Source organism: Pleurodeles waltl, chromosome 1_2 (genome assembly GCF_031143425.1).
Source record: "Pleurodeles waltl isolate 20211129_DDA chromosome 1_2, aPleWal1.hap1.20221129, whole genome shotgun sequence".
Lineage (NCBI taxonomy): Eukaryota > Metazoa > Chordata > Amphibia > Caudata > Salamandridae > Pleurodeles > Pleurodeles waltl.
This window is the reverse complement of record NC_090437.1, coordinates 972,226,711-972,515,068: the sequence shown is the minus strand read 5'-3', so window position 1 is coordinate 972,515,068 and position 288,358 is coordinate 972,226,711. Positions and strand designations below refer to the sequence as shown.

Below are 288,358 nucleotides of genomic sequence, written 5' to 3'. Positions count from 1 at the left end.
AAAAAAACACATGTTCCTCACATTTCTGTGGCAGAAAGTTCTGGAATCTAAGAGGAGTCACAAATTTCCTTCCACCCAGCGTTCCCCCAAGTCTCCCGATAAAAATGATACCTCACTTGTGTGGATAGGCCTAGCGCCCGCGACAGGAAACGCCCCAAAGCGCAACGTGGACACATCCAAATTTTTGAAAGAAAACAGAGGTGTTTTTTGCGAAGTGCCTACCTGTAGAGTTTGGCCTCTAGCTCAGCCGGCACCTAGGGAAACCTACCAAACCTGTGCATTTCTGAAAACTAGAGACCTAGGGGAATCCAAGGAGGGGTGACTTGCGGGGCTCGGACTATGTTCTGTTACCCAGAATCCTTTGCGAACCTCAACATTTGGCTAAAACAACACATGTTCCTCACATTTCTGTGGCAGAAAGTTCTGGAATCTGAGAGGAGCCACAAATGTCCTTCCACCCAGCGTTCCCCCAAGTCTCCCGATAAAAATGATACCTCACTTGTGTGGGTAGGCCTGGCGCCCGCGACAGGAAACGCCCCAAAGCGCAACGTGGACACATCCAAATTGCGAAGTGCCTACCTGTAGATTTTGGCCTCTGGCTCAGCCGGCACCTAGGGAAACCTACCAAACCTGTGCATTTCTGAAAACTAGAGACCTAGGGGAATCCAAGGAGGGGTGACTTGCGGGGCTCGGACCAGGTTCTGTTACCCAGAATCCTTTGCAAATCTCAAAATTTGGCTAAAAAAAACACATGTTCCTCACATTTCTGTGGCAGAAAGTTCTGGAATCTGAGAGGAGCCACAAATTTCCTTCCACCCAGCGTTCCCCCAAGTCTCCCGATAAAAATGATACCTCACTTGTGTGAGTAGGCCTAGCGCCCGCGACAGGAAACGCCCCAAAGCGCAACGTGGACACATCCAAATGTTTGAATGAAAACAGAGGTGTTTTTTGCGAAGTGCCTACCTGTAGATTTTGGCCTCTAGCTCAGCCGGCACCTAGGGAAACCTACCAAACCTGTGCATTTCTGAAAACTAGAGACCTAGGGGAATCCAAGGAGGGGTGACTTGTGGGGCTCGAACCAGGTTCTGTTACCCAGAATCCTTTGCAAACCTCAAAATTTGGCTAAAAAAACACATGTTCCTCACATTTCTGTGGCAGAAAGTTCTGGAATCTAAGAGGAGTCACAAATTTCCTTCCACCCAGCGTTCCCCCAAGTCTCCCGATAAAAATGATACCTCACTTGTGTGGGTAGGCCTAGCGCCCGCGACAGGAAACGCCCCAAAGCGCAACGTGGACACATCCAAATTTTTGAAAGAAAACAGAGGTGTTTTTTGCGAAGTGCCTACCTGTAGAGTTTGGCCTCTAGCTCAGCCGGCACCTAGGGAAACCTACCAAACCTGTGCATTTCTGAAAACTAGAGACCTAGGGGAATCCAAGGAGGGGTGACTTGCGGGGCTCGGACTATGTTCTGTTACCCAGAATCCTTTGCGAACCTCAACATTTGGCTAAAACAACACATGTTCCTCACATTTCTGTGGCAGAAAGTTCTGGAATCTGAGAGGAGCCACAAATGTCCTTCCACCCAGCGTTCCCCCAAGTCTCCCGATAAAAATGATACCTCACTTGTGTGGGTAGGCCTGGCGCCCGCGACAGGAAACGCCCCAAAGCGCAACGTGGACACATCCAAATTGCGAAGTGCCTACCTGTAGATTTTGGCCTCTGGCTCAGCCGGCACCTAGGGAAACCTACCAAACCTGTGCATTTCTGAAAACTAGAGACCTAGGGGAATCCAAGGAGGGGTGACTTGCGGGGCTCGGACCAGGTTCTGTTACCCAGAATCCTTTGCAAATCTCAAAATTTGGCTAAAAAAAACACATGTTCCTCACATTTCTGTGGCAGAAAGTTCTGGAATCTGAGAGGAGCCACAAATTTCCTTCCACCCAGCGTTCCCCCAAGTCTCCCGATAAAAATGATACCTCACTTGTGTGGGTAGGCCTAGCGCCCGCGACAGGAAACGCCCCAAAGCGCAACGTGGACACATCCAAATGTTTGAATGAAAACAGAGGTGTTTTTTGCGAAGTGCCCACCTGTAGATTTTGGCCTCTAGCTCAGCCGGCACCTAGGGAAACCTACCAAACCTGTGCATTTCTGAAAACTAGAGACCTAGGGGAATCCAAGGAGGGGTGACTTGTGGGGCTCGGACCAGGTTCTGTTACCCAGAATCCTTTGCAAACCTCAAAATTTGGCTAAAAAAACACATGTTCCTCACATTTCTGTGGCAGAAAGTTCTGGAATCTAAGAGGAGTCACAAATTTCCTTCCACCCAGCGTTCCCCCAAGTCTCCCGATAAAAATGATACCTCACTTGTGTGGGTAGGCCTAGCGCCCGCGACAGGAAACGCCCCAAAGCGCAACGTGGACACATCCAAATTTTTGAAAGAAAACAGAGGTGTTTTTTGCGAAGTGCCTACCTGTAGAGTTTGGCCTCTAGCTCAGCCGGCACCTAGGGAAACCTACCAAACCTGTGCATTTCTGAAAACTAGAGACCTAGGGGAATCCAAGGAGGGGTGACTTGCGGGGCTCGGACTATGTTCTGTTACCCAGAATCCTTTGCGAACCTCAACATTTGGCTAAAACAACACATGTTCCTCACATTTCTGTGGCAGACAGTTCTGGAATCTGAGAGGAGCCACAAATGTCCTTCCACCCAGCGTTCCCCCAAGTCTCCCGATAAAAATGATACCTCACTTGTGTGGGTAGGCCTGGCGCCCGCGACAGGAAACGCCCCAAAGCGCAACGTGGACACATCCAAATTGCGAAGTGCCTACCTGTAGATTTTGGCCTCTGGCTCAGCCGGCACCTAGGGAAACCTACCAAACCTGTGCATTTCTGAAAACTAGAGACCTAGGGGAATCCAAGGAGGGGTGACTTGCGGGGCTCGGACCAGGTTCTGTTACCCAGAATCCTTTGCAAATCTCAAAATTTGGCTAAAAAAAACACATGTTCCTCACATTTCTGTGGCAGAAAGTTCTGGAATCTGAGAGGAGCCACAAATTTCCTTCCACCCAGCGTTCCCCCAAGTCTCCCGATAAAAATGATACCTCACTTGTGTGGGTAGGCCTAGCGCCCGCGACAGGAAACGCCCCAAAGCGCAACGTGGACACATCCAAATGTTTGAATGAAAACAGAGGTGTTTTTTGCGAAGTGCCCACCTGTAGATTTTGGCCTCTAGCTCAGCCGGCACCTAGGGAAACCTACCAAACCTGTGCATTTCTGAAAACTAGAGACCTAGGGGAATCCAAGGAGGGGTGACTTGTGGGGCTCGGACCAGGTTCTGTTACCCAGAATCCTTTGCAAACCTCAAAATTTGGCTAAAAAAACACATGTTCCTCACATTTCTGTGGCAGAAAGTTCTGGAATCTAAGAGGAGTCACAAATTTCCTTCCACCCAGCGTTCCCCCAAGTCTCCCGATAAAAATGATACCTCACTTGTGTGGGTAGGCCTGGCGCCCGCGACAGGAAACGCCCCAAAGCGCAACGTGGACACATCCAAATTGCGAAGTGCCTACCTGTAGATTTTGGCCTCTGGCTCAGCCGGCACCTAGGGAAACCTACCAAACCTGTGCATTTCTGAAAGCTAGAGACCAAGGGGAATCCAAGGAGGGGTGACTTGCGGGGCTCGGACCAGGTTCTGTTACCCAGAAACCTTTGCAAACCTCAAAATTTGGCTAAAAAAAACACATGTTCCTCACATTTCTGTGGCAGAAAGTTCTGGAATCTGAGAGGAGCCACAAATTTCCTTCCTCCGAGCGTTCCCCCAAGTCTCCCGATAAAAATGATACCTCACTTGTGTGGGTAGGCCTAGCGCCCGAGACAGGAAACGCCCCAAAGCGCAACGTGGACACATCCAAATGTTTGGAAGAAAACAGAGGTGTTTTTTGCGAAGTGCCTACCTGTAGATTTTGGCCTCTAGCTCAGCCGGCACCTAGGGAAACCTACCAAACCTGTGCATTTCTGAAAACTAGAGACCTAGGGGAATCCAAGGAGGGGTGACTTGCGGGGCTCGGACTATGTTCTGTTACCCAGAATCCTTTGCAAACCTCAAAATTTGGCTAAAAAAAACACATGTTCCTCACATTTCTGTGGCAGAAAGTTCTGGAATCTAAGAGGAGTCACAAATTTCCTTCCACCCAGCGTTCCCCCAAGTCTCCCGATAAAAATGATACCTCACTTGTGTGGGTAGGCCTAGCGCCCGCGACAGGAAACGCCCCAAAGCGCAACGTGGACACATCCAAATTTTTGAAAGAAAACAGAGGTGTTTTTTGCGAAGTGCCTACCTGTAGAGTTTGGCCTCTAGCTCAGCCGGCACCTAGGGAAACCTACCAAACCTGTGCATTTCTGAAAACTAGAGACCTAGGGGAATCCAAGGAGGGGTGACTTGTGGGGCTCGGACCAGGTTCTGTTACCCAGAATCCTTTGCAAACCTCAAAATTTGGCTAAAAAAACACATGTTCCTCACATTTCTGTGGCAGAAAGTTCTGGAATCTAAGAGGAGTCACAAATGTCCTTCCACCCAGCGTTCCCCCAAGTCTCCCGATAAAAATGATACCTCACTTGTGTGGGTAGGCCTGGCGCCCGCGACAGGAAACGCCCCAAAGTGCAACGTGGACACATCCAAATTGCGAAGTGCCTACCTGTAGATTTTGGCCTCTGGCTCAGCCGGCACCTAGGGAAACCTACCAAACCTGTGCATTTCTGAAAACTAGAGACCTAGGGGAATCCAAGGAGGGGTGACTTGTGGGGCTCGGACCAGGTTCTGTTACCCAGAATCCTTTGCAAACCTCAAAATTTGGCTAAAAAAACACATGTTCCTCACATTTCTGTGGCAGAAAGTTCTGGAATCTAAGAGGAGTCACAAATTTCCTTCCACCCAGCGTTCCCCCAAGTCTCCCGATAAAAATGATACCTCACTTGTGTGGGTAGGCCTAGCGCCCGCGACAGGAAACGCCCCAAAGCGCAACGTGGACACATCCAAATTTTTGAAAGAAAACAGAGGTGTTTTTTGCGAAGTGCCTACCTGTAGAGTTTGGCCTCTAGCTCAGCCGGCACCTAGGGAAACCTACCAAACCTGTGCATTTCTGAAAACTAGAGACCTAGGGGAATCCAAGGAGGGGTGACTTGCGGGGCTCGGACTATGTTCTGTTACCCAGAATCCTTTGCGAACCTCAACATTTGGCTAAAACAACACATGTTCCTCACATTTCTGTGGCAGAAAGTTCTGGAATCTGAAAGGAGCCACAAATGTCCTTCCACCCAGCGTTCCCCCAAGTCTCCCGATAAAAATGATACCTCACTTGTGTGGGTAGGCCTGGCGCCCGCGACAGGAAACGCCCCAAAGCGCAACGTGGACACATCCAAATTGCGAAGTGCCTACCTGTAGATTTTGGCCTCTGGCTCAGCCGGCACCTAGGGAAACCTACCAAACCTGTGCATTTCTGAAAACTAGAGACCTAGGGGAATCCAAGGAGGGGTGACTTGCGGGGCTCGGACCAGGTTCTGTTACCCAGAATCCTTTGCAAATCTCAAAATTTGGCTAAAAAAAACACATGTTCCTCACATTTCTGTGGCAGAAAGTTCTGGAATCTGAGAGGAGCCACAAATTTCCTTCCACCCAGCGTTCCCCCAAGTCTCCCGATAAAAATTATACCTCACTTGTGTGGGTAGGCCTAGCGCCCGGAACAGGAAACGCCCCAAAGCGCAACGTGGACACATCCAACTTTTTGAAAGAAAACAGAGGTGTTTTTTGCGAAGTGCCTACCTGTAGATTTTGGCCTCTAGCTCAGCCGGCACCTAGGGAAACCTACCAAACCTGTGCATTTCTGAAAACTAGAGACCTAGGGGAATCCAAGGAGGGGTGACTTGCGGGGCTCGGACCAGGTTCTGTTACCCAGAATCCTTTACAAACCTCAAAATTTGGCTGAAAAAACACATGTTCCTCACATTTCTGTGGCAGAAAGTTCTGGAATCTGAGAGGAGCCACAAATTTCCTTCCACCCAGCGTTCCCCCAAGTCTCCCGCTAAAAATGATACCTCACTTGTGTGGGTAGGCCTAGCGCCCGCGACAGGAAATGCCCCAAAGCGCAAGGTGGACACATCCCATTTTTTGAAAGAAAACAGTGCCTACCTGTGGATTTTGGCCTGTGGCTCAGCCGGCACCTAGGGAAACCTACCAAACCTGTGCATTTTTTAAAACTAAAGACCTTGGGGAATCCAAGATGGGGTGAGTTGTGGGGCTCGGACCAGGTTCTGTTACCCAGAATCCTTTGCAAACCTCAAAATTTGGCTAAAAAAAACACCCTTTCCTCTCATTTTGGTGACAGAAAGTTCTGGAATCTGAGAGGAGCCACAATTTTCCTTCCACCCAGCATTCCCCCAAGTCTCCCGATAAAAATGATACCTCACTTGTGTGGGTGGGCCAGGTGCCTGCAACAGAATAAGGCCCAAAACTTGAAGAGATAGAAGGGATAGAACAGCGAGTTTATAAGGGCATATTCTTTTATACATCTTTAGACGGACTCTGCTTTGGGGACCCACATAAGTGAGGTGTCATTTTACTTGGGAGACTGAGGGGAAAACTGGGGAGTAGGAATTTTGTGCTGGAGTGGTGATCCTACTAAGAAAAGTCAGGAAAATATGCTTTTTTATGCAAATTTTGAGGTTTACAGAGGAGTCTGGGTAAGAAAATGTTGGGGGAGCCACGCAAGCCACATCTCCCTGGACTCCTTGGGGTGTCTAGTTTAAAAATAAATCTGGGTTTTGTAGGTTTCCCTAGATGAAGGCCGCACCCAGGACCAAAAATATAGGTGGGCCCTCCCCCCCAAACACAGGTATTTTTGTAATATATCATTTTGATGTGTGCACATACGTCCGTGATGTGCCAAACCCTAAAATTGTGAAAAGAAACACACTTAGGTTATGTGAAGAAGACCCCTCACCCACCAACCAAGTTGGTGGCATGCTTCATCATCGGGGTCCCACCCGAGGCACCTAGCGTGTCACAGGTGTGCTGCGACGCCTGATTACAGCGGAGCAGGTTTTGTCATTTTTTAGCACACATACTGGTTGGATTTGGCACGAGGGTGAGTGATGGTTCAGTGGATCAAATTTTATTAACAAGAGATTTCAGAAAAATGAAATGCACTGCTAATAACTGAAAGGCAAAAAAGTGAACCAATGACTCACAGCTTGTAAGCTGTAAAGCCGCGACAAGGCACCAACCGCTTTACAGTCCATTCACAAACCTTTCATACATGACACACACAAGACCATTCACACCGCCAGCCACGGGCCCAGCACATTACAATACTCACATCGACAAACCGCGCCACTCAAGGGCCCATCACTTACATACGCCCACATGCCTGATACAAGAATCACACCAGCTGATGGGAGTGTGGACTGCCGTTTGGCTGGCACCGCCAGCCAAGCGCCACCCCAAGCACACCGCCAGCCAAGCGCCACCCCACGCACACCGCCAGCCAAGCGCCACCCCACGCACACCGCCAGCCAAGCGCCACCCCAAGCACACCGCCAGCCAAGCGCCACCCCAAGCACACCGCCAGCCAAGCGCCACCTCAAGCACACCGCCAGCCAAGCGCCACCCCACGCACACCGCCAGCCAAGCGCCACCCCACGCACACCGCTAGCCAAGCGCCACCCCAAACACACCGTCAGCCAAGCACCACCCCACGCACACCGCCAGCCAAGCGCCACCCCACGCACACCGCCAGCCAAGCGCCACCCCACGCACATCGCCATCACTTTTTTTGTTTATAAACAACAAAGAGACCACTAATTATAAAATAAGCACAAAACTACAAACACAAAAGCTCTAACTAAATACACGACAGAGATGCCAACCGTGAAACATATGAAAATATAAAACAGACAGCTTACACTCACGGTATTTCCCAAAAGTTTTTCCTTGTGTGGTAACTTCTAAAACAGCTGGGCACACACAGCCCAGGCTTTGAAGGGCATTCGGGGCAGTACATCCGGCTCTCCGTCCGGATTGATCTCCGGGCACATACTCTACATTTCTTTGTGGGCATGTCTTTTTTGGGAGTGGGAGGAATGTGATCTGGAAAGTGCTCAACCAAGCCACATCCTCCACCACTTCTACTCTAGGAACTCTTGCCGGTTCCACCACAATAAGGCTTTCTATCACCGACTCCTGAAATTTAACAAATGTCATCCTTGACTCAGGTGAACAATCCTTGTATACAATAAAGGCATTAAAAGTTGCCAAATGAAATAAATGTAGGGCCAACTTTTTATACCACACATAAGACTTACGAAGAGCAGTGTAAGGTTCCAACCTCTGATCTACTCTATCAACACCACCCATGTGCCTATTGTAGTCCAAAATGCACGCAGGTTTGCGCACTTCTGCAACCTGACCCCAAACAGCCACAGGGGAAGTACTCTCATCATGGATGGTCGATAGCATGTACACATCCCTCCTGTCTGAAAATTTCAGAGCTAGCAGCTCATTATTCCGCAAGGCACTGCACTGTCCCCTCTCAAGTTTTTTACAGACAAGCTCCCTTGGATAGCCTTTCCGGTTAGAACGGATTGTGCCACAAGCAACAGTGTCCACCCTAAACAACTCCTTGAACAACTGCACTCCAGTGTAGAAATTATCTACGTACAAATGGTGACCTTTGTTAAACAGCCGTCTAGCAAGTTCCCACACAATTTTTTCGCTAACTCCAAAAGTGGCCAGGAGGGTCAATACTGGAATCCCTACCGAAAAATCGGCGGATCTGCCCCCAGGGGGGGGCGAAATACTGAAAAAATTGCCCCCCAGGGGGGCGACCCTTGCCCAAGGGGTCGCCCCCAAAAGAAACCTATTTGAAAAAATCCCTGGGGTCTAGTGGAGATTCCTGCTCCACGATCGCGGACCCTGCCCGCGATCGTGGAGCAGGAATCTTGTGAAAACAGGCACAGGGGGAAAGGAAAAACCCTTTCCTTTCCCCCCGTGTCTGTTTTCACCCCCCCCTCCCCACCCCCAAAAACGGAAAGGACTAACCTTTTCGTCCTTTCCTCTTTGCGCGCTGGAAGCAAATGGCTGGCAGGGGGGTGCACGGGGGGCGCGCTAGCGCTTCCCCAAGTTCCCCTGTGCCTTGGACGAGGTGATCTCGTCCAAGGCACAGGGGAACTGTAGCCTTGGACGAGATCATCTCGTCCAAGGCACAGAACAGGTTAAAGGCAGGGATACTGCCTACTGTTGAATTAAGAGACATCGTGAAGGAGGATGGAAGTGGACGAACAATCAAGGCTGGCGACCTGAGCAGACCCTACACAAACTTAAAAAGTCTCATATTGCACCTACTCCTACTTGTGCTGGCAGATGTAGCAAATAACCAGTGGTGGCTGGCTTGTATTTACAATATGGGGGATTGCGAAGCTGGGGGAGGGTGGGTCAGAGGGATGACTAATATAATAATCATTTAAAAAACAGCACTTACTTTATGGTGTCCTCCTCTCCTAGTGTCGTCTCTCCTTTCCTGGAAGCTTCAACACGGGACCCAGGAAACTGCACTAACCAATCCTGGTGCTGCTTTCATGCTGGTAACCAGCATGAAACAAGCATCAGGATAGGAGGGAGCGGGCTCTCTCAGCACTCACAAGAGCACTGGAGGCCTGTGCTTTTCCTAACCCAGGTGTCTTAAGGCTGGAAATAGGATAGCTGCAAATTTGCATTTGGCATACACTACTTTTTTCACCCACCCCAACAGTGTGACCAGTGATACTTGAACAGGAGTCTCGATAATTTCCTGAGTCACATTTATCACTTCACTCCAAAATTCTTGAATCCTATTACATCCCCAAGCCAAGGGGAGAAACTCTCTCCTCTATTTTACATCATTTACAGTGTGAGGTATCTCTTAGGCCCCATTATTGTAGTGTCAGAGGGGAGTAATACACCCTATGATTATACCTGAATTATTGTAAGTGCATACATCTATTTAGTAGGTGTTCACATGTTTGGGAGCAGCAGTATTCCCACATATGGCCAGTGAGAGGTGTGCCCAAATCAGAGTCTCAACCTGGTCTGGCCGGGCACATACGCGGGTGAATCCTGGTCTGCATTTCTATATATAGTGTTATGATCATGTTTTTTTGTGTTTTAGCGGCAATCAGCATCTTGAGTGGTTGAAGACTTTCAGGATCCTGGGGGAAGGTTGGTGTATTTTGTTTTCAGATTAATTTTAGCCTTTGATGCAAATTTTGTTGTTGGGACAGAAAAGTCATCTGCAAGGTAAAGACATATACCGCTGTCCTGAGTGCCTAACTCCACTGTTGTCTGGATCCCTACTGCATATTTTTGTTGTCAAAGGCAAACACGGATCACATAAATGCCCCATGTCATACGCCTGTCTCACGAATTGTGGGAGGAAGCCCAAAGCGCTAACCTCATAATGGTAGAAGGCTACCACCTTCTCCAGGAGTTAAGCAGCACGGGCACGGTCGTGGAAGCATACCGTGTTGTGATCAGTAGGAGTGAACAGGTCTTTTTACCCTGTGTCACTAGAGTGAGGCTTACAGACTCACTCACCTTCTTAAAGTTCTGCTGCTGTATGATGACTGATACTTGGCCTACATCAGGCAGGTGCAGTGTACTGCGCAGCACAGGAGTAATGAATGTACTGGATGTATGTATGCCTGGGAAGGGTACAATACAGGTGTAGAGCAGTGCTGTACAGTACATGTATGGTTAGCTCATGTACTGAGTATATGTATGCCTGCAAAGGAGTACATTACATCTGATGTAGTGCTGTGCATTGCATGTGCAATGAAAAGCATGTGGTGGATGTATGTGTACTTGTTAGAAGTACAATACATGAAGGGTGAAGTGTTGTGCAGTGAGCACATGATGAGTGTGTGTATGCTGGTAGTGTGTGTGTTTCCAAATAGCACACCCTGGTACAATACAGCAAGGCTACAGTACTGAACAGTGCAAGCAGATTGAATGTGTGTGCTGAATTTGGTGCCTGTGGTGGCACAATAAATGGAGCTGGACAGTATGTGTGCTGTGTATGTACAATGAGTACATGTGTTCCTGCAATAGAGGACCCTGGGTTCTATCATAGGAAGCCCAGGCGTGCCTGGTGAAGACATGAGGAGTAGACAAATTTGTGCTTTACTGCATTCCTGTGCGCTGGGTGGGGCACACTGGAAGCAGGCAGAATGAGACGTCCATGTACACTTCAAAAGGGAGCTCTAGTCTTTGATTCAATGAGAGATCACAAGGAAGGGGCCTGGACACATCTTAGGAAGGAGTTGGTGCTGATATGGGAATTATAAAGAGTAGGGCTCGAAGTCTGGGATTAAACTTTTGATGCACATATAAATATGGCTGACATCCATCAACTCTAGTCACTTCCATGGCCTGTGTTGTGGAACTATCAGCTTCAGAGTCTCTCCTGCTCTGACAGACAACCTTTCAAGAGGAAGAAGATAGAGACAAGTGTACACTTCAAAAGAAGCAGAACTCCAACATAAGGCTCAGAACCTAAATCACATTTGTTGTCTGGAAATGGACTATAAGAAGGGGAGGTTGAGACCCCAAAATGTGTCATCTGCTCAGCAGCCAAACAGGCTGTGTGAAAAGGGGAAGCTCTGCAAGACTACTGCCTGGGACCAGCACTGGGGCCAAGGCATGCTAGTCTCCCTGCTGGGTGAAGGGACACAGCCCAGAGAAACCAAGAGTACTTGCACTGGAGCCTTAAGCACCAGCGCCTGCCTGTTTGCCAAGCCCAGTGTGCCCTGTAGAGAAGAGGAGAGGCTTGGAGGGACCGAGTTCCAGTGGGGAGCCCTACCAAGAGGACTCCCTGTGAGAGGTGTGAGAAAATGGCTGTCAATTGATCGGGTCATTGCCCGTGCCCAGGATTGTTTTGGCGACCCCTCTATGGCAGGAGAGAGCTGCCCTGGACTGAGCCAAACATCGAGTACATTGTGGGAAGCACCAAGCCCATACCTCCTTCTTGCGTTGACACTGTATGCCAACAGGGTCCAAAGCTGAAGTGCTTTGGCAATAAGTGCACCAAAGACTAGTGTCCGCTTTAACAGGGACCCCTTATGCCAGGAGGGGCCGCCGTGGTGTGGGCAATTGCACTAGAGGAGTCTGCCCTTTGACCTTAAGTGTTGCGTCAAACCTGTAAGCCAGCCAAGAGAGGCTACCGGTACTATCTTTGCCAAGCGTTTGGGTCATTGTTCGGAAAAAGATAGAGGTCGCAACCAGTGGAGTCAGCCCGTGCATCAATATCTGCCCCTGACAAACCCCCAACGACTGTAGAGGATGCTGAGGAAGATGTTGCACCATCAATGGGCTCTGCACTGGAGCTGGAAGTTCGAATTCCCCCATCCCGCTACGTGCAGAAGACTGACTTACTGCGGGTTCACAGGCTGGAAGTGTCTCCGATCATGAGGAAAGCTGGCAGTGCTAGTCGGGAGACAGTCTGCACCAGCTGAGAGTTGCCGTGAGCACTGCAAGCAGCCTGAATTCTCCAAACATAACCAGAGTTTTTGAGGACCTGCAGTCAGGGGACCCTGTGAAATTATAAATGCTTCCATGCTGTGGGAGCAGGTAAGACTTGAATCGGGCCTGTTAGGCCCTGTGGCACTCGCTGCTGACGGCGCTACAGCACCCTAGACAGTTTTGAGTAATTCCTAAAGAGTCAAAGGGGAACTCTTGGGTTTGGCCTACTATTGAGCATTCCCTGGATGTGGCCACCAGTGAATGGGGAATAACCCTGACCACACTGCATGGAAGAGGATGGGACAGAGAATCACCATATAAACACTAGAGCCCCAACCTAAAGGGGATTGTGTTGTTGCTTACAAATGAAGTTATTTCTTTGAATGCACAGAGTTAGAAATAAAATGCTTCTTTTACAAAAACAGGTAATTGATTGGACACTGATTCAATGACATTTCTGATTGCACTTTGAGTTATGAGCCGTGTTCACTAACCTGTGTCCACCAAGGGAGCCTTTGACTTCTCGTCCACAGCTACCACTGAGAGTCAAGTGCAGAGGAAGTACTTGGCCCAGTTGCTCAGGATCCATAGCAGGTCAGGCTCAGGGACATCAGTAGTACAAGGCCTCAACCACCAAGGCTTGGCTCAGTAGCCGCTGTGTGCCCCGTGGTCCTCCGTAAGGGGTTCTGACATATGTCTAGGGGGGTTGCCTTTCGATCACAAACCAAGGGTATCAGTAGTGACAAATGTACAACTTTCGCATAGTTCCCCTCCCATCTTGTGATGTTGAACTTTTGTAATTGAGTTGCGTTTTATGCTCTGCAGCTATTAGAAAATCCGGGTGTGACATCAGGATAGTAGCTTTAGCGGTGCTTTCTGTCTAAGCTTATCCCAAGCTGTGGATGTGCTCTTGACCAGACTAAATTCAGAGTAGTTAAAGGGGTCTTTGAACCACATAGCCACATCAAGTGGGACAGGGCCTGCAACTTCCCTCCTCATCGCCAGATGGGTCAAGTAACTTTGTGGATGAAACTAGTAATACGTAAAGCGTGCATGAACACAGACATAATATATCAACATATTTGGTGACCGCAAATCCTTCTTAATAGCACAGTAGGGTCATAATTTCCTATGCTATCCTGGGCTTTTTTCCAGCCCAGGTGAGTCTTTTACAAAGTGATGTGATTGAAAAAAATCTTTTGTTTAGTGGGATAGCACTGTTGACAAAACAGTAGAGAAATTTAGGGAGTATCGCCATTTTTATTAAGTTGATACGCCCTGCCATCATGAGTAGTAGTTTGGGCCATCTGGATATCTGGTCCTAAAGATAATAGATTGCAGTGGCATAGCGGAGTCTAATTATGTCATCTGTGTTAAAAATGCTCCAAAATGCCATATATTCAATCAAGGCCTCAAACTCCTCCAACGAGTAATCAAGGTCGAACCTCTGGGGGACATCAGTAAGTGGAAAAGCTGCAGACTTCCTCCAATTTATCATTAAGTCAGAGAGTCTCCCAAATCTCGTGCACTTCCCTAATATTGGGGTAAGGCTTTTTCTTGAACTATTGATATATAGTGTTATGCCATCAGCATACAACAAGAGTATAAATATGAAGGCATAACACATGTGTTGCTGTTGCAGCTTAACCGCCAGGGGTTCTGTTGTAGGCACAAAATATCAGGGATAGAGTTCATCCCTCCCTAGTACACCGGGGCTATTGGTATGGGGACCAAAACTATGCCATGCAGTTACAACTTAGCCACCGGATTTGGGTACAGTAGTTTGATCAGGGTTAGGAATGGTCTGGGTATTCCCATACGGCTCAGCATCGGCATCAAGTAATTCCACTCCACAGAATCAAATGCCCTATGTGGTATCCAGAAACATTACCACTGCGCTGACATTGGGAGTTAACTGGAGTAACAATGAAAATAAAGTGTGTAAGTTGTGTGCAGTTAATCTTCCAGGTATAAAGCCTGATTGGTATTGAAGCTCCATGTTTGACAGCAGCAGGAGAATTCTAATTGCTTTGAGTTTTGCGAGAATCTTTGTATTACAGTTAATTAAGGACTCACAGCTATCCCCAGTTTTGGAAGGCTTAGTATAGTTATTAGAGTATCTTCGTGCATGGAAGTTACCAAATGACCCGATGTTGTGGCTTCCACAAAGTATTCCAGCAGCTGTGGTGCCAGCAGTTTTAAATAGGTCTTATATAATTCACTGGGGAGTCTCTCTGACTTAGGGGCTTTTCCATCAGGTAGCCCACATATCACCTATTTAACCTCCTCTAACATGATCGCCGATCCCAAGAATTCCCTATGAGCTTTGCTAAGCCAAGCTATGGCAGTATCTTCCAGATAGCTGTGTGTGTGGACAGGATCATTAGTGTATTGTTTTAGACTGGAAGCAGAGAAAAGTGATCTATTTACATTCAAATGGATTGCAACTTAAAATACTGTTTATTGGTAAGGTTGGATTTTAAGTTATAATTCTGAAAATGCCACTTTTAGAGAGTTTGGCGTTTTCTTGTACAAACCATTGGTGTCTTTTGCCAGTGCCCTGGGTCACATGACTGAGAATGGCCATACTATTGGGATTTGTGTACTCTTTCCAGACAGTGACAGAAAGGGGGCATAGGTGTGGAAAGGATGGGCCGCCCTGGAAGGATGACTGGGGAGGAGCTGTACCCAGCCCCACTTACACTTCAAAGGGTGCACACACAAAGGAATCTGACACCAGACCTCCCTTGTCTTTGACACCTCATGACAGTTTGGATCCTTCACAGGTAAAGGGAAAGAACTTTACAGAACCAGTTGTTGGGGTAGGATAGAGAGTCCTTGACACAAAGGTTGGCACCATGTATAAATATTGGACTTCCAGAGCCACTCATCAGAACACTCCTGGACCTGAAAGTTACAGAAGAAGGACTACTCTGCTGCTTGAGGGTCTGCTTTGCTGTCTGAGAATTAAGATTGGACCTGTTTGCCTTCACCCCAGGCTAACCATAGTGACCCCAGGGGACAGCTGGCTATAGGGTCACAATAAGCTTCAAGGGTCTCCCTGCAACTGACCAGCTGACTAACAGCAACTGGACCGATCTGGACCCGCATCTGGACCTGCTTGAGCACTGCTGGCTTCTACTGGAGTAAGCCCCTGATCCCCAAGATGTGCCTCCCCTGGTCCTGAACCCTAGGCTGGCATCTGAATCAGTAGCGGCTGGTGATAACAAGAAGGAAAGGGGCAGCACGCGCGCGGGGAGGGTGGGGTGTAAATGAAAATTAAATAAAAAAAATAAAGCTAAAAACACTTACCTCCTCCGCCACACACCGCTCCTCTGTCCCTCGTCCCTGCTGCAGGCAGAGGCGCCCAGCCTGCCATGTGGCCAATCCTGACGCTGCTCAAAGCAGCGTCAGGATTGGTTCGGAGCATCCAGCCTGGCAGCTGTGTTGTGGCCTTGAGAGAGCCCGAGATGGCCGGCCAAACATACATGCGCAGAGAGGGGGAGTGCTAGGCACTCCCCCTCGCTGCTCTTCACCCCCGTGGCCACGCCCCTTTAAAAGAACAGGATAATAAATAAAGTTTATTATCCTTTTCTTTTAAAGGTTTTGCAGCTGCCGCTGCTAGCGGGGCGGGGGCGACGCTCCTCCACCCTAATGGAGGAGCCGCCCTGATCTAAATGTAATCACTACTACTAAAGAAAAGTTGAAAATGTGGAAGTATGTGTTCCTCGTGATCGTGAACATGCCTGTTCATGCCAAGACTGCCATCCGCAAAGATCAGCAGCACGAAACTCAGGTGATACCTGCTCTTCAAGTCAACAGTAACCACCAGTGACGAATGGCAATGAGAGCCCTGCACTTTGCTCTAATGCAACAACAGCCCGCGACGACCACCAATGCCCAGCTAGAGGAATGACCACCCGTGATGAATGACCAGCTCTTTGTGCTACAACGACTGTCTATAACGCATGACCTGCTCTTCACGCTACGAATACCACCATCCACGACATTCAGCCTGCTCCACGCGGCCTGCTCCACGCGGCCCCCTCCACCATGAATGAAACTCTTTGCCCTGGACTTTGATGGTAAATTGCCAGCGGGAATACTGTTTGTGTGTCCGACTCGCATTCCACTGCAGTCAGCCTAAACACATGACTTTCCCCCAGTCTAGTGTGACCAGATGATCATAAATGGCACTTTGTGCTTTTAGGCTTTATTTCTCTAAAAACTTTAGAATTTAATATTTCCACTTATACTGATTGGATTTTTGTCATTCTGGGATTTTTCTTCTGTTGTGTTTTTTACCTTATTAAGGTGCGTGTGCTGCATAAATACTTTACACATTGCGTCTAAGTTAAGCCTGACTGCTTTCTGCTAAGCTATCAGAGGGTTACGCACAGGTTAATTTATTGACTTTTGTAGTTAACTCTGCCAAGGATTGTCATTGTTGCTTGAGTTGTGCTTCCACCCCCCAACCAAAAAACCAATTTCTTACAATTGCGAGCATAGAGCTCTTTATAATAATTTAGAAAGACTCTCTCAGTTGCATGAGCCTCATATCGATTGTCCCCGCCATCATCTTTGGTGGTCTGTGTGATTCTAATGGCAGCCCAGGGTATTTGTTTATGATATTTGCTAGGGTTTTACCAGGGCATTCATCCTCACCGAAGGCAGGCGTGGTAGCATACTTGCCCAAGTACTTCGCTTCCCATTCCCCAACCTCATTGCATTCCATTATTTTGGTTCTTAGTTTCTCTCCAACTTTAACAGTGTCCTGCTGGCCAAGATGTGCTACAAGGTACTTCATCTCATATTCTAGCATTAGTATGGGGTGTTTCAGTGCTTTCAATATCCACTGTTTTTTTCTCAACACACTGGCCTCTAAGCACTACCTTGAAAGCTTTCAACAGGGTATAAACTTTGCTCACAGGATTCTGATTCTACTCAAAGTAATTGAATAAGTCTGTTCATACGTCCTCTTGGAATACTTCATCTAACAGTACCCCTGGGGACAGCAGCCATAGTCTTTTTTTCTTGAGACACCCCAGGCGGCTCTATGCTCATCAGTACAAGTGTGTAATCCGATAGTGTTTGGGCAAGATGTTCTGTGCTCCTAACCCATGTGCACACATCTCTCATAATTAGCGAGTAGTCTAACCTATACATATATTGTGTGTAGCAGAGTAGTGTAAGCATACATTTTGTGGCGAGACGCCTATGATGCCAAACCTGATCATCATCTTTAATGATGTCTTTGAGAGCACTACTCACATGCATGTTCCTTTTAGATGGTGTGTGTGATCTCACCATAAGTCACTCGAGCGTGACATTAAAATCACTACCCCTGATTATAATACTGGTAGAAAATTCTTGAATTTCACCTCAGATCGTATTAAAGAATTCAGGGTCATCAATGTTAGGGCATACATGTTTACCAGTGAGACATGCTTGCTACCTAGAATACTCTATGCTATATTTTCAGTCTCTGATTGTAGCAAGTGAGATAGGGTGTCCTGCTTAACAACAATGGCTTCTCCCCAGCATGTATTGAGTAAAAGGAGGTTACGCTGAGTATGAGTATGTGTATATCGTTAATTGTTGTGAGATGCATTTCCTAGAGGAAAACAATATCTGCCCTGCAGTGCTGCAGGTAGTCTTGAACTTGTCTCATTTTTCTTGTTTTATTTAAGCCCGCACATTTCAGGTGAGCGTGGTCGATCACAGACTATTTGTGGGCCTGGGGTCGTCTTCCTATTTTAAGTATTTCTTGCTGATGACAGTGATTGAGTGCACAGTGTATTATATCCCATTTGTCAGTGTTAAGTGCCTGTGTTATTATTAGCATTTTGGTGCCAACATTCACCACAAAGTCTGTTTAACTTTCACACATTCCCACATGCAGGGCACAGACGCTGAATTTGTATATGCTAGGTATCATCTGAATGCATTCCTAGCTTTGTATTGACATCTATGGTTGGCAGTGAAGCGGGTAGAATCACATGTTGAGGAGATAGATACTTGTGTACAACTAATTGCTTGGTACATAGGCTCAAATGTAAAGAATTCCCTATCCACCCTCCTCCCACAACAGCATCCTCAACTGGCTGGAAAATCTCTGCTGCCAACCCTGCAGCCCTCCGAGCATCCTGGGCCCAAACCACAACCAAGACAGAAATATAATTATAATCATACAACAAAGACAGACCTTGGAATTTACCACTGGAGAGGGAGACAATTATTTCAGCGTCTATATCATCCATATTTATTGGTGATGTGGTAGACGAAAGAACAATATAGGGCTTTTCTATTTTCTGAAGTTTGTCCTCTGCCGTATCTAGATCAGTGGTTGAAGTGGGTGGGATCGGAAGGGCATGACGTGCTCATGCTTTTTTAATTTATGAAAATGAGTTCCCCAACTTCTTGTGAAAAGACAACCGTCCCGGGACAATTAATTTCGATAGTTTGAATGCTTCAGCAGAAGTATCATTCAGGGGGCCTCGTGTGCTGTGAAACCAAAGGCAGGCAGACAGCTAGACAATAAATAATGTCTTCTTGCCTTAGTGCCTGCTTGCCTGAAAGAAATACAGATGTCTACAACTGGTTAATCTGCAAAGGTAAAGGGTGCTTTAGAGTTGGTACTGGCTTTAACTGATGGAATCACTTGAAGATTTCTGAAGGCAAAGATTTACACTGAGTGGTAGTGCAAGGGAGTTACCAGCTGAGCTGTGAAAAGCTTTCTTTAAAGGGACAGCTGTATAAACAGAAATTTCGTACACTGTGGGTGTCACTAAAATCTATATTTGGAACTACCATTTTATCGTTAAACAAAATTCTAATTTTCCAGCAGTCTATCTTACATTGTGTATAATGCAAGTTTAAAATAATGCCTTACATACTCACATTGCTTTCTGTCACAGGCTGGGACCTTGCAGCACTAAAAATACACAAGTCACTTATCTGGCTCTCTGGTTACACCAAGACATCTGCACCTCTGCAGTTCATTAACTAATAGAGGTTTCAGAATGTACGTTAGTGCATTTGCCCCTGATTAACTTAACTTTTTTATTTATTTCTCATTTAAACTGTGTGCTATTTTATATCTAGCCACTGGAGGGTGAAGGATTTTTTAACCACACCTTTGACCCTGAGCCTACACTCACTGATCTCGCCCCTATTGCGTGCAGCATCACATTTCCCATCATTTTGTAATGCACTTCGACCGCTGATCTAGTTGTTAGCTCTGTCAATATGTTGTTTTCTTTTCTTACCATTTTCTGAAAGTACATTTCAGTTCATATTAGTTTATCATCCGATGCTGGTTTTGAGGTTTTCTCTTTTGACTTGTGATATATAAGTGCTCTTGTTCGGAAGATTCTTTTAAAATGGGGTGGTTAGTTGAGGATCCAGTAATGCATTTAGTGTGCCTCAATATGCGTTTTTCAATTTCACCGGATACAGCATGGCATAAGGATTTTGAGTTGTACCAACCGTCAGCTCCAGAGTTAATCCGCGTTCACGTATGGGAAAGGGTTGGTCCTTTCTACGATTCTGTAGGGGCGATCGAACTAACTAGATCAGGTGGGTGAGTCCCGTATAGGACATTTTTATCATGCTATTACCTCTATTGTAGCGATTGGCTAGCAACCCGCCTCACACCAGGAATGCAGGGAGCATGAGCAGTCACCCTCTCTTTCTGTTAGGCTGTGCCACTTTTTAAAGTGGTCGGGGTCTGGTAGTTTATTAGTTCCAGGCCCTTAAATGCACCTGACTTATTGTTTCGCTTTTCATTCACTCCAGCCAGCTCCTGGGCCCAGTGTGAGGATTTACTAGCCGTCGATCTATGACCCCACTACCCCCCCGTATGTTTTCTCCAGATATGGGATTTTTTTACCTTTATGGTGGTGCTTTATAATGGATAGTACCTCTCTTTGGGTGGCACGTACCACCTGTATGTTATGCCAGAATTATCGGGTGTGCAACACAGCATTATGTGCTGATCTGGTCCTGCGTCTGTCTCCTGTGCCAGGGTTGGGCCATCCACGTGCCCCTCTGCCCTTTCGTGGCGACTCCTTGCCACCAGCCTCAGCACTGACCCTGCTGCCCATACAGTGCTATATGTAGTTGTGCGTCCCTTGGTGTGCCTCAAGCACTACGTATGGTGTTCCCAGTGTGCTGTCCTAGTATGTTGAACCCGCATGGTTTTCACACAATGGAGTGGGTCCGGGCCACCAGGGACATCTTAAGGATTTCGAGGGCCCCGGGCCAAAAGTATTTTGGGAGGTCCTGTTCGTAACAGCTTTGGATTTATGATCTAATTATAGCTGTTTCCATTCCCTGTTTGATCAGGTTCCTGATACACTAACAAGCACACTGGTCTAAATTCTTAATGTATGGGTGCGATTTCAATATTGTAATTACAGCAGCAGCTCACTAATATTATCTCAAATGATCTCTGCGACCCTCTCCCATTTGAATATGTGAGGTCCTGTTTCGATCTAAAAGAAACTTTTTTATGGATGTTGCATGGTGTTCAAAAACACAACCTTTCTCTGCAAAATGCCAGACTCCCACACATTACTGACTGAACCTTGTGATACAGAAATACTGGGACATTTCATTTAATTAACGTTTGAGTTTTAGAGATGATGCAGTTGCCAACATTACCATAATCACCAGTTACTTCAGTGCTTACCGCTTGCTGACCTGTGCTTAGGTCTGTTTGCTTTTCAGTTTAGTGAGAGGTATTCGACTCGGGTTGTCACCTGGACGCTTTTTTTGACCGGTATGATCCCACCCAGCACAAAAATCAATAAAATTACCAGAAGCCCGTATTTTTTCCCCTTATCGGGACATAGGTTTAAACAGTAAATGTAAGAAAAAAACACTTTAAAAAGTGTTCTAGATCTGCTTTAATTATTCCGGGCTGATAATTAAAGTAAACAAAGACAGAAAAAAACATGTTAAAAATGAATAAAGGCAATTTTATAAAGTTGTATTTAAGTAACATACCTGGGCCTATGTAGAATCTAAAACGCGAATATATGATCGTTATTTTTCTCCGGTAGAGGTGGCCATCCCACTAGGACACATTGTGTGACAGGGTTGTCAGTTGCACAGTCAGCGGCGAGTCAGAAGTTGCAATGGTCTGATATATAATATGGACTACATGGCATAGCTTTTCTGTGTCCACAGACACTAATTGTAGTCTTTCTACTGGGTAACATTGGTAGTATTATCATTATTGTTCCTTTCATCCCCAGTACCAGATCTGGATACCCTGGTCTGAACTTTTCCTACAATCAAAATCTCCATGAGCTCACCAATCAGCAAGTCAACAGATATGGCTCAACTTGTAGTCCAACGGATTAATTATGCAGATCTCTCCATTTTTGAAGGTCCACTGCATACTTTTAACACTGAACAGCATCTCGTTAGGAGTGGAGTTTGACAGTACACTTCTTTTCATATTATTTAAAGCTCTCTTTTATGATCCATCTAGAACCCATATGTCAAGGATTGTTTTAACATAGGGTAGCTCTCTAGACAAGTTTCTTTGAACTTGGCCTAAAGGGGTGCGAGAACTGGAGGCTTGCTCCTACCTTAGCAACTGTCTCTGATGATGCTTTACAGCGGTGTTTCCCAAACTGTGGTGGCCAAGTTCAAAGCAATAAATAAAGATGCCTTCATTTGTCTTCTTCCTTTGCTGGCTTCAAAGACAGAGACCAAATGTCAGGCTATGTTTTCTGAGAAATCTCTGCTGATTTTTAACATGATAATTGATATTTACATTCTCCTCTCACTCTGCAGTCAGACACAAAAAGTAATATTGTTGAGTAGAGGGGTGGTGAAAGGGAAGGCAGCAGGATGTTTTTTGCATCACACAACAAAATATAAACACCTGTAAATAAACGGTATGCATTCAGCAGTTAGGAAAATGAAGCACATTTTTTTGCAGTTCTGAAGTGTTTTGGAAACAGATTATAATGGAATCAAAACACATCAATAGACTTTAGTTGGTGATGCACCAACGATAACCTCCACGCACTATCATTTGAGTGCTATGTAGTTTTATCAGTAAAAAGGTATGTTTGTGCAAATTGAATGGCCATTTCAATTGAAAATGTGCTGTCTGTAAATGACAGCGCATTACACATGGTGCATTAGTTACATTTAAAAAACTGCCTGCCTTATTTCCATTAAAGGAAGGTAAGTCGCAAAAGTTTATTGTTCTAAAAATTTAGTTGTTGTTCTATAACATTTGGAAAGAACGTCCTTAGAGGTAAAAGTTAGGCCTTGATTACATCTATGAACTCAAGGCACCTTTAATAATACTAACAAGCTGTTTGAGATTCTGCAAGCCGTGATCTGCACTTGGGCCACACACATATGAATCGTGTACCAATCAACAGCTGTCAGTATATATTTGTATTTATCTACTGGCTGAAGCGGGCAGGCACGGCTGAGGCACTTGATTTGGAAAGGTTGTGCTGCTTTCTCCAGTAGAGCTCGTGAGAGTCTCACAATAGCTGAGTATTTGTTCAATCATATTTCACATTGCAGAAAATACTGTTTTGGTTGACTTAGCGTAAACAGCCACCAGTATCATTCATGTACGACACGTAACATTAAAGACACCCCAGCATATGCTTTCCTAAGTGGCTTTTATTAGGGTCCATCAGCTAGATGGATTTGATATTTAGCATTCACCTACTTTAGCAATACTGACATCAAGGAGCCCATCTTATCTCAAGAAGCAGTTATAGTTCTGTGGAAAGCAGGAGAAGGGGCCTTTTTACTGTTAGCCCCAGCCCCTTGATACACCTCCCTAAAAAGTTGTTATCCAGAGATTTTCATTTTTAATTTGAATTTTTGGATCATTAGAGAAGTATTTTAGCTTGGGAAGACATTGCTAATCAGGGCCAATGTTATCTGAACAACATTTGTAATGATGTCAGATGTGTTGCAGTGATGATGTACTATTTCAGGAACCATGAGATCTACATACTTCATTTTGGTGTAAAAACATAGGTTTTGGGGGTCAAGTAGTCTTATAGAGACAGCAAATAACACCTCAGAGCAACCCTTCTGCCATTTTTAAAAATGGCAGCTCTATATTGATGTGTTTTAGCCATCATATTGGTAATTTATTTTAGTATAGTTTTTTTGTTTCAGGTTTTCCATTGATTCAAGTTCGTAAACATGAGTGAAGCAGGTGGTAGCAGAGGATATTTACCCCCTGACAGAGTGTTGCTAATTACAAAATCTGAGGACAACTTCAACAAAGAAACATTTGTCATATGCCAAACTAACCCGAAGGAAAAGCTAACCAACTGCAGCTGGACAGAAGAGAGTTTGAGATGCTGCACAAATACAGCAAGACAAAGTTCACATAAGATTGAAACTGATGGGTGACGAGGATCAGATATTTTATCATTTTAACCACTTCGCTGCCAGGCCTTTTCCCCCTCCTGTGCCAGGCCTTTTTTTTGCCTATTTGGGGCAGTTCGCGCTTAGGCCCGCATAACTTTTTGTCCACATAAGCTAACCAAGCCAAATTTGCGTCCTTTTTTTCCAACATCCTAGGGATTCTGGAGGTACCCAGACTTTGTGGGTTCCCCTGAAAGAGGCCAAGAAATTGGCCAAAATACAGGGAAAATTTTGTTTTTTTCAAAAAAATTGGAAAAAGTGGCTGCAGAAGAAGGCTTGTGGTTTTTCCCCTAAAAATGGCATCAACAAAGGGTTTGCGGTGCTAAACTCAGCAGCTTCCCAGCTTTCAGGAACAGGCAGACTTGAATCCGAAAACCCAATTTTTCAACACAATTTTGGCATTTTACTGGGGCATACCCCATTTGTGCAATTTTTTGTGCTTTCAGCCTCCTTCCAGTCAGTGACAGGAATGGTCATGAAACCAATGCTGGATCCCAGAAACCTAAACATTTCTGAAAAGTAGACAAAATTCTGAATTCAGCAAGGGGTCATTTGTGTAGATCCTACAAGGGTTTCCTACAGAAAATAACAGCTGAAAAAGAAAAATATTGAAATTGAGGTGAAAAAAACATCAATTTTTCTCTACTTTTTACTCTGTAACTTTTCCCTGCAATGTCAGATTATCGAAAGCAATATACCGTTACGTCTGCTGGACTCCTCTGGTTGCGGGGATATATAGGGTTTGTAGGTTCATCAAGAACCCGAGGAACCCAGAGCCAATAAATGAGCTGCACCCTGCAGTGCGTTTTCATTCTATACCGGGTATACAGTAATTCATTTGCTGAAATATAAGGAGTAAAAAATAGCTATCAAGAAAACCTTTGCATTTCCAAAAAGGGCACAAGATAAGGTGTTGAGGAGCAGTGGTTATTTGCACATCTCTGAATTCCGGGGTGACCATAGTAGCACGTGAATTACATGGAATTTCTCAAATAGATGTCTTTTTTACACACACCCCTATATTTGGAAGGAATAAATGTAGAGAAAGACAAGGGGCAATAACACTTGTTTTGCCATTCTATGTTCCCCCAAGTCTCCCGATAAAAATGATACCTCACTTGTTTGGGTAGGCCTAGCGCCCGCGACAGGATATGCCCCAAAACACAACGTGGACACATCACAGAAAACAGAGCTGTTTTTAGCAAAGTGACTGCCTGTAGATTTTGGCCTCTAGCTCAGCCGCCACCTAGGGAAACCTACCAAACCTGTGCATTTCTGAAAACTAGAGACCTAGGGGAATCCAAGGAGGGGTGACTTGTGTGGCTTGGACCAGGTTCTGTTACCCAGAATCCTTTGCAAACCTCAAAATTTGGCTAAAAAAACACATGTTCCTCAAATTTCTCTGGCAGAAAGTTCTGGAATCTGAGAGGAGCCACAAATTTCCTTCCACCCAGCGTTCCCCCACGTCTCCCGATAAAAATGATACCTCACTTGTGTGGGTAGGCCTAGCGCCCGCGACAGGATATGCCCCAAAACACAACGTGGACATATCACAGAAAACAGAGCTGTTTTTAGCAAAGTGACTACCTGTAGATTTTGGCCTCTAGCTCAGCCGCCACCTAGGGAAACCTACCAAACCTATGCATTTCTGAAAACTAGAGACCTAGGGGAATCCAAGGAGGGGTGACTTGTGTGGCTCGGACCAGGTTCTGTTACCCAGAATCCTTTGCAAACCTCAAAATTTGGCTAAAAAAACACATGTTCCTCACATTTCTGTGGCAGAAAGTTCTGGAATCTGAGAGGAGCCACAAATTTCCTTCCACCCAGCGTTCCCCCACGTCTCCCGATAAAAATGATACCTCACTTGTGTGGGTAGGCCTAGCGCCCGCGACAGGATATGCCCCAAAACACAACGTGGACATATCACAGAAAACAGAGCTGTTTTTAGCAAAGTGACTACCTGTAGATTTTGGCCTCTAGCTCAGCCACCACCTAGGGAAACCTACCAAACCTGTGCATTTCTGAAAACTAGAGACCTAGGGGAATCCAAGGAGGGGTGACTTGCGGGGCTCGGACCAGGTTCTGTTACCCAGAATCCTTTGCAAACCTCAAAATTTGGCTAAAAAAACACATGTCCCTCACATTTCTGTGGCAGAAAGTTCTGGAATCTGAGAGGAGCTACAAATTTCCTTCCACCCAGCGTTCCCCCAAGTCTCCCGATAAAAATGATACCTCACTTGCATGGGTAGGCCTAGCGCCGGCGACAGGAAACACCCCAAAGCGCAACGTGGACACATCCTAAATTTTGGAAAAAAACAGAGGTGTTTTTTGCGAAGTGCCTACCTGTAGATTTTGGCCTCTAGCTCAGCCGGCATCTAGGGAAACCTACCAAACCTGTGCATTTCTGAAAACTAGAGACCTAGGGGAATCCAAGGAGGGGTGACTTGCGGGGCTCGGACCAGGTTCTGTTACCCAGAATCCTTTGCAAACCTCAAAATGTGGCTAAAAAAACACATGTCCCTCACATTTCTGTGGCAGAAAGTTCTGGAATCTGAGAGAAGCTACAAATTTCCTTCCACCCAGCGTTCCCCCAAGTCTCCCGATAAAAATGATACCTCACTTGCGTGGGTAGGCCTAGCGCCGGCGACAGGAAACACCCCAAAGCGCAACGTGGACACATCCTAAATTTTGGAAAAAAACAGAGGTGTTTTTTGCGAAGTGCCTACCTGTAGATTTTGGCCTCTAGCTCAGCCGGCACCTAGGGAAAGCTACCAAACCTGTGCATTTCTGAAAGCTAGAGACCTAGGGGAATCCAAGGAGGGGTGACTTGCGGGGCTCGGACCAGGTTCTGTTACCCAGAATCCTTTGCAAACCTCAAAATTTGGCTAAAAATACACATGTTACTCACATTTCTGTGGCAGAAAGTTCTGGAATCTGAGAGGAGCCACAAATTTCCTTCCACCTAGCGTTCCCCCACGTCTCCCGATAAAAATGATACCTCACTTGTGTGGGTAGGCCTAGCGCCCGCGACAGGATATGCCCCAAAACACAACGTGGACATATCACAGAAAACAGAGCTGTTTTTAGCAAAGTGACTACCTGTAGATTTTGGCCTCTAGCTCAGCCGCCACCTAGGGAAACCTACCAAACCTATGCATTTCTGAAAACTAGAGACCTAGGGGGATCGAAGGAGGGGTGACTTGCGGGGCTCGGACCAGGTTCTGTTACCCAGAATCCTTTGCAAACCTCAAAATTTGGCTAAAAAAACACATGTTCCTCAAATTTCTGTGGCAGAAAGTTCTGGAATCTGAGAGGAGCCACAAATTTCCTTCCACCCAGCGTTCCCCCACGTCTCCCGATAAAAATGATACCTCACTTGTGTGGGTAGGCCTAGCGCCCGCGACAGGATATGCCCCAAAACACAACGTGGACCTATCACAGAAAACAGAGCTGTTTTTAGCAAAGTGACTACCTGTAGATTTTGGCCTCTAGCTCAGCCGCCACCTAGGGAAACCTACCAAACCTATGCATTTCTGAAAACTAGAGACCTAGGGGGATCCAAGGAGGGGTGACTTGCGGGGCTCGGACCAGGTTCTGTTACCCAGAATCCTTTGCAAACCTCAAAATTTGGCTAAAAAAACACATGTTCCTCAAATTTCTGTGGCAGAAAGTTCTGGAATCTGAGGGGAGCCACAAATTTCCTTCCACCCAGCGTTCCCCCACGTCTCCCGATAAAAATGATACCTCACTTGTGTGGGTAGGCCTAGCGCCCGCGACAGGATATGCCCCAAAACACAACGTGGACATATCACAGAAAACAGAGCTGTTTTTAGCAAAGTGACTACCTGTAGATTTTGGCCTCTAGCTCAGCCGCCACCTAGGGAAACCTACCAAACCTATGCATTTCTGAAAACTAGAGACCTAGGGGAATCCAAGGAGGGGTGACTTGTGTGGCTCGGACCAGGTTCTGTTACCCAGAATCCTTTGCAAACCTCAAAATGTGGCTAAAAATACACATGTTACTCACATTTCTGTGGCAGAAAGTTCTGGAATCTGAGAGGAGCTACAAATTTCCTTCCACCCAGCGTTCCCCCAAGTCTCCCGATAAAAATGATACCTCACTTGCGTGGGTAGGCCTAGCGCCGGCGACAGGAAACACCCCAAAGCGCAACGTGGACACATCCTAAATTTTGGAAAAAAACAGAGGTGTTTTTTGCGAAGTGCCTACCTGTAGATTTTGGCCTCTAGCTCAGCCGGCACCTAGGGAAACCTACCAAACCTGTGCATTTCTGAAAACTAGAGACCTAGGGGAATCCAAGGAGGGGTGACTTGCGGGGCTCGGACCAGGTTCTGTTACCCAGAATCCTTTGCAAACCTCAAAATTTGGCTAAAAATACACATGTTACTCACATTTCTGTGGCAGAAAGTTCTGGAATCTGAGAGGAGCCACAAATTTCCTTCTACCCAGCGTTCCCCGAAGTCTCCCGATAAAAATGATACATCACTTGTGTGGGTAGGACTAGCGCCCACGAAAGGAAAGGGCCCAAAACACAACGTGGACACATCACATTTTTTTATAAAAAGCAGTGCCTACCTGTGGATTTTGGCCTGTAGCTCAGCCGACACCTGAGGAAACCTAGCAAACCAGTGCATTTTTGAAAACTAGAAACCCAGGGGAATCCAAGATGGGGTGACTTGCGGGGCTCAGACCAGGTTATGTTACCCAGAATCCTTTCCAAACATCAAAATTTGGCCCAAAAAACACTTTTTCCTCTCATTTCGGTGACAGAAAGTTCTGGAATCTGAGAGGAGCCACAAATTTCCTTCCACCCAGCGTTCCCCTAAGTCTCTCGATAAAAATGGTACATCACTTCTGTGGGTAGGCCTAGCGCCCACAAAAGGAAATGGCCTAAAACACAACGTGGACACAACATATTTTTTCACAGAAAACAGAGGTGTTTTTTGCAAGGTGCCTACCTGTGGTGTTTGGCCTGTAGCTCAGCCGGCCCCAGGGGGGGGGCAGAAATGGCCTAAAATAAATTTGCCCCCCCAACCCCCACCCTCCCCCGCCGGGAGCGACCCTTGCCTACGGGGTCGCTCCCCCTGCGTGACATTGGCACCAAAAAACAAATCCCCGGTGCCTAGTAGTTTCTGCCCCCTTGGGGGCAGGTTGACCTAAACTCAGCCAATCTGCCCCCAAGGGGGGCAGAAATGGCCTAAATACAATTTGTCCCCCAGGGGAGCGACTTTTGCCTGATGGGTCGCTCCCCATCTCTAAAAAAAAAAAAACAAAGAAAAAAAAGAAAAATTCCCCTGGCGCCTAGAGGTTTCTGCCCCCCCCCCCCCCCCGGGGGCAGATCGGCCTAATAATAGGCCGATCTGCCCCCCGGGGGGGCAGAAATGGCCTAAAATAAATTTGCCCCCCCAACACCCACCCCCCCCCGGGAGCGACCCTTGCCTACGGGGTCGCTCCCCCTGCGTCACATTGGCGCCAAAAAACAAATCCCCGGTGCCTAGTGGTTTCTGCCCCCTTGGGGGCAGATTGACCTAAAATTGGCCAATCTGCCCCCAGGGGGGCAGAAATGGTCTAAATACAATTTGCCCCCCCAGGGGAGCGACCCTTGCCTGATGGGTCGCTCCCCATCTCTAAAAAAAGAAACAACAACAAAAAAACACACAAAAAAAAAATTGCCCTGGCGCCTAGAGTGTTCTGCCCCCCCCCCCCGGGGGCAGTTCGGCCTAATAATAGGCCGATCTGTCCCCCGGGGGGGCAGAAATGGCCTAAAATAAATTTGCCCCCCCAACCCCCACCCCCCCACCGGGAGCGACCCTTGCCTACGGGGTCGCTCCCCCTGCGTGACATTGGCGCCAAAAAACAAATCCCCGGTGCCTAGTGGTTTCTGCCCCCTTGGGGGCAGATTGACCTAAAATTGGCCAATCTGCCCCAGGGGGGCAGAAATGGTCTAAATACAATTTGCCCCCCCAGGGGAGCGACCCTTGCCTGATGGGTCACTCCCCATCTCTAAAAAAAGAAACAACAAAAAAAAAAACACACAAAAAAAAAATTGCCCTGGCGCCTAGAGTGTTCTGCCCCCCCCCCCCGGGGGCAGTTCGGCCTAATAATAGGCCGATCTGTCCCCCGGGGGGGGCAGAAATGGCCTAAAATAAATTTGCCCCCCTGGGAGCGACCCTTGCCTACGGGGTCGCTCCCCCTGCGTGACATTGGCGCCAAAAAACAAATCCCAGGTGCCTAGTGGTTTCTGCCCCCTTGGGGGCAGATTGACCTAAAATTGGCCAATCTGCCCCCAGGGGGGCAGAAATGGTCTAAATACAATTTGCCCCCCCAGGGGAGCGACCCTTGCCTGATGGGTCACTCCCCATCTCTAAAAAAAGAAACAACAAAAAAAAAACACACAAAAAAAAAATTGCCCTGGCGCCTAGAGGTTTCTTCCCCCCCTGGGGGCAGATCGGCCTAATAATAGGCCGATCTGTCCCCCGGGGGGCAGAAATGGCCTAAAATAAATTTGCCCCCCCAACCCCAACCCCCCCCCCCCCCGGGAGCGACCCTTGCCTACGGGGTCGCTCCCCCTGCGTGACATTGGTGCCAAAAAACAAATCCCCGGTGCCTAGTGGTTTCTGCCCCCTTGGGGGCAGATTGACCTAAAATTGGCCAATCTGCCCCCAGGGGGGCAGAAATAGTCTAAATACAATTTGCCCCCCCAGGGGAGCGACCCTTGCCTGATGGGTCGCTCCCCATCTCTAAAAAAAAGAAACAACAAAAAAAAACACACAAAAAAAAAATTGCCCTGGCGCCTAGAGTGTTCTGCCCCCCCCGGGGGCAGTTCGGCCTAATAATAGGCCGATCTGTCCCCCGGGGGGGCAGAAATGGCCTAAAATAAATTTGCCCCCCCAACCCCCACCCCCCGCCCCCCGGGAGCGACCCTTGCCTACGGGGTCGCTCCCCCTGCGTGACATTGGCGCCAAAAAACAAATCCCCGGTGCCTAGTGGTTTCTGCCCCCTTGGGGGCAGATTGACCTAAAATCGGCCAATCTGCCCCCAGGGGGGCAGAAATGGTCTAAATACAATTTGCCCCCCAGGGGAGCGACCCTTGCCTGATGGGTCGCTCCCCATCTCTAAAAAAAAGAAAGAACAAAAAAAAAAAACACAAAAAAAAAAATTGCCCTGGCGCCTAGAGGTTTCTTCCCCCCCTGGGGGCAGATCGGCCTAATAATAGGCCGATCTGCCCCCAGGGGGGGCAGAAATGGCCTAAAATAAATTGCCCTCCCCCCCAGGGAGCGACCCTTGCCTAAGGGGTCGCTCCCTTTGCGTGAAATTCACGCAAAGAAAAAACTCCCTGGTGTCTAGTGGTTTCTACCCCCCTTGGGGGCAGATTGGCCTCATCAAAATAGGCCAATCTGCCCCCAAGGGAGGCAGAAATGGCCAAAATATAATTTTCCCCCAAGGGGAGCGACCCTTGCCTAAGGGGTCGCTCCCCACCAAAAAAAAAAAAAATGAAAAAAAAAAAAAAAAAAAAAAAAAAATGGTCCCTGGTGCCTAGAGGTTTCTGCCCCCAAGGGGGGCAGAAAAGGCCTTTTCAAAAAAATGCCCCCCCTGGGAGCGACCCTTGCCCAAGGGGTCGCTCCCTTTGGTCAATTTCAATGAAAAAAAAAAAAATCCCTGGTGTCTAGTGGGGTTTCAAAAGCCGGATTGCAAGCAATCCGGCTTTTGAAACCCTCGGAGGGACTTCAAAGGGAAGGAAATACTTTTCCTTCCCTTTGAAGCCCCTCCGGGCCTCCCAAGTGATTGAAAAAGAAATGCTTTTGCATTTCTTTTTCAATCGCGCTGGAAGCAGAGCTTCCAGCGCGACTAGGGAGGCCCCTGTGACAAATCAGCGCGCGCTCGCGCGCTGACGTCACGGGGGGGTGGGGGGGGTCGGGGGTGGAAGGGGAAGGGATTCCCCGGTCAGCCCTGACCTGGGGGGGTGGGGGGGGCGTCCCTCGGGAGGAGCGCTAGCGCTTCTCCCGAGGGAAGCATTCAGGACGTAATGGTTACGTCCATGGCGCCACACGGGCGCTGCCATGGACGTAACCATTACGTCCGTGGCGGGGAAGGGGTTAACAATAGGTGCTACAAGTCGAATACAATGGAAAAAACCCTGGAAAGATTTGTCAAAAAATAGCAGAAACCAGTGAATCATAACAAGAATCAGAGTCTTCTGAGAAAGCTATGACAACCAAATCTAAACCCCATCCACATAGAAAATTGATGGCTATGCTTTGCCTACCTCCAGCAACTGATCAGAAAGCAGAGGATCTTCAATGTTTTATCTGTGGTTTAGCCAGAACAAGGGGCAAAGGGATTGATGAAAGAAGAAAGTACAGAGTATGTGAGTCACAAAGGACAAACATGTTTTTATCTGTAGCTAGTTTCTTCCAAGATGAAGCTTTCAACCAAACAGATGATCTAAACAGCAAGATGAATGTATTTGCAGCAGATTGGTGTGCCCACCAAACTGCATGTGTGCATACATTTGAAAATATGAATGTACAATGAGCTTCCAGCAGCAGCGTAACTGCAAGCCTTCAATTAAGTTTGCACTCTTTGAAAAAGCACATGAAGTTTTGAATTCACTCTTGAATGTTGGCTACGGGTTCACACACAGTGAGATCAGAGAAATAATGGTAAACACTGATCAGACTGCATTGATCCATAATAATGAAATTAAGATTTTTCTGATGTGAATGTACGACAGAATTCGTTCTTGTCAGTCTAAGAAAAAGAATGAGTTACTTATGGTAAAACTATTACAAACTAAAGTTCTTGAGTCGGAACAGAAGCTGACTACATTGATGATGGCTTTGAAGAGATAAGCAAAGAAGTGGAAGGAAATCCCATAAACCGACAGGCTTATACTGTGCAAGTTAACTGTCTTTTCCAAATCATGTTTTATAAATTACATCACGGCTAAATGAAACCTCCACTACACACGATGATCGCCCATGCAATCTATGACAAGCGCAAGAGTAGAGAGCTAATCACTTCAATGAATAGGATTTGTGTATCAACAAGTTATAATGACATAGTATGGAGCAAGAACTTGTTAGCAGCGCAAGCTGTAAAATCTTGTGAATCCGACAGCACATCACTTCCAAGTCACTTTACCAGGAAAGGATTTACAATTGCTGCTCTTGATAATTTTGATTTTGAAAACAGCTCTTCTTTGTTTGGAACATCTAGCACACATAATACTGCCATGGTGTTTTTTCAAGACTGTGCCAATGAAGTAGCTGCTGGAAAACAAGCTGTGTCAGCTGTAGGCATAAACAAATGAAGCTGCAAACTTATAAGCCAAGTGCCTTGCCAACATGTGCAAAATCACTACAAGCCATCAACATGATCCAGTCTACCAGAAAGTTTCAAAGTGGCTGAGGACATGGATCTTCTTCTACCCGAAGCTGCAGACCGCAAAGCTGATCTAACTGAATTTTTCATATCTCTTATTCAGTGCAGACTGAAGGATGAATAAAAGCCAGTTCCTCTGTGGGCTGGAATTCATGCTCTGATCTCCCAGAATACTGTCCCTCTGAAGAAAGTTGGGTTTTTACCTGAAATTCCATCTCCAGTTACAAACTACGCAACAGTATATACAGCTCTAAAAATTTCCAAAATGTGCATGTTGAAGACCTATTGCCAATTTTCTGCGATTAAGGTGTTTTCCGTATTTTAGCTGACATTTTTATGAGCAATCCAGTTGAATTTGATGATCTTTATCCAATGATGGGCATTTTTTACATGGCAAAAGTTGTGTCGCGGTGTGCAGGAAGTTATCTGAATGGATGTGGCATAGACGATGCACGTAATGAGGCTGAAATCCTTGGATGCAAAACTGTCCAGTCAGTGTTGGGTGGAACCCATTATGTTTGTTCATTACAAGGTATGCTCATCATATCTGAGGCTACAGAAACATTACATAGGAATGCTCTGTGGAATAAGAATGACAAATTAGGTTTTGCATATCTCAGAAGTTAACAATGCACAGGGTGCACGTCATTCAAAAGACATAGTGCAAAGTCATGCAAAGTTCAATACATTCAGTTCAAAAATCAGAAAATCAGAAAAACAAGTTTGTAGAGTTTATTAAAGAATGTGAAGAAAAATAAATCAGAACTTTGCATTTACTGGGAAATGTTTTACACATGATAGGTCTAGTGAGAAACCTGCTGATCGGGAAGGTGATTGGGAGCTACACGTGAAGACTGTGGAGTCACCGATTACTATGTTTTGTGAATTTGATTGCATAAACTACCTGAGATATTGGTCCTGGTATATGGAAAGAGTGAAGAAGCTAGAGGTGGAAAAACCATACGCCTACAGAAAATTAATCCAAAGACATTTAGTGGTGAAAGACAGAGAGGGAAGGTTCAATACTGTGGCTCCAGATATGAACAGGAAGAGACAATCCAGATATCACAGAAAAGCTCCAAAAGAATTGTTGGTCCGACATGTAAAAGTGAATATGTTGCTGAATGGCAGCTAGTTTACCATGAAGTTCTTTCTAATTTTCAATGTTTTCAGAGGGATGACAAATTCAAAATTAATGGACCACTATGAAACTGTTCCTCACCACAAACTTGTGGGAAAGAGAAGGGAATGCTTTAATAAACATGTTCACAGCTTTCTTTATTTCATGCAGCAGCAATGAAACCCCTTTGAAATGACTGAGCCTGGGTGACTACACAATTTTGTGACCAAGCTATATGTGGATAAAAATATAAAGACACGTCTACTAGATATTCAGGAAAATAGATCGAAACTATACGCAGAACTGAAGCTGGAGAGATTTGTATTTTAAGAGAAAAAGCTGTTTGACCTAATCACTAAAGCCAAACTTCCACGCTTTGATTGCCATAGTTATAGTTTCATCCAACCAGCCACTACAAAACAGGTTACAAAAAACCTACTTTCACGGACACACAGAGAGTTGGATATAAAGGGGTGAATTTATAAAGGACATTCTGTCCCATGATCATCTTCCCCAAATGCATTACTTGATGGCGATGCTGCAACACAACCAGAAAAGCACAAACTTGTACCAGAGCTAAAAAAAAACAACTTTCACCTGAAGAATTTAAATTTGAAAAGGAGTACTGAATGAAAACTGCTGATGTTGAGGACTATATGTCACAGTTGCGAATTGTCAAGATTTCATCCATGCAAAACTTCAGAGAGGTCGTTCAAACTGTTCTATATATGTATATATATATATATATCAGTGAGTGTTCACCTTGGAAGAACTGCACATTGTCTTTGAGGGATATGTTGAACTATCTGTCAAGAATTTGACAGGATCAGACAAATGTCTACAAATGAAACAATTGACCTTGCCTGCATTAAATATTCAACACCTATACCAGTGCAATTTGATCAATTCTGGTTATCAACATTGAACAAGATGAACTTGGAGATGTTAACTCACCAAAACATTGCTGATGCTTCAGTGAACACTGAATTTCCAATTACTGCAAGTGGAATGACTGCCAATGAGGAGTTGGTGCCTGCAGAGGTATAGTCAAAAGGTATGGGCCATACTGTTCAAGAACTTAACAGCAAATTGGAGGAAGCTGACCTTTGTGTTGTGCCACATGTTGAGTGGGCTCTTCGAAATGGTTCCAATCGAGTCATTGTACTGTTAAATGACACAGATGCTATTTTGTGCTACTTAAATTTGTTGCGATGTTCCTAAGTCAAGGATTGTCAGAGTTATGGATACGTTATGAACAGGCAAGAAAAGACACTTAATTCTGCTTCATATTTTGTACAAGAAACCTGACCCAGAGATTCCCAATGTCCTTATCAAGGCACATATTCTTACGGGTGATAAAACTATGAGCTGAATTGGAACAAAGCTTGGAGCTTTAACTGCTGAACCCGTGAAGTTTCTAAAATAATTTGCTGAGACAGAAGAAGAATGTGACTTTAAAGATGAAGAAAAATACTGTGTAGGTGTGTGGAAAACAACTCCTGACTATCACACATTTGACAATCTTCAGTAGGGTGAGTTCAAGAGATCTGCACCATTAAATAATCTTCCACCTAAGTCATATTCTGTGCTTGGACACATTAAAAGAATGTTCTACTTGATCAGAAGATGTGTATATGTTTTCGATCATGCATATGTTGAGAAAGATCCGTGTGAATTTGGTTGGGAAGATATTGATGGGGTGCTAAAACCTACGAAATTTCTAAAGCCTCTACCCATATAACTTACACAGACATGTACTTGCAAAACCTGTGCTACAAAAAAATTCCCTGTCAATATGCTCTTCACAAACTTACAGCATTCTGCAAGTGTACCACGAGCGATTGCCAAAACAAATAAAGTGAACGATGAAAATGTGTCTAAAACAGGAGTGATAAGCATTATTTTTTTTATATTCAGATTATAAACATTGTTTGGTGTATACATAAAGGGATTAAAAACATTATTTGTTTCATTTCTATATATGTCTCTTCTTGCTCTATTATAGCCCCATTTTGGAACATGGTGGAAGGGTTGCTCTGAGAAGTTATTTTCTGTCTCTATAAGACTGCTTGGTCCCCAAAACCTATGTTTTGACCCCAAAACAAAGTATATAGGTCTCATGGTTCCTGAAATATTACCAATCACAAATGGTTTGGCGGAGTGGAAAAATGAGAGAAACAATACATCTCCTCTGTTTGTAGGGCTTGATACCGAATTTCGGTGCAGTTAAGGAATGCTAGGTTCTCCATGGTGTTTTCCCTTAATGGAAGAGGTGGTCTCATGCTTTTTGTGTCATGCTTCATCACTGACCACCTCTCTCCACCCAGGTAGGGCATTGCCAACAGTGCGGACTCAATCTCTTGGTAAAACCTGCACCAGAGGGAGTTCTTATATAAAAGTTACTGGAAAAGGAGCGGGATCCAGATTAGATTAAAAATACCTCTAGGACTACCGCTGTAATTCAACTTTATTAGTGGTGTCTGTGGGTATGGTTAAAAACACTGGGACAGTATGAAGCGCATAATTACTCTAACAGTCTATGGAAGCCAACATATTTCTACCCTCACTGTGAGCCTAACTTCATCTGGGTAATTCCTCAGGGCTCATGATTCCTAATTAACCGGGTGCAATTAGATCCTAGCTGGGTTATTTTGCTAAAACAAAACAAAGGCACACACTCAGGTCCTACCTGAGTGAGGATCAAATCGTGGATACCTAGAAGAAGGGGGAACAAAAAACACTGAGTCCTGCTGACTCTGGAGGGTGTGATATCACCTCCATTAGGGCCTTCCAGAGTTGTCCAAGTACACACACGTGACCATGCAAGGTGGCAGTCACTGCAAACCACAGCAAACAAATGTGTAATGTGAAAACCATGCATTCTCAAGAAAAAGGTATCCACTGGATATCTCAGAAAACAACAATACACCAAATCTATCTTAGACCTCTTTTAGGGGCCTAGCGCCAAGGCAAAATCAACTTCCCTGGTTAGTTTTAAATTAGAAGACCACTTACCCTAAACTTAGGGGGTAACAAGCTTTTGGTCTGGAGCGATGATGATGTCCTTTGTAGTCACACTCTAGGGGAAACACCAGCAAAAGGATCATATAAAATCATATTATAAATATTTCTCTCAAAGAAAATTGTGGAAAGCGAATGTGAGACCTAGTAAACACACAGCTGTGGTAAAAATACAGAAGCCTCAGATGTATAGTGGTCGAGGGAAAAATCAATAAAATACTGAGCATGTTGACCAGCTTTTAAGTTTAAGAAAGAACAATCCAAACTGGCTAGGTGACTGTATTGTAGTCAAAACTCCTGTCACCAATTATTTAATGGGGGCTCTGATTAAAATATTACAGGACCAAAGTTCTAAGGGGAGTGTTCTATTATTTTTTACTAGTGGTAGCCCAAGTGCTGCAAGATAAAACCTAAGTATCTTTACTCCTAGCCGCTTGTACATGGAGCATGCGGTGGAGCAAATGTTCTAGAGGCCCCTGCAAAGTCAGAAGAGTAACATCTTTACTCCTAGCCACTTGTACATGGAGCATGCGGAGGAGCAACGTTCTAGAGGCCCCCGCAAAGTCATAAGGGTAACAAAATAGTCCCGTTATGTAAGCTAAAACCCAGGCGGGAAAAGTAAAACCATAGGCACAAGTAAAGCACCATGCATTCAAAAAGTTCACGTAAAGAGTCCAAAGGAAATCATGCTCACATCAACACAAGTACTCACGTCATCAAAACGTACATCACTTGTCTGACACCTATATGTCTCTGCTTCCAGCTGCTTGCATAAAGAACGTGCGGCGGAAATGCACTTTTTAAAGGCCCACGTGGAATCTGAGGAGTGAGGTGTAGTTTGTGTAACACCAGTCATGAGGATGCATCATAATCAGCGCGTCCTAGCCAAGAAATGTGGGAAGATGTTTGATCCCATGCTATGACACAGTAGATGGGGACTACATACAGAAGGTGGACTTGGCAGGATTTTTGTTGATGGTATTCCCTTTGTGGAGCCCCGGTCTCAAGGATACATCATAATCGGTGCATCGTGACTGGGAGTCATGGGAACATAGTTTTCTCCCTTTTAGAGGGTGTTCACATGCTCAGACCCAGTTGATGGGGACTTCAGAAAAGGGAATGAGTGGGGAAACTTTTTCCGGTTAAATATTCCCTTCAAATGTCCCTCCCTGGAGTGATGCGAGGGCTGGGGGAAAAAAATCACAAAGACACTCCTCACTATTGAAGATAAAAGAATCTTCCATCATAATAAAGGTAGATAGTGTGATGGTCCGATGCTCATCTTGTAAGAGAAGTGTCAGAACTATTATTTAATAAAAAAAAATACACCACAGTATCAGAGGGTTAAATACATGGAGGTTGTAAGCGGTACTGTGTGGTTCCTCTATGGAGTAGATTGGGTAGTCCCACAAGGTGGGCATATGGTAGCAGAGGTACCCAAGGAGACCAATCCAAAATGAGCCATATACAAGTCTCCAATGTGTTGTCTACAAATGCCTCTGTAGTGCGGGTCAAAGGACCTCATAATTGAGGTCATTTTTATTGGTTTGGAGCCTCCACACCCACCTTTGTTCAAACCACTTTAACTGTTGAGTCATGTCCTGTCATGTCTGTGTCAGTTTCTCAACTATGTGCCACTGAATATCATCAGCGCTATGATTCATACTAATAAAATGATTGGTGAGCCTTGGTGAGTCACTTTTGCAATGGATCATGCTCCTATGTGTGCAGATACATGCTCCCACCCGCCTGGTTGTCATAACTATGTATTGGAGGTAACATGGACACTTTATGACATAAATGACATTTTTACTGTTGCAGTTTGAAATGGTTCTCAGTTCCCATTGAGTCTTGAGTCCGGGATCCAAACATGTTGTCTTTTTTATGTATGGGCAAACACTGCACTTTCCACAGGGTGCATGGCATTGGCCTACAGGTGGTGGCAGGTTCCAATGCGCTTTTTGACCAGTAGTCGGTTTCTTTTCTTTTAGTCATGTATGCATCAACATGTCTTTTATGCTCCTGGCCTTCTTGTAGGCATGGATTTGTTGCTCAAAGGGAAGGCCACCTGAGATCAAAATCAACCATTTCTTCTTGATAGTCTTCTGTGGTAAATATGTTCTGCCACAATTCAGAAATCACATTAATTCTTGTAGTTCTCTAAGATATGAGAGACTCAAGCCCAGATTATTCATTTTATTCAACAGTCCAAGTGCCAGTGCTTTTCCTTCACTGGATATGTCACATCCTAAACCTATTACACTGAAAATACTTATTTGTGATTGCCTGAAATTCAGCTTGTAGTCTGCATCAACAAGCACTGTAACCATTCTGTCTACATGCTGTATATGGTCATTTAAGAAATCAAATTATGTGTATGTGATCAACATATTAAACTATACTAAACTCATAGTGCATCAGGTCGATTATTCTTGCTGAGAATACCTCATGGGTATTCTTATGCCTTTGAGGTTATTGTGTAAAATCAAAATGGATTCCGCCTAACGAGAAGGATGTTAATAGGTTTCTGGTGCTAAACGTTTTGTAAAAACACAGTTGACAATATTTAAAGTGACCTTGTATTTTTTTGTGTTAGCTGCATCATTAATCCCAAATTATGTGAATTCTCTAGTACTTGTTTTACAATGCAAGCTCAAATTGTGATAGTCCACTACAATTCTCCAAGACTTATCAGGCTTTAAGATTACCATCCCACTTTATCGAGACTAGTCACAAGGAGCTGCTCTATTTGTTCATTTGCTGTTTACTGGCAACTCTGACTCTTTCATGGGAAAAACGAAGGCTATGGTGGGGGGGGTAGGAGTGGCAAAAACAAAGAAATCTTAAAAGTCTTTAAAATCTGCTAGGGGCAATTGTGTCATTGACTGGATAGATAACTTACTGTCAGAATGTGAGCAAATCCTAGAAACTGCTCTGGCCCCTCTTAGTTCTTCTTCCTCTAGCCCCTCTGCTCAGCCCCCTGTTTTAAGTCAGAAGAGGATCCCTGAAATGTGTACCTGGTCCAGGCAGCAGAGGAGGCATGGATGACCTTACACTTCTGTAGAGGCTGGTCCATGTTCTTTGTCCACCCCAGTTTCTCACACATCTGTAGCTCAGGGCCCTGTTGATGATGGCTCTCCTTGTAGTAACTGCTTTGCCCCTCTGTCAGAGTCTCCATCTGACCAGGGTGCTGCTCTGAGTTGTGCCCCTGGGCCCATTACAGTAGGGCCTGCAACTCTATATGAGCTCTTACCTCCCTGGTCTTTGACCTTAAGGCAGTGATTGTTGCCCTAAAATCACATATCTTCCCTTACCATCACTGTGAATGATATTCTTGAACATAACAGCACTGCCCCTACTCCTTATGATTTACACCCTATAACTTCTAGGTCCCCTGTTTCTGTATCTCCCACCCCCCCTTTACAAGATGCTCCTTACAAAGAGGGACCATGCGAATCCTCGCAGATTCTATCCCCTACTGCCAGGCCTTTTATAGCTGTATCCAATAGGCTGGTCCATCTAAAACAGGCCCGCTCCATTGCTCACAGTAAGCTCTCATCCTCACATGCATAGGCTTAGGGCCCCCAGGGAAGCATTTTCAGAGTTCCCTTACATCTAGAGCCCATCAATTACGTAAATCTTATGATCTTTGTAACTGCGGCAGCTCCCACGGCCATTGGGGTACTTGCAGTAGCAACTTAAATCATTTGGAACCTATAGGTAACAGCAGGCATTCTCCATTTGGCTCTATCGCAATGGTGAACATAAAAAATTAAGTGATCCACTGGATCCAACACGTCAGGGGCTGCTGCTCTGTAATATGCAACATCATAAGTGCCAAAAGACCAGGAGGCCCTAATCCCAGATTGACCTGACTCTTACAGCTACAGATTTAGCGCACAACTTGGTAGCACTTGATGATAGGAACTTCCCTCTACATAATTCCGGCATCCAGGTCAATTACATCAGGACAAAACACTCTCCTGAAGCTCATCACCCATTAGCAGTAGACTCTGAAAATCCATTGCTTAATAAAATTGATCGACTGTCAAAATCATCTTATGCAAGTCAGCACTGGCCTAAGCATCTGCCTGCTTACCGTAGTCAGCAAAGCACACTAGCGCCCTCCTACTTTATTTACTTCTCTCCCTAAGGATGTTTCTCCATCAAGTAGTGAGTTCTATCGCACCCATTTCTAATGCTTTAGCTCTTCCAGTCCTAGCTTCCACTCTGGGTCCTCCCCAATCATCAACAATTAGGAGTGAGACCCTTTAAGTCACTAGTAAGGCACCTTCAAATACACACACTGGCAAGTTACAGCTCGTCTCATGGAACTTGGCGGCCTTAGGTCCAAATTATATCTGCCTGACTGGACCTCCTTTGTGGAAGAGCACAATATATGTCTCTTTTAGGAAACCTGGGCTCTTCATCCGATTCACCAACCTGACTACTTTTAATTGTCAAGTTACCCAGCTACCTATTGCCTCACTGGACATTCTGGCCATTGAAATTATCAGTAAATCTGGCCTAAGGGCAATCATCTAAAATGTATACTTTGGGGGACCATGGGCGGGGCGAATTCCAAGTATCCTTCAAATCTTAGATAACCATCTTGGTCAGCGTTCCACCATTCATTATCAGCTCCCATGAAGTTCTTTTCAAACGCATTGCAGGGTATTTTGTTGTCTCTGCCAAACTGATAGCATGCACTGCTCACCAAAGCAACCCCTAGTTTAAGTGTAGGAAATCGCAGGATTCCCTAGCCAGTGCAATTCGATCAAGAGACACTTAAAGTCTCACTAGCTAGGAGGTCTGATTCCAGTCCCACCTATGTTGTCCCTGTGGCTAAATGTTTGGGTGTAATATGGAGTCTTCATAGAATGATTTCCTAATGTTATGTGATGTCATGTTGATTATTTTATTCATATTGTTAAACGTAGGTCTTTTTAAGATTTGATGTATTTAAAACAACCTATTTTATGCTATTGAAGAAAGACTCAGTATAAATTATTTATTATGTTTTTATGGTGTCTATGCATGCTTTTATGGCCTTAGTGGCTGAAATAAAGCTATTTTGTTAATGATTAGGGGGGGGGTGACGATTACTTGCTACTGTATTTCGTTCACAATTTCATATCTTTTTGAGCTTCTATCTTTACTGGATGTTGTTTCTGAAGCTGTGGTTAATCCTGTGAAGGAATTGTGTGGAATTTCACCTTTATTCCATTTTAATCCATACGCGTTGATTTTTAAATAATAGGGGAGCCAGCTGTAATACCCATTTCACAGCATACCTGTCCCGGCGCGAAGATAATGCACCCCTTATAATTTCCTCCTCTTATTGAGCCTCGATTACAACTCGCAGGAGCAAATCTCCTTTCACACAAATTATGTCACTGGAATCAGTCAATTGAGTCCATACAATCATTGAGATTGTTAATTTAATATCCCTGAAATTTGAATCCGTACTGTAGAAAATAAATCCAGTTCATAAAGATTCCCATCAGCTATTCAAAATAAATAAAAATATATATAGTCATTAGACTCTTCCATGAACAGATGGGACTTATTATATATATTTTTTTTACTGGTGGGCTATAGCTAGTTCTACCACACTGTCTAGTACAGCCAGTGCCCACGATCCATTATTCAGTAGTACTCACTTCCTGTGAGGCATGCTGCTTCATTGCAAAAGATACATTTTTCTTCTGGGAAAAGTTGCTTTGGTTGCCCTGACATTGACTATCTCTCCTTCCTGAGGTAAAATATGCACTTTAGCTTGGCTCCAATTCCCTATCGCCACAGTTCTGAGAAGAACAATACTACTCATCAGAGGGCTTACCAGTTCTCTGACGCTCTTATTTCCTTTCTATCACTAAGGTTAAATCCTCCCTGCGCTTCACTTATTGAATAAAATTGTGGTATCTGTTTTAATCCACTCTGGATCTTTGTATTCTACACTCAGAATCAATGTAGTTATGGCTTCCTTCCTTTCAAAAGATCTTTGTTCTCTATCCTACTGTTAAACTGGGGTCTTTACTGTTTTGTCCATAAGGTAGAGCTCTATGTGGTGACAAACTTAAGAAATTTTGTCAGCTCCAATTCTTTCAGATCTTGTAGATTTCTTGCTTATTTGCGGTGAATGGTCAATAGTGCTGTACCAGTTTTAGTATTTTCAAGAACTATATAGGCTACTGTATCCATGTTACCTATTAACTTCATTTGCATTTGAATGTTAAACTCTGGGTTCTTACCGTATCTGTTTCAATACTTTTGGTGATACTTCAATTGATGGCATGCTGTGTGCAGTCACATACAGGTAGTGAACATACTTCTCCATGACTAACACTGGTGTACTTTTAATATCACTCCAGATACTAGACATATTCTCAAAATACAGTGTTTATCTTGCAGATCAGACTGAAGAAACATCACTTCTAACTGACATGTTTCCCAAACCTAGCCAAAACGGCATTTCTTTTTGTTTAGTTCAGAAACTGCCCATGATAGCATTTATTGCCTGTGGGTTAATACCTGTCACCTATGTTTGTGGAGGTATGTGCACAGTCTCTACTGCTTCTGTACCTCAATCCAGTAATATGTACAGTCTTAACTGTCTATATATATATATATATATATATATATATATATATATATATATATATATATATATATAACTTCAGTAACCATTTCCCTAATTTCCGATATGGGAGGGTGATCTTGCTGTAGATGTATTATGTACGTGGCTAGTATAGGCCCTGTCTTCCCTGGCATTGTGAGCAGACCTCAGTGTACCTTCTGTATTACACGTAGTAATTTCCCCTGAAACAATGTCAAGTGTTCCAGGTAAGTGAAAAGCACTTCAAGATAAGGAAAATGAGCATATGGGTTAAAGGGTCTCCTTTTACAATATTTTGTAATTAGCTCATCTGCATACCCTAATATAACCTTGGAGTAAGACTCCTCCGTAGGATAAACTGGGTCTGCTTTGACCATCAGTACTATCTTACCTCTGGGTAATGGGAATCCCAGCAGCATCAAATGGGCAGTAAAGGCTAGGCGAATATTTCCCGGCACCTCAAACTCCTCCAATAGAACCTTCTCTGCAATAGCACATAGGATTCAATAACAATATTCATGATACGGGCTCATACTTTGCATCTTTTAAGCACATCTACCCCAACATGGAGGCAGGAGGAGACACCTTTTGGGGAGGAGTCTCGGGGGGTGGGATGAATATATGTATTCACTGAAAAAAACAAAGGTTACAGGGACGGTCTAGTTAGGTTCTAATTTTACACACCATACCACAGAAATTCAGCAGTTATAGTTCTACTTATGCCAAGAAACAAAGTCGTGCTCCAAGGTAACTATAACTCACTCCCCTGCAATGCACAGTTTTCTCATCAACAATTTTATTGCAAATGTTGCAGTGATATTATCAATGATGTCACATGAATGATGTAATATGTGGGAAATTAGCAGTGCATGACAAGGGCTCGAGCTATAGTTACTTTAGAGTATAACAATAACTGCTGAATGTTTATGGTTTTGTGCATGTAACATTCAAGCCTATATATAACATTCCTTTTTTTCTAAGTTTTTTGTTAATTCTATTTCCTAACTACAACATCACTGTAACCTTTATTTTTTTCAGTGAATTTCTAGTTTTCTTTTTAACATTATTAATTTTAAATATTAAATTACCATATGTTAATGCAACCCCTACCAATCACACCTGTTGGCCGTGCACAGCTGGAGTTGGCCTGAGGCCAACCCCCCTGTAGGCACCCAACCATGCCTCACGCATGGCCAAAAGTCATTCGCAGAGTGGGTTCGCTGCAACCAGGCCCTGCAGCCAAAACTCCCCGACTCCCTCCCCCCACCAGGCCGATTTCGGCACTGGAGACCCCATCTCCTGGGGCCCAGACAGTTTGTGGAAGGGGAGGGTGCCACATGGCTGATTTTGGCCATGGGGACCCCATCCCATAGAGCCCGGCCAATTAAAAAAAAAAAAAAAAAAAGGGAGGGAGACAAGCAGACCCCTCTCCCCGGGCTGATTTTGGCACCGGAGACCCCATCTTGCAGGGACCAACAAATTAATATAAGAGGAGGGGGAGGTTGGGGGTGGCCTCCCACTCTCTATCAAAGTGCCTGGGGACTCCACCCCCTGGGGCCTGATCAATTTGTGAAAGGGAATGGGGATCATGTTGCCCCCCTCGCTGGGCCAATTTTGGACCTGGGGACCCCATCCCCTGGGGCCCAGCAAATTAATAAAAGAGGAGGGGCAAAGTGCCCTCCCTCTCTGGACCAATTTTGACCCCCAGGCATTCCACAGCCGGGGCCCAGCAAGTTTGTGAAAGGGGAGGGGGAGCTACATGGCCCTCCCACTGAGTCGCTTTTAGAACCAGGAACTCCACTCTCTGGGGCCCAGTCACTTCTTGCTGGGTGCCCAGTGTGTACTTTTGGGGACTGCAGAGAGAGCCTTAATCTCCCGTGGTCCTTGCCAGCTTCCTGCCTGCAGCGGTAGCCAGTACTCCTTTAGCATGCGGGTAGCAGCAAGAAATGATAGTGATTTAAAGTGATTTATTTCTCAAGCTGAGGAAACAACATCAACACATTTCGGCTGCTTGAGCACAACGCGGACACTATATCACTTCATTAAATATATACGCACCACTATTCCTCCACCCATTGTATCAACATAAACATAGGACTACCAAGTGCTGAAACAGACTTGCCATATTGTAGGGTAGTGTGCATCAATGCCATTTATATGCAGGATAAACAAATTAATTTTTAACTATGGCATCTCGTGTATGAACTGAAACTAAAAGAATATTTTACGGATCCAATATATAATATGTTTCGATTCATTAAACCTAGAGTTGTGCAATGTTCACTACAATTTGTTACATGTCAATGGTCTCTAGAAACAATCACAAAAAAGCCCTAAAATAAGAAATGTACACAATTACACCACAGTGGATTTCCATGATCACATATTCATTCCGATCATCCAGTAGATGAGAAAAAGGGAAGGTCCCTATATGCGTTTTCTCCACGCAACTGCAGATCTCAAGATATGTTAAAAAAAGAAAAAATACAAGTACACTATACACACTGCTCCACACACACAATCAGAACCACACACCCACACAAGCACTAAAACACATTTATACATATATTCCTTGCACACACACAAACACACTACACACAGATGCAAACACACTACACACATCCCACACGATCACTGACTGCGGATCTCAAAAAACATTTTTTTTAAAGCAGATAAATACACACCACTACTCACACACCCCACACACAATCAGATAGAACCTGACCATTTCACTAAGACACACTCACACGTACATGTGAGACACAACCTAACACACCTCCACACACAATCATCTACAAACATCCCTATACACATCTACACACACCCCTACAGACACCTTTGCAGAAATCCTGTCATGGACACACACACACAACCCAACACATTCAAACCCACACCTGCTACAAAACATTCCCCCCAGACACATCTTTAACCTCATTCCCTCACAATCACATCTGCAAACCTACACACATCCACATACATTATCGACCTCACCCACACAGAATCACACAACCCCACACGAACACAAAAAAACATACACACAGAATTCCACATTAGTTTGCACACACACACACCTCACACAGATACACATACACCCCCACACATTTATTCTCACATACCTATACATACTCTAACACCTCCACACACACAACTACACTTATATACTCTCACACTTGGGTCACACATGAAACACCAACACACACCTAGACAAAGCTTTGCACAATCTGCCCCTCACATGCACGTGTCTGACCATACTTCTTCACACACACACACACCACTACACTGACACATACTACACATACACTGCTACACAAAGGGACGTACATACATAAAAATATACAGACATGTATAGACACACAGGTAGTTGCCACATTGACAGGGAGCTTGGGATCCAAATTGTTTTTGTTTTAAAACGTTTGATTTGATATGTAGATTTAGAATGGCACCTTAAATACCTAGAAACATGGTTATTTTGTGAGTTATTGGTACTGCGGTGGATCTGCAAATCCAGTAAATACATTAAAAAACAATTTTGAAAAATTAAAACGCTGTTGTGTTGATTAGGTGGCTTTGAAAAGAGCCTATGTGTTATAAGTGTGCCGTGCACACCTAGAGGTGGATACATGTCATGATGTTAAGATCCGGTTCCCTTCTACTCTGAATGGACTCTGCCATTTCGATACACTCAAACAGAGTTGACGACAAAAGTCTGCCTTTGATATATGCTGGACTACAACAAAGGCATTGCAAGGAAAAATAGTCATCAAATTTACCAATGTCTCCTTCATTTGGATTTAGAATCAAACCCCTGATGACTGCTCAGATCGTTGCCACCCCAGTGCACAATCATGAGGTGTGAATGTTAGCAATTTCAAATGTTCTCAATCTTAGCCAATGCTTGACCCTATTTAGTACCAATAGGGCAAATCCATGAAAGCTTGGGGTAAACCAAGATCCTGGTCAATGCCACATTTTCTGCCATGCTCTCTGGCCGAAATGACAAAGCTGTGGCCCACAATCCATACTCTAACCATGATTCTGGTATGCAGGAGAAGGTCACAGGAAGAGTCAGTAGGCATTAAATGTTGCGATTTCTACCCCACAGATAGGGCAAATAATGTCGCAAATACAGAGCCGAAGGAAAATACTAGAGCAAGTGCAACTTTTGTTTCCCTTGGTGTATTGTATCTAAAGCAAGAGTAAAAAGTTTCGGTCAGACATACAGTCACTGGCAATCTCAAAAGAATACATACATTAAGATAAGTGAGGCTTTCAAACTTATCAATGACTACAAACCTGCTGTTTTCTGTACGTACAAGGCAAACATGGACATTCAATTTGTAGCTGCCATTTCATTGGCTGTTGTATGTCCATTACAAAGTCTGAAAAGAGGGAAATGAAAGAGGTGTGGGAAGAGATTTCATCAGAAACTTCTTTAACAAAGAAGCAGTATAGCTTCAGTTTGAAAATACTTTCCCACAGGGAAGCACTTTTTTTTACAAGACATGCAATCTACTGAGATTTGATAGTTCATACGGGATGTCCAAATCTATCATTTGAAGTAGTGTAGGGCTTACTTTTACTTGTAACAGAGCATTGACATTGTTTAATTAGATTGACTATCTTGCACACTCTGATATGGAAAGCAGACACATTGTCAAATTGAAAATGCTGGGGACTTACTACCCTAATCAAAGTGTTCATTTAGAAAATATAAGTCTGTATAAAGTAATTCAGTTTGATGCATACAGAAACAATGTGAAAGAAAACATTGACGGGGCAAGGTTACTGTATCTGGGTGTAATAGTTGCTTAGTGAGACATGACAAAGCATCTCATCAACCACTGTAAACCCAGTTGTCAAAGTACAGATAAGAGAGAGTTATTTTATCTGGCATTTCTGCAACTCTTCAAACCTTGGCATAATTAATACAAACTATTAGGTCTATATGACTGCTACGAGGATGCTTTCAACACAGCTGAGGACCAAATTGAATGGTCTGTGTTTCCTACTTATTTGAAAATGTTGAAAGATGAGATTCAACAAGAGTAAACAATAGCAGCTGAGGTTGCCAAGGATAGTTCACAAGAAAACCAGAGATCATGATCTCACAAAATAGATCTCCTGGCCAGCTTATAATTGAGAATGAGGCAACCATTGCTATGAATGAGGTACAAATGCTATTGATGGGGTGAAAATTCGGTCTATTGAATCAGAGAAGTTAGTAGCTCAACTAAATGAAAAGCAACTACAGATTTACCAGGGAATACCTACATCAGTGGATCACAGGGTTCTGTATGATACCACTGAATGTACATGCACCACAGTCAAGCTTATACCACTCTATGTTGGGAGATAACCAGGCACTGGTAAATGCTTTCCAATAACAACACTTACTAAATAAAAGGACAGATTATTATCTTTCTTGTATCATAATATCACACACTGGACTAGCTGCACACAGTATAAAATGTAATAATTTGCATCAGCTTCTAATGTTGCCAGTGAAGCATGACAACAAACTGGAGTACCACGGGTTATCCAGTGATGCTTGTTATTATGTATCAAGGGTTCTTTAAATTAAAAAAAAAGAAATCAATGTTCCTGATTATAGATGAGGTTAGCATGGTTTCAAACTTAATGCTAGCCTTTGTGTATCTAAGAATGCAGAAGCTCTCTGAATGAACTAGGATACTCTGCTTAGGGAAAAAAAAATTCAAGGATCTACTTCAGCTGACCCTTCAAAGGTCAGCCAGTTTTCAATAAACTGTTGCATGAACAAACTAGAAACACTTTAGGCAGCATTGGAAATGTTTAAATTTAGGTACATTTCCAATACAAAGAAATATGAGACCGGGTGCAGATGTGGAGTATGGAAATATACTGAAAGACATTAGAATAAGAATAGTCTAAAAAAAAAAAAAAGCAAAGTTGCCTCTTGCGAGTTATGATTTGAACTACTCTCTATCCACACGATAAGTCTGCTACTGATGCAATGGAGGAGTTCCTTAAATGTTACAGATTGTGTGCCTCATACCAACAATGGGTGGGTGTGCACAGTTCAATGCTGAAATGCTAATGTTAGAGAAAGAGAGCATAATTAACCTTCCATGTTAAGACAAGATGAAGAACCAAGCATTAAATTTACCACTTTGCCAATCAGTGGTAAAGAAGCATGAATGACTTGAGAAGTCAAAGCCACAAATAGCTGGTTTAGAGCAAAATTTAAGTCTGTGTAAAAAATGTAAGATAATTCTGCGACACAATGTGAATGTTGAGGATGACTTAGTGAATGGTGCGACAAGAAATTGGTAGGCTTCATCATATATCCCAATAAAAGTGAGTTTGAGTACACTGTGAAAAAGTTTGAACATACAGAGGAGGTACAACAAAAATAGGTAGGTGCAATCCTAGGTTTCTGTAAGCCAAAGACTTGTATGTGCTTAGAGAACAGTTTTCCCTGTGTTTGACCTATGCCATCACCATCCATAAATCTCAAGGTTTAAGTCCGGATGCAGCACTTACAATGTAGGCCAAACATTTTCAATTGAGAGGATGTCTTATATTGTACTGTCAGATGTTAGGTCACTTTCAGGACTGTACCTTATAGATTTTGATGACAGCAAAGTAATTGCAGACAGCTTATGTATGAGAGCAAATAACTGACTAAGAAGTCCTTATGCTCCTCAACTGGATCAATAAAACATCTATGACAAAACGTGCAAGCTGTCCCAAACGGAAGCTCAGTAAAATGTGTGAAGAATGGGAAGGCTGGAAAGAGAACATAAAATAAATGATGTTCCACAAGTTTCAAGTGGAACATGTACCCGAAATGGTTGAATGCCAGTTGTCCAATGTATCTGGAGTTAACTGGTATTACAAAGTAGTTCTCAATGTCCTCTTTGCGTTACATTCCACTGACTCAGGGATTCATGAAAATCAAGGCAAACCATTGCAGAGACCACGGTCAGCTCTCCTGAGGACTGTGTGGGGCCAGAAAAATGCTGGTCACTCTGCAACAGCTATAGGCGATTGTGTTGATCTATCTAGTGATGGCACACAATTTACTGTAAATTCTCAAAAAGATGCTCAAAATTGTATAATAGTAGTATCAGGCACTCTAGAAACTAAGCAAATACCATTAAATGATTTTTGAAATAAGCTACTCATTGTCAACATACAACTCACATTCACTCAGAGCAATTGGTGTATGTAACCACACTCGATTACATATTAATGCCACTTGACACATCAATAAAGAAAGGTGCGGAAAATAATGTGTATCCACACTGCGGAGCAGACGTTCTATCAACTTTAATTGTGGATCACAGCAATGAATCCTTCAACTTAATGCTAGAAAGACGTAGAGCAGATGCCACCAAAATCAAAACCTGCATGTCCAGTTTGAAAGCTGGACAGGTTTCACTTTCAGGGAAAACATACAGTATAGTCACATTTATTTTCCATGAGGAGGCGAGTATTATAGCAGATCACTACATGGTGTATTTAAAAAATAGATCTGAATGGATAGAGTGCAATGCCACTTGCCTTACATTCAAACAGAGATTACCTTGGAAATTACCAAACTCCTATCATTTTTCTTGAACTCAAGTTCTAAAAATGAAGTATCTGTTTTAGAGCTAGGTCTTCAAGCAAACATACTGTGTATGGTCTGTATATATGCCAGCATGAGGATTAACAAGGGTAAAAATCACTGAAGGCCTTGTCTTTCCAATTGAGTCATTCCTCCATCATGGTGTCACTTTTAGTAACTTACAGTTTTAAGGAAAAGTGTGTGGAAATGACATGTGACTGTTAGTGGTGTGCACTTTCTGCTCTTCATAATTTATAATCTGGCATGCACATTATTGTTTTTTTCAAAATCAGCATGATATTCCCCCCATAATTCAAGGATGAAAAACATTTCAATGAAATGTTGCCAGTATTGGGCACATCTAGCTTTTTATATTTGCTATGAGACTCCACTCAGGGTGAGAACATGGTCAGAGTACACAAAGGTACATCTTTTTAAATGTATTCAAAGTTTAAGTGTAATGCTTATTACTACATGTGTTATACAAAATATTTTAGAACCTGCTTCGTAGGTATGAATAATTGTATTGAACCCATTGATTTATCAAGGATCAAGCTTATACCGTCTTAGTGAGTATGCTGTTTTTCAATGCTTCAAAAGCATATGATTTCTAAAAGTCCCTACTACTCTCACTCAATCTTTGTTAAGTAGACAACTCTTTATGGGAAAAGTTTTCTCTTTTTCTATCCAAGGTATATAATGAGAACCAAATACTATCCACAGTGGTTACACTGTAGCATGCTTTTCACAGACAGGTCATAGGTTATGTCTTTTGTATAGAGAATCCCCATGACACATTTAGCCATTTTCTATAGATATACTTTACCCTAGAGTAAACTGTTTATACAGAGGCTATCTTTCACCATTGTAAAACCTCCTTATGTAAACTACTCTTCAACTGGTCATTTTCACACTGTACACTTTTCTTTATGGAGAAATTAGACTTTTAGTGAACTATAGTTGTACTACAAGGTCACTAACTATAGAGTTAGTCTGAAACATAGTAAATACAGAGGGTAGTGTCTTACCAAAATGAAGTACCATTATATGTGTAAGTATCTAGTATAAGGAACCTATAATCTGCTTGTTACCCAAGAATGATGTCAGTTACTCATGTTATAGAAGCCCAATTACCTTACCAAAGTTCTATTCTGCACAGACCTTGATCTTGTAATTAAAAAAAATGCATTATAAATGTCTGGTTCTCACATTATTTGTATGTATTTTAGAGTGCGCTAAAGATCCTTCTTTTGGACCATCAATTACAAAACAAAGGGAGCGCCTGCTAAAGTTATTACCTTATGATTTAAAAACATGAGGAAAAAATGTTCCCAATTTATTTTGATGTTTACATTTTCATAGTGTTTAACTGTTGCGAACAGCAGCAGAAGAGAATTTTAAAAGAATAATGGATTTTAAAAGTGGTTAAAGAAAAAGATATTTTTTTATAACTGTTTTATTGAGTTTAGAAAACATAATCAACAGGAAAAAAAAAATTACAGTGCAGTGCTGATAAAAGCGAGATATGGCAGTATCATTATGTCACAGTGCCGGAGGACATCATTGACATGAATCCAATCCAAGGGACGATAGCATCCCTTTGTAACACAGGAAATGCCACCCCCTACTACGTTGCCCAGCCCACACCAAGGAAATCAGCAAACTATCCAGACGGCGGAAGAGCCGAGCGGACAGCGGAAACAGCGAGTTCTGAACCCAGTAAAGGCACCGCAGCAGGAACACCATCTTTGCTACAGGTGCCCTCCATATTACAGAGAGAGTAATCTATTGCAGAACGAGACCGAACGCTCCAGGCCAGGAACCACTCGTTCTACATTATGTTTTTTGTGCGCCACAGGCTGTGTGAGTGACCCAAATGTCGAGATACCGGAAGCTCTCAATCTCTCACCTAAGTCTTACCCTCAGTAAATCATCCTGAGGCACACCGTAAAGTGACCCCAATGGAAACAGGAGGGACTTTTTCTTATTCACCTTAAAACCAGACAACTCTGAAAGCTCCCAACAGTTGCAGCAACAAAGGCACCAAGACAATGGGCTCCCAAGGATAAACAAACGCATCATCTGCATAACACGAAACAATATGAGTAGTCTGCCCCACTCGGTTACCCCACAGACCCAGCTCCTCCCGGAGCCAGATCGCGAGCGGCTCAACAGCCAGGGCGAAGAGGAGCGGCGAAAGTGGGCATACCTACCTGGTCCCCCTGCCAATCTCCCAGGAGTCCAATAGTTCTCCCCCCTGAACGCGTGCAGAGGGAGCATTATACAACAGCTTCACCAATGCGCAAAAACATGGGCCAAACCTCATGCCCTGCAGCACCTCCAAAAGATAGCCCCATTCCACCATATCAAAGGCCTTCTCCAGGTTTAAGGACACAAGCGCCAATTCATCCTCCTCACCCTCAGTTTCATGCAAGACATGAGCCAAGCGACGCAAGTTATAAGTCGTGCTGCGACTAGGGATAAAGCTGCAATGATCTTCGTGCACCAAGCTCCGAATCACCCTCACGAAGCCGAGTAGCCAGAATTTTAGAGTATCTTTACATCACTGTTCAGCATAGTAAGCGGGGTCACTAGGATCCCCTCCAGGCTTAAGCATCAAGCACACAATGCCCCAACGCATGGTTTCTGGCAATATGCCTCGCATTCAGGCCTCCTCAAACACCGCCAGGAGCTTCTCCCACAGGAGGAGGGCGATCATTTTGTACATCTCAACCGGGAAGCCATCACCACCCGGGGAACTAGACTTGGTCATAGCACCCACTGCCTCGCTTACCTCTCAGTAATCGCAGCCTCCAAAGCATCCCTACTCTCCGGTTCCAAACGCGGGAGCTGCATCCACCGCAGAAAAAACTCCCCTAGGCCATCCTCTGGGATTGGCGCACCAGCTCTTGGTACCCTCTGCAAATGTTCCACCAACACCTGAACGACTGGTAATCATCTCACCACTAGCGTTCCTGACGTGCACAATGGGAGGCGCCTCCACCTCTCGTTTTAGGATCCACGCCAATAGTTTGCCAGATTTATCCCCCTTCCAGTGCAGGCGCTGCCTGTATGCTTTAAGTGTTACCCTACTCAGGGTATCCCAACAATTGTTAACCACCTTATACAATCTGAGTTCCTCTCTGTCTGCCACTTTTGTGGTCGGTATCTGGTGCTGCAGAACTACTAACTTCTCCTTCGCGCTTGTGAGTTCCTGTTCCATCTGTCTACGTATCCCACAAGCGGTACCTATACAGACACCCGCACTACAGCTTTCGGAGCCTCCCATTCCGTGCCCCTAGACATCGTTGTGTTCCAGTTCAATTCTATGTAACCTTCAATGGCCTCCTCCACCTTGTCCCGACACCCCCCCCCATCCGTCAGAAAGTCCGCAGGCATACGCCAACTACGTACTGAGCCAGTATTATCAGCTCCCCACTACAACTGCATCAACACCAGTGCATGATCAGATAAGAACCTTCCCAGGTGCGTGACATCCAGCACCTGTGAGCTGTTCAATCCACCCAGGAGAAACCAATCTAGTCGACTATATGTGTTGTGTGTTTTTGAATGACCGGTGAACTCCCTGCCCTCCGGGTGCAGTTCCCTCCATCCATCCCATAACCCTAAATTACTCATAACTTCCGTGAGAGATTTTGCCATCAATGGTTTAGTCCCTAACTTGGGCGGGAGACAATCCTTTTTCTCCAGTCAATATACAGTTATAGTCACCGGCCCACACAATAGGCCCGTCCATGCTGTCCCCCAAGACCATAGGTATTTTGGCATAAAAGGAGTGATCATCTGTGTTGGGTGCATAAGTATTAAGGATAGTGATGGGTGACCCATCCACGGTGACGGATACAAGTACATATCTACCCTCGACATCTACTTCACGTGGGTAAATGGGACCCCTGGGGCCACCCATGTGATCACGCCCCTTGCATAAGAGGAGAAGGAGGAGGAGAACATCTGACCCAGCCATTTCTTGAACAGTTTTTATGCTTCCTCAGTCATGTGCGTTTCCTGAAGGCAGGCGATATGAACTTTGTGTCTCCTCAGAAATGAGTGTACTCTATAACGTGTGGTGTACCTCTTCAACTCCTTGACATTCCACGTCAACACATTAATTTGTCGACCCATGTCAAACTCTAGCCTCCAACCCTCCCTCTGTAACTCCACCACTCACCTCCCCTCCAACCATGAGAAGACATGGGAGTACACATTGCCCCTCTCGCATACATGCCTGCACTGCTAGAATGAACTCCAAATGTAGATAAACTTCACCAACCATACGACCCAATACCCCTACCCCCACCCCGGATAAACAGTAAAACAAGCACAACAAACCATACTGTAGATCCATGCTATAGATGCTGCCAGGACAACAGCCTAATCCCAAACTACCCAGTTATGAAGACCTACCACAACCGTGGAGTAACCACCCCCCACCCCGGCTTCAACATACTATTGCCTATGTAACAACCCAACACGACTCAATGTTATCATAGACCATCTCCGCTGCCAATACAACCCTAAGTTGAAATAGCACCCCTTCAGGGCCCTGATCACTGTACTGGAGCACCCCTTCTCGCAGACCAAGTGCTCTCACTCAGACACAGGCCTCCCGATAGAGGGCACAACAGCAAGTTCCAGGTGTCAGTAACATAGTCAGACCTGCATGCTCCCCGTTCCAGCTTCCCACTCGATCCATCCGCTGATCCAGCAGTCACCACCGCCATTGTCCCATCCTGTTGTATCTCAATTTTATGGGCAGACTTGAGCCACAGTACCATCCAGCTGGCTGCCCACACAAGTTCTCCAGTCCGGGCCGTCCGCTACACCTGTCCTCTCCGATCTGCCCGGAGTGGCCTTGTCCCACAACTCCAGCCATCTCCAAACCTCCTCCGGATGCTTGAAGAAGTGGGACCTGCCACCGGAGAGCACCTTTAGGCGTGCCCGATACAGGATATATCTGATGTTCATGGCCCGGAGCTTCGCTTTCACATCCAGGAAACCCTTTCGGGAGCTCTGAACCTTGTTCGTGTAATCAGGAAATTTTGCAGTTTTTGAATACCACCCTGTCAGACTCGCGGGCTGCCCGCAGAACACAGTCTGTCTTTATAATTCAAGAGACGGGCAATGATAGCCCTCGGAGGCGCACCAGGCCAGGGAGGCACGACGAGGGCCCTATGAGCACGCTCCACTACAAACATTCTGGACAGGTCAGCCAGCTGTAGAATGTCCTTAAGCCAATTCTCCACAAAGTTTCAGCCGTGGGCCCCTCTGCACACTCTGGGAAACGCAGCAGTCTGATATTATTCTGGCGGGACCTGCCCTCTGCATCCTCCAGTCTTGTCTCCATCCTTCCAACCGTGGAGGTGGCTTGCACCATCTGTTTACACAAGGCCCCCACCTCCGTTTGCAGCTCAAAAATTGAGTCCTCTGCTACCTTGACCTTGTCAGAAACCTTCCTTAGATCCGCCCAAAGGTTTACCTCAACTGCAACCATTTCCATCTTGCCTTCAAAGGCCACTCTCGAACCCTGTATAGCCGCAAGGATCTCTGCTTGCGATTGCTCCTCAGTGTTCGACGACAGTCAGGCCATCACCAGTCCCCCTCAATCAGGTTTGGCGCTGCGGTAGGGGCGCCAAAGTGGTATATTGCTCCATGGTGTTCCCTTGCAATATTTCCGACCGCCGATGTCGCCCCATTCCGCAGCGGACCTTCTTGATTGGCCTGGTGGAGTGGCAAAAATGCCCAAAGTTCACAGGATCAGAGGCTCAGAATCCACTGCTTCCCCAAGTCTCGGGACACCGCCATGCACCGCCTCCCAGTAGCCAGCCCCAGACTGGGGAGGTCTGAGCACCCCCGTAGGCTCCCTCTAGCAAGCCAGATGCCGTCGGTCTCAGAGGGCCCACAACCAGCTGCAGGGACACCCTTTCCTCCACATGTGGCCCTGCGTCTGTCCCTCACCAAGCTGTGTCGCGAGTCGTTCGGCCGCACTCAGCCACTCCCTCCAGCGCTCTCTCAGCCCATCTGCCGCTTGGCCCAAGGGCTACTCGATTCTTCGCGACCCCGGGCAGACCACCAGCCTGACAGCGCAGGCCCAAGTTTTTCAGTGTCTTCGCTCGGGCACCTTATGGGACATCTCAAACCCACCATAGGCTTCCGGCCGATTCGAGGCCCCATGGGGGGAGGACACAACCCCCAAAAGGGAGCACAAAGCAGGGGACAGGCAGTCGCCTGCCCTCAGTGCCTCCTGCCAATCCCATCCATCATGCGCAGCCCAGGAAGGCGCCTCGGAGGTTAGAGCCTAAAAAATGGGGCTGTGTCATGCCGACACTCTCGGAGCGCCGTCCCACGATGCTAATGGGGGCCAATCGCTACAGGCACCGCAGGATCAAGGAAGGATTTAGCTGGGATAGCGGGAGCTCACTAGGAGCGTGTCCAGCCAGCCATCTTGCTTGGCCGTGCCCCCCAAAGAAGTAGATATTTTATTGAAATATTGTTTGCTTTTCTCCACTATTTAATAAATGTGTTTTCATTATAATTCTTTATCTATACATACCGAGAAATGTATGCAGTGTTGAGGACAGACTATAAACAGTGACCAACATCTTTAAAGTATTCACAGTTAGCCAATAGACAGAAACAAACCTCAAACACACGTAAAGAAACACATACATACATAGTACACACCCACACCTATACACACTCAGTGATACTTACATGCACACACCTCTACATAATTTTCACACAGACACATACTAGGCCCCAACATCCCCAGTCACACACACATTCACACATTCCCCACATGGTCTCACACACTTCTACAACCAAACACCTCCCACACATATACCTCCACACATTCCGTAAAAAAGACAATCACATACACACCTTCCTTTTCAGATGCACACAGTATCACTGACACAAACACCCACACAGACACCCCAACACATTCTGTTACACACACAACTCCACACATTCTCATGCACATATACAAATACAAAGTAACAAATACACCTCCATACTTTCAGTGACATACATACACCCATGCATACTATACCCACAGTCATGTGCTCAGTCATATGCCCCACACTTGCACACACACAACTAAAGACACACACATACATCTTCGCACACATACAAGTTTCTCACATTCAACTCAATGATCAATCTGCCCCACACATACACATCCTCAATACAAAGCACTAATAGTCAGTCACATATTGACAAACATGTATATTTTTTATATTGGACCAAAAATGTGGTTCTGAAAGAACAATCTGTGTATTTCTTATTTTAAATAATTGTGATTTTTATTTACATTTCAAAAACTGGGGTAGTAAAACGGAAAAAGGTATTTCAACTTGGAGATGGAGAGTAAAAAAAAAAAAAAAGTTCAACATTTGACTTCTTCCATAGCTTTTATGAACGCTTGTAGTGACTGCTCCCCCATACTGATCACCTTGTTGCACTTAGAGCAGAATATGACCATCTTCTGTAGTTTTGGCACATGGGATGTTAGTCCCTGGGTAACACTTGGTAGCACTGTCTCCTGGTGAGAGTCCAGCAGCACATGTTGAGGCCTCAGTTGCATCCCGCTCTTTGAAAGCAAGGCCCTATCAGGGCGCTTGGTGTGGATGGTAGGCATGTGCTCCCACTTGGTCTACTGGCCATGCAAGTACTTCTTCCTGGTGCCGTAGGACAAATTCCTATAACAAATATGGTACTGCACTATTTTTGAAATTATGTTTACCTACTGATGAAATAGAAAAATAATTCCTTCCTTTTTTCTGGGTGGCTCACCGTCCTCTTCCTTCTTTTGGTGACTCTGTTCCACCAGATCCGTATGCAACCCCAGCTGTTGATAAGCACTCCAAAAAATGGCAACAAAATACATTAGAAATGACTACTGTAGGTCTTCTCACCTTAGTGCCACATCGCAATGACTTGGGAGGGTGGAAACTTCCTGGCAAAAAAGATACACTGCTTACAACCAACCCCAAATGTTCTTTGGTTGTGTCACTAATTTTGACGTGGATTCACAGGTATGCTGTGATTGGTCAGTGGATCCGTAAAATGTTAGGAAACCAAAGATAAAAACACAAATGGATACATTATATTGTATTAGCAAAAAGAAAAAAAAAAAAAAAAACACTCCCGATCGGCAGATCCACTGTAGTGTCCAGACCTGGACATTCAAGCACATTAAGACTGCATGGCCAAGCATTTGGCTTTGCGGAGGATCTGCAGATACAACATTTCTTTATTATATCATTTTTATTTGGTTCGGAAAAATGTATGAAGAAGTAAAATCCTTGCTATTGTAATTTAAGGAAAAAAACTCTTGGAATTTTTTTGTTTAAAAAAAGTGAATCAAAGGAAACTGCTGCATTATTTAGGTGCATAGTACATATTAGTTTATATCACATTAAAAAAGGGCCTTGAAACTTACTGGCGTAAAAAAGTTAAAAGGTTGTTATAGTTAGATGTACATTCAATATTTATTTAGATAGAAATAAAAACAATGATGTAATCAATTATGTCAATGAACATGTCATGAGTGATGTAATATATGAGGTCATAAGCAGTGCCTGGCAGGGGCGACTGTTATAGTTAGCACAGTGAACTATAAAGCGCAAATTCCCATGGTTTTTAATACTTAAAACAGAAGGCTTTGACTCACATTTGTCACCTTGCTATAATGTCTCTTTAATCTTCACCTTTTTGAGTGAATTACTTTGTTTTTTTCTTTAAAGATACAAATATTTAATGTACACTTAACTATAACAGCACTTTAACCCTTAGTCTTTTCCGTGAGTATCAAAGTTTCTTACCTGCAGGTGTACTTTTGCAGCTTTAAGAACTTTCTGAATTCATATGCTGTGCATTATTTCGCCATCTAGTGGTTGGGTCCGGAAATTATACTATTTTCCCTAAGATCTAAAAAGTTTTTTGTCCTCCTTCTTTCTCTACTGTTTGTTGGTAGGCGTCAATGGACCCTCCATTTGGTAACTTCCTTGTGACGTTGCCTCACTTCCTCCGGATGTTTACACCTTTTGTCTCCATCTTCAGGTTCTTTTTTTTTTTTTCTTTCTTCCCATCTGCTTGGTGGAGGCGGGAGGGTCACTTGTGAATCCAGAAAATTCTTTACGCTGCAAAACTACACCTACAGGTAAGAAATGTTATGTTTTGCAGCATGCATCTTTTCTGGATTCAAATGCTGTGAATTGACCTTAAAGCTTTTTTTTTTTTTTTTTTAACTGAGGAGGCTCGGTTCAAGATGGATTGCGATTTGCAAATAAATGTCTTAACACCTTTTGTCCTACTTGCGCTTACTTATTCATTTTAACATCAACACAGTAATGTTTTGTAAAGGTGAGTACAGAAGACCAAGTTTCTGCCATGCATAAATCTTGTAATGGGGTACTTTGCATAAATGGGATAGTTGCACCCTTCTTTCTGGTTGAGTGTGCTCTTGTCATTGTTAATGTTTGTCCCACACTGTTGTGGCACAATTGAACTAACTGTGCAATCCATCTTGCTATTGTGTTCTTTGTAACTGGTTTTCCCTAGTAACCTTTTGAAAATGAGATTAACAATTGCAGAGTCCTTCTAATCTCCTTTGTCTTTTCAATGTTGTATATAGTACATAATGACATGTCTTGCATTTAATGTGTGTAATGTTCTTTCTGCAAGAGTCTTTGGGTTTTGGAAAAAACTTGTTATTTGAATAGATTAATGTGAAACCATCTTTGGTAAACATTGTGGATCTGTTCTCATGACAACAATTCTGTCTTTGTTAACTTGTAAATAGGATTCATGGATTGATAGTGCTTGAAGATCACTGGCTCTACTTAGAAACGCAATAGCTACCAAAAAGGCAGTATTTAGGATTACCGTCTGTAGAGGCTTTGTGTAGCGGTTCAAAGGGTTTCTTCATGAGCTTGTAAGAACCAGGTTTAAGCTACATTTAAGAGCTGGTACCTTTTTTGGTGGTGCTATACTCTTCGCCCCCTCTAAAAATCTCTTGACCACTGGTTCTGTAAAGAAACATCTTATAATTTGCTCTTTTGTATATGCCACAATAGCTGCTAGATGTACCTTTAAAGATGAATATGTTAGATCTTCTTGTAAAAGGTGTGTCAAATATTTTAACACTGTTTTTTCCATTGTAATTTTCTTGCTTAATTTATTTCTAATACACCATAGTGAAAATCTTTTACATTTGCCGTGTAACATTATCTTGTTACTGGTTTTCTCACTTCTCTTAATACTCCCTTTATTTGTTCTGGTAAATTCATGTGTACAAATTCTGTGTCTTCAGGAGTCATGCAGTTAGTTTGAAATACTTGTGTTCTGGGTGTAGTATATTCCCGTTTTCTATCGATATTAAATTTTGTAGTTTTGGTAGTTTCAGACAATTTCCCTGGGATAGTTGTACTATTTCCGAGTACCATGTTTGCTTTGCCCATGAGGGTGCAATTAGGATCAATGTCACATGACTTAAAGAGTGAGGATTTGGTTGCTTTAAGACAAAGTTTTGGCATTTTGCGTTCCCCGGAGTTGCAAACAGATCTATTGCTGGTGTGCCCCATTTCCTGAAGATTATTTGTACCACCTTCTGATTGAAGGAGGCCTGCCTGCTTAGTTTGTCTGCTTCGCCATTTTCCCTTCCTTGGAGATGTATTGCTTTTATGGCTATATGTTCTTCTGAATTACCCATGTCCAGAGTTCCTTGGCAAATTTGGATAGAGGGTACGACTGAGTCCCCCCCCCCTTCCGTTTGTTGATATAAAATATTGCTGCTGTTCTGTTTGTCTGAATATTGTTTTTCCCTGAATTTGTCCTTGGAATGCTTCCATAGCTAGAAACACTGTCTTGAATTCCAGAAGACTGATGTGTTGTACTGCCTCTTGATTCTTCCAGATTCCTTGTACTTTCAGTGTGTCCATAAGTGCTCCCCATCCTATATGTGACACATCTGTGTTTAACGTTACTAAGGGAGTTGTTTGCTGAAAGTGTCTTACCGGTGTATTATTTTCTCTGTTGAACCACATGATTATTTCCTGCACCTTCTGCTTGACAACCACTTGATCTTCTCAACTCCATGTTGCTTGTGACCATTGATTTTGGAGCCACTCTTTTACTGGTCTTATATACAGTCTCACATTTGGAATTAAGGGAATACATGATGCCATTTTCCACAATTGTCTACCCACAGTCCTCACTGTCAGAGCTTGTCCCTTGTGGTAGAAGTGAATCTCCTATAAAAGAGATTGTGACCTCTTCTTGCTGTTGGGCCGAACACAGAGAGTCAGACTCCCAACTTACCTGTCAGAACCTACGGAGATCAGCTGCGGAGTTCCACAGGGCTCCTCCCTGAGCCCCACACTCTTCAATGTCTATATAGCCTCTCTCGCATCCATAGTCAGGGACCACAGACTGAACACTCATCTACGTTCACGATACCCAGCTGATCATCTCAATGACCAAAAACCCCACTACTGCCAAGAAGAATTTCCACAACGGGATGGAAGCTGTCACCGCCTGGATGAAGGACAGCTGGCTCAAGCTCAACTCAGACAAGACTGAGATCCTCATCCTGGGTCCATCCACATCAGCCTGGGAAAACTTCTAGTGGCCATTGACCCTTGGCACCCACTCCCCCCACACCCCTACAAACCACGCACGAAACCTCAGCGTCATCCTGGACTCATTTGTCACTGTGCCCAAGTCAGCTCAGTTGCATCCTCCTGCTTTCAGACACTCCAACATCTCCAGAAGATCTACAAATGGATCCCACAGGACTACTGCAAAACCGTAACCCATGCCCTGGTTACCAGCAGACTCGACTATGGCACTGCCCTCTAGGTCGTTATCACCCGGAAGAACCTCAAGAAATTACAGCACATCCAAAACTTCCTCCGCCAGACTCATCTTGGACATTCCTCGCCACAAACATATCTCCATTTACCTACGAGACCTCAACTGGCTACTTATCAAGAAGAGGATTAACTTCAAGCTCCTCGTCCATGCTTCGAAGGCCCTCCATGACCTAGGACCCGACCACCTCAAAAACCGCATCACCCTCTACTCCCCCACAAGACCTCTCCGCTCAACCAGCACTAGCTACTGTATCCCGCATACGGAAGACCTCGGCTGGTGGGAGATCCTTCGCCTACCTCACGGCAAAGAGCTGGAACACCCTGCCCCTGCACCTCAGACAGTCATCATCACTACCTCAATTCAGGAGAGACCTTAAAACTTGGCTCTTCGACTGAAGCTCAGAGGACAACCCCACACCCTCTTAGCACCTTGAGACCTTACAGGTGAGTAGCTGCGCTTTATAAAGCCTGATTTGATTTGGGAACTCCTTTCCCAGAATTGTGTTCAGTCTTGCTCCCAGAAACATATTTCCTGTTCTGGTTCTGATTTCTCTACGTTTAATGGGAACTCCAGGGAATACAACGTGCTCATTATCTGAATGTCCTTCTTGCCTTTCTTGTAGGAGTGTGCCCTAACTAACCAGTTCTCTAGATACGGGTATATGTGAATACCCATTCTACTGAGAGATGCAACTACTGTATCCAGGCATTTTGGGAACACTCTTGGAGCAGACTTTATTCCGAAGGCTAGAACTTTGAATTGGTAATGTTTGTCTATCACAAACCTTAGATACTTTTTTGTGTTTTGAATTTATCTGCATGTGTAAATATGCATCTTTTAGGGTTATTGTTGACATAAAATCTCCTCTCTGCAACTGGGATTATTTCTTGCAAGCTTGTCATCTTGAACTTTATGGTCCTTATGAATTTGTTGATGAACCTGAGATCCAATATCAGACAGAGGGCTCTGTCTACCTTTGGAATTAGTAAGTAACTTGAGTAATCCCCCTTGTTGATTTCCTGATTTGGCACTGGCTCTATAGCTTCTTTGTTTAATAGTTCCTTGACTTCCTTGAGAAGTAGATCTGTTTCTGCCTTTGAATTATGCCTTTGTTTGGTTTTGTTGTTGGAGGGAACTTGTCCAGTTCTATGCAATATCTGAATTTTATTAACTTTATTACCCATTTCTACACTCCTGAAGGAATTTGTTTACTCTTCCCCCTCCTGGGGACTGATGAAGAAACAGTTTTTTTGTTGTATCTTGTTAGTGATACTGTGGACGTTATTACTTCTGTAGTACAGTCATTTACTGGTTGTTTTTGAGCTTCCCCTTGTTGACTGTCCTCTTCTTCCTCTCATTCTTCCTTGAAAGGAACCTCTTCCTTGATGTTGTTGTTGGTATTTCCAGATTTGCTGCAGTACAGATGTTTGAGTATGACTGTGGAACCCTTGATGAGAAGTTCCCATTAGGAATGTGCCTCTTGAGCTGGGTCTTCTTGATCCCCCATGTATTCCCCCCACTGAATTGTAAAGCCCCCATAGACGTAGTGTTCTCATTGTCCTTTTTAGGTTGGTTGAGGCTTTTGTCAACACTGTTACCAAACAATTGCTGGCCACTGAATGGTGTATTTATTAAATTTACCTAGACTTCCGGCTTGAATCATGAAATTCTTAGCCATGATGGTGTCTCAATGTAACCCCCATCATCTGTTGATGGCTACACGAGTCACCCGCATCCAACGCTGAATTCAAGCAGGTTTAGGCAGTATTTTTTCCACTGTCCACCAGTTGAGCAGCTCTTTTCTTGTATTGCTCTGGGAGGTGTTTTAAAAGATCTCCTACCTCCTCTCAATGTTGATGCGTGTGCCTGTTAAATAGGGCGTTTGAGTTAGCAATACACTAATGGTTACCTGCACTCCTCTCCATTTTGAGGCCCATAAGTTCCATCCGCTTGATTTCTTTGTCAGGAGGTGGCCCAGCTGTGGATGGGATATTCACCCTTTTTCTAGCTGTCGCTGTGATAATGGTGTCAGCTGGAACAGTACCTTTAATGTATTTTGGAGGGGAGGGGGGGGGTCATTTGATGAGAATTTATATTTCTTCTAAGCCCTTTTTGTGACTGCTTTGCACGTGGCCGGCTCTTTGAATGATTCCCTGCCTTGATCTAGCACAAGTGGTAGAATGGGTAGGTACTGTTTTTTAGTTGGCTGGGCATATGTGTTTCCAATAAGAAACATGCCTGAGGCTTATCCTCCTCTGATCATACATTAGACTTACCAGCGCATTTTTAATAACCATATTATAGATCCCAATATCATCTGGAAGGGAGGGCTTGGATGGATGACATTCCACTTCTTCTGGTGACTCCCCTTCTAAATCTTCCCACTGTACTTCTATGTATTCTTCTTCTGAATGCTGCTCTTCAGTCTGCTCCTCTTCTTCTGTGTAGAAGAGCTCCTCCTCTTTTTCCTGTGGCTCTGGGGTATTAGGAGCTTGAATTTCCTCTACTTTCGTCTCCTCACCCTCTGTATCCTTCGAACTCTTCTGAGGAATTTGATAACTGCTTAAAGCTTTGTCCAATTCTTTTTTCTTTGGAAATAATGCTGCAGTCTTTTCCTTTTTGACTCCATTTCGAAGGCTCTGTCTTCCGGACTCAAAATTGTCTGCCTTTTCTTTGACGAAGGAACCTCACTTATCAAGTGCTCTTTCTCTGGGCTTCGGCGAACATTTTGAGAATCTAGGCCTTGGGACACTGACATTTTCCATTCTTTGACGAAGTATGTTTTTAAGGAGTTTTTTTCTACAGTGGAGGCCATCTTATAGTCTCCGCGTGACTCCTTTTCAAGGGACATGCCTGTGGTCGGTGAATGTTTGGCTGCCGAAGCTCAATTGTGTGCCCGCTAGTCAGATTATTTTTTTTACTTGGAATCTTTTATGGAGCTTGTTGACTCTCTTAGCTCCTGTCAGATGTTTTTCGGAGGTTCTTCTTCGACTTCCATGATTTCGTGGTCTCCTTCTGAGGTTTCTTCCTCTGCTCCTTTGGTGAAATGTTCCTCCTTGTCGCTGAAGAGGCCTAGCTCCTTTAAAGATGGGGTGGGCTTTTGGCCTTGCGTTGCATGGTGTGCCATTCTTTGCCTTGCTCTTACTCGGAGTGTCCTCAGTGCAAAAACTGCACAGGCGTTGCAATCCTTGCTTCAATGGTCGACTGGAAGGCAGAGATTACACACCAAATGTATATCCTTCTATGCATATTTGTGATGGCAATTTCTGCAAAACTGAAAAGGGGTTTTCTCCTTCATGCCGACTGGGGATTCTCCCCACATAAAATGCACTATTGAAACGTTAATCTTATGTATCAGAATAATGGTAATTATTACAGTAATCGCAGCAGTCATGATCTAAAACAATGTGAACATCTGAAATACCTAGAGTACTTCACATCACACATGCCAATTCCTCTATTAGTATAGTCCATACCTAATATCTACATGTTATCCGTGTCACAGTTTTACTGTATGGTAAATAGAATTATTTATCTGCCAAGCAATACAGGTATCTTTGCAAAGGAGACATGCTGAGTTGCTATGTGCCAGCAAACCCGATGGCTTTCTGTTGTATGCAATCAGTCCTTATGTCTGTGTCACCAAAATCCTAGGCTATCCTCATATCTTCATCCCCAATGGTTATGTCTTGTGTAGCTTCTCAGTTATCGCTCTGGAACACCTGTAGCACTTTTTTTTTTTTACAGAAGCATTTGGAAGGCAGGCACATTTTGCCATTTGTATTACTTCCAAGCCTTATTTGTAGAATGGCAGGTGGCCTTGCAGCTATAAACATTGCACCAAGTAGTCAATCTTTCAGAGAACAGAAAATGTACGTTCTCTGTATTGTTAATGTGACTAATCTCAAATTGCTGCTCTAAAAATAATGTTTGAAAATAATAAGGCAACTTTGTAAATGCACTAGTAGCATTACTGTTCAGAATATTCGTTTTTTGAGGCTCTACTCCAACACCACACACTCCAAAGAGTTAATACTTTCATATTAGCATACAATCAGACCTGAATTGTATGCAACGTGTATGCGTAACCAGGAAAGCCTTGTCACACATGGCAGTTTGACTGCATAACCACAGGTGGGTCCTTAGTAATTTCATAGTGTGACAAAGGCCTGAGCAGATGTTTGCTTGGTGTCAGGAAGTACCCTGCACCAGATACTGGCAATGACAGTGTCGGTACTGGTGTGGACCATCCGGTCGGAGTAGAGGTCAGGACCAGTTTCGTTACTAGCATAGGAACGTGTCCCACAAGTCAACTGGAGCAGGAGTGGGTCCACCAGCAGAAGTCTAACTGGAGGCTGCTGCGGTTCAGTAGGGCCTAAAGGTGCGCCAAAGGGAACCAGTAGCCTCTGAAAAAGGTGCAGTATGTTTTACTTAAGATCTGTTATCTGCTGCCGGCTCAATGATAGCTGGGATAACTTGGGGCGCGCGAGCACCAAATGCAGGACTGGTTCAGTCATTAAACATCGGACCTCTTGAGTGACACCTTACAACTTTTTGCCAGACGACAAGTGAAGGCCTAGGGATGAATCCTACTTGGATTGCATGCTTTTATTTCCCTTTTTTTTTTAGTTCAACTTATTGGTAAACCTCAAGTGGGACCGGGACTCTAAGCAAGAATGCCTCAGAAATGAGATCGAGAACAGCCCGCAACTTACAGTAGGACCTCTGTTGTAAAAGCAAGCTCTTCTTAGGCTCAGCAATGTAAAGCTTTGCTTCTTGCTCTGTGACTGCCTTTGGGTGCACTTTCGGCTCAATTTCAAGCCATGACTGGAGTCCAAGAACCATAAGCACACATAGTGCAAATCCATGACCCATATCTGTTTCCTGCAGTTAGGGCACAATTTGAATCTTGTCATTTTGAAGGGGGAGACATCATTCTTAGAACACAGTCTTAGAGCAAAATTTGGATGCAGCTGACAACTAATAAAGTTGGGAGCGGAGCACCAGATTTGCGTTGGATGGCACAGAAAGGAGCCCACATCAGTGTGTTGATATGTTGCTCTGCTCCATCAGTTCTGGGGTGGTGTAAAGTCACTATGAGCCATATGACGCCAAGTACCAGCGTGTGGTGAGCATTGCTGACAAAATCTCTGAATCCCCGTCAGAGAATATTCTAAAGGTGAGGAATCTGCACTGAGATGCGGTATCCATCGGATGCTATACTCAAGGGAAGAGACAAACACAAGAAGAGGACAATGAATAAGAAGCAAATAAATGAGACTGACAAGAAAGGCAACCAAAATTAAGCAACATGCTGATCCAAAGGCCACCGATGTCTTCAAAATAGACATCTAAAAGCTGTACGTTAAAAAAAATGGTAGACTTCCAAAGAGGTCTTTTAAGTGACTGAAAACAAGCAAGTTGCAGAAATTATAATCATGGAAGGAGTGCACCGACGCCATAAATCATGGGCAGTGTGTGTGTCTCATCAGAACTGAAAATGGCACAAAATGGTATTCGTAGATAGCATAATCAGAGGAGAAGAGTTCCCAAGTAGAGCCTGTATGGCATGGACCAATTAGAGCATGATCATTTTAGTGCACAGAAACTAGCTACCAAAAATGAAGCTTCTAAAAACAAATGATGGAGAATTGTCAATTTCAGAGGTGCAGAAAAAGAACTCTGTCCGCTGTTTCAAAACCAACCAACCAACTTCAGATACAATGAATGAAAGAATTGGGCAGAGGGTGCATCAGGAGGCGAAGCCGTTTTGACATGTGATCCAATTCAAATTTATATTTGTTTGTCGACTCACTCCAACTATAATATTTATCAGAATGAAGGCAGGGTACCGGTCATACTGGTAGGTCGATTACTAAAGGAGCTTCAATATGCAGGTACATAGTGTTATTATAAATCCAGCCATAACCATGGTAAATGAGCTAAGAAATCTTGGCTTAATGCATTCCTGACTGGTAACAAGCACATAGATCCAGTAACACAAAACAGCAATAAATTTTAACAACTGCTTTGGAGCAAAACATGTCAATACGAAGTAAGATCAAAGTAACGAGGGAAATCCATTTTATAGATACTTTTTATTCAATTTAAAATAAATGAAAATACAAATGTGAACTTGTTCGTAATCACAATAAACCAGTTAGGAACGGGTATATATTCACTTCGGAGTATGTTATAGTCTCAATGTGATTAATAGGACAACAAACAAAAGTCAACAGAAGAATTTCAAAGACATCAAAACGTACAATTTTTCTAAACTCAACAAATATACTGAGTAGAAATAAGAGCAACAGCGCTTTGCAAGTGTACATATTTAGCCAAATACAGAATATGCATAAACAAAGAACAATGCATCTCAAAAGAAAATTTGTAAACTTTCTAGCTTGTGCCTCCTGTCAAACAACTATGGAATAAGGACACGTGACTTCACTGTTAATAGTGAAAAACTTAACAGGATGCAATGTTTGGTGGATAATAAGTATACATGTTATCCAAGCATCCTTAAGGGTACTGTTAAAAAACAAAAGTAGACACGTGAAGATGGAGGTATGTTTGTAGTGGTGTTAAATGTATGCCTACACTGAATATGTTGCAAAGCATATCTGTTTAAAAGGTTTTCACATTTTTGCTGAATAGTACTGCTGCATCACCAAGGGATTTCAGCACATATTTTTGTATTATTACAAATTTTCAAGCATAACATACAAATGGATAACCAATTGCCCATTAGGTTACTAAAATACATGGAGATACAGCTTATACAAAAATGACTGCTATACACAGAAATATAACAGGCCCGGCCCATGCCCACATTACATAGCCACATTTTTTATAAAAATGTGTTAACTGTGTGCGATATATACAGTTCACACAACCTACCAAAATCTAGGATTCAAAATATATTCATTGTCCAGTTTATTTCTAAAGGTCTCATTTGCATCACTGCAGTTACCCTGTTAAAACTTTAGCTGTGTGAGATGCTGTAAGGCTTCTGTCACCTGAAATACATCTTTACCAACATTTCTCATCCACCATTTCCTTACGTCAGAAAACAATACAAGCAAGTACCTTTACTGGCTGTTGTGTACTAATAGAAATAGCTGTACTACTCTCACACAAAAGATGGACGCCATCAATGGGAAGTAAATATACGAGGTGTCATCAAGGTATTAACCTGGCCAAAGAGAACTAAATTAAGTTACAATCCTAGTGCAAGCCTGGAATCATCCGTCCTAGAAACCAGGTTTTGAGGCCAGCAATTCCTGTTCAATTAAAGACTGTTTACCTTATATTAAGTAGAACCGATGCAGAACCAGCTGACGTGATCTCCTTATTAAAAGACTAGATTCCATTTGTTGTTGTGATATCTTTTTCCCCACAAGTATTACTCAACAAAATGTAGCTCAATACTAATGGCTGGTCGGTACTAAAATCAAAATATTAAAGTAAACATTTTGAAACAAAATGAATAAAAATCCCATGACAAAAATTAAATTGCAATAGTCCCACTTCATCAAAGGGATCACCAAAGTTCTGTAGTTCCTTTAAGTGCTGGGAGATGGAGCAGCACGTTTACTTAAAGGCTTCTTCTGGCTGCTTACTTCCACAGGTAGGATATATGTGGCCAAATATTATGTGCATCAGAATTAATTTCCATTTAGGAACATTTATATTTAAGTGTTGTTTAGTATGAAATCAGTCTGAGACACATCCATGCGTTGGACGATCTATTTAAAAAAGAAAAAAAAAAAAAAAAAAGAAGACCACACGACTCTGTAGAACCAATGCTATGTCACCACCAGGAGAGCACCTAGCAAGGCACCATTGGAAAGACATACTTGGAAATGTCTCTAGAAATTCATGAATATGCTAGTCTGGTCGAAAGATTGGAGTCTTTGGTAAAAATTCTATGAGGATGACCTGAAAAAAGAAAAATGCAACACAATATTAACACCTTTGTCACACATCTTAATGGTAGAAAACAAGCATATGCAATATCCTGACAAACATGTTTAAGAAGAAATACACAAGCAAAAAGAAAGAACAGGCCAAGATAGCATGCATCATAAAACAAAATACATCTGGAGACCATTGTGAGCTGTTTGCACTCTATGCTGTTGAACGAGAACTCCCTGGTTTTCTTTTTTTTCCTCACACACTCTCAGATTATAGCTCTGACTAGGTTGGATTCGGGTGGTAATTTTTACAGGTGTAAAGGGAAGAATACTCTTCTGAAAAGCAATGCCACACAAACGGTTACAGGTACTTCATGAAAATATAATTCACAGTCTACTTATTCTTCACTGGTGCTAACACCGAACTGCTTTTATGCAAGTGTACATTGAAGTACAAGTTTATTGAAACATTTGCTAAGGCCATTTGGGACACTGATGCATCTGAAATGTTATGATCAACTAAGGTATGTATAACTAAACATCAAAATAAGCAAAGGAGGAAATTATTACAGTAAAACATGGTGAAATTCTTGAGGGACAGGAAAGGAGATAAAGAAGTAAACGGAAGGGGGTAGAAATTGAGAGAGATAAGAAAATCAGAATCGAAGGAGAGCTTTCAATCTTTATAGATCTGCCACTTTCAATACCTACGTTTTTGTTTTTTTAGTTTTGCAAGTGTTGTTGATGGACAGTTCACTTCAAAACCTCTGACACTTCTATTTAGGGTTATATTTTAAAAGCAGTCCATTTCTGCATATTTCTCCACAAACTGCACACCAAGTTGACATTCGAATTCAAAGGCTTCAGTGGCATAACACACTAACACACTTCAGAAAAAAAGAAGACGGAAAACTGCAAATGGGCCACATAACGTAGGTCGAGAAAGCCTGCCTTAAGAGTCATTTTCTTCACAGAGATGAGAGTGATCCTGAAATCCTAGTCAGAAAGCCACGTCGAGTTTCCACAGACTACATCACCTTTGAAACGTTTGTTGCACAAAGACTCCGTAATAAGGATAACTAGATGGACTGCAGTCTGATTATGAGTTGTAGGGCTAACACCACAATTTAGAGTGCACTCGAGAAGTAAATGATTGGGCTCCATCTTAAGTTGAAAAAACAATTTGAGGTAGGGGAGGGAAAAGCAGTACTGCTTAAGGGCAATCTAAGTGACCAATCAATCAATCGTATTTGTTTCAGTTAATATGTCATACAAAAATAGGTCCAACAATCAGGTAAATATTGAAATGGTAAATAAACCATTTAAAGTCGACGAAAAAGTTTGAGTCTTATCTCATTAGTTTCTAAGCAGCGAAAATACAAGATGCAACTGTAGAAAAAATACTTGCAAGTCACTCCTAATGCACAAGACCAGGGCCCATCTACCAATGGCGGCCGGCAGTTTTACTGGGTGGGGGGGCGGGCGTGAAGCGCACACACTCTCATTCTTACACACACACACACACACACACATTAACAACACTCGTTAACTCACTCTCATTCTTACACACACACACACACACACATTAACAACACTCGTTAACATTCAAACATGCACGCACGCACCAAACATTCATTTAAAAATAAATCTCTCTCTCCTCCCCCCAGGAGGGTTGGGAAGGCAGCAGTCCCAACTTCGTCACAGAGTGGGATGGGGTCAGTGAGACTGCTGACCCCACCCCATTCTGTCTAGGTGTCACTGTGACACTCGCCATGGGTGCTTCCGGGCTTTAACCTGAAGCACCCAGGTCGAAGCCAATGGGTGACGCTTCCCTCATCACCCGGGGGAGGGCCTTAAGGCACCTTTGCTGAGCTGAGGAGGTCATGCCCACAGGAGCCCCTCCTCTCTTCAGCCCTGCAAATTTCACCTAAGGCAGCCAGGAGTCTGCGCAAATCGCACATGTCTGCTCCTGGTTGCCTGACCTGAACATGAAGGGTGTCTGACCGGCATTCTTCATAAGGTGCCAAAGGTGGGGTGGTGTGGCCCCTCCGGCCTAAAGGACGGGCTGCACCTGCTATTTACAGAATCTTATTGTACACTTCCAAAATAGGAGTCGAATTAACTGATTCCGTTATTCCGATATAACGTTCATAAGTGCTAGAGGATTTGACTTCTAAATGGGATAACATCAGCTTCCTTTTACCATATGTTTTAAGAGAGACCATAAAGACATTTTCCAGATACTGATTTTTAGTTTGCTGCACTACAGGTTTTGGTTATCAGACTCTGGGTATTCCAATAATCAATCACTCTCGTTTGACATAAAGCAGCCATTTTACCCTGGATGAGCCTGTTTTTTCCGGACATCACAAAGTGTTTTTAGATGAATTTGGGCTCCAGGATTCAGCCGTAATCTAACCCAATAAGAGTCTTAAATGAACTGCTAGTTCAATGCTGGTTACACCCAATTCTAAACTTAGTGCTTCCACCAGACTACCTGGCCCTAGACACAGCATCTCTCATAAAAAGCGGTTCACATTTTTTGATGCTTGGGCACTTGTCTCTAGCTCCCCAAATCTGCTACTACTTTCATGTTGTATACTTGCAGTGGATTTTATTGACTCACTGCCAAAATTATTCTTGCAGCACAATATGGCTCTGGAATTCTGGCTTAATTATGTAGCCTACTTCTCCAATTGCCTCAACCATTATAGTTTGTGGTTGAATCAAATGCCTACATAGTCAAAGCTTTTTCTCTGACACGGAATGTTCTTTTCAACAGAGCTTTTAGGCTCATGGGCAGAGATCAACATGAACACTTTTCATTATCATCAAATGGGAGAGCAACCATGGGACTCCGTTTTGCTCTCAACCAGGAGAAGATCTTTTTTCAGTGATGCCTTCTACGGTTCTTTGTATTTCATACTGGCAGCATTTCTTAGGACTATATTTCTCTGATTTTCTAACAGCACCCTGAGACATATGTTAATAACAGCTGATGTATCACTGCGAGATTTCAGGATTTATGCCCTGGTAGGGTTTGTGAATATGCAGAATTCGGAGCACTGTGCTCAAAGGCTGAATGCAGAATGTAATATTGGTACTGGCTTTTCTACCTGTATTTGTTGTGATGTGCAGTTACTGGAATGTGCATTAGATTATAAGTGTCTATTAGTTATGTAGTTTACATCCCCTTGATTATTACACCGTTGAGAGGACGAAGACTTCGGTATGTAATGGAGAGAAGGAAATCTCCTCGGACACATTTTTTGTTTTCTTGAAATTGGTTATTGCCATCTGCACAAATCACCTCAGGGTGCATAGCTGTTTGGGCTTAAGCCAATTGTTTTCTGAGTGCAGCCACTGGCTGAAGATCAGGTTATTTTTGTGTCCAGCTTGTATACAACTCAGGCATTCTGGACAACTTGGCCAACTCCTCTAAGAGATGAACTATTTTCTTTGCAGGAGCTTGGACTTCAAACTCCTTGGACGAGCCCTGGCTCTACTTCTTGCATGCAGAACAACCTCTGGAACACTACTTCAAAGGGCCGCTTTTGTCTCATTGAGTTCAAGAGGAATTTCATTTCAGGCCCATTTTCGATCACTGAGTGGTATGGCATCGCAATCCTGAAATCTGATAGACAAATTTTCAGCTTTCTGGCCCAAAGAAAGTTAGGCAGCTCTATCTCCGCCTGTGCTATTCTCATAAAGACGAACCAGGGTTATTTATCCCATAGAACTGCCTATGGGCAATTTAGCTCCCAATGTGTGTTACGTGTGTGGCAGTTATGCAGCTCTGGCTGCACAGCGCTTAGCTCCCACTAGTTTTTAACTGTGTTGTATAATTAAAAAAAGAACAAAACAAATAGTAGCAACACGCAGTTCTCAACTATCCACAAGGTTATAGTTAAATATTTTAGATTTTGCAATTTAAGATGAAACTAAAGCAGGAGAAAACAAGCAACTATTTATGGAACAAGCTTGTTCCCAATAATAGAGACATAATTAGTGGTTTTCCTATTTGAAGTTTTAAAGTCTGACTCAAGCAGAAGATAATACACCTCGGTGTCAATGCTTGTAAAAAGAACTCATCTGCTCCTTTCCTCACTCCAAAAACCAAGTCTGAAGTTTCACTCCAGCCACTACAAAGTAGGTAGCTATCTTCATGCATCAGAATGTATTATCCTTCATCTTTGGCACAATAGCTTGTGCTATTTCAACAAAATCTCTTAAACGATGCTACACCAAAAGTCACAGGCATGCTTGTTTGTAGACCAAGTCCTATCTCGTGGCCTACTCACTCATGCACCCACATTCGCTTTCACTCATCCTAACACTAGAGCACAAAACTCAAAATGCCATCCCTTCATTATCAGGCCAGGCTCGGCGATCTGATCATTTTGGGAAAAGTCAACATGCCTACTACCAATATGATGCGTTAGAGAGTGTCTGTATTAAATTTATGGATTTTGGGTGGGGAAGAGGGAATACAAAAAACCTCAACCGTTTTTAGTCTTTGTATCACAAACATGCAGAGCACAGACTCACAATTAATGATAAAAACAGTACCTCACTTGTGTGGATAGGCCTAGTGCCCACAGTAAAATAGGACTCGGCATAGAGGCCGCTGGCGAAGACTATACTCATCCTCTTCCTATTGTCAAAATCCCAAGTTTCCGCTAATATCTCAGTGAGAAAGTTACACGGTTCTAGAGCACACTTAAACCCGCTGTCGCATACACAGTGGTCGCACGCAAGACAAAAAAAGGTTATGTGATTTCGCTGTTTCAAATAGTTGGTGATGTAGGGGATTTGGTATAAAGTATGAATACTGTTGCATAACTCCAAAGCCTGTCTCTGAAGTAAAAAATAAATAGAGGGGTAATTTTTGATGCTGATCTACCTTTCAGAGAGAAAGTCATTAAACTGACATCATCTTGCTTCCTATTGTTCAGGTCCCTTAGGAAGGTGTTGCCTTTAATTCGGTTCCAGCTTCAAAAATCGATAGTCATTGCTCCAGATTGATTATTATAATGCACTCTGTATGGGAATTTGACAATCGGCACTTAGCAAGCTCCAGGTGTTGCAGAACACAGCTGCTCATCTCCTAAAGAATCTACCCAAATATAAGTCGGTGTCAAGAGCTTTACCTGAACTTCACTGGCTTACTGTGAAGAAGAGGGTGGCCTTCAAAGCACTCTGTTTAGCCCACAGGGCTCTGTATAATACCAGACCAAACCATCTTAGAAATAAAATCAGGTGGAACAACTCAAACAAATTTAGATCAACTGCATCTTTTTTAGGTCGAGCGCGCTAGCTCTTTCCGACCTGTTATCTATCTGTGGGTTTTTTTAGCCACATCCACCGCACGCCCATCACTTTCACTCATTCATGAGCTTGCCTTTGATATAATTAGTAAATACTTTACATTTGTCCCGCCTAGGGGCGGTTTGGTTACCGCCTTGGACATCCACCCTGTTACATGGATGATAGCACTTTTGCCAATATGTTTGACTGCGAGCGAACGTCTTTTTTTCTTTTGCGTCTCTCTTTCATGCTCATGCCGTTGGCGGCTATGACGCTTTGAATCAGCTCGCTTATGTCAGCTGTTTTACTTTTCATTTTCATTTTGGTAGAGCATAGCGTGCTGCTATGCTCTACCGAAAAAAAGACAAAAAACTGAGTCTCCGGAACCTACATTCATTAACGTTCCAGTCATTCATAAAGCAGTCCACAGCAAACAGTCCTTTAAACCGAAGAAAAGAAAAACCAGTCTACAGAACATAACTGTAGGAAGACACTATGCTATCTCAGGCGGCAATTATACAACTGTGCTCCCTGAAATAAGCCCAGCCATATCTTCTAACATAAATTAAACTAACTAAACAAAGAAAAAAAAGTATATCTGAATGATGCATGATTATCTGCCTATTGATTCTTTTTGTGGCTGCAACATCACATTAATGGAGTTTGGAAAGTGAAAGTATACCAAAGTATTGTTGCTAGCAATACATCAAATCAGTGTCAAAAGACTCTGCAGAAAGGCAGAATACACACTTCTGATATGATATATTTAGGTCTTGCCTATAAACGGCTTTAGATGTCGCTGTCAAAAGACCTATTGTCTTCAATAACAATATTTAAAGTGAGCTGAAGGGCAGCCCTTTTCTTATGATTGGTTGTCTTTCCTCTTAATCTCATTTGTTTGATTGTTATTCAATGGATTTCCCTCCTCTTTTTGTGTCCGTTCCTCCTCCGGCGCAGTTTCTTTACCATCCTTTTGACTGTATGACTTGTATTCTTGCACTGCTTACATCAGGGAAACTAATTTTGTGTTTTTGCTTAGCACCATAAGAGTATGTGTTTTCTTGCTTTCCTACCTGTGTACTGCTTCCCCCATACACATCCTCACACTATGCATGCCTCTTGTTTTTCACTATCCCCAACTACTCAGTTGCTTCCTACCTTTAAAAAAAAAAAGAAATTAATAATCACCCCCTCTATTGCTTCCTGCATCTTTTTTTCCTTTAATTTAAATTTTTTAAACATTTTCAGGAGTCCCAGCAGCTGCATTCTGTCTCTAAAGGTCCTTTCACACAACATTTATTTATTTCTAATTAACCACTTAAAGACGGACGTTCACCATCTTGGAATATATCAATAAAGAAACATAAATGGCTGCTGTGTCATGGCGGTATCCTAGTTTTTTTGCTTTGAGGGACAGCACTTTGATCAACGCAAATCTGCCACTTTTTTGTTATATCGTCAAAAACCATGGGAATTTGTAACTTTCCCGAAAATATTTCAAGACTGGAGCTAGAATACCAAATAAGCCTATTGTACTATTTTGAGAGAAGTTGAACTTTTTCCAAACAGTCTAGGATTGGAGTTAGAATAGTAAATTTGACCTCCCACTGTCCGACATGCCCACAGCTGCTATGAGTGGGCAACTCAAAGCAAGAAACCCAAATGTAGCGTCATGACATCAGTGCCATTTTGAATCTTTTTTTGGCTGATGTATTCAGAAGCATTGGCAAAAAGCACTTTCTTTGCAGATACTGAAAGCATCAGCAACAAGTACTAACAACGCCAAAATGTTGACTAAAGAGTTTTTAAATGCTAGAACTACTGGCTGTGGTGCTTGTTTTTTCATTAATCCGCACTAGGATGGTGCAACTGAAGATGACCTTCTTCCATCCCCATGATACATTGGAAGCAACCCAAGAGAAAGCAGAAGGAAAGGTTCTTTCTTACAGGGTTTACCCTTTTTATCATGGGGAAATCCGACATCCTACCGTATTTTGGAATGTTGCATAAACCAACACTATGAGACATTAGCAGCCTTGCGTGGGTTCTCTCTCTCTCTTTTTGCTTGCTTTTCTCCCAAGTGGTTACAGAAAAGAGACCCGATGAACACTGTAAGCGAAAGAAAACTTCCCGACTTTGCAGTCCTTGGTTGTGGCGCACATTCTCAACTTACATTCTGAAAATGCCACAAGACAAATTGAACTCTTTATTGTCAAGCCTGTAAATTGTTAATATATTCTTGGAAAAGAGCTGTAACATAAAAGAAAACTAATCTGAATATGTACAACATAACATACAGCAAAATCACCACCCACGCACAAACCACACCACAAGGATCCTTGGCAGATCATATTTGTTAGTCAATAAAGATTGAATCATCGGATTAATCTTCACTGCCCAACTGCAATGACAACAGTTCACCATGATTAAAACCAATGGAGAATCATTGGATACTGCCAAAAGTGCACCCAGATTACAAAAGCTAAAAGGCCATCGAAATGGCAAGTATGCTTTACAAATGCTTGTAACAACACAAAGCAACATTTTTCTATTCCTTTGAAGGAATAATAACCATACAGTTAGGAGTTTGTAAAGCTAAAAGTGAAAAAGCTCAATAAGAGACAAACCAATGGCTTGCATCAAATCAGAACAAAATGCCAGTGCTATAAACATGGAAGGGCATGTGGCACTTTTTTGAGATTCTCAAGACAAATGAATAGCGGTTGCTGGCTATTAAGCTGTTAATTGGCATTTAATTCCCTATATTTTACAAATCCGTACGTACCTCAATGTGAGAAATAGCAGTGTGTCTAGCTGCTGTTGCAATATTGCAGGTGAAATACCGACCTGTATCAGATTCACATTGACTACTACTGCATCATAAAGGTAACATGTGTAGTTAAGAACAGTAAATCTATACCTCCCTATAGATACTTTGACTTTATAGTGGTAATTAGCAGTGCACAAAATTTGTGTAGTTCCGTTTTATGTAATTATGTAACATTTCGAAAAAATCATGCAAAATTACATGAAATTCAAATCTGGCAATTTGCGCTGAAAATCTGTTTAAAAAACATGCTGCAAACAGTTTGCATTCTGTTTGTGTTGTTTCTGTGATCCCCCAACATGATTTTTATCGTAACGACTTGAAATTATGTGACAAGGCATAATTTGGGGCATTTTGAGCAACAAGCATAACGCGAAATGCTGGAAATTACGCTGGAGTAACAAATATCACCTAGACCTAGTGGTTGTTAATATTGTAAAATGCAATATTTTGTTAAGTCTATATTTCGAAAACAATCTTGTGGCAGGCATCTATTATAAAGGCAAAGCTTGCTTTCCAAACCTGAATAAACAATTGATACATTTGCAGGAAACAACTAATAAAGTATTCAAATTACTTTGAAACAAAGACCCCTATTACAAGCACCTAAGCTTGAAAACTACATGAAGGGGGCTGTTTTTTCAGCGAAATAGTAAAGGGGAAAGCAACGTATGGAATAGGAAGCCTAGCAAAAATAACTGATTGCATAATCACTTTTTCCTTTAATGATCCCCTTTACCATTGCCACCCAGGGAAAAAAAAAAAACTGTCAATGATGGGAGATTAGCATTCAAAATAACTTTCCTCTCCTTATTAAGGGCTCAGTGGACCCTCTAACGTTCAACAAAGATGCACAAAATGTAAGTTATGCCTCTCAACTAGTTGTGCAATTGGTGTTCAAATGCTACAATTTACAATGACCACTTTGAAATAATTAAGAAAGGCTGTTTTTAAAAATTATCAGACATTTTGGTAAATAATGAAGACATAGGACTGCCGTTTCTATAAATACCTGTCCCCATAAACTTTCTTAGATCTATCAATTTCTATGGAAGGCATTCTAACCAAATCTCTCATCATCATAAATTAACATGGGTGATATAATAGACCGCGGTACAAAGCCCTAGAACATTCATTCCTTTCATTGACGATGCTCAGTACAAATGGTGCACTTGAGAAAAAAGTCTTTTATGTTCAAGAGTAGAAATAGGATTGCACAGCATTTAACAGATATGTTAACAGAGCAAAGCTTACTTGAAGGTAATTTTCAACCATTAAATGTAGATTTAATTGACATTTTTATGCACTTTATGGCTGCTGCATTGTTTCAACTAATAAAACAAATCTTGTGATTAAAAAGCGTGCAGGCAGCTTAAATGTCACACACTTCAAATATAAGGGTAAGAGGGGTTAACCCTTTAAGCCTATCGACGGCCAGGGGTGAAGCTATGACATCTCTCAGAAGCTAGGATCTGAGCTCAGCCTCAAAAATGCTTCACAAAGACAATCTTCCTTAACGTAGACCTTTCAACAACTTCCATAGGAATAAATAAGAGATAACTGAAACAGGACGTGCCAACGATATAAACAAAGTCCAAGCTGCTCTAAAAAAAAAAAAAAAAAAAATCACAAACTTATTGTAATGCACATCTTGAAATGATGGGTGCATCTACACCCAGCGGTGTATTTACTAGGTTCCTTTGAAAATAAGATTTGTTAAGTAACAAAGCGTTTTACATGCGGTGTTATACATACTATCTAGCCAGTGGGGGCGTGCAGCTGATAAAACCTAGAAGGGGCACACAGTTTTTCAAACTCCAGCAGCTTTGGATAAAAGGTCTTGTTCCCATACTTAGATATGGCTGCTTTATAAAATGCTAATCAAGTCTCCGACTTGCTGCGTAACCAAAGTTGTGATTCTTCTTTATACAGCATCAAAAATTTCACACCCCATCAATGCACGCTGAAGCCATTTTATCCTGGCAATTAATTTATTATTTTTCACAACACAATGAAGCCTTGTTTTCAGGTCATTCATAACTTTATAAATCAGCTCGGTGCAAGAGACTGGGCATCTGCAGAACCGTAGAAAATCTTTCCACTCAGGCGATTAAGCGTTTGACACCTTGGCTGATTAATAATCGCGCAAAGAATGAGATCAGAAGCAAAATAAATGGTCATTTAATAGAGAAACTCACAAAACAGCCCTTTAACTTACATATTCCATCATGTTATTCGTTTCACATTTCCTTTTGCTTAGTCTCCAGTGCAAGCACAGCTGGAAAGGAGGGAGAGAAGAAAGAAAAATGAGGTCTATTTTATGGAGGCATACAAGCCAGCCCATTTGTCCACCTTTCATATTTTCTACTCCAACAAAAGCATCTGTTTCCATACTGTGCAATTCAGAGCCCAGCAGTACGAAGCTGCTCCCCGCGGCACTCACCTTGTGGTATAACCTATTGTTTTCCCATTCTAGTAACTTCTCAATCGATCTTCGTGTCTGCAAGACAAATGAGAAATCATTTTACTCCTCACTGCTTTTCGAAGAACTGTTTTGCAGCAGCTTTTGTGTGAAAAGCGGGAGAGGTGAGGGACAGTGACCGAGTGCAGGGTGGTCTGAGGCAGAATGAAAGCTTCTTGGGTGTTAAACAGTAACTACGAAATAGATAATTTGATGGGAAAGCAGCTAGGGGGCACAAATGAGGAAACAGTCCCGCTACTGTTTTTCCTAAACCAAGAAAGTCCCATACATCTGTAAACGCGTCTGAAGTCAACAACGAACAAGAAATTACAAATACTTGATTATTTGATCACAGGCGATTCTGTCGCTGTAACAATCTGTTCATTTTGTTCTTAGAAGAAAAGAAACGGTTAGCTGAAAACTACTTGTAGAATCACACGTGTCGCCAAGGAGTTAACACAGATCAAATTAAATAAAAGACGGCTCTGCGCGTGCCATTTTTACAATGTATGTATGACATTGCAGAGGAAATTAGCCCCGCGTAAAATTACACACTTTGACGTAAACCAAGGAGATTGAGGCCGATATATGAACTCGGACTCCTTTTGTATGTTTTAATAAACAAAAAATCGCTTGAAGATCAGCACTTAGGCGCAAAGGACCTCATCTCAGGACTCACGGTATAAGACTTTTTTACCCTAACCTATTTTGTATACTGGAGGCCATTCATAATTCCAACTTTAGTAGTCCGTTACATAATGTAGGCTGCTAAGGAGAATGGCGTGCATTTTCAGATTTGTGTTAAACAAGCTGAGATGATTGGAATTTTTTTCAACATGAAGAAGTATGAACAGAATACAGCTGCTACAGGAAGCCTAAGGCTACTCATTCGCCAATGGCTCCTCGTGGCTTACGCCAGCGCCAGGAATGTAAGTGAGCTGGTAATGTCAACAGTATGCAGTACACAAATCCACGTTCACAAAATACAAAAAAATGTCAAACTCAATCGTCAAGGGCGCTGTAAAACACAGCTTCATTTGTTATACATTTATGAACGCGCCGTCTGTATTTCAGCCTGGACCTGCACTCTTGTGGAATGTTCCAGCTACAAGGACTTATCATGCGTCATTATAATCACATATATGTCAAATGGGACTGGGAAAAAAAATATGAATGCGCCCCATAATGTGCGCTGCATGGATTGCCACCCCCTGAACAACTAATGAGGTGCGAGTACCGACAAAACATCTGAGAAAATGTTTAAAGTGAGTGTACAGTCCTAGTCGTCCAGTATAAGCAGCAAATCATGTTTGATTAAAGGCCGAAATTTACGAATATTACATTATGTACAAATAAATGTAGAAGCCAATAAAATGAGAGTCAAAGTTGTGGGTAAGGTACCAATGACATGCACAGAATGAAAGAAAACAGAATAAAAAATACCTGTAATAAGGTTTTTCAAGATTAATATCTTAGACCGGGTTCACAGAAGTTTTCTTGAAGTCAGAAATCTACATACCAGGATTTTACAATTACAATTTGTATAGAATTCCAAACTTTCAGAGATTCATACATAACCCGTATGTCATGCTTGAAAATCTAAGCAAATTGTAAATTTCTGTACATACTCCTATTCCTCCATGTGCACTCCCCTAGTGATCTGCACGGAACACAATTTGCACGACAGTGGTGGTTAAAAAAAAAAAAAAAGTATTTTGTGCATTTATTTTTATTTTTTTACTTTTTACCCCTCTGGAGAAACCTCATTTCCTACTCTAAGAGGAATATGGGACGTTCAATCAATCAGGAATTTGTAAAGCGCACTACTCACCCGTGAGGGTCTCAAGGCGCTGGGGAGGGGTGAGAACGTGGGAGGAGAGGGGGGGGGGAGTGGAGGTGCTGCTACTGCTCGAACAGCCAGGTCTTAAGAAGTTTCCTGAAGGTAAGTAGGTCTTTGGTCTGGCGCAGGTGGATGGGAAGAGTGTTCCAGGATTTGGCGGCGCTGTGCAAGAATGATCTACCGCCGGTTGTAGTTCTGAGGACACGTGGGACGTTGGTTTCTTCTCACACCCTGGGAAGGTGCGCAAAACTGCTGATGTTTTAGGAGTGATAATATACTTATTTTCAAGCTGGAAGTAATCAGTATATAAATGTGAATAATCATTATTTTACTATTTTAGGGATGTTCATTGGACTTTGCATGGGCACCCCGAACAGCAACTCATTTCCCACCTGTAATCTCAAATACTACAGGTAACCACCAATTAAAAATTTCATGAAAAGTAATTTTTTGTAAAAATACAGAAAATATGTGCCCCTACTTGTGCCTCTCTAACACACCTTCGAGGGTGTGGGCAACTCACGTTTGAAAACTGACTGCAGGCAGAGGATGGGGGTGGGGAGGATACATCCAGGCCTGGAAGTGTGAGCTTATGTGGTGCAACATACTCCAAGAAAAACCTGGTTGGATAGCAGCTGCTTCAGAGGCCACAGACATGGTGATCTTGTGGCAGCGCTGCGGTGAAGAGAGGAAGTCAGGAATAGACCTATGCTGATCAATGCCCAGTACAATGACAGGGAGACCGCAGCAAACTACCTTCTACCATTACTGCAGTTGTGGGCAATAGTGTCATTAGCAGCAATTATAGGGCTGTGAAGGGTGATACCCCAAATTGGGGTCTAGAACCCCCAATGCAATCCCAGCTTGGGGACAAACAAGGGACTGAAGCTGGTGTGAGTGAATCCCCCTGCACCTCACTTTGAGAGTGCTTTCTCCCCAGGGATTCCCCACGCCTTACATTGTCCATCTTTTATTTCAAAGAATGTAACTAAGAGGGATGGTGGAATTAACAATTGGGTTGGAATCAGATGAGCGAAAACTGGGTCGCAGGGTGTAAGAAGAGATTGGGTTCAGGACTGGGAAAGCCCTCAGTAAGTCTTTCCATCCCTTGCCATTGATTTCTTTTCTCAACCTAAAATGTATGCTGCTCCTCATACAAAACTTTCAACCCACTATCTCTAAGATTATTAGAGAAAAAAATGTACTATATCCCACAAGCTATTTGTCACCTTTTGGCAACCTGCAACTTTTAGAAATTGGATTATTTGAGTTGGGTGACTCCCCATCCAAAGAATAAGGTCAATCCTTGTCAAAGTGACCTTTAACGTCACAATTCAGCTGAACTCAGCCGCATGGTATCTATGGCACAGAGCAGACAGGCTTAACTTGGGTCAATGTGCAGTCTTTATACAGTTGCAAAACAGCAATAAAATCAAAATGAAAAGCAATGAAAATCTCAAGTCAAATGAGTAAAACAAATGACAAACGATCAATAAGGGGAACCAGAGATATGAGTTTTTAAAGATTTAAGTAGGAATAGCAACAAGAAGCTCAATGTGTCAATGATAGTCAATGGTCGCAATAGACTGTGTCCTTGGTGTAATTTGGCAGTGACCGCAATAGGGACTGGATCAGATACATCAACCACGTTTGTTCTGTTAAAAGATTTTACCTTCTGACTTTAACCCCTTAAGTCACAATCCACCACAGGAGTACACTTTCAAAGCCACCACCAGGACCTCAGGGGAGGCCATTATACTCCTACATTGTCAGGCAGAGGTGAACAGCAGAGTCCAGTTAATAATGGTCAGCTGGGCAGTTGTAGGAAAGGTCTTGTGTAGCTCACTGTATCCATGTAGTTTGAAAAGGTCAGTTCTATCACCGCTGAAATCCACTTCTTTGTCCAGGATACAAGAGGGAGCAGGCCCAGTCGTTCTGGGCTCCTCTCAGGTCTCAAACAGCGGGTCCAGTCCCCTTCTCTTCTTCCTCAGGTCCAGCAGTGTTCTCAAGTGGGTCAAGTCTAGGCACATTTAGGCCTAGAGGTAACCCACTTATGTCTGGCATCACCTAGTAGGAAGGAATGATTCTGAGACACACCCTTACCATTGCAGTAAAATCTCCCACAGCCACAACTACCCACCTTGGGCATGTTCAAGATGGATAAATCTTTCTACCTACCTATCTATATCTCCTGTGTGAACAAGGCCATTTGTTTGGCTGAAACGTGTAATGGTGGAATTGGAGCAGAAAATAAATTGTTGGAGATAAACTGGTCTGCGCCTGGACCTTCGATGAGCTTTGACAGTAAATTCTAGTGTTCTGCCACAAGGAAGACTAAAATCCAGTTTGAGGAAGCCCCTCTACCCACAATAAAGCCAGAGATAGAATTCTGGTAGGACAAAAGCAAGATTCTTTAGCAACTAGCCAGTGGATTTACACACATTTTCTTGGCATCCTGGTCCCTTCCTTTGAAGTGCTACATATAGTTGAACAGCCCTGCCCAGCAGGGTTTGACAATGTGTCAAAAGTAGGTCCACAGACTCACCTCTGCATACTTTGTGAGGTTCAGAGTCGCCATCTACACTCGTTCAGATCAGCCTGTTAAGGCAGATATCTAGTCAGTGGCTTCAGCAAGGCACATAATATAAGAGTTATATTTGCACCATCACTTACAACTGAATGTTGCTATGGTTAAACAAGGATGGAATGAGTGAGTGTGCAATACATAAATACATCTTCAACACAGGCCACAATTCATCTCACACAAACTTGATACAAGAACAGCACCTGACAAAGGGTTGGTCAGAGAAAAATCACATTTGAATGAGTAATGAATGCTTTCTTTCTTTAACACTGGATACCAGTGATCATCCTATCCACTAATGCAAACTCTCATTTTGAACCTGGAATATAGGTAAACACTGTTGTGTAATCGTTCTCTAATTTCTCAGTCATCTGAAAAAAAAGAATGTATAGCAAAGTTTTTTTTAAATTCCTTCAAGAAATTTCTTCAACCATAAAGCCTAAATCCCTTGTAAAGTAAGAGACAGATCACAGATGATTTTGCTTCCAAGTATGGTCTTCACCTGGTTATTTCCAAACATACTTTTCACAGTAGTAGTTTATCATGCCTCCTTTCCTCAGGACACTGAAGGTGATTGAATAATTCTTTGGCGCACCATAAGACTGGGATAGACATAGGAAAAATCCGGGATTTATAAATTCTCCTTAGATTTGTGCACAATAATATTTGTGTTGTGTTATGTCTAGTTTTCTTTTCTTTTTTCTTTTTAGTGAGATATCATTGGTGATTGCTGTGTCTGTGCAGAGTAGTTGCCGGTGAGTCTATCTTTTTCAGGCAAATGAGTGGTATAGTTTTTGAGTACATAACTCTTTGTGATAAAGCCACACTTTGTTTATTACTTATTTTAGACAGTGCTGGTTGTTGTTGGTGCATTTGTCAAGTTAGACTTCTTAGAAAAGATTATAGCTAGTAGCAGAGTGACCGCTCAGCAGGTTGCTTGTATGCTTTTTGAGTCGTCTTCTGACCATGATTATGAAACTGACTTTGCATCTGAAGCAGAGGAGGAAGTGCTAGATTCTGGCAATTAATTTTCTGTCAGAGAGGAATCATCTGATGATGAAACCACTCTGAGTGCGGATGAAGTGGCTGTTGTAGAGGAAGACACTGATGTGCCAATCATGCAGCAGCCTGGGGCTGAAAGACTTCCCACTGGAAGACCTGACGTCTGGGTTGCCCTAGACACAGATCAGCCAGAGTTGCCTGTCTTTACTGGTCTCCCGGGGTGTAGAGTAAATACAGAAAACCTTTTGCCTATCAATTTCTTTCAGTTGTTTACGGATGATGTATTTTTGGACAAGATTGTTGAGCAGACTAATTTGTATGCTGAGCAGTACTTGAGGGACAACGCTGCCAAACTTAAGCCACACTCTAGAGCTAGCCAGTGGATTCCCACAAATTTGGAAGAGTTGAAGAAGGCCTTAGGTTTAACTTTTTTGATGGGGTTGATAAGGAAGACGTCCCTGTATTCGTATTGTATTGTAATCGGTATACGCTTCTTCTTCGGATGCTGCATTTTGTGCTTTAGCCTTGCCACAAGATCACCCTGATTATGACGGTCTTTTTAAGATTATGCCTGTCCTTGATCACTTTGTAGATCGTTTTTCAGAGGTCCATGTTCCAGGCAAAGAAATAGCTGTGGACGAGTCTTTGGTCCTGGTCAAGGGTCGTTTGGTTTTTAGGCAGTGCACTCCTAGCAAGAGGGCACAGTATGGAATTAAAATGTATATGCTGTCTGAAAGTAGTACAGGATATGTTTATAATTTCTGGGTCTACACTGGAAGGGATTCCAGTATTGACCCCCCTGGTTGTCCGCCCAGTTTTGTAGTTAGTGAGAGAATTGTGTGGGAACTTGGTAGAAGACTGTTTAACAAAGGTCACCATTTGCAGATAACGTCTACACTGGAGTGCAGTTGTTCTAGTAATTGTTTGGAGTGGACACTGTTGCTTATGGCACATTCCTCTCTAACCGGAAAGGCTATCCAAGGGAGCTTATCTGTAAAAAATTTGAGGGGACAGTGCAGTGCCTTGCGGAAAGATGAGCTGCTAGCTCTAAAATTTGCAGACAGGAGGGATGTCTACATGCTTACTACCATCCATGATGAGAGTACTTTACCTTTGGCTGTTTGGGGTCAGGTTGCTGAAGTGCGCAAACCTGTGTGCATTTTAGACTACAATAAGCACATGGGTGGTTTTGATAAGAGTAGTTCAGAGGTTGGAACCTTACACTGCTGTTCGTAAGGCTTACGTTTGGTATAAGAAATTAGCTATTCATCTTTTCCATTTGGCAACTTTTAATGCTTTCGTTGTGTTTAAGAACAGTTCTCCAAAGTCAAGGATGACATTTGTGAAATTTCAGGAGTCAGTGATAGAGATCCTTGTTGTGGTAGAACAGGCAAGAGTTCCTGGAGTAGCAGTGGTGTAGGATGTAGCTAGATTGAAAGACTGCCACTTTCCTGATCACATTCTTCCCACTCCCAAAAAAGAATTTCCCACTAAGAAATGTAGAGTCTGTACTAGAAGTGGTATCCGGAGGGAGACTTGTATGTTCTGCCCCGATTGTCCTTCAAAGCCTGGGCTGTTTGTGGCCGGCTATTTCAGGAGTTACGACACCCAAAGAAGTTTTAGGAACAAACTGCCTGTTTTATTTTCATATGTTCAGTTTCACGGTTGAGATTACTATCAAGTATTTAGTTAGAGCTTTTGAGTTTGTAGTTTTGTACTTATTTGTAATTAGTTAGTGGTTTCTTTGTTGTTTAAAAAAAAAAGTGACGGCGGTGTGCATGAAGTGGCACTTGGCTGGCGGTGTGTGAGGAATGGCGCTTGGCTGGAGGTGTGCGAGGAGTGGCGCTTGGCTGGAGGTGTAAACAGTGACTTCCTGTAGGCCACTGCAACACTCCGCTAGCCAAACACCAGTCCACACACTCCCATCAGCTGGTGTGATTGTTGTATCAGGCAGGTGGACATATGAAAGTGATGGGCCCTTGAATGGCGCCATCTGTTGATGCGAGTGTTGTACTGTGCTGGGCACGCGGCTGGCGGCATGAATGGTATTGTGCATGTCATGTACGAAAGGTGTGTGAATGAACTGTCAAGCGGTTGGTGCCTTGACGCAGATTTACAGCTCACGAGCTGTGAGTCACTGGTACAGTGTTTTGGCCTTTCAGTTATTAACAGTGCATTTCATTTTTGTGAAATCTCTTGTTAATAAAATTTGATCTATTGAACCATCACTCACCCTTGTGCCAAATGCCACCAGTATGTGTGGTAAAAATGACAAAACCTGCTCCGCTGTAATCAGGGGTCGCAGCACACCTGTGACTTGATGTGTATATATGTGGTGGTCATTTATTCATTTATATATTTTTTCAGATGTAATGGGTCGGATGGAAAACTACTGAGCCCCGCTTGCCATTGCTTTCTCTATATTGCACATTATTGGGTGATGATATTTCTTTGCAGATTCATAGATAAGAAAATGAATTTTATTCATATTGTTATAGTCCGTCTGTCCTATTATTATTATTGACCCTTAGGATAAATTTGCTAGTACATATGAATATAAAGGATCAGTACGTGGTCCTTTTGGGTTAGGAATTCTGGCTTAGAGGGTGTGTTTTTCCATTGCTTATCTTTATTTCCATTTGGGCTTGAATTGACGATATTTCATTATTTACATTATGGTCCAGTGGAGTACAAACTTTGGAATGTTACACTTCCCCCCTTTTTGGACAATATATATTTTCATATATAAAGTACCAGGATATGATATTTGCAGTAGGTTTAATATTATGGGTCAGACAAGCTATTATTTTTGAATATGCAATGTGGTAGCGGTCTGTTTGTTTCTTTTGGTTATATTTTTTTGTCTCATCTCTATGTCTATGAAATGATAGTATTTAGTAAATGTTTATTGGTGGTAATTATCACGTGACCAAGGCTGCTGTGTCAGTCCAAATGCGTTGTGTTTGTGATTGAATGATTTTTGCTTTTGCTTGAGCCCTGAGTGTGCGAACAGCATTCTTTTCTTTCTTTTGATTACCGGCTTGCTCGTGCAGATTCTCGCACCACCCCTCAAGGGCCGATGGAGTTCAGTATTGAGCATTTGGATGTGATATATATATGGAAAATGTTACTTACCAGTAGACATCTGTTCATGGCATGCAGTGCTGTACATTCACATGCTGTGCATAAGCTTGCCATCTAGTGCTGGGTTTGGAGTAGTACAACTTGTTTTTGTTCGAAGAAAGTTTTCGAGTCACAGGATCGAGTGACTCCTCCTCTTGGTGATACTGTGCATGGGCATAGAGTCCTTTGTTAGATTGTTTGTCCGCAGGCGGGCGAGAAGTAGTGAAAAGAGTATAGTAGGATATAAAAGATGTCCATGCAATGTGGAGGGAGGGCGCATGTGAATCTACAGCACATACCACAAACAGATGTCTACTGGCAAGTAAAGGTTTCAGTTTGATGGCATGTGTAGCTGTAGATACACATGCTGTGCATAGACTATAAAGCAGTCCCTCCATAAAGCGGTGTTTAGTGTGTATGGGTTGCAATTGCTTGAAAAAGTGTTTTTTAGTACAGCTTGTCCAACATTTGCCTGTTGTCTGGCAAAGACGTCTACACAATAATGATTAGTAAAGGTGTGTGGTGTAGACCATGTTGCTGCTTTACAAATGTCTGCCATTAGTATGTTACCTAGAAAAGCCATATATGCACCTTTTTTCCTAGTGGAATGTGCTCTAAGTGGTACAGGTAATTGTCTTTTAGCTTTTGTGTAGCAAGTTTGAATGCATTTGACTATCCATATTGCTATAGTTGTTTTAGATACTGGGTCTCTGTTAAGTGGTAATGAGAAAGCCACAAAAAGTTGTTTTGTTTTCCTAAAATGTTTTGTTCTGTCTATGTAGTAAATAAGAGCTCTTTTGACATCTAAAGTATCTAGAGCTCTTTCTGTTACCGATTCTGGTTTTGGGAAGAAAACTGGCAGTTCTATTGCTTGATTAATATGAAATTGCAAAATTACTTTTGGAAAAAAATGTGGATTTGTTCTTAATACAATCTTTTCATTATGATCCTAAAAGAAGGGTTCTTCTAAAGTTAGTGTTTGGAGGTCACTAACACACCTGAGAGATGTGATAGCAATTAAAATGCTACTTTCCATGAAAGTTATTGTAATGGGCAGGAGTGTTGTGCCTCTAATGGTGGAGCCATGAGTCTTTTGAGTACAATGTTTAAGTTCCAAGATGGAGCTGGAGGAATCCTTGGTGGAATTATTCTTTAGTCCTTCCATAAATGCTTTGATAACTGGAATTCTAAACAGTGAAATATGCTGTCTATTTTGCAGCTAAATGTAAACAAATAGATGTGTAGGCTAACTGCCTTTTGTAAATGTAATAAATATTGTACAATCTCCTGTATGGTTGGTTGAAGAGGGTCGATGTTTTTTGTTTGGGAATAAGAAACAAAATGTTTCCATTTTGCTGCCTAGCATTGTCTATAGTGCTAGGTTTGCATGTTTGTTTTAGATATCCATACATTCTTGTGATAAATGTAAATATCCAAATTCTATGACTTCAGGAGCCATATTGCTAGGTTGTGTGATTTGGGATTTGGATGTCTTATCTGTCCCTGTTTCTGTGTTAGAAGATATTGTCTGTTTGTAAGTTTTGGTGAGGAACAACAGAGTTCTAGAAGTGTTGTGTACCACGGTTGATGTGCACATGTAGGGGCCACTAAGATCATGTTGAGTGAAGATTGTTTTGTCTTCCTTACTAGAAATGGTAAGAGTGGGACAGGGGGAAAAGAGTACGCAAATACCCCTGACCAACTCATCCATAGAGCATTGCCTGTGGACTGAGGGAGTGGGTACCTGGAGGCAAAGTCTTGGCAATTTTTGTTTTGTTGCGAACAGATCTATTTGAGGTGTTCCCCACTCTGCGAAGTACTGCTGAAGGACTTGTGGGTGGAGTTCCCACTCGCGTGTTTGTTGATGCATCCTCATAAGCAGGTCTGCTAACTGGTTGTCCGTGTATGGAAGATATTGTGTAACTACGTGAATATGATGACGAATCGTCCATTTCCACACAAAAAAAACTGATAACTGGGAAAGTTGGTGAGATTGTGCCCCCCCCCCTTTTTTGTAGATAGTACATGGCAGTCAAATTGTCTGTACGTATCACTGTTTTGTGTTGCAATTGAGGTAGGAATGCTCTCACTGCGAAGAATATTGCTTGCAGTTTGAGGTAACTGATATGAAGAGACTGGTGAGTGTCGTCCCATATTCCCTGAACTGTTAGGGTAAGGAGATATGCTCCCCACCTGTTGTTTGAGGCACCTGTTGTGAGAATAATCTGAGGCACACGGTCTACAATGGGCCACCCTTTTAAGAGGTTTGTGGTATTTCACCAATGTAGAGAGACAACACTAGATCTTCCATTTGACCCTGTGTCTGAGGCCACTGACAAGAGGGACACTATTGAAGAGGACGCATATGAAGTCTTGCATGAGGCACTAAGGCAATACAAAATGCTATCATACCTAACAGTTTCATCACAGTTCTTACTGTGTATGTCTGGTTCTGTTTTAATGTTGCAATTAATGTTTGAACAACTTGGATCCTGTTTTGGTTGGGAAATGCTATTCCTAATTGTGAATTTAGGATAGCTCCTAGGTATGGTTGTGTTTGCAGAGGTTGAAGGTGGGACTTGAGGTAGTTTATAGTGAATCCTGGAGAATGTAGGAGGCGTATTGTAGTTTGTGTATCTTTCTGACAGTGATGGAATGAACTGGTTTGAAAAGCTAATCGTCCAGATAAGGGAAAACATGAATTTGTTTACTTCTGAGAAGTGCTGCGAACACTGCGAGGCATTTTGTGAATACCCTAGGAGCAGTTGTGACTCAAAAGGGTAACACTTTGAACTGGTAATGTTTTCCTGCTACAACAAATCTTAGGTATTGTCTGTGTGCAGGATGAATGGGCATGTGAAAGTAAGCGCCCTTTAGATCTAGGGCTGTCATGAAGTCTCCTATTTGTAATAGAGGAATAACATCCTGAAGAGTGACCATGTGAAAATGTTCTGAAAGAATGTAGTGATTTAAGGGTCTGAGATCTAATATTGGTCTGAGAGACCCATCTTTTGGGGAATTTGAAAGTACAGGGAGTAAACTCCTGTCCTTTGGTATAGTAATGGTACCGATTCTATAGCCCCTTTTATAATAAGAGAATTGACTTCTTCTTTGAGAAGGGTTAGATGATCTTGTGAGAGTTTGTGTGTACGAGGTGGTATATTTGGCGGAGTGGAAATGAGCTCCAGACAATAACCATTTTGGATAATTTGAAGTACCCATTGATCTATGGTGATTTGAGTCCACTGGGGGTAAAAGTTGTAACCTTCCCCCTACAGGAGTGATGTGGTTTAATGTTGCATTTGTTCATTCATTGTTTAGAGACTGACGAGGATCCTCTAGATGAAGATGGTTTTACTCTTACTTTGTTACTGCTTCTTCTATATGACCCTCTGAAATAACCTCTGGTGTATTGCGAGGTGTGGTTAGTTTGACTTGTGCACGACGAAAATGACTTCTATGCATGCTGGCTTGCAAAGCTCCCATGGCTCTGGCAGTTTGATTGTCTTTGTTTAATTTTTCAAGTGTTTCAAGTGTGGTATCCACTTGTGGGCCAAATAAATGCTCCTTATCGAATGGCATATTTAGACCTGCATGTTGTACTTCTTGTTTGAAGCCTGAACATCTAAGCCATGCATGACGTCTTATGATGACACTTGTATTAATACTACATGCTGGCCTATCAGCTGCATCAAGTGCACAACTAATGGAGTTGTTAGATATTGTTTGTCCCTCATTTACAATTTCTACCCCTCTTTTACAATGATCCTCTAATAGGTATTGTAAAAGTTCCTCAATAGCATTCCAGTGAGCTCTGTAATATCTAGAGAGTAGAGCTTGAGCATTCTGCCTGAGCTGCTCCTTTCTTCCCTGCAGCATCTTATTTTTTACTTTCTTTGTCAGGGGGAGGTGTGTTTCTCATGTTGACTGGCTATTAGCTCTTTTTCTTGCAGTTGATGCAATAATAGAGTCTGGAGGAATTTGTGTCTTTGCAGATAGAGGATCAGTGGGTGCAGCTTTATACTTTTTATCAACTCTAGGAGTGATAATCCTTGCTCTAACAGGTTCTTCAAATACTTAATCTGCGTGTTTAATCATTCCTGGTTACATTGGAAGAAATTGGTTTTCGTTGTGTCTTGCACCAAGGGTGTCAAATAAAAAGTCTTCCTCTATGGGGCCAGTGTACATATTTACATTGTGATATGCTTCTGCCCTTGCTATCACTTGTTGATGTGATGAAGAATCCTCAGGAGGTGAGGGTCTGGTCGGGTAAAGATCCGGATCATTGGGTGTAATGGGATCTGGGTCATACTAATGGGTCTTGCTTGTCTAATGTATCCCCTATATCTTGTGACCCCCCCACCCAGGTGGTGAACTAGGTGGTGTGAATCCTAAATGAGTAGGAGATGTTGGTGGAGCATGTTGTGGAGAGGTATTTAAAGGTGGAGATGTGGATGTATGAGAAGAAGTCTTTCCTTTAGCAGTCTTCTTTGAAGGTGCAGAGAAATCAAGACTTTCATCAAAATCTGCCCTGTTCCTTGCTGAATCGGACATCGGCGCTGCCTAGCATCCATAACTTCCAAAATTGGTTCCACCTGTGGTGTAGGGGATGTTACAGCCCGTCCAGAGTCAGTTTGAGTCTTCTGGAGTTTTTTTGGTTCCGAAGCTTTTTAAGGATGGAACATTTTCTGTGCTGAAGTTGTCGCTGTTTGTTGGGGTTTTTTGTGTCGAAGCGGTCAGTACTGAGACAGTGTACAGTTTCTGTTTTGTTGGTGCCTAAGTGGAGCTATTGGAGGTTGATGCCTAAGACTTGTCTTTAACTTTTCTCTGTGCCGAGCTGGTATGCTGGGCATCCGAATAACTTTCTCGGCTCCGACCATGGCTGGGATGCAGTGGCGGACCGGTGACCTCTTGTTTTAACCAAAGGGAAAGGGGGCTTTTTACATACAGTTTGTGCTGGCTGTAGAGTCTGACTCTCGATGTCTGGCTGCACATCAGAGTCTGAATCTTGGACGGAGAAGTCCCCGTCCTGGCTACATCTTCTTGCGCATGCTCTTCTCCGAAGATGTCCGGTGTATCTTTTGTCTGTCTGTCGTGATGCCATTTCCATCCAATGGGCCCTTCAGTCTCTAAGCAGCACACTTCGCAGGTCTGGTTGTTGTGGTCTGGTGAAAGACACAAATTACACACCTGGTGTTGGTGGAAATTTGGAATGGCATTTAGGGCAGAACTGAAATGGACTATGTTCCATCAGGGATGCATTGTTCGACAGCACAACACCACATGGTAGAAGTAGGCCTGATGAGGGCCCGACCAGGCCTTTCTGCTCCAAATAAATTTGATTCTGAGTATAGAAAAAGGAACCGAAAGTTTAATAATTAAGAATACACATTCAGAAACAATACAGACGACGATAGAAAGATGGAAAGAATCCTGTTATAGACTGTATGGAGCCAAGAACTCTGAGCGAGAGGAACACACGTCCAAACCAGACGGCAGAGAAAAACAATCTAACAAAGGACTCGATGCCCATGTGCAGTATCACTGAGAGGAGGAGTCACTTGAGCCCGTGACTCAAAAACTTTCTTCGAACAAAAACAAGTTCTAGTACTCCGAACCCAACACTAGATGGTGAACTTATGCACAGCATGTGTATCTAAAGCTACACATGCCATCGAACGCACACACACACATATATATATCAATATCAAACTCTTGGATGTTTTCAGTTTCCTTTACAATCAGTCTTTACCTTTCGATGATGGACAGTTAAAACTGGCCATGTGTCTGCCCACTCTAAACAGGGTGGGCAAACAAATGGCCAGACCTGAGACGGCCCTTACTTTATCGGGCCACGGGAGATGCAAGATGGTGGTGTAGATGGAGTAGTCTCCACCGCTGACATACTGAAAGTCCAGCATGATGTCAAATGAGGCAGGTGGACCTTCAGTTTGGTGGAAAGGATACTCCTTTGCGTCGGAGTACCCTCTCCATCAAACTATAAATCATGCCCTAAGTTCAAAGGTAAAATTTCTGATGAGGTGGAACCAGGTTTCAGTAGACAACCTGCACTCGGCCTCAAATTGCAACTAGGTCCCAGTCTACAGTGGACAGTTGACTTAGGTTGGCTCTTAACATTTTTTGCTGCTATGTTTATTTATAACTTTAAAAATTCATATCTCCTGTTCAGCTTACTGTTTTGTCATTTTGGTGTCATTTTATGCATTACAATTTGCTTTATTTTTCTTCTGTTGTGTTTGGACTTTATTACTGTTTTGGTACTGCATAACTATTTCATATGTCTCTCATTTAAACCTGTCTGTTGTGAGTCATAGCTACCAATGGCAAAAAGCAAAATGCAGATTTAGCTTTCTACAACTTCGGGCAGGGCAAAGGTGACATTTCAAAAGTCACATTTCCAAAATACTTATTACAAATCTGACTTGTAAATTGGGCTTGTAATAAATATTTCAAAAGTCAAAAAATGAACATTGCAGCTTTTGTCTAGGCGAAGATAAAATTGATCAAACTGAATATTTTATCCCAATGCTTTCTTATGTATAAGTCAAGCGTGGAAATAGCTTTGAGGCGCTAGTGACTATTAGAACATCTTTAACGTTAACTTTTACATATCCCATTTATAAATACAATGCACTCTGCCTTAGACGGCAGGAATGCTTACGTAGGGGTGACAAACATTTCAAAGAAGGGCTTTGGCTTGTCACACAAAGGTTTTTTTTGACAGGTCGAATCAGCAGTTTAAAACTTGCACAGCCAGGCTACTGGTGACTGGCTTGCAGCCATGTTTACATTCTCACTGTAGTGAACAAGCACAAAAGACGCTGCAGTCCACTTGTGATATTTAACTCACAGGCTTTAGGTACACCTTGGGACCATGTACTAGGGACTTCAAGGAAAGTTGAATATGTTGATTAGGTGTAAAATATTTTTATAATGCTGAAAGGAGGAGCACAAGCACTTTACCACTGGCTGGCAGTTATACAGTGCACAGAGTTCTATAAGCAGCAAAAATAGGGGTCTGCAAAAAGGTCTGGGTTGACCCTGTAAAGAAGGCACATTTCCAAAAGCAGCCCGCTCAGTTATGGTCTTTTGGAACAAAAAACACAGCGGGTGTTCGTTATTTAAGGAGAACCTCCTATGGCAGTTTGAACACAACTCAGCGAGGACATTTTCTTGGAAATTGTATTTTTTTTTATAGACTTAAAGATAACTTTCTCTAGATTCCTTCTCTGACCTGGTCAAAGATCACAGTATAAATCCAAATCCCTTTGAATCGCTGACTGCTCAACTGGCTTCAACCGCATCTGTGCTGATCCCAGGTTCTTCTTCCGACTAAGTCGTCTTTCCTTTGGTAGCTCTCAGAGAACACCACCGGAGCAACCAGCACAAAATAAAATGTAAAATGGGGCACTGTAGGTTTATGGTCTGGCAAAAGTACTGAATACACTTCCCGACCCAACTAGCATGTGAATCTACAGAAAGTTCACCCTGCAAAATGTATGTATTCCCAAAGATGGTATCCTTCTAAAAAAAGATCCTTTTCGCACACAATAACACATTTGGTGGGAATTATAGCATACCTTTTATTTGAAATGTGCACATATGTGGATTAATCAAAGGCAAGTCAAATCATATCAACTAAAAAAACATGAAAGGAGACAACCAGCAATCTCACTGTTTGTTCTGTCCATTTACTACACAGTAGCATCATGACACAGATGGTATGTGAGGACTAGTTCAGCCCAACAAACGGACCAAGTGAAAAGTGCCTGGATGCGAACCAAAGTACTCTGAATTGGGAATAGCACGTGTTCACCACAAACCTGAGAACTTTCCAGTATTTTTTTTCATTAAGTAGACCTGGCAGTAAGGTCTACATTGGCCAGGAAATCAAGTATCTCTTGTAGCATGGCATTGTGTTCTGTTGAGTTACAGTACAAACGTTTGATTTCCTCAAGAATTGTTCGAAGGTTCCTGTATAAAACATGGATCTCCTCTTCTTTGACTGATCAGGAAATAACTGGAGTAGACTCTCTTGATTTCTTGGGTGGTTTGGCACTGTCCCTTTAGCACACTTCAGAATCTTTCTCAAACTTCTGATAATTACAAAGTTGTTTTCAATCATTGGTTTATTGGAGCTATCTTTATAATGAAATGGCTGCAGACAATTATCTGGCGAGAAGCCATCCCACTGACCTTGCAACTGGAAAATTCCTACTCCTCCTGGGATGCCAAAGGTAAAAGAAAAATGTACACAGAAACAGTGGTTGTTTATAGGATTTGGAACTCTGCTGACCCACTTCTGGTTTCATTTGGGTATGCACTACTGAGGAAGATAATGACTTGATATTGCCGCTAGTAAGATCCCTGTCCAAGTTGGTCCTCTCCTTGAGCTTTAAAAGGACTGAGGTCCTAGTTTAGTCTATGGCAGCCCTAGTAGTGTCTATGTTCTTTTGGAGAGACTGTATAGTTTTGCTGGTTTCCTCTCAAAATCAAACAGCCTAGCACCAATCTATTTTGAACTTCAAGGCAGAATTTGTTTATTCATATCACAGCCGCATCGGTAAAACAGATCCATTTCATAGTGTCCCAAAGTAGTGACTCAGCCTAGTTTAGTTGCTTCCTTGGAGACCAACTCATCTTCTTTAATACTATATTTGATTCAACTCTTGTTCTGGATGTTGGTGTGCTGGGTGAATGGGAATATGATATTTCACTATGCTAGGGTATAGGCAGGTATTAGACTCAGTTGTATATTGCTCACACTGCATTAATTCCAGATAAAGTCATAGCAGGGCTCGAAAAATCATAAAAATAGACCTGCAGGTCGAGTAACTTAAATAATCTACTCAACCTAACGGTAATGTACTTGACCCGTAAATGGGTCTCAAATAGTGTGATCCTAGGCAAATAGTTTACAGAGTTGCCGTTTTCTTAATTCTCACATACGATTGCACCTTCATATATGTGAGCTCATCATTTCTGCACTACAAAATAACCTCTTTTGTTTGATTAAGTAGACTAAAGTTGCTGCAAGCATCACAATAATCTAACCCACATACCCATGAGGTCTAGCCCACATAACCTAGGACGTTTTAGCTTACTAACACTGCCATCAGGGCAGGAGTGTTCCTCAGCTTGTTTAAACACTCAAATGTAATAAATATATTACTAAACCATGATGTGGTAACATTGTCATCAACACACAGTAACTTTCCAAGAAATGTCCAAAAACCTCCCCACTAACTTGCACTTTACTGATAAAATAGTGTATTAACAATCTGTAAAAATTGGGTTTCAGAAAACATATCCTTTGCACATTAACATGTGAAGTATCCTGATTTGTTTTCATCCTAATAAAATATTTTTTCATCACACAGAAACATAAAAAAACGCTTTCATAACTACTGAAATATATTTTGAAATGTTTGCACAGTTGACTTAGTCATTTAAATGTTGTGTGTTAGGAAAAACCTGACACCCTATTTCCTTTTATTTTACATTCTAAGCTGCAGGTCTCACAGTTCACCTTACAAAGTCCTGGAACTCTGCAGTCAGAACAAGATTTAAAGGCATCTTTTATTGCCCCTCCACTTTTCAACTCAACAGAACACCTGTTCAGTGTCACCTTGTCAGAAGGGACGAGTAAGTGTGAAAAATAGCTGGACCTGATCCAATAAGACTCACCAATGTGAGTGGTCGAGTGGATTTTTCAAGCCCTGCTTAGGATGTTTTTATAGTAGTGGGCATATTTAAACATAGACTCCATGGCAGTGGTATGAAGGTGCAGAATATACCTAAGTGAGTATAAATAACAAGGTGCTTTTTGGTATTTTATTAATATGTGTAGGGCTCTGCCTAAGTATTATATGTATATTTATTAGTAGATTGACAGTGGCAATTATGGGATTTTATTATTTTTTATTAAGAGTCCTCTGATAAGTTCATAGATAAAAGCACAATAAGTTTGAAATGCTCTCCAATTATGATTTTGTGGTTTGAGTTAACTTGGATACCATACACCATTCCAATAAGGCCACCGCCATTTTGAGTAATGTGTTGGGTTGCTTTAAGTAGTCTGTTTTTTGTGTTAATGGATTAAGGTATTTTAGTGATCAATGTGCTCTTTTTCCCCCATCCGTGATCAAGGCTACGGCCGAATCGCGTTGGGAGGAACCTTCTGTGTAATAGTAAACTTTCTACGTCTGGCTGGAAGTGTCCTGACCTTTTCTTGTACTATAAGGAAATGCTTGGTTGATATATATATATATATATATATACACACACACACACACACACACACACCAATCCAAATACAATATAAACACAATATTTATTTATATATAAAAAAACGTATATACATATCTAGCAAAAGAAGTCTTGGTATGACCAGACAGGCAATGGGGAGGTGGGTGGGACTGTGAGGAATCCACAGGTAGCTACTGTATCCACCAGAAAAAGCGTTACAGAAGGAAAGTAACTTGTTCCTCTGATGGATACAACTACCTGTGGATTCCTCACCTTATGAATAGAGTCACAAAGCAGTATCACATTCAGAGGTGGGTGCCTGACCGGTCACACCAAGAAATCCTGCAACACAGAACGTGCAAAATGGCAGTTCCTCCTAACTTCAGAATCCAAGCAATAATACTTCTCGAAAGTGTGGAGGGAAGCCCAAGTAGTTGCCTTACAAATATCCACAACTGGTACACCTCTAGCCAAGGCCGAAGTGGCAGACTTAGCCCTGGTGAAATGGGCTCTATTACCCTCAGGAGGAACCTTTTTTGCCAGTAAATAACAAATCTTCATGCAAAGAATGACCCACCTGGATATGGTTCTCTTGTGGACGGCTTTGCACTTCATCTTGCCCACATATCCAATGAAGAGTTGGTCATCAACACAAAAGTCTTTTATCCTTTCAATATAAAAACTCTGAGCTCTTCTTGGATCTAGGCAATGAAGTCTTTTGTCCTACTTTGAAGGATATGCAGGAGGGTAGAAGGATGAAAGAGTTATAGACTGCCCCATATGGAAGGGAGTGACAACCTTAGGAAGGAAAGCCACCGTGGTTCTCAACACCACCTTGTCACCATGAAAGGATGTAAAGGGAGGTTTGACACTAAGAGCCTGGAGCTCACTCACACGCCTAGCAGACGTGATGGCTATGTGGAAGATTGTTTTCAAGATTAACATCCTCAATGAACCAGAATGCATAGGCTCAAACGGAGAAACCCATTAAAAAAGCAAGAACCAAATTCAAATCCCACTGAGGCATGAGAAACGGAGTGGGAGGAAACTTGTTAGTCAGGCCTCTCAAGAACCTGATAACTATAGGAGATTTAAACAAGGAAGGCACAGGAAGGCCGACAGCGTCGATCAATAACCCTTCACAGTCGCAAGTGCACAACCCTTCTGTGCTAAGGAAAGGGCGAAAAGCAAAACATCAGACAAATGGGTCTTTAAGGGATCAATTTGGCTCTGTCCACACCAAGTAACAAATGTTGTCCATCTATTCTTATAGAAAGTTTTGGTGGAGTGTCGCCTGGCCGATAAAATAACATCCACCACTTCCAGAGGGAGAGAAAATGAACTCAGATTGCCCCGCTCAATCTCCAGGCATGAAGGTGCATGCTCTGGAGGTGGGAGTGTAGAATCTGCCCCTGCAACTGCTAGAGGAGGTCTGCCCTGTGAGGGAGACGGAGCAGAGGGCACAATGAGAGTTGGAGAAGGTCTGGGTACCAAATCCTTCTTGGCCAATCCGGAGCTATTAAAATGACCTGAGCCCGGTCTTGGCGAATCTTCCTCAGAACCCAAGGAATCAAGGGTATGGGGGAAACGCGTAAAGTAACTGGCTGCAACAAGACATCTGAAATGCGTCCCCCAATGCTCCTTACACCGGATCCTGGAGGCTGCAGAACAGCAGGAAGTGCGCGTTCTCCTGAGTGCCAAACAGGTCTATCTGTGGAAAACCCCACATCCGGATGATGTGAAGGACCAGGTCTAGATGGAGATGCCACTCGTGATAGGCAGAGAAATGCGAAGACTATCCACACGTACGTTGAGAACTCCAGCCAGATGGTTTGCTACTAAACAAATCCGATGATCCTGAGCCCAGGACCAGAGACGCAGAGCCTCTCTGCAGAAAAGATACGACCCTACTCCCCCCTGCTTGTTGATGAACCACAACGCGGTAGTGTTGTTCGTCAAAACATGTACTGACTGACCGTGAATGGGCGGGAGGAAGGCCTTGAGAGCCAGACGTATTGCCTGTAGTTCTAACAGATTGATGTGAAACATCTGTCCTACTAGAGACCAAAGGCCTTTGATCACCAGGTGCCCGAGATGAGCTCCCCATCCAAGAGAGGAAGCATCAGTTATGACCGTGGCCACCGGAGGTGGGAGGCAAAATGGCCTTCCTTGAGAAAGTTTGCCGTCCACAGCCCACCATCGTAGATCCGCTGCAGCGTCTCTGGAGATAGTTATCGACTCCTCCAGATCCCCTTTGTGTTGAAACCACTGCTTGCGGAGACACCACTGGAGAGCCCCCATGGGCCAACGTGCATGACTGACCAACAGAATACAAGAAGCAAACAGACCGAGCAGACGTAGGACCTTGAGGACCAGAACAGCCGCTCCCTTTTCAAACATTGGAATCAACACCTGAATCCGCTGAGGCAGAGGATAGGCCCGATTCAATGTTGTATCCCGTACTGCCCCTATGAACAGGGGGTGCTGAAAGTGCTCCAGGTGAGACTTGGGCATGCTTACCATAAAGCACAGTTTGAACAACAACTGTGTTGTCAATTGCAGTGGATGCAGCATAAACTCTGGGGCCCCGGCTTTGATCAACCAATCGTCCTAGGTAAGGGAATACAGATACTCCCTTCCTTCTGATGCAAACACCGCCATCACCTTTGTGAAGACTCAAGGTGCGGAAGTAAGACCAAAAGGAAGGACCACAAACTGATAGTGTTGCGACCCTACCACAAACCTGAGATACTTCCTGTGCGACTTCAGAATGGAGATATGAAAATAAGCATCCTGCAAGTCAACAGACACCATCCAATCGTCCTTGCTCAACGCCAGAAGCACCTGCGTTAGAGTGAGCATTTTTTTTTTTCCTGTTTGAGGAACCAATTCAAAATCCTCAGGTCCAGGATAGGGCTCAATCGACCATCCTTCTTGGGAATCAGGAACTATCCTGAATAGCATCCCTGAACCCTTTCCTGCTCTGGAACCAACTCCGCTGCACCTTTTGATAAAAGGACTTGAACCTCCTGTAACATCAACAGGAGATGATCTTCTGAACAAAACGAATGACTGGAAGGATTGGGAAGGGGGGAAAACTCCCAAAAAGGAAGGGCATAACCTTTTCCCACAATACTTATTGCCCAAGAGTCCGATGTGACTAACTCCCACTCATGGAGAAAATTAAATATCCTGCCCCCTACGGGAGAAGCAGGACTTAAGATGGATAGCAAACTAGGGCTGCTTTCCTTGTTGTGTTTCCCCAGAGGAAGAGGATGAGGCAGGTTGCTGCTGGGTGGCTCCTCGTGTCCTAACCCTCCCCGCCCTCTAAAAGATCTATAAAGAGGCTTGGCAGGCTGTTAAGTGCTGGACTGAGGCCTTCCACGATAAGAGGATCCACATCCAAACCCCCTAAATCTCCGAAAGGATCTGAAGGGAGTAGAAGCAGAAGCCTGTAGCCCCAAACATCTCGCAGTAGCCCTGCTGTCTTTGAAACGTTCTAAAGCAGAGTCTGACTTGGGCCCAAGCAACTTTTTTCCGTCAAACGGGAGGTCCGATAAAGTTGCTTGAACATCCATTGAATATCCAGAAGACCTAAGCCACGCATGCCTCCTGGTGGCCGTTGAAGTACCCATTACTCTGGCTTCTGAGTCTGCTGTATCCAGACCAGACGGGATGATCTGCTTGGCCGCTGCTTGAGTGTCCAAAAGGAGCTCATCAAACTGCCCCTGCATATCCTGAGGCAAGTTAGGCACCACAGCTCTAGCAGTGTCCATCAAGTCAAGGACATACCTCCCCAGCACACATATAGCATTGACTGATTTTAGGGCCATACTACAAGGGGAGAAACTCTTCTTGGCTGCTTGCTCCATTCTCTTGGACTCCCTGTCCGATGGAGCAGCAGGAAACAAGCCAGGTGCAGAACAAGACCTAAACCACCAAGCTTTCAGGAGTCGGATGTTGGGATAAAAATCCAGGATCCCCAGGTGCATCCATGTACCTCCTTGCTACAGTCCTGGACACCACTGGCGACGTAACAGGCTATCTCCAAATGTCCAAAATAGGCTCGGTAAGAGCATAATTGAAAGGGAGCAGGGGCTCCGCAGAAGTGGAGGAAGGATGCAATACCTCTGTCAAAATGTTTGTCTTTACTTCCGAAGATGGCAATGGAAGCTTCAAAAATTACGCAGTCTTCTTTATGACAGTGTGATAGGATGCTATCTTCTCTGTAAATTCACCCAGGGATGAAAGATCCCACTCAGGGGAGGCATCCAGTCCACTAGCTGAGTGCAGACCCTGAAACTCTCCCAAAGGCTCAGAAATCTCTCTTTCCTCTAATAACTGTCACTGGTATTCCTGCTCTTCCAAGAGCCTCAATGCTCTCCTCCTCTATCTCAGTCTGGCCTCCAATCTCGGCGTCGACAGAGAGTTAGCCGACGTCGACCTCAAGACAGATGAACGTGGCATAGGAGATGATGGAGATACACTACGTCCCGACCGGGACCCATCCGGCGCCGGTATTGACTCCACTGGTGCAGTTGGCATCATTTGAGGCTACGACGTCATCGGCGCCGAACCAACACCCTCAGCCTGATAGAAAGGCACAAACGGAGCCGACTTGGATGGAGCAGGGAACTCAAGGAGAACGCTAATGGACCCTTGGGACCAGCCGGTGCACCAGCAGGGGCCATAGCTTTGTTAAAAATGCTGAACATAGCATTTAGAAAAGCCGTTGGATCCGCTCCCGGAGTCGGGAAGGCAGGAAACCTCTGTTCGTCTTGCAGCGCTTGATTCTGATCCTAAAGCTGCGTCACCGGCTCCTGAACCAACACAAGTGAAAAGTGAGTCAGTGGATTCACCAGGGACTCGACCACCTCGATCATTGATGGCGCTGGAGAAGTCTGAGGACTCTGAGGCTGGGGATTAACAGTCGGACTGACCTTCCACGCCATAAGACAGCATGTCGAAGGGGACTGAGATCCAGACCGACCTCTAGAAGTACGGCGTCGAGAATCGTGCCGGCGCCGCTTCTTGTGTGATCACGACCTATGAGAAGAAGCGTCCCTTGTCTTAGATCTCCGATGACTCTTGTGACCTCTCTTAGCTTTTGCTTCTCTTTCTTTTAACGCCTTTGGATGAATACTCTGGCAAGACACGCACCCTTCCATGTCGTGGTCCGAACTCAGACACCACAAACAGTCTTCATGTGGGTTCTGGACTGACATACGACCCCCGCACTCACGACAAGGCTTAAAATCAGATTTCTTTGGGGAGACATTGTAACAAGTACAACAAGACAACTTCGAAACAGTAGCTGTTCGAGAGCTAGGAATAAACCGTTGGCATCAAAGGCACGGCAAAAAGGGAAATGTAGTCAGCACGCTGGCGAGGACCTCTTATTGCCACAATGACGTCAGACGGAGTCGCATGCGGAGCCATGCAATTGTGACGTCCTCGTCGATGTGAAGAGCTGGGAAGAAAGTTTCCGTGGAATGCTGGCGCATTGGGAGAATTCATAAGGTGAGCAATCCACATGTAGTTGTATCCATCAGAAAAACAACTGCAGGCTGTTTGGCTGGTCAATGTATTAGTCCTGACTTGTGCTACAGATCGTATTTTTGTACATAAGGATTGCATGTTCTGGCCACTATCGGACTCAGAATCTACACAAAGATCTTTAACATGCTCAGTTCTCTTCTGTGCTACGGAAAGGAGGAGCTAGGCTCATGGTCTCTTGCTCTTTGTTTAGTCTTAATTACAAAGTAGTAAAAACTCATTTACAAAAAGTAGAGATTTGCATATTGAAGGTTTGGCTGTATAAATACAGGTTGCACCTTCGTTATTTAATTGTGTGACACAAGGCTGGAGTACGCTGTTAGCTAGGGATCCGAGACCAGTGTCACGGTGTCTACTAGTGGCAGAGTTGCCAAGGTCAGGGCACAGAAGCATCTGGTGTGGACCCTCAGGGTAGAATACCCGTCAGGGAACAGGGCCAGAGGGAAAAGTCCTGGGAAGACCCACTGGCAGAAGTTCAAACTAGGGGGCCCCTATGGCTTTGCTGTGCCAGAACCAACTAGAGAGAGACGGCAGACTACGTAAAATTTGAAACATAACCTCCTGGTAGGCTATTTTGTGTAGGGTTGTCGATGGCCCTGGAAACTCAAGACGTTCTGAGCATTGGCCCAGAGTCCGATTTTGACTGACTTTTTGAGCTATGCACTTGCAAGTTCCTGACAGACTTTCAATGGCTGCATAGAGATTAGTACCACTTGGCTTTCTTGAATTTAAAGTGGGTTTTCGATTCTGACTTTTTCATGCAGGACAAACCCCATGACTTTAAGCGATGTCGGAACCTCTGTATCAAAATCTACCTCTACTTATACTCAGCAATGTAAAGCGTGTGAAAGAGATGCATATTTGGTTATTCTAGAAAGGGTATTGGTTCCGTTCTGATCCTTGGTTGGATTTGAATGACAGAAAAGCCAGGAGCAAGACAATGACTGTACTGGATATTTGACGGCTGTATAAACCATTTTTTTGAGTCAACCGACAAGTAACTGAGGAAACCTATAAGCAAACACTAGTTATAAGCAGCCATGGTTATGACCTAAATGGTACATCTAAGAGCACCCATAGGGAGCCATGGCATATGATCTCTATTGTCTCACCTAGAGCTACAGCCAAGCAAGCCATAGGTAGACACTGAATACAGGCAGGTGAGATAAACAGTACAGCATGCATATGAGAAAAGTGGCTACTGCAAAAGGTCTTTAGAGAATAGGGGAGGCAGAAAAACAAGGAACATGCATGCTCTGGTCACAGGTAGTCCGTGCCGGATGCCATGATGAGGCATGCAGATGGTATGGTACCTGCATATCATAACTAAAGAAAAGCATGAGAGGCATATTGTGAGGTAAAAATCATTCACAAAAATATTGCCCCAGAAGAGTTAGTTACTGACCCAGGAACAGACAACAGTGTGCTCTGCAACCAGGGTAAATGCTCTATATAGTCCACCCAGATGTGACAGAAGTGCAACGCACTGCGTGCAGCCAGATTAAATGTAATATAAATGCCACCACAAAACAACCTGGTAAGAAGCCTACACAGTGAGTATCTGGCCACCCTAACGAATAGTGTTGGTTAACTTTTACTATTATATGCATAATGCATCTGTTTATTAGACCACGGTATGGCGATTACCAAGAGGACAGCCTGTCACATTTTACACATTGCAAAATGTTTTTAAGGCATAAATCTATATTTTCTAGTTTTTTTTTTTTTTTGCCCTAAGGCTTTTACTCTGTCGACTCGCTAACTCTGGACTTCTCTTCCAGATAGTCATTCAAACCACTTTTTTTCCATTGCATTCTTCAAGTTTTTGCTTTTCTTTAGAGTCTACATTTCTCCAACTGTCTGTAATTGGCTACAACCTCCTCCTCTTATTTACTTACTGCAAATGTGGTAAACAATTAACTATTTCAGTTCACTTATGAGACCCTGATTCACTTTTGTGTCTCCACTACCCCCATATTTCATGTGTATCAGTTTTAGTGCTTTTCTCAATTAATTAACCAGTCCAATCACGAGTGATCGGAGCAGCAGAGGGGCTGCTGTATTACTTCAAGGCAGGCCTGGTCAATCTTGTTGACTGCTAACTTGGAGGAAGAGGACAAGCATCATAATTTAGTCAGACTTTAATAGTAACAATGACTGGCACAATATGCAGTGTCTCCACAGTGCAGGTATTTGCAGAACATATAAATATTAATCAAGACATTGAGTCTCCTCATTTTAGTTCCTCCTGCTGATCTTAAACCTCTACTGCATCTAATCAGGTACTTGCTATTGAAATGTTAATATTTTTAGTCCATTAACCAGAATACATAAGGATTCACTAACCCATACACCATCAGGTATGCATATGAACCCTGTGTCATTGTCCTAAATCAGCCTGCTATACCCACTTGACTAAATATCTATAGTAACCTTAGACTTATTATATTTGCCATATTCTTCTGGCTACCTCTTATTCAATGGGCCAAGTTCTCAAACATGCTGCATCACACGTCATTTTGTGACCAATAATAGACTGAAATTACAGTTTGTGGAATATAACACTACACCTAGTTTCCTCCTAGTAATCCCCAACCAATAGTGGTGGGGATCCAATTCCACTGTACATTATAAGGCATTGTCTCATCGTCAGGTCGTTGCCCTCCTCTCAATAAGTCCTTCCACTCAGCAGGGCATTTAAAAGGCTGCCCAGTTATCTGAATGCCATCACCCAGTACATGTGGCTGCCTCTTTATGGATACCTGTATGTAACAGCAACAGTAGTTCAGTGTGAACTCCTTTCCAAGGGGAAAAGGCCACATAAGGGGGCAGGGCAGGGACACACCGAGCCTCAGGCCACAGTGCTCCTAAACCCCCAATGAGGCTCTCTTGTACTTAAATGCAACTTGGAATCGAGGCAAGCTTCAGGGTGTGAAACTTGCATTCGCAAATCAGTTAACAATATATATATTTTTTTTTTAAATGAAAAAGAAAAATGTGGCCAAAGGCCTAGCACCAACAGCCAACTCTTGGCTTTAGCCCTGTGCTCAACACCTGAGGTGCACAGCCAAAGGTTCCGTACAAGGGGGTTGCCCAAAAGAATTATTTAAAAAATAATACAATTTTTCTTTTTAAATTCACTGAAAATAAGTTAAAAACCGAGTTATGGTTCTGGCTCAAATGTGACAAGCCGCTGAAATTCACCAGTGATAATTAACAAAGCACACAGCAAACGCCATACCTTGCGGCATCCCCCATTCTCAAAATGCCAATTTGCCAATGACATAAAAAAAAAATAGTTATCAGGTGAACAACATAGTGGCTTGTGCGAGGTTATGGTTCAAACAAAAACACGAAACTCATCAGTTATGGTGTGCAGCGCACACACCGTACACTATAACGTGTGTGTGTGTGTGTGTGTGTATATATATATACACACATATACATACAGACACACACACACATATCGTGTAGATATCGTACACAAAGAAGCGGTTGCCACCAAATAGTTACGGTTGTGGACAACCTTTCATTGGAAAGTCATTTATGTTTTACCTGCAAATTTGGTTTCCGAAGACTGCTGCAAAAACAATTGCCACTATTTCAGTGTATTCAGGTAAGGTTCAGCATATCAATTCTCATGCAGTTTTGTAAAAGAGAAAATGTTAAATTGGTTTACAAAATGCGTTTTCAATTTTAGCTTGCATAGGAAGGTTTGCTCATCACTATAGAAAAAACTCTTGAACGGGTTCAAGCCAAACTTGGTATGAATGTAGAACTTTACTTAGAAAGCGTGCTTGTCATATTTCAAATATATCCAGTATTTTTTAGGAAATTAGAATAACAAACATTTGCAAGGCAATGGGTCTTGCATTTGCTTGAGTTACAGCTATAGGTGTTGTAAATTCCTAACTATGGCGGTGATTCTAACCGCGGCGGGCGCCGCCCGCCATGCGGTTACCGCCAAATGACCGCACCGCGGTCACAAGACCGCGGCGGCCATTCTGGCTTTCCCGCTGTGCTGGCGGGCGACCGCCAAAAGGCCGCCCGCCAGCACAGCGGGAAAGACCCAGCAACGATGAAGCCGGCTCCGAATGGAGCCGGCGGAGTTGCTGGAGTGCGACGGGTGCAGTTGCACCCGTCGCGAATTTCAGTGTCTGCTAGGCAGACACTGAAATTCTTTTTGGGGCCCCCCCTACCGCCATCCTGTTCCTGGCGGGAGACCCGCCAGGAACAGGATGGCGGTAGGGGGTGTCAGAATCCCCATGGCGGCGGAGCGCGCTCCGCCGCCATGGAGGATTCTCAAGGGCAGCGGGAAGTCGGCGGTACACCGCCGACTTTCCGTTTCTGGCCGCGGCTGAACCGCTGCGGTCAGAATGCCCAGCGGTGCACCGCCAGCCTGTTGGCGGTGCTACCGCGGTCATTCGCCCTGGCGGTTTTTACCGCCAGGGTTAGAATGACAACCTATATCTGCAAGCAGAAACTCAACAGATTAAAGGTGAAAGAAATGACAGTTGATCTTTCGCCAACCACATTAGCCAGTGCAGATGGGGCGCTTTCCTTTTTTTTTTTTTTTTTAAAGTGACCTGAATAAAATGTAGCGTAGAGTGAACCTAAAGTTACTTGTATTTTTGACCAACATGTGCCAAGTGCTTACTGTTGGCATGCTGCTAATGACTGCCAACACCAGAAGGGACATGCAGCAGAAATGGGGCGGTTTGTTGCCCTTCCAACAACGTTACATGGTGTGGCGCATAATCGGCCTCTAAGTTTTGGGCACCTTGGGGGTCTGCGGAGCACCCTAAATGTACACAGTGCAATTAAATCACATACACCGTAGTTAAAGAGAAGCAGAGCTGCAAACCACATTCAGAACCCGAAAGTTATTCTGGTAGCTGCATGCACCAGTGGTTATAAACAGACTTCGTCTGATACACAAGGACGTGTGCTCTGGTGGGTGATGTCAGTTCTGCCTGTTCCTTGTGCTCAGTAAGAGACATAGTCCATGTCAAGCTACAACAAACGTAGCATGCCAACTTCTAAGCAGGTGACACTTTTTGGACTCAATGGCCACCAGTGTGGCATGATAACAGGCGCCAAGCATTGCCTCCTCCTGAAAGGATGTCAGGGATCTGCATATCAGCAGGAATGGAGCTCTGTTCACAACCCTGCGCCTCATATTCAAACCCCGGCAAAATGGCATGTTGGTGATCTCACCACGCAGGCGTAGTCCAACGTGAATGGAATCCTGATGTAAACTGCCTTGACCATAACATGACTGCACTGCGCAGGTGTAGTGCGTTTTGCATGCCTCACGCAGGGGCGGCAAAACGTTTGCAACTTGCAAACGTTTAGGTTAAAACCGTGTGCAAAGTGCGTGCATGTGCTTCCATGTTCAGACTGAACAAAGTAGACAACAGATTGCAAACACAAAATTATCTATCCCGCCAATAGAGTTCGCTCTGTTGGCGCTGTGAGTGACATGGCCACCATGCAGCACGAAGGGGAGAGACAAAAGAAAAGATTAAAACTGCGTGCAATCAGAGGTGCATGCATGCTATTGTGCTTCCATGTTGGGACTGAACAAAGAAGACAACATAAATAGCAAAGACAAAATTATCTATACCGCTGATGGAGTTTGTGCTGTTCTGAGCTGTGAGCGCTATGGCCGCCACGCAGCACGAAGGGGAGAGACAAAAGAAAAGATTAAAACCATGTACAATTAAAGTGTGTGCATGTGATCGTGCTTCCATGTTGAGACTGAACAAAGCAGACAACATAAATAGCAAATAAAATTAACTAGATCGCCGATAGAGTTCGTGCTGTTCTGCACTGTTGGTGCTGTGAGCGCCATGCAGCACGAAGGAAAAAGAGAGAAAAGAAAAAAAGTAGTTCCCCATGCTGAAATATATTGGCAATCATGTAATAATCCATGTATCAAGGTCAGTCTGCAAGGCAGTAATAAAACCGCCTCAAGGCGGGACAAACAAAGCATTTACCAAGGACATTAAGGGATTTTTAAAAGGCACGCCCAGGGATGAGTGAAAGTGATGGGAATAACATGGGCATGGTGAAAAAGCTGACCATACTTACAACAGGCAAAGCGCTTGGGTGCTCGAGCTAAAAAAAGGAGTAAAATGGGCTTGAAAAGGTTAAGCCTGTTTTCATAGCTAGTTAAAACTGCAAATCTGCCTGAATATACACAGTCTCTTAATCAAGTTAGAATTTTTAAAGATGTGATTGGCTGCTGAAAGGGAGAACACAACTAATTTACCACAGTAAAATCACAAAGTTGACAGAATTTGCTGAAATGTGTTTGTCATTTTGTATTCAGAAACATTCTGTTTTCCTAAATGTGCAATTTTGAGAAAGGTTTCAAATTTTGGAAATTCAAGATTGTCATGAAGTGTGCAAATTGAAGAAAAAAAAAATACAAAAAATAAAAACAAAAAGGTTAAACAAACAAAGCTACGGTTGAGTGAAAGCCCTGGCAGGGTGCACGGATAGGTATTTGCAGGCCCTGCGGCAAACCAACGCTATGCATGGCCAATAGTGTGGCATATGTATCAATCAATCAATCAGGGATTTGTAAAGCACACTACTCACCACCCATGTGCTCAAGGTGCTGAGGAGGGGAGGGAGAAGAAGGCGGGGGAGGTGCTGCTACTGCTCGAACAGCCAGGTCTTGAGAAGTTTCCTGAAGGTAAGGAGGTCTTTGGTCTGGCGCGGGTGGGTGGGAAGAGTGTTCCACGTTTTGTCTGCGAGGTGCGAGAATGATCTACCACCGGTTGTAGTTCTGCGGACACCTGTGACGGTTGCGAGGCCGAGATCGGTAGAGCGGAGATGCCGGGTCATGGTGTAGAAGGAGAGTCGTCTGTTGAGGTATTCTGGTCCAGTGTTGTGCAGTGCTTTGTGAGCGTGGGTGAGGAGTCTGAAGGTGATTCTCTTGCTGACTGGGAGTCAGGGCAGGTTTTTCAGGTGGTCTGTGATGTGGCAGTGGATGTCCAGGATGAGGGGTGGGGAGGCGTTCTGGATGAGTTGCAGCCTCTTCTGGAGTTTGGCCGAGGTTCCTGCATAGAGGGCATTGCCGTAGTCCAGCTTGCGGCTTACGAGGGCTTGGGTGACTGTTCTTCTGGTTTCGGTGGGTATCAATTTGTAGATCTTTCGGAGCATGCGGAGGGTGTTGAACCAGGAGGAGGAGATGGCGTTGACTTGCTGGGTCATGGATAGTGAGGGGTCCAAGATGAATCCTAGGTTTCGTGCGTGGTCGATGGGAGTCGGAGTTTGAGTCATCTACAAATGCATTGGGGAAGCAATCTTATTTTTGCAATCCCAGAAGTCAGCTGATACTACTGGAATGCGCAATCGGAAAAGGTATAACGAACTGTGGCAAGGAATAAGGAATGCACCGAAAGATGGGGAACAGTGAAAATGAAGGCGGGATATGGTATAAAGTTCGAGAATGGTGCTGAGAGAGTAAGAACGGTTCAGTAATGCAAAAACAAATATAGGACTGGTAACTGACTCACAATATTGTACCCATTTGTCACAGAAGTTGGCCACTTCAAGAGGCTTTGTAACCTTCAGTAATTTTGTGCAAACCTTAAAATTGTTTCTTAATGATGTTTGTGCGCTGTCTTCATTTAAAAGCAAATCACCGTTTTATGAACTACTCTTGAATTCCTTTCTTACTCTTCCTTCAAGCAATAAATACCCCTGAACACACTGCATTTTCATCACTTCTATGTCAAGGTCTTGATCCCGGAGAACGTCCAAAATGTATTTGTTTGTATGCACATTTTTGCATGTATGTGTTTTCTACTGCACTCACAAAGAACGGTTACAGCATCTTTCTCGAGTGTAAGATCGGTGACTTTCAGGTGAATAGTTCACGCCTTCAGAGAAACAGCTCCAACATTTTTTTTTTTTTTTTACATCAATCCCTTTAAAACCATCTTCACTTACCTTAGTTTCACTTGGAAAAAATATGATTCTGGTTGTATGAATTTGCTGGCAATCGCACCCCTATTGAGACTATGATCATGTGCTTTTCTTCTGAGCATGAGTAAAAGAGAAGGGATGGAGGAACCAAGTACGATGTCAGGTGTTAGGATACGAGACAGGGCAGCAGGTGCTAAGGCACTATGTGCAGCTATAAAGATTAACAGCAACTTAGTGCAGCTGCAACATGCACAAGTTGAGCAGGAGAATTAATATGAAACTCAACAAGGCATACTTGACTGGAAGAAAGACTGTAAAAGTACATCAAAAAGAAAAGACCTTCTTCTACGGAAAAGAGCACCTGAATAGTGAAAACAAATACCTTAAAAAATGTTGTTTTAGTCTGTTGTGAACAAATGAAAACATACATTTTCACAGTGAACGGTTTTACTTAAAGCAATATGTATGCTACATTCCTTTAAAAGAGTAAGGAATTCTCATGTAATTAAGAATCACTGTTCACTATTACTCATGAAGTTTACTTGTATGTTACAAAACTGTGCCAAGTAACTTCCCTCATCGCATCCATTTTCGAGGTCAGCCTCTTTTTGCTCTGAAAAAAATGCCCTGCCTTTGCAACAATGATGCGCAGCCCTCACTTGTTCCTTTGTGAAGACAATCTTTTAGAGACTGTTCTCCTTTTAGATGAAAATAGGGCAGCAGTTATGGTCACACTTTTTGTTAATTTAGTTGCCAGTCAGCTCCAAATCAAAAGAAAATAATGCTGCGGAGTGTAATTAACATTCAGTTCAGTCGTTGTGTCCCTTGTCTAGCCCCTGAGCTTTGTTAAAATTGCCATCTGAAGGCTGAAGGCTGTAGGGAAATCGATTTGATTCTAATCGCACCATGAAAAGAACATGATCTAACTGCTTTCAGCCCTCCGTAAATCTGTACGAGGTCTTTAGCACAATGCAACTTCCAATTTAAAAAGCACTGAATGTCTCGTCAATGACTCTGTGAAGAAAAAAGAACAAGAAGCAGACATAAAAATTCCAATAGTTGTTTAAGCATTAAAGTTCATTTGCATCACAGCGGACGTGAAAGGGGCTGACCTCTCAAACCGCCTCTCAGGTCTATGAAGTCGTAGCCTTGACAAGCTAGCATTGAAGGGGCTCATTGACTCTGAAAGGCTACTCTGTCAATGGCGAGAAGCGGCATTGGGCTCGGCGCAGCGCATGCATCTGCCTGCCCACCCGTCGCTAGACCAATGGCAGGCCCGATTCAGGAGCTTAAATCTACCTTGTCTTCTCCCTAATACCTTTAGAGAATAGATTAAGATCACTATACAAAGTTTGCGTCAAGGTTTCAAGTTTTCCTGCTCATTATGAAACAAAATGAAAGGCAACGGCACCCGGGTACCGGCCATTTTTGTGCGGCCTTTCAAGGAACATTTTAATTGGCAAAAGCATTCCTTTATGCTTTCCCCCCGCTTACCTTCCCTTACCAAATAGCACTCAGTCAAAATGCGCGTTGTTTCACGCCATCTGCGTTAAATATTCTAATCATATGTAAATATTTAAAGGAACTGCAGTGCTTCCAGCAAAACTTTTGATACATGTTATACATTCTAGCTCTTTTTGAGAGAGTATAAAGGCACACATGCACCTCTCTGCCATTACTGATGTGAGAACCGAGTAAATCATACGCCTTGTTTCACAAGTACAACCCAAAAGCTGTAGACCAAACCTAACAACCAAATTAATTGTTGCATAGAAGCATAGGAAACTACTCAAGCTCTGCTCTTGCAAAACGAAGAGAAGTAACAATGTCATCAAAACTCTAAAAATGGCAAACTATCGCTTAGGTTATTCACGAAAAACTGGAACCATACTCCAACATCGTAGAGAAATTCAACTCAGGCGGCAGAAGCTGTTTCACTGCAGAGAAGAAAAGTTATCTTTCGTTCTCGGCGGATGAGGAAAGGGCGCTTGCACGTGCTGGCTCCATTCATCACCGCGCACTTGACATGGCGCTGATTTACAGAAAGGAGCAGGTGAAGGGACAAAACCCTCAAAGGATTGTCACTGGACTGAAACACTTTCAGCACACAAACTCTACACAGTGAGGACGTGCCACAAACAAATGACACGTCTTGCATACACACACATCATTGGTCAAATACGAGACAAGTATCGCGATGTATATTACTACTCTCGAGTAGGTTTTAGACTTCGAAGTGATTTAATACTAAATGTATACGCTACATCAGGTACGCTTAATTTGTGATAGTATGAAGAAACGCACGTAGGCAGATGCCACGTTTAAATACGTCTAAAGACTTTTTAATTACTCAGTGATTTAATTACAAGTGTGGTGTGTCGTTTCAAATGTAAAACTCTTAAAAATTAAGTAATGGGTGTAACTTGAGAGTTAGAATGACGCCATGGAAGGAAAATGTCGCGAGTGACCGAGCACGTGAAGAGGCCTTGCAGGCACACAGGTCCTGTGTAAGTGCTTGGGCAGACTGTGAGCGAGGGAGACGCTGGTCTCGAAGCCTATGATCCATTCTGATCCAGGCTGCAGACATAGTAAGAAATTATAACATTTTTGAAAACAGTTTTAAACAGTGACAACACTGTAAAGATGACACTCTAATGGGGAAACTTTGATTGAATTAAAATCGAATCGCTGATTTTTCCACAGACCCTCCACATAGTAACAACGGCCAGGAAAGGGACGGCAAAAATGAAAAATAGAGTTAAATACATGGGGAGCTAAACGCATTCTCAGGAATACAATTATCTCATGAAAGTGCACCTATCCAGTTAGCAGCTACCACCACGAGCTCCTACTTGGCTTCCCGAATAAGGGAAAGGTAGGAAGCGCCTGGGAGGTGAATCAACTTCCCTATTTAATTCTACCACAGATACGTGAGAATATCTGCTGGCAGCGGAGCGGAGGCAGGCGTTTGTACTGATCGAGGAGACTACAGTCAGAGAACATTATAAAAAGTAATCTGCTCTATAGTACACTTGGAAAGTTGAGTGTACGAAGCACCTGTTTGGGTGATCCTCTATTCAACATGGGATAGAGCACTTAGAACCATATGTTTTTCAATGTTTGCATCAGGGTCAACAGACTGATGTCTCCATTAGCAATGAAAACAAACAGAAAGTGTGAGCTGTACTTAAGTTTGGTGATCCAATCCCGTGGTAGAGTGGCTTATGTGCCTGAGAATGGTAGGATGCATTACCCAGGAACTGGCATTTACCTGATCTCCCAAGACCCCAATGTGAGAAAAGTCCTCTTTGTGAGGGGTCAACCCCGCTTTTAGTGACTGATGATGCCGGTTTGTGAAGTCTGCACACTGAGGCACCGCTGCCCGGTCCTCAGTACATACACTCTGAACCCTAAAAGCATGGTAAAATTGTCTAAACCCAAACTTTCCATTAAGGCCATATTATATGTTGCCAGAAATACAGCCATGGCACAGGAGTGAAAGGTCTCTTGTAGCCTGCAGCACATTTTGCACTACCCACTAGGCTGAGAAGAGAAACTGGGCTTTAGACCTACATGTGTAGCCTGACTGCAGGAGCTTTTGAACCTACATTGAGATCTGTCAAAAATCACAATTTCTGACAATAGAGAAACTTACTTAAGATATTAAATAAGTCACACCTAAATAGGTCCTGAAGCCCACAAAGTAGGGGTGTCTAGTATATGCAAGTGGAATATGTAAGAACTTAAGGTTCGCATGTTCATAAAGTGACAAGCCCCTAAAAGCCATTTCACTTTATCGGTGCTGTAGCTTTTCTCTCAGAAAGGGAAAGAACAATTAAAATGCTATTTTTGCTAGCTTTGGCTTAGAAAGAGCTACAGAGTCCATTCAACCACTATTTTAATGCTTCTTAAAACCAAATTCAATCTTGAAGTTGTATTTTTGATAAATATACAGGAAAAGTGACTTCTAGAAGTTATACTTTTCCTGACTGCAGATTCACTAGGGAATTAGTATGTCTGCTTGCAGCTATCTTCCTTGAGGGTGCTTCACCCTCTGAAGAGGTGCGAGACTCAGGGGTGTGGGCATTAATAAAATATCTACTTTTCAATGGGACAAGTTGCTTTATAAATCTACTTGTCCTGTAAAGAAATCTACTTGTTCCTTTGGTGCCATGTAGTGAAGCAACACATTAAGGCAACAATCTCATTATATAAACGCTCCGATAATAGCCTCTATGATTTTGCCAGGGGTAATACTATAGTAGGGATTGAATACTACCAACTGTCTTATTTTGCCAACTTTCCGCAGATTTACATACTGGGGCTAGAGGGAGCGGGAAGCAATAGTTCCAGGGTTGGAATGCATTTGTGAGCCTGTGCAAAGCTACTAACTTGCATTTTTAAGGGTTTTCACCAATTAATCATTTTCTATACTGAAAAAGATCTCCTAACAAGGGTCAGAAGTAAAACTTCCATGGTTAGGAAAAAAAAAAGTGGTAAACGGGACAGGGAACTTATCAATGCTCAACAGATTGTGGCATAAGCAAATCTACACATGCATATTTGCTTGTGCTAAAATACAGTTCACACATTTTCTAGGAGTATGATTTCCTGGTCTACTTCAGTAAATTCTTTTGAAATCAAATAGGCAAATCTGCTCTAATGGAAAGACATATACCAAGGGTGCACTTGTGACTTTCTTTAAGAATTGGGCCCCTAAATAGGTCTATGTTAACCAAGACCTTTTGTTTTTATAAACATTCTCTCTGTCTCTCACACACATCTATCGGCTGGCTTCACTGTGAATGCTAGCAATCTGCTCTTTCACATGGAGCATATCGGCACACAAAGTAGTTTTGTGTAGTCCCAGGGACTAGAACGGAAACGTGTGCCTTTTGAGGCCAAAAAAATAGTTTTGCCTTTTGCTATTTTATTTTTACATTGGTGAGGGTCCAGCAGCTCCCACAACAAAGTTTTACAAAAGCCATGTCAAAACAAGACACACGTTGACCAAACCAAAAGACTGACCACCAATGGCGGACCCAGTCGGCTTTGCCAATGATTGCTTCTATTTATGTTTCCCATAATCCTGTTGAAACTGGTTACACTGACTTTCCATTATGAATATTGTTTGGAAATACTTGCATGCATCAACACTTTTTACTAAATGATGATCGAAAGAAACGGTAGTTTAGCAAATCTTATTTTCCCTAGTTGCTCTTATTGTGAACATTTAATTTTGAAAGCAAAAAAATCCCCACTCTTGCTTTTAAGCTTCGGTAAATATCTGCATCTACTCAAAGTATTTGGTTATCATTATACATAGCCTCATATTGTTAAACTTTGCAAATGTGTGTACACATTTTAGGTCGAGTCTACACAGTGCGCGTGCGCGGTCTCCTGACATGCTGTAATCTACTTCTTTGGGCTTTCATCACGCCATAACTTTCATTAATTCCTTGGCCTCTCTTTCAAAATTCCTTTGTTTTCTTTGGTAAATGCTTAACTTTTGTCCCACTTTTTGGCTGTCTTGCTCCCTCCATGGAGACTGTTACTTGGATTATGGCACAATTGCCCATAAACATCAGTGTCGGCGCACTACTTTCTTCTTCTGCCTAGGCTTGTTCTGCTAGTTTCCTGCTCGTCTTCTGCTCTGTATTCACAATGGTTCGCGATCAGCTGATGCCATTTGCTAACAAGAATGTGGCGGTGTGTGTGTGTGTGTGTGTGTGTAAATAAACTTTAATTCCTGATAAACCTTTGGAGCTCATGCGACTCAGCACCATGCTTTAAATTATTTTACTTTTTCAATTAACTACTCCTTGCATTGAAACTTAAGTTTTCTAGTTTTTTTTTTTTTTAACTGCACGGGGAGAGCAGAGACTCAAACCCAGCTTCCCAGCTCCAAAGTCGTCATCTCTAAATGTTATACCACATCCTTTCTCAAAGACAACAGGCACTTTTTTGGTATTACACATTCATTTCCAGAATCACAGGATGTTGAGACCCCGCCCCCACCCCGCAAGACTCGAACCTGGTTCCCCAACGAGAAAGACGATCGCTCTAGCCACAACACCACATCCTTTACTTTTGTCTCTGCCGTACAAGTGCTTTTGTTACACTCATCTTACAACAGCCGAACTCTGCTTACTGGTAATAGAGTTTTAATACTTGCAGGGCAAGACAGTGAAGTGCAGCTCATCAGCCTTCGTTCTCCTCTTCTTCCACCTCCCCGGACAATGTCACAGGAAAGCAGCCCTAGTTACGCCATCATGGAGCATGCTTTACCTGTGGAAGGGGGGCTAATACATTTTCGACAACAGTGGAAGCCCATAACATCGGACAACTGGGTGTTGTGCATTGTTGAAAAGGGATATGCCATACCGTTCCCAGAGTATCCCGCTTCCTTTCCACCACAAAACAGTTTTGTACAGAAGAGCATCTGTTTTTACTCCAGCACGAAGTCCAAACCCTACTTTCAAAGGGTGCAGTAGAATTAGTTCCAGAGCAGAAGAGGGGTCAGGGATGTTATTCGAGATATTTCCTGATTCCCAAGAAGGACGGGTGTTTACGTACAATCCTGGACCCAAGTATTTTGAATTAATTCCTCAAGCAGGAAAAAATCAAAATGTTGACCCTAGCTCAGGTTCTTCTTGTGCTGGACAAAGAAGACTGGATAGTTTCAATCGGCTTGCAGGATGCGTACTTTCACATCCTCATTCTGCAGTCGCACAGTAAGTATCTCCGGTTCATGGTTGGATCGCAGCAATACCAGTTTGCGGCCCTACTGTTTGGTCTTACTTCCGCATCTCGAGTCTTCACAATAGTGATGGCAGTGGTCACAGCACATCTCAGAAGGGTGGGAACACCGATATTCCCTTACCTGGGTGATTAGTTGCTCAAAGTCTCCAGAGATGGCATTGCATCATGTGCAACTGACAACTCAGCTGTTGTACAACCTGGGCTTTTCCACCAATGGGCCCAAGTCTCACCTGGAGCCCTCTCAGCGCGTCCTGTTCATTGGGACAGTACTGGACACCACAGTGAATCATGCCTACCCTCCTCCACAGAGGATCAAGGACATTCAGGCTATGATCCCGATGTTTTGGGATGGAGCGGTCGTTCCAGTCCTAAAGGTCCTACACCTGCTCGATCTGATCGCTTCTGGTATCCTGTTGGTCACCCATGCACGTTGGCACATGACGGCCCTCCAGTGGTGCCTCTGCAGGCAATGGTTTCAGCACAATGGAGATCTGAACGAGACAATCAAGATCTCCAGAGACACCGCAGTGGATGTTTGGTGGTGGGCTGTGGATGGCAATCTATCACAAGGGAAGTCGTTTTGTCATGGCCACAGCGATCACGGATGTCTCCACTTTAGGGTGGGGAGCTCATCTGGAGATCAAGGGGCTGTGGTCTTCAGAGGAACAGATGCTTCACATCAATCTGTTAGAATTGCAGGCAATACGTCTGGCTCTCAAGGCCTCTTTCCCATTCGTGATCAGGCAGTCCGAGTCTTGACAGACACTATTGCAATGTGGTACATAAACAAGCAGGGAGTAGAAGGGTATGGCTGGAGTTCTCAACGTACATACGAAGAGTCTCAGTCAGCACTTTTCAGCTGACCAAAGCAGCTTCTCCATATGGAGGGGGTACTTCGCGTCTTCCAGTTATGGGGGACGCCTCAGACAGACCTGTTTGTCACTCTCGAGAATTCACACTGCCTGTGGTTCTGCAGCCTCTAGTATCCGATGCAGGGACCGCTGGGGGACGCATTTCAGTTTGATTGGAGGAGGCAATCAAGGGTGTTTCCTCCACACCCTTGATTCCTTGGGTTCTGAGGAAGATTCGCAGAGACCGGGCCCAAATCATATTAATAGCCCCGGATTGGCCACAAAGGGTGTGGTATACATACCTTTTTCAACTCTCAATGTGCCCTCCACTCCATCTCCCTCACAGGGCAGACCTCCTCTCGCAGTCGCAAAGGCAGGTTCTACACCCCACCTCCAGAGCCTGCACCTAACATGCCTGGAGTTTGTACTGCACAACCTGAGTTCTTTCTCTCTTCCTGCAGATGTGGTGGATGTTATTTTATCGGCCAGGAGACACTCCATCAAAATGGTTTATGCTGCACGTGGGCTAAGTTTGTCAAATGGTGCGAAGAGCATCATATTGACCCTTTAAGAGCCCAGTTGTCAGATGTTTTAAAGTTTGCTGAATCATTAGTGCAACAAGGTTGTGCAGTTGCGACAGTGAAAGGCTATTTGTCTGCACTGTCCGCTTTTATTTGTTTACCAGTTCAACCTTCCCTATTCAAGTCCCCTATAGTTTTAAGGTTTCTTAAGGGATTACAAATATTTATCCCCCCCCCACTCCATTCATTATGCCCAGTGGGACCTTAATTTAGTTCTAACGCTCCTGATAGGTATGCCATTTGAGCCTCTACAGAGATGACCGTTGAGGCGTCTTACGGTAAAGACAGTTTTCTTCTAGTGGCTATCACGTCAGCTAGGTGCATTAGTGAGTTGCAAGCCTTAAGTGTTTAACCTCCTTTTACCACGTTTCATGCAGACAGGGTGGTTTTCAAAACCAGGGCGGCTTTCCTGCCAAATGGGGTTACTCCATTTCACCTGGGCCAACCTATCACCCTTCCTACTTTTTATCTTCCTCTCCATCCCTCTGAGGAGGAGGAAAGACTATCACTTGGACCCAAAAAGGGTTTTAAGCTTCTATGTGGACAGAACATGGGGGCTGAGAGTGGACGGTCAGCTGTTCATTGACTACATAGGCAAGATGAAAGGCAAAGCTGTTCACAAGAGGACATTTTCCAGGTGGGTCATCCTCTGCATAAAGATCTGCTATGCAACGGCAAAGACAAAACCACCAGAAGGTATCAGAGCTCATTCCACCAGAGCTAAGTCTTCTACTTCTGTTTTGGCTAGAGGTGTACCTGTTGTTGACATTTGCAAAGCAGCAACTTGGGATTCCCTCCACACTTTCGTGAAACATTACTGTTTAGACTCATAAGAGAGAAGGGATGATCACTTTGCCCGTTCAGTGTTACAGGATTTCTTGGTACAGGCAGACAGGCACTCTCCTCTGCATGCAGGACTGCTTTGGGACTCTATTCAAAAGGTGAGGAATCCACAGGTAGATGGATCCATCAGAAGGACAAGTTACTTGCCTTCAGTAACGCTTTTTCTGGTGATACAGTCTCTACCTGTGGCTTCCCCACTGGCCCACTCGCTGCCTAGTTGCCTCTGAATATACCAAGAAAATATCTGTTTGTATATAATTAATATGCATATACATGACATTTATAAATGTATATTTATATATGTAAATGTATATAAATCTTTGAATTGAGACCGCACACGTTGTTGTGCTTGTGATGTTGATGTTCACCCGTTCGCCCCGAAGGCACAAAAAAACAAAGTGGGTGAAACGGATGTCAGCAAACCGTCGAGGACTTCTTATGGCTCCAATGACAGACGGAATCGCATGTGTGGCCGTGCTATTGTGACGTCCTCGTCCATGTGGAGAGCTATGGAAAAAAGTTTCCGCTGAGTGCTGGCACATGGGGATATTCAAAAGGTGAGGAATCCACAGGTAGATACTGTATCCACCCAATAAAGCATTACTGAAGGTAAGTAACTTGTTCTTTTCGCATTAAGTGATTTTTAAGCGTATATCTGGCTGATATGTTTTGATTGTAACTTATTGAAGGACCACAGATTTTACGCACCTTAGCACTACCTCTGGTGTGTGCTACAATCACTAGATCCGAAGCTGCCCTTCTGTGCCACACTGAAATGATCTACTAAACAAATGCGCAATGCACACACAGGCATACATAAAATGTGTACACGCAAGCACACATAGATCTGAACATAAATAAATATATATTTATATGCCCTCTAACACACACACACACCTCTCTAAATACACAGGCAGATATGCAGTCATGCATTCACTCTCACACATGTATGCATATCTATACATGCGCACACACACACACACACACACACACACACACACACACACACACACACACAGCTTCATCCAATGGGCATAGACTTTATGTTCAAATATTATATATGCCTTTTGATCTAGAGGCAACACCTGCTATTTCCAGGACCAAGATTTCTCTTTGGAGGCAGCGGCCAGCAATGGGCGCTAAAGATTTGTAGGTATTACATGTTACAGTTCCTCGTGCATCGCTTATCTACTTCCACAGTGCTGTATCCCTTTCCTCTTCCACTAGGATTCTTTTCACACCATTATCTTTACCCCTCCACTAACCTACTTTGTTACTCAACTTTCCTGCCTATTCACTCATCTCCCTTCCACTTCCTTCATTCCACACCACATACATCCACTACAGTCCAAACTAAAACATATAGTTAAAGACATTGTCATTTACAATGCCAATAGCTCTACCTCTTGCAAATGTAAGACCTATTGCATTGCAAATGCTTGTTTTTACTGGAACCACTGTCAGTAGTGCAGTCCGAGATTACAACATTTATTTAGAGCGCTCACCCTAATAATAAAGGCTTTGCATTAATGAACCATAAATACAAGACCGAACAGCATTACCATATGGACACCTTAGCTGCAGAAAATTCTCCTCCCTGTTCCAAAATGCAATGCTGTAAATTGGCACCCAAATGGGTTGTGCTGCATGGGGTTGGGCCTACTTGTCCCAAGGACAAAATAGGCCTGAAAACTTGTTGTCTTTGAACCCAAACAATATGTCCTGCGCGTCGGGCTATAGGAATTCTACACCCTTGGAAACGGTTTCAAAAGCAGACAACGGCTTTGGCATTTTGGCAAGATACCCTAGGTGTGACGTATACTGCACAGCTTGTATCAGGAAGCACCATTTGGAAGGGCCCAGGAACTTCAATAACTTAAAATGGTCCAGTGTAAGGCCTGCCCATTCATGGTTTAATGCACTGATACTCAAAGTACGGCCCGGGGGCCGCATGCGGCCCTCCTGACCTTTACATGCGGCCCATGGTCAATAGCAGCAATGGGCTGCTATTTATCCAACTCAGCACTAGCATACAAAGATGTTACATAAACAGGCAAACATTTATTTAAAGGTTAACGAAGTAAAGGAAAAGAACACCTTCATTTTAAAGACATCTTGCAGCAAAAATCACTTTAAAATTAAAAATGGGTCCTTTTATTTACAAGCAGAACTGTTTCAACTTAGTACATCGGATTATATATGTGCGTTCAGAAGTATTTCTTTTTTAAAGTGCTAATTTCAAATATGGATTTAGGAGCATTTCTCCCCCTTCTTACTAACCCCCCCCCCCCCCCCCCCCACACCTCCCTCCCCCCACAATGAGACCAGTGAACTAAGACGCAAGCCAGTTGTTATATGCACTCTTTGGGTGGCCTGGGTTCTTATTATACATGAACACCATTATAGTTTCTTAAACCAAACACAGGACAACGTTTTGTATGGTGCACATCCTGAAGTCATGTATTTTAAGGCCCTCTTATATGTGAAAATGAAGAAAAAGGAGGGCTATAGAAATAAAACAATTGACTAGAATCACACAATTTGGTTAAGAGGGGAAGCTGGGATTAATCATAGGTTGGGCTTTTTTTTAAAAATGGTATCCTGGTTAGATGCACCCCCCGGTGGGCCACAAGCAGCTGGCTTCAGGGGAAAGGTTCTGCCATATTTATTTTCCCTGAGAATGGAGTACTTTGGGAAAGTTTGTAGTAAACCAAACATGTTTTGCTGTAAAAAAAAAAAAAAAAAGGGGGGCAAGGTTTGTGTTTGAAAACTTGTAACTATAAGCTAGGGAGTGTTTAGGAGTCATACCCACCAACTGAGTAGTAAACTGCATGAAAGTTGTACCTCACTCTCAGAACCTCAGAACACACCTGGACCTGCGGAACACAAGAAGAAGAAGGCATATGCTGTCTGTGAGCTGTGCTGAGACCTGAATGGCTTGACCAGCACACATTTGTATATACTACCAAGAAGTAGAGTCCAAGGGGAGAATGGATGATCTATGTGGTTACAGGCGCACCAAAAGCTGCAAGAGCCCTTTTTCCTTGTGACTAGTTAACCAATGGCAAATGGACACTGACTAAACCGAGCTGCTGGCCTCTGCTGGAGGGGGTCCTGGACTATAACTGCTGTCCCCGAGGTCCTGGAAGGCTTAAAAATGACCCAGAGGAACTGCTGCAAGAAGAAAGAAAAAAAAGTTGGGGCTTAGAAAGATGTCCACCTGGAGGTATTTGAGCTTCAAAACGTGACTAAGACACACTGTAGAAATTTGACTGGGGGAAGCTGCAAAATGTATTCAGGCAGTGAGAGGACTTCAGCAAGTGTAGAATTTGAATTTTCCTGCTTGGAGCTCTTCCCACCAAAACCAACAACCTTTGCTGGCCCTCGTCCAATTGCTATAGGACTTTAACCCCTTCGCTGCCAGGCCTTTTCCCCCCTCCTGTGGCGAGCCTTTTTTTGGCTATTTGGGGCAGTTCGCGCTTAGGCCCTCATAACTTATTGTTCACATAAGCTACCCACGCCAAATTTGCATCCTTTTTTTCCAACATCCTTGGGATTCTAGAGGTACCCAGACTTTGTGGGTTCCCCAGAAGGAGGCCAAGAAATTAGCCAAAATACAGTGAAAATTTCGTTTAAAAAAAAAAAAAAAAAAAAATGGGTAAAAGGGGCTGCAGAAGAAGGCTTGTGTTTTTTTCCACTGAAAATGGCATCAAAAAAGGGTTTGCGGTGCTAAAATCACCAGCTTCCCAGCTTTCAGGAACAGGCAGACTTGAATCAGAAAACCCAATTTTTCAACACAATTTTGCCATTTTACTGGGACATACCCCATTTTTACGATTTTTTTGTGCTTTCAGCCTCCTTCCAGTCAGGGCAGAAATGGGCATGAAACCAATGCTGGATCCCAGAAACCAAAACATTTCTGAAAAGTAGACAAAATTCTGAATTCAGCAAGGGGTAGTTTGTGTAGATCCTACAAGGGTTTCCTACAGAAAATAACTGAAAAAAAAAATATTGAAATTGAGGTGAAAAAATCTGCAATTTTTCTCTACATTTTACTCTGTAACTTTTTCCTGCAATGTCAGATTTTTTTAAAACAATATACCGTTACGTCTGCTGGACTCTTCTGGTTGCGGGGATATATAGGGCTTGTAGGTTCATCAAGAACTCTAGGTACCCAGAGCCAATAAATGACCTGCAACCTGCCTTGGGTTTTCATTCTATACCGGGTATACAGCAATTCATTTGCTGAAATATAAAGAGTAAAAAATAGCTATCAAGAAAACCTTTGTATTTCCAAAATGGGCACAAGATAAGGTGTTGAGGAGCAGTGGTTATTTGCACATCTCTGAATTCCGGGGTGCCCATACTAGCATGTGAATTACAGGGCATTTCTCAAATAGACGTCTTTTTTACACACTCTCTTATATTTGGAAGGAAAAAATGTAGAGAAAGACAAGGGGCAATAACACTTGTTTTGCTATTCTATGTTCCCCCAAGTCTCCCGATAAAAATGATACCTCACTTGTGTGGGTAGGCCTAGCGCCCGCGACAGGACATGCCGCAAAACACAACGTGGCCACATCCCATTTTTTGACAGAAAACAGAGGTGTTTTTTGCAAAGTGCCTACCTGTAGATTTTGGCCTCTAGCTCAGCCGGCACCTAGGGAAACCTACCAAACCTGTGCATTTTTGAAAACTAGAGACCTAGGGGAATCCAAGATGGGGTGACTTGTGGGGCTCTGACCAGGTTCTGTTACCCAGAATTCTTTGCAAACCTCAAAATTTGGCTAAAAAAAAAATAAAAAAAATAAAAATAAAAACATTTTCCTCACATTTCGGTGACAGAAAGTTCTGGAATCTGAGAGGAGCCACAAATGTCCTTCCACCCAGCGTTCCCCCAAGTCTCCCGATAAAAATGGTACCTCACTTGTGTGGGTAGGCCTAGCGCCCGCGACAGGACATGCCCCAAAACACAACGTGGCCACATCCCATTTTTTGACAGAAAACAGAGGTGTTTTTTGCAAAGTGCCTACCTGTAGATTTTGGCCTCTAGCTCAGCCGGCACCTAGGGAAACCTACCAAACCTGTGCATTTTTGAAAACTAGAGACCTAGGGGAATCCAAGATGGGGTGACTTGTGGGGCTCTGACCAGGTTCTGTTACCCAGAATTCTTTGCAAACCTCAAAATTTGGCTAAAAAAAAAAAAAAAAAACACATTTGCCTCACATTTCGGTGACAGAAAGTTCTGGAATCTGAGAGGAGCCACAAATGTCCTTCCACCCAGCGTTCCCCCAAGTCTCCCGATAAAAATGGTAGAAATGGCCTAAAATAAATTTGCCCACCCACCCCCCCGGGGGGCGACCCTTGCCTTCAAGGTCGCTCCCCTTGCGTGACGGCGCAAACAAAAAGATCCCTGGTACCTAGTGGTTTCTACCCCCCTTGGGGGCAGATTGACCTAAAATCAGCCGATCTGCCCCCAAAGCGGGCAGAAATGGCCTAAATACAATTTGCCCCTCCAGGGGAGCGACCCGGCCTCCCCCACGTGATCGGAAGAGAAATGCCAAGCATTTCTCTTCTGATCCAGCGCAATGGGGAAGGCTCTGTGACAATAAGCTTGCACGCTGACGTCACGGGGGGGGAAAGGGGTCTGGTGGGGGGGGGGGGGGGCGTCTGGGGTGGAAGGGCTTCCCCTTCCATCCCTGACTTGGGGGGGGGGGGGAACCCCACAGAGGGAGCGCTAGCGCTCCCTCTGGGCTGTGTGCCCAGGACGTAATGGTTACGTCCTGGGCACAGAAGCACTGTGCCGCAGGAGTAACCATTACGTCCGCGGCACAGAAGGGGTTAAGAGGACTTTGTTTGGTACAGGTTCGAACACTGACCCCACAGGAAGATTTCTACTTCTATTTTTTTTAAAAAAGACTATGTCAGGAGGTAAAATCTTTTGACTGGGCTGAACCACTAGCCTTAGCCACCCTATAGTGCATCACAGTCAGTGTAAATTTGTACACAGATCACAGGTCAACCACACCAGAGACCTATGCTGCTTTTAGTACTTTTTAAACATGAAACCTTTTAAAAATCATATCTTCGGTTTCCCTACTGAGATTTCAAGTATTTTTCTGATTGAAATGTCGTTATCTTTTGAAGTTGGTTGTGGAATATTTATTGTGTTGTGTTTTGACTAGGTAATTGTTCAGGTTCTGCAAAATACTTAACACATTTCCATGAATTTAAGCTTGCCTGCTCTGTGCTATAGCTACCAAGGGGTGAGCTCAGGTTTATTTATTGAAACTGTGTGCTCTACGTGACAAGATTTTGGACTTGTGAAGGACTCACATCCTCAAATAACCACCTATTTTTTTTACACCCAAGAAATAAAGAGATTACTAGTGCCGACTCTATGAGGAGAAGGAAACTAACCTGGATCAGAAAAAGCAGAACTTTGGCAGGTTTGAAGGATACATATTAGCTAGAAAGATGAGGTGTAGGATTTATAACAGAAACAAGGCAGCCCTGTTAAAAAGTACCAGAGACTAAAACGGATTATCTAGGTTGGCATCTGATTCTGGTCACGACATCAGGGTTTCAATTCCCAAAACGTACCCTAATCGTGCGCAGTTACACCTATAATAGCTACCACTGAGGGACCAAAGAATTATCATGGTCATCTCCACCCTGCCCTACAACATATAGGCGAGAAAAGAAAAAAAGAAGTACGGTAAGCCTTCACACAGGCTATATATACTTTGGGAATCCTGCATCTTTCAAATGACAGACCTAGTAATCCAAAACGAAAGCTTAATAAAATAAAAACGGAAAGTATATAAAAAGAAAACATCAAACTTAGTTTTTAGAAATAGCGTGGAAGTTAGAAAAGAAGCCCAACTTCGTATGATCCTCGTAAGGCCTGCAAAGTGAAACTTCACTATTTAGGTTCAGAAAGCTGGTAAAAAAACTTTTTACCATGTAACCAGTGGCTGTTGCTGCCCTGGTAAATTAATCAATCACTGACCCTCAACACCAAGATACCTTCAGGTGAATGTTAACACTCTGTAAATGCTTTACAATAAAACAATAAAATAGCACTGAACCAGGTGTGCAAAGCCATTAACTGTACGCAGTAGACACTTCGTCTTGCATAGTGCATCCTGGGTACAGTGCGCCATCCTCTGAACCTAGACCGATCCTCGTCTTTGCCGTGCACAGCTGCATTTTGAGGGCCAGTATCTGCTTTTCTGGAACTGCCATACATTCTCCTAGGAGTCAGGGATGATCCCACAGACCCTTCACGACCACTCTTTCACTTTTTTCAGAACGTAGCCTTCAGTGCTTAGCATCTAGCAATGGTCGCCACAGCAAAAAAATGTTACGGTGTGGTTTCATTGTGTTAATCTTTGTGTGTGTTTTGTACAAATACTTTACAGATTGCCTCTCAAGTTAGGCTTGCCTACTCTGTGCCACGCTACACAGGTTGATTTAAAGTGTCTACCTGACTTACCCTGGCTAGGATTGTGGCTCCTCCTTGGACAGGCTGCAGACTTGTGCAAAGTAGAGGCCCAATTTCTAACAATGAAGCACTCAAGAATCTTGAGAGGCCCACAGACAGCAGTGCAAGCTGCTCTGCTCGCTGGTCATCGCAGAGGTCCACTTCCTTTTCACAATGTTGCTTGAGGTACATAGTGTGGTCATATTTAGGTCTAACCCTCCATAGGAAAGGTATTTTTGTTTATTTAATAACTGTGGTGCCACTTGAAGAATGTGCACAAAATAGTTCAGAATAGATGTTAACTCACTTCAGCTCCTTCGTGGAAAGTTTCACGCTGATCCATTAAGCAGGGGCCAGGAAAAGAAGGGGGTGCAACACATTGATTTTCCTATTTTATTTCTGATAGGCCTGGATCCATCTTCCAAAGGCTTCTGTTTAATTGTCAAATGTATTAATCTCTGATGATCTGACGCCACAAATAATAACAAGATATAAGTGTGTCTGGCTGATAAACCCATCAAAGTTTACCCCATACTCAAAAACTACTGAATTTATGTATCGAAACAACTCAAATGCAATATTCCAGTTTTATGCCAAGGTTGGTATGAATGCATTCAGCAGTTTATGCAGAAGCAAGCAAACTTTCCGAACAGTGAATATGGAAAACCCAACATTTTTCCACTCCCTTTAACTTCGTTCACATCCTTAACTGATTGGCACTAAGAGAACATTCCAAAATGGACAGGCCAAGTAAGTGTGACATTTTGAGCATAATCGTCAAATGGCACTAACGTTCTAAGCAAAGCAAAAAAGTAATTTTCAATAGAAACTATAACTTACCTGTAACCACATAGTCGCTATCAATAACTCGTAATATAAGAGAGAGACGACGGTCATCCTGGAGTTGGTAGGATGAAGGTTTGTAAATGTGACCAGAAATTTTGTTGGTTAATATTTGCGGACACTGGAATTATGTGGCAATGAAGTACAAAATTATGCAGATCTACTAAATGATGCAGCAAGAAAATGCAAATAATGGAGCACGTTCTCTGGCAGTATCAATTCTCTCTTTTTTCACGTTACTACACATTAAAACTGTCTGGGCAAAAGATTAACCCCATCAGTACAATTTTAACGTCTGAACACAGCAATCAAAAACTGAAAGATGAGCAGTTAACGTCTGCAAAGGATCTGACAGTGTGTGGCACTTTCTCATTTAGCAATGTCTTTCTGTTTGAAACTATTTTTTATTTAAATCTGCTAATTATGCAGCAGATGATGCATTTTGTAAAAGTGCAGAAATCCATACTTCTGCGGAAAATGTTGCAACTATAGAAATGAATATTTCTAGTGGGCATTGTAATAATGCACAGCATCCGTTGTGTATCTTCTGTCTGACATTTTCTGTTGAAGAAGTTAGAAAGGAAAAAACTGCTTTTTCCAAACAAGGAAATGTTTATTGAAACTAGCAAGTGAAATACTAGATTACACTAATTTATTAAAAATAGGAGACATTTTTAACTTATAAGTTTACTGTATAGTTAATAAAACTGTTATCACAATACATTTATACACACAGGTTATGAATATACTCTTTAGCAAAAACAATTTTTCTCTAAAAGTTTAGAAGACCTAAACAAATTAACATGCTGTCCCTGCATTGCTAACAAGTTCCAGAACTCTGTCCAAAATGTATGTTGAAAGTTTGAGCTTCAGAACAGACTTCAAATTGAGCTACTACAATTTTTATGAACTTCACAAAGCCACTGGATAACTGCATATCTGGCGCAAGATCTAATCCTCCGTCATCAAAAGGATGGGAGTACTAAGGTGGTTTGTTCTTTACGTAGGCTGCAGCAGCTGCATAGGATGTTGGTTGAAGACTTAGAATTATACTGGCAGAGCCTGCAGCAGTCGGTGTGTTAAGGGCTTCTCCATTTTTGTTTCATCTCTGAAATGTTGACCTGGGTGAATCAGAGTCCAACAAAGTCCTTTTAAAATTTTAACACTAGAATTTCCTTCAAATACGGCTGTATACTTCCTTGAAAGAATAGAACAAATTAAGTTTCAAAGTGCTTTCAAAGTGTGCCAGATTTTAGAATCTAGTTCAGAAGAATGAGTTTGCTTATGCTCAAGATTGTTTTAAATTGTGACGGAGGTAGAGGAGGTAAATAAATATTTTAACTGAGTCATGTCTCTTTAGAAAAACTCGATATAAAATTGATATCAACTTGGAAGTGTAAAGACAATTCAAGTGAGAAATAAGAACATTTGAATCAAGGACTGATCACCGTCAATGTGGAAGAAACACAAGCTTGTGACAGGTAGCGACAACTCCCATAATTCGGGCATTTGTAAAACATCCAATGAGCTGGACAGGGAATTGTAGTGTCTGAATTTATTCTTTGGAACATTACTAAATTATGATCACAGATGAGAGTTTAATAGTCCCTGCTATGAGATCTTACATCTTTGAAAAAACGTAATACTGGATTATACTTTCTGGTTGTCTTCAGTAAAAATAGTAGAAAATACTTATTATATAGTTCTGAAGGTATGCTTTTAGTAACAACTAGTTTTGCTTATCTTTAAAAATACATTCTGTACACACAGCTAAGTCAGAGGTTTTTGAAGCAAAGATGTTTAGGCTCTTCAGATCAGGAGCTTGACGTATTTTCCTGTGGAGCCTGCTCGGGTAGTCTTACAGACTTTTAGGCAAACCTCAATGAAGCAAATAAAGTGCAGCAGACTACAGAAGGACAGGGGTTCTTGTGCTAACCTTGTCCAGCATGGATGTTAAAGACATGGGCGATGGTTTTTGTACCTATCCTCCAGTAATGCTTCAGAAAAGGCTGGTATCAAAAAGACCCAATAGTTTTTAACAATCTCATGTGAATTTCGGAGCAGAGATTCCAGTCAATTCGCCTATTACTGATCCAATGTATGCACCTGACAAGGTCAATCAACCCACAATAATGGCCTGGCTGACATTGCTTCCAAAAGGACCGACAGCAGATAAGAAATGTTCTTCTAGGATATCTGATCCAGATTGATGAGTTTCTGCAGGACCCATGTTCAGCGCCTTTATTTTTTATTAGTACAACTGTACATTGACGACAGCACTAATAGAACTGACATTCTAATATTTTTAAATTTATTAAATGCTAACTAGTATCATACATTTTTTCAGAATTTATTCAAAGAATTTTACTACAGCATCATTATTTTTTAAATATGGTAACTGCTTATTTAGTAAGGAAGAGAGATGCCATTTATATTCAACCAAAAAGATTGATTTAATCTGTTGAAAGTAACATAATTCAATTCATCAAACTACAATACAATGAACTAAAACAAAAAAAAAAACACAAAACAGCACTTATTCACTTATTGCACACATAACTGTACAAACAATTAAAAACTAATTCTAATATTTCCATTATACTTAACCTTGTCAAAACAAATCTTTAACATTCTTCAATGCAACCAAAAGCAAAGTAACTTATTATTATAATATGCACATGGGCACACATTGTGGCTATGTTGGACCTGGCTTATACTACACCTGACCATTCATAAGGCATCCTGTACGAGTCATTGCCAAATCAGAAAAACTGTCTAAAAAAAGTAACAGTAACAACCCCTTTCCCCAAGTTTGCCTACCCATCTCCTGCCTTCTTTATCTCGCCACCCCCTGCTTTCATTCACTTACTTGCAAAGGCAGTAATCGAGATCAAAGTACTGTAATTGTACACCAAAGGACCTCGTAGAGAAAAAACAAACCCGGAAACTTCAGTTGATTTAAATAAGACACTATGGACCATCGTGAAAGCCATATCTTGACAGCACATCTTTCCTACCTAATAGGATGTTCACTAGTGAAGCAGAGAACATTTACAATTATGTGAGTAATACATTGTGTTTTATGTGGACATATCCCCCAAGTACTGACCACTGTGCCCCTGGATGTGCAGGAAAAAGTGAGCTGGGGTTGCTAAATATATTCAGCAAAGGTCATGTGAAAAACTATTTGCAGTTTAGCCCCACATCTGCTGGAATCTATTACTAGAAGAACGTACCCTAATTAAAGAGTCTAGACTCCGTAGTCTATTCTTTAACTCCCCACATGAATCACCACATTCGGCTTCATCCATTTCGTTCTGTACTTTCTTGCCCACCATCACAAAAAAAATAAAAAATAAAAATAAAAATCTACAAACGGCGCCTCTGACTTGGTCCATGCAGGTCTTCCCTTTCCTTCCTATTTCCTATACTACTTCCTCCTACCCTGTCCCTTTGAATACAGGACGACCCCACTAAATATACAGTTTATATGCAAGTAAAGGGGCTTGTACATTTTGGTTTCTCACCCTCATTTCATGGACAGACCTACTTCGCAAGGCCAGATAAAAAATGCTTATGATATGCAACTGACTGTAACTCTGTAGTCTAAAAATTCTGCTGGTTCTGTGTAACCTGAAGGATAACTACATTGTATTTGTGACAGTCAAGACTTGTACGAGCTGAACTGACTGCTTTCAGAGGCACAACATTCTGGATTCCATGCTATCTGCGGGATTATTTATGGCGTGTGGTGCCAATGCCAGGAGGATTAACTATGGAACGTGATGATTAGGCCCTGGTGAATGACACTCCGAGGTTAAACTCGGCCTATTTGTCTGTGCATTTCAGGGGATTGTGCTGCTGGATGGATTTCAGATCACTGCATTCCTAGAGCTGGAGCTCTTCTTCTGAAGCCCGAGCCTGTAATATGTGTGTGTGGGGGAGGTATTTTAAATTCTACATTACCTTAATGACCGACATGCTATAATAGACTTTAAAGTGTTAAAGTGTACATTCAATGCAGCAAAATAGTAATCATTGAGGTCCACTGGCAGTCAGCAAGCTTTTCATCATCAGTATGGGTGATGTCTGTGATGTTTACATCCTCAGATCCACGTTCTACCCATCTGGGTTCTTTTGTACCCTTGTTGATTTTAAGCTGCTTTTCTTGCCATTATGTGTAGAACACCTGTGACTAATGACCTTTCTACTGTAGCCCATGACTGTATCAGACAAACAGAGCATAGTAATTTCACAATGTGATACTAACTATGCAGATCTAGGTTTCCAGGGAAGTTGAGTCAAACTGTTTGCACTGTCCCCACAAGACAGTTAATCATCGGGCAGAAGCATGCAATAAACACACCTTAGAATTGGTCATCATGCAGCTTTCAGCAGAACTACTAAATAACATATACCAATAACCAGTGAGACAGTAAATAGAACACATTTCCACAGAATAAAGCTAAAGCACTCTCAATAACAATGTGACTGATACAGCACTATCCCACACTAGACACATGACCTCTCATATATCCATAACAGTTTAGGCATTTCATAGAGTTGATACCACACCTCTTCCGGAGACCTTCCTAAATGCTTTGAGACATCTAACTGTCCTTCCATTGAAACCCTGTGCAGACTGTTCAAAGCTCGCCAACTAAAGACCAATCTCCCTACTACCATTCCCAACCAAGGTCTTGGAGAAAATTATTAACTGACACCTCACTGAATACCCCAAAGAGCACCAACTTTCAGACCCACCACAGCATGGAAACTGCCCTCATGGCTCCCCCAGATGACATTTGCATTACTCTGGACAGAAGAGACATGGCAGCCTTCATCCTCCTGGACATCTCCGCAAAATGTAACAGTCTCCCACCCCATCCTCCAACGCCAGAATCCAAGGAAATACTCCAATGGATCTGCTCCTTTCTGAAAGGAAGTACCCAGTCAGTCATCAGAAGTACCCAATCAGTCACCCTGGCACCGTACACCTCAGACGCCTGCGACCTCATTCACTAAGACCCCGAGCCTGACCCTCTTCAATACATACATGATACCTCTAGCCAGCATCATCCACTCTCACAACATAAACATCCTCTTTTACGCCGATGATACACAACTCATTCTCTCCCTCATGGACAAGACGCCCAGTACCTCGCTCAAGGTCAATGCCTGCATGACTGAAATCACCCACTGCCTGAGGATAACTGTCTAAATCCGAACAACGATAAGACTGAAATCATGATGTTTGAGAAGAGTGCTGTGGGACATTACCTAATAGGTAACACAGCTAGGACTGATACCCACCCACCCCACACCAAGAAGCTCAGCATCATCACCAACAACAAACTCGACATAACTGCCAAAGTCAATGCAGTCACCCCCTCATGATTCTATACCCTGAAGATGCTGAAGATTTTCAAATGGCTCCCAATAAGCACCTGGAAAACTGTCACGCACACCCTGGTCACAAGCAACCTGGATTATGGAGACACTGGGATTAAAAAAAATAAATAAAACACACCAGAAGGCTGCAGACCATTTCGATCTTGGCAGCCAGAATCACCTTCAACATTCCAAGCTGCACTCACCTCACACCACACCACACCACAAGGAGCTCCACTGGCTCCCCAGTCACAAATTAGCACAATTCAAACTCCTTACCCAGACTTGCAAAACGACAGAACACTGGCCCAGCATACCTCAACAACCGCGTATGCTTTCACAAACCTTCTTGACACCTCTGCTTGTTCGGACTCCTACATGTACAAATCTCGTGTATATGGAATATGTGATCTTGCATTTGAGCTATCTCCTACATCACTCCCAAAGCATGGAAGGACCTGCTGCTACACATAGGAGCCTCATCCTCAGTTCTTGAATTCCACAAGATACTGATGCTCTGGCTTTTCTAGTAGTTCCACTTGGCCCTTGGTGTGCATAAACTCACACTTGCTCAGCGCTACGATACCTTCCCAGATGATAGCTCACTCTACAAATCTGCATAACACATACCATAATACATTACGCATAACATTTCATATCCATGCATCTAAGATCCACAGAACATACAAGTTGAGCATTCCACAGAAGTTTAACAAAGCTCATGAATAGCACATACCCAGAAAATCAAATTATTTGTATCTACTGAACAACCATCAAACCCAGAAACAAATGCCATGGACAGACAGCACAACAAATTAAGTTCAAGAGTCCCCTTTACTGAGCAGTATAGTAACAAATGTTAACTAGACTCTACTCCTCCAGGATGTAATGTGCCTGGATATGTGTGCGCACCGGCTGAGTGCCAATGACAGTGTGAGGAAGCAGAAACAGAGACATTCACGGACACACCTTGGAAGCTAGAATCAAGATATATCGCGCTAAAAAGAACTCTGTGGATGTCTCCAGGCCTCACTAGTCAGTCAGTCAGTTGGAGTAAATAAACACAGGCTCTCTATCTTTCATTTCAAATGACTTTGTGTAGTGAAGGAGCACTGGTGAGCAGCCCATATAGTTTATAAAAAAAAAAACTTTAAAAAAAAAAAGCTCTACCACATCAATCACCAATCAATCACTCCAAAAATGTAGTTGTGCAATTTCTTCTAAAGTCTTACAGGTACAAAATAAAAATATTGAGACTTTACATAAAGCCAGCTACTACTGCATACAGGAAGTTTAGAAAAGAGTGACTTGTGAACAGTTTCACAAGCTACACAGCAACATTAGTTAAAATAGGTCACTCACAAATAAACGTATTCCTAAAGCATCATTACATTCTTTACCATATGGGTTTGAGATGGCTGTAAAACTAAAGACAACAAAAGTACAGACGGGTGGCAATTACTACTACTAACGTGGTGGCAATAATCATAACAAGAGTGAACTAAGGTAACTACAGTGAAATGGGTTCTATGGAACACCCAACAGAATAGTGGGACGGGCTATCAACTGAGCCCTAGCTTCCTGGGGCTGGAGGTGTAATATGAAAGAAAGAGCTGGAATGATGCAATGTCTAAGGTCATAGAGATATCAGAGTGAGGCTAATGAAGGTCACAAGGTGATTCAGTCAGTCTGGGGCCACAAAGCTCTCCACTAAGTGCACCACCTCACCAGCCCCTCTTGCTTGCTGCTGCACAGCCGTCCTCCTTCTCATATTCCACATCATTGCAGTGCTGCTGTTTATTAGGCAGCAAGGTCTTGAGCACTAGATTTGTGTTGCAGAAGCTTCGGTGTTACCCAGCCTTTCATAAGGCTCCCTTGAGGGGGAACACCCTCTGAGGACATCAGTGCATGGTGGCGGCCAAGCTGGGGAGGTGAATGATAGCTGCTTTTCCAGGTTGTGGCACTGCAGGATCAACAAGTCCTCAGGAGTCAGGCACAGCATGAAGTGTAGCAGCGGCTCATCAGTTGTGGCTGCCTGGCTCACCTCCAACTGGGCCCACAGCGGCAGAGAGCTGGCACAGTAGCGCAGTGGGACAGTGTTTTTGTAGGAGCTCCACAGCCATTGGGCTTCTGCAGAGACAGTGTCAAATCCCAGAAATGTTTCTTAAGTGATTTGGGTGGTACTTGATCATCAACTGGAGTAACAGGTCTCATTCATGGATATTTTAAGATAATATAAACCACATTAGCAAGTGACACAGTGGAATAACTTTAATCTTAAGGAGAGGGATTTCACAGAGAAATTCATCAACCAGTGGTTAAATACTAAGTAAGGAGATGTAGATGAACTGGATGGCAGGTTTTGAGTCATTCATCTGTGCTTAACCAAGGTGTTGAGGTACCATGGAAAAATTGAACCTCCTCACTGGTAATGGTGGCAACTGACTTAAAGTAAATTAGCTTGGCTGTATCACAAACTTATCTTGGAGGTAGCCTTGGAGTCTTCTGAAGATATTCAGATTTTTCCCTTGATTTGTAAGAAGTACCACCTTTAGCTGGGGCTATACCAGTCTCAGGCATTGTTGAAATGCACCAACTGCAGTGAGTGGTCAAATGTGCTTGTGCAGTTTACAGACAGAGAAGGGGTGGGATTTCAGTAATTGAAACTTACTACAAACCTTGTAAACCAATGTTATGCCAAAAACAAGTTGCTGTAAACCTTAGTTATGACAGGGAACATGATTAAGCAGATACTGTACACTTAATTCAGTTCAGTAATTTCTGTTCAGGCTGTATAATTACCTTTATTTATTTGCTGTTTTAGAGAGGATTAAGAAGGCTAAATATGAGAATGGACTATTAGTATGAGTAATTTATTTGAATTGGGAATATTCTGACAAGGGTTGTTATTGTAGAAACAGATGGTGAGAACCAACAGTCCAACTAAGTATGGCACATCATCACTAACTGGAACGCCACAGACCATCTCATAATCTGAAAACACAAACAGATTGCAATCTTCGCTAGATTCCAATTCAATCATCATATCTTTAATCCGGCTAAACTGCCATAAAAGAACACGTTTAAAATACAATACAGAAAAATATTCAAAACAATACAGCTGTACATCAATTCGCATTTCATAAAAATATTTCCTAGAGATAAAACTCAAGAAAAAGATCAACATTTAAAGTCATAATAATTTCTAAAAACAGAATAAGAAGGAGTTTGTTAGTCTCAGTTCCTAAAACAGGAAAAGCAGTAGGCTGCATGACATCGCTTTGCAATACTCTAAAAGCAGCTCTAGAATTCCGAAAACCCAGATTCTGGTAAACTGGTAGAATCCACCTTCTTCTAAAACCTTGGCAGATAGGGCAGAAAAACAAAACATGCTCCTGACATTCTACCATCTGTGAGCATGATGGGCAAAACCCATCCTGGTCACAAGGATGGCATTCCCATTTGCCTGTAAATTAAACAAGGGGCAAAATTCCCACACAAAACGTAAGATATAAAGTCTTTGCATGGGGATGTTCAATCTCGTCCAGGAACTCCTCCAAATGGTAGTCCACTTTAAACTCCAGAAAGGATGCACTAAGGGAACCAACCCTAGGGGAGAACAGATGTAGACTGTCAATATATTGGCAGTAAGCACCTTTAAGTTCAGACTTGGACACTGAGAAGATGTCCGCGGGTGAGGACCGGAGATTCTTGTACCCAATCTGGCCCAAACAAGCTTTCAAGAACCCAAACCAGGCAGTTTTACTGGCACCAGGCTGCCCCAAGACATCTTCTAGAGCCTCACGAAAAGGCATAAGCTGAGGGACTGTCTAAAGTCTCCATCAACATAAAAGTGGTTTTATCCCAGCTATATCATTGCCCTGCTTAAACCATGATTTAGCCATAAGGGGACAAGCGAGGTACTGGCAGGAAGATTAGTTAGTTGTAGCAGAAAATAGTTTTCTATCAACTCTAGGGGTCTAGTATCCTGCACGCCCACAGCTCCCCACCGTATAAGGTGGCCCCTAAAACCTGGGTTTTATAATTTCGAGTGCTGATGACACTGGACAAAATAGAGAGGAACAAGTGCCTTCAGGATGCCCCAACAATATGGTTCTAACTTGAGCCAGTGCGTTTGAACATGAGGGGACCAATCAAAAAGTCCTGTTGGCATGACCTCCAAATAATCAATCAAACACAGAAACCCTCTCCATTAACACACCATTAAGGGTCTGGTTAGGGTAAGAGTTTGGGAGGGATTGAAAAAAATAAAATTTAGTCTTGCTGAGGTTGATCTCCAGCTCCCTCTGCCTGCAGAACAACCTAAAGAAACCCAGAAGGTTCTGGATCTCCATCTTGGATTTAGATAGAAAAAACGTCTGTAAAGAGTAGGGCCATATCCAAACCCCAGGAAGACTTGGGGCATCACCCTCACATTTCTCAAGCCGAGATACCAGATCATTAATGTACAGGAGAAAGAGAGCCGGTACCAACCCACACCCCACCTCACTCCCCTGTTTAACAGGAGGGGGATCTGTCAAATCACCCCGTGACCTAAATCTAACATGGGCTTTGATGTCAGTATGTAATCTGACAATAGTTTGTAGAAGGTAATTGGAGACCCCCAAGTCAGCCAAAACCATCCACAGAGAGTTTTTAGGGACAAGGTCAAAAGCGGACCTAAGGTTCAGAAAAGGTCTGCCATCCACCAGTCTTACCAACTTCCAATATAATAATTACTTGCAGAATGCCAGGAGGGATGGGCACCCTATTCAATATAGCACTGAAGAGCAGGGAGAGATAAGGGCACCATACATCTTTACAGGACTTAAATCACCAGGCACTTTGTCCAACCCAGGGGGCTCCTGGACATTGATGCTTGAATATAGTTGGGAAAGTGCTTAACCCAAGAAATAGCATAACTATTACTGTCCAATTGGGTTGAGTACCAGTGTCACCATTGGCAATAATACGTCAGAAGGAACAGTAATCCATGTCCTTTACACCACTCAACAGTGAGCTCCATTTGGAACATTCCCAGGTTCTCGTAGCACAAAGTATGGTAGCTTTATAGAGGTGAATGGAACGGGAGAGGGCCCATCCAGCCATTCAGCATGCTAAGAAAAACCAGGAAGCCTCTTTCTATCTATTTGGGATAGATTTGGAATCAACCAAAAATAGGTTTCTTAGGGTGGCGAACATGGTATTGTGAATACCACTCAAAGTGTCTGGAGCACAAGGAGCGTAATCTGGTCAATTACTGGAGACAGACCAGAGGACAGGATCTCAAACACCTTCCCCAGGGCTACTTCTGAGTTTACCAGAGAACTCACCTTTGGTCAGCACCTATGTTTGGTTGGAGCCAGCTTTCCGTCAAGAGGTTCATCAGTATGTGGAAGGGTATTACCCAAGGATCCCAGCGTAAGCCCCAGTGCAATGTGCTCATTATCCTGGCTGGGGACTACAATCATATCTCTCAACAAATGCCATAGTCTAATATCTAGAATAATTTAATCAATAAGGCTAGTGCACTGCGGTCGATGATAAGTAGGAGGCCCCCCCCTCCCTCCCCCCCCCCTTGTCGGACTCGATTCTCCCATTACACACCCGAAGGCTTTTCCTGAGTGTGAATGCATCACAACCGGGGACCACCTCTTTACAAGGGGGAGAGAAGGAGCAGGGACAACCCAGACATGGTCCTCTTTACCTAAGAGAACATCCTGGAAGGCAGCCAGTGGCCTGCATTTACAACTGAAGTCGCCTGCCACTATTTTAAAAGAACCCTGAGGGAGATGTGCCATATTGGTATCTATTTGATCACTGACATGCAGCTCAGCACCAGTACCCTTAGATCTACAAAGCACATTATTGATGTAAGATATCCTGCCTCAAGGGAAAGAAAGGGAGACACATTGAACATCAGGGCTGCTCATATGGATTGCCTTGAACTTACATCAAAGAATGATTTCAACCCAAATCCACCCCCCACCCCCAGAAGATCTACCCCTCCCAGAAGTAATGGCAGCTAAAGAAAAATGAACCAACCCTGAACGATGTTGCAGAGCCACCAACAGGGTCTCTTGGAACAGACAGATATCGAATAAATCAATAAACAGACCCCAACTAGGGCAAGCAAGTTTAGACACCAAGCTAGCAATGTTCCATGAAACAAGTCTAGTGTAAGAGGGTGAAAATACAACAGCATCACCCGTGGCCATAGGCCCCAGTCAATCCTGGGCATCTAGCTCTGACAGGCTCATAGAAGTGTCTCAGGGGTAAGCTGGGGGCCTGAGAGGACAAAGAAACAACAAACTGCAGACCCCTGTGCAACATAAAACCCTCTCCTTCCATACATTCTCTTGGTGGGCATGACAGGAGGGTTTGTAGAAACAGCACAAAAGGAACAGGGAGATATTCCTTTTTGGGACAGGCACTTGCATCAATTTACCCAAATGTCTCCCGCCTGCCAAAAGTTGGAAAAATTAATCACAATGCAGTCTGTTGCGTTTTAGGTGAATGTCCTATCCAGCCCCCAATATCTCTACCATAATTATTTGGTTAGCAACAAAATGGTCTATCTTATTAGAAAGCCACTGCATGCGGGTAACTCTCCCTAGCCTCTTTTTTTGAGAGGGGGGACATTAACCATGAATAAAACATAGGGAACGACAGCAGAGGGTGGGAGTTGAATACTAACCTCATTGGGGTTAGACCCCACAAGGGGGATGGTGGGTTCCAGAGCGCCCATCCCAGACTTAGGGTAAGTGCGTGACCGATGATGTTTGTGAGCACATGGCAGAGTGCTAGAAACCAAGGCAGAATTGTGGGGGTGAGGGGGGTGGCAGAGAGACGAAAGAACAAACATACAAACATTATTTATGGTAGGGCCACCTGGATTATGTCCCTGGACCCAAACTCCTGGGTAGCAGTGGGAGGGACCAGATTCGGCAGACTGAACCAAATAGCAGACAGTAGGTGCAACAACCTGCTTCACTAAGAACTCCCCCTCCTCACCAAAACTAGCATGCGAGTGGCCAGGTCATCAAAAGTCCTTCAGGTTAACCCTTGCAATTTCACAAAATTGTCACAATGGGGGCCTGAGTCAGTCACAGGCAGAACTTCTGGGGGCTTTGTCACCACACCCACACTGATTAAGGTGTTTTTCATCTTAGGGGTGGCAGCACGTCTCCTGCACTTCCATCTCAGACTGATAACATAACTGGACTAGTAACGTTTTCTTTGGGATCTTCCCATATGGCTGCTTCCCATTCAGCAGTGAAGAGGAAGCTACCTGTGCCTCTTCCCATTCACCCCTCCTGTGCAAGATGCAAATTAATCATGGAATGCAAGTGGCACATTGGGCCCCTCTTGAAGGGTAGTGGCACCTGGCAAGGGAAGGGCAGGACTGTTCGTAGATGAGGATAACCTCATTTCCACCAACTCAATCTCTCTGGAAACCACTCCTACTGCCGTTGTCAAGAACCCCTCAATGGTGGTAATTTGAGGGGCAACCTTGAAGGACCCTGAGTTAGGCCCAGCTGTTTTCCTTTTCCCCATCCCTTATACGCCAATGCTAGACTGAATAAGTTGCTAGGCAAATAAATGAACTGGAGAGGTCAGTAAGAAACTATCATATGGTACTTAAGATACCATTACTGTTCTGTTACACCCCCCCCCGATTGTTTTCTTCAGCAGTCCAGTTCCAACAGTCCAATTGGGAGACAGAAAGTAGACAAGTGAGCTTAACAGGAAAAACAGGAGCAAGGAGAGCAATACTGACAAGCTCTTCCTGAGTTGTTGGTGGTTAGAGTGATCACAAACATCCTTGGTGGCAAGTCCTAACAACTTTCCAGTAATTAAAGCGGTTCAGAACTGTTCTATTTACTTTAGTCTGATAAAGTTCAGGCAGTCAAGTTGATCCAAGTAGCAACTCCCAACGGCTCCCGGTGACTCTAAACTCGAATTCTGAACTCCAAAAGGTTTCAATCAATCTTGCTGATTACTTGTTAATTACTTGTTGCTAGTAACCAATAGCTGGATGAGCCCCAAAAAGTATATTGCTGTGTTAATGCAACAATATATGAGTAATTTGTGCTGCTATATGTGCAGCATTAACTAAACCGCTTACCTGCACCCCATGGATAGAGCCTCTACCCACAGGTCGCAGGTACTGGTCATGGATCACAGGCCTGTCTTGCCAAGAAACAAAGCAATAAAGGGGCTAAGGGAAGACACTAAGATGCCTGCCCCTAGTTCCTGGCTTGGTTTTCAGACTCTGCTTTCCAGTACAAATCATTAGATCACCAGGTATCTGACGTGGTAAAATGAGTCCTCAATACCAGGTATTAATACTGTGTTGGTCTCAGGGGGCTCAGAAGGAGGCTCAAAAGGGACTTAAAAGAGCCTCAAAAGGGCAAGAAAGAGACAGCTTGAGATGGCTATAGCCTTGCTGCTAGCGCACCCCCCGCCCTCGCCAGACAAAGCCACAGCCCACTGGCCGCTGGACAACACCGTCCCGGTGCGCGCCTGCATAACCAGTCGGCTCCCCATGGTGAATTATTGAGCTTATACGTGGTGGCGTGATAGCACAGCAAGCACAGTGAGGCAATGGCAAAGGGGTGGTCAGAAGAGCCAGCTCGATCAGGGTCGCAGTCGAGCAGTGCCAAGAAAGACATCATCCATGGCAATCCACCCCTGTGAGGACTTCCGCTTGTTACTAATTACTTGCTCATTGCGGACTTTGCATCATAGGGACGGTATGGGACAGCATGACACAGGCCCAGGCTTCACAGACTCTTACAGCCTCAAAGGTCCTCAATTCCAAAAGGAGGCGGAAAAGCCCGACACAGGAGAGAAGCAGGAATGAAACAGCATAATGGCGTGTCGGTGTGAGGTGTTCAGCTGCAACAGACCTGTGGGCGAGCACAAGCTTGGCAGCCTGGGGGGGGGGTAAAGGTAGCAGGAGATCCTTGGTTATTTAGAGCATTTAAAATGTAGGATGATTCTCTTTCCTCCTTGATATGCAATATTGGTTTGGTTCATAGGAGGCAAGGTGGATCCTAGAAGGAGAAGGTGACCACAGACACATCCATTCAACTGGACATGGTGTCTGTTCTGTTGGGGTGCTCTTCAGGTTCAGGTGCCTTCCAAACCAGTCATTCAATGGATGAAAAACCTGACAAGGAATATACTAATGCTTACTGCAATGTGTCTATATTGATTGCCTTGTTATATTTTCAAGTTGATGGACGTTTACAAACATTTTTCATAATATATTGTTTAAGGTGCATATAGTTTGCATAAACTCCAATACTTTATAGTATTTAATACGGTGTGTAGTGGGTATATGAAAAGATGCTCTTATTTGTAATTGTAATTGTAATTGTATTTATATAGCGCTTACTACCCCTGACGAGGCGTCGAAGCGCTTTTCGATGAGTAGCACGCTACTCCGGTACCCAACAAGAATTAGTGATGGATTAGTATAATTTAATAAGGAGTACAGTTTTAGTATTATTATGAGTTAATTTGAGTTGCGGATATGAGAGTTTGTTAGTTAGATTGACTGGAGTAATGGAGGGGTGGAGGAGGAAAGAAATCCAGAAGTGTTAATTGGGAGTTTATCCTTCATTTGCTCAATCCAAAGGCTTGAGATGAATAAAAGGGGGGCGGAGGGGAAAGAGGATGTGGAAGGGTTAGGGAGAGCATAGTAGCAGGGTGAGATGAATGCAGGAGAATTTAGTAGGGTTGTGTGGGAGGTCACAGAGGTAGAGTGAGGTTTGGTGAGTTAGATGTGGGGGTGGAGGGATGAGCTTAGGCAGAGATATTTAGGAGATGGAAGTGGTCGAAGGGATTTGGGATGAGTCCGAGTGAGAATGGAGGATAGTTTGATAGAGACATGACATAAGAGCGATGAGTAGATAAGTGTGATAAAAAGAGAGCAGAAATTCATAGAAACATGCCAGGCACAGAAACAACATATACACATATATATATATATTTATATACACACACACACGACTATACACACACATCTGCACATACAATACATAATTAGAAACATGGGTAAAAAATACTTAGTCGTCCATCCATCATCCTGGTAAAAAGGCGGGAACTCCCCCACCTACCTCGAGGGTGGACGGGGCGTGGCCCAGCGGGCGGAGCCCACAGGTGCTCCACAAAGGGAGAAACCCTCCACTCTGTGTCTCCAGCAGAGGAAGACAGAAACCGCGCGTCCCAGTCAGACACAGACCACGCTCCAGCACATCATCAGCTCACCTCCAGGAAGGATTCCAGATCCCCTCCGCCATGGGATCTCTGAGCGCACAGCCCCGCCCCGCCCCATCCCTGCTAAGCCCAAGAGCCAGGGTGGGCCGTCCTTTCCAGAAGGTGAGCTTCAAACCGCGGCATCTGCCGCGTCCACATTGTACACTAGGGTACGTGATGGGCCACGGGGGCAAAACGTCTTCAGCAACCTTGTGTGCCCCCGGCAATGTCATTGCCACTAGTGCGTCCCCGCGGAGATGTCCTCGCGCCCCTGCGCATCAACGACGCACCACGCGAGTCGGCGGCAAACGCAGTGGGGTCGCCTTGGAAAGCTGTCCATCATTCTGGCAAGAGGTGGGAATTCCCCTACCTATTTCGAGGGTTGACGGGGCGTGGCTCAGCGGGCGGAGCTTACAGGTGCTTCATAAAGGGGGAACCTTCTACTCTGTGTCTCCAGGAGAGGAAGATAGAAACCGCGCGTCACAGTCAGATACAGATTACGCTCCAGTACATCATCAGTTCACCTCCAGGAAGGATTCTGGATCTTCCTCTGCTATGGGATCTCTGAGCGCACAGCCTTGCTTTATCTTTGCCAAGCCCGAGAGTTAGGGTGGCTTGTCCTTTCCAGAAGCTGAGCTTCGACTGCGGCACCTGCTACGTTTATATTGGTAAGTGCTTCCTTTGAGGTTTAGTTTCTGTAAAATGAGCATCGTGGCCTACACAACCGGAGTATTTTCTACGAGTATGTCAGTAAGCGTTACCTAGCATGTTTTATATACCCTGTTTATACTGTGCTTCCTTTTTTTTGCTGTGAGAAGTATGTTTAAGTGAAACTGTTTCTTTCCATCCACAAATTGCACACAATAATTCTCAACCTGTTGTAACCCTTAATCTCCTGCATGAAAAACTGACCTTCTAATCACTTTAGTTTTTTTAATCGACCTCTGCTTCTTTCACCCTACCTTCTGTCTCCCTCATCTGTATACAAGTTCCTCTAAAAATCTCATGCCTATCTGCCTTAGAGCTCTTTTGAAACTATAACAATATTAATTCCAGCTAGTAATCGTGCCTCATGTAGCCCCTCTAATAATCACCCCTCTAATAATCACATCAAACGAAACAACCCCCTACACAGCATGCAAACTAACCCCAATAACCAAATGACTAACCACTAACTAGGCCCTGGGTAGCGTGCTACTCACCGTACAGAGATTTGACGCCTCATTAGAGGTAGTAAGCGCTATACAAATACTATCTATATTATTATAAATATATATATATATATATATATATATATACACACACACACACACACACACACACACACAGGCTGAGAATAAACCGCCAATAATATACTATCAGGTTCAGTGCAAGTTGGACTAGAAGGAAATCCCATTTACATAGTGCACTTCCACATAAACGTATGTGCTTAAAACAGACACCAGACAAGTAGGTCAGTAGTTATATTTGATTATTCAGAGTATGGTCAAAATAATAGTTGTTGAAGTAAAAACATAGTTGGTGGTTATGGGTTAGGAGCTGAACACGAATGCCCATTACAAAAGCAAGGACTGAAGGGTGTGAAACTCCTCAATGTTTTTATGCTTAAAATCAATAAAATTGTTTAAAAACACTGTGGTGCTACAAGATGCTGGTTTGCAAGGAATATATAAGAAATGATGACGAGACAAGTTTTTCAGCACACATTTAAATTGGGGAGACTGCATTTTACCTGAGGTTTTACTTAGAAGCATGAAAAAAATCAAATTGATTTGGGGGGGTGCAGGGAGAGGGGAGGAGAGATGTGTAGGGGTACACTCTCTTACCAGGATGGTGATTCAATCTGGGTTCCCGTGCATTTTATCAAGAAAAATGGCCAGCATCTAAGTAGTGCATCAGCTTGTGCTAGGAAATTAAATTCATCAAGGAATTAAAATAAAGAATACATATTGGAGGGGAGAATTGCAATCTAGGAGGGACTTCAAGGGTGACTTCTAATCAAGGGAGTCAGAAGAAGGTCCAGCATTGTCTATTGTGCACATGCCGGAAGCACATTTATCATAAACTAAATCAATCATGAACTCCACACGTGCAAAATAATTCTAAACTAGGCAATGAAAAGTCTTGCTAAATCATTTTTATGTCTTATTTTATTCCCATAACATAACTAAAATTGATTATATTCATAGCCAGTAACTATGCTATTAAACAAGCCGAGTACACAGTGCTCCAATAGTATTTTACCAGATGACTCCTATCTATTCAACACATCACAAGTGGATCTTTAATGTTTTCCTTTGTGGAGGTTATCCTCATTATCTCGGCACTTCAACTGCCTAGTGTAGCATCATGTGACATTGAGTACTCTTTAATCCCTGTCAGGGTTGATCACTTATTTGTGGAAGGCCATCAACAGGCTCTTATTTGCTGTTAAAACGCTACTGGAAAGGCAAGGAGTGCAAACTACATAAAGTAAACAAATTCTGCTGCTGTCTTCATGACATCTGAAACCAGAGGTAACAAGCGAAGTAGTAGTACCAAAAGGTATTAATGTGAATGGAGTGGTAAAGAAAGGATACAGAGATTTAGAAAGTACTGGTGACAAACAAATGCCAGAACTGCACTATACAACTGCTGTGGTGATCCTGCATCTTTAAAGAATGCTCTAATTCTAGACTGCATCACAAATTTCCACAGGCTCTAGTCAGTCCACAACCCACTCCAGGCCAAATATTACTTCCCAGGAGCTAGCTCCCAAGCCCTCAGACCTTCCTAAAGCAACAATATCCATTAGTACAAAATACCTTAATTTCATTCTCATCCTCAGCCCATAACATAGGTACAACCGTATTGGCCTATTTTGATGAGTATGGTATGCAGACAGGTAAATCCTTTGAATCTCAAAACCGAGATCTCACTTTCCCAACCGCCACTTAAAAGGTCGAGGGTCCTCTTTGATCTCAACTTCCTCACTTTCTCCGGTCTTATCCTTCTTGCCTGTTAACCTTTATTATTAAGCTACTTTCTGACCCTGTCAGCAGACACATCCTATGACCACATAATTCATTAGGTGTGGGCGTATTTACTTTATCCTGAGATGAAAAAACTGGTTTCTACCTGAAATCGATAGTCACCAGTACTGAAATATATAAGGTGATGCATCTAGACTTTAAATATAATAATATAAACACGTCAAGGTCAGAGAGAAAATAAAATATAGAACCAAAATAACTGCGTGACTGGATCAGCCCCAGCAGTCCTTACTGTTTAGTTAAATATTTTACATATAAAAGACAAAGTTTACCTCTACAGAAGAAGCAGAAAGGAAAAACAAAATAAAACGTAAACATCAAAATTTAATACAACATGTGAGCAAGTTATAATTGAGGAAAAAGAAAAGTATAGTAAATGGCAAGCATGGCATGAATTTTCAAAGTATGTTACTTTACCGAAAACAACCCCTGTGCAGTATATTTGACATCTACTATTGAGAATGTAGTCACAAGCATGCTATATTTATTCCCATCTGCAACACTGTATATTCTATTATCTTTTGACAATAGAAAATATCGCAGTGGAGAGAAATACTTCACTTAAAGTACTTTTACAAATGATTACTGAAGTAAATTGATAAACGATTACTGAAGTAAATGGGTAAATGTTACTTCAACTGTTTTCATTGATTAATTTCAACACTACAAGAAAACAAGTACAACATTTTGTGCCAATTCAGCGAAATATTCACATGGCAGAAAGTTAGCAATGATTCATGAAAGCATCCATATTGTAACAACAACAGTTTTGGTAACATTGAGGACAAGTTCAATACTTTCTTTGCCTCTAATTTCAAAGGTTCATCATAACAGATTATACTGGAATAGTGAATTGCGTAACTCATTTTGTCAATGAGGTTCTCTGTGTAATTGTTGCAGTTCTACAAGACAAACTGTGAACATTCTGGCAATTAGAAAATTATACAAGAGCTCTTTAAGATTTTTGCAATGCACATGAACCATGCAAAAACAAAGACCAAATATTAGATTTCTAAATCTTCATGCACAGATCATAAAGCAATAACAAGAACAGGTCAACTTACCCGCTTACTGAGACAAACGACAGGCCACATACTGCAACCTAATGTACAGCAGCAACATAGGCAGCCACAGAGAAGCCACCGAACGTTTACTGGAAGGTTTTTCTTTACACAACTATTTACTCTGTTTATGCTGGCTTTGAACTCTTCTGGTGCAACCTGAGGATAAAAACAGTAAGCAAAATTAAGTCCACGCAATGTGCAGTTTGTACTAGACCACCCAGTAAAAAAAAAAAAAAAAACAAAGTAAAAAAAAAAAAAAAAAAACCTATAAACATATTTTAATTTGAAATGAGTACATATTTATTAAAGTCATTTCTAAAAGACCTCCATTGTTTTCCAAGTCAGCATTGAAAGTGAACGTGCATTGAAAAAAATATTGTGAATTATTTCACTAGCACAGGAAGACTATAAACAACTGTGCAGACCATGATTCTTTTGAATAGAAACTGCAGTCTTACTTCTACAAAGAATCATTTGTAACATTAGGGAAGTCATTAGCCACTTGAGCATTTTTTTACTTGATTTTTTAATTATTTGTGTAGCTAGCATTTGTTTGCAGATATCTTGCTGCTAGGAAATCTAAAAACAACCAAAACAAAGAGAGGGGGAGGCGGGGAAAATCAGTAAAATAATACAATTGTAAGACTTCTACAGAACTTTTCAAAATCTTATCGGCACCACACAGCTACAGGAACAATATTCCATAGCTCTAAAAGATCTACCACTGCATCTGGCCAGCTCAAAGCACGATACCACAAAGAGATGTTGATTTGATGATCTGAGACATGTTCATATGACGTAGAGAACTACTAGGTTGGACAAAACCTCGACCCAGTTCTGGTAAAATGGCCAAATACTTGAACTAACAGCCAGGGCCTGGTCCTGTCATGCTGCCAGGATGTGGTTGAAGCGCTTAAGTCCATTAACCTGTTTAACTACCAGGTTTTGTAGTGTTTTAGGTTCATGAACAGCCTTCATAGGTAGCCTAGGATACATAGAAATACTTGTAGCCTAACTAAGCGAGTAAACAGGCTTCGACTACTGTGGAATGCATGTACTGGAGCAGAAAAGAAAGTGACTTTTATAATAGTTTAAGTTGAACAAAACACTGCAATCAAAACCTCATTCACTTGACTGTAAAAGATAAGACCACGATCAGAAGTAATACCTAGTTTTTGAGCAGTGGTAGGTGTGGAAAGTGGCCCAACACTATACGGTTAGGGGTCGGCAGACCAATAGGGGTCCTTTGCCTTGTCCCTTCCCAGTTTCTGTCAACTGTCATATGTCTACCAGCCTACAGAGACACTCGCTCAAATGAGTAATGGTATTAGCAGATGACGTACCAAATCTGACAATGGGCAGAGTATCATCAGCATAGGGAACAGTCAGGAAGTCAAAGGATCACACCAAGTCCTATAGCAGTTAGACATTCAAGTCAAACAGGCACATCCCTGTGACATACTGTCATAGCATATCTGAATAAAAGCAACCTCTTGAGATCTTGCACACAGAAAAGGACACCACCATTCCAATGCGGACCACATCAGTCCTGAGACCCTAAGCCGGTTTAAGACCATGAAGTAAATAAACAGAGTATAAGGAGGTCTGCAAGAGGAAAGCAAAGAAGTGTTTGGGAAAGCAAAGGTGGAGGGAATACTCAAATTAATCCTGGTCACTCATTCTCCTTCCATTTTCACATGAGCAAATAAACAGGGTCAAAAATGTGAATAATGGTGGGTCCGCTCAGCTTTTCAGAATTTTGAGGTCCATAACATGAGTACCACAGAGTTGGGTGAAAATAAACATTTGTTATTTCAGCGCCAAGAGACAGTAGGGTGAGCATGCCCTTTACAAATACACATCAGGTTATGTCGTCATTGTTCAAACAAAAATCTGCTGAGCAACTGAAAGTTCACTTTTCCTACACACACACCCCTTACCCACCCTGGAAAAAAAGTCTACTTCTGCCTTGAGTAAACTTTCAACATTTTCCAGTGTGTGAAGAGATTGGTGAGGAGTTGGTGAGTGCTTTTAAATGTGCAAGTTAGGGGAATTGCACAGACTTGCAGGGCATTTAGATCCTGCAACTACGGTTTCGAGAGTACTTCAAGGCAATGTACGTAGCTTTGCGGAAATGAGGGGGGGGAGAAATCGAAGCATTGCTAAATTTCAAACCCTAACATATTATGAGCATCATCAGACAGACTATTATCATAGCTCTGGTATAATGAGAATGCGGTCTTAATTTGCCACCCCACTGCATGGCACTAAAAGGGACAAGTTAATTTTGAACAGTACAAGTAGATTTCTGAAGCACTGCGCTCCTTCGGTAAGTTGATACTGAATAAAATTCCACACCGCTGCATCTATCGAGGAAGTGGTGCACGTGTATTTCTTTATCTGTCAAATAATAGCCATTTTAACTTCGTTTCACATCATTAAATGTGTTTTGTTTTAGGTCTCCCCCTTCGTTACATGATGGGATGAATTCTCTCTTATTTGGACAGTGTAATTTATTGTTGTGTATTGAAGACTTATGGATTTTTTTCACCAGGTATGGACAAGTAGATGGTGCTCTCCACTTATCCCGACTACTCTGCAGTCCACAAGACAAGAAATAGGCAGAAGGGTCTGGGTCACTGGGACTGAAAATTGCCCAGTTGCCTAGGACCATCTGTCAAATAGGAGTTTAAGAGTACTATAGGCACTCAAGCGCAAATATGGATGCAATTGGTTTTTTAAAATATGGCGGTTTTATCACTTCAGCAGACTAGATAAGAAGAAAATCTAACAGACAGTGAAGTCTGATATGCAATGTAACAGAATTAACAGGTTAATAACAACTCCATTCTACAACCAGGAAGATACCTTTCTAGTTGGATTGTGAAGACTACTATAACTGAAAAGAGGGGGTGTTGTGGAAGAGATGAAGCCAACTGAGTGATGACAAGATGAGAGTGAAGGAATTGCAGGCAAGAGGTGAAAGGAAATTGAATTTGCATACACAAGGCAGGACTGTTGGAAAGCGTGTTGCTATGTGGTCAGAGGCTATGAAGAAGGACTGACTGATATGATCTGAGGGAAAGATGGCAGAATATGGTATTGATCAGGTGTGAAGGTGATGAAGGGTATTTATGTGCCCTTTGGGGAAGAGGCTGTTTAATGTTGTAGGTAGGATGTAAATAGATGAAGGCAATTTGAAAGTCAACAATTGTGAGCTCGAAGAAGGCGGAAGTAGTAATGAGAAATTTGAAGATGGTGAATGTACTGTGGCAAAATAAGGGATGGTAGTCTGGGGGTCACTTGCAGGTTTTGATGGTGCATGCGGGTGGACAGAGCGAAAGGCAAGTACAGACTTGGTAGGAAATATGAATATGTGTACGAATTGGTTGTTCATGGCACTGCAATGTAGCTAGTCGCTTTAGGAAGACATGAGAATAATGGCTTCTTGCTACACGTATGTGTGTCCCATGGTTGGGAGGGATGATGCAGGGGGGACAAGTATGCACATGAGAGAATGAATATGGGGCTTCACAAGCTTGAAAGCAGGATATGGATACCATTACTAACATTTTCCAGAGATACAAGGCCTTGGCAGTACAAAAAAAACATATATATGGAAGTCCAATTTTATGATAAGCTGGGGCTGAATCATTAAATCAACAAAGTGATCACCTAGGTCCAAGCCAAAATAATATGCCTATCCTTACTATTCCAAACTAGAAAAAGGCTTTGATTACTGCAACCTTTGTGGTGGGCTCTAGGACCCTCATTTACATACATCAGGAATTCAATACTCGGACTCAAAGGCAGAGGAGGAAGACAGCTGACTGCCAAGGGATTGGCATACCAAATCCAGCTCATCCAGTCTGGAGCAATTAAGATCATTTGTGCCTGATCTTCCAGCACATTCTCTATGGCTCTAGATAGAAGTGGAATCAGCAGAAATGGGACAGCAGGCCCCGGGTCCAACTGAACTTGAAGGCTTACTGTTAGGAACCACTCAGAAACAAGTGTATGGCATATATTCATGGGCACTTCCTGCTCTGGGCTTAGGTGAAGATATCAAGAAAAGATGATGGCAATCACTTCGGGGTTAAGTTCTCATTCAGGGTCTCCTAAGAGGAGGTGACTCAGAGCATCCTTTCTCATATTGAGGGAACCTGTAAGGTATAATGGCTCAACTGGGAAAATGTGCTGTGGATGAGCCCTCTATCACAGTCAAATCCTCTCCCCACAAAAGGGCCCACAATTCCACACACCTTGTGTACTGATATATTAGATGGTGGTGATGTTGTTGGATAGAACTTGAATAGTACTCCATGAAATAGAGGAAGGAAGGCCTTCATGGCAAGATGGATCACCAACCTCTCCAGCTGCTTCCATGTGGACCAGCGGCCCTGAAATGTAATGTGGCCTTGATGGGCATCCCAGCTTAATAAGGTAGCATTTGTAACCACAGTAGCCTGCACCTGTGGAGGACTGAAGGAACAACCTACCAGCAGAGTAGAAGAGCACACCAACTAGTGTAGATCTGGAAGGACTGACTCAAAAATCACAAGAACAAAAAAGATTCCTTTGGTGCCACTGCTTTCTCAGGCGTCAATAAAAGACTCATCCACTATTTGGCCTATCACATCAACAGGATGTACAAGGCCAGACACAGCAGACTAAGGGCTTTCAAAACCAGGATCAATGTAGAAGTCACAAATGTCAGAATCATATCCATAGTAACGGCATCCTCTCAAGAGGAGGAAACGCCTTTAAGAGGTTCATGCCCATTACCAACCCTATTAAGGTCAGCTTCTGTGTGGATTTAAGATGCTGGTAAAGACGGAAACGTCCAAGTTATTGAAAAGACTTTAGAATCCAATCTTCACAAGCCAGTCATCCAAGCATATAAATAAATGGATTGTCGACCTCCTCCGTGAAGCTGCTACAGCTGCTAGCACTTTAATTAAAACATTCGGCGGTCAGCAGTCCAAACAGCAAGCCCCTGAACTGACATCGCTGGGCCCCAAGATTAATCTTTAAAAATTTCAGTGAGCAGGGAAGGCTGGCAGATAGAAAGAGCCATCCTAAAGATCCACAGATGTCAACCAGTAACACCTATAGCCAGCGGGACTTGCCATAGGGACATGCTCTTGAACTTATCCTTCTGAAAGAACACATACATGATGCAAAGGTCAAGGATGGATCTCATAACTTTCCTGTAAGGAGACTATCCTATTCTTTCAGTCATCACACCTACTGTTTCTTTGTTCACCAAGAAAATAACTTCTGCCTTCAAAATGGAGGAATACAAAGTACAGCACGACCTAATTGATGGTGGGTAGTCCAGAGGAGGGGACAGAAATGAAGTTTCTAGTCCTTCAGAATTAGATAAAAGACCCATCAATTTGCTTTGAGTCTCTCCACTGGTGTAGAAAAAATGAGAACACCTCCCCAATCCTCATCCCCTATCAGTAAGCTGGTGGCTTAATAGAAGCAGGGGAAGTCAAAGAGGTTTTGAGGCAGCAGCTTCAGTAAAACATGGCAGGCTTAGATCTACTACTATTGCTGGTGATGGTATCCACTAGAGCCATCCACGCCCCGAAAGAAGCTTTACAACTGGTGGGCTGTTTAGACTGGCTGCAGAGGTGGTCAGTGCAGAGACAGTTGTGTCCAGAAGTAGCCTGGAAATCTCCTGTAATGTTAATTAAACAGCCTGAAAGAGAGGGGGGGGAGGGGGAAGACCAGGCCTAGCATGCAGGGTATAGATCAGATTTTTATTTTTTTTATTAACATTTTATTGAGCATTTTCAATAGTACAGTACGGTAAAAAGCACAGCAAGAGACAAATCATGTTTCCACATAAAGGGAAATAAAATACAGTAAATAGGAAGCCTCACAGCTATTGAGCTCTCTGTATGATGTAAGAAGAATGATTCCCTGAATTCTATTGAAAGGGAGTCGCCCCAGTAATATTCCAAATTACAGATGAAGGCTCAGCTGTAAGAGAGCAAAAGTCCAAAATAAAGAGTGAGTGGATGAGGGGGCAAAGAAAGAGTAAGAAAAAAGAGGGGCGGTAGGGAAGGGGGGTGAGGTGAATCAGCTGTGAAGCAGGGGTTTCGTATGGTTATAGGTGGAAGGCTCAGGGTTGGGGTTGGATCGAAGGAACTCCAAGTCAACGAAAAGAGTGTGGGTAAGATGTTGTATGTCTTTGAGTGGATATTACTCAGTTAGGGATTAAGCCTCAGCAGGAGGGTTTTGGTTCCCATAGGGAAGCGCTTAGAGGTGACCATAGCTGTCTAGAGCTCAATTTTCAGTAGTGTTGATTAAACTGCCTGAAGGGAGGTCGGGCCCAGCAAGCAGGCTATAGATATGATGTTTCTTAAACATTTCAAGGAGGTGTTGGCTTTGCTGACTAACAGCCATCTACTGCCATCAAAGGACATGCCCACAAGTGAGGCTTGGACATCCCCAGAGAAGCCTGTGGACCACATCCCAGTGTGGCACCATAAGGTGGTAGCTATGCCTATGAATCGAGCCACTGTGTCTGCAGAATTTATATCACTCTTCAAATTTGTTTGAAGGGATTCAAATCACCATCAACCTGATCTGGGAAGTGGCTCTTCATGTGACCAGGGAGACCTATAATGGTCAGTTTTGCCAATTCCCAACTGGCTTGGACATATCAGGTCAAGAGTCATGTAGCATTAGTCGCGCAGTGAGCTAAACTGCCAAAAGCAAAGACTCTACGACTCTCAATCTGACGGGGCTGTGTGAAACCATTTTGGTTTATTTTTGCACAGGGCTAAGAACCACTCTACTCTGCAGTGCAGGGTGCGACTTCACTTTGCATCATACAGGGCAAGCCTTTGCTGGACTGCTGGGTCCAAGAAAGGTTTCTCCCAGGCAGCCAGTAAGTGCTTCAGGAGAGACTCATGAAAAGGCTAGCATAGGGCTCTGAAAACAGTAGAGAAGGGCTGCAAGATTTGTGTTAAAATGTTAAATTTAGACTTAGAGGAACACGAGGTCAGCGACAATGCTTCTGCTGCTTTTTGCAGTTTCCGAACTGAACAAAAGATAACTCTTCAGAGGGAGGGTAAGAGGAATACTAGATATTCTCTAATGGAGAATTGCTCAAATCATTTGCATTTTGTAAAACCAGGTAATGTCCAGGATCAGTAAAGGGGGAGGTGATTAACAGCCTTCAAATCCTCATCCTCTGTATGGCCGTCCCTATCAAGCATGACAAGAGCACTGGGGTTAAGCCTCAAAATTTCTTCCATCAGGGCAAATTTCAGTGCCCTGGAAAGAGGCTTTGCCAATGGCCTGTCAGAAAAACTTGTATTCAGTTTCTCTTATGCACAAAGTTGATATTAGCCAACTTTTAGGGCCTTTGAAAAAGATGATTGTCATTCGTACGACACATTTGTAATTTTTTTTTTTGGAAGATCTTTTGTGAGACAGTTTCCAGTAAGGAGAATTGACTGAATGAGAAGGGGAATGCTTCAGCGGCTCACTTCTAGCCTTGCCCATTAAAAGCTTGGCCTCACATTAGTCAATAGTGTTTGAGTGTATTAAAAACACAAGTCACATGCTGATGAGTTGTGTTCAGATCCAAGACACCACACATGCAGGGGTCATGTAGGTCCAGCTAAGACATCATCTTAGGGCATTAGCGAAAGGGTTTAAACTCTGAAATAATTGGTGGAGACAACTGAATTAGTTACTGTAAAAAAAAAAAAACTAAGGGATTTTGAGAGCACCCAGAAGAGCCCGTGACCAGCATCGAAAATCAGGAACGGACACCAATCTCACACCTGGCACTTTAGATACACCATGGTTGTCACATCTGATAAAGGCAGCCATAGCTCAGGCCAAATGGTCCCACCTAATAATGATGGAAAACTACTGCTGGGGAAGAAGATACCAGATCCAGCCTGTCATTTGGAGGGTAGTTAAAATGAAGAACATGGGGAAAGACGTATCCATCACAAGCAGATATAAATGTGAGTACACATAGTTAAGTAATTTAAACATCAATATGGATCAAAACAGACAAGTGACAAAAAATAAATCCCATACAATTGTCAGCCCTATACATAAGAGGCATTTAAAGTGCTAGTTCTGTTATACTTGGAATTGGCCAGTACAATGTCAAACCTATCTTTTCACAATTTTTATTAAACAAACGCTGAAAAGGGACTTAATTTACTGACCATGATCAACCAACAAATTCTACTTTCCTTCCACATAGTTATGGTTTGCACCACCATGAGAATTGCTACTGAATTCATGAATTATACATATCCCCACAAGCCGATACAACTACTGATATGCATATGCCTGTCTAGTGTGATTGCTGTTATAAAAACATGTTAGCAAATTCAATAGGTCTGGCTTATAACATTGTAATCACCAACCCATGTTATGATGACATACTTGATGCAAGTACAGCCCAGGTGGTGCTCAGCAGTGGAGTGCACTGATATCTCTCTGGCACAGAGCACCATAACTCATGTGACTCCTCCTGCTGCAATACGCCCTTGTTGTTTCTGGCAGGAGCAGCAGCAAAGAGGATGTAGGACAGCTCACTGAAGGGCCCATTCGTCCAGCCACTTCTCAGGAGCAATGGAAAGACAATGGAAGCACATGCTACTGCTTATTCTACGCAAGGTCTCACAGGGACTACATTTTAGGCCACTTTTCAATGTAAAATGTTAATGGACAAACTTTATACATTTGCAGCATGCCACTAGATGCTCCAAACATAAATGAAAATTCACATAAACAATCACTGAAGAGAGTATATCCAAAGTAACCAATGTTTGAAGAGGGCTGGCCCGAAGCCCTTCTCAATATATTGTTGTTATAGTGTTGACATTAGCTCTGGCATGCTACTAAAGCTGGAGCAGCAGGCTTACTAGTTAGTACCTTTTCATTCTCAGTTTTGCGGTCTTTACTTGTATTCACAGACACAGAACAGAATGGTAAACTTACTAAAATCCTTATATAAGAAGTCTCAACATTTTTTCCAGATATTTCAGACAAATGATTTTTCAGTGGTGCTTGACCCACTTGGGTTTCTTTTCTGAATCTAGGCAGTAATACTTTGCAAACATATGAACTTATTTCTAGGTGCAGTTTGCAAATTTCTTCAATGGGAATATTTGTAGGAAATATTCTGCCATGGGATTTACCTTTACAGAATAACAGAAAATGTAATTCAATAAGCTATGCACTGACAAGACGTGGCCATTCTTACATGTTAAGGCCATAAATGACAAATAACTGATTGGATTTCGTAAGGTCTTTGCTTTGTTGTGTTGGCTTCTAAATGCTCTTACTGCCATTATGGGATGGGGAAAGGTTACGTGGATTGAAGCATATGGCATGCATTTTTCTAAATTGGTGTTACAAAGACACTTTTTGTGTATGAGTTCAAATGGAAAGCATAACTGCTCATTCTTTTTTAGTCAAAATTTCTAAAGAGAAAAAAGAAATAGTACTGAAAAAAAAAAAGAGACTAGCACTTCTGTTTTTGTCAACTATCATAGATGTGTACACAGGTGGGTACAGACATGCAAAATAAAAAGGCATTATTCTCTAGAGTTCTGGAATCGGATTCATGAGTGGAGATACAAAATAAACACCAGTAAACATCCCATAATGGAAAATTATATTTCTAAAATATATCTGAAATTCCGAACATCCATGCTGGGATTTTCCAATACCATGTTACAGGATATTTCATTATGCTTTTTTAAGCAAAAAGCACTCCTGTTCCTGCTTTATAAAAATGATAAAGGAAAATAAATGAAAAATCTATATCAGCCAGTATCCTGGTACGCTATTTTAAGTACAGAAGCAATTTATACTTCAATTTGCACTTTTCACTTTGTAGTCTGCAGAAAGTGAGACTATGGAAAAAGTTCATTTTAGTTGAGTGCCTCCAATATGGTTTATTCTTGAATAATGCAAATAACCCTCAAGCCAAATTATTTTAGGATTCTGATGAACTCAGAGCCACTCACCTTTCCAGTTAATGACGATGGAAATTCTGCTTCAAATTTGTTGCTAAGTCCAAACCTAAAGAAATAAACGCATGATTAAACTATGTATTGCAAACCAGCTGTTCTAACTAACGGAAACAAACGAGGTGCTTTTCTATTTTTAATGTAAACAGGCACTAGTTTTGGTTTACAGTTTAAGCTTTTATGACAGTGGTTCAGTAGTAAAATGCATTCTCTCTCATCAAAGTGCTAGTAAATTGTGATATCCTCAAGGCAAGCACGGGGATAACAGTTCACTGTACTGGCACAACCGGTGCAAACTCACTGAGCACTCTGATTCGAACGGGAGACATCTCATTTTAGCTCACCATCATCTAAACCCACAGCAAACTGTAGGTCAGTAAACTCCATCAGCAACTCCACTCTCACTTGACTCATACTACAAATGTAGATACTACGGGATATTATAACCTTGAAAACACCGCCTCTTCCAGGCAGGATCAGAAAGTTTATTGGGGGAAATGGGAAGAGGAAAGAGGGATTAACACAACCCACCCATCATACATTTTTGATTCTCATGGGATTATGTCCCATGATCCTGTAATCCTATGGTGTTCTCGAATACATAAGCAAATGTTTTGCCAATGGCTATTTCGTTTTGAGCTTTGATGAAGAAGTGGGTCTGTCTAGAAACCAGAGACTAACAGAAATTTAAGAGAAGTGAACTACCAAACATAAATGCATACCAACATACCCTCAATGTACACTCAGACATGAAGAGTAACCAGGGATCAAAAGATTCCTCGGTTCCGTATACCTGCTGAATCATGAATCCACCAACTCAATAGGAATTTTCTTGTCCTCTCTTCGCCAGCTGTAACTGAATGATACCCTCTTTCAGCCACTTCAACCCATTCCTGATAGGCCTCAAGACAGGACACAATCTTTTGATACCACTAAGCAGACAACTGTGTCACGGAGCTCTAAGGACAGTTGCCTTCAACCTAGCACTACAGTATTTTCTTCCATTGACTATGCCACATCCAATACGAATACACAGGTACATAGTGTTGCTAGACACCTACTGAGAAGCAATCATTTTTTAAGAGGTACTTATGGCTGGTGGCAACATAGGCTTTTTTGCCTTTTCTACAATATCACTCCCCTTTAGGGGATGCTAGTGCAGAGCTAATGACATTGACGACCAACACACAATCACTATTATCTCACAATGTAGACTTATTTGGGTGGTGAAGGCAGCTTTAGGCTTTGTTGGTGGTGTCTGGGATGGATAAAAGGGCTGTTCCCTATTCACCCTACCCTGCTGTCCAGCCCTTACTTCAGTGATGGTTTCCAATTTTGATATTGGGACTTAAAGCCAGCATTGGTAAACAATGTGCTTCTAGGGAGTAGCCAGCTGACCATTTCTGTTCAAAGTTCTGCTGCAACACAAGTTGACAGTACTGCACTCAAAGGTGCAGAGAGGCCCTTTTAGAAGGACCAAAGCAGTGTCTCTTGTGCTGTGCTCTTTTATTGCTCTCAATATACCTTTACAGGATCAACTGTCAGTGGCAAGTGCTACTTTATACCAGAATCAGCATTCCTTTGAGGATGCACTGACATACCTGTAGGAACACTGTATATGATCATATATACGAGGGAGAGGGTCGTGGTCTGCTGCCGTCCTTGTGTATGATGGGTTTGGTAAAGATGCAGAAGATGCACAAGCCATTTTGAACAGTTCCATCATTACTTATGCTGCATTTGTGCATTTGTTATAACTGAATGAAAGACAGTAGCAGACACAGTTTTGGAACACAATATCTATGTTGAAGTTGGGCCAGTATTGTAGGTTGTCTCCTTTCTTTTTCTTCAGGACAAAGGGAAATGCGTCATTAAGCCTAGTGAGATGGTCCCTGTTCTAGCTGTAATCCGCAGCTATTGATGGACTTCTGTTACATTTCCAGTTTATTTGAATTGTGGTAACCTTCTCTTTCGTTTCATATTGGTCTTGTCGCCTTATGGAGAGGCACAGTTTTCTCCTGCAACTCTTTTCCTATGGTTTTCAGAATGGATGTCCTTACCATTCTTCATTCCTCAACTTCTCTGGGTTTGTTTTAGCAAGGCCATTAAAAGGCTCTAATTGACAGACTTATTATGAGAAGGAAATCCTGATGGTTTACTTCAGGTATGCTACTAACAATGTTCTAGAAAAATGGCAGTCGTTTGGATTGACTTGAATAGTCTACACTGGGCATCTCTATGGTAGATGCATATTCATACGCAAGTACGGAAGGAGGGGGAATTTTGGAATATTACTGCTCTTACAATGGCAGTAAAACAGCAGCAATAAACATACTTCAAGGAAAGGGTGGTTTTCCCTAAGTGAGGATATGCACACCTGTCTTTGGAGATGTTTAATCATTTGATAGGTATTTAACTAATTAAGTCATCCTCGGGAAATTGTTGATACCAGTCCACCTTGCTGGTCTCACCTTATGTTGGTCTCACCTTATGTTAAAAGAACATGGTCATCAACTGTTTGGTATCCTCTAACACAAATGAAGGCTGTAAATGAAGAGGTCATTCATTATAGTGCAGTCAAGGTTTCCACATCAAGGTCCTTAGATTTCATCCCAAACGTCCATGTGTGGTATCCTAAACAAGATTTGTGAGTGAGTCCTCATGATTTACGTAGGAAGTTAGAAGATATGAATAGAAGACTAAATATACTGATTATAATTAAAAGTTTTGAATAACATTTTTCAATTGTAAGGCGCAAATCAGTTGCCTGCCTCTGGGAGAGGTTCGCTGCTTAAAGACTGTGATAAGTTGAACCGAGTAAGTACTGATATTTAGGCATCAATACAATTATTCAACGCCGACAAAGCAAGAACAATGATTACACCTATGGCAATCAAGGCACAGTTGATGACTGACACTACTTTAGCATCAATGTGAGGTGAGAACTACCAAAACACCATGGTTCCAACATTTTATTTCTATGGGAAGAAAAGTAGATCAGTTACTTGTCAGGTCAAGTTACTTGCAACAGATTTGAAATCAAAAAATATTTCTGTGTAGGCAAAGACAACTTTCTTTCTTCCTTCCTTATGCTACCTTTTTATTGTCGTTGCACCTTTCACCCATATAACTTTGTTAATTGCTTGGATAGACAAACTCTGGGAACTACATTATATTTTTGTTTATTGCTACTTTGAATTTTAGTTATGAACGAGCATTTACAAACCAATTAACTACTTTTGAGACATAATTGGCTAAAAAGTACTTTCAATACATTAGCTTAAACGGAAGATAACACGGACTCTTTGCTGGATCTACTAATCCACAATCTATTGTCACAATTAAGTCAGTATACTTACCCGAAAAAAAGTTAACCGACTTATTTTCCCAATAAAGAGAACTCAAAAAAAGATTCACTAATAACAAATTATGCACCTTATGCAAATAAATAAATGTCATGGTAACCATAATTTTCAAGAAATGCCTATAAAAAGCAACTAGTCCAACAGTAGGGTGAGATGGAAATCACTCAATGGGTTAATTCAATCTGTTTTCTACAGCTAGACCGAACACTTGTTTTCAGGGAGGAGTAAGTCTGATTTTGCATAAGAACTCTAGGCAGAAGCTAGTGCTGACTCTGTGGGTTTTTTGGTAACTCTGCAGTGTCTGTATTAGAGAAAATACTGCACTAAGCCACGTTAGGCTTCTTTGGGTCAAGTTGTGGAAAATGGCTTCGGTATGAGGATCTTTAAGTATTTGGAAGCAAGAAAATACAATTTAAAATGCACTGGCAGGATTCTTGGCTGCACTTCTGTCTGTCGCATTTGTTCCACTCCATGCTATCCCAAATGTACCTCCTTCATGCAAAACCTTGCACTATAGCTGTATGGTATTTGAAAATGTCTTAAGTTTAGATGGAACACTCAGTCTGAAAAAAAATCAAGCTAACAAATTAAGATAATTGTTTTTTCCTTTTTTTTTTTTTAGAAACAAATCTAAACGTCGTTGTTGTATTGTCTGGAATATTTGGGACTTGCCATTAAACAGGGGGAGTAGTAGAAGCCTGGTCACATATACTTTCTCACAACATCTTGCCTCTTGCCAACAGAGTCACACCTGCATTGGCATGTAAGATGCCGCAAGTGTCTATTGCTGTAAGTAGTGCTCACTTGAATTTACTTACACAATGTGATGCATTCAAGGGGCAGCAGTACTTTTTGATGATTCAGATCACTCCCACTAATACAGTTTATTATTGTGTGTTAAGCTGCAAAGTGCATGAAAACGAGTACAATAAAGAATAGACACCTTTTTATCACTGTCTGTTTTGGTTCCTTGATGTATTTGCACCTCCTAGGGCAGTTTTGAAGCCTTTGAGGGTGTACGGATCACAATGGTGTGGCATGGAGCAGGCTGAATTATGCGTCACTCAGCCATTGGATATCATGTGCCAACAGCCGGCTAACGCCCAACATCACCACTGAGTCCCCTCCAAGGTGTCCTTTCACGGCTGTCTGATCTAACAAGTTCAGATTCACTGGTGTGGTCTGGAAATGTATCAGCTACTCAGGCAGGGGTTTAAGTGTACAGGCAAGGCGAACAGTATACATACCAAATTAATCTTAGGACACAAGACAAATGAGAAAAGCAAGTGCTGGTTTTTACTACGAACAGAGAAGAGAGACAAGTCACCAACACCGCTGCAATGAATACAAAAGTTGACAAGTCAACTGCATAAAGAGAAAAAAACTAAACGATTTATTTTATTTTATGACTGAATGAGGAAAATTTTTCTTACTAAGCTACAAAACAGAAGCTGTCTCTAGAACTGCCTCTCCCTCAAGTTGGTCCATATGTACGGCTTTGCAAACGCCAAGAGGGACAATGATAAAAGTTGCTGGTTTGAGTGTATGAGAACCATGGTGTGTATGTATGATCTCAGATACAATTGCTCTGGTTTCAAAAGACAACTGTGAAGCAATGGTGTAGCAAGGGTACGAGCAAGGGTACTAGCATGGAAGAAAGCATACCCCATTCCCATGCTGCACAGTAAAAATAAAAAATAAATAAAAAAAACAATTTGAGGTGTGGAGGGCCCCTCACAACCCTGGTCCCTAGAGCCACTATAGTTGCTACACAACTGACTGCTGCAAAGAGGTAGAACAAAAATGGAGGTGTGATAATCTGCTTAAGTTTTTTGTGTGTTTGTAGTAAAGAAATAAAAAAAACACAGGAAGCTTCAACAAGAGCTTGTTTGGCTTCTGTTATCACTAGGATTAAGGGGCGTCTATCTTTTAAAAGAAGTATATTTTATTTTTTAAGAGTTTTGCCATCCACAAATTGTTCAGATCTGTTTTGTCATAAGCAACTGTTTGTTTTTTACGGGCAAAATTGAAACTATTTGCTCCCCCATTAGAATAAGAACTACAGCTGGGATCACAATGGCTCTCTGCTCTCCTAAATAGTAGAGGCTATCTTAGTGACACACCCTGTCTCTGATGTTTTGATTCTCACCACTTTTTAAGTTAAAGCGGAGCCCCTATGCCCATTACAATCTGTGTCTTCTTTTAGACACCCTGCCCAACTAAACATCTCACACATGTAAGCAATCTAAACCGCACTTGTGCTTCACTTTGTATCTTGAATGATTCCCTTCTGAGAGGTCCTTTCCTTGTCAGGTTCTAGAAAGACATCTTAAAGTATGCTTAATATGTCCATGCTCTATCCCCCTCCCCACTAAATTTCTGTCCTATTTCCTTACTGCTCGCTCTGGCTAAAGGTTTTGATGGAAGCGGACACCAAGCATATTTCCCCCTACTGTAAGACTGCTGAAACATGAACCCTGAGGTCCAAGTAGGCTCTTAGTCAGCATGAGGCATAGAATTGTTCTTGATTTCTCTTCTGGATGATCTACAACATGTTCTGGATATCAGCAGTTTTGCAAGTCCGATTTTGGAGTTTGGTTGGGCATCCTTATTTCTCCAACAAGGTCGAGGAAGGGATACTGCCTTCACAACTTCCTTGAGCACTGTGACCTGTACTGTTTTTTTGGGTTCTAGTTTTTGTTAATACCCAGGTATTCTCAGAATGAAAGTGACCCGAGTAAGATAACCAATCTTTTTTGGAGTTCTATTCCTACTACTTCTAATTCAATGCGTGCTAGCTCCTTAAAGCACAAGTTCAACTAGAAAGAATTAATAATTATTGGATATCTGCCATCAATTTGATTTCTGTGTTTCTGACCCCTCTCAATGGGTTCTGCTCTTACACCAGTAATCCCAGTGCGCAGTGTGGGACTTTTGTTCAACTCATTCTTTTCACCATCTGTTCATGTTAACAACTTTGCGGTCACTCATTTGTTTATATGAAGGTTCTCAAAATAAAACTCTACCACTAGTTCTAATTGAAATGCAGAACACCGTGATAAATACTGCAGTATCAGACTGGCTGGGCTCTAGTATACTTTTTGAGCAGGATAAACAAAATATCTAGTTCAGAACCTTACAATGGATCACAATGCTATTTTCACATCTTACTAAAAAGCAAAGATTACTGATCGTCAAAAGGAGCGATCGTTAAAGCACTGTGCATGGTGCTCAGACTACTGGCACATCTTTTTTCTCCCCACAATGGATTTATTTAAAATCACCAATTATGCTCTTTGAGATTTGCCACTTTTTGGCTTTTTCTCATTCTGAGATTAAAAATGTTAAGACTTTCCTTTCCGACAAACACTACGGGTTCTTCATCTGTAACTATTGTTACAAAAATCAAGATTACTATTTCCCCTTCAATAATGGCTTAAAAATCTGGTTATTCTCTGTAAATCTGTCTGGTATACTTAATTGTTCCTGTGCAAGTACCAGGGCTTCAGTTACAGTATCCATAACTTATAAATGACAATCAAACAAAATCCATAAATCACAAATAGCAATCAAACAAACAATTCACCATTCTTGCATCAGCTATCATCAAATCATCCAGCTTTCATTAACCACTCATCCACCATTTGCCATCTATGGCAACCCAATCATCGGCATTTCATCATTTCTATTTATCACTGAAGTTACTGTTCAGCCACCGTCCATTCAACTTCATTTCCTATGTTTGGACATTTCCAAAATTGGACAATTGAAAGAAGTCCTCAATGAGACACACAAAAACAAATAAGGGGTGAAGGAGGTAGCTTAGAAAAGTATGTACAACATGCAAGATGAGGCCACCAATACACTGAGATCAAGACAAAATATTCCAGGTAATCTCCCTTAACAATGCTACACACTTAGCAGATGGAGTCTTACTAAGTGATGTGTGCACAATGCATCTACAATGAAATCTATTTCTGCTATTTTTTATTTTATTTTCGCCCCCTACATGTTATTTATGCCCCACTACCATGTCTTACTGTTTATCAACTTTGAGGTCCAAAGATAATGAAAGAAAGTTTGCACAGTAGATACATATGTTCTACCTGCAACGTAAGTGTGAGGAAATACTGACTGTAGCTGAATATGCTGTACCCCTTCTTTGTGTGTAAGATAAGTCTGTTTTGCTGATGCTCATGATGCACATGTGATGTGTGTGTTAGTTAAGCTTGGTATTCAACTGTTAAATATAAGCCAAAATTACTGTCTTATTTTAATGCCTAAAAGTATCAAACAAATATGGAGTCTGCTCTCCTTAGTCATCAAATTATGTCTGTAAAAACTAGGTAACAGAAATCTGGAAGGACTTTAGTTGTTTGGCAATGCTTTGGTTCAAACTCTACATCTAACACTATTGTAAAAGACAAGGTACCAGCATAAGTCATGGTGTTTAAACTTAAAGTTTTCAGTTTAAAGAAAACCAACTCAAATATGTTTATTGAAACAGGTCTAGAAACAACCCCCTGACAGTTTGAACTGTATGATTCCAGAGAAGAAAAACATTAGGCTTTTTGAGGGTCCGATCTGTGTCGATGTTGCACGCTATCAAGCCAGGACTAGCAAACCGGGGATGTCACAAGAGAAAATTGCAATAGCAGGCCACATGTTAACCAACCAAACATTGAGTCATACTGAACACTTACTGTTCCTTCAAAAAACGAAACTAAAATGCCTTTTTCTAACCCAACACATTTGATAGACTGATCACTATAGGGGCATTGCAAAACAGAAAGCACTTGCTCAACAAGAGAAAGATATGTAGTAAAAGATGCAAATAAATAGTTTAGAAAACCTAAAAAATGATAAAATGATAATGCATCATGCTGATTAAAATGAGTTGTTTTGAAGACCTGTCACAGCTCATAACAGTTCTTCCAAAAACTCTTGCCCAGGTGTCAAATAGTTAATGTCACATGCTGAAGGAAATCAGTTTAAGAAAATCTCTTTCTTAGCGAAAGTTGAATGGTGGTTGGTGGTCATAAATGCCCATCAAGCAGAGTCAAATATGATGTGTGACAGCGCTTTAAATTAAACTGCAATGTCCAAAAGAAACTAGAAAGAAGATAATGTAAATTCTTTAAGAGAAGAAAAAAGGTTACACTAATTTCTCTTAAGCACCAACAGACACTTTTCATTGTTTAGAAGCAGAGGCAATCGTCCTTCTCCATTAAAGGAGAACACTAACCACATGAAATAAATATCGATTACTCTTCCTCAAAAGGGCAACTGCTCTTCATTAACAAAAAAAAACAAACAAACAAAAAAAAAAAAAACAGCCACTGGGCCTTTTGCTTAATAATTTTGCTAGCCGATGCAACTTTTAACATTACAAATAATGCCACTGACTGCCTATTAGCAGCAACCACCTGAAAATACCAAATTAATCTACCTGAGTCACTGAAAGTGTATGTCATTGTGTGCTATGCTACTGTACCACTAGGGTTATCTTGTGTGGTTTCAGAAGCAAAAAAACGGAGGGAGCAGAGCAGATGAATTACAGCGATTGGAAAAGCCATGTTTTTAAAACAACATTTAAAAAGCCAACATGTCTTGCTTTTTGGCTTGCCAATGCTTTTAAAAATAAAAATAAAACATTGCCAATGCTGAAAAGTCAGCAAAAAACCCTCAGTGTGAGGATATATACACCTGCACACAACGTGCATATTTATGATGGTGTAGTAGCCATTTTTCTTTTTCTTTTACCGTTCCAAGATGGCGGGTACCCACTTTGAGCAGTAAATTAAAACAAGCATTTGCAATGCAACGGATCTCGCATTTGCTTGAGCTAGAGCAATTAGAATTGTAAACTCCTAACCGGACTTTCCTTGCCACATAAATTGAAAATGAAAATAAAACAGTTTCACATAACTAATTGGACTTTTCTTGTCTTATAAACTGAAAAGTATAAGTTTCCCATAAGCAAGCCGATGTCCCCATCAGCTCAAAGCAGACACACAAACGGAAATAAAAGTTCACTCGTAGTGAAACCTATCGCCAAAAGTGCAATTATCCATGTAACCGGCAAAAGTGCAATTATCTACGTAACCGGCAAAAGTGCAATTAACGATGTAACAGGGTCGATGTCATGCAAAGCGCTGGACTTCTGCCCAGCGAGATCGCGCACCGAAAAAAGAGAAAAAAGTAGTCCAGATACCGGACGGAAAACATGGAGCCTTGTATGTTTTCAGTACTTGGTTGCTGCGCTCGAGGAGGGCTAAACATCGGAAAAGGCATGACTTATGCATGCCTCTCACTAATGAAAGCGAGCAGATTTTAAAAGGCAAGCTCACGAACCAATGAAAGAGACTGACGTGATATGGGCATGGTTTGAAGCCCAAAGAGAGATTACAACCAGAGACTGAGCGCTTTGCGCTTGCCCCTACAAATATATAAAGGAGTGCAAAGGCCTATTATTTAGAAAGGAGTGGTCTGGCAGCAAATTGCCATCATCTGGCCCTTCAAAAAAAAAAAAAGGGAAAAAAAAAAATGAAATGTGAAATAAATTTAAAAAAAAGCTGAGCAACAAAAGTGAGACTGGAGCAACAGTCACGCTGGTGGGATGGCACTGCAATAAGTCAATTTCACACTAAGCGAAGGGAGCTAGGTATTGGGAGCATGGTAACTTTAGTATTTAAAATCATGCAAAACTATTACAGCCATCAATGTTTGCAAGTAAACAAAGTATAACTTTCAATCTACAAGAATAACGAGGCAAAACAATGGTTTGCAGCGCAGGTCCCAAAATGCTAAATATTATTATTTTTTGGACTCAAGGGAGGATTACAGGGATCGGGAAGCTAAATGCTGTGGACAGATGTAATTAAAATCGATTAAATGACACCGTCACTAACAGTTCTATACAAAATGCTTTATGGCTTGATTTAGGGATGGGCATCTGGGAGGGACAAGTACTGACTGTTTATATTATATCTCCACTAGTTCAAATGAAAAGCGTCCAAATATCATTGGTGCAGATGCAGTTTAGCAAACTCTGAAGTAAATAAAGGCACAGTACATAACGGAAAGAACAACTAGGTTTTTCATAGAAAATCAGGCTAATTATTCACACAAGGCACTTTGCAAAAATACCAGGAGGTGACCACTAAAGAAATAATTTATTTGCGGAAGAGCAAAAAACAGGTGGGGAAAGCAGCAAACATCCCTTTTTGAGCGCTCCATTAGTCTGTTCAATGAAAGGTGGCAATTACAAAATAGGTTTCCAGCCTCAAGATGTGAAAGTGTGTTATTATACCACACAAGAAGTTGACAAAAGGTGCATCTAGGTTACGACAAAGTGACTCACAAGAAAAGTACCAAGCACGTGCGAGGATAAGAGCACTTAAAAACAAACGGATAAGAATTTCTGAAAGCTTCTCTTAGGACAGTCAAGGGGTTATTTCAGAAGAAACCGCTGGGCCTGGTAACGGCCTATCACGTGTGGCAATTGCAAAATAGACAAACTTTTGCCCAGGGACACTAAGCTTTTTCTGGATTTCCTTTTAACCAGCATGAATCGCTATAAACACGAAAAATAACTATTAAAGCAATAATGTTTCTAAACAAGACCCTCTGCAAGGTTAATGCGGTCGAACCTCAAATAACCCTGACCAACTCGTCTGCATCATTATTGCACACAATCCAGAGAATCATTACAGCACATATGTTGCAGCAGCAACTGTAAGGCTGTGTGAATTATATGACGTATGGGGTGAGGGAATAAAAGAGGGTAAGGATAAGGGGGCAAGGATGATGAATACATATTGAGGAATTGTCTAAGTTGCGTGAATGTACACAGAAGTATAACTGTCCAATCGTATACACCTTTGCTAATAATTAATGTAAATTATTTGCAGCTGCTCATGCCCTCTACAATATGTCAATCAAACATGGACCGGATTTTTATGATATTTTAACCATTGTTTTATTGCCGTGTTGCTGTTTTTAGACTGGTCTAAGCTTACCCAACCCATGGAAATAAGGATTCTGATGTTCATTCAAGCCAAAAGTGGGAGGAAATGAATAGGTCACCTAAATAGATAAAAGCAACTCAAATAAGAAATTTATCAGTACAAAAACTAAAAGATTTAAATGATCTAGTCTAAGGGAAAGAAAGATACACACAAGGTTAACTTTCTTTAAAAAAAAGTCAGACAGGAGAGAGACAATTAGATAGGAGGCAGACATGAGGTAGGAGAGAGAAGGGAAGTTTAACTGATTCAGCTGCAAATGAAGGCAAGAAAAGTGACAAAACGTTATTACTGTTTCATTACATGATTCGTTTTTATTTACACAGTTTATGTCCTAACTTTCTTCTACTTAAAATTGTCAAGAAAACTGTAATTAACACATACAATTACTGACTTGGGAGTCATTAATTTTTTATCCAAAAGTGAGTCTAGAGGCCTGCATTTTTTAAATTGTTTACCTGAGGGATAGTCTCTGTCTGTTTCTCCCTGGCTTCAAGAGGCAATGTAAAAGAAAAGGACCGCTGTACTACCAAAAACTTAAGTAACAGTGCATATTAGCAGCCTGAAATATATACATAGTTTCACAATTAACAGCAGTAAAACTAGTGCTTATTTTGAGAACAGAAAAGAACCTGGAGCACGTAACTGCAATTAGGGTGCACCTGCTATTGAAGAACAGTATAGCAAATATTTATATTGAGGGTGTCCTTTTTAACACAATTTCCATTGGCAAAATATGTTATTAACATCACCTTGTGATGTAATGCAGTCTAGCATGCCTAACACTCGTATCTTGGGAAAATAAATGAACCCTAATAAGCATTCAACCACATTTGGATGTAAAGTTTTTTTAAATGAAATGTGCACAGTGCATTTAGCCAGTGTGAATTTGCTTACTGAAATATCCAGAAAACAAAGGGAAAGGAAAAGTACTTGCTAGGCTCAATACAATTAGGCACTCATAAGGGACAGCGTGAACAGGTTTTTGAATAGGGAAGCAACCTTCAAAAATAGGAGTGTACCATGAGAAGAAAAAAAAACACACACACACACACACACACAACATTCTAGAACCTACAGAGAGTTCCAAGCAAGCATAGGTTAAGAATACAAATGACATTACAAATATACACAACCAATTTCAAACAAACCCTTAACACTACAAATACACAAGCACAAGTGTTTACCATGCCGCAATAAGCAACCAAATCCAACACAAATTGTAGGAGCAAGAGGCAGTGTCGCAGTATTACCTGAACAATAAGCAAAGCACATGTGCAAGCAGCACATCCAGTGGGAGAAAACGTACTGGATTTTTCTCACCAACTGGATGCAAAAACATCCTTGATAAATGCACTGCACTGCAATGCTTCAAGGCGAGAAACAAGTATGACAGACGTCTTATTTGCAGAAGAATTTAGCCTGCAGCCCCTCATTTGACAATAGCACTAAAACAATAAGCTCTGCTGGTTTTCCTTACCTAATCCACGCTGAGTCTGGAAAGTTTCATATGAAACAAAGTCCTGTACTACACTTCACCACCAGAACTACTTTTTTTCCAACAAAAAGCTTTGACAAATCACCCCAACCTAAAGCAGTTTACACTTGCTAGCCATCAAGGAGTAAAACACATTCAAAATAGACAACCTTGTAGATGAAGTTATGCATCCGAATAAACCTGCTTACTTCTCAAATCTAGTCAATATCGTAGACAGACAAAGAGTCAGGAGCAGTAACTGTGTTCATAAGTACCAAAAAATTCATAACGCTAAGCCAAACAAATATATACTTGACAGAAGCAGCAACTCCTCCTGCTGGCCTAAAGTCCAAACCCTTCCTTCTGCTATTCCGACCTCATTTAAAAGCCCATCTTCCCATCTGTTTCTCAAATAAGAACGCTCTCATTGCTGTTTCTAACATAACTATACTGACCGTTTTAGAGCCCAAAATGTATGCATTGTTCAAAAATGTGTTTTTGTTTATACTCTAACTTAAAGAGCCCAGATAGCAACTGTGATGTAGAAGTGCTATACAAACGTTAAAATGTGCTTAGCTCCTGAGGAAAAAGACAAGCCACGTGTCTGCCTACACAAACCAGCAAAAATGTGTAAACACATTATTAGTAATGGGTTATCAGGTGTTCCATCAAACATAGAATAAGGAGAACCATTTCAAAGTGCTGCATGTTCCAGCTTTCCCCAAGCCAGTAAATGGCACAAGTAGTAATCAACCATTACTGCTGAGAATAATGAGTACTAGCAGGCTCAATACTTCGCCCAACTAACATAATACTTTTGCCAATGCTGCCACTATACTTGGGTTGAATATATTCCAAGTTATAATGCAACCAAAATAGTAAGATTTTGAAATAAAGAACCACAATGGCAATGGGACATCTTCTGTGATGTGGAGAATGAAGGATACAGGATAAGCGAAAGAGGCCTCTTACAGATGGGAAAAACAAAGATCTAAAGAAGGCAGGTAGTCATAAACCAGTTTTACAGTGGCCTTAGACATTAATTTGGCTTTTGAAACAAATTATCCTGCATTAGTCACAATCAATAATTACCCCTGGTGATTATTTCGGTTCACCCCAAGGTTTGATCTATTTAGATCACAAATAATCTAGTAACTGTTGTAAAAAAAAAAAAAAAAAAAAAAAAAAAAAAAAAAAAACGAACATCACTCTTTTCAACATGATCTAACGATGATCAAACAAATAGCAATTTCATTCCAACTTCAAATACGTGTAGAACCAGAAATAAAGGAAGCACCTATAAAAGTAATTGAAAGAGTACTGAACACCCACCTGTCAGAGCTACACAAATATTTACATACACTGCTGGAATATGGAATAAAATGAATCTCTGCATGTCAAAATAAAGCATGGTTAATGCATATAAAATGCTTATAGAATATAGATCAAATTTAACTTTGAAAGTAAAATACAACATGCCCTTTTGTTATTTCTCTTTTAAAACTTCTACAATAAGGAAGTGCTTTCCAAAACAAAGTTATCTTCTTCAACACTAAAAGAAAAATGACCAGCAGCAATACAAAGGAAGACAACTTGGCATCTCTGAAGCATCTCGGACTTTTAAACTCACCTAGAAGGTATTTTCCAAGCACTTCTTTTCCTTTCGTTCATTCCCTTCCATCACTAAAAGTCATATGATCAAAATCAAGCGAGCCAAAGAAGAAAAGATATTAGCACGCACTACTTAGGAACTCTTCTCAAATCAAAACAAATCTTTATTCTGTTAGATCAAAGACAACCATAAAAGACAAATAAATCAATTTAAAAACAATAAAAAAATGTATATTAAAAAAAAAAAAAAAAAGAACTATCTACACTGTTAGCATAAGATAAATAGTAAACAAATTAAGAAATTGACACTATTCCGCCAGCATATAGCCCCTTTTAAAAAAGAACCTACGCCCCCACACACCACACCATCAGAAACCATGCATAGCCAAAGATAAGCTGGGCGACATTGCACAAACACCTTACTCTTCAATAACGGCAATAAAAATCTCTATATAAAAGGAGCATAAAACTCAGAATAAGAGAGTAAAAAGAAGTAGTGACTGTGGAGAAGCCCCGTCACACAGGCAAATTTGCACAGATTTAAGATCATACTGCCCAAGCAGGAAGCACAAATTACTTCTGATTGAGCCTAGCCGAAAGTGAATAATAAGCGCCCTTTCCCAGATATTGTGAACCACCAAAAGGAGCGCCTCAGGGCCCGCCTGCAACTTCAGCATTAGAATATCCCTCACAGTTGGTTTAATTAATTCTTCCACCTCCCTATTTGTTCTCATAATTAAAATAAAAAAGTTCTCCTTCACCCAACGCTTATCAGCACGCTTTAGACATTGCGGGCGTTAAATATCTCCAGGCGACCAAGAAGCGTGGCGGCCTGTTTGATATAAGCTAACCAAGGGATATCCAGACCTCGGTCACAAGCCAGGCAATCACGGATCATCTCCCTATTCAGGGAGGCACAATCATTGGCACACACAGAGATCCATAAAAGGAGGGGTGCAATCTTAGTACTGTCACCCACAAATTCCAAGTCCAATTCCTCATGCAGACAATACCCAGATGTGTTTGGCCAGACACCAAGTAACATTCTGCAGAAGCGATTTTCCTCTATTATGGAAGCCGTACTACCCGAGTAGCCCCAAACTGAGGCCCCATAAGAAAGGACCGGAAGGCATTTGCGCATATACACCTCATGCAGTGGTAAAACAGGCTTATTTCCCACCCTGGCTGCAAAATCAAATGTAGCACCTACAGCGGCATTAAACTGTGCAGACCGCCTTGCAATACAGGGCATCAACGACCCTTTATCATCAAAAGTAACCCCAAGGTAATGAAACTGGTGCGCACAACTAATCTGTTGGCCGTTAATCGCCACTACCCCTACTTTAATCAGCGGTTTGCCACACACCATAAAATGGGTTTTACTGATATTGACCTCCAAGTCTACGTCAATATAAAGTCAACATAAGCCTTGACCACCACATGGAGTCCATTCATAGTGTGGGGTAATAAAACCGCATCATCCGCATAGATCAAGGACGGCAAGGTCAATCTGCTAATTTTGGGGACATCCTTGCATCTATCTACCAAAAAACTGTGCAGGCCATACGTATACAAAAGAAACAGGATTGGAGAAAGAATACAACCCTGTCTCACACCCCTATTTAAATTAAAAGGTTCTGAGCATTCCCCATGAATGCCGTATCCCACAAAATCATTTGTTCCGGAATGAAGGTATTGCAGAAGCTCCACGACTGGGCTCTCCAAACCCATTGTGGATTGCAGCCCCCAAAGCTTACTATGATTTACCTTATCAAATGCACTGCTAAGATCCCTAAAAGCAAGGTAAAGGGTACCCCCCTTCATCCGTGTGCATTTACCAATCAACAAAAGTAAATTCAAACACTGCTTTTGAGTCCCCAACCCTTCCCTGCACCCATACTGCACTCTGCTCATCAAATCATGCTCTCTCACCCACTCCTCAATGAGACGTAAAACAATGCAGCCCAAAATTTTCACCAGAGTCTAGGAGTGAAATAGAGCAATAGGACTTGGTGTCACTACTATCTCCCTTTTTAAACACAGGAACAATGCAGGCAGATTTCCAAGTTGGTGGGTATTGGTGGGGGGGGAATTCCTACACTCACTCCCACATTTAAGACATTCACAATAACAGGTGCCCACAACCGCAAGATGCACTTCTACAGATCCATAGGGATAGCATCAGGAACTAGCACCTTGTGCCTCAGACTTTCCTGCAGGGTGACCACCACCTCCTCCAACGTTCAGCCACTTCCTCGCCAAGGATCTCTCCTGAAAGGCACTACGAAAGTGACTCAACCACACGTCGGGTGGACTATTACAGCCAAACCCCTCAGATGTACCAGTCTCAAGGGTACCCCTATTCACAATCTTCCAGAATAAGCTTGAATTCTTTGTGCGACACACAAACTCAAACTCCTCCCATGCCTGATCTTTAAGCTGACACTTCCTCACCTTCAACGCAACTTTATACTGAGCCCTCACAGTACTCACATAAAACTTATCTCTAGGCTGCATCTTCAAAGCCCTCTGCAGGATTTTCCTCGCCACACAACAGGTTTTGTCAAACAAACCGCTCTGATACTTAAGAGAGGCCCCTACGTTATTATTCAGAATAGCTCTAAAGGAACCATTTATTCTCTCAGCGGCCGCAAGCACCTCCACCGCTTAAGGGGTTTCTGCCAGGAGTGTCCCTACTATCAGATTATAGTTGTTGCTCACCACGCTCGCAACCACCTGTGGGATATTAGCCTGACATAAACAAACCCTGCGGCCCCGATCTTTTGCTCGCAGGCCAACTGGCCCGACAACCGCCGGTAAGCACCTATTGCAAGGGAAGTTCAGAAATACCTTAGGGAGGTTATGATCACTAATGTACTGGTTTAGGACCCCCCCCTTGCCAGACCTAATTTCTCACTGGGGCGGACAGAAATAAATAAACAAGTGTAGAGTCCACCCCAATACCCACAAAGGTTGGGGCCTGTTGATCAGAGACAATTCCCAAGTCAAAAATGTTAAGCAGCCCCAACTTTTTCAGCCCCTTAATAAGGATCGTACCCATCACTTCCTATAATCCGTAACAAACAGAAGAACTGTAGTCCTGCTCAAAAGGATTGTCAGAGGTGAAATAGTCACCTACTATCGCATTAAAATCTCCGGCTACAATCACATGAAAATCAAACAGGCCTCCAATCTCCCTTTTAATGACAAACAGGGCCATAATTTGGCAGCCTGAATCCCGCACTGCATCGTAAAAATTTACCAGGAGAACATTATACTTATTGGGAAACACAACTCAAATGATGAGGATTCCCCGATGGCTATATTTAATATGATACGCTCGATAAATCTTGGAGAATCGGACCAAGGTAACAAAGGCCCCCCCCTAGAGCGGTGGGGCTGGGCACCCTCACAGCAGGCACAGCAAACCTTTGAAATCCATCCCATTCTGCTGCCTCCTCTGACCATGTCTCTTGGAGTAGCATTAAATCAAAACTAGAAATAAACCCCACCCATTGTGTGTGTCTTGTAGCTTGACATCATATCCAGCCACATTCCAAGAAATTAAAGAAGACAGAGATGACACCTCTCTCACCCCCACCACACTTGAAATTAGAGGTGTGGACCCCGTGGGATCCACCTGGAAAATCCCCTCCTGGCCAGAAAAGCTCACCTGTCTTACCAGTCAGTCATTACCCTCCAAATCCAAGAGGGCTGAGAATCTATTATTCAATACAAGCAGTAGCAAGCCCTCCAGCAAACTGGGAAAACCCCTTGCACAAGGACCATCTAAGTAGCGGGTGTGCCTATAAAAGAAACCCAGGGAAAACAGCCCAATTCCCTAACGAGTCTGGAGGTCAACATAACAGGAAAGAAGTAAACGACAGGCCAACCCTGGGTATCTACAATTCAATATAATACAATCCCTCTCACCAGCTTTCTCCAATGGGCCCACCCACTCAATCTGTCTAACAAAAAAAATGTCCGCTATGTCAATGCAATTAAAATCACAGTTTTTGCCCAGCCAATGTCCAACCTTATTTTTCAGCTGCTATGTGAACTCATGTGAGTCCGGACGTAGGGGGCCCAGTCCGGTGGGAGCTCCAACCAGGAGTAAGAGGCACCAGAGGAAAAACACAGATTCCGCCACCTCATCTGCTCTAGTACCGGAACCGCGTTACGGGGGGGGGGGGGGGGGGGGGGGGGTGGTGCGGTACTGCTTTAGTTTGTACTGCTTTAGTTTTTTCCATGGTTTTTTTCAATGGCTTTTTCTTATTTGGTGGGCTGTGCCACAGGGGGGAGAATCAGAAAGAATCCCATTACCATTTGCCAGTGAACGCCCGGCCCCACTGTTACCTCCTTCTACGGGGGGGGGGGGGTCGCGTCAAGTCAGCCTGAGGCGCTGCTGGCATACAATCAATATAAGCAATCACAAAAACTTCTGCGTGGGCAGAAGCTTGTTGCAAAAAAAAAAAACAAAAAAAAAAAAAAAAAAAGTCCAATGTTGGATCAAGCAGCTCCCTTCCCCCTACTGGTTGGTCTCCACTATGAAGTGTCCTCTTCCTACCCAGATTTCTGATCCACCCAAAACCATATTACAGCACGCCAGGAAAAGACTTACACTCTGAGTGGCCTTTGAGCAACCTCCCTACAACTTGTCACAAGAACATAATGGATGGAGACAGCACTCACCCCACTTAGCCAAACCAATGCAGAGATCCGCAGGCAAAAGGGGACAGCCTCAGCTGGCTGTGGACAGGTGCAGACGGGCCAACTCTTGACCCAGGCGCGTTGGGTCTTCTTGTCTTTAGCATCCCCGGCTTCATGACTGGGATGCTGGGAAATGTAGTCCTTGGCGCCCAACAGATGCTAACGTGTGTCCTGCACCGTATTGTGCCCGCTTGTCTTTAGAGTCCCCGACCTCCTGACTGCGACGCTGGAAAATGGAGTCCTTGGCGCCCAACAGCCATGAACATGTGTTACAACTTCATTCTTGTAAGCATGCTAATATCCATAAATGCTACATTACATTGATAGTACCCATCCTGATGGTCATATCCAACAGTCAAACAGTAATGCCCATACACCAAGAGGCATAGCTTCATGAGGGGACAAACCTTATATTTGGAGAGTATTCCAAATGATAACAATCGCAGAGTGCCACAAACATGTGTTGTCAGGGATCCTTCTCACTTAATGACTCACTCATGTTTATCCAAGTCAAAGACTTTTCATTTATCTTATCTTCATTGATTCCTGGATAGTGCTACTTATGTCTTAAAGCCCTGAGCATGTGAAAGAGAGATTATGACTAGATAAACAGAGATGGAAAAGTATAATAAATTAAAGCAGTGAAATAGGTGTACTTCTATTTATTGGCAGTTGCAGGATTATCTAATGATGAACAGAGTCTGGAAATGCTAAAAAGCATAACGTAATGTTTATTGTAAATATATTTTTTAAATACATCATAATATCCAATATAGTACCATATAAAAAAGTAATGTTAAAAACTTCAGAATACATAAACAATATTAGAAGATCAGGCAAAAGAGTCTTAAGATTAATAAAGAATACCCTGTCCCTCTTTAGTGCAACAAATTTAATCCACTGCCTTTGAATGCCCATTAGTTACATTATCATTTAATTGGAGTCTTTTCTAAGTTATGTCCAGATATCGTATTAATCTCCAGAATAAAGGCATTCATTTGAGGCTGAAAGTAAGCTGTTGTTGCCTTCTTTATAGTATGCAATAATTGCTTCTGAAGCAGGGCAATAGGAATATTTTTTTATGTAGCTCAACCCCGTACAAATGCAAATAATATGCTCCAGGGTTTCATTCCGATAGTTAGAGTCTACAGTAAGGGGAACTAGATGTGGTCTTCAAATTCTTTCAACTGCACATACAACAGACAGAATCCTAGAAATGTTTGTTTTAGAGAGGTCTCTAAATTAGAGTTAATATATTTCTGGCTAGGCTGGAAATATCTTCCCATAAGTCGCTTTGTATGTTTGTAGCATGCTACTTTAAATAGTTCTCTTAGATGAAAAGACTCCTGAAGATCTTCCCAAATGACCTTTCTGTGAGTTAACTGTTGCATGGTCAAGAGATTCTTAAGCAAAGGTAATTTATGTTCTTTGGTGACAGAATTAGTTTGATCAAGAGAAAAAGCTTGTCTGGACATAGTGTAATGGATCAGTTACTGATAAATAAAACCTTTCAACAATGTGGATTTTGCAGAGGCATAGTCAAAGAAATAGTTAATTTTCCGAGCCAGGTGAACTACTTCAATTGAGGGTAAACGTAATTCAAGTCTAATCACTGCATGAGGAGTAGCTCTTGTTAAATTAAGCAAAAATGCATTGTCACTGTCCAGTTTACTTTATTGGGCATCTTTTTGGAGGTCAGTTCTGTGAGAGGGTATGGTGCCATATTCTTTCACGAACATCCTGTAGTCAAGGAATGCCCTGACTTGGGTCTGGGTTGTTGGAGCTACAAGTCCAGAAATGGATGGACTGTGGGTTTTAGAAGTTGAACTTGGCCTCCACCTACAAGGTGACCCAAGTATATAACCTAGCCCTGCCCTATCTGGCACTCGCTTGCCTCGATAGTGAGGCCTCACTTTTCAGAGCCTTCATGGCCTTGCCAAGGTGGATCAGGTCATCCTGCCAGGTAGAGCTAAAGACAGCAATATCATCAAGATATGCTGCACTAAAGTCTTCTAACCTAGCAAGGACTTAATTCAGATATTTAACTGCCCCTACCCTGTCAATCAATTCATCCGCCCTTGGAATTCAGTGAGCTCCTGTTTTGGTCACAGCACTGAGGCCCCGATGGTACACACAAAACCTAATTTCCTTCTATCCACCCTGGGAATGAGGCTTGGAGACTAAAACAACAGGGCTGGCCCAGGGGCTCTCAGAGGGCTCAATGACTTCCAATTCCAGCATCTAGGTGACTTCAGCTATGAAGCTCACTTTGACATGATCAGACTGTAGATTATATTTTTGACAGCTAAGCTGTCCCCAGTGTCCATATCACATGTGCACCAGGTAGTCTGACAAGAGGTCAAGGAAAGAGCTCCACATACTACTGCAAGGCTTGCTTACAGTCAGTCTGATGTTGGTCAGTGAAGCTGTCTGAAAGGACCACTGCTTCAGCTGAGCCATTTTTTGAGTTGCTGGAGAGGAGATCAGGGAGAGGTTCACTCTCAGCTTCTTGCCCCTCATCAGTGACCATGAGCATGGTCATCTCAGATCCGTCATGACAGAGTTGAAGGCGACTGACATGGACCATCCTTTTGGGGTTCCTGCAAGGGCTAAAGTCCACCATGTAGGTGACTTACTCTTTTCCCTGTAGGATGGGTGGGGCCCACTCCCCTTGTCTTGGAGGGCCCGAAGAGACACAGGCTCCAAAACCCACACCTTCTGCCCTGGTTGAAACTCCACCAGTGAAGCCTTTTCGTCATACCATAGTTTCTGGAGCTCATGGCTAGCCTTAAGGTTTTTAGTTGTTTTTTCCATGTACTTGGGCATTTCGGAGTGAGGGACAAGTACATAGTCCACCATATCCTGTTTGAAGTCTCTGAGAGGTCTCTACCATCCCTCCTTCACAAGACAAAGTGGTCTCCTTACAGGATGCCCAAAAAAAGTTCAAAAGGGGAAAACCTACTCCCTTATGTGGTCCTTCCCTGTAAGCGAAAAGCAGGCATGGAAGTAATACATCCCATCTCCTCCTGCGTTTTTCAGGGAGTCCATTAATCATTCCTTTCAATGTCTTGTTGAATCTCAACAAGGCCACTAGTTTGTGGGTGATATGGGGTAGTGAACTTATCAGTTATACCGCATTCAGCCCACTTGTATCAGGTAGCCAGACATTAAGTTTATACCTCTGTCTGACACCACCTCCTTTGGAAAGCCCACTCTGGTAAAGATACAAATGAGGGCCCTAGCTACTGCAGTGGCAGTAGTAGTCCTCAGGGGAATTGCTTCAGAATACCTGCTTGCATGATTACAACCGGTATGAATCTGTTCCCTGATGCAGTTGGAGGGTCAAGGGGACCGACAATGTCAATACCGACTCTTTCAAAGGGAACAGCAACCACTGCAAGAGGAATTAAGGGGGGCTTTAGGTGGCCACCTGTCTTGCCATTGGCTTGACAGGTGGCACAAGCGTTACAAACTCCTTCACCTTTTGGGACATATCTGGCCAGTAGAAGTGGTTCACCAACCTACTCCAGGTTTTAGCCTGGCCAAGTTGCCTAGCTGGGGATATCATGGGCCATAGAGAGAAGAAACTCTCTAAAATGCTGAGGCACTACCACTCTCCTAGTGGCACCAGATTTGGGGTCTCTGGCCTCAGTGAAAAATAGTTCCTCCTCCAAAAAGGTCCTGTGGGAGTCACTGATATCGCCCTTCTCATGATCATCAGTTTGCTGCCTCAGGCCTTCAAGAATGGGACAGTTCCTCTCCCCCTGGCATAGATCCTCCCTACAGGGTCCCTCTGCCGTGTAAGGACCAAGCTCCTGGAACTCTGTTCCCTCTGGGGCTGACCGGTCTTCTCCCTGAGGAGAGGAGACCTGACCTGGCATCTTTTTGGAGCTGGTTTCCCAAACTTCTTACCCTTTCTTTTGGTAGGTTGGGTCATTATTCCAGACTCCAACTGTACTTTTTCACCCTGAGCTTTGTGCTCTGGTTTTGATGCACACTCATTCAGGTATACCTAGCACAGCTGCATGGGTCTTTCATTCGACCTGAGGACTCCAGATCATGCTTGGCAGACATTGTAAAGGGATTACAGGAGATCTCACCACCTTCTTCTGGCCAGGAACTCCTCCTCATTCTAAAAATTGCCATGGGATGCACCTTAGCCCGATTATCAGCATTAAGGACTGTATGTCTCACCAGTCAAGCACTGGTCTAAGGACACCAGTTGCTCAGTCACCAAGGTGACACTGGCACCAGTGTCTCCCAGTGCTTCAACCCCAATCCCATTAATACATGGCTGTTGTCTGTACCTCTCCAGGTTAATGGGCCAGACAGCCAGGGCAGCTACATCTACCCCACCCTCTGAGGTTAGGGTTGCCTCAGTAGCTCACTGACATGATCAAGGCCGACTTGGAATCCCATCTAGAGACTTACCAATGCATCTACTGCGGGTGCACTAGAGGCATTATTTATGTGGGGACAGGTAGGGTCTCCAGTTCGGTGTCCAAGAGCCTTGCAGTCATGGTGTCAAGCATTTTTGGAATCCCAGTTTCTTCCTTTGTACCCACCGTTGGATTGTGAGGACTCTTGAGCCCACCCTCCTGTGCAGGGTTTTGGGGGCCTTTAGAAGACTCTTTGCTTTTATCTTTGTTTTGGCTAGCCTCTTTCTCTTGAAGGGGGGGGGGAGAGTGTAGAGAGGACAGAGGGAGGCTTGGTCTCGTTTTTGTGGTCTCACCCACCAGTGGAAGTTTTGGTCACCCTTGTCTTGACCCAGTGGTCTGCCTTCTTCCCCAATTCTTGAAGAGAAAGTGGACCTAGGGCTACCAGGTACTGCTGTAACTGGTGAACACAGTTACTTAACAGATGCTCAGGGATTCCTTCAAGGCCTTTATAAGGGGTGTACTGATCAGTCTTTCAGCCCAGAAAAAAAAGGGAAGACAGTCGTGGAGTTGGAGCAGGAGATCATGTTTTTTGGAAAAAAGGCTTTTAGATCAGCAGGATCAGGAATAAGGGAATGAGACCCAGTTGAGGGAAATCTTGGAATGGAAAGCTAGCCTAGCCGCTGCGATGGATGTGAGGGTTAGGGCCAGATGGGAGGCAAGTAAAATAGTGCATTTTAAATACAGTGAGAGTGCAGAAAAACCTTTGGTTTGGAAGATCAAGGCAGACATAGTAAGAAACGAGGTGATAGATAAAATGTAACTCCACTGGTACAAGATTGTAGGAGACAATGGAGGTACAACAAACCTTTGTAGATTTTTTGGGACACTATATTCAGAAAACTTGACAACAACAAAGGCCCAAGTTAACAAGTGGCTAGGAGGGTTGCAAACACCAAACCTCACAAGAGTAGGAGAAGGAAGAGTTAGATAAATCAATAACAATAGAGGAGGTACGGCAGGTGACTAGTAAGAGCAAGAAGGAGAAGGCGGCATGGCCTGATGAGCTGCCAAATTAATTTTATCAGAGTTTGAAGGAAGTAATAAACCGGTGTTGACCCTGCTTTTTGACGGAATTCTCAGACAAGGAACCCCTCTCCCGAAATCCTGGCCAGAGGCGGTGATCACACGGATTCTAAAACCAGGAAAATACCCACTGTTGTGTGAGTCACACAGGTCAATTTCGCTGCTAAATAATGATAATAACTTCTTTGTAAATGTTCTGAAAAATAGGCTGGATATTATGGTTGGGAAGTTGTTAGCAAGCAACCAGAAAGGGTTCTTACAGGGGAGATTTAAGCATGATTTATCTCATGAGTTAATAGGGTCTATAGACTTGGTGGTAGCAGAAAAGGTCTCTCTCACCATAATTACATTAGATGATACTAAGGCCTTTGACAGGGTGAACTGGGAATATCGGAACACCTTTATGGGACACTATAATTCGGGCGAGAACTTTTGTAGGGTTGTATAGGAGATTTATAAGACAACCTCGGCTGGCATTTGTGGTAACTGGGAACCTAACAGCAAAGTTCAAGATCACAAGAGGGACCATACAGGGTTGCTCACTCTCCCCTTTACTATTTAATCTATACATTGAGACCCTTGCAGAAAAAATCAGATAATCAAATCCTTCATTTATGATGGCTGGGAAAAGAAAATATAATTGTACTTAGATGACTTGATGGTTTACAGAAGCAATTTACCCTCTAAGTTCAAAAAGTTTAGATCATATGATAACAGCATTCAAACACGTGTCGGGGTATGAGGTAAGTCCAAAACGGAGATTATAGGGTAGACTATAGAGGAAGGACATAGTTTGTTTAAAAAAAATTTTTTTAAGTACCTGGTCATTACGATCTGTGGCTCTTTGGAGGAAACCGTATTAATACATTTTGACAATGCCATGAAAGAGACAAATAGACTGATATTAATTTGGTCCCACATACCTGTATCACTGTATGGAAGAGCCAACTTGATAAAAGTGTTCATCCTACTGAAATTCATCTTTTTATTAAATATGCTACCTTTGCACTTTAAGAAGACCTGGGTGCATAAATTGCAAGGAAAAGTAGATTAATTTATCTGGGCATCTAAAGGAGCTAGAATTGCAAGAAGGAAGCTGAGAAGGAAACATGAGGAAGGGGACAAAGTGCTTCCGGATTGCGAGCTTTACGTTTAGGCATTTTAATTAAAATAAATGTGAGGGCTTTACTGTCTGACAGGAATGGGTCAGGGAAAGATCAACTAAGGTAAACTTTGCTGAGGAGATGGAAGTGGGAGGATCGAAATTTATGTAAACATTTGGTGACCCGAAATTCTTTAAAAGGGTGAGACTGCAAGTCCAATAGGCGGTTGTGGGCCCAAGTAAGGAGAAACAAATTTGGCATATTATAGCACCTATGCTCCTGTGTGAGAGTCTCCTGGCACCCCGGAGAGTATGGATGAGTGCCTTTATTGGTATCCTTAAGAGAGGCATGCGTTACAGAGTGGGGTCAGATGTTACAAAAAGGGAAACTTCACGCAAGGGATGAACTTCAGGTAAAAACACTGGGGAAGCCATCTAAATTTAAATACTATTAATTAAAAAGTTGGGCTCAGTCTCCGGGAGAAGAAGGTACTGATACAAATAAATTGGAGGAGATGCTGGCCAAAGGGCCACACCAGAAAATGGAAGTGGCGCTCTGGTATGGACTACTCTTGGATCAAGATCTTTACCTTCCTGCTACCCTGGGGGCGATACTATGCCAAATGTAGATGTTAATCGTTTATGGCAAGTATCCTTGCACCTTCTGTACGGGGTGGTATAACCTGTGCACTTAAGAAGAAACCATTTTTAATTCCTCCACACGGCTTTCTGGTCTCCAAAAAAGCTGGCAAAATTAAGGGGAGCAGAGAACACGTACTGCAGAAAATGTGTTCTATTGAAGGCAGACGACCTCCATATGTTTATACTCAGCCTGGATATCCAGGAGTTTTGGGGAGAGGTCGGTAAAGTGCTAAATGATGTCTTCTGCTCCCAGGTCGAGGTAAGCCCGAAATGATGTTTTCTGGGTGTTCACTTGATGTGGGTATCCCCAGGGCTGTCGTAGAAGCCTGTTGGTTTACCTGGTGCTATTGTGTAGAAGGGAAATATGCAAACAATGGATATCTCCAGTGCCCCCCCCGAAGACTGAATGGTTGAATGCAGTGATTTATATTTGTAAGATGGACTTAAACCGATTCCATACAAAAATAAAGCTAAGAAACTGTGGGCCCCCTCGAAAAGGTGGTTTATAGGGGAGGTGGGCCATAAAACCAACTAGGTTGTAAGGCGGGTTTGGCATAGGATGACTCAGTGAAGTCCAATGATTACAGCCACACGGGATCAAGACATGGTGATGGGTGGATGGCACCCGTAAGTCAGCATCCCCCTTTTCCTTAACTGAGAATTCTTGATCTTCTTGTGCCACCCCACACCAGTAGAGAAAGAACTTGGGAGGTCAGCCTGGAAACGTACAAGACACAATAAAAAAGCTCTTTCATCAATAAACTGTAAAGTCCCTTATAGTCGCACACATTGTTACCTGTTGTCTTGCCACCTAGTGTCTTTACTAAAAAGCCCACAAAACCAACCCAGGAATGACCTTGGGCTTTTTGAGTCTCCCTGAACCGGATTCTGTACTCCTCAGGAGAAAGCCCTTAATTAGGGTGTCCTTCATGGAGTCATAGGACCTAGTATCTGCTTCTTTGGTGTCAGGAGTCTATCCCCGCACTTTTCTGGGATCATTTCCCAAAGGAAAGAGCCCCGGTGTTGTTTGCTAAGCTCTCTGGAAACACAGGCCCTCTCAAAGGCTGAGAACCACCTGATGATATCATCACCATCCTATTATGGGACAATCCCGTTGGGGATTTTAAGATCAGAGTGCCCTACGCTGTCACTAGTTATAAAATTGCTGATACCATTCATGGTTGCTAAAGCCCTTTTCTGTTCTTAACCTTTCTCTGGCCAGTATCCTGTCCTCCTGGGCAATTCTTCCATCCAATCTTTCTAAAGGAACCTTTTCTTCAGAGAGTTCTTCACTGGACCTTGAGGGACCTGAGCCACCTTACTAGAGGGGGTGATTTAAACACCCCGGGTTGTCTGTGAGGTGTAGGTAGTTCTCTTTCAAATGGTGGTGGTGGGGGGTCCAGCTCCTCCTCCTCACTCAAACAACCTGAAGTACTCATTATTGTACTAAAGTTGGGACCTTTTTTGGAGCTAGAAAAAAGGTTCTAACACAGATTTTACAGTCCTAACTTAAGTATATTTTTAGGATCTTTGAATTGTTAAGTTACAGGGACCTAACCAGGGCCCTAATAGTTACTTTTAAGAATTTGGAGAAAAAAAATACCCAATTCAAAAGTGCAATTTATCTAAAGGCAATTTTTGGATTTACTCATGTAGTCACTTATTGACCAAGTGGTGTCAGCAAATGCAAAGCTGGGGGAAGTTGTTAATGGGAGACCAGAGTCTTTTTCGATGGCAGGCAGTTCTCCCAGGTTTTGGGAGGTTCAGCTGCAGGCCAATACATCTGGTGCAGAGTTCATCGAGGAGTGGTCATCTCTGGCATTTGGAGAGACCTGGGTTGCATTACGAAGGCGGGTAGACCTTTGAAGCTTCCTGCCCTGGAATGTCCTTCCTGCCTGGAGGAGGTGTCAATATGCCCACCCAGTGCAGGCCTTTATCTCTGGACCCCGAGAGCGCTAACTCTCACCTTAGGGAGTCAGAAACGTGACTATGGTGGCTAAACTAGTCAGGACCAGTCAGTCGACAAACTAGAAGTGGGTAGGTTTTCAGGGAGTACCTCTAACGTGCCCTCTGGGTGCATGTATTGGTAAATTCAACACTGGCATCAGTGTGGGTTCACCAAAACGAGATGTTTGATACTAAACATCCCTATCTTCAGTGAACCAATCATGTAGCTGGGGAACTCATAGTGACCAGTGACCAGACTTTTATTTAAAATGGTTTTCCTGGTCACTTACTATGTCTGAGAATGGACAAAGACATGGCAGGGGCATGTCTGCTTGTGCAGATATGCCCTCATATGTAATTTAATGCACTCTGCCTTAGGGCTGTAAGGCCTGCTAGAGTGGTGCTTTAAATATATTACATGCAGCGTTAGGGGACGTGGCACACAGGCTGTGTGGCATGTCGTGTTTTCACTTTTGCCTGCACCAAAACACGTAGCCTGCAATGGCAGCCTGTCATGTTCTTGGTGAAGGGTCCCTCAGGGGGGCACAATTCGTGCTGCAGCCTTTAGGGGCCCTCTTTAGTAAACTAGGCCCTAGGTAGGAAGAGTACCATTTACTAGGGACTTGGAGGATGCTAAAGGTTTAGCCAATTGAGGAAACAACTGTGCAGTTTTGGGAAAGAGATCTGGCACTGGAGACCTGGATAGTAAGAGCCCAGTGCACTTTCAGTTGAAATTATGTCAGATACCAGGCAAAAAGTGGGGGCTAACAATGCCAAAAAGGGTGCTTTCCTACAAGCACATACATTCTGGATGAAAACGGATTTACGTGTTTTTGTGTTTTTTTGTTTTTAAACACAACTCATAATTCAAACGTGAGACAGGTTTTTCTCTAAAGGCCATTGTGGTAAGCCTAATGGCACACACTCTATATGTTAATGAAAACTTTTTAATGCTTTTGTTATCATGAAAGACTTCGGTTTTAACATATTTAGATGCTGTCCAAAGGTTAGGTTCCCATCTAGATGGAAGCCAAAATACACTTAGGATTTTACTGACTCAACTTTATCGCCCAATTTCCATGTGAATTTCTTTAAGTTCTTCCCAAAGGATATGAGGTTTGTTTTATTGATGTTCGCTGAAAGGCCATCCCTCTGTAGTTATTGAGAGCAACAAGTTTGCGTTGTAGCCAATTGGAGTCTGTGAGCAGATCATGAAATCGTCTGCATATGCCAAGTAACTTACTGGGCAGTGACCTAGTTTTGGTGAAAGAAATTCAAAATGTTGAATATAATTACCTATATCTGAGATATTCATAGAAACAGAAGAGCTAGAACACAGCCTTGCTTGAGTCCATTCTTGATGAAAATTCTGGGAGAAAGGTGCAGCCGGTTTGTTATCTTGATTTGCATACATGAACTAGAATGTAATGCAATTATTAGGTGTAGCAGGTTGGCATTGCACCCATATCTTGAATCTTGAACCAAAGATGGTTACAGTTTACCTTATCAAAGGCACATGAATTATCAACAAACTATACATATAATAGCTTCCTAGGGTATACTGCCTTCTGTAAAAGAAGTGTCAGTGATAGAATTTTGTCCATGGTTGCACAGTCTGCCCTCAAATCGGTTTCGTAGGCCAGAAGAAGGTTTCTGCATGTTACCCATTGCATTAAATGTAACAGTAGATATTTCGCCAAGAGTTGGGAGTTTGCCTTCTGCATCCAGAAGGACTATCATGCAAAAATTTGCAGAGTCTTTTCGGCTTCCCTTTTTGTGAAGTGGTTGTATTAACTGTCCCTTGGTATGATTCCGATACTTCTCCAGACAGCAAAACAAGGTTGAACACCAGCTTTAAAATACTACTCAACAACATAGCATTGTGTTTCGTTGTGGCACATGGGATCCCAGTGAGACCCAGGCCGCGAGAACATTTGCTTTTTGTTATTAATGAAGATATTAATTCTATTGATGTTGTCATCCCTTTGTTGACAAACAGATGTACTTCAGAGGTTCTGTTGCCCCAGCTTGTGTAGTGAGATTTAATATAAGTTTCCCATTTGTAAGGTGGAATATTATGATCAGTTACTGACCTATGTGATAAGGAACCAGTCCCTATTAAACGCCAGAACATTTTTGTGTCGTTTTGCTCAATTATCTTTTGTAGTTTAGCCCACATTATATTAGCCTTTGCTGTGTTATCCCCCTTACTGCTTTCATGTATGCCGCCTTTATGTGCTTTATATCGTTGGATGGTTTGATACTTTGTTGAAAAGTAAATACAAGTCACATGGCTCTCCAAAATTGCCTCTTTATAGTTAATATTTCCCTTGAACAATTGTGGGTTTGTCTTCTTCTAAGTTGAGTGCTGGTTCCAGGATTTATAATACGTTTTGTTGGGTTGGCCCACATTTCTTTCCATATGCTATGCTTCCCATTGAGTTTATAGAATCTTCCAGCACCTCTTAACAGAGCTGGTTCATAGCGTTGCGATCTTGCAGTGATAATTTGATAGTCTGGAACATCAGAATATCAACATCTATCTTCTTGTTGTTTAGGCAGTTGACTTGGCAGGTGTACAGTGTAACTTATGAGAACTTGAGACTACATGTCTTAATGTAATGACTTGGGGATTACGGTCACTTTCCTCACTAGAGATAATTTCATAGTATTCACAAGTGAAATTAAGTAAAATGCATCATAGAAAAATCTATGATAGAACTTGGGTGTGTCAAAAGGAACATCTTCCTTGAGGGTTGATCATTTGGGAAGAGATCACTAAGAAAATGGAGGCCAGACTTCATTTAAAAAACTGTCTAAGAAACAAATACGGGTCGGGGAATTAAAAACATTATATCTGGTCCTTTACAGGAGGTACGCATTTCTGAAAATACTCTGAGATCTTCGTTGAAGTCCCCAGGACATTGTAGGGGTGGTCCCTGTAGTGTTCCATTAGATTGTCCAGCTCATTTAAAGTGCTGGTAAAGGTTGCTAAGTCAATCCTAGAAAAAGGCAAATGTTTATAATGTTTAGCCCTTCATTCCTATAATTACCCACCCTAACAACCAGGATTTGGTTGGAGGAAGATAGAATCTCTTTGCATCTTAGTTTACATTGGTTGTTATTTAGCATAAGCATTCCTTCTGTTGGCTGACCAAATCTGGCTTTTTTTCCCAAAAGTGAAAAAGCTGGATATGCTTAAACGGTCACCTTCCCATGACTATATAGTATACTACATGGAACTTATTAAGAAAAAAATGTGAAATCATTTTTTGAGTTTTTCAGGTCGCAAGAGATGCCAGCAATGTTCCAGGAACAAATCTGTAAGGATTGTTGGTGGTCATCTTTTGGAAAGGAACCATTATTTTTTTATATTGTTCAGTAAATTCATCTGCTTGTTGTGTAATTTCCGGAATACCTTCTAAAGCACGGCTTGTTGTATTATTTAAAACTTGTTCAGGCCCTTCCAATGACGTTTGGACCTGCAACGATAGTTCTACTGTGTTCCCAACATGCTGTTATGAATATGGTACCAAGATAATTGTTTGGCTGTAGTTGAAGCGTTTCCGGCTAGTACTCGACTGTAAATTTGATGCTTATCAATGAGTAGCACTAAAGTTATCCTTACTATGAAGCACAGTAGTTATGCTTAAATGATAGGTAATCTCCCTTTGTGAAGCAGATGGAGACTCAGTATTGACACTAGTTATGTTCCTGAAAATCAGAAATGATTTTTGCACCCCCAGTTGACTGCTGACAGCATCCGTGCCCACCTCTTTCAAAGTTACCTTGTACAGGTTTTTATTTAGTCTTTTCAGTTGTTGTTTGCTTACATAGGTTTCAAAGGGAGCTTTAGTCATTTTGGTTGATGCTTTGCAAATCTTATATGGTTGCTGCAATCTCCTCCTCAACGGATGCTACAGATTTTGAACAATTATGCAATTTGCTTTATCTTGTACCACACGTGTGTTTGATGCGGACATTAAATTGTCTGGTATTCTCTTGCAGATTTGAATTGGTGTAGTTAAACCCTTGGCCACACAGTTCAGTGAATCTGTTTTCATTAAATTGTTAATGATCAAGATTTTAAGCTGGAGCATGTCGATGTTGGGAGGAGCTGTAGGTAGCTAATTAAGTCATCAATTCTTGGTGTAGTTAAATCCTATGAGATGCAGTCGAGTGAAGTTGTTTTCTTTAAGTTGTTTGTTAGTTCATATTTTAAGGAGAGCATATCTTTGTTGGGAGAACCTGGAGTGGCTAATTAAGTCACTCAATCCTTGCCAAGTGCTCTCCATTGATGATGAGAGTTTTGTGTCCATATTAATTAAGGTTTGATTGGGGGAATTCAAAGTAGTTAGATTTTCATGGGTTGCTTTTATTAGTGTAAACCTGCTGACTGAAATTTCAAGGCCTCTGACATTTTTGTTAGAGTGGTGCTAGAGTTCATAGCGAAGAGAACAGGATATAATGGAGGGGGTTGTTTCTAAATCTTTTAAATAAATAATCTTGACCTGCTGAGTCAGAGATTATTGCTCTGGCCTTTGCTGATGGAGAGGACTGAAAGGGAGCTTAACTTGTCTTGAAACCGTTCAGTTCCATCAGCAGATCTGAATTGTCAAGAGAACTTGCTAGCTCCATTTGTAACAGAAATTAACTTTTGGGCAGCAACTAGTTTGAGTTGTCCAGAGACTCACCTCTGACTCGAAGTAGGGGCCAGAGTGTCCTGGGACAGGGACTCCATAATCTGCTCTCTCCCAAAGAAACCTGTTTTCAGAACCTGCAAGGTTGAAATCCGATACATCGAAGACTTTATGCACCTCGACTTGAGTGATAAGTGTTCCTTGAGAATCAGATTGGGATCTTGAAGCAATGTGAGTACAATTTTATTTTTGGGATACAGGACTTCACTGCCTTTCCAGTTTGCCCAAGCAAAGATGTGTTTCTGTTGCTGCGAGAATGCTTTGAACTGTTACTGATTGCCGCTGTTAAGAACCAAGAGCTAAATGATTTCTGCTTTAAGCATGCCAAGCTGTCATGCAAACCTTGTGACCCAGGTATTAACTGGTTGTGCATTAAAGTGAAGTCCCTATGCTGTCAGACATCCACTTTTTTTTTTGCTACCTCATTACTGTCACCTGTGAACTGAGGGTGGTCTGTAATTGCACCTTTAGATGCCCACTTGCTACAGACCCGATAGTCTGGCTGTGGAACCAGTCTATGGCTGCTGCTCTTAAAAATCAGTGTTAACATCCCGTTCTGACAGGACATAGAATTTTCCAATATCCTGGAACTCTGAGTGTGCCCTTCAGGACGAGCAACAGCTTTGAAACTTGAGTTTGAATTGACAGTTTTCCGCAACCTTTGTTGGCGTGTTTTTATTGTGCTTTCCCAGTTTCTGGATATCACAGAAATCAAAATTATTCCGAAAGTCCCTGGAGCTAACAATATCTATACTTTGGAAGTGCAATGTTCCCCAAAGCGTTGAATTAAGTTGTGTTGTGTTGTCCACAGTCTATTTGTTTGATTCAAGCTCCGTAAGTCCTGATATCCAAGTAGCCAATAAAATCAATTAAGCTGAATTATCTAGAATCCTAAACCAGGGCTGTTTCCCTGATGTCACAATGAGATTTGTTAGAACTCCTCTCAAACCCAGGACTTGCCTACTGATTCCCCCCCGGACTGCCTGCACCAAGGCCGCCTTCTTGCATAATGTATTTCTAGTGAGGGTAGTGGCTGCTCCAAAAGCTTGCCACTCAGTCTCCAGTTGTTAACACGGGTCAAATTCACCTAACTGGCCCTGTCTTACCCACCATGCCCCCACTCGCTGTCACAGCAACATTAGCCACAACTACCTACCTCCACCCCGAGCGGTCTGACTCCTACACTGTCAACAGCCGAGCGCTCACACCAGTTCTCCAAGCTGATGGTGGTGTTGTCAGGAATGCAAGAGTCACGACACCAGGAGGAGACGGCTGGCAGGGGGTGAATGGCCGATGGAATGTGTCCCCCCCATAATGTAGTGAAGTGCAGGGGGGAACCCAGTGGGACCAGACAATAGGTGGACTAAAGTCAGACTTGAAAGTCCGACAGCGCCAAACGAGCACCAAACCCAGCTGCAATATTGCGAGGCACGAGCACTCCTGGCAGCCCCACTCTCCAAATCTCAACGTTCGATGTAAAAAAAGAGTAGTCTAAACTGACAAGTAAATCAAAGAAGCATGCCAGGGCACCTCTTTTTACGTCTGGGCAAGACACAACGTAAGCTCTCTCCCAAGTCTTATGTTTTCTAACAAAATGTACCCTTAAAAAAAAAAAAAAAGCTTACACAAAGGGGCTTTCAGTCAGCCGTACTCATCCTTTGGTCTGTACAAGAATCTTCTACAGTAGGCTTCTGCAGATGACAGTCTACATATCACTCCAAATATGTTTTTGTAAGCATAACTTTGCCACCTGAAACTGGTTTGTCTTCACTATTCTGATAACTTCTGCCCTTAAAATCTAATAATGCTACATTTTACCAATATAGTGAACTTTAAAAATCATTTGGCTTTACTCTTCACCAAGATTAAAAGTTCAATGGCAGTTTTGTACTTTAAGTAAAGGTATTTTGCATGACCAAAAGTACAGAGCCGCCTGGAAAGGAGCACTCTTCATTACTAGGGCTGTTGTGCATAGGCTCTTGGACTACTCCCTTGCTGTTTTTTTATGCTATATGTTTTTGTATACTGCACATGCTCCAAATATATATATATATTTTTTAAACCTGGACACTCCCCAAGGGCAGAACTATAGGATTTGTCAATGCTTATTTAAAATTATGCTACAGTTAAGATGCCACTGGCAGACGTCTAACACCGCTCCCAAGGCAGAGACAGCCTGCTGCCTTGATCATCTCATCGTCATATAGAAATCAATGCCCTTAATTAGGGCAGAGTTCCATAACCGTCTGGTGTTCCGTTCACAAGCTTAAATTGCCATTTCCACCTTCAGTTCAGTAAATTCAAACACCGAATAAGTTGCTTGATAAGTCAAGGTAGACAAATCCAAACTTTCACGGTGAAAGGAGTTGTGTTTTGAAAGTCTTAAATGCATTCAGCTTCTTTTCACTGGAGGATGAGATCTCACTGAATACAGCCTCTCACACAGAAGACTAACAGCACACTGTCTGCCATACTCTGTGCCCTTAGAGATTTAGTATGTACGTGAAAGTTTGGTCTAAGTATTCCACCATCTTACATTGTAAACCCTGTAAGATTAGTGTCTAGTCCTGAAAAGGCAGAGGATCTTTCACTCATCACACATGGGGATTCACTCGCAGGGCAAGTAAACATTTTGCAGCCAAACACAGACCACCTGTAAGCAGGGAGTGCATTTGTTGAAAAGATTAATGATAAAGTGATGTGAATGTCAATTTAAATCAGAATGAAATTTGTGGCACTTACATAAAGGACCAAGATGCGGAAGTTAGAAATGAACACACTGAATACAAGAGGGGCCCTGAAGCAACTCTGCTTTACTCCTCGGACAGCAGGTACAAGACAGATGTAGTTCGCTCCTCTCTCCAAGATCAATGTTGACCATGTATCTGTAGTACATAACAATGCTCTATTCCCTCAGTATCTCTTCAGGAGATCTCAGCTTCTATCTTGGTGAAGAGTAGTGCAAATATGCTTTAAAGTTCAACATACAACAGAGAATTTGATTTTTAGGGCAGAAGTTATCCAACTAGTGAAGACAATGCAGTTTGAAATGGCAGACTGATTCTTACGAAAAACACGTTTAGAGTGATACGTAGTACAGAGCATTCCCTCTCAAGATGGCATAGCAAAATTAGTACCGGCAGTAGCAGGATTACTATTTCCCAACATTGAAGTAGTCCCTTGCTGATGACTGAAGAGGCAGAGGGTTCAGAAGGGACTAAAACCCTGTACTCTGTGTCTTTGAGGGTACACTACATCACATTACATTGGGCAACCTGGTCATGGATTTGGTCGCTCTGGGATTCATACAAGCTGAAAGTTAAAATCTAAGGTTGGTGGGAAAGTATTTTTATGGGCCAAGTTAGGGAGTCTTATTACAGGTCTACATTAATACAATTCTGGTAGTCTACACCAATGTAGGTTACCTTAGAATGTTCTTGAAAGTTGAGCACATTTTCCTTTCAGCTGAGGTCCAAACATAATTTTCATTTGTGCCTGCTTATATGAAAGAGTGAGAGGCACTGGCTTTGCCGATGTGTTTTAGCCATGTTGTACACAGCGCAGCAGCTGTTCAGCATGGCTAAAAGTTATTGATGTAGAGGAAAGTGGCGTGGAGAGGAGTGTTGTAGAGTACAGTGGAGTGTCATAAACTGGAGTGGAGTGATGTAGGCTGGAATGACAGTGTTGTTGTGAAGAAGAGTACCGTGGAGTGCCGCAGAGTCAAGCGGTATATAGTGGAGGAGAGTGCCGCAGAGTCAAGTGGTATATAGTGGAGGAGAGTGCCGCAGAGTCAAGTGGTATATAGTGGAGGAGAGTGCCGCAGAGTCAAGTGGTATATAGTGGAGGAGAGTGCCGCAGAGTCAAGTGGTATATAGTGGAGGAGAGTGCCGCAGAGTCAAGTGGTATATAGTGGAGGAGAGTGCCGCAGAGTCAAGTGGTATATAGTGGAGGAGAGTGCCGCAGAGTCAAGTGGTATATAGTGGAGGAGAGTGCCGCAGAGTCAAGTGGTATATAGTGGAGGAGAGTGCCGCAGAGTCAAGTGGTATATAGTGGAGGAGAGTGCCGCAGAGTCAAGTGGTATATAGTGGAGGAGAGTGCCGCAGAGTCAAGTGGTATATAGTGGAGGAGAGTGCCGCAGAGTCAAGTGGTATATAGTGGAGGAGAGTGCCGCAGAGTCAAGTGGTATATAGTGGAGGAGAGTGCCGCAGAGTCAAGTGGTATATAGTGGAGGAGAGTGCCGCAGAGTCAAGTGGTATATAGTGGAGGAGAGTGCCGCAGAGTCAAGTGGTATATAGTGGAGGAGAGTGCCGCAGAGTCAAGTGGTATATAGTGGAGGAGAGTGCCGCAGAGTCAAGTGGTATATAGTGGAGGAGAGTGCCGCAGAGTCAAGTGGTATATAGTGGAGGAGAGTGCCGCAGAGTCAAGTGGTATATAGTGGAGGAGAGTGCCGCAGAGTCAAGTGGTATATAGTGGAGGAGAGTGCCGCAGAGTCAAGTGGTATATAGTGGAGGAGAGTGCCGCAGAGTCAAGTGGTATATAGTGGAGGAGAGTGCCGTAGAGTCAAGTGGTATATAGTGGAGGAGAGTGCCGTAGAGTCAAGTGGTATATAGTGGAGGAGAGTGCCGTAGAGTCAAGTGGTATATAGTGGAGGAGAGTGCCGTTAAGTGCTGTGGAGTGATGTGGAGTGATGTAGAGTGGAATGAAGTATAGTGGAGTGTCGTAAAGTGAAGTATTGTAACGTGGAGCAGCACAGAGTGAAGCTGTGAAGTGGAGAAGAGTGTCATAGAATAAAGTGGTGTATAGTGGAGCACAGTGTTGGAGTAGACCACCGCCCAACACCACAGACCCAGCACCTCACAAGATCCTGAACCCTAATTACCAAAGAGGACACCCAAAGACTCATGAACTCCATTCACTCGGGAGCACCCTCGGATCCATGACCTCACCATTATCTTCAACCTTGTCACCGCCACCATAGCACCGGAGCTCTGTCAATCTATCACCTGATCCTTCGATACTGCTACCTTCCCATCAGACTAGAAGCAAGCAGAGATCAACACGCTGCTCAAGAAACCCACTGCCGACCCAAGGGAGCTGAAAAACTACAGACCCATCTTTGTGCTCCCTTTCCCAGCCAAAGTAACGGAAAAAGTCATCAAACAGCAACTCACCGAATACCTCAAGACATACCAAATCCTAGACCCATCACAATCTGGTTCAAAGGCAACCACAGCACTGAAAACGCTCTCCTAGCAGCCAATGACGACATTCGCATCTTACTCGACCACGGAAGCATGGCCTCACTCATCCTCCTTGACTTTTCCAATGCATTTGACACCGTCTCCCACTCAACCCTCTACGCCAGACTACATGACGCCGGCATCCAAAACAAAGCACTGGATTGGGTCAGGTCCTTCCTCACGGGAAGAACACAGAGTGTCAGACTACCACCGTTCACGTCCGAACCCAAAGACACATGCTGCAGAGTGCCCCGAGCATCTTTACTCAGCCCGACACTTTTCAACATCTACATGGCCCTGCTTGCCAAGATCATCAAGCAACATGGGCTAAACAGTCTCCTACGGAAACGATACCAAACTGATCCTGCCCCTGTCCAAGGACTCTGCAAAGCCAAGAGAAAGTTCCACAACAGGATGAAAGAAGTTGCCGCCTGGATGGAAGGCAGTGCCCTCCAAGTCAACTCGGACAAGACAGAGATCCTCGTAATCAGCTTCACCCCTTCCACCTGTAAGGACTCCTGGTGGGCCACCGTACTGTGTTACGCCCCGCCCCTAGGGACCACGCACGCAATATGGACATCATCCTGGAAACCTCGCTATCCATAACCCGCCAAGTCAACGCCGTCTTATCATGCTTCCACACCCTCTGACTCCTGCAAAAGGTCTTTAAGTGGATACCCTCCGACACGAGGAAAACAGTTAGCCACACACTTGTCACTAGCAAACTGAACTATAGCAAAGCACTCTATGCCGGCATCACCAAGAAACTACAATCAAGACCTCAAAAGGATCCAGAATGCAGCAGCCAGACTCATCCTTGACATTCCCCAACACAGCCACATCTCCTCCCACCTCAGAGACCTACACTGGCTCCCAGTCAACAAACGCATCACATACAAACTCCTGATCCACACCTACAAGGCACTACACAACATAGGACTGGCATACCTCAACCACTGCCTCGCCTTCTATGTACCCAACAGACATCTCCATTCTTCCCAGCTCGCCCCTGCAGCCGTTCCCAAGATCTGGAAAAGCACAGCAGGAGGAAGATCCTTCGCCTGCCTAACAGCCCCGACATAGAACACGCTACTTCCCAAGCTCAGGCAGACTGCATCACTGAAGCAGTTTAGGAAGGACCTCAAAACCTGGCTCTTCAACTGAGCAGCACGAACACAAACAGCACCTTGAGACCCTATGGGTGAATAGCCGTGCTCTACAAATCACTGATTGACTGACTGAGTAGAGTGGCATGGCGTAGAACGGCATGGCGTAAAGTGATGTGGTGTAAAATGGCATGGCATGAGAAGAGTGGCATATCAATCAATCAAAGAAATTTGTAGAGCGCGCTACTCACCCGTGAGGGTCTCAAGGCGCTGGGGGGGTGGGGGGGAGAAGAGGGGGCAACCCCAGGGAGGGTCACTGGTCAAACAGCCAAGTCTTGAGGTTCTTTCTGAAGACCAGTAGGTCTTTGGTTTTGCAAAGGTCGGTGGGAAGGGAGTTCCAGGTTTTGGGGGCGAGGTAGGAGAAAGACCTGCCTCCTGTGGTGGTGTGGTGGTGTGCTGGATGCGGGGGACTGTGGCTAGGGCGAGGTCGGCTGATCGGAGGTTGCGTGTGGAAGTTTACTCTTTCATTGAGGTAGGTTGGGCCGGTGTTGTGGAGAGATTTGTGTGCGTGGATGAGGATCTTGAATGTGATTCTCTTGTCTATGGGGAGCCAGTGTAGGGATTTGAGGTGTGGTGAGATTCGTTCATGTCGGGGAGGCCAAGGACGAGGCGCGCGGCTGTGTTCTGGATTCTTTGGAGTTTGAGTGTGGTGCCGGCGTGGAGGGCGTTGCCGTAGTCCAGTCTGCTGCTGATGAGTGCGTGGGTGACTGTCTTTCTGGTCTCTGGGGGGATCCATTTGAAGGATTTTTTTAGGGTGCAGAGTGTGTGGAAGCAGGAGGAGGTTAGAGCATTGATTTGCTGTGTCATGGAGAGGGTGGAGTCGAGGATGATGCCGAGGTTGCGTGCGTGGGTTGCAGGGGTGGGTGCGGGGCCTAGGGCGGTGGGCCACCAGGAGGCGTCCCATGTGGTTTTGTTGGGGCCGAAGATGATGACTTTGGTTTTGTTTGAGTTGAGCTTGAGATGGTTAGTGGTCATCCAGTTGGCGGTGTCTAGGAGAGCGGCATGTAGGTTGGTTTTGGCGGTGGTGGGGTTGCGGGTGAGGGAGAGGATGAGTTGGGTGTCATCTGCATATGAGAGGATGGTGATTCCGTGTGCTCGGAGAATGTTGGCTGGGGGATCATGTAGATGTTGAAGAGTGTGGGGCTGAGAGAGAACCCTTGGGGGACTCCGCAGGTGATCTTGGTGGTGTTGGAGTGGAAGGGCGGGAGGCGGACTCTCTGGGTTCGGTCGGTGAGGAAGGAGCAGAGCCAGTCTAAGGCTTTGTGGCGGATTCCTATGTTGTGGAGGCGTGTTCGGAGTGTGTGGTGGCAGACGGTGTCAAAAGCTGCGGAGAAGTCTAGGAGGATGAGTGCGACGGTCTCGCCTTTGTCGACTTTGGTCCTGATGTCGTCAGTGCATGCGATGAGGGCAGATCTGTGCTGTGGTTCTTGCGGAACCCAGATTGTGAGGGGTCAAGGGTGTTGGTTGCTTCGAGGAAGTGGGATAGGCGAGTGTTGACTAATTTCTCTGCAATCTTGGCTGGGAACGGGAGGAGGGAGATGGGGCGGTAGTTTGAGAGGATCTCCGGGTTGGCTTTTTTTTTTTTTTTTTTAGGAGAGCGGTAAATTCCGCGTGCTTCCAGGGGTCTGGGTAGGTGGCGGAGTCGAAAGAGGAGTTGATTATGTTGTAGAGTATGGGGCGATGGTAGGGCTAGCTTTGTTGTAGATGCGGTGTGGACAGGGGTCGGAGGGGGAACCGGAGTGGATGGAGTTCATGGTTTTTTCGGTTTCTTCGTGTGTGGTAGGGGTCCATGTGGATAGTGTGGTGGGGGGGCCTTGAGGGGGGGGTTGTGTTGGGTGGGAGAGGGGTGTGTGTGGTGGGTGTGTGTGATATGAAGCTGTTGTGGATGTCCAGGATTTTGTGGAGGAAGTGGTTGGAAAGGGCGTCACATAGGGGCTGTGTGTGTGTGTGTGTGGGGTCTATGTTGCTGGCTTTGGGTTTGGCAAGTTCGTTGATGATGGTGAAGAGTTCTTTGCTGTTTTGGGAGTTGTCAAGGCGTGTCTTGTAGTGATCTCTTTTGGCGGTGCGTATGAGTTGGTGATGGGTGCGAATGTTGGTTTTGAGTGTGGAGAAGTTGGTTGAGGAGGGTTCTAGTCTCCATATTTTCTCAGCTTGGCGGCATTTGCGCTTGGAGTCTTGGAGTTCAGGGGTGAACCATGGGGTGTTCTTGATGTTGCGGGTGGTGATGTGTTTTCTGAGGGGTGCTAGTGTGTCTGCGCAGGTAGTGATCCATTTGGAGAGGTTGTGTGCTCCTGCGTTGGGGTCGTTGGTGTGGGGAGGGGGTGGGGATTATGGGCCAGTTGGGAGTTCAGTCGTTCTGTGGGGATCTTGTCCCACATGCAGTAGGGTGTGGTGTACTGATGGTAGTGTGTGGGGGGTTTGGTGAAGGAGAAGTAGACACAGCGGTAGTCTGTCCAGAGGAGTTCGGTGGTGTGGGTGTAGGCTATGTGTTGGCTTGAGGTGAAGAATGCGTCCAGCGTGTGTCCTGCTGAGTGGGTGGGTGCGGTGACCAGTTGTTTGAGTCCGAGGTTGTCTATGAGGGAGGTAGTGTTGTGGTCTTGTGGGTTTTCTAAGTGAAAGTTGAAATCACCGAGGATAATGTAGTCTGTGGAGGTGTGGGCGTACGGGCTGATGCTGTCTGCGATGGTGTCGCAGAAGGCGGGGCGTGGTCCGGGTGGTCTGTAGATTAGTGTATCTCTGAGGGTGGAGTTGTTGTTGATGTGGACGAGGAAGTGCATGTGTTCAGTGTTGCCGATAGTGTCTTGGGAGCTGGTGGTGACTTTGATGGTGTCTCTGTGTAGGATGGCGATGCCTCCGCCTGGCTTGTTTAGGCGGTCTTTGCGTTGGAGTTTGTATCCCTTGGGGGTGGCTATGGCTATGTCGGGTTCTGAGGAGAGGTTGGTCCAGGTTTCCGTGAGTAAGGTGATGTCAGGTGAGTGTGTAGTGATGAGGTCCCAGAGTTCTATGTTCAGTGGATTGTTGTGGAGTGGTGGGGCATAGAATGCGGGATCGTAGGGTGGAATGGAGTGGCATAGAGTGGAGTGTTGTGGCGTAGAGTGGAGGAGCATAGAGTGCCATGGCATACCGTATAGGGACATGGCAGATTAGAATGTCAGAGTGGCTTATCGTAGAGTGGAGTGATTTAGAGTTGGGGTAGAGTGCCATAAGGTGGAGTAGAATGGCACAGAGCATGGCTAATCGCAAACATTTTCCCAGGGGCCACAAAGTTAGGGCTGTGGTGTGACCGAGGGCCGCAATGATGCTAGCAGCATGCCGATCAAAGGGAGGAGGAGCCTCTGTTTGGGGAGGGTTTGTGGCATTATGGTTGCGATAGGGGGCAGCAAAGCATATCGATCTAGTGGCTGAATTGCACAATGTGAAACCAGAAAACCTGGCAATAATCCCAGGATCCCCACTTTACCAAACTGTGTGATCCTACGCAATTGTGTTATTTCACGTTCCCTTAATTTTCTTCATTATTGCATGTAGGGGGACCTCACAATGCATGACTTTGGTATGTGCACTGTGCAAACCTTTCTCCTGTGTTTGATTTAATAAACTATAAAGTTGTTCATGTATAATAGCAAATCAGGCCAATCAAAGAGTGCAGATAACAACTGACTTACCTCTTAGTTCACTACTGGCATTGATATCAAAGTGGGGGTAAGAATGAATGTTGGGGGTGGAAGAATGAAAGTTTCTGAATTTATGTTTGAAATCTCTTGTTTTAAAAAAATACTTCCCCATGCACTGATATAATCTTATGCACTTAGATTGAATGGTTCTGTGTGTAAATGAAATACACTTTTTGATTTTTTAAGAACACATAGTTGTAGACATTTGCTGCAAGGTTTCTTAAAGAATGAAAGTGTTCCTGCAGTTAAAGTGGTGCAGGATAAATTCCTTACTTCCTTTCCTTATCTTCAATCATGTTTAAATAAATAAAGTGTCCCCTGTTAAATCACGTAAACAGCAGCCTACTGCTACTGCTGCCCTGGGGGCCGCATGTAAAGGTCAAAAGGGCCGCATGCGCCCCCCCGGCCGTACTTTGATTATCACTGGCATAGAGTGAAGTGGTGTAGAATGGAGTAGTTGTAGAATGTCAGAGTGGAGCACAGTTTCATATTGTGCTGTCTAGTGGAATGGCGTGGTGGAGTGACAGGAAGTAGAGTGGAGTAAAGTGCTGTGAAGTGGCCTAGCGTAAAGTGGCATGAAGTGTTGTAGAGTGTAGTTTGCAGGGTGTGGTAGCGCAGTGCCATTACAAACAATACATTTACAATTGAAATATCATTACATTTGCCCAGGCATAAAAATATACATCGCACAAATGATCAAGTGTGGAAATCAGCATCACCTAGTACATGGATTTGTTTTGATCCTACTCAAACACTTGCTTCTACCACACATCAGAATTACAAAACAATGTGCTTAATTTGTGCTTCCCTAATTCTGAAATGTTTCAGTTCTTGTACTGGCATTTAAATGTTTGCTGTGCGATAGAAATACAAAAAGTACATCCCACAGCCTTTCCTTTCAACCCCTAGTACCTAGCAAGATTGTCACAAATGCTTTTACTTTGAAGGCAGAGAAATGAAATAAACACCAACCTCCCTGAGACGACAGAGCCTAACATTTGACCTCTGTCTTTGAATGCACAGCAAATGAACAAGATAGAAACTAAATTTAAAGGCCTGTTTCTTGCTCATTGACATCTGAGCTCCAACATGAGTATTTTGGGGCTGTTTCAGCACACCCCACGCCACAACTTCTAGCGCCTATGGCATGCATGAAATTGAGGAAGAGTATTCAGTTATGCTATTAGTAAAGAGCGCTGACCAGGAGAAGCAATCAAGCAGAAAGATACAACACAGTAAACCTTTTCACAGAAATACAGCATGGTTGCTGCTTCCTGAACTAGCATGCAAGGGAGAGAACTGAAAACATACATACTCTGCTGGAGTACTGCAAAAAAAAAAAAAGGAAGGAGTTCCCAGAAAGCGAGCACTTATGGAAGGCTACAGCCAATCACTAAGGTGGTGAACAAGGTAGGCTGGCCTGCCTAAAAGAAATAAAGCCAGCAAATAGAAAGCAAGCAAATGTGAGTTACAAAACACAATGCCAATGGTAAGCAATGGGCAGAATACATTCTTAGGGAAGCTTTCAGCATGTCCCCAATAGTTTTGGCAACCAACAGATGTGCTGTATGGTGGGATTTGACATAAGAACATAGATACTAAAGTACAGTGAGTATCTGAGAAGGACAGCAGCAGAAGACATGAAGCAACCATGAAACAGACAGTATCAGCACCAGCCTACTAGGTTTAAACTAGGTCTCCGTGGTCAGTTTTAAGTGTGTTTGTCACAAGGATAGAAGCAGTCAGGAGACACAAGTCAAGTCCACCAATATTATTAGCCCAAAGAGAAATGAAACAACACATCTGACATCACAAAGGGAAGGTGCTGAGGGAGTTAACTAAAGTTTATATGTGCCACAGCTGCCACAAACTCTGAAGCCCAATGACTTAACACACTTCACCTCCAAGCATGCACATCTAGGAAGTATTAGGTATACACATTTGTTTGTCTTCTAATGTCAATCTGGAGTGTCTTGGAAATCAAACCTCGAATGAGAGATAGCATAGTACATTAATAAATACAAATATGTAAGATACACTTTACTCTTCCATTTTATCATCATCCAGAATTCCTCCCCTGTCCTCTAACTCTCTAGTTCAAGTGAGGCCAACCACCTATAAACTACCCCAGCGTTCGTCCTCTTTTCCTTTTTGCATCCACACACTCCCCACTCAGCCATAGGCTTCTATCCAGTAAACCCCGTTCTCTTACACAGTGACGTGCCCGGATCCCCGCACCACCACCGGGTCTGGTTTGTACTTGAGCAGTTGCTCCTCGAGGGCACGCTCCTCGCTGCCCTCTTCCTCCTCTTCGTAAATCTCGTCGAAGTCCGCCATAGCGAAGGTACGGTGGCCTTAAGCAGAGTGGGAACAAGGGGTAGGAGCGCAGGGCCGCCGGATAGCCCTGCCTCGCCTTGCCTCCTGTTCCGCCATGTCTACGGAACCTGCAAACAATAACATCCTGCGCCGCCGCGTCACTCAGCGAAACTCCGGCAACGGCGCGAGCTGGGTCGACAGCAGCGCAAGCCGATGACGTCACGGAGGCAGCGTGCGCGAGCACTGAGAGGAGCAGAAACGAAAGCATGGAAGGTGCAACTACTCAGCACCTTGGACAAATCCATGCTTTGCATCCGATGTAGTGAACGTGAGAGAGATTATGGGCCATAGACCTGCGTTTTCCCTTGACAGCAGGTGCCATGTGTCTAACTCTACTACTGGATGTGCTAGGGCTGGACCACACTGAGCTAGCAAGTTTTCACATTGTTTATATATTGCACTTCCATGGTTTCAGTGTACTTATAGGTGACATTCTACTGCCAAATCATGACACATCGAGTGACACTTTCTCGCAAGTAAACCAAGCAGTCCATGTATAGAAATAAATATCAAAAATTACCCCCTTCTGTTCAATGAGAACTCTTGCAACCCCCATGAAATGGAAAGTCACTAACCTACTGGGCATGTTTTACAAAGCAAACAAGAGAAGGATGTGGGAGTGTCTGGTACAGAAATCCATGGAGAATAATAGGATTGAAAATATTTAATAATCAATGTATCAATATGTTCATTTCATTCTCAAATATGCTTTGCTGTGAGAAGGGTCAGGTCAGGCTATTAAATCTGATTAGCATGGAAATTGAATGGTCTGGAACAAGCCTTTTTTTCAAACAGTTATGTTTAATACAGTGCGTAAATCCACACGTCCACCATTTCTAAGCGCAGATGAATTTAAAATAACTGCACTCTGGAAGATTCTTGTTCCAAAAAGGTCAATTATGCTATTCTACATGTTAGGATTAAACCAAATTCTTCTGAGTCAATACATATATCATTTGCCCAATGTAGGAAAATGCCACTGTTGGCCCCTAACTTTTTGCCTTTTGCTGATGCTAGCTATGATTGAAAGTGTGCTGGGACCCTGCTAACTAGGCCCCAGCACCAGTGTTCTTTCCCCAAAAATGTACCTTTGTCTCCACAATTGCCCTGGCACACAGATAAGTCCCTTGTAACTGGTACCCCTGGTACCAAGGGCCCTGTGGCGAGGGAAGGTCTCTAAGGGCTGCAGCATGTATTATGCCACCCTAGGGACCCCTCACTCAGCACATGCACACTGCCTCACAGCTTGTGTGTGCTGGTGGGGATAAAAGGACTAAGTCGACATGGCACCCCCCTCAGAGTGCCATGCCCACAACCCACTGCCTGTGGCATAGTTAAGTCATCCCTCTAGCAGGCCTTACAGCCCTAAGGCAGGATGCACTATACCACAGGTGAGGGTGACATTGTAAGTGCAGGGTAGCCAAAAAGAGTATATGGTCTGGGAGTTTGTCAAACACGAACTCCACAGTTCCATAATGGCTACACTGAATACAGGGAAGTTTGGTATCAAACTTCTCAGCACAATAAATCCACACTGATGCCAGTGTGGGATTCATTGAGAAATGCATTCAGAGGACATCTTTGAGATGCCCCCTGCATGGCAGCCCAACTGCTAGTGCTAGGCTGACCGGTCTCTGCCAACCTGCAACTTCAAAACTAGTATCTGGCCACATGGGTGAGTGCCTTTGTGCACTCTGTGACCAGGAACAAAGCCTGTCCTGGGTGGAGGTGCCTCACACCTCCCCCTGCAGGAACTGTAACACCTGGCGGTGAGCCTCAAAGGCTCAAGCCTGGTGTTACAATGCCCCAGGGCACTCCAACTAGTGGAGATGCCCGCCCCCCCGGACACAGCCCCCACTTTTGGCAGCAAGTCCGGAGGAGATAATGAAAAAAACAAGGAGGAGTCACCCTCCAGCCAGGACAGCCCCTAAGGTGTCCAGAGCTGAGGTGACCCCTTCCTTAGAAAATCCTCCATCTTGGCATGTATGATTTAGCCGAATAGGATTAGGGATGTGACACCCCCCCCCCACAAAGGGAGGAGGCACAAGGAGGGTGTAGCCACCCTCAGGGACAGTAGCCATTGTGTACTGCCCTCCACTAAATACATCCCTAAATTTAGTATTTAGGGGTGACCCTGAACCCAGGAAATCGGATTCCCGATGACCTGAACAAGAAGGACTGCTGACCTGAAAACTCCACAGAGAAGAAGGAGACAACAACTGCTTTGGCCCCAGCCCTACCGGCCTGTCTCCAGATTAACAGAACCTGTCAGAGCAACGCATTCAGCGGGCCCTGTGACCTCTGCCGACTCAGAGGACTGCCCTGCAAACCCAAACTACCAAGAAACTCCTGTGGACAGCCGCTCTGTCCAAAGCAACAAGAAGAAACCTTAAAGGGACTCTCACCTCACTCCTGAAGCGTGAGTCCCCAACACTCTGCACCCGACGCCTCCGGCCCATGTCCAGAGAAACCTGCAGCGAGGACCCCCAGATGACTCCCACGGCGTGTCCACCCTAAGACGATCTTCCTGCACTCCCACGGCGACGCCTGCAGAGAGAATCCAGAGGCTCCCCCTGACTGCGACTGCCCGGTAACAAAGACCCCGATGCCTGGAAGAAGCACTGCACCCACAGCCCCCAGGCCTGAGGAGAACCGACTACCGGTGCAGGAGTGACCAGCAGGCGGCCCTCATCTTTGCCCAGTCAGTGGCTGGCCCAAGAAGCCCCCCTGTGCCCTGCCTGCATCACCAGAGTGACCCCAATGTCCCTCCATTGATTATAATGTAAAACCTGACACCTTCTTTGCCCACTGCACCCGGCCGCCCCTGTGCCACTGAGGGTGTAGTTTGTGTGCCTGTTTGGGACCCCCCCCAGTGGTCTACAAACACCCCCTGGTCTGCTTCCCGAGGACGCAGGTACTCACCTGCTAGCAGACTGGAACCGGAGCACCCCTAGTCTCCATAGGCACCTATGGTATTTGGGCCCCTCTTAGACCTCTGCACCTGACTGGCCCTGTGTTGCTGGTGCTGGGTGTTTGGGGATGATTTGAAACCCCATCGATGGGCTGCCTATGCCCCGGAGACTGAACTTGTAAGTGCTTTACTTACCTGATAAACTAACCTTTACTTACCTCCCCTAGGAACTGTTGAATTGTGCAGTGTCCACTTTAAAAAAAGCTTATTGCCATTTTATGCTAACCTGTGTACATTACTGTTTTACTTCAGCGTTCTATATCTACCTATGCCAAGTACCTTACAATTTATGTACTTACTTGAATTCTGAATCTTGTGGTTCTAAAATAATTTAAGAAAATAATCTTTTTCTATATAAAGACCTATAGGCCTGGAGTTAAGTCTTTGACTGTGTGTTCTCATTTATTGCCTGTGTGTGTACAACAAATGCTTAACACTACCCTCTGATAAGCCTACTGCTCGACCACACTACCACAAATAGAGCATTAGTATTATCTATTATTGCCACTATCAACCTCTAAGGGGAACCCCTGGACTCTGTGCACACTATCACCCACTTTGAGATAGTATATACAGAGCCAGCTTCCTACACCCAACAATAATCTTTCTCCCTGTAATATGTGTTTTGTTAATTATATGATTTTGTGATTTATTGTTTACTTATGTTACAATTTATTCATATGTAAGTACTTGTTATGAGTTAACTTGTATTGTTGTAATTTCATTGGATGGAATCTGGGCTTCTCAGGGAACTGACTTGATTCTGAAATGTATGACATTTGACAGTAGCCGGCATTTCAGATCAGTCTGGTGATGGGAGCAGTAGTGGATCAATAAATAAAGGAGATACTTTGTTCCTACTCTGCCTTTGCCTCGCCTGAGTTACTACTTATTTTATCATATTGGACATCGACTCTCTTCTGCCTCATTACATATTTTGGTACAAAAAGTGAGGCAGTAGCGCATGTCATTCTTGGAAGTAACTTGCTTCAAGACCCACCAACAGCTGTGTGAATCACCCTGACTACAATGGAATAGGACAACTATTTACTGAGTGTCCGAGAGCACTTGAAGCAGATGTCTGGATAATTTATCCTGGAAGCCATTCATCTTTATTCGGGCATGTGGAGGTGAGTTTCTGGAGGCAGTTGCCTGTGTGGCATGCATTTTGGCATGTAGAATTGATTTTCTTTTGAAACACATTTTGGAGAGTGGAGCCAATTTGAATCTCCATCAGAAAGTCTTTGCTTGTGCCACCGAGCGTGCATAGGCTGACTGCAATTGACGTGCTACGCCTATCACGTGTTCACCGCGCATTACCCAAAGACTGCAATGTGACTAATAGCACACAACTCCAGTGAGATTATAGCATTTCTCACAGTGCGTAGTTACATGCTGTGATTCTTTACACCTGATGTAGGTGGCCATATTACTTTGTAGTTTCAATCTTTATTGCTTGCTGTAAGCAGTACATTACCATCACTGCAATATTCCAGGTTTTAACCATAAAATTAAAAAGGTTTTCTCTTTTAGTTGTGTTTTTTGAGGTGTTCTTCTCTCTTCTTCTCCGCAAGTAATAATTTAATATATACACTTTTAATATAATTTTGAAATATATGTGTATCTAATATGGCAACTAGTCAAGATGTTGGTCAGCCACCAGCTTTTCTACAGAAGGTAGGCAAACCAGATATAAAGTGGAGAGAATGGTTGCAAATTTTCGAGAATTATTTGACTGCTATTTATGCCAATAGGTTTGAGCCTGCTGGAAAATTGGCACTTCTGTTTAATCACTTAGGTGTAGCAGGTCAGAGAGTGTTTGATAATTTACCTCCTGTGGCTGCACCAACCAGTACTGATACTCCTTGGAATGTATATTTGGAAGGGAAGGAGCGGATGAGAAGACAATACTTTGAAGAAGCCAGTGTATTATTAGAAAGTTTTTTGTAGCTGTAAACAATCCAGTGATGAATCTGTAGAAGAATATATAGCTACATTAAGAGTATTGGTATCCACTTGTGAGTTTGGATAAAACGTGGGTAGATTCTGGGGCACCTGTGACAATTTTGGCTGATCGATGAGAAGACAATACTATGAAGAAGCAAGTGTATTGTTAGACAGGTTTTTTTTTAACTGTAAACAATCCAGTGATGAATCTGTGGAAGAATATATAGCTACATTAAGAGTATTAGCATCCACTTGTGAGTTTGGATCAAACGTGGGTAGATTCTGCGGCACCTGTGACAATTTTGGCTGATCGCACTTAAATTCTGCCTAAAAACGAATTTGATTTGATTCCTCCTGAAATCAATCCTAAAGCTTTTAGTGAACAGAACATTGACCTTATAGGATTCTTCTGGCCATCAATATAGTGCTTGGGAAGACAAACTGTTACCAAGGTTTATGTGGTGCTTGATGGCAGGGATATTATTGGACAGAAGGATTTGGCCAGATTGAGCATTATATAGCAGCCAGGACATGAGACACCCATTGCTTTAGGGGATCTGCCAGTCTTATCAGAAAGTATAGATGATGATATTTTAAGAAGAACGATCTCTAAATTTCCTAAAGTATACAAGGACAAGGTGGAAATAGTTTGTGGTTTGGAGCATGGCATCAAATTAAAGAAAAATGCAGTACCTGTGGTGCATAAAGTGAGGCCAGTACCAATAAGTGTCAGACAATCTAAACATTTATTTGACAAGTTGTGTTCTGAGGGCATTATGAACTTAAGTGATTTCTCTGAATGGGTTTCTTCCATTGTCATAATCAAGAAAAAGACAGGGGATTTGAGGTTATGTGTGGATTTGAGATCTGTGAACCAAAATATCGTGGTGGACTGCTATCCATTACCTCACAGGAGATGATTACGAAGATAGGGGGGTCAAAGTATTTCTCCACAATTGACTTACACTCTGTATACCATCAAATTCCTTTACTTGAAGAATCCCAGTCGGTCACAACATTTTTGACTCCGTTCGGTGCCTTTCATTTTTTGCATTTACCGTTCTGTCCTGCATCCGCAGTGACGTCTTTCAAAAGATGATGGATGCTTTGTTTAGTAATACGTCGCATGTACAAGCCGTTCAGGACAACATATTCATTCGCACTGATTCTATGGAAGAACATCTACAGGTCCTAGAACAGGTATTGAGAAAATTGCAATCTAGAGGGATGGCTGTTAAACCTAGCAAATGTAGATTATTGGTACAAGAGGTGGTGGACCCGGTATAAGATCTAAGATGTGTAATGTTGAATCCATTAAGAATGCACTGGTGCATTTGGACAAAGATGCCTTACGCTCCTTCCTTGGACTGTGCAAATATTGTACACGATTTGTGCCTGGCTATGCCTTGAAGGTGCAACCTTTGAGATCTCTTCTCAAAAAAGGAAGCACATTTGAATGGAGTGAACAAATACACAAAGCTTTTGAGGAGGTTAAAAATATGCTTATCAGTGCTCCTGCTCTTAAACCTTTTGTTCCTTCTGGGAATTCGTTTATCACAGTGGATGCCATGGGAGCGTGGCCAATATGGCGACCGGAGCGGCAGCTTAATCTCCAGCTCCGATCCCGGCCGTGCAAAATCTCCTGTTACATTAGCGATCCCCGGTTAATACTGGTGGATCGCATGTCTCCCTGCTGACCTGGCACCACTGGAGCGGCCCGAAGACTTTAGCCCGCATAAAGGCCCCTGCTGGGCCGGGTGATGGTTCGCGGGACCTAAGGCGGGCCGGCAGACGGGGGAGCCCGTGGCATAGAGGAGAGACGCTGCATGGGGCGGTGCTTGCCTGGCGCGGAGGAGGCCGAGGGCGCCCTCCGACTGCCGTGGGCCACCTTGACTGCTGATGGGGGTGCCTCGCTCCGTGCTGGGACCCGGTTGAGGCCGTAGAGCGGGCCGCATGGGACAGTGATGTGGTGCCGCGCGGAGAGGCCGGCTGATCGGCGGCACACATCGAGCCGCACGGCCTGGCATGGAAGATAAGGGCTCTGGGGTCTATGGCCTGACACGAGCCTCGGGTCCCCTGGCTGGAGGGTGCACAGGGATAGCGTTCCACCACTGGTGCGCGCTGCGGTTTGAGAGGCCGGAGTGGCAGAATGAGGGAGGCCTCGGGCGTCTGGCCCTACACTTACGCCAGTTGCATGCCAGGCTCATAACTGGCGTTGATTGGAACACCAGGCACTACCCTCAATCCCTTAGAGAAAGACTGAGCTTTATACTCCGAAGTGGTCACTGGCTGCCATGCTCTGAGCGGATACTTGGTAGGAGCACACGTGGAGGGAAATCTGCAGAATTCTGCTGGAACTGTGAGTACACTGACACAAAATTCTACGCATTGCATGATTCTCGCACCAGTGCCCTGCGGGAATTCAAGCTTGCTGCAACAACCAAATGGGCATATCAAAATTGCCGAAAGCACCTCTTGGGGCCAAAAGTATCCCGGTTGCCCCAATTATGGAGCAAGACTTGACTGCTTAAGCATTGCGACAGATGGAACTCACACTGCGCAATCATACTACGCAATTTGAGAAGGTTCTGCAGGCTATTGTTGAAACCAGACCCACTCTGGATGCACAGATTGGTGCAGTGTTAGTGGACGTCGGGCTTCTCAGAGCCGATCAACGTGCGCTGGCGGACAAGGTCTCGGAGACGCAAAGGGACCTGGGTGGATTGGCCCCAAAGGGACAGGCACTACAAGAAAAAGTGCAACGCTTATTGTTGGAAAATGGGTTATTGGTAGGGCAGGTAGGTACCTACACCTAGCAACAAGCCACTAACCTCCACCTAGGTACAGTTAGGTCTCAGTAAATTAATCCCAGCTCAACCCTTGGTAGCTTGGCAACGAGCGTCAAGGCTTAACTTAGGAGACAAAGGCCCTCATTCTGACCCTGGCGGTCGGCGGAGAGACGGCGGTCGGACCGCGAACAGACCGGCGGTATTAAAAATGGCATTCTGACCGCGGCGGTCCCCGCCGCGACCGACCGCCACTTCTCCACTCCGACCGCCACGGCGGTCATGACCGCCGGGCTGGAGTTTGCGCTCTCCGGCCCGGCGGTCGTCCCAAGACCGCCAAGGGTATTATGACCCTGCCTACCGCCGCGGTTTCTTGCGGGCGGGAACCGCCGTGCGAACCATGGCGGTAAGCACTATCGGGGCCAGGGAATTCCTTCCCTGGCACTGATAGGGGTCTCCCCCACCCCCCACTACCCACCCGAGTCCTCCCCCCACACCCTCCACCCCCCTGCCACACCCCAGAGGTGGTACGAACCCCCTCCCCACCCCCAGCCCGACATGCACATACATGCACCCCGACATGCACACACCCCCAACATGCACATATACACACCCCCTACACACACATACACAACGGGGACACATACCCGCACACATACATGCAGACATGCGCACCTGCCGAACAGCACACATTACCCATAGACACAGCAGCACCCCCCGCCCGCATACACGCACTCACACACCCCCTCTACACACTCACACGCACACCCCCATGCACGCCCACATCACACAACACCCCCCCACCCCCTCCCCTCACGGACGATCAACTTACCTTGTGCGTTGGTCCTCCGGGAGGCGACGGGAGCCATGGGGAGGTGACCGCCAACAGAAGACCGCCAACAGAAGACCGCCACACAGAAATGTGGGTCGTAATTCTGTGGGCGGTGTTCTGCTGGCGTGGCGGTGGAGGTTGACCAGTCTCCACTTTCCCGCCGACCGCCAGTGTGGCTGCTGGCGGTTTTCCGGCGGAACGCTCCCAGCGGTCAGAATGCGCACAGCGGCATACCGCCGCGGTCGGCGGTCTTCACCGCGGCGGTAACTCGGCGGTCTTGCGAAAAGACCGCCAGGGTCAGAATGAGGGCCAAAGTGTAAAGCATTCAAATATCACAAAACAGTAATTAAATAAAACACAGGAAACAGTTTAAAAATCCAAAACCAATTTATAAAAATAGTTTATATTTTTATCTTTAAAATGACACAAAAACGATTAAAATCGGTTCAAGGGAACCGGAGATATGAATTTTTAAAGAATTATTACTTTTCTAGCGCTTAGAAACAAAAACCGCCAATCGGGTCATCTGGTTGCACCTCGACCGGGGCAAAGTCAAACTTTCAGGCCGACCGCGATGGAGCCCTGCTCGGCTACAGGTCGTGGGAGGCCTCGGTTAAAAAGTTACCTTCTGACTTAGTCTTTATTTTGAAGTTTTTCTTCACCGGGACGAACCTGCCAGTTGAATCCGACCTCCTGGAGCCCTTGTCCGGATACGCGATGTGGGTTTCCTCGGTGGAGACTTTTACCTTCTGACTTAGTCGTTTTTTCGAGATGAAAATCCTTCGACCGGGGTAAACCTGGATCTTGATCCGACGTCCATGGAGCCCTTCTCGGATACGATGGCTGGGAGGTCCAGGTCAACTTTTTACCTTCGGACTTAGTCTCTTTTTTGGATGTTTTTCTTTACCGGGACGAACCACGAAGTCAGGCCGGGTCGCGGTTGAGGCAAGCCGGCTAGAATTTCCGCAGCGGGTCGGTCCCTCTCTGGAGCTTTTTTCCAAAAATTCTCAAATCTTTTCCAAACTTCTGGGGCTTCACCCAGATGTTCTTTTAAGGTTCTTTTGGGGTCCACAGCTCACCCCAAGGGTCCAGAAGTTCTGTGATGGTCCTTGGGGGGTGCAGACTTCAACTCCCAGAATGCACCTGGCGCAAACTCCTTTTTGGCCACTGGACAGTGGTCAGCTGGTCGCTTTCTTCAGGAGTTGGTGCAGGTGACTCTGGTTAGCAATTTTTCACCTGTAGCAAACAGGGAGTCCCTCCTTGAACCAGTTGAAGCCAGGCAAAGTCCTTCTTGTGGTGAAGCCCAAGTGTGCAGCTGGTGCAGTCCTTCTGAGTGCAGGGTCCAGGTGCAGGCCAGGGGTCCAGCAGGGCAGTCCTTCTTCTTCTTTAGTTCCTTTCTTGTTGAATTCTGGAGGGGATCTGAGGTGTGGGTGCAGGTCTGCCAGTTTTATCCTTGCTCCTGGGTGAAAAGCAGGGGGGCCCTGGTTCTCCAATCAGGGACAGGGTCGTCCCCCTGTGATGACCACTTCCTGGGAAGTGTGGCAAAAATCCATCCCAGAAGGCAACAGTCTCTAAAAATCCAACATGGATGAATCTGATTTTTGGAGGTTACATCTGGCTGAGCCCACCCACTGGTGTGGCTAAAAATCATAAACACACCCCTCTCCTGCCTTCTCCTAATCTAATCAAGGGGGCACCTAGCTGTCTGGGGTTGCAGGATGTGGGGGTGTTGTTGGGTGCTGCAAATGTCCTTCTCTGCCTTTGAAGACCAGTTTGGCAGCCCTCCCCCTTCCTGCCTCACCATCTGCTGAGGGGAGATTCTCTCCCCCAAGCACATTCCTTTGTGTGAAGCCTGGCCACTTCACACCTCATCAAGGCAGCCTGGCAGAAGCTGCTGCAGGCTGGCCAATCAGAGCACAGCAGCAAAAACAATGCAGAGCTGAAATTGGCAACTTTTTAGGTAAAGTCTAAACTTTTTACCTGGACAAGTTATATTAAATCCAACAACTGGAAGTTGTGGGATTTATTACAACAATCAATTTGATACCAAATTCTTGGTATGTAACATTTAAGGAGACTTTAAAATTTAAAATAAAGTCTGCCCATTCTAGCCTATGAAGGCCATTTACTTCCATGAGGGAAAAACGAATTTGGCTGTTTTTACCTCACCAGGGCTTATAAATCTATTTTTATAAAGTCCCTGCTTATAGTTACGTGGCACCCAGCCCTAGGGGCACATAGGGCACACCTTAGGGGTGACTTATATGTAAAAATAAGGTAGTTTAAGACTTTGGAAGTACCTTTAATTCCAAAGTCGAATTTGCATATAACTTTAATTTAAAAGCAGCCAGCAAGGCAGGCTTGCTTTTAAAATGACACTGGGCACCTCAGCAATGCACCTAGGTGTGCACCACCTATGCTGTGGTCCCTAAACCTACATGCCCTACCATATACTAGGGACTTATAGGTAGGTTAACTTAGCCAATTTTAATTAGCCTAATTTGCATATCCATTTTACACAGAGCACAGGCCCTGGGACTGGTTAGCAGTACCCAGGGCACCTTTAAAGTCAGGAAAACACCAGCAAAAAGAGGAAAATGGGGGCAAAAAGTTATGGGGCCTCTGCAATCAGCCCTGTTTTCTCACACTTATCGTCAGAAGTGGACGGGTTAAAGAACAGAGCTGACAATGCTGAAGGAAGATCAAGGTGAAATAATATCAGACTGGTAGGGTTTCCAGAGCGGGTCGAGGGCCCCTGCTTCAAACTGTTCATAGAAAAATGGCTAACAGACACAGTACTGCGGGACAAAATCCCTAAATTCTTTTCGATTGAACGATCCCACAGGGTCCCGGGCAGAGCACCACCACCGGGAGCACGTCCTCCCCCCATAATAGCCAGGTTTCTCAATTACCGAGGCAGGGACCTCATACTTCAGCTGTTTCGCAAGCTGGGCCCGCAGCACTTCGAAAACACGTCAGTCACGGCCTACCCAGACTTCACTGCAGAAGTCCAGAAGAAACGCAGCTCTTTCTACCAGATAAAACAGCGCCTTCGCGAACATCACATTACATATGCGCTCTTGTTCCCAGCCAAACTGTGTGTTCAGGATGGTTCCAAAGTACACATCTTAACATCCCCAGAGGATGCGTGGACCTGGCTACACGCCAAGGTTCTTGCCCGCTCTGCGCACCAGGAATACTCGGAAGAGGGTTGGTCATCCCCTAAGGAGAAACGCAGACGCCGACCACGCCCAAGGACCAAGCCATCTGTGGAGCAGGTGGCGGAGGAACGTTCTCGGCTCCTGCGTGAGACAACGCGATTTGTGATGGATCCGTTGGCGGAGGCATCGGATCATGGTAACTGATCGAGAACGTGACACCCACTCTGACTCTGTGGATTCTCTCCTCTCCTTCGCTTCTCACCCCACGGTCGGCAGATGACATTTGACTTGTGTTTGGATACGGCTGCCGTCCTGGGCTGGGGACGCCTGTGGCCCCCGAGTACTCTGCCGGTCTGCCATAGGATGCCGGTCTGAGTTGCAGTGGAGGAGGAGTGACACAAGAAATGGGGCCTTTCTCAACTACGTGCCACGAGGCGGGTGGAGCAAGTCCATCCGTGGGGCTAGGAACGGTTCGTCTTCACACCTGCACATAGGAGCGGGTGCTGTTCTGTTGTTTGCACACTTGGTGCTACTGTTTATCAGTATTGTGGTTACTTTTATTTTTTTCACTGGGGATTACTCTTGGTCTTCATACGGTACAATTACATTGCTACCACACAGTACACTCAATGTGGAGAATGGAATGCACTACGTGGATTGCAAAGGGTGGGCATGTCAGAGATGGTGGACACCAGTCGTCCCATGTGGCCGTAACAGGGTGGGTCCCCTACTTCTCCCCCCACTCCACTTTTTCGCATCCTTATGACAACACAAAGACAATCACATACACCAGGTTATAACGTGCTAACATGGAATGTGAGGGGGATGGCGAACCCATGCAGTTCAACAACCCTCCCAGCCTTCCCCCATAGGTGCAGTCAGGTTGGACAATGGGCAGATGGTAAACTCGCAGGTAGACATTAATGAGGCCTTTTACAAGTACTATCGCTCCCTGTACTCGCCCAACCCCCCTCCACCTACAACACAAATGGCCGACTCCTTGATATCCTCCCCACAGAAACGCTTACAGCCTGAGCAGGCTGACGCATTGGATGGCCCGATCACCATGGCGGAAATTCGTCTGGCACTGTCACAGATGGCCCGCGCTAAGGCTCCGGGGTCAGACGGCCTACCAGTAGAGTATCTGACATCTCAAATCAGCCTATCTTCTGCCGCAGCTGATGCGGGTGTTTAATGAGGCATGTGATAGAGTGCAGTTACCTGACTCGATGAATGAGGCACTTATAGTTGTGCTCCCAAAGCCTGGCTGCGACCCTCTAGATGTTTGTTCATATTGCCCCCTCTCCTTACTTAACACTGATTGTAAATTGCTGGGGAAAATCTTAGACAATAGACTCCTCCCATGTATGCTGCATCGGATCCATGAGGATCATTCAGGGTTTATACCCGGCAGAAACACCTTCCTCAACATCAGAAGACTAATCTGTAGAACACATAGCGATGGAGATGTACCCCTGCTCGCACAGTGGCCCTGTCCCTAGATATAGAAAAGGCATTTGATACACTGGGCTGGGATTTTCTTATTGCTACATTGGAAGTGATGGGTTTCAGGGCTGGCTACGTTCAGTGGATTAAGAAACTTTATGCAAAGCCCATGGCACGCGTGAAAACGGGGCAAGTTATCTCTGAGTCTTTTCCAATACGCAGAGGCAGCAGACAGGGATGCCTGCTGTCTCCCCTTCTTTTTGTGATCGCCATGGAACTGCTGGCGGCCCGGCTGCACACATGTGCGCCTATGTGGGGCATCCCGGAACTGAACACGCACCATATCATCTCATTATACGCGGATGACGCCCTGATATATTTACGTGACCACGCTGATTCCATGGGGGCAGTAATGGAAATACTAGACGCCTTTGCGACCATACCTGGCTTAGGAGTCAATTGGTCAAAATCCTGCATTTTTCCTCTTTCTCCAGTGTCACCGGAGCTTCGCTCGGACCTTCCACATTACCAGCTACCGTGGAGCCACACCACTTTTAAGTATTTGGGCATACAGATTTATCATGCTGTAGACGATCTCAGAGAGGGCAATATAGACAGGGTTCTTCGCTCAGTGCGAGGGTCTTGGCATTCTGGCTGTCCCTCCCCTTATCACCTATGGGACGGATAGCTATTGCAAAAATGCTCATCCTCCCGAGACTTCTGTATTATTTTACGGCGCTCCCGATTGTTCTTCCCCGCTCTTTTTTCAAGACCTTGCATTCCATCATGACTGATTTACTATGGGGTAAGGACATACGAAGAGTGGCGCTATCCATAACGCAGTACCCACAGTTGAAAGGAGGTCTGGGTATGCCCAATTTTGAATTGTATTACGCAGCGGCCCAACTGCAATGGCCAGCCTTGTGGCTAGGCGAAACCCCTTCGGCAGAGCGCACGGCAATGATAAAGATGTTGGCACCGCTCCCAGTGCTTACATGGCTGCTGGATGGGTTGCATCGACTAACGCAGAGTTTCGTTTTGCTGGTGGCTGCAAGGACATGCTGGCAGAGATATGTCCACATTAGGGGCGATCCAATGCCATACGCCCCCATACTACCATGGACTCAGTTACCCAAGGCACAAACACTAATAAGACAACACGGTACATCCCCATGGCACGAAGCGGGCCTAATACATTTGGGTGAGTTATATGTGGACTCTACTTTGAAGTCCTTTGCCGAACTCATGAGGATGCAGAGATTCAAGCTGGTGCCTTCATTACATACTGCGCGATTAAACACCTACTGGGAACCACATGGGAACGAGGCAATGCTGAGCCACAAGAATCTCAACTGCTCACATTGATTTTATCACTCGGAAACACAAGAGGTGCAATTTCTAGATTATATCTGTTGCTGTTAGATCGGGTCTGCCCCGAAATGTCGTGCACGAAGGGCAGATGGGACGAGGTGCTTCCCACTCCTTCTTCTCAAAGCACCTGGATGGCGGCACTCTCCACTATCAAAAGTATTTCTCAAAATACCAGACTTCGATATACCCAGTTTAATTACATACATCACTCCTATCTATTTCTGGCCCGCATCAAACGTATGTTCCCAGGCTCGGATCCGATATGCCCTAGGTGCGCACAACCAGCGGCAGATTTTTATCACATGGTATGGACCTGTCCCCCCCTCGCTGTGGCATAGGAGCGAATCACAGACACCGTAGCTGAGGTCACAAACTGTACACTACCTACGACACCAGAATCATGTTTGCTCGGTCTGGGCCGGCGCAGCAAGGTGGATAAGCAAATACACAGGTTCACTGACTTGGCTTTCACGTTGTTTAAGCGCTTAATAGCGACCCTTTGGAAGGCCCCACACACACCAGATTACAGTAACTGGTTGCATGATTTGATACAAAGCTCGCAGGCAGAAGCATCTACACTGCGTCTGCACCAGCGCCGGGGACTAGCACAGGGCGGTTCATCGTTACTATGGAGGCCAAAAATAATATACACCCACCTTAAATTGTGTGCATAACACGCCGCGTTGGACAATTGAAAGACTTCTTCCTACCTATAGGTTAACTACACCCTGGAGAGGCCTAAACGAGGATCTAGTCTGTCGTGCCGCAGGGAGCACATGGGGCGGCCAAGCAGGTGATCCACTATGCACACATGTAGGTCCTATGAATATGACAGGGGCCAGTCCGAATACAGGGCAAAACCCGTCTGACACAGTTTCCTCCTTTGAACTCGAGAGCTACATAACAAAGCACTGGTGTATACCCAAGGCATGGGACTGGTGGGAACGCATATATATATAATCACACTTACATATTTCTTAACCAGAGTGGGCTCAAAACGGACACCATCCCCGCAACACAATTCTAATGACTGTTATCAAAATGACACAATTATCTTGATACAAAGCCACAACATGCACCCGTGTCTACTGTATAATATGGTCTGTACATATGAGTAGTATGTCTAAGTATGCTTAGGTCCGTCCACTCTGTGGCCGATTGTATTAGCGACACCCCAGAATGTTTAATAAAAAGAGTTGGAAAAAAAAAAAGAATCACAGTGGATGCCAGCATTCAAGGGATTGGAGCAGTAGTTGGAAAGTGGATTAAAGGACAACAGAATACTGTTGCATTTGCATCCAGAACACTCTCTAATGCTGCAAGAAATTACAGTACAATAGAGTGTGAGGCATAAGCTATGTTTGGGCGGTACAAAAATTCAAGACATATGTATTGGGTACAAGCTTTGATGTATACACAGATCATAAACCTTTGGTGTATCTTTTGAATAGAAATGGTCTAAGTAAGGCATATGCTCATCTTGTTCACTTGTTATCTAAATTACAGGAGTATGATATGACTATAAAATACATACGAGAAGGCAAAAATATCCAGGCTGACTGACCAGGATACTGAAAGTATTGTAGCTGTTGTAGTTGCTGTATCTCTTGGTGAAGGGTGCAGAACTGAAGATAAGTGGATGATTGCTATGGCTAATGATTAGGATATTTTGAAAGTACTACAATATATCAAGACAGGCTGGCCTTCAGAAAAGAGTTTGAATGATGTTCCCAGGACTTTTAGCGAGGTAGTCATGGAGCTTTCAAGTGAAAGTGATATGTGTTGAAGAAATTGATTATTTAATCCTCCAACTGATGTGAGACATAAAATAATTAAAATTGCTCATGAGGGTCACATGGGCATTTCTGGCACCTGCAAAAGAATAAGACAGCATTTTTGGTGGCCAGGAATAGATAAACAAGTTCATAAGTGCACACAGTGTTTAGTTTTAGATAAACATTGGAAAAAGTCATCTAAACCTTTGTATCCTGTTCCACTTCCTGGTAAGGCCTGGGATTAATTAGCATTGAATTTCTCAGGGCCATTTCATTTGTTACATAAGAACAAAAGATTTTTGATAGTTGTTATCAACTTTTTTTTCTAAATGGTTGAATTACTATTTTGTGGAAATTGCAAATCCTATGGCAGTGATTTGTTTTCTTAAGAACATTTATAATCTGGAAGGCACACCGAGCACGATTGTTACCAATAAGGCATGCATTTTGTATCCAAACAAATGAAGGATTCTTGCTTTCACAAGTGGCCCTCTATAGTCCTACTTCCAACGGCCTAGTTGAGAGCGCTAATCGCATTTTTAAAGAAGCTATTCAAACAGCTATTTCTGGTGACATAAAGGTATCTGAATTTTTGCAAGAGAAAGTGTGTGGTTATCACCCAACACCTGATTTTACAACTGGTATCACTCCTTTCAGAGCTTTAAGAGGTAGGGATGCAAGATCAGAGTTAACACCTGAATGGTTAACTACGTTTTCTGTAGATAAAGATGTAGGTGAAACAAAATAGAGAGATTTTATAAGAGAAATAAGAGAAAAAGTAAAGTTTAGACAAGAAAAACAGACAGATAATTATGATTCAGAAAACATGTTAAAAATGTAATTTGTGTGAATGATTGGATTCTGATTAAAAAACCTTATGAAGTGATCATAGGAGAGTCAAAGTTTTCACAACCTACTAGAATCATTGGAACTAGTGAAGCTTCTCTTTTATAGGAAGGAAAGAGGTGGTGGAATAGACATAGGCCCTCATTATGACATTGGCGGTAAAACCCACTTACCGCCATGCTGACTGCCGCCAACATACCGCCGCCGCAGCGGATATCCGTTCACCATATTATGACACACACACACCAATCCGTCACTATTCAGCCACACACACTAATCCGCCACACCAAAGGTCAGTGATAAACTAGCAGTATCAAAACCCACACCATTACGCCAACAGAACAACACCCATCACAATATGACCCACAAATCACCACAGTGGACATTCAATGGTGGTAAACCATTGGCAGTAAATACCGCCACGCTCAAAATACACACACTCAAACAAAACACCACATTGGACAATTTAAACAACACACACCTGACACCCACCACACCCACACACTCACACCACTATAAAATACACACCCACACTACCCACAGCTCTTTACGACTACAAACCATTGGCACAAGACAGACACCACGAATACAGACAACACCAGAGCCACACACCACCTACACCTATACATTACCCACGCACCCCACATTACACACCCCAACACATCACCCTACACACCCTCACCTACACAACTCACACAACACCCATGGCACCACAAATACACCCCAGATTCTCAGTGGAGATGCTAAGGGTCATGGTGGAGGAAATCATCCGGGTAGAGCCACAGCTATTTGGAGCACAGTGCAGCAGATATCCATTGCTAGGAAGATGGAGCTATGGCGGAGGATCATGGACAGGGTCAACACCGTGGGACAGCACCCTAGAACAAGGGACGACATCAGGAAGAGGTGAAATGACCTACGGGGGAAGGTACATTCCATTGTAGCAAGACACCAACTCGCTGTACAGAGGACTGGTGGTGGACCCCCCGCCTCCTCCCCCACAACTAACAACATGGGAGGAGCAAGTCTTGGCAATCATGCATCTTGGAGGCCTGGCCGGAGTAGCAGGAGGACTGGACTCTGGTAAGTCAACTCTATACTACTATCAGCCCCCTACCTGCATGCCATCACATACCCCCACCCTCACCCTCACTCCATCACTCCACCACCTCACACCCCCCCACCATCACATCTCACTCATCCCAATGCCAAGTCCTGCATACCATACCAATGCATTGACACTCACAGATCTGCATGAGCACCCATCACTAAAGCATGCACACTAGAGAGAACTAACCATCCCACCATACACCAAAGTACACAAGTGAAAGATGCCAGGGCAAATACAAACAAAGAGGGCAACCCACCAATGCACAATATGTCACAAACAGAAACAATAACACTGCATTTACATCCCCACAGGTACCCCAGCCAGTGTGAGCGGTGAAGAGGTGCCAGCACTATCCAGTCCCCCCACAGAAGAGGCCCACAGTGATGACAGCAACTCTGGTCGTCTGGATCTGGATGACCAACCTGGCCCATCAGGGACCTCGGGACAGCCGGTTACCCAGGCCCAGTCACACACCACCATAGAGCCTCCCCCTTCTGGAAACACTACCACAGCACCCACCCAGCATACCCATACTTCTGTCCCCAGGACACTTCAATCAGCAGTGTGTCCACCACTACAGGGACCCCAGAGCACACCGCATATCCAAGACAATCAGGGACTTGGGGTCAGTGGCAGTGGGCACTCGGTTCAGGGGACAGAGGCACAGGACAACAGGGAAACTGGGAGGAGTGCTGTTCGCCAGGGGGAGGACAGGCCCAGAGAACCGACTCTCCAGGAGGCACTTGCAGAGATCCTGGGAGCATACCAACATTCCCAGGATACTCTGAGCCAGATCCTGGACAACTGGCAGGAGAACAGGCGGCTGCAAGAGGGACAGTACTGGGGGATCAGGGAGGACTTGCAGGCTATCAACACCACCCTGGTCTCCATAGCAGGGGTGCTGTCACACATGGCCTACATTATGAGGGAGGCAGTCTCACAACAGCGGGCCCCTGCCACTACCCAGACATCTGAACTGCCTACCACCTCCGCTGCCGCTGGTGGACAGGAGGCCCTGCCACAGGACCAACAGGTCACCAGCACCCCTTCCCCTGCAGAAGATGAACTATCCAGCAAACAGTCCCTGCGATCCAGGCAGAAGCCAGAGACTATTGCCAAGACTCCTGCCAGGATATGAGACTCTCTTGATTGTCACCCTTGTGTCCCACTCTGTCACCCTGTCCACCTTGAACTGCCATTGCCCCCCTTCCTATGTCCCCTTGGACAATACACCTGTCTACAAATAGACTGGAACAATACCATGGACATTCCTCCATCATCAACCCATCCCATTGCACTTGCCCCTCTTCTTAACACTTAAATAAACACACTTTGAAAAAGTATGGAGTATGTCAAATGTTTTAAGTATTGTAATTCAACTGTACAGTAATGTTGACATAGTAAAGACCTGAAGTTGGCTGCAGTGATCACACCAGGAGCGATAGTGGGGCACCAACATCTGCAAAATGAGTTGCCAAAGGGAACAGTGAGTGTGCATAGAAGTGGGAATTAACAGCATGCCAGTGTCATAGATAATTCAAAAAATGACAATGAAACGTGAAGTACCACTGTCTTATCTGTGTCATTGGAAATATTGTTGAATCACTGCAGTTCTGTTGTCCTAATCCTCTGCCTCCTCATCCTCACTGTCCACAGGATACACTGCTGCCACACGGCCATCTCCAGCCTCCTCCTCCTGCAGAAAAGTCACATGGCGTCTCAAGGCAAGGTTGTGCAACATGTAGCATGCCACAATTATCTGGCAGACCTTCTTGGGTGAGTAGCACAGGGATCCACCTGTTAGATTGAGGCACCAGAACCCAGTCTTCAGGAGGCCATAGGTACGTTCGATAATCCTTCTTGTTCACCCATGTGCCTTATTGTAACATTCTTCTGCTCTTGTCCTGGCATTCCTCACAGGGTTCAGTAGCCATGATAGGTTGGGGTAACCAGAGTCACCTGCAAATATCGAGGGACGACATTTAGCCACACACTATCATATATGGCCCACACCATACACCAACATCTACTCGGTGGGACCCAGGGTTCACCTATTAGCCACACCCGGTGCCTCTGTAGTTGGGCCATCACATTTGGGATGCTGCTATTCCTCAGGATAAAGGCATCATGCACAGACCCTGGTTATTTAACATTGACATGGGAGATGTACTGGTCTGCCAAGCATACCATCTGCTCATTCATGCAGTGAAAGCTCTTTTGATTTCTGTACACCTGTTCATTTTGCCAGGGGGGACAAATGCAATATGTGTTCCATCAATTGCCCCAATTATGTTGGGGATATGTCCCATTGCATAGAAATCATCTTTCATTGTGGCCAGATCTTCAACCTGGGGTAAAACAATGAGGCTGCACATCTGTTTAATCAGGGCAGACAACACTCTTGTCAGCACTATTGAGAACACTGGCTGTGACATTCCTGCTGCCAAGCCCACTGTCACTTGGAAAGAGCCAGTTGCCAAGAAATGGAGCACAGATAGGACTTGCACAAGAGGGGGGATCCCGGTGGGGTGACAGATAGCAGATATCAGGTCAGGCTCCGGTTGGGCACACAGCTCCATGATTGTTGCCCTGTCAAGTCTATAGGTGAGGATAATGTGCCTGTGTTCCATTGTTGCCAAGTCCACCAGGTATCTGTACACAAGGGTATGTCTCCATCTCCAATTCATCTGCAGAAGTTGCAGTCTAAGGGACAAAAGAGTGAGGAGCCCGTCACAAACTGTACATTGGAGATACAACAGTACATTACATGATGTTAGCAAGAAATGTGTAAGTGCGATTTGTCCTGTATGTCCTATTTTTTTACTGTGGCGCAGTTCTTATCATGGCCTGCCCCCCCTGAAATGGGGTTCACCTGTCCGGTGTGGAAAGACAGGTGGACGTGAGGTAATTGCGCTGACGTTCTGCACCCTCGCGGGAAGCGGTTGTGAACTGCTGTGCAACTCCTCATTGGCTAACATTGGGCCCAATGGTGATGTATGCCGGCAGTGATGGTATGCACCGCCGCAGATGTGACCGCCATTTTCTTTCTGATCACTCACTTGCTACCTGACCGTCAACAGGAGAGGACCTACACTGCATGTGCTGCTGTGACCTGTGTCTGGAACCTATCATGGCTCGTGTGACTGGGGAAAGGGCCCCTGCCTTCACCTCGGCGGAGTTGGAGCGACTGGTGGATGGGGTCCTACCCCAGAACGAACTGCTGTATGGTCCTCCGGACCAACAGGTGAGTACACTGTGAGCACGATGCATGTAGCATGAATGCATGGAGTGGTGTGTGAAGGCCTTGTGCATGGATTGGTGATCTGAAGGGGTATGGTGGGCCTTAAATATAACAGGCAGGATGGTCTGACTGATACCATTTCCTGTGTGTATTTCTCTGCAGGTCAGCGCCCATCAAAAGAAGGGTATATGGTGTGCCATCGCCAAGCAGGTGCAGACCCTGGGGGTCTACGGCAGGCGGAGCACCCACTGTCGGAAACGGTGGGAGGACCTGAGACGCTGGGCATGGAAGACGATGGACGCCAAGCTGGGGATGGCCTCCCAAAGAGGAAGGGGTGCCCGTTGAACCCTGACCCCCCTGATGGCCAGCATACTGGTGGTGACCTATTCGGAGCTGGATGGGCATTTGAGTGCATCACAGCAGCCACAAGGGCGTGAGTACAGTGCCCATGATCACTTCTTACGCATGGTAGGGGGTACCTGGGTTGGGGATGAGTGTCAGTGGGTGCCCCTAGGCCAGGCCTGACATTGCAGAGTAGGTCCCATGGTAGCCAGGGTTCTGAAGTGATAATCCTGCTACCCAGCTGGTAGGTATCCACAACTGGTCAGGGCTGTGTGGATCCAAGGTGTGCTGCATTTGGCTGTATGTGCCCCTCCCCATGCCTTGGTGGCTAGCATTATCACAGGTGGTGCAATGCATAGTGCGTAGGGCTGTTTCCTGTGTGTGAGGGTGGTGTGTACGCCAACGGTGGTGTTGGTGCAGACATTGACCAAGTGTATCCTTTGTCTATCCCCCCCTTTTTGTTTTGTCATCCTGTCCTTATGTGCATTAGCATCATCTAGCGGAGGAGCAGAGGCACTGGGGACGGAGGGAGCTGCATCCCACAGGACCCAGGAGGCAGAGTCGACTGACGTTGAGGGCACCAGTGGGACGGAGAGCGAGGGGAGCACCACAGCGGAGACTGTAGGGGATAGTTCGGACACAGATACCTCCTCCGATGGAAGCTCCCTGGTGGTGGCGGATACTTCTGTGCCCATCCCAGCTACAGGTACATCTGCCACCCCCATACCAGCACTGCCCCACCAGCAGCCCCTCATTGAGTTGCCTGTGCCCACTCACCCAGGAGGATGGGCATCTTCTTTGGCCCAGGCACCTCAGGCCCTGCCCCAGTTAGCCCTGCTGCCCTGAGTGAGGAGGCCATTGACCTCCTGAGATCCATCTCTGTTGGGCAATCAACCATTGTTAATGCCATCCAGGGGCTGGCAGCCCAAATGCAACAGACAAATGCATTTCTGGAGGGCATTCACACTGGCTTGGCAGCCCAACAGAGATCAATCCAGGCTCTGACCTCCTTTCTGATGGCAGCCATTGTCCCTGTTTCTACCGTCCTCCCTCCAACTTCCTCTTCCCAGTCCCATTCCCCTCAACCCCAACCTATCCCAAGTACACAGGCAGACGAGCATGCACCCAAGACAACACACAAGAGTGGCACACGCAAACATAAGCACCACACATCATCCCACAGGCACTCACACAAACACCATCCAGATGCAGACATACCAACATCCACCCTCCTCCTCCGCCTCCTTCCCAGTTGCGTCTACACTCACACCTGCATGCACTACATCCTCATCCACTACCAGCATCACCACTACACCTAGCAGAACACACACCTCACTTCCAGACACCTCTACAACAGCCATGCACACATCCCCTTTGTCCTCTAGCACTGTGTCTGTCCACCCCCCTCCCAAGGTACACAAACGCAAGCACTCAGACACCCAACAGCCATTTACCTATAGTCAGGTTAGAAACCATTTTGATTTCCCTGGAGCATGTTTTTTTAGTATGATCAACATACAGGGGGTCATTCTGACTCCCGCCGGCCGCGGTAACCGCAGGGCCGGCGGGAGCCGCCAGAATACCGCTGCGCGGTCAGAAGACCGCTGCGGTTATTCGGGGTTTCCCGCTGGGCTGGCGGGCGACAGCCAGAAGGCCGCCCGCCAGCCCAGCGGGAAACACCCTTCCATGAGGATGCCGGCTCCGAATGGAGCCGGCGGAGTGGAAGGGGTGCGACGGGTGCAGTTGCACCCGTCGCGATTTTCAGTGTCTGCATGGCAGACACTGAAAATCTTTGTGGGGCCCTGTTAGGGGGCCCCTGCAGTGCCCATGCCATTGGCATGGGCACTGCAGGGGCACCCAGGGGCCCCACAACACCCCATACCGCCATCCTGTTCCTGGCGGCCGAAACCGCCAGGAACAGGATGGCGGTATGGGGGTCGGAATCCCCATGGCGGCACAGCAAGCTGCGCCGCCATGGAGGATTCCCCAGGGCAGCGGAAAACAGGCAGTACACCGCCGGTTTTCCGTCACTGACCGCGGCTGTACCGCCGTGGTCAGAATGCCCATAGGAGTACCGCCAGCCTGTTGGCGGTGCTCCCGCGGTCCCCAACCCTGGCGGTCTCGGACCGCCAGGGTTGGAATGACCGCCACAGTCTTCATCTAGTCCATAGTTCCCCCCCCATCAATGTGCCCCACAACATATCTATGACTCTTTAACACACAGTGCTCCATAACACTGCATGGGTGACCCAGCAATCATTTGAATATTTTATTGCAAACCAATTACATTTTACCCCTCATCCAACATCTTTTCTAGTTTAGCATAGCATTCTTCATATCTTACTTGAAAGGCACTGTTGCCTCATGCCGTCTAATCCCTGCTCCACTTTTTAGACTTCCTAGTTGACATAGTTGACCTAACTGCCCTTCCCTCCACCCCCTTAGCCTGGTCAGACCATATGCGAATCTCTTTGAATCTCACCACCATAGAACCAGCCAATTCTACCCAAACCACATCCCAATCATATAGGCGTTGGCACTCGCTAAATGCTGAGGAGTGGATTGGTATCCTAGAGAACTCCCAACCTGTCCTTAATGGAAACATGGCTGACTCTCTAGAAGCATTCAACAAATGGATCACCAATAGCTTGGACGTCATGCTTCTGTGTACATTAAGGCGGGTGGTAATCGGAAAAAAGAGTCCCCTGGTTCTCTACTCATCTTCAATCACTAAAAAGAGACTGCAGATGCTTGGAAACTAAATGGAGACAATCCTATGACATCCCACTTAAAGAAGATTATAGGATGGCCATAAGCCGGTTCCATGTGGAAATTAAAGCAGCACAAAGTGCCTATTATGCGGCCAAAATAGAATAGACCGCCAACACCCCTAAAGAAATCTTCCTTATATTAAGAGATATTATATGCCCACACTCTCAAATTGAAGACGCAGAAGCTTCGTTCAAACAGAGCAACGAGCTAGACTCCTCCTTTAAAAAAAAAAATCGCAGACATCCACTCAGCTTTTACGACACAATCACATAGCTCCCAGGAGGTAAGCAAGAACAGTTAGCCTAGCAAGGATTCCACCTCTTTCCTTGGAAACTACATCAACATTACTGAGCACTCTCAAATCCGGATCTCCTTTATATCCTGCACCTCCATCAATCCTAGCCCAAGGAGCGCCAATAATAGTCCCCATCCTGACTGATCTGTTAAATCTGTTACTGGCCAGCATCTCCTTCCCTTCACAGTGGTAGCATGCCATCATAAAGCCTCTGCTCAAGAAACCTAACCTAGATCCATCGGTATTAAATAACTATAGACCCATCTCAATGCTGCCAGCCTTCACTAAGATACTTGAAAAACATGCCAGCACTCATCTCTCCACCTTTCTGGAAGCCAATAACATTCTTCATCCCTCCCACATGGGTTTTAGACCCTCTCATAGCACAGAGTCAGCCTTAATAGGAGTTACGGAAGAAATCAGGAAGTGACTAGATCAGGGAATGGTCTCAGCAATCCTGCTCCTTGATCTCAGTGCTGCCTTTCGACACCATGGACCACAGTATCTTACTCTGTAGAATGAGGGTCCTTCCAGGTGCTCGATCGCTCCTTCAACTGAAGTAGTTTCAAGAGCCACTGGGGAGTGCCGCAGGGCTCATCTCTGAGCCCTATGCTATTCTACATTTAGGTGCTACCATTGGCAAGGATAGTAGAGCCATTTGGCCTCTCGCTAATATCATATGAAGATGACACTCAGCTGGTAATATCCTTCTCCACCTCGCATAACTCATTTGATTCTCAGCTCACCCCCTGCTTACAGGCAGTCCCCAATTGAATGTCAGAGTGTAAACTTAAGCTGAATGGAGACAAAACAGAGGTCATGATCATGGGTCATTACTCCCATCCAAACCTTTCGACACCCGTTTTGCACTCGTTAGGCGACCTTCCTCCGCCCAAGGCTCACATTAAGAGCCTGGGTGTATGGCTAGATCCATGGCTGACCATGGGCCATCAGGCAAAGAAAATATCTTCTACATGTTTTGAGATATTTAGACTCCTCAGGAAAGTCTTTAAAGTACTCCCATTCATTGCAAAAAGACCTATTGTACAGGCATTAATCATTTTGCGCCTGGACTATGGGAACGCCCTGTTTCTGGGGGCCACAAATTATGCCAAAAAGAAATTGCAGGTGGTTCAGAATATGGCTGCTCGCATTCCCTTCAATATGCCCAGGCATCAATTGGCCAAACCTGCCCTCTTAGCTTTACACTGGCTCCCATTGAAACAACAAATAACGTTCAAGGCACTCTGTTGTATTCATAGATCTCTTTATGTCAAAGGCCCTCCTTACTTGCGTACTCTGGCAATCTTCCATAAGCTGGTCAGACTTCTTAGGTCATCAGCAGCAGCTTTAGCGGAAATTACGCCATAAAAAGGCTAAAATGGGGCAGAAGATCTATGGCCTATCTCAGAGCCAAACCTTGGAACTCCCTGCCTGACTCCCTTTGGCAAACCAGCCACAAACTATCCTTTTGTCGCCTATTAAAAACATGGCTGTACTAACACTCGTTCCCCTTTGCATAGTTGTTGGAAGATTTCTATGTAGCACTGGGAGGCTTTAGGGTAGCTATGCGCTCTATAAATGTTCATAACATAACATAGCAATGAGGCTCCACTTACGTCAGTATTATAGGACTGATTATTCTCCAAGGCACGAAATATCAACAGTCATGCTCGGTTGGAGAGTTATTACATGAGTTTCTAGCAGTGTCATTGTTTTTTTAGATACTGATGGTTGCCCAACACTGTATTTTATGTGTGTTTTATATGTCTGTATGTAAATGTTTTGTCTGCCTATTGTTGGCCAAGTTAGGTACTAACTCCGTTTTCAATGACTTTAAAAAATATGTAAATAAACGTGTTTTGCTGTTTTTGTAAAAATGTTTTGCCTTCTTATTGTCTTTTTGACTTTGTGTTTAGTTATGTTTATGAAGCTATCATTGCCAAAAAATATTATACTGAAATAATAAAAGAGATAAAGCACAGTCTTCGGGGTTATTAATAACATACGGATACCACTCATGGTGAATTGGGCAACCCTGTTGTCTTGATCTCCGGCTGAAACGCATCACGTGAGGGATTCATTAGGAGGGTGGGTCAGGGACAACAGAAAAACTGGCCTGGGTACCCTAATAAAAGTGATCCCCCTATTTAGTGAATTAGGTAGCTAAAATATGGTCCATGTTTGCAAATTCGGGCAGTTTTGACGTTGTAAAGACACCCTATGTAAGTGTTTTGAAAAGGTATGAAAGAAGGTATGCATTTTGAGCTTACTGCAGACAATGTTTGTTTTATTATTGGGGAAAACAGCCAAGAAAACGGCCAACACACTGATCTGCCAGACCAGCCCATTGCGCACTGCCTGATTGCCATACAGGTCAGTCCGACCCTGTTCCTTAACCAATCGGAAACGCTCAGACACAACGCATGCATGTCTGGAGCAGACTCTGTAGATTCTTAACTGGGCAAAAAATGATCCCTCAGACATGCCAATGACTGCAAATAAATTGTCTAAGACAAGTTGCACACATTTGTGTGGTGAATCGAGTGAAATGACCCCCTCGGTAATCCTTCGGATCTTTGCGAGTACTGTGTTCAATAATGTAGTGAGAATTGGAACTGAATGTTACATTTAATATGAGGACTGGTCTCACCTAATGTTTACTCACAACCCAGCTATTATGACCCACATCTCGGAATCCGCTGAAATTCAGACACCCACACAACTCCGCCACACCAAAGGTCAGTGTTAAACTGGCGAAAATAAAACCTCCACCGTCACGCCAACAGAAATACGCCCACACTATCACGACACACGAATCCACGCGGCGGTCTTTCAACCGCGGTATTCCATTGGCGGTACACACCGCCGCGCTCAAAATACACACACATCTCCAAAACACCGCCACATTGACCATTTCGAAATACACACACCTGATACACATACAAACACCACTCCCACACACCCAACACAATATAAAACACACACCCACATCACCCACAAACCCCTACGACCAAAAATACAGAAAGAAGGCCAGATAGACAGAGAGCACAGCAACTGAGAACCCCACCACACAGAGGCACACAACACCATCACCCATACAACATTACACGCACAAAACACCACACACCACTACACAGCAACACACACATCATCACTTACACCACCCCACACATCACCCACACCACCCCATGCCACGCCAAAGACATCCCCGGTTTACCGAGGAGGAGCTCAGGGTCATGGTGGAGGAAATCCTACGGGTAGAGCCACAGCTATTTGGCTCACAGGTGCAGCACACATCCATAGCCAGGAAGATGGAGCTATGGCAAAGAATCGTGGACAGGGTCAACGCTGTGGGACAGCATCCAAGAAATCGGGAGGACATCAGGAAGAGGTGGAACGACCTACGGGGGAAGGTGCGTTCAGTGTTCTCCAGGCACAACATCGCGGTACAGCGGACTGGCGGCGGACCCCCACCTCCTCCCCCACAACTAACAACATGGGAGGAGCAAGTCTTGACCATCATGCATCCAGAGGGCCTTGGAGGAGTCGGTGGAGGAATGGACACTGGTAAGTCAAATCTCAACTATCATATACCCCACCCTAACTGCATGCTATCACACACCCCCACCCTCACCCCCTCCCCTAACACTCACACTCCTCACTAATGTCCTAATAACACAATCCACTCATCCCAACACCAAGCCCTGCATGACACAACTAAGCATGGTCACCCCTCACCAAAGCATGGTCACTGCACATACCCAGAACAATCCCCTAACCATCATCACACAAACCCACAAACAGGAATGCTTGCACTGGGGTACACAAACACCCACCCATTGCACACCATTACACACACACATGCAATAATCATGCTCTTATATCCCTGCAGGACCACTAAGGAACGTCACCACACCGGAGGGTCCAGACAACTCCACTCCACCCACAGAAGAGGCCCACAGTGACGACAGCAGCTCTGCCCTACTGGATCCTGATGACCAGCCGGACCATCGTGGGCCTCGGGACAGTCGGTTTCCTTTGCACAGGCACAGCCCAACACTGACTTTCCACCCTCTGGTAACACCAGCACAGCATCCACCCAGCGGGCCCATACCTCCGTCCCCAGGACATGTCAATCAGCGGTGTGTTCACCACTACAGGGAACCCAGGATAACCCACCACCCCAACAACAACAGGGACCTGGGGGCAGTGGTAGTGGGCACACAGTCCAGGGGACGGAGGCACAGGAACACAGGGGAACTGGGAGGGCTGCTGTGCGACAGGGGGCGGACAGTCCAAGGGAACCCACTCTCCACGAGGCCCTCTCCTCCATCATGGGAGCATACCACCACTCCCAGGAGACGATGGCGACGGTCCTGGACAAGTTTCAGGAGACCCAGCGCCTGCAGGAGGAGCAGTATTTGGGGTTCAGGGAGGAGCTCAGAACCATCAGCTCCGCCCTGGGCACCATCGTAGGGGTGCTGAAGGACATACAAAAGACCATGAGGGACACCGTGGCACTCCAAGGGGCCCCTGACACTAGCCAGGACGATGAACTGCCCACCACCTCCGCCGGCGCTAGTGGACAGGACGCCCCGCCACAGGACCACCACACCAGCACCCCACCCCCTGCAGACGGAGAACCACCCCGCAAGCGGTCCCTGAGATCCAGGAACAGGACAGAGCAAGATGGCAAGACCCCCGCCAGGAAATGAGACCACCCTGATTGTCCTCCCACTGTCCCACTTTGTTACCCTGTCCATACTGAAACTGCCCCAGCTCCAATTTCTATGCCCATATGGGCAGTGCACCTGTGAGACTAATAGACTGGACTCTGCCATGGACATTCCTCCACCGTCCCCCATCACCACATTACTACCCCCCTCCATATTTGGGCACTTAAATAAACACCCTTGAACCACAAAACAATCTGGAGTCAGTCTGTGATTTGGTAAATATGTATAATCAATGACAGTGTCAAAATGCGTTTCCAATTGTAAAGCCAACATACCAATGTCACACATCACAAGTCCTTGAAGGATGCAAGCAGATGATACACGTTGGTAACCACACCTGTGAAACCGTAATGGAAAGGTACAACTCAGTGACCAAATACTGCTATGAAATGACAGACAGGATAGTGGTAGAAGTGTGAAAGTGAATGTAATGGTAAAAAGAAAACTGTTCTCACCTGTGTGTCACTGGAAATATTGCTGTATGACTGACTCCCTGTTGTCTATGTCTTCTTCCTCAGCGTCCTCCTCATCACTGTCCACAGGCTCCACAGCTCCCACAAAACCGTCATGTGGACCATCATCCTGCAGAAAAGGCACCCGGCGTCGCAAAGCAAGATTGTGAAGCATCGAGCAGGCAATGATGATCTGGCACACCTTCTTCGGTGAGTAGAATAGAGAACCACCTGTCATATGGAGGCACCTGAACCTGGCCTTCAGGAGGCCGAAGATGCGTTCGATCACCCTCCTAGTCCGCCCATGGGCCTCATTGTAGCGTTACTCTGCCCTGGGATTCCTCAATGGGGTCAATAGCCAGGACAGGTTGGGGTAACCAGAGTCCCCTAATAGCCACACACGGTGCCTCTGGAGTTGTCCCATCATATAAGGGATGCTGCTATTCCGCAGGATGTAGGCGTCATGCACTGAGCCAGGGAACATAGCATTTACCTGCGAGATGTACTGGTCTGCCAAACATACCATCTGTACATTCATTGAATGATAACTCTTCCTGTTCCTGTACACCTGTTCACTCCTGTGGGGGGGGACCAAAGCTACATGGGTCCCACCAATAGCTCCTATAATGTTGGGGATATGTCCAAGGGCATAGAAGTCACCTTTAACAGTAGCCAAATCCTCCACCTGAGGGAAAACGATGTAGCTCCTTACGTGTTTCAGCAGGGCAGACAACATTCTGGACAACACGTTGGAAAACATAGGCTGGGACATCCCTGATGCCATGGCCACTGTTGTCTGAAAAGACCCACTTGCAAGGAAATGGAGCACTGACAGCACCTGCACGTCAGGGGGGATTCCTGTGGGATGGCGGATTGGTGACATCAGGTCTGGCTCCAACTGGGTACATAGTTCCTGGATAGTGGCACGGTCAAACCTGTAGGTGATGATCAAATGTCGCTCCTCCATTGTCAACAGGTCCACCAGCGGTCGGTACACCGGAGGATTCCGCCATCTTCTCAAATGTCCCAGCTGACGGTGCCTAGGAAGGACAACAGCGACCACAGACTCAACAAAATCCCAGGTATGTACCCACGGATACACAGAACACGACACCAAAGACAAAAATCTTCCTGTATGTGTGTCGAGTGTAGGCCTAGGTATGTGTGACGCAGTAGTAAATGAAGACATGTGGTTCCCTGAAATGGCGGCTGCCTGACCTCTAAACTGGGACAATGGGGTGTGAGGTAACTGCGCTGGCGTTGTACACCGTCGCGGTAGGCGGTCGTAGACCGCGGCGCAATGCTGCATTGGTTAACATTGGACCCTGTGGGTCCCAGGAGCCAATGATGAATTGCGCCGGCGGTGATGATACGCACCGCCGCGGACGTCACCACCACGGACGTGACCGCCATTTTCTATCTGTTCGATCACTCAATACCTGATCTTCCACAGGAGAGGCCCTACACTGCAAGTGCTGCTGTGACCTCGGCCTGGAAGAGACAATTTCTGCTGCGTCTGGGGAAAGGGCCCCTGCCTTCACTGCTCAGGAGTTGGAGAAGCTAGTAGACGGGGTCCTCCCCCAGTACACTCTACTCTACGTTCCTCCAGACCAACAGGTAAGTACACAGGGAGTATGTTGTATGGGCTATGCCTGTTTGGAGAGGGCTGATTGTAAGAGGGAAGGGGGCAGAGTTCAGGGAACATGAATGAGTGTGAATGCATGTGCCACATGGCAAGGGCAGGGATGTGGGCCACTCACTTTGACGGCGCAGTTGGTAATGACTTCTCTTCTTCCCCTGTGCATGTCATGTAGGTCAGCGCCCACCAGAAGAAGGACATTTGGTGTGCCATCGCCAAGGACGTACGGACCCTGGGGGTCCACCAGAGACGGGGCACCCACTGCCGTAAAAGATGGGAGGACATTTGCCGCTGGAGTAAGAAGACGGCGGAGGCTCAGCTGGGGATGGCCTCCCAACGTGGGAGGGGTGCCCGTCGCACCATGACCCCCCTGATGTTCCGGATCCTGGCAGTGGCCTACCCGGAGTTGGATGGGCGCTTGAGGGAATCACAGCAGACACAAGGGGGTGAGTACACCCTCATTCTGGGGACTTTGCGCGCAGTTGAGGGGTCTGGGTGGGGGAGGAGGGCTGTGGCTTTCCCTAGGCCAGGGCGACTTCCGTAGGCTAGGCCCCTCCGTAATGCATGCCATGTGCCACTCCACCCCACCTCAGTAGAGTGCCAAGTACAGGTATACATGCCCCTGTGGCATCCATGTGTGCAGATGTCCACCATAGCGATGTAGGCCAGATCCCAGGAATTGCAGCTGTAGAGGCGTAGAGCGCGGCGTAGTGCAGGGGGCTGCTGTGTCTGTATTGTCCGCCAACGGTGGCGGTAAGCCATGCGCTCAACCTCTTTTTCTTCTGTCGCCCCCCCCCCTTTCTGTGCTCTCCCTGTTCTTTTGTGCATCAGCATCATCAGGCGGAGGTACAGTGGCACCAGAGCACGAGGGAGCTGCATCCCACATGGCCATGGAGGGCAACACCACAGACTCAGAATGCACCAGTGGGACGGAGGGCGAGGGGAGCTTCACGTCGGTCACCGGATCACCAAACAGCGACACGGACTCGTCCGCCGATGGGAGCTCCCTTGTGGTGGCGGCACCATCTGTGCCCACCACTTCTACAGGTACAGCCGCCACCTCCCCTACCAGCACCGCCCTCCCAGCAGCCCCTCAGCGTTCGCCCCGTGCCCGCTCACCCAGGAGGGTGGGCATCAACTTCGCCCCAGGCACCTCAGCCCCTGTCACCCCTGCTGCCCTCAGTGAGGAGGCCATTGACCTCCTCAGGTCACTCACTGTTGGGCAGTCTACCATTGTGAATGCCATCCAGGGTATAGAAAGGGAGTTGCAACACAGTAATGCATTCCTGGAGGGCATTCATTCTGGTCAGGCTGCCCTTCATCGAACCCTGCAATCTCTGGCCTCAGCACTGATGGCAGCCATTGTCCCTGTGTCTAGCCTCCCCCCTCCAACTTCCTCCACCCAGACCCAATCCCCTGTACCCCAGCCTATCCCAAGCACACCATCAGACAAGCATGCATACACCTCAACACACAAAAGTAGCTCAGGCAAACATAGGCACCACACATCCCACAGGCACTCACACAAGCATCACACACATACAGACAGAGCAACATCCACTGCCTCCACTGTGTCCCCCTCCTCGTCGTCTCACTCCTCCCTCCCAGTCTCGTCTACACTCTCACCTGCATGCAGTACATCTACAGGCACTAGGACTCGCACCAGAACACCCAGCACCACACCCCGCTCACCTGCACTCACCACCCCCACTACCATTTACACGTCCCCTGTGTCTTCTCCCAGTGTGTCTGTGACACCCCCTCCCAAAGTACACAAACGCGGGCACCCACACACCCAACATCCATCCACCTCACGACAGCCTCCAGTACCTGCACCTGCACCCAAAACACCTAAAGTGACACCTCCTACAACCACATCCTCTTCCTCCACTCCCAGACCCCCTCCAGCTACCCATCCCAGTGTTCGTCAGAAACTCTTCCTCAGCAACGTTGACCTCTTTGCCCCCACCCCCACCCCTCCAATTCATAAGCCACGTAGTAGCGCCTCAGCCAAAAAGACTCCTGTACCAGTGGTGCGTGTTCAAGGTGTGTGGAGTGCACCGGCCACAAAGGCAGGCAGTGTGACATGGAGCCAAAGCACTGCCAGTCCACCCCCCGTAAAGCATCTGAAGTTGGAAAGTGGCCGACGGGACAGGGTGAAGACTCCTGGCGGAAAAACTGTTCACAAGGGTCCCAGGGGGATTGCAGAGTCAGCTGTGACTCCTCCAAAAGTTGTGAAGTGCCAGAAGAAGTCTGCGCAGTCTGGTAAGAGCAGCACGGCGGAGGAGGGCACCATCCTCCCCAGCGGCCAGGACGCCACTGCCAGCACTGTCATCACTGGTCAGCAGACAACCGCTGGAGTCATTGCCCAGGAGGGCAGGAGTATCGTCACTGGTCAGGAGACCACCGCCGGAGTCATTGCCCAGGAGGGCAGGGGTATCGGCACTAGTCAGGAGACCACCGCCGGAGTCATTGCCCAGGAGGGCAGGGGTATCGTCACTGGTCAGGAGACCACCACCGGAGTCATTGCCCAGGAGGGCAGGAGTATCGTCACTGGTCAGGAGACCACCGCCGAAGTCATTGCCCAGGAGGGCAGGAGTATTGTCACTGCTCAGGAGACCACCGCCGGAGTCAGTGCCCAGGAGGGCCCCGGCAGCCACAGCCCCGCTGGGCAATGAGGGACCGTCATGCCACACACCAATGCACAGGTCAGAGACCGCCATGGCAAAGCACCGCTGAACAGGGCAGAGAACCACTGAACAGGTCAGAGATCGCCATGGCAAAGCACCGCTGAACAAGGAACTCACCGCCATGGTGAAGACCGCTGAACATGGCAAAGCACCGCTGAACAGGGCAGAGAACCGCTGAACAGGTCAGAGACCCCCATGGCAAAGCACCGCTGAACAAGGAACTCACCGCCATGGTGAAGACCGCTGAACATGGCAAAGCACCGCTGAACAGGGCAGAGAACCGCTGAAGAATGAAAACACAGCCACATCAAGCATCGTTATCCCATGTACAGCTGGGACAGTGACGGAACAGGAAGCGTCATGGGGAGCCTGATGCAGTGTGGGCACCATTCCCCCTCCAGAACCAGTGGAGACATGCATCCACTCCGTCTGTCCTTAACAGGATGAAGCACTCTGGGCACCAGTCCACCTCCTGAACCAGTGGAGACTGTCATCTACTCGAGAGACTGTGGCTTTGCACTCCCCAGGATGGAACAGTGGGCAACCCACCCACTGTAGAGACTTGAGAGAATGTGGCTTTGCACTCCCCAGGATGGAACAGTGGGCAAACCACCCACTTGTGAGACTTGAGAGACTGTGGCTTTGCACTCCCCAGGATGGAACAGTGGGCAAACCAACCACTGTAGAGACTTAAGAGACTGTGGCTTTGCCCTCCCCAGGATGGAACAGTGGGCAAAGCAACCACTGTAGAGACTTGAGAGACTGTGGCTTTGCACTCCCAAGGATGGAACAGTGGGCAAACCACCCACTTGTGAGACTTGAGAGACTGTGGCTTTGCACTCCCCAGGATGGAACAGTGGGCAAACCACCCACTTGTGAGACTTGAGAGACTGTGGCTTTGCACTCCCCAGGATGGAACAGTGGGCAAACCAACCACTGTAGAGACTTGAGACACTGTGGCTTTGTACTCCCCAGGATGGAACAGTGGGCAAACCACCCACTGTAGAGACTTGAGACACTGTGGCTTTGCACTCCCCAGGATGGAACAGTGGGCAAACCACCCACTTGTGAGACTTGAGAGACTGTGGCTTTGCACTCCCCAGGATGGAATAGTGGGCAAACCAACCACTGTAGAGACTTGAGAGACTGTGGCTTTGCACTCCCCAGGATTGAACAGTGGGCAAACCACCCACTGTAGAGACTTGAGAGACTGTGGCTGTGCATTCCCCAGGATGGAACAGTGGGCATGGAGCCCTGTCGTGGATCTGGCGTGGTACTGTCATCCGGCTGAGGTGCCCCCCCCTTCCCTTCTCCCTGAGGTGCCTGTTGTATGTCTATCTGATGCCCCAGCAGTGTTCTCTCCGTTTGTGGACAGGTATCTAATGTGGGTCTCGCCCATGCATTTTTGGCCCAGTGGTGCACGGACATTGATATGTGCATACCTGCACTACTTCTCAGAATGTATAAGAGCTGGAATGTGTATATATATCTGTATATATTTGGTAACTGTATTTTGATACATTACAATTTTTGAACTGATTTCCTTTGGTCTTTGCATTCTTCCAGGGGGGTTGTGGGTTGTCCCTGTGATTTAGGAAATGCATTGGTGTGTGTGTTGTAATGTGCGCGGGTGAGGGTGTGGGTGGGGGTGTTGCGTGTGTGTCCGTGACTTTTGCCTCCCCCCTCCCCTATGTCGTAGGTGCAGTACTCACCATTGTCTTCGGCGCCGCCGTTGCTGGTGTTCGTAAATGAGCAGGAAGACAAGGGCAGGTAGGATTTGTAATTCCGGCTCCATGGTGTCCTCCTTCCTCGTGGGATGTGTAGAAGGTGAGCGTTTTCCCATTGCAATGCTGTTTCCGCCGTGTTTTTATCCATGGTGAATCCACCCCGGAAAAGGTGGCGGATTGGCGGGTTGTGATACTGTGGGCGGTACATTGTCTTCCGCCTGTCGTTGGCGGTGACCGCCGCGCTGCTTGTCTGTACCACCGTGGCAGTCGGAGTGTTAAGATGGCTGTCTATGTTGGCGGTTTCCGCCACGGTCATGATTCCCTTTTTTGGTCCGCCGGCCTGTTTGCGGTATTACCGCACCTTTAACACCGTCTGCCAGGGTTGTAATGACCCCCAGAGACTGCTTTGGTTACAGATGAGGTACGGGGATGGAGAGCCGAGGCTCCTCAGCAGTGTTAATGTAGAACTACATGATTTGGAGCACCGTGAATTTCACAGAGGAAAATGCATGGCATCTGTCAAAGACGTCCGAGAGACATTTTGCGGGTAAAAAGGGAAATTTCAAGGGACATGCCTAATATACCTTTAGACTGCATAGCAAAAAGAACATAATAGAAAAATCTAATTAGGCCATCAGAAGGGGTAGAGAGATATACCAGTCCTTTTAGTGCGTCAGATATTGCAGAGAAGCATAGGAAAAATCCACCAACAACCACAAGTGTGTCACTGCCTTGTAGCCTCCCCTTCCAACTTGTCCCTTCTCAGTTGTCACAGATGTCTTCTGGTTTGCTGCACTGCAGTCGTTTAATGGATTCAGTTAAGAACTAAAGCTAAACACAAATTACAGACCCTCAACTCAGCCCTCACAAACACATCTTTTCCGCACTGCTGCCCTAGTTGTATTAAATGTGCTTGTGTGACTGGGATAAGCAATTTATAGAGGTCTGGCAACCTCCTGTTTTCGCCTGTTACCAGTCTCCATCATAAGGTAGTCTAAACAAATCTACAAGAGGGTCGAGGTCGGTGTGCGTGTGTATAGTATGTGAGGGAGTGCACAATTGTATGTTACACACACCAAGCCTTCCAAGAGCGCATTTGGTTTCCAAAGTGCACTCTGCTTGCATTGCCATCTTTATATACCAATAGTTGAGCAGGTTCTATCCTACTGGATGTCCAAAATAAGTTGTTCCCTCGTTGCTAGGCACACGTCTATTGTATTGCTTCCTTTCTGATGTAAAGAATGTTTTCAATTCCACCATCCACCTATCCTTATGTGCATGTTTATTCTTTTTTTCTGTCACAAATTGCCACTGCTGGGGCTGTGTTTCTGCTCTATTGATGCTACAGTCTTTGCCATATCTCACTCATACTTTCGACTCAAATAATGCCTGCCTCTCTCTGCTCCTCCTAGGACTGGCCACAACCGGCACCACAGCAGATCGTGCATGTATAAGAAAGTGAAAATTGAGGTCCCTTGTTGATATTTGAGGAAAATCAACTACATGCACCTACTAAGCACATTTAACTTCAAAGAAATGTTCTAAAACGAAATCTCCTGATCTCCCACTACCCCTTTTCTCAACCTTTGCCACTGAGTTCCCTAGAGAAAGGGCGCATCCTTGTCTTTGACCTTTGGAGCTTGAGGATGCACTTATAGCTGTAAGCCAGACTCATTAATAGTAAATTGCTACCCTAGACCCAGCCATTCAAAATGACCCGCTCCTTAAAGCATTGAGACTTAAGTGGGCTGGAGGGCCCTGATAACGAGGTTTCAGCAAGAGCAGTAGAAGAGATTTTAGTGGATGAGAACCCGGGCTCAAGATTTCACTGTTAGACACATACTAGACCAACAAGCACTGTGGAAAAAAATTGTGGGAAAGAGGGGCGGCAACTATTGGTAGAAGTAATTGTTTTATGCTTATATGATTTATCCCAGTCAAGGAATCTGCAAGTTCAGATGCAGATCTGTTTTTTGACTGATGATCTGTAACTTAATGGACAAAGGCGAATGTTTGTTAAATTAAATTACTATTTATACTTTTAGTTGATATAATAGGAATCCTGCTTATGTTGCTAAGTGCATTTGTGCAATTATGAATGAGCAGCTCATATTACACTGAGACGAAACCGTAAGTCAAATTAAGCATACTAGAAAGGGAAAATTCTAAAGATAATTTTTAAGGCGGTAGAAGGAGTTAGTTTGTTTATTTCATACAAGTGTGCACTTGCTGTAAACGAAAGAAAATGACAATTACTTTTCAGTGGATGAAACTGTAAGATGTTTTAGAGCGCTAAGCAATAGTTTTGGTAGTCTCTTGACTTCAGAAGTTAGAGAGTTAAAATAATCTTATGAACGAAGCTTTAAAGCTGGGTTGCTCAAAGGTGGTCCAGGTGGATTGGTTCTATAGCAGATATTTGGAATTTTCTGGCCAAGCAAGGAATTTCTATTGAGAGTCGTTCTACGTAAATTTATCTGAGGTGGATATACTGGAAATCTGGCATGGATCCTATCAATATGGTCCTAAGTCGGAAACAACTGCTTAAACGCAAAAGGAGGACACCCAGCTACCCAGTGCGAAGAGGAACAAATGATGAGAAATCTCTATAGAGTATGCAACATATAAGGAAACCCTTATCAGGCGACACAAACAAATCATGTGGGACAGTTGTGTACTAAGAAGGGTTCAAGATGAACAACAAACTCCTTTACACAGTAGAGGCTGACACCCATCTAACCAATTAAACACTCTTGAGCCAATCAGAAGAAAAACACAGACCAGAGGGCTAGAGCACATGCTTACTTTGTGCTGGTGTCAGGTGCTGACCATTTACATTCATTTTTGGGGACCAGGACTTATTTTACACAATGAGACTTTGACCAAGACGATTACAGATGAAGACAGAAGGAATGAAAGAAGCAGGAAGCGAAAGGAAAACCGTGAGAAGTAGGGATTAAAAAGAAGAACATGCTATAGTGAGATAAAGAGGCAGGAAGTGTAGGCTGGTGGCCTAAGTTGAACTCAGCCATGATATTTAGCAACCCTGGCATTCGGCAGTCCAACAGCAGGCTCGTACAAAATATCACTGGACACCTCACTCGATGTTTTAAATAAATTAAGCACTAGCCTTAACTCAGCATGCTGCATGTTGTAGCATTTTCCCTAGCCCTGGAGCATGCAAATGGATTATGCCATACACAAGTGCTGCGTTAAGCATCTTTATGCTCCAACATCCATTCACACCCTGCTCATCACGTCATACCTCCCAGAACCACACCCTGACACCTCACCTGCACATCATGTACTTCCTGTTCAGAGTCCACCCAGAGCCACAAGAGTCCTGCTGTGTATAGCAGCAATATGCTACACCCCTCCCCCACCCCCATTTGTTAAATAAACGGTGGCAGGCATAATTTGAAATCAGATCTCCTCAATCAGTCTGCCAGGAGCTCACACTTGTCTGCCAGTTTGGGTGATCTGAGGTGATCGAGGTCTGCCTATATCGGGCAACGGCGGCCCAGGTTCAGGAGCCAGACCTGCGCGTGTGGTAGCCTCCACCATAGTTGCAGGAGCTGGTGAAAGTCGAGGTAAGTATTTAATGTGTGATATGTCCCGAGTGATGAACTTCCCTGGACAATGTGCTGTCATTATGTATCCCTTGCACACCACCACCTGTAACAGGTCAGTGCTGAAAGGGGTGTCCATCTTTCATTTCTGTCTGTGCTTTATCAGTACCCAGTCTTCTTTGTCAAAGACTGTTTCCTGGGCGTATCAGCACTGATCAGCTTACGCTCTTATTTTGCTCTTATGAATAGCATCGGTGTCACAAAGTTTGTCAGCATTCACTGATGGATCTGATGTCCATTGAGGTAGTTTAGTTCTGATGGCTCAAGGTAGCTGGACTCTCACCTGTTGTAGAGTGAGGAGTTGATAGAAAGGGGAGGAGGGCCTGGCACACAGCGTGGCTTAAATTGATTTCTTCCCTGGATCCTCATTGAATTACCTTCTTGAGGGTGCCCATAAACCTTGTGACTACACCACTGGGTTGGAGCCAGAGGGGTGCACCCTTTTGATGTTTGACATTGAGTTGTACAAGAAACTCTTTGAACTCTTTGCTGTTGAAAATTGGGTGATTATTGGATTTGAGGATCTCAAGGATTCCCCAAATTGCAAAGGTGTCATCAAGCCTTTCTATGACTTTATCATGAGTTGTCAAGGACAGTGTTTCCACCAAAGGAAAACAGGAATGTTAATCTATGACTACCATGAGATGCTGTCTATCTCCTAATGGACCGAAGAAGTGATCTGTGACTCTCTCTCAGGCATGGGCAGGAAGATCAGACCTAATCACCGGGTCACGTTGGGGGCCAGGCAATTGCAGATGTGGCATGCTTTTAATTTATTTTCTACTTGCTCATCTAGTTGAGGAAACAACGTTCTGTCTCTCAAAGCTCTTTTGGTGGCTACAATTCCACGATGTCCTCCAAAGGCCAACTAGATGATGTGTTGCCTTAGGCTCTCGGGTATTCTCGAACATCCCAGTATTATGCCTATTCGTGTGACATGTAACTCAACCTGAATGTTTTTAAACTTTTGGAATTCAGTATCATCAGCCAAAGGCCATGCTTGTCGTCTCCATGATTGTGTCTCAATGAGTTCTTTGACAATAGTGATTTCTTGGTCTAAGTTGGTAGCAGCAATGTTTTTGTCCGCAGACAGAGCCACTGGTGTGCTGGACATCACAATAAAATTGAGATATTCTTCAGACGTCCTGGATGTCGAACTAGGACAGTGTAGCAGCACTCGTTAAAAGAAATCTGCTGGCTTCGGATCCGTCGCCAGTTTGTGTTCAATGTCGTAGTCGTACTCTTGTAGCCCCAACCTCTACCTTTGAATGCGAGGAGGCATCTTAGCCATCAGGTTTCCATAAATAGTGAGCAATGCCTGGTGGTCCGTAATGACAGTAGATCGTTTCCAATGGAGGAATACATGAAAATGTTTGCAAGTCTACTCCACAACCAGACTGTTCTGCTCCGGCTGACAGCAGGCACATTCTGTTTCAGACAGGCTTCGACTGGCATAGGCCACAATGTGTTTTCGAGCATTCAGATGGCTATTGTGTTGCACAAGGATTGCTCCCAGCCCCACCGGGCTTGCCCTTACCCTGACCTTGGGATACAACTTGGGGTTTAAGTAGACCATTTCAGTTGCTTCTCAATTGCATGTTATATTTCTTTGAAACTCTAATTGCATTCAGGAAACCACTAAAAAGGAGTAATCCACTTTGTAAAGTCTGTCAATGGGAGAATCACTGTGGCCAAATTGTGAATGTATCTTGAACTGTAACTGGCCATGCCTAGAAGGGATTGCAGCATGCTAACATCTTTGGGAATGGGGAGGCAAGTGGATGACAGTGCTTGCACCTTGTCTGGCTCTGGAGTCATTTCCCTATCAGAAAATATGTGCCTAAAAAACGTAAGTTTGGTTTTGTGAAATTCACATTTCGCTGCATTTAAAGTGAGACTAGCACCAGCAGGTAACTGAGAGAAGCCTTTGTTGTGTTCTTTCTGGGTTCTCCCAAAAAACAGTATGTTGTCACTGTAATTGAAAGCATGTGCAACAGGTTAGATTATTCTACGGATAACATCCTGAAATATCTCAGCAGCCAAAGATACCCAAGAACTCGGGCCCTTATTATGAACATAAGTTCGTTCCGCTCTGCCGGCGGTGGCGGTTGAAACTGCCAACAGAGGAGCGGTCCGGACCGCCAAATAATTAACCAAACGAATCACACGCATCCCGCACACCACCCACCGCCAGGAAAGGAGTCCCACTGACGACTGCAGAGTCCGCCCACAAGCCGTCGGAAAGGCCCAACCCGCCCATCAAATTATGAACCACCATTCCGCCACCAGTTCCGGGGCGGGAACCACCGCCACACAAAGCCAGGCGGAAATGAAACAAATATAAGGAAACACTCACCTGAGTTCCACAAAACGTGCAGTGGCAGCCCTTGACAGAGAGCTGCTGATCATGCCAGCCCTGCTCCTTGCCATATACCTACACAACCGAGACCGCCGCTGACGGTAAGTACCGCAACCTACGACACAAGGGAGGAAAGGGCACAGTTACATACCCACCCACTCCACCCACTCTACAACGCCCCCCCGAACCCTTCCCAGCATGGCATGCCAATGTGGCCTCTTCTAGTGGGCGCTGACCTAGTAGGGTGTCACAGAAATGGAACACAGAGGTCAGGCACTTGCACGATGGGAACAGCTGGCAGATTGTCAAACATAGGATTGACAGTACTCTCAGACATGCAGGACAGTGGCACGCAGCATTCCATGCACCATGGCCCATCCTGGCTCACAGGAGCACACATGTGTGCCATTCACTCCATCCATTACTCACACAGTGCCCCCTAAACCCAGACTCACCTGTACCTCTGGCCGGCCGTAGAGTCTGTCATACAGGGGCAGGACCCCTTCCACTAGCTTCTCCAGTTCTTCCTGGGTGAAGGCCGGGGCCCTTTCCCCTGCACCACGTGGAACATCCATAGCCAGAGGCAGGCGACAGCAGTACACAGAGTGGAGTACTTATCCGCACGAGATCAGGGAGTCAAGTGATCAAACGATGACAAACGCGCATACGTTCCACGGAGGTATGCACCGTCACCGCCAGCAGCAATCATGATACGCCAGTATTCCCCATTGGCATCCATGTTAGCCAATGAGGGTGCGAACAGCGGTCAACACCACCGTACGGCAGACATTTTGCCATCACCTATGCATCTTAAAATTCTTAATACTCACAATGCAGGGCCTACTAGCCATATGAAGCACCTAGGCCTCAATCCATTGCGTATATTAGCACACATGATTTACTCTGTTCCCTCCTAGTGATGTACATGTACATCTGTCAGGTTGCAGTAATTGTACAGACACTACTATGAACAATTCACTGCATGTATTTATCAAATAAGCCAATTTATGTGTGCACATCACTCATTTTTGTAACCCCTCATAGGTACCGACCCTTGTGGCGAGGAAGGGCACCATTGGTGTACTTGTGGATATGGGGACCATGGTGGAGCATCAGATCATTATCACTTACAGACTCACACGTGCAACTATTCAGGACCTATGTTCATTACTGGATCCTGCACTGACTCCCGGAAATCGTAATCAGCATGCTATTCCAACTGAGGTGCAGGTGCTCTCCGCACTCCATTTCCTTGCCACAGGCTCATTTCAAGTGACAGTAGGCATGGGTGCTGGTTTCTCACAGCCTGGTACTGACAAGGTTTCTGAATGCATTTGTACAACATCTGCAATCCTATGTGCGATTCCCCCAAAGTACTGACCCCCCAAGAGTGAGTGAACAGGTGTACAGAAACAGGAAGAACGTTCACTCCATGAACATCCAATTGGTGTGTACTGCAGAGCAGTACATTTCCCATGTGAATGCCATGTTTCCGGGGTCAGTCCATGATTCATTTGCTTTGAGGAACAGTAGTGTGCCACAGAAGATGGAACAACTGCAAGAGGACAGAGGATGGATCATAGGTAAGTTTGCCTGTCACTAACTGACACATTGTAGAGAACCTGCCTGTCTGACTAAGGGACATTACAATGACGACTCTGTATTGACCCTTTTTCTAGGTGATTCTGGCTATCCAAACTTGCGTTGGCTCCTGACACCAGTGAGGAATCCCAGGACGGATGCAGAGAGGAAATACAATGAGACCCATGGACATACTAGGAGGGTGATAGAGCGTACTATAGGTCTCCTGAAGGCTAGATTCCGGTGTCTACATATCTCTGGGGGGTCCCTGGCCTAAGGTCCTGATAAGGTGTGTAGAATAGTTGTGGCCTGTTGCATGCTGCACAACGTTGCTGTGAGACATTCTATCCCCCTTTTGGAGGTGGAGGGTGCCATAGGTCCTGATCAGTTACCTCAGAGAGGTGAGGAGAGTGATGGTGAGGATGAGGAAGGGGAATATGTCAATTCCAGGAACCAACTGATACAACTCTACTTCCAATAACAAATTGACAATAAAGTTGTTGTCTGTCAGTTGCATCCATACTCCAATTTGTTCAACATTGAAGACATGGGACAGTGTTACAGGTGAGAATTGTGTTTTATTGGTCGAATACAGTGAATTGTGCTTTATACAGTGATGGAAGTTGTAAGGGTTGGGTGTCCTCAAAACCGAATTGGGGGCAGCCCTGTTGGATGTCATAGGTGGGTCCTATTTGTAGTATAGTACTTAATTTTGCCCTCAGCTGAGTGTAGTTGGTGAATGGGTGGGATGGTTGCTTTGCAGTAGTAGCAGTGTCAATTGTTGGAGTGGGGCTTGTTCTTAGCTGGGTTTCCAGTGCCATATCTTGGCCTGAGACTACGTTTGGGCGCCTGCTGTGGAGCTTCTTGGGGTGGCATGGTTGGCCCTTGTGATTCCTGGGAGGGAATTTCCTGCGCTGTGTCTGCTGCTTGGGTCATCTGTTGCTGGTTGTCCAGGGCTGGTGTGGGGGCCTCTTCTCCAGTTTGGGTGTCAGACTGTTTGTTGACCAACTGCAGCAGTGCTCCAGCAATGGTGGCCATTGTGGCATTGTGTTCTTTCCACTGCTCCATGGCCTGTTGGTGTTGTTCCAGCTGCATCCTCTGACTTTGTTCCAGGGTGGACACAATATGTGCCAACCTGTCTTGGGTATGTTGGTAGCCACCCAATACCTCTGCAATGATGTCCTTGGCTGCTGCATCCGGTGCCCTACCCCCTGACCCACTGGGGCACTTGACCTTGCCATAGCCCCCTGTGCCTGTGTCCCCTGCGCAGGTCTTGACATGCCACTTGTACTGGGGCCCCCGCCTTCCTGCATGTTGGGAGTGGGAGACTGTGGCCTCTGTTGCTGTGTTCCACCTGTCTGTGCCCTGTGTCCACTGGTGTGGGTAAGCCTCCCCTGGCCTGCTGGTCTTGACTGGGTGTTAGGGGTGACAGTGGTTTCTTGGGTGGGGCTGCTGCATGGTGAGCATCCATGGCTGTGTGAGGGGCCTGCCTGCTCATCGGTGTCCAGGGATCCTTCACCAGTGTCCTGTGAGGTGCCTCTGTCTCCCTGGAGTGCTGTGGCACTCCTTGTCCCCTCCATTAGGGTTGCATGGGTGGTGGTGCCTGTTGGGGGACATAGACATGTCTGTTACATATGCCTGAGGGTTTGAGGTGTACAGAACTGTGCAATTTTGTTCTGGTGTGACTTTCAGTGGCCTTCCAGGGTGCCTTTGTGAGGTGGACATTGCATTTAGTGGCTGTGGTGGGCTTACATTGTGGTGGGGGGTATTATTCCATTGTGGGTACGTGCAGGGGTGGGTGGCTGTGCACAGCGGGAGTGATGTGGGCCTAGTAGTGAGTTGCGGGTAATGCAGGGTGGTGGATGTGGTGGCTGATGCCTGGGTGGGGTGTTGGTCCTGGTGGGTATGGGTGGGGTGGGGTGGTGCATGCATTGTAGATGTGTTGTATATGGGGTAATTGTAGATGACTTACCCGAGTCCATTCCTCCAGTGAGTCCAGTGAGTCCCTCTGGGTGCAGGATGGCGAGTACCTTCTCCTCCCAGTCGGTGTAGTCGGGTGGTGTTGGTGGCGGTCCTCCCCCAGTCTTCTGCCCTGCGATGTGGTGCCTGGATGCCATGGCCCTGACCTTCCCCCGCAGGTCGTTCCATATCTTGCGGATGTCGTCCCTGCTGCTTGGATGGTGTCCCACTGCATTCACTCTGTTGACAATGGTCTGCCACAGCTCCAATTTCCGCGCAATGGGTGTGTGCTGCACCTCGGAGCCGAAGATTTGTGGCTCCACCTTCAGGATCTCGTCCACCATTGTCCTTAGCTCCCTTTCGGTGAAGAGTGGATTTTTGGGGGGGACATGGTGAGAGTGGTGGATGGCGTCGGGACTGGGGACGGGGTATGGGTGCTCCTGTGTGGGTCGATATGCGTGTCCTGTATGCTGGCATTCGCTGTCTGGCTCTGGTGCTCTCCGTCTTCTGGTCCTGGTTTCGTTGCAAGGGATTGTGGGGTGTGTATGGAGGTGTTTTATGATGTTCAGGATGTGTGTCAGGTGTGTGAGTGATATGCCTAGCCAATGTGTGCACTTCTTGCTGTTGGGCCCACTTGTTGCCTGTGGCGGTCGCAGCCGCCAATGGTCGTTCGGACATCAGTGTCCGCCGAGGTGATTTGTGCATCATTATTTGGAGGGCGGGATGTGGGTGTGCTTGCGGAGGCGGTGCGGGGTGGGCTGGGGTGGGGTTGGGTTTTTCTATCATTATATGGCGGGTTTCCATTCGCCGCCACCGGCAGGATTCTGTTCACTGCTGACACGGCGGTCGGCGGACTTTCCCGCCATGTTCATAATGACCGCCTCAGTCTCTTGTATCTGAACAAACCAATATGAGTGGGCAAAGTGGTAATATCTATGCAGTTCTCATCTAACTCAGGTTGGTGGTACCCTTTGTATAGGTCAAGACAGGAAAGAATTTTAGCTCCGTTCACTTGCATGATCATGTCTGCTATATGGGGACCAGGGCATATCTCCCTCTCAGTTAGTCTGTTTGGCTGGCACATATCAACACAAATGTGCACTGCTCCACTACTGTCCTTTTTTGGTACAGCTACTATAGGCGAAACCCATGGTGTAGGGTCTGTGGAATGGTCAATGATGTCATGTTTCAAAAGTGTTGCCAACTCTTTCTCTACAGCTTCTTGCAGATGAAAAGCAACTCTACAGTACCACTGGACAACCAGACAAACGTCTTTGTTGATCTGAAGCTGTACTTTCATTTCCTTGAGTCTTCTCAAACCATGAAATAATGCCAGGAATTGGCTCCTAATCTCAGGCTGAGCACAGAAGTAGTAGTTGAGAGATATTAACCCCATATCAGCTGCTGTGACAAAATTAAGCAAATATGCACTAGACGAGGCTCCTTGTAGGACATGAATGGTGGCTCGTACTAATGTGGTTTTGTGTTGCATTACCGCTGTGAATTACTCTTGACTTTGTAGTGGGTTGGAAGCTGCCCAGGTGTATACTTCATGTCTCAAGGAGTAACATGTGGCATGGGCGAGAGACTGTTGAATTTTTCCACTGGTATGATATTAAGTGATGCCTCTCTGTCGATGATGAAGAATATGGAGTGACCATTTACTTTCATTGTGGGACAGGGTGCGTAGGGAGTCTTGAGTTTTGTTCTATGAGTTTTTTTAAACTTCGGTTTTCTTCACAGGCAGCTAACCTCATTGGTGCATGCTGTCTTTTGGTGGATATCACCAGCACACACCTATCTTCTTCACTGGTACTGGACAGCAACACTGAAGAACCTTTGTATGATGAACTTAATGACAATTGATTTTGCTTGGTCTCTGCTTGTCGTAGCTGATGTTGCTTTTTGGTTTTGTGGGCGTGGCAACACTGTTTCTGGTACGTTCTCACGTCCATCTTTTCTTTCTGTTGTGACACACTTTAATTTTTCCCTAGCTCGACACACTTTTATGAAGTGGTTCTCTTTCCCACAACCCTTACAGATTTGTTGTAGGGCTAGACATTTGCTGGAGAAACGACAATCTACATCGGAAGCAAAGTTTTGTTTTCTTCAACAACATAAACTTATGTGCATCTGTTTTGTGCTTGTGCTTGCTTTTAATGCTCGGTGTTGACTCGTTGTGTGCTGTCCCTGCTTCCATGTCAATAGCTTGTCGTCCTGCTTGTTCCTCTGCTCTCAGAGGCATCCTCATTTTCTCTAGACTGAGTGTCTCTATCAGCATGCGCCTTCTAAAAGAATCTGAAAGGCAGCCATCAATGATTCTGAGGCGCATGGCTTCTTCATCGGTATAGTGAAAGAACTTGCAATGTTTTATAAGTGTGTCAAGTATGTCAACAAATTCATCCATTGTTTCACCAGTGTGTTGTTGTACTTTGTTGACGATATACCTTTCATTATCAACATTCGGCATTGGATTAAACTTTGCTTCCAGCCCTTCTGTCACCTTTCGGTACAATTTTGCGTCAGTCTGTGAAACTTTCTGTAACATTTTTTTTCACTACGCCACTTGCAAGGTTTTTCAAATACTTGATGATTTTCTTATCATCTTCTTCCTCTAGTGCATATATGAAGTCATCAAATGTTTCAATCCACGCAGTCCACCTGGCACCAATGTTCTGTTTCTTGCATGTGTTGAACTGCAGTGGTGACTTCAAAAACATGCCTGCACTGTATTTTGTGCTCCCTTCTGCCACCATTGCATTAGCACATGTAGTTCAACTGATTTCGCTGTACAGGGTGACTCCGACAACCTCTGCAAGCACGAGCTGTGCGCAGAGCCCTAGGGCGTAGTATGCTTCAATCGCCCCTTAATGTGAGGATGCTTTCTGTTCTTGTACAGTGTTGGCAATATGGTTGTTTTATTGCTTCATCTGAATAGTTGCTATATGTTTGGGGCGCAGCGCAGGGTCTCTGCTGACAACCTCACCAGTGGTATTGGTGGGCATTTTGAATACGCTCCTCTGCAGGGCTTTCGATTGTTTCTGCAGCTGTGTATGGGCTAGAACAGGGCTTTGACTCCACATGCGAGAGCCGCAAACTGCTTTGCATTGATTCTAGGCACACGCAGCACACACAAGCAGTTTGCCGTACTCTTGCAAACTCTCAGAGGGAACAGTTATGTTTTCCCCAGGCACATAATTCCCTACTCATCACCAGTTGTAGAGTTTTCCTCAGTCATGGAGAATATAAATAGATTACGCCACACACCGAAGCTGCGGTTGAGCATGTCTTTATTCTCCAACATCCAGACAGACACTTCTCATTATGTCATACTTCCCAGAACCACTCACTGACACCTCCCCTGCATATCACATGGTTCCTGTTCAGAGTCTGCCCAGAACCACAAGGGTCCTAGTGCATATAGCACCAACATGCTACACATGTGAAATGCAGTAAACTCACACTGCAATTATCAAATTAAGACAAGGAGGTTGTGGGAGAAAAAGTGCAAGCAAGCAGGAACTGAGCATTTCTGGGTAGAGAAAATGGACAAGACTGTTCATTCATCATGGTGGCAAAATACAGAGGGACACCAACATCCTATTCTTCTCTGTTCTTGTCGAACAGTGCAGGACAAACAAGAAGAGCACACGATATAGCATCCAGTAAATGAAGTGCCTGCACTTCTACTGGTAAGAAGGTGGCAAGCAGGCCAACAGATGTAAACGGGAGGCAGGCAGAAGAAATGTCCACTCTTTTTGTGAGAAGAAGGGCCATCTGCCATATTTTAAGTGTTCTGCATTGAAAAACCCCACTTTCTGTTTAATGAAAAAAATATAATAGTAAAGTCACGGATGCACAGCTCTCCCTCCCCCTGCTACAATTCCAACTGCGTACAGGTGACAGGGCATTGTATGCTTCTTTGTTCATTGTGATTTTTTTCGTTATCAGCATTTGAAGTCTATGCAGTGTAAAATTTACTCCAGCAGTACAATTTACTGTTCAGGACAGAGGCATTACTAGGCTACAGACAGGGACATTTAAGTCAAAGATGGTTTATTTTCTCATCTCCTCGTGCTACGACTGGTACTGATATATTGACAGGCACATGAATGTTAGGACAAGAGATTTAAAACTAGCATTGGCAAACCCAGTAGGTCTCTCCTTTGGGAACTATTGGTTTTACCAATGGTTTTTTGCGTGGCTAAAGAAGAATTTGTTTTTAAAAGTGCTTTGACGCAGCACGAGCAGCCATATCATTTTGTAGGTGTGTGCACCACCAATACACACATCTATAAAATGTCATTTTTTCTTTTTTTTCTTTTTATCTTGGATTCATAAAAAAGGAAAAAAGGTAGTGCCAAAGCATTTTTTTTTAAAGTGGGTGGATAGAAGCAACAAGGCGAGCAGGGATGGAAGCAACAAGGAGAGCACTGGTGGGGGAGGATCAAGGAGGATGGGGTCAGCAGCAACACAGAGGAAGGCAGGAGAAGTACACAACTGAGCAAGAGAGAGCAATGTGGAGTGCGGTGGAACAGAAGCACATGAGCAGGACCAGAGAGAGCGCATTGTGGAACGGTGAGAAGGACACAAGTGAGAAAGCAATGTGGGGTGAGAAACACACATGGGCAAGCACAACACGGAATGGCATGAGGAAAAAGCATACCGGTGAGAGCAACATGGCGGTCGGTGGAGGGGTGAACAGAAGCAAGGGCGACAGCTGGAAAACACATGCACTCCCAAGGAGCACTGATCAAAAAAAAGCAGCATTGGCAAAGCCACCAGGTCTCGCCTATGCAAGAGCTATTTGCTTTGCAATACGACTTAGTCATGTTGTACACCAGCTTGGTAGCTGTTCAGCATGGCTAACAGTGGTGTAAAGGTGAGTGGCATGGAGTAGAGTGTAGTAAAGTAGAGTGACATGGAGTAGAGTGGGGTGTTATAGAGTGACATGGGATGGCATGGGTGGACTAGCACAGTGTTTTGGAGTGTCATGGAGGGAGTAGAGTGTCGTAGAGTGGAAGGGTATAGAGTGTTATAGAGTTGAGTGGTGTAGAGTAGAGTGTCACACTGGAGTAGAGTGTTATATAGTGGAGTGACAGAGTGTTGTTGAGTGGTATAGAGCAGAGTGAGGTAGCTTAGAGGGTGTTTCATAGAGTGGACCAGAGTGCTGTAGAATAGATTGGTGTTGAGCAGAGTAGAATGTCATAGAGTGGAGTAATGTAGTAGAATGACAAAGTGGAGTACAGTGTCATAGAGTGCAGTGGCATAGGGCCAGATGTACGAAAGGAAATTGCATTTCTTAACAGACCGAATCACAATTACAGTACATTAAGAAATGCAATACTGCTTTTCACATGCACAAAGGCCTTAACGCAGTCACAAAATGTGATTTCTACCCAGTAGAATTCGCATTTTGCGATTCCCTAAATAGGAAATCACAAAAAGAGATTTCGTATTCATGATTTCCTAAGCACATGTACAAAGAATTTCCTAAATGGGAAATGGGCATTTAGAAAATGCTATTACCATTGACTCCAAGTTGAGGGAAACCATGTGAAATTTTTAAAAATGCACCCAAAGTGCATTTTTTAAAGTGCCATGTTAAGTGCAAATGCACCTAGGGCATTTGTGCAATTTACATGTGAATCACTTTTTTGGGGTCGGGGTGGGGGTTAAGTCTTTAGGCACCCTTGACTTTGCATTTCTTGATTCACGCTTTCCTATTTGGAAATCGCAAACTTGGAAATGCAAAACCATTTGTACACATGGGCCATTAGGCCCATAGGAAAGAACGGTGTAGCATTTCTAAATAGCGATTTCCTAATAGAGATTCCTATTTTGTACATTCTATTTTGCATTTCCTAAATAACAATTTCTTAAGATTTGCTATTTAGGAAATGCAAAAACTACATTTTGTACATCTGGGCCATAGAGTGTCGGAGTGGAGTGGCAAAGAGTGACTTTAATTGAAGTGGCATAGAGTGGAGTACTGGAGAGGTGTAGAGTGGAGTAATGAAGTGGAATAAAGTAGAGTGGAGTAGTGTGTCTTAGAATATAATGGAGTAAAGTGGCATGGAGTGTGTAGAAGGAGTTGCATAGAGCATCGAAGAGTGGAGTAGTGGCTTATAATAAGTAGAGTGGAGTAGAGTGGTGTAGCATAGAGTGGAGTAAAGTGCCACAAAGTGAAGAAGAGTTTAATGGAGGAGAGAGTCATAGAGGGGAGTGTTGAAGAGTGCAGTTGAGTGGCCTAGATTGAAGGGGCGTAAAGTATGGTGGTGCAGAGTAGATTGGCATAGCTTGCAGTGGCTTAGAGTGCATTGGTTTTGAGTAAAGCGCTGTAGAGTGCATTGGCATAGAGTGCAGTGTTGTAGAATGGCATAGAATAGTGGTGCACAGTAGAGCGGCGTAGAGTGGAGTAGCACAGGGTGGAGTGGCTCAGGGTGGAGTAGAGTGGCGTAGAGTGCAGTGGCATAGAGTGCAGTGACATATAGTAGATTATTTCAGAGTAGTGTGAAGTTGTGCAGGGTAAAGTGGAATGGTGCAAGATACAGTGCAGAGGTGTAGCGTAGAGTCATGAAGAGTGCAGTAGTGTAAACTGCAGTGGTGCAGAGTAAAGTACAGTAGCATAAAGTTTAGCGGTGTAGAGTGCATTGGCGGAGAGATGAGTGGTGCAGAGTAGAGTGCAATGGCATAGAATGCACTGGTGCAGCGTAACACAGAGTTCAGTGGCAGAGAGTGCAGTTTTGCAGGGTAGAGTGTCTTAGAGGGCGGTGGCATAGAGTGCATTGGGGTAGAATGCATTGGTGTAGACTGCAGTGGTTTAGAATGTTTCAGAATCGAGTGCTGTAGAGAGCAGTGGCATACAGTACAGTGTGTAGAAGAGGATAGAGTGGCATAGAGTGCAGTGACGTAGAACACAATGGCATAGAGTGGCATAGCATGCAGTGGTGTAGAATGCAATGGCATGAAGTGTTGCACAGTAGAGTATAGTGGCATAGAGTTCAGTGGGGCACAGTAGTTGACATAGAGTGCAGTGGCGTAGAGTAAACTGATTTTGAGTGAAGTGGTGTAGAGTACATTGAGTAGAGTAGATTGGTATAAAGCTTAGTAGCATGGTGTAGAGTGGAGTAGAATAGAATACAGTGGCACAGAGTGCAGTGGTGTAAAATAGATTGTTTAAGAGTAGAGTGAAGTGGCGCAGAGTGAAGTGCTGCAAGGCAGAGTGGAATGGAGTAACATAGAGTAGTGGTGTGGAGTGCACTGGGGTGGAGTGGAGTGGCTTAGACTGGAGTGGTGTAGAGTGGTGTGGTGACAGTACAGTGGTGCGTAGTAAAGTAGAGTGCACTGGCTTAGAGTATAGTGGTGAGAGTAGAGTACAGATCTGTAGAGTAAAGAGGCCTAGAGTACAGTGGTGTAGAGTGCAGTGATGCACAGAGGAATTTAGTGGTGTAGAGTGCAGTGGCTTAGAGTGGAAATTGAGTACAGTGGCAGTGTCATAGAGTGCAGTGGCCTAGAGTGCAGTGCAGCAGGGCAGGATGGCACATAGTTCAGTGGCGGAGAGTGGCGCAGAGAGAAGCAACATAGAGTACAGTGCCATAGAGATAGAGGAAATTATATCCTTGTATGCTGTAAAAAATTTAAACGGAAGCATTTTTTTTTTTTCAATATGTCCTTTATGCCAGATTGTCCTTGTGCGACTGCACCTATTGCACAAATAGAAAGACTGACATATAAGTCCATGTGCAAAAGAGAGCCACCTGCTAAACTGTTATGAAATATTATTGATGAGGATTTGTTGTTGTTTCGAAAGAACACATTGGTGTAGGTTAGAGATGATAATGCAGGTAGGTCAAATCTATTTTAGTGAAAAAGTTCTCCGTGGCAGAGGTGATGAATCCTGAGTTGTAGTGGTACTAATTAAATGTACAGCTGTTTTTTATTGTGGAGCAACAAATTATTATTGTATATTGACGTTAGTTTTGGCATAGGGTGTTACTGCACGTAGTCCATGTAATGTAATTAAGGCACACTAAGTAATGTTGCATGGGCTGTAAAAGTAATTAAAAAACGAGAGGCCGGTTTGTGTCGCTTATGTGATTTAATAAGTGAAAGACAGGGCCTGATAGAGCATATATTTTTAATTGTTGTCCATGGTGAAAGGGCATAAAGGATGCACTGTAACTGTTGTTAGAGCGTGTGGTGAGGTGTAAGTTGACACAGTGCCGGGCAAAGTGTTAAAAGAACCTAAAGGCAGTTTGTGAAGCTTTGAAGCTGGAAAGGCAGAGGGAAAGGGGTTTGGGGGTGCTTAGACCTGTGGGTGGGTGGAGGAGGGATTCTCAGAGTGGCTCTGAGATTGCGGTGTCTATTTGTTTACAAGTAGCAGGAATGAAATGAAGCCGTGGTTTATGTTGAATTTCTGTTGGGCATGGCGCCACTGTACCTGCTGAACAAATGCAATGTCCAGTCTGGTAATTGTAGTTCAGAATGACAGAAAAAGAGAGAGGTGTGTTTGGTGTGAATGCCCCAAAGCAGGGTGATAGGTTGTGGTGTTAGTAAAAAATAGCCATAATCAGGGCCACTGGAATTATGGGATTGTACGGTCGCATAATTATAGAATTGCTGCGGTTGCGACACAATCCATCTCCTGATGCAGGATCTGCAGATTTCATCAAAAAATTGTTTGTATCTCACACAACTGAAAAGGTATTAAAATGCAGGGATAAATGTTGCTGCGCACTGAAAGGTCCTTTGCAAAGCTAGACAGGTCACCTATCTCTTGCTTATTGGTGTATCTGGGTAGTAAACTGGTGCAACCAATGCCCAGACAGTGTTACCAAGTTTAAACATTGCAAAATAATGAGGTAATACTATAACAAAATGTACTGTATAATCTTCATAACATGATTTTTCTTGCTCAACCCTACTGCATAATTCAGCCCTCTCCTGCCGCATAATTCCAGCAGCCCTGGCCATACTTTGTATTTTACCATGGAGCTAGGATGAAAATGTATGTCTTGGTGTAGGCAATGTGTGGTATGTTCTAGTGCAAGTAAGGGAACTGTGTTCTTTTTGTCTGTTTAAAATGTAAACTGAAGTATTAGTATAGGTTTAATGTTTCCAAGCGTTTGTATTGCCCTGGTGTCACTGCACTTGCTGTTTGAAAATAAAGGGGGTTATTCTAACTTTGGAGGAGATGTTAATCCGTCCCAAAAGTGACGGAAAAGTGACGGATTTACCACCAGACGTATTACGAGTCCATTATATCCTATGGAACTCGTAATACGGCTGGTGGTATATCCGTCACTTTACCGTCACTTTTGGGACGGATTAACACTCCTCCAAAGTTAGAATAACCCCCAAAGTAAGCTCCTGGAAGTGCATATGCTAAGGATAGGGACGAAAGAGGTGGTTTGAGGTACTTAGAAGAGCAGTGACGTGGTGCTGTTGTTTGTGAAGAACAACTTTGCTTTTTTGCCTAAACAGGTCCCTGTGTAACTTTTCAGACAGAGGGACACGTTTAGCATCACCTCATTTTAAAATATATTTTCACCTCCAGCTGGGCCAAAGATAAAGGCCGAAGTTAAGGGGCCATCAGGACTCCGTTTGTTTCAATCTGATCATGGCTGGGTTAGGTCTGGAGGTTCACACTTAGATACAAATGGGATGGAGGTGAAGGAAAGGCACACAGCTTGTTGTCACATCACAGGTGCTTATGAAAGGCATGCTTTGAACTTAGTCCAGCCCTTGTTTGTAAGAGAAATGAATGCACTGTAAGAATGTCAAATGTTTTGGTCTGTCCCAGCAAAAGGATCTCTATGTTCAAAGCAGTAACCTAAATACCTATCTAGCTAAAATAAATATCTGTCATCCGTGTGTTACATGATTTACTGCATCATTAATGGAGCATAGGAGGGGCATGAGCGGGCTTCATGGAGAGAGTAATCTGCATTCCTCTTTCCTATAAATGGTCTCACTTTGATGTCAGCCGAAAGCAAAGCAAACACCAGCTCCCTCAGAAGACCCTGCTTGACATTTGACCCCTGTCTCTAAATGCACAGCAAATGTGACAAGATAAGAACAAGATTTAAAGGTCCATTTACAGTAAGTAAGTTCATGGAAGAATACAGCAAACATGGTTTAGGCAACAGAAGGGAACAACTCAACCTGGACAGCCTAAAGCAAATAAAGTCAGCAAATACAAAGCCAGAACATGTGAGTCACAAACCACAAAGCCAATGGTAACCAATAGGCGGAAGGCATTTCTAGGTCATCTTTCTGTAAGTCCCCAAGATATCCTCAGCAAACCAGACAGCTGCACTGTCTGGTAGGCTGAGACCTAAAAAGAAGTGTCTGTAAAGTAAGCAGCGGAAGGACACAAGCAATGAGGCCCTGCTCCAGGGGAGGGACAAACACAAGAAGAAGAAGAAAAGCCAACACAGCAAGTACTTCAAAGCAGGATCAACTGCCTTTCTAGGTTGCTTTTTTAAAAGCATGCAACATAAAGCAATGTACACTACATTTTCTTATTCCATTGTAAAGTGAGTAAAATATACAAGACAATCAAATATGAAGTTTCCGCAAATGTTAATCTGTTCAGCAAACACTCAGTTTAGAGATCACACCATTCCATAGAATTCCTTCTCAACGTTTAAATATTGATTTCCACAGATAAGATTGAAGGGTAGATAGATAGACAACATGTGAATCCTCAATATGGCTTAGATTCTCTTGATACCAAGATGCATAGATTCAGAGGAGAACAAGTTACTTGCTTGCAAACAAATGCAACCGTAGACCAAAACTTTCCCTGAAAGCAATAATTAAGTAATGAATTGACAATTTTTGTAAAGAAATTAAGAGTTTTTACAAGAAGCCATGTTTAATCAAAGGATTATGGTGGTAAGGGTAGGGAGATTAGGGTGGAGATGGTGAGACTGGTGGTGGTGAAGGTGATGGTGGTGAGAATGGCGAGGGTGGTTGTTAGAAACGGGGTCTATAGTTGGCAGAGGTATATGCCTTGTCCAAGTAGGGACCATAATCCTAGCCAGGGTAAGTCAAATACACAACCTAAATTAACCTATGCTCTGGTAGCTTGGCGCAGAGCATGTAGGCTTAACTTAGAAAGCAATATGTAAAGTATTTGTGAAACACACCTACAGTAATCACAGTGAAACACTACGAAAAGGACTCCACACAGGTATATTAAAAATCAGAGACTATTTATCGGAATAGATCACGACCAAAACAATAAAAAAAACACTGAATATTCACTTTTAGGAGGTATCCCATTAAGCGCACTTGTATGAGGCTCGTTTTATATTTGTATATCTTTTTTCATTGAGTTTGGAAGTAATTAAGTACAAAACATCCCACCTACGCCACTGGCTGGTGAGGAGCAGTAGGAAGAAAGGACAACATCAACGAAAGAGGCCAGAGAGAGAGAAGGATGGGCACCTATACTGCTAGGAAAGTGGCTAAAGCGATGAAGCTGAGGTGCAGAGCCTGATGTTGATCAAGTCGAGGTCTCCCAGATTATGGCCCTCATTACAACATTGGCGGTAAAAGCCGCTTACCGCCGCGCAGAAGACCGCCAAAACACTGCCGCGGCCGCAGAATTCCGCTACAGCTATTATGACCCACATCTCGGGATCCGCCGAAATACAGACACCCACACAACTCCGCCACACCAAAGGTCAGTGTTAAACTGGCGAAAACAAACCCTCCACCGTCACGCCAACAGAAATACGCCCACACTATCACGACACACGAATCCACGTGGCGGTCTTTCAACCGCGGTATTCCATTGGCGGTACACACCTCCGCGCTCAAAATACACACACATCTCCAACACCGCCACATTGGACAATTCCAAATACACACACCTGCTACACATACAAACACCACTCCCACACACCCAACACAATATAAAACACACACCCACATCACCCACAAACCCCTAAGACCAAAAATACAGAAAGAAGGCCAGATAGACAGAGAGCACAGCAACGGAGAACCCCACCACACAGAGGCACACAACACCATCACCCATACAACATTACACGCACAAAACACCACACACCACTACACATCAACACACACATCAACACTTACACCACCCCACACATCACCCACACCACCCCATGTCACGCCAAAGACAACCCCGGTTTACCGAGGAGGAGCTCAGGGTCATGGTGGATGAAATCCTACGGGTAGAGCCACAGCTATTTGGCTCACAGGTGCAGCACACATCCATAGCCAGGAAGATGGAGCTATGGCAAAGAATAGTCGACAAGGTCAATGCTGTGGGACAGCATCCAAGAAATCGGGAGGACATCAGGAAGAGGTGGAACGACCTACGGGGGAAGGTGCGTTCAGTGTTCTCCAGGCACAACATCACGGTACAGCGGACTGGCGGCGGACCCCCACCTCCTCCCCCACAACTAACAACATGGGAGGAGCAAGTCTTGACCATCATGCATCCAGAGGGCCTCGGAGGAGTCGGTGGAGGAATGGACACTGGTAAGTCAAATCTCAACTATCATATCCCCCACCCTACCTGCATGCTATCACACACCCCCACCCTCACCCCCTCCCCTAACACTCACACTCCTCACTAATGTCCTAATAACACAATCCACTCATCCCAACACCAAGCCCTGCATGACACAACTAAGCATGGTCACCCCTCACCAAAGCCTGCTCACTGCACATACCCAGAACAATCCCCTAGCCATCATCACACAAACCCACACACAGGAATGCTTGCACTGGGGTACACAAACACCTACCCATTGCACACCATTACACACACACATGCAATAATCATGCTCTTATATCCCTGCAGGACCACTAAGGAACGTCACCACACCAGAGGGTCCAGACAACTCCACTCCACCCACAGAAGAGGCCCACAGTGACGACAGCAGCTCTGCCCTACTGGATCCTGATGACCAGCCTGGACCATCGTGGGCCTCGGGACAGTCGGTTCCCCTTGCACAGGCACAGCCCAACACTGACTTTCCACCCTCTGGTAACACCAGCACAGCACCCACCCAGCTGGCCCATACCTCCGTCCCCAGGACACGTCAATCAGCGGTGTGTCCACCACTACAGGGAACCCAGGATAACCCACCACCCCAACAACAACAGGGACCTGGGGGCAGTGGTAGTGGGCACACGGTCCAGGGGACGGAGGCACAGGAACACAGGGGAACTGGGAGGGCTGCTGTGCGACAGGGGGCAGACAGGCCAAGGGAACCCACTCTCCACGAGGCCCTCTCCTCCATCATGGGAGCATACCACCACTCCCAGGAGACGATGGCGACGGTCCTGGACAAGTTTCAGGAGACCCAGCGCCTGCAGGAGGAGCAGTATTTGGGGTTCAGGGAGGAGCTCAGAACCATCAGCTCCGCCCTGGGCACCATCGTAGGGGTGCTGAAGGACATACAAAAGACCATGAGGGACACCGTGGCACTCCAAGGGGCCCCTGACACTAGCCAGGACGATGAACTGCCCACCACCTCCGCCGGCGCTAGTGGACAGGACGCCCCGCCACAGGACCACCACACCAGCACCCCACCCCCTGCAGACGGACAACCACCATGCAAGCGGTCCCTGAGATCCAGGAACAGGACAGAGCAAGATGGCAAGACCCCCGCCAGGAAATGAGACCACCCTGATTGTCCTCCCACTGTCCCACTTTGTTACCCTGTCCATACTGAAACTGCCCCAGCTCCAATTCCTATGCCCATATGGGCAGTGCACCTGTGAGACTAATAGACTGGACTCTGCCATGGACATTCCTCCACCGTCCCCCATCACCACATTACTACCCCCCTCCATATTTGGGCAATTAAATAAACACCCTTGAACCACAAAACAATCTGGAGTCAGTCTGTGATTTGGTAAATATGTATAATCAATGACAGTGTCAAAATGCGTTTCCAATTGTAAAGCCAACATACCTATGTCACACATCACAAGTCCTTGAAGTATGCAAGCAGATGACACACGTTGGTAACCACACCTGTGAAACCGTAATGGAAAGGTACAACTCAGTGACCAAATACTGCTATGAAATGACAGACAGGATAGTTGGTAGAAGTGTGAAAGTGAATGTAATGGTAAAAAGAAAACTGTTCTCACCTGTGTGTCACTGGAAATATTGCTGGATGACTGACTCCCTGTTGTCTATGTCTTCTTCCTCAGCGTCCTCCTCATCACTGTCCACAGGCTCCACAGGCTCCACAGCTGCCACAACACCGTCATCTGGACCATCCTCCTGCAGAAAAGGCACCCGGCGTCGCAAAGCAAGATTGTGAAGCATTGAGCAGGCGATGATGATCTGGCACACCTTCTTTGGTGAGTAGAATAGGGAACCACCTGTCATATGGAGGCACCTGAACCTGGCCTTCAGGAGGCCGAAGGTGGGTTCTATCACCCTCCTAGTCTGCCCATGGGCCTCATTGTAGCGTTCCTCTGCCCTGGTCCTGGGATTCCTCACTGGGGTCAATAGCCAGGACAGGTTGGGGTAACCAGAGTCCCCTAATAGCCACACACGGTGCCTCTGGAGTTGACCCATCATATAAGGGATGCTGCTATTCCGCAGGATGTAGGCGTCATGCACTGAGCCAGAGAACATAGCATTTACCTGCGAGATGTACTGGTCTGCCAAACAGACCATCTGTACATTCATCGAATGATAACTCTTCCTGTTCCTGTACACCTGTTCACTCCTGTGGGGGGGACCAAAGCTACATAGGTCCCATCAATAGCACCTGTGATGTTGGGGATATGTCCAAGGGCATAGAAGTCACCTTTAACAGTAGCCAAATCCTCCACCTGAGGGAAAACGATGTAGCTCCTTACGTGTTTTAGCAGGGCAGACAACTCTCTGGACAACACGTTGGAAAACATAGGCTGGGACATCCCTGATGCCATGGCCACTGTAGTCTGAAATGACCCACTTGCAAGGAAATGGAGCACTGACAGCACCTGCACGTCTGGGGGGATTCCTGTGGGATGGCGGATTGCTGACATCAGGTCTGGCTCCAACTGGGTACATAGTTCCTGGATAGTGGCACCGTCAAACCTGTAGGTGATGATCAAATGTCGCTCCTCCATTGTCAACAGGTCCACCAGCGGTTGGTACACCGGAGGATTCTGCCATCTTCTCAAATGTCCCAGCTGACGGTGCCTAGGAAGGACAACAGCGACCACAGACTCAACAAAATCCCAGGTATGTACACACAGATACACAGAACACGACACCAAAGACAAGAATCCACCTGTATGTGTGTCGAGTGTAGGCCTAGGTATGTATGACGCAGTAGTAAATGAAGCCATGTGGGCCCCTGAAATGGCGGCTGCCTGACCTCTAAACTGGGACAATGGGGTATGAGGTAACTGCTCTGGCGTTGTACACCGTCGCGGTAGGCGGTCGTAGCCCGCGGCGCAATGCTGCATTGGTTAACATTGGACCCTGTGGGTCCCAGGAGCCAATGATGAATTGCGCCGGTGGTGATGATACGCACCGCCGTGGACGTCACCGCCGCAGACGTGACCGCCATTTTCTATCTGTTCAATCACTCGATACCTGATCTTCGACAGGAGAGGACCTACACTGCAAGTGCTGCTGTGACCTTGGTCTGGAAGAGACAATGGCTACTGCGTTTTGGGAAAGGGCCCCTGCCTTCACTGCTCAGGAGTTGGAGAAGCTAGTAGACGGGGTCCTCTCCCAGTACACGCTACTCTACGGTCCTCCAGACCAACAGGTAAGTACCCAGGGAGTACGTTGTATGGGCTATGCCTGTGTGGAGAGGGCTGGTTGTAAGAGGGAAGGGGGCAGAGTTCAGGGAACATGAATGAGTGTGAATGCATGTGCCACATGGCAAGGGCAGGGATGTGGGCCACTAACTTTGACGGCGCAGTTGGTAATGACTTCTCTTCTTCCCCTGTGCATGTCATGTAGGTCAGCGCCCACCAGAAGAAGGACATTTGGCGTGCCATCGTCAAGGACGTACGGACCCTGGGGGTCCACCAGAGACGGGGCACCCACTGCCGTAAAAGATGGGAGGACATTCGCCGCTGGAGCAAGAAGACGGCGGAGGCTCAGCTGGGGATGGCCTCCCAACGTGGGAGGGGTGCCCATCGCACCATGACCCCCCTGATGTTCCGGATCCTGGCGGTGGCCTACCCGGAGTTGGATGGGCACTTGAGGGCATCACAGCAGACACAAGGGGGTGAGTACACCCTCATTCTGGGGACTTTGCGCGCAGTTGAGGGGTCTGGGTGGGGGAGGAAGGCTGTGGATTCCCCTAGGCCAGGGCGACTTCCGTAGGCTAGGCCCCTCTGTAATGCATGCCATGTGCCACTCCACCCCACCTCAGTAGAGTGCCAAGTACAGGTATACATGCCCCTGTGGCATCCATGTGTGCAGATGTCCACCATAGCGATGTAGGCCAGATCCCAGAAATTGCAGCTGTAGAGGCCTAGAGCGCGGCGTAGTGCAGGGGGCTGCTGTGTCTGTATTGTCCGCCAACGGTAGCGGTAAGCCATGCACTCAACCTCTTTATCTTCTGTCGTCCCCCCCCCCCCCTTTCTGTGCTCTCCCTGTTCTTTTGTGCATCAGCATCATCAGGCGGAGGTACAGTGGCACCAGAGCACGAGGGAGCTGCATCCCACATGGCCATGGAGGGCCACACCACGGACTCAGAATGCACCAGTGGGACGGAGGGCGAGGGGAGCTTCACGTCGGTCACCGGATCACCAAACAGCGACACAGACTCGTCCGCCGATGGGAGCTCCCTTGTGGTGGCGGCACCATTTGTGCCCACCACTTCTACAGGTACAGCCGCCACCTCCCCTACCAGCACCGCCCTCCCAGCAGCCCCTCAGCGTTCGCCCCGTGCCCGCTCACCCAGGAGGGTGGGCATCACCTTCGCCCCAGGCACCTCAGCCCCTGCCCCTGTCACCCCTGCTGCCCTCAGTGAGGAGGCCATTGACCTCCTCAGGTCACTCACTGTTGGGCAGTCTACCATTGTGAATGCCATCCAGGGTAGAGAAAGGGAGTTACAACACGGTAATGCATTCCTGGAGGGCATTCATTCTGGTCAGGCTGCCCTTCATCGAACCCTGCAATTTCTGGCCTCAGCACTGATGGCAGCCATTGTCCCTGTGTCTAGCCACCCCCCTCCAACTTCCTCCACCCAGACCCAATCCCCTGTACCCCAGCCTATCCCAAGCACACCATCAGACAAGCATGCATACACCTCAACACACAAAAGTAGCTCAGGCAAACATAGGCACCACACATCCCACAGACACTCACACAAGCATCACACACATACAAACACAGCAACATCCACTGCCTCCACTGTGTCCCCCTCCTCGTCGTCTCCCTCCTCCCTCCCAGTCTTATCTACACTCTCACCTGCATGCAGTACATCTACAGGCACTAGGACTCGCACCAGAACACCCAGCACCACACCCGCTCACCTGCACTCACCACCCCCTCTACCATTTACACGTCCCCTGTGTCTTCTCCCAGTGTGTCTGTGACGCCCCCTCCCAAAGTACACAAACGTGGGCACCCACACACCCAACATCCATCCACCTCACAACAGCCTCCAGTACCTGCACCTGCACCCAAAACACCTAAAGTGACACTGTAGGAGGCTGGACTGGCTTGTAGTGAGTACCAAGGGGTACTTACACCTTGCACCAGGCCCAGGTATCCCCTATTAGTGTAGAGGGGTGTCTAGCAGCTTAGGCTGATAGAAAATGGTAGCTTAGCAGAGCAGCTTAGGCTGAACTAGGAGACGAGTGAAGCTCCTACAGTACCACTAGTGTCATATGCACAGTATCATAAGAAAACACAATACACAGATATACTAAAAATAAAGGTACTTTATTTTTATGACAATATGCCAAAAGTATCTCAGTGAGTACCCTCAGTATGAGGATAGCAAATATACACAAGATATATGTACACAATACCAAAATATGCAGTAATAGCAATAGAAAACAGTGCAAACAATGTATAGTCACAATAGAATGCAATGGGGGCACATAGGGATAGGGGCAACACAAACCATATACTCTAGAAGTGGAATGCGAACCACGAATGGACCCCAAACCTATGTGACCTTGTAGAGGGTCGCTGGGACTGTAAGAAAACAGTGAGGGTTAGAAAAATAGCCCACCCAAGACCCTGAAAAGTGGGTGCAAAGTGCACCTAAGTTCCCCAAAGAGCACAGAAGTCGTGATAGGGGAATTCTGCAAGAAACAGCAACACCAGCAATGCAACAACGATGGATTTCCTGACGAGAGTACCTGTGGAACAAGGGGACCAAGTTCAAAAGTCACGATCAAGTCGGGAGTGGGCAGATGCCCAGGAAATGCCAGCTGTGGGTGCAAAGAAGCTGCCACTGGATGGTAGAAGCTGTGGATTCTGCAAGAACGACAAGGGCTAGAAACTTCCCCTTTGGAGGATGGATGTCCCACGTCGTGAAGAGTCGTGCAGAAGTGTTTCCGTGCAGAAAGACCGCAAACAAGCCTTGCTAGCTGCAAGGGTCATGGTTAGGGTTTTTGGATGCTGCTGTGGCCCAGGAGGGACCAGGATGTCGCCAATTGCGTGAGGAGACAGAGGGGGCGTCCAGCAAGGCAAGGAGCCCACTCACAAGCAAGCAGCACCCGCAGAAGTGCCAGAACAGGCACTACGAAGTGGAGTGAACGGAGCTCCCCCGAAGTCACGAAAGAGGGTCCCACGACGCCGGAGGACAACTCAGGAGGTCGTGCACTGCAGGTTAGAGTGCCGGGGACCCAGGCTTGGCTGTGCACAAAGGAAATCCTGGAAGAGTGCACAGGAGCAGGAGTAGCTGCAAAACACGCGGTTCCCAGCAATGCAGTCTAGCGTGGGGAGGCAAGGACTTACCTCCACCAAACTTGGACTGGAGAGTCACTGGACTGTGGGAGTCACTTGGACAGAGTTGCTGAGTTCAAGGGACCTCGCTCTTCGTGCTGAGAGGAGACCCAGAGGACCGGTGATGCAGTTCTTTGGTGCCTGCGGTTGCAGGGGGAAGATTCCGTCGACCCACTGGAGATTTCTTCGGAGCTTCTAGTGCAGAGAGGAGGCAGACTACCCCCACAGCATGCACCACCAGGAAAACAGTCAAGAAGGCGGCAGGATCAGTGTTACAAGGTCGCAGTAGTCGTCTTTGCTACTTTGTTGCAGTTTTGCAGGCTTCCAGCGCGGTCAGCAGTCGATTCCTACGCAGAAGGTGAAGAGAGAGATGCAGAGGAACTCTGATGAGCTCTTGCATTCGTTATCTAAGGAATTCCCCAAAGCAGAGACCCTAAACAGCCATAAAAGGAGGCCTGGCTACCCAGGTGAGAGGATAGGCTAGCAACAGAGGTAAGAACCTATCAGAAGGAGTCTCCGACGTCACCTGCTGGCCCTGGCCACTCAGAGCAGTCCAGTGTGCCAGCAGCACCTCTGTTTCCAAGATGGCAGAGGTCTGGAGCACACTGGAGGAGCTCTGGGCACTTCCCAGGGGAGGTGCAGGTCAGGGGAGTGGTCACTCCCCTTCCCTCTGTCCAGTTTCGCGCCAGAGCAGGGCTGGGGGATCCCTGAACCGGTGTAGACTGGCTTATGCAGAAATGGGCACCATCTGTGCCCATTAAAGCATTTCCAGAGGCTGGGGGAGGATACTCCTCCCCTGCCTTAACACCTTTTTCCAAAGGGAGAGGGTGTAACACCCTCTCTCAGAGGAAGTCCTTTGTTCTGCCTTCCTGGGCCAAGCCTGGCTGGACCCCAGGAGGGCAGAAACCTGTCTGAGGGGTTCGCAGCAGTAGCAGCAGCTGCAGTGAAACCCCTGAAAAGGCAGTTTGGCAGTACCCGGGTCTGTGCTACAGACCCGGGGAATCATGGGATTGTCTCCCCAATACCAGGATGGCATTGGGGGGGCAATTCCATGATCTTAGACATGTTACATGGCCATGTTCGGAGTTACCATTGTGAAGCTACACATAGGTAGTGACCTGTGTGTAGTGCACGCGTGTAATGGTGTCCCCGCACTCACAAAGTCCGGGGAATTTGCCCTGAACAATGTGGGGGCACCTTGGCTAGTGCCAGGGTGCCCACACACTAAGTAACTTAGCACCCAACCTTTACCAGGTAAAGGTTAGACATATAGGTGACTTATAAGTTACTTAAGTGCAGTGGTAAATGGCTGTGAAATAACGTGGACGTTATTTCACTCAGGCTGCAGTGGCAGGCCTGTGTAAACATTTTCAGAGCTCCCTATGGGTGGCAAAAGAAATGCTGCAGCCCATAGGGATCTCCTGGAACCCCAATACCCTGGGTACCTTACTACCATATACTAGGGAATTATAAGGGTGTTCCAGTATGCCAATGTAAATTGGTAAAATTGGTCACTAGCCTGTTAGTGACAATTTGGAAAGAAATGAGAGAGCATAACCACTGAGGTTCTGATTAGCAGAGCCTCAGTGAGACAGTTAGTCATAACACAGGTAACACATACAGGGCACACTTATGAGCACTGGGGCCCTGGCTGGCAGGGTCCCAGTGACACATACAACTAAAACAACATATATACAGTGAAATATGGGGGTAACATGCCAGGCAAGATGGTACTTTCTTACACAACCCCCCCCCCCAAACGAAGAACAATAAGACTAGCCATGACCTGATGAGTCTTCATTGTCTAAGTGGAAATATCTGGAGAGTCCATCTGAATTGGAGTGGGTACTCCCAGGTCTATGTTCCACTGTATAGTCCATTCCCTGTAGGGATATGGACCACCTCAACAATTTAGGGTTTTCACCTTTCATTTGTTTTAGCCAAAGTAGAGGTTTGTGGTCTGTCTGAACAATGAAGTGAGTGCCAAACAGGTATGGCCTCAACTTCTTCAGTGCCCAGACCACAGCAAAGGCCTCCCTCTCTATGGCAGACCAATGCTTTTCTCTAGCGGTCAACCTCCTGCTGATAAAAGGAACAGGTTGACCCTGGCCCTCAGAATTAAGTTGTAATAAGACTGCCCCTACCCCTACCCCTAATTCAGATGCATCAGTTTGGACAATGAATTTTGTGGAGTAACAGGGGCTTTTCAGGACAGGTGCAGAGCACATGGCCTGCTTCAGCTCCTCAAAAGCTTTCTGACAGTTTGTTGTCCATAATACCTTCTTAGGCATTTTCTTAGATGTGAGGTCATTAAGAGGTGCTGCAATGGAGCCATAGTTCTTTATGAACCTCCTGTAGTACCCAGTGAGGCCTAAAAAGGCTCTCACCTGAGTCTGAGTTGTAGGGGGAACCCAATCTATAATAGTTTGGATTTTCCCCTGAAGTGGTGCAATCTGTTCTCCACCTACCAGGTGCCCCAGATAAACCACTTTCCCCTGCCCTATCTGGCACTTTGAAGCCTTGATAGTGAGGCCTGCCTTTTGCAGGGCCTCCAAAACTTTCCATAGGTGGACCAGGTGATCATCCCAGCTGGAGCTAAAGACAGCTATATCATCTAGATATGCTGCACTAAAAGCCTCCAGCCCTTGCAGGACTGTATTCACCACTCTCTGAAAAGTGGCAGGTGCATTTTTCAATCCAAAAGGCATTACTGTGAATTGGTAATGGCCTCCAATGGTTGAAAATGCAGTTTTTGCTTTTGCATCCTCTGATAACTTGATCTGCCAATACCCTGCAGTCAGATCAAAGGTGCTTAGATACTTGGCAGATGCCAGTGTATCTATTAGCTCATCTGCCCTGGGTATAGGGTGAGCATCAGTTTTGGTTACCTGGTTGAGACCTCTGTAGTCAACACAAAATCTCATTTCCCTTTTACCATCTTTGGAATGAGGTTTTGGTACAAGTACCACAGGAGAGGCCCATGGACTTTCAGAGTGCTCAACCACTCCCAGTTCAAGCATTTTCTGCACTTCTTGCTTTATGCAGTCTCTGACATGGTCAGGCTGCCTATAGATCTTACTTTTGACAGGCAAGCTGTCTCCAGTATCTATAGTGTGCTCACACCAAGAAGTGGTGCCTGGCACAGTAGAGAAGAGTTTAGAAAACTGACCCAGGAGATTTATGCAGTGGTCTTTCTGCTCAGCTGTAAGACAATCTGCCAAAACTACACCTTCCACTAGAGCATCTTGCTCTGTGGAAGAGAAGAGATCATGGAGAGGGTCACTCTCTTCTTCCTGTCCTTCATCCGTTGCCATGAGCAGGGTGAGATCAGCCCTGTCATAGTAGGGTTTCAGGCGATTGACATGGAGCACCCTAAGGGGACTCCTGGCAGTGCCTAAGTCAACTAAGTAGGTGACTTCACCCTTTTTCTCAACAATAATGTGGGGTCCACTCCATTTGTCTTGGAGTGCTCTTGGGGCCACAGGCTCCAAGACCCACACTTTCTGCCCTGGTTGGTACTGAACCAAAACAGCCTTCTGGTCATGCCATTGCTTTTGGAGCTCGTGGCTGGCCTGAAGGTTTTTACTGGCCTTTTTCATGTACTCAGCCATTCTAGATCTTAGGCCAAGTACATAGTCCACTATGTCTTGCTTAGGAGCTTTTAAAGGTTGTTCCCAACCCTCCTTCACAAGTGTTAGAGGACCTCTTACAGGGTGTCCAAATAGGAGTTCAAAGGGGCTGAAGCCCACTCCTTTTTGGGGTACCTCCCTGTAAGCAAAAAGGAGGCAAGGTAACAGGATATCCCATCTCCTGCGGAGTTTTTCAGGGAGTCCCATTATCATTCCTTTGAGAGTTTTATTAAACCTCTCAACCAGTCCATTTGTTTGTGGATGATAGGGTGTGGTGAACTTGTATGTAACACCACATTCCTTCCACATGGCCTTTAAGTAAGCAGACATGAAATTGCTTCCCCTGTCTGATACCACCTCTTTTGGGAAGCCCACCCTGGAAAAGATTCCTAGGAGGGCCTTTGTCACTGCAGGAGCTGTAGTGGTCCTTAGAGGAATTGCTTCAGGATATCTGGTGGCATGGTCCACTACCACCAAAATAAACCTATTGCCTGAAGCAGTAGGAGGGTCAAGGGGGCCAACTATGTCAACCCCTACCCTTTCAAAGGGAACCCCAACCACAGGTAGTGGAATAAGGGGTGCCTTTGGAGTGCCACCTGTCTTGCCACTGGCTTGACAGGTTTCACAGGACTTACAAAATTCCTTTGTGTCCTCTGACATTCTAGGCCAATGAAACAAGGGGACAAGCCTGTCCCAAGTTTTCATTTGCCCTAAATGTCCAGCTAAGGGAATGTCGTGGATTAGAGTTAGGAGGAACTTTCTGTATTCCTGAGGAATCACCAATCTCCTGACAGCTCCAGGTTTTGAATCCCTTGCTTCAGTATACAAAAGGTTATCCTCCCAGTAAACTCTGTGAGAGTCACTGACATCCCCATTTGCTTGTTTGACAGCTTGCTGCCTTAGACCCTCTAGTGTGGGACAGGTATGCTGTGCCACACTCAGCTCCTCCCTGGCAGGCCCCCCTTCACCCAAAAGCTCAGCAGTGTCTGCTTCCAGCTCCTCTGGTGTAGGTTCTGCACAGGGTGGACATTCTCCTTCCTCAGAAGTTGAATCCACTGTAGAGGGAGGGGTAGTAGGTAGTGTTTTACCTTTACTAACCCTAGCTTTAGGGAGCACTTGGTCCATTCTTCCAGGATCCAAGTCACCCTGTCCTTTTTGCTTTTTGGCCTGAGCCCTGGTTAAAGGCAAAATATGCCCTGGAATGCCCAGCACTGCTGCATGAGCCTCCAACTCCACATCTGACCAAGCTGATGTCTCTAAATCGTTCCCTAGTAGACAGTCTACAGGTAAATCTGAGGCAACCACAACTTTCTTTGGACCAGTAACCACCCCCCAGTTGAGATTTACAACAGCCATGGGGTGGCTAAGTGTGTTGTTATGAGCATCAGTCACTTGGTACTGGTGACCAAGTAGGTGTTGTTCAGGGTGGACCAGTTTCTCTATTACCATTGTAACACTGGCACCTGTGTCCCTGTAGTCCTGAACCTCAACACCATTTATTAGGGGAAGTTGCTTGTACTTATCCATATTAAGGGGACAAGCAACCAAGGTGGCCAAATCAATGGCCCCCTCAGAGACTAACACAGCCTCTGTGGTCTCCCTAACAAGACCAACCCCAACTAAATTACCAAAAGTGAGCCCAGCTACTCCCTTGGATTGGCTATTAGTAGGTTTGCTCCCACCACCACTGCTATTACTAGGGGCACTAGGTGTAGCAGCAGGGGTTGTAGTGGTAGGAGGCTTGGTGCTTTTCTTTGGACAACTGGGATCTGTTGTCCAATGGCCTTTTATTTTACATAAATAGCACCATGGTTTCTTTTCTTTGTTTTGATTTGAAGAGGATTTGGGCCCACCACCCCCACCAGAGTGTTTTTGTGGGCCTGATGAAGACTCATTTTTAGATTTGTCCCCACCCTTGTCAGAAGACTTACCATCCTTCTTCTTGCCATCCTTGTCACCCCCTGTATGAACTTTTCTGTTCACCCTTGTTCTGACCCATTTGTCTGCCTTCTTTCCCAATTCTTGGGGAGAGGTCAGATCAGAGTCTACCAGGTACTGGTGCAACAAATCCGACACACAATTATTAAGTATATGCTCTCTCAGGATTAAGTTATACAGGCTTTCATAGTCAGAAACTTTACTGCCATGTAACCACCCCTCCAAGGCCTTCACTGAATGGTCAACAAAGTCTACCCAGTCTTGTGAAGTCTCCTTTTTGGTTTCTCTGAACTTGATCCTGTACTGTTCAGTGGTTAAGCCATAACCATCTAGGAGTGCATTCTTAAGCACTGTAAAATTATTGGCATCACTTTCTTTAACAGTAAGGAGCCTATCCCTACCCTTTTCACTAAAAGATAGCCATAGGATAGCAGCCCACTGCCTTTGAGGGACCTCCTGTACAACACAGGCCCTCTCAAGTGCAGCAAACCACTTGTTAATGTCATCCCCCTCCTTGTAAGGGGGAACTATCTTGTGCAGATTCCTAGAATCATGCTCTTTTACAGGATGACTATTGGGAATACTGCTGCTGCCACCATGGGGTCCAAACCCCAACCTCTGTCTTTCTTTTTCTAAATCAAATGCTTCCCTGTCTAGATCCAGCTGTTGCTTTTTAAGCTTCAGCCTGGACTCTTCCACTCTCAATCTATTGAGTTCCCTTTCTAACAATCTGTCTTCAGGGAGGGTGGGTTGGGCATGCCTTGACACAGAAGAATGGTGTGAATGAACAGAGGGAGACCTGTCCCTAACAGATGGCGCTCTAACAGCCTGGCCTACAGAAGTCACACTCCTACTGTGATGAGAAGTAACACTTTTACTGTGATGTGAAGTCACATTAGTACCAGCTATGCTAGGTGGCCTGCTAAGGGGCAGGTTGGGAAGGTTTCCTTCTAACCCTTTTCCTAGGGGTGCCCCAGAATCAGAGTGGGAACCATCAGCTAATTTCTCACCAGAAGTGCCAACTAAGGTCTTATCTTGTTCATTGAGCATATTAACTAACAGTTGTCTTGAGGGATTCTTCCCTACCCCTAAACCTCTATCTAAGCAGAGACTCCTTGCTTCCTTCCAGCTAAGGTTGTCATAAGCTATGCTGGCCAGATCAAGAGTTTGGCCTGTACCAGACATGTTAGAAAAGGTTTAAGGGACAGAAAAAGAAAGAAAAAGTTTTCAGAACTTTTTAAGGACAGAAAAAAACTTTTAAAACTTTTAAAGAACTTTTTGAAAGTTTTAGCGGTACTTTTCAGCACTTAGCAAAGAAGTGAGAGAAGAAAAGCAAAACTTTTTGGTTAGGTGTACATACACTGAACTTGTTTTGTATATTTTTCTCTTATGAAAAGTACAATATGACAAAGTGGTAAGTAGTTGCAAGTACTTATCCCACCGCTGCACAACCAATGTAGGAGGCTGGACTGGCTTGTAGTGAGTACCAAGGGGTACTTACACCTTGCACCAGGCCCAGGTATTCCTTATTAGTGTAGAGGGGTGTCTAGCAGCTTAGGCTGATAGAAAATGGTAGCTTAGCAGAGCAGCTTAGGCTGAACTAGGAGACGAGTGAAGCTCCTACAGTACCACTAGTGTCATATGCACAATATCATAAGAAAACACAATACACAGATATACTAAAAATAAAGGTACTTTATTTTTATGACAATATGCCAAAAGTATCTCAGTGAGTACCCTCAGTATGAGGATAGCAAATATACACAAGATATATGTACACAATACCAAAATATGCAGTAATAGCAATAGAAAACAGTGCAAACAATGTATAGTCACAATAGAATGCAATGGGGGCACATAGGGATGAGGCAACACAAACCATATACTCTAGAAGTGGAATGGAACCACGAATGGACCCCAAACCTATGTGACCTTGTAGAGGGTCGCTGGGACTGTAAGAAAACAGTGAGGGTTAGAAAAATAGCCCACCCCAAGACCCTGAAAAGTGGGTGCAAAGTGCACCTAAGTTCCCCAAAGAGCACAGAAGTCGTGATAGGGGAATTCTGCAAGAAACAGCAACACCAGCAATGCAACAACGATGGATTTCCAGATGACAGTACCTGTGGAACAAGGGGACCAAGTCCAAAAGTCACGATCAAGTCGGGAGTGGGCAGATGCCCAGGAAATGCCAGCTGTGGGTGCAAAGAAGCTGCCACCGGATGGTAGAAGCTGTGGATTCTGCAAGAACGACAAGGGCTAGAAACTTCCCCTTTGGAGGATGGGTGTCCCACGTCGTGAAGAGTCGTGCAGAAGTGTTTCCGTGCAGAAAGACCGCAAACAAGCCTTGCTAGCTGCAAGGGTCGCGGTTAGGGTTTTTGGATGCTGCTGTGGCCCAGGAGGGACCAGGATGTCGCCAATTGTGTGAGGAGACAGAGGGGGCGTCCAGCAAGACAAGGAGCCCACTCAGAAGCAAGCAACACCCGCAGAAGTGCCGGAACAGGCACTACGAAGTGGAGTGAACCAGAGCTCACCCGAAGTCACGAAAGAGGGTCCCACGACGCCGGAGGACAACTCAGGAGGTCGTGCACTGCAGGTTAGAGTGCCGGGGACCCAGGCTTGGCTGTGCACAAAGGAAATCCTGGAAGAGTGCACAGGAGCCGGAGTAGCTGCAAAACATGCGGTTCCCAGCAATGCAGTCTAGCGTGGGGAGGCAAGGACTTACCTCTACCAAACTTGGACTGAAGAGTCACTGGACTGTGGGAGTCACTTGGACAGAGTTGCTGAGTTCAAGGGACCTCGCTCGTCGTGCTGAGAGGAGACCCAGAGGACCGGTGATGCAGTTCTTTGGTGCCTGCGGTTGCAGGGGGAAGATTCCGTCGACCCACGGGAGATTTCTTCGGAGCTTCTAGTGCAGAGAGGAGGCAGACTACCCCCACAGCATGCACCACCAGGAAAACAGTCGAGAAGGTGGCAGGATCAGCGTTACAAGGTCGCAGTAGTCGTCTTTGCTACTTTGTTGCAGTTTTGCAGGCTTCCAGCGCGGTCAGCAGTCGATTCCTTGGCAGAAGGTGAAGAGAGAGATGCAGAGGAACTCTGATGAGCTCTTGCATTCGTTATCTAAGGAATTCCCCAAAGCAGAGACCCTAAACAGCCAGAAAAGGAGGCCTGGCTACCCAGGTGAGAGGATAGGCTAGCAACACAGGTAAGAGCCTATCAGAAGGAGTCTCCGAAGTCACCTGCTGGCCCTGGCCACTCAGAGCAGTCCAGTGTGCCAGCAGCACCTCCGTTTCCAAAATGGCAGAGGTCTGGAGCACACTGGAGGAGCTCTGGGCACCTCCCAGGGGAGGTGCAGGTCAGGGGAGTGGTCACTCCCCTTCCCTTTGTCCAGTTTCGCGCCAGAGCAGGGCTGGGGGATCCCTGAACCGGTGTAGACTGGCTTATGCAGAAATGGGCACCATCTGTGCCCATGAAAGCATTTCCAGAGGCTGGGGGAGGCTACTCCTCCCCTGCCTTAACACCTTTTTCCAAAGGGAGAGGGTGTAACACCCTCTCTCTGAGGAAGTCCTTTGTTCTGCCTTCCTGGGCCAAGCCTGGCTGGACCCCAGGAGGGCAGAAACCTGTCTGAGGGGTTGGCAGCAGCTGCAGTGAAACCCCTGAAAAGGCAGTTTGGCAGTACCCGGGTCTGTGCTAGAGACCCGGGGAATCATGGGATTGTCTCCCCAATACCAGGATGGCATGGGGGGGGCAATTCTATGATCTTAGATATGTTACATGGCCATGTTCGGAGTTACCATTGTGAAGCTACACATAGGTAGTGACCTATGTGTAGTGCACGCGTGTAATGGTGTCCCCGCACTCACAAAGTCCTGGGAATTTGCCCTGAACAATGTGGGGGCACCTTGGCTAGTGCCAGGGTGCCCACACACTAAGTAACTTAGCACCCAACCTTTACCAGGTAAAGGTTAGACATATAGGTGACTTATAAGTTACTTAAGTGCAGTGGTAAATGGCTGTGAAATAACGTGGACGTTATTTCACTCAGGCTGCAGTGGCAGGCCTGTGTAAGAATTGTCAGAGCTCCCTATGGGTGGCAAAAGAAATGCTGCAGCCCATAGGGATCTCCTGGAACCCCAATACCCTGGGTACCTTAGTACCATATACTAGGGAATTATAAGGGTGTTCCAGTATGCCAATGTAAATTGGTAAAATTGGTCACAAGCCTGTTAGTGACAATTTGGAAAGAAATGAGAGAGCATAACCACTGAGGTTCTGATTAGCAGAGCCTCAGTGAGACAGTTAGTCATAACACAGGTAACACATACAAGGCACACTTATGAGCACTGGGGCCCTGGCTGGCAGGGTCCCAGTGACACATACAACTAAAACAACATATATACAGTGAAATATGGGGGTAACATGCAAGGCAAGATGGTACTTTCCTACAGACACCTCCTACAACCACCTCCTCCTCCTCCACTCCCAGACCCCCTCCAGCTACCCATCCCAGTGTTCGTCAGAAACTCTCCCTCAGCAACTTTGACCTCTTTGCCCCCACCCCTCCAATTCATAAGCCACGTAGTAGCGCCTCAGCCAAAAAGACTCCACTACCAGTGGTGCGTGTTCAAGGTGTGTGGAGTGCACCGGCCACCAGGGCAGGCAGTGTGGCATGGAGAAAAGGACTGCCAGTCCACCCCCTGTAAAGCATCTCAAGTTGGAAAGTGCCCGACGGGACAGGGTGAAGATTCCTGGCGGAAAAACTGCTCACAAGGGTCCCAGGGGGATTGCAGAGTCAGCTGTGACTCCTCCTAAGGTTGTGAAGTGCCAGAAGAAGTCTGCGCAGTCTGGTAAGAGCAGCACAGCGGAGGAGGGCGCCATCCTCTCCGGCGGACGGGACGCCACCGCCAGCACTGTCGTCACTGGTCAGGAGACCACCGCCGGAGTCAGTGCCCAGGAGGGCAGGAGTATCGTCACTGGTCAGGAGACCACCGCTGGAGTCAGTGCCCAGGAGGGCAGGAGTATCGTCACTGGTAGGAGACCACCGCCGGAGTCAGTACCCAGGAGGGCCCCGGCAGCCACAGCCCCGCACACCAATGCACAGGTCAGAGACCGCCATGGCAAAGCACCGCTGAACAGGGCAGAGGACCGCTGAACAGGTCAGAGACCGCCATGGCAAAGCACCGCTGAACAGGGCAGAGGACCGCTGAACAGGTCAGAGACCGCCATGGCAAAGCACCGCTGAACAAGGAACTCACCGCCATGGTGAAGACCGCTGAACATGGCAAAGCACCGCTGAACAGGGCAGAGCACCGCTGAAGAATGAAAACACCGCCACATCAAGCATCGTTATCCCATGTACAGCTGGGACAGTGACGGAACAGGAAGCGTCACGGGGAGCCTGATGCAGTGTGGGCACCATTCCCCCTCCAGAACCAGTGGAGACATGCATCCACTCCGTCTGTCCTTAACAGGATGAAGCACTCTGGGCATCAGTTCACCTCCAGAACCAGTGGAGACTGTCATCCACTTGAGAGACTGTGGCTTTGCACTCCCCAGGATGGAACAGTGGGCAAACCAACCACTGTAGAGACTTGAGTGACTGTGGCTTTGCACTCCCCAGGATGGAACAGTGGGCAAACCAACCACTGTGGAGACTTGAGAGACTGTGGCTTTGCACTCCCCAGGATGGAACAGTGGGCAAACCAACCACTGTAGAGACTTGAGAGACTGTGGCTTTGCACTCCCCAGGATGGAACAGTGGGCAAACCAACCACTGTAGAGACTTGAGAGACTGTGGCTTTGCACTCCCCAGGATGGAACAGTGGGCATGGAGCCCTGTTGTGGATTTGGTATGGTACTGTCATCCGGCTGAGGTGCCCCCCCCCCCTTTCCCTTCCCCCTGAGGTGCCTGTTGTATTTCTATCTGATGCCCCAGCAGTGTTCTCTCCGTTTGTGGACAGGTATCTAATGTGGGCCTCGCCCATGCATTTTTGGCCCAGTGGTGCACGGACATTGATATGTGCATACCTGCACTACTTCTCAGAATGTATAAGAGCTGGAATGTGTATATATATCTATATATATTTGGTAACTGTATTTTGATACATTACAATTTTTGAACGGATTTCCTTTGGTCTTTGCATTCTTCCGGGGGGGTTGTGGGTTGTCCCTGTGATTTGGGAAATGCATTGGTGTGTGTGTTGTAATGTGCGAGGGTGAGGGTGGGGGTGGGGGTGTTGCGTGTGTGTCCGTGACTTTTGCCTCCCCCCTCCCCTATGTCGTAGGTGCAGTACTCACCGGTGTCTTCGCCGCCGCCGTTGCTGGTGTTCGTAAATGAGCAGGAAGACAAGGGCAGGTAGGATTTGTAATTCCGGCTCCATGGTGTCCTCCTTCCTCGTGGGATGTGTAGAAGGTGAGCGTTTTCCCATTGCAAAAGCTGTTTCCGCCGTGTTTTTATCCACGGTGAATCCGCCCCGGAAAAGGTGGCGGATTGGCGGGTTGTGATACTGTGGGCGGTACATTGTCTCCCGCCTGTCTGTTGGCGGTGACCGCCACGCTGCTTGTCTGTACTGCCGTGGCGGTCGGAGTGTTAAAGTGGCTGTCTATGTTGGCGGTTTCCGCCACGGTCATGATTCCCTTTTTTGTTCCGCCGGCCTGTTTGCGGTATTACTGCCGCTTTAACACCGTCCGCCAGGGTTGTAATGACTCCCTATGTCTTTTGTGAGGCCGGAATTGAGTCTGTGGGTGTGAGAAAGAGAATCCATAAATAGGCAGGGCATGTGAGTTCTACGAATTCTTGTGAGAGGTATTGCAAACACGGCCCCCATGTTTTAGCAAATGGTGTTAATGTTTGTTCGACTGTGGCCATCAACTTCTCCATACCGAGTAGATCCCAAAGTCTATATAGCCAATCTAAGTGTGTGGGTATGATGTCAGTGCTTCATCGTGTTAACAAAGCCTGTTTAGCAGCATATAGGGCCAATCTAACTGCTCGTCCCCGTAAGGATTTCAAGGGGTAGTTTAAGACATCCAGAAGGACTAAAAGGATTTAGCTCAGAAATCTAGGGATCGTTATGTCATACATTGTGTCAATGGTGTCTAAGACTTCAGACCAATAGCGGTGAAGTTACGGGCATCTCCAGAGGAGGTGTGTCAAGGTTCCCTCTTGACTGCAGCCTCGCCAGCAGTGGGCATCCCCATCCCTCCTCCATCGGGCAACCCGTGCCGATTTATAGTACCAATAGTGTACCACCTTAAGAAGGGTCTCTTTGTCCAAGGTGCTGCGTGCTGATGAATTAGCCCATTTGAGAATTTCTGACCACTCCCTAGGTGTGAAGGAGTGCTCCCTCTCCCAACGCCTTTGTGCGGAGGATACCGGTGGAGCCTGTATAGTGTTAGGAAAGTGTAGTTATCAGTGATTAAGTGCTTATCGGAACATCTAGTCAGAAGCCTTTTTTCGAAGGGGGGGTAGCCGGTGACTAGCATGTGGCTGATCGGAAGGCTGAGTGGCCCAATGGCAGAGGGGCAGATGTTGCCACTGGGCGGCTTCAGGAATACCATATTGTTGTTGGATCTGTGCAAAGGTTAGAAGGCTCGACTCATCAAACAAGTCGGCAATCCTCTTTCAATGGGCTGGCTGCCACACCTCATAACTGGACCCACAATAAACGGGGGGAAAATCCAGACTACCTATGATTGGAGTGAGAGGGGAGATTTGGGTGAAAGGAAATCTGCCTGTCTGTACCTTGTCCTAGACTCCCATTGTGGCTCTTAAAAAAGCAGAAATGTAAACTCCCAGTGGTATATGGTGGTTAGGTAGCCAGGGTATCTTCCATATGTGTATGCCTGCGACGGTCTGATCAATGAAGCACCAGTGTTTTTCCGTGAGGGGTCTGGTCCACTCTACCAGATACCACAGTTGAGCGGCCTGGTAGTAATGCGCAAGGTGAGTGATCCCCAGGCCTCCCGCCCCCGGGGTCAGGTAAGCTTGTTTGTTGGCCATGCATGCTTTTTTCCCTTCCCAAATGTAGTCCTCTATGTGTCATTGTAATTTTGTGAGTTCTTGTGGGGGGATCAAGGGCAACGTCTGCATGACGTATAGTATTTTGGGTAGCAATGTAATCTTAACTGCTGCAAAACGGCCTAGCCAGGATAGTGCATAGGCCCTCCAGGAGTGAAGGTCTGCACGCGTGTTTGACAGCAAAGTGCCATAGTTAGATGCAGCAGTTTGAACCGTTGTAGAGTGAATACGTGGTCCCAAATACACCACACCTTATGCAGCACAGGAGAAGGGAAAGCGGCATTGTAGAAGACTTCGATCCACCGCTGGAGCTGTCAATTTTAGGATCTGAGATTTTTGTAGGTTCATCTTAAACCCAGAGGCCTTTCCAAAAGCCACCAACTCCTCCACCAGCGGGGGCAAAGACTGAAGGGGATGCACCAAGGCCACTATGACATCTTCTGCTTAGAGAGCTAACTTGTGTTCTGTTCCCCTCACCTGAATGCCAGTTATTGTGAGTTTCGATGGATACGTTTGTCGAAGGGCTCCATATACAGTGCAAAAAGTAGAGGAGATAATGGGCAATCTTGTCTGGTGCACCGAGCAATCTGAAAGGGGGAGGATGTTAGCCCATTCACCCGAACCACTGCCTTAGGGAAATTGCTGACCTCACTTCTTCCCTGATATCCTGGTCCAAACGTAAGCGTCTGATGGAGGTAGGTGCTCCAGCGGAGTGTGCACTAGGTATGGCAAAAAATCCTCCTCCGTTAAGTGGTCAGTGACGTAGAGCTCGAAGGAGTGGGCAATTTGTTCATCCTGATCCAGGCCTGCACCCTGTTGTTAGACGGCAAGCAGAGTGCTAGGGTCATCCAGCTTTATTACTCCCTACATTTTTGTTTGGTGAGCACAAGTTTATATGACACTCTGTCCAAAGTTGTTTGCGAGCTGTATTTAATGGTTGGCGTATGTTATGAGACCGTGTCCAATTGTGTTCTATTTCTAGTTCTTTCACCTGTCCCTCAAGCAAAGCTCTTTTATCTCTCCGGTCTCTATTAAGGCGCATCGCTAGAGGGCCGCGAGGGACAGCTTTCAATGTGTCCCAGAGCATTGCAATGGGCGTGTCTGGGGGTTGTTGTGTCCCAGAAATTCGGAAATGGGGCCAGATAACTCTGTGACATGTGCTGTGCTAGTTAAGAGTCAATGATTAAGGTGCCAAGTGTGGTGTTCAGGGTCTAGGCCTGGGAGATTTATGGTAATGTGAAGAGGGGCATGGTCTGAGAGTGCCGCCATCCCTATGTCTACATGAAAGATGGATTGCAAGAGTTGAGGTGTAGCTGGATAGAGATCTATTCATGCATACGTCAGATGTGAAGGCGAAAAGAAAGTGTAATCTCTTCCAGTGGGGTGGCGGCTGCGCCAGACATCTGTAAGCCTGTATTTAGTCAGATGTTCCAAACGCTGTGCGGAAAATGCTCATGTTTGACCCACCCGTTGCACAGATCTATCCAGTCCTGTATCGGGCACTAAGTTGAAGTCCCTTCCAATTAGGACATCCTTATCTGTGGTGGCCGTCAGCCGACCCAGTGCTTCTAGAATAAACACCTCCTGATGTTCACTAGGTGCATAGAGAGTAGCAAGTGTACAGGTGTATTGTTGTAATGTAATGTGGAGGGATAAGACCCTACTGGGGATGTCAGCCTGTGTCTGGACCTCCTTGCCCGGGAAATGGGAGGCCAGGAGGATGACCACACCTGCCTTTTTCCCCATGCCAGAGGAAAAAATATTGCAGGTCATACCACTTAGACTGTAGACACTTCCAGTCTGCCTGTAAGAGGTGAATCTCTAGTAGCAGACATATATCACATTTGGATTCTCAAAGCAAAGACGAAAATGCTAAATATTTTGCGGGTGCATTAAGCCCCCACATGTTATAACAGAAAATGTGTACTATTGAGAAGACTGTGAGGGGGTGTGTGCCTGTGAGGCTGACCTAGGTTGTCTGAGTAGGACCATCTAGCATCTCGCAGGTAGGTATAGTATACCATCTATTTCTCGCTTGCAATGTTAGGTAGGATAAAAGGAGTAGAGAGGTAGCATAGACTACCAGAAATAAGAGGAGGAAATACAACCAAAGTGGTCTCTCCGAGCACCCCATCAAACAAACAGATTGGGGTCCATGTTGGAGCATAACAGACAGAGCAGAGGTCGCTTCTATGAAGTGGGAGTCTCTTCCGTCAGCGTGTGTCATTCCTGAACTGAGAAGATGAGGTCCATATGAACTGCCCTTCCATGTGTCGTGCGGGACAGCCAGTTAACACAGTGTTAGGACCTTCAGGACCATCATAGCTGTGCGACCAGATCTTAGTTGTTTTCTGGGTCAGAGGCCGTATCCCAGGGATTCAGCTGTCAAAGAAGGGCTGCTTGTTCGCTCCAGCTCTCCATTTCGGTGGGTCTAACCCCTCTCACCTTTTTCTTTCTCACAGAGTGCCTGAAGGACACAGATGAGCGTGGGGGGCTCTGCATTGGCATGGGGGACACGTCTTCGCTTCGTTGGTTCGCGATAGGCAGTATTGCCTGTAACTCTTCCAAGGCACCAACACTATGGGGGTCATTCTGACCTCGGCGGTAAAAGGCCCTTACCGCCGGTCAGAAGACCGCCATAACACCGCAGCGGCCGCGGTTAACCGCCACGGTCATTCTGACCCACAACGGCCAAACCTCCAAAAATCCGTCCTCCACTGCAGCCCGCCACATCAGCGGGCAGCGATAAACTGGAGATGACCAAACCTCCACCGTCACGCCAACAGAAATACACCCATGCCATTACGACCCATGAATCCACACGGCGGTCATTCAAACGCGGTATTCCATTGGCGCTACACACCGCCGCGGTCAGAATACACACACATCACCAAAACACAGCCACATTGGACAATTTGAAATACACACACCTGATACACATACACACACCACTCCCACACAATCAACCAACTATAAAACACACACCCACATCACCCACAAACCCCTGCGACCATAATTACTGAGAGAAGGAGAGAGAGACACAGCAGACAATCCATAGCAAGACACACTGAGGCACACTACACCATCACACAC

The 288,358-nt window shown here is 44.8% G+C and overlaps 1 protein-coding gene across 2 annotated transcripts; it reads right to left on the bottom strand.

The window, feature by feature from the left end:
- Window positions 1–69,698: 69,698 nt before the first annotated feature.
- Window positions 69,699–207,212, bottom strand: CHIC2 (cysteine rich hydrophobic domain 2). 2 transcript variants are annotated; one of them, XM_069201218.1, is made up of 7 exons: window positions 206,925–207,055; window positions 176,089–176,141; window positions 161,587–161,641; window positions 151,565–151,720; window positions 82,113–82,169; window positions 81,888–81,947; window positions 69,699–71,560 (listed from the first exon to the last, which is right to left on the bottom strand). In XM_069201218.1, exons 2-7 carry the CDS (start codon window positions 176,127–176,129, stop codon window positions 71,510–71,512), a joined length of 420 nt encoding a protein of 139 aa, XP_069057319.1. In that variant the 5' UTR covers window positions 176,130–176,141; window positions 206,925–207,055; the 3' UTR covers window positions 69,699–71,509. The 2 variants fall into 2 exon arrangements, with proteins under 2 accessions (XP_069057319.1, XP_069057309.1); XM_069201208.1 differs by lacking the exon at window positions 176,089–176,141 and having other exon boundaries at window positions 206,925–207,212.
- Between the last annotated feature and the right edge of the window lie 81,146 nt (window positions 207,213–288,358).

Bases quoted from the DNA above. Each gene is read 5' to 3' on its own strand.
- CHIC2 (XM_069201208.1), bottom strand. From the start codon at position 207,049: ATGGCGGACTTCGACGAGATTTACGAAGAGGAGGAAGAGGGCAGCGAG. The intron at 151,721-161,586 runs GTGAGTGGCTCT...TTTTATCCTCAG, and splicing joins CATCGTCATTAACTGGAAAG to GTTGCACCAGAAGAGTTCAA. The intron at 71,561-81,887 runs GTAAGTTAAAGG...TTCTTTTTTCAG, and splicing joins CGAATAACATGATGGAATAT to GTCATCCTCATAGAATTTTT.